At 34.6% G+C, this 288,358-nt stretch overlaps 3 protein-coding genes across 3 annotated transcripts; 1 reads left to right on the forward strand and 2 right to left on the reverse strand.

The window, feature by feature from the left end:
• The first annotated feature begins 3,137 nt into the window (after nucleotides 1-3,137).
• On the forward strand, nucleotides 3,138-4,160 carry LOC136036578 (uncharacterized). The gene has a single exon (XM_065718881.1). It carries the CDS (start codon nucleotides 3,138-3,140, stop codon nucleotides 4,158-4,160), a length of 1,023 nt encoding a protein of 340 aa, XP_065574953.1.
• A 46,415-nt stretch (nucleotides 4,161-50,575) lies between these two features.
• LOC136036383 (uncharacterized) lies at nucleotides 50,576-181,086 on the reverse strand. Its single transcript, XM_065718565.1, has 3 exons — nucleotides 179,502-181,086; nucleotides 92,114-92,294; nucleotides 50,576-50,766 (listed from the first exon to the last, which is right to left on the reverse strand). The coding sequence occupies exon 1, from the start codon at nucleotides 180,994-180,996 to the stop codon at nucleotides 180,622-180,624; it is 375 nt and encodes a 124-aa protein (XP_065574637.1). The 5' UTR covers nucleotides 180,997-181,086; the 3' UTR covers nucleotides 50,576-50,766; nucleotides 92,114-92,294; nucleotides 179,502-180,621.
• A 192-nt stretch (nucleotides 181,087-181,278) lies between these two features.
• Nucleotides 181,279-219,267, reverse strand: LOC136036382 (homeotic protein distal-less-like). The gene is given in 4 exon segments (XM_065718564.1): nucleotides 181,279-181,674; nucleotides 181,676-181,999; nucleotides 208,204-208,385; nucleotides 218,630-219,267. Coding segments are annotated over 4 exon segments (933 nt in total). The 5' UTR covers nucleotides 218,985-219,267; the 3' UTR covers nucleotides 181,279-181,602.
• Nucleotides 219,268-288,358: the final 69,091 nt, after the last annotated feature.

Genomic DNA, 288,358 nt, shown 5'->3' on the forward strand with positions numbered 1-288,358 from the left:
AATTAATAGTTGCCTTTTTATGTAACCAAAAAATTGCATGGCAACTAAGCCTCCTTCCCCATCCCATATTTCTCAAAATCGTATGATCAAAACTAAGAGAAAGCCATTTAGCCAAAAAAGGAATTAATATGCAAATTTCGATTGAATAGTTTACGTGTGGAGAGTCAAAATCAAACATGCATTAATTCAAAAACGTTCAGAAATTACATTAAAAAAACTAGGTTTTTTTAACTGAAAGTAAGGAGCGACATTAAAACTTAAAACGAACAGAAATTGCTCCGTATATGAAATGGATTGTTCCCTCCGCAATCCCTCGCTCTTTACGCTAAAGTTTGACTCTTTGCCACAATTCTGCTTTTTAAAACAATTAAAAGCTTTAGCGTAAAGAGCGAGGGATTGCGGAGGGAACAATACATTTCATATACGGAGTAATTTCTGTTCGTTTTAAGTTTTAATGTCGCTCCTTACTTTCAGTTAAAAAAACCTAGTTTTTTTTATGTTTTATTATCAAAATCTAGAATGGTTTTAGTAAAATCATGTCTATTACTATCGAAATATTATCAAGCATTACAAAAATTCCGTGAGGTATAATCCATATCTAGTCTGTTATTGTCAAGATTTAAAATGGTGACATCAAATTCATTTCTGCTATTACCCAAATTTAACATAGTAGTATGAAATCATGTCTGCTATAACCAATATTACCTAAATCTTTCCAGGTATTGCCAGACTCTTTTATGATATTATCAGAATCTTGTCTGATATTACGAAACATCTCAGTCTACTTCATCAAACTCTCAACGGATATAATGAGAAACCTCTCTGGCAACATGAAAACTACACACGATACTATCAGAATCATGGTAGTTGTTAGTAAAATCTTACATAATATTATAGTAATCTCACAATTTATTAACAAAATACCTTCAGTAACAATAAGGACGTGACTGCTATTACCCAATCTAGTATGACGCAATTAAAATACTGTTACCTATTAACGAAACTTTACATAGTACTATCAAAATTGTGCCTCTTGTATCAAGATTATCAAAATCTTATGAAATATCATCAAAATTTTACATGAGGCTATCAAGGTCTTGCATAATATTACCAATTCATGTTATATGTTACAAAATCTTGTATTGGATTATCAAAGTCTTTTGAGATATTATAGGAATCCTCTCGGGCACTACCTAGTTATTGTAAGTTATTATCAAATCTAGAATGGTTCAAGTAAAATCGTGCCTGTTACTATAAAAATATTATCAAGTATTGCCAAAATCTAGCGTGGTATTATCAAAATCTAGCCTGTTATTATCCAGATATAAACTTATGACATCAAAATCATGTCTGCAAACACCAAAATTAAATGTATTAATATGAAATCATATCTACTATAACCAGGTTTATCAAAATCTTGCCAAATATTACCAAACTCTTTCATGATATTATCAAAATTTTGTCTAATATTATGAAGTATCTCGCACTATATTATCAAAATTTCGAGTGATATAATGATAATCCTCTGTCAATTTAAAAATCAAACATGATACTATGAGAATCATTCAAGTTATTTGCAAAATCTTAATGGTATTATCGTAATCTCACGAGTTACCAACAAAATATTTTCAACAATAATCAAAACGTGACTGCTATTGCCAAAATCTAATATGATGCTATTAAAATCATGTTGCCTTTTAACGAAAATTAACATATTCCTATTAAAATCATGTTTGCTATTATCAAGATTATGAACATTTTGTTAAATATTATCAAAAGTTTACTTTATATTATCAAAGTCTAGCACGATAATACCAAATCTTGCTAAATATTGAAAAATTTTGTGTTGTATTATCAAAGTCTTGTGAGATATTACGAGTCCTTTTGGACATTACCTAAATCTTGTAAGTTTTTATTAAAATCTTGAACGGTTCTAGGAAAATCGTGTCTATTACTGTCAAACTATTATCAGGCTTTCCCAAATTTTGTGTGGTTCTATCCAAATCTAGTCTGTGATTGTCAAAAACTAAAATAGTAAAGTCAAAATCATGTCTTCTAATACCAAAATTTAACATAAGATTATGAAACGATGTCTTCTACAACCAAAACTATGAAAATTTTGCCTAGAATTACCAACCTCTTGCACGATATAATAAAAATTTTGTCTGATATTATGAAGCATCTCGCCCTACATTATCAAAATCTTGACAGATATAATGAGAATTATCTCTGGCAATTCCAAAACCATACACGGTACTATCGTAATCATGGAAGGTGTTAGCAAATTCTTACATGGTATTGTAATTATCTCGCAAGTTATTAACGAAATATCTTCAGCAACAATCGGAAGATGACTGATATTGCCACAATTTAATATGATGCTAGGAAAATCATGTTACCTACAATTGAAACTTAACACAGGGTATCAAAATTATGTGTGCCATTATCAAGATTATCAACATCTTGTCAAATGTTATGAATGGAGTTTGTCCGGAATGAGGCAGACTCTGTCTGCTCACCACGTGCCTCTGGATATGGGGTTTCTCCCCTAACTAAACACTCTGATCACGACAGCCGCAACCTCATTTGGCGGGTGGAGCCCAGCCCGGGAATCTAAGTACCTAGGTTTAACCTAGCTCTAATCAGATTCCAGGCCTAGGGTCGGTTGGGCTAGCGACCCTCCACCCCAAAATTAAATGCTACGAAAAGTGACAATATAGCCTCGGACCCGGATTCCCTTTTAAGATCTCGACCATCGCACGTCAATGGAAATGCTGACAACGTCAGAAAGACTGACAGACTAAACCTTATGGACTGAAGGGGGCTACGAATAGCCACCTGGAATGTCTTGACTTTGAATGCACCTGTGTCAAAGAACCTACTCTCTGAAGAACTTCGCAAGAACAAAGTGCCTATTGCAGGTCTTACAGAAACACGTCTTACCGGAAGTGGAGAAGAGCGAATAGGTAACAGTGACTCATTACTCTGGTCTGGAAGAAGCTCGAAAAGGAATGGTGTTGGCCTTGCACTAAATAGCCTTACAAGAATGGCCTTACTTTTACACGAGGCTGTATCTGACAGATTAATGAAGGCCCGCTTTGGACACAAGCATGGCAAGATGACTGTCATCGTATGCTATGCCCCGACCAACGATTCTGATGATGCGACTAAGGAGGATTTTTACTCTGCTTTGTCCAGATGCCTTGCAACAATACACCCATGATATAACTGTTCTCCTTGGCGACTTTAATGCGACAGTGCACGATGATGTGGGTGTATGGAGCAGCACAGTTGGTCCTATATCCCCCGACCCACTTAACGACAATAGGCTCCCCTTACTTGAACTGTGCCGATCTCACGACCTTTACATTGCAAACACCTACTTCCAACGCAAAACTATTCATCAGTACACGTGTTATAGTAATGACGGTCGTACAAAGAAGATGATTGACTACGTCATTATTTCCAAACGTTGGAGATCATTGGTGAAGAATTGTAGAACTTACAGATCAGCAGAGCTTGGAAACGTAGACCATAGGCTTGTGTGCGCCGATCTTCGGCTTCGCCTCCATGCACAACGATCGGAAATAAAACCCGTCGCTGCAGATATTAGGAAACTAAAGGAACCAGATATTCGCCAGAAGTACAGTATCGAGGTATTGAATCGCTTCGAGGTCCTTGGCTCACTTAATAGCAGCGAAGATCTCTGGAAGCATTTTAAATTGCAGACCAGCGAAGCAGCACAACTAGTGCTTGGCAAGAGGAGTTATCCAAAGAAATCGTGGCTAACTAATGAAACACTGCAAGTCATAGAGCAAAGACGGAAGGCAAGACTTCTTGGGGACATGACCACATATCGGAGGCTCAATGGAGTAGGGAACAGACTCATTCACTGGGATAGAACCCAGTTTGTTGCAAGGAAAACCGATGAAATTGAGCTAGCTGCAAAAAAGAAAGATATGGGCTGCCTATTCAAGCATCTCCGAAACCTCACTGAAAATAAAAATCCCACCTTGGGTCCCGTCCTGTCCAGGGATGGTGCACTTCTTTCTGACGAAGGTTCTTGTCTTGAGCGGTGGAAGGACCACTTCCGTTCGCTCCTCAATAATACTGGTCCGTCTGTTCCTCCTAATGATAGTCCCAGCCAAACTTGCAGTTAAAGACCTGGAACAGATGTTCCTCCAGATGAGCCTTTTAGCCCCTCAGAAATGGGACATGCAGTAAAAATACTCAAGAATAATAAAGCTGCTGGTATCTGTGGCCTAAACTCAGAGCTGCTAAGATATGGAGGTCCTACAATGCTCCTTTTTCTACACACCCTGTTCGTTACAATCTGGCAAACAGATATAATTCCTGAGGATTGGCGGAAGGGTGTCATCATCCCATTATGGAAGAGAAAAGGCTCAAGAAGCGACTGCTCCAACTACTGGGGAATAACCCTACTGTCAGTCCCTGGCAAACTGTTTTCAATGGCCCTGCTGGATCGATGTCGGAGTATCATTCGAAAAATCCGGCGACCGGAGCAAGCTGGTTTTATGTCGGATCGTTCAACCATCGAGCAGATTTTCACGATTCGACAAATAATAGAGAAGACCACAGAGTTCCGACAGAAATTATTTATTGCCTTCGTTGACTTCCGTGCTGCATTTGACTCAGTCGATCGAGAAGCTCTTTGGCGGATTCTAGAGTTGACTGGCCTATCCGAGAAATTTTGCAGACTTCTCAAGGCTCTGCACCATGGGACGGAGAGCTGTGTACAAGTAAATGGTCGGTGCAGCCCGTTCTTTCAAATCACGACAGGGGTGCGCCAAGGATGTGCAATGGCCCCAGAGCCCTTCAATGTCATCATAGATTACGTTATGACAAAAACCACTTCACGTCACAGCTTTGGGCTCAAATTCGGAGTGTATACCGTCACAGATGTCGATTTTGCCGATGAGTTGGCCATTCTGGCGGACTCCATGGAGCAGCTGCTGGAAGCGCTCCGAATTCTGCGAGAAGAGGCTGCCAAAGTAGGACTGCATATAAACTGGAACAAAACTAAAATTATGGCCATAGACCCGTCTTCTCCTACTGTTAACTCTCCAGTTAGCCTGGACAGCACCACTAGCATCGAGGTTGTTGAAGACTTCACTTACCTGGGCTCCGTAATTTATTCAAAAGGCTCACTTCTCCCTGAGCTGCAGGCAAGATTATCTAAAGCGTCTTCTGTCATGGGTAGACTGAATCTTCACCTCTGGCGAAAACCAAACATCAGTCGCACAACGAAACTGCGGATCTTCAACGCTCTAGTCGGCTCTGTGATGCTTTACAGGGCTGAGACATGGCAAGCATCAGCTGCAACCCTCAAGAAAATAGACGTATTTCATGCAAAGAGCCTGAGGAGGACTAAGGGCCTACGATGGTCCGACTTCGTCAGCAATGAAAAGTTTCTACAGCTCACAAAGCAGTCTTGGTTTTTGACTCAAGCAGCCGAGCGAGCCTTACGATGGTTCGGGCATCTTCTTCGAATGCCACCACATCTACCCGCAAAGATGATCTATGACTCCGACCCTATCAAAGTTGGTTGGAAGCGACCTCGTGGCCGACCGAAGAAACGTTGGTCCGACAGCCTGTCCGAGTTCTTGACGATGGCAAATATCAGACAGGGCGAAGAGCAAATACTCGCCATGGATCGAAGTGTGTGGAGGAGGCAGACGTCACTCTCTACGCCGAGCAGTGCCCAGCAGGAGACTTAAGTCAAAGTAATTCAAGTTCCAGTATTCCCTAAATTATGCAAGTTATTATCAAAATCTTGAATGATTTTGGCAAAATTGTGTCTGGTACTATCAAATATTATAAGTCTTGCATGATGCTCAAAATTTTTGATAACAACTTGAAAGATTTAGGTATAACAAGAATCCTCGATGACATTAATTTTACATAGTATTGTCAAAATCTTGCAAGTTATTAACAATACAAGATATTACTGTGTTAAATTTGGGTAATAGCAGACATGATTTTGATGTCACCTTTTTAGATTTTGACAATAACAGACTAGATTTTGATAATACCACACAAGATCTTGGTAACGCCTAATAATATTTTGATAGTAAAAGATATGATTTTTCTTGAACCCTTCTAAATTTTGATAATAACTTGAAAGATTTAGGTAATGTTCGAAAATTGGTGGAATCGGAACTGTGGAATAAGGGTGAAATGGAAGTGGTGGAGCTAGCACCGGAATTTAAGTCGGGGCTGGTTGGACTGGAGTCGCTTGAACCGGAGTGGAAACCAGCAGAATCGGTTGTGGAACCCTTGTAACCCGAGGTCAGAAGCGGGGGAAGCAGAATTGGATACCAATCTATTATAAAAAATATCAGGAAAATATCTTATGAACGATGAGGGGTGCTAGAGAGTGCCAGAGGGCCAGTCATAGAGTGGCAAGGTTGCGTGAAATATCATGGTATGTCACGGAGGGTTATCGTACGAAAACACAAACCAAGGTAGGCATGATTTGTAACAGGAAAATGGTTACAAATATCTTATGAATGATAGTATGTATCAAATGTGTTCCACGAGCCAGCTGCGAATCCCCATGGTAGTGTCAATTGCCTTGGAAGGCATCACACTGAGGGTTGGCTTGCAAAAACACGAATCAATGGACTTTAAGCAAAATTTTATGAAGAAAACATCTGTAAAATGTCTTAGGAACGATAATGCTCACCATAGAGTTTTGAGGGGGCAGCCACATATTGCCATGGTGGCGTGTATTGCTCTGGAGGCCATCACGTTAAGGAGTGGAAGAGGGTGCCTTATGTCCTCCATATTGTAACACGGTGACGTGAATTGCTACGACTAACATGTTCTACAGCTTTATGTCAAGGTAGAAGGTGTTAAATTAATTTTTAGTGGTTGGGGGGGGGGGAATTAAATCAAATATTCAGTCAAGAAATGAGGCTTTTTCACTAAGACCTGTCAGAAATAACTTTTAATATGGTAAGCTCTTTCACATTTCTTCCGTTTGTTGAGTTTTAACTGCTCTTTTTGTGATTTTATTATTTTATAATGTATTATTTTACTAATAAAACAGTTATGCCTTAAAAAGTCTGTGTCTTTTTAGACTTCTTGTTCCAGGATGAATATTCAATACGCTATCGTTTAGGCAATGAAATATCTAAAACCATGACTGGTTTATCTAATGACCAAAAATCAATAGTATTGGGATGATTTTGTGCTCTCATGTGGAAGGGGTTGGAAAAATGCAATCAATTCAATCATTCTAGTATGCGGTACAGGGGCTCTGCTTGCATTCAATAGGTTATTATGTAGAAAGTATTCCTCAAATAATAATATTAGATAGGTTTTCATAGTCCAACTGGTTAGCACTACATTCTATTGAGGTAAAAACTCTTTCGAATCCTAAAGCGGCCACATATCTTTGGAATATAAAGGTTCCCTGTGAAATAAATGCAATAAACGAAAAAATTTCTTAACGTATCATGTAACAACCATTGTGTTCATCGTCATTGCGCAACATCCCACGTATGTGCCCTCCTCAGTTACAACCGGAGTCTACAGCGGCCCTATGAAGTCTAGCATGGGACTCAAGATTGCGTCATCCTTAACATGAGTAAACAATTCCCTAGTACACAGCAATCAATTAAATCTTGAAAAACTTCTTGAAGAAAATATCTTAAAAAACATTTCGAAATGTGTTGAAACAACTTGAAGAAAAATGTCTTAAAAAAAGTCTTGATTTATCTTGAAACGTCTTGAAAAATGTCTTAAAAACGTCTTTAGATGTCTTGAAGGAGACATTCCCTATGACTTAACATGCACCTACACCTTGAGGGGATCTCAGTTCATCTTTAACCACTAAAAGAAGAAATTAGTAGCGGCTATGAAGACCCTTAAATCCAATAGGCGGTCACTACTGACATAATCGATTAAAAATTGACGATTCTAGTAACATTTTTCAGAGCAGAAAGGTAAAAAAGGGTTACTAGCCCCTCTTGTGCCCTTTTCTGCTACCCAGCCCTTCATAACTTTCTTAATATTGAATCAAGATTTTACATTAGCAACTTGCTTCAGCTCAAAAACGTCAAAAAGTCTTGGTTGTCCGATCAGCTTGATTGTCTGGGTTGAATCCATCACTGGGCAACGGTTCCCAGAGTTTCCCAATGTTATACTCTGGGAACAAGACATGCATTGGAGTAGATCAAAAGGTGATATGTGTACATAAGCTTTCAGATTATCTGTATCATATAGGGATTTGGTTAAGGGATAGAGTTGGAAAATTCATGGAGTGTTTGGGGAAGGGTGTTGTTAAGGAAGCCACGAATTTTGACCTGAAGAAGGAACATGCTAAAATCAAAACACACTGTGTGTATTCAAATAATCAAAATAGTATATCTGCAATATCTTGGAAACAGTTTGGGGGATGAATTTGAAACATCCTGGTACTGTTTCCGAAAGGAAAGGAGGAGTGCAATAAAGGGCCTTCAAATTTTGTGTTTTTGGGGAGAGAAGGAAGCTGGATGATTTTGTCCTCAATCTACGAACAAGTTTTCCACTATAAGCTATCATGGGACTTATAATCAATATATTGTTAAGTAACGTGGTAAATCAAAAGACAGTATGTTGTATGCAAGACAATAAGACACAGTATGCGTTTCAAAATAAATTTCAGAGAGTGTAGTGATGCCAAATGGACATCGAATTTTGACTTAAGGATTTGGTTGGGGCTAAAATGTGTTTTTAACAATCCATCTCAACGTGTTTGCAATATAAGCTCCTATGGGACCTATAATCTATTCAAGTGTAAGTAGCAAAGGATATAAAAAAATTGTAAAGATCGTTTTACGAAGTGATTATAACGGCGTATCCGCTAAATTGGCTCCGGGGATCAAGTTATAAATCTTAGGGAATGTTAGCAGGGGAAAATCTGCCTTGAATTTTGAATTTGGGGATGGGTCGGAGGGAAGGCTCTGATGATTTTGGCTTATAATCTGTTTAAAACTTTTGACACCATGAGTCCCTCTTTGACAAAAATACATTCTCGATTAAGTAGCAATGTATGCCGAAAGGAACCATATGCAAGTAGGTTCTCAAAATAGAATACCTGCATCATCGCTGAAATAGCTTGGAGGATCGAGTTGAAGTGTTTATAGGATTCAGTGCGGTCAAGTGGATTACAAAATTTTACTTGGGGGAGGGCAGAGGTTAATAGAAAGAACCATTTATCCCGGTTATGAATATGAAATATTGGCAGTATCTTGATAACGGCTTTTGGAGATCGAGAGAAAACTTTTGGATTGAGGGTTCTACCGAATCGTGAAACCCAAACGCTAGTCATACATTGTCTGTGTCCGACCGATTTGAAAGTTTCAGGGTAAGAAAAGTGGACCAAGAGGACCTTAAAAATCAAAAGAGATATTATGCAAATAGCAGCAGAAAGTTTGAAATAAAGAAATTTGGTAAAATTATGCACATGAAAGGTTTTTTTTTATTTATTACCAAAAACGTATAATTCTTTAAATTTAGGGTTATAATCAATAAGTTATAATGCTGAGGAGAATTCCTATTTTAGAAAAAGACAGAAACCATTCCAAAAATCGAATGGTCTTGATAAAAATAAGAAAACTGTCAAATTCAGCATATCAGAGAATCCTAAAGCAGAGACTTCAAGCCCCTATTTAAAAAATCAAAAACATTGCATTTATGCAGAGAAGGATGGTCAGGGACGCAGAGATGTATTTTTTTTTTCTTACTTTTTTTCTTTTCTTTTTTGTTGTGCCAGATAAATTGATATTATCTGTCGTTCTATGGCACAATTAGGAGCACCGATTAGCGAAAACATAGAGAAGGGGGGTGGGGGTCAAAAATTGTTATCCCTCCTCTTATGAAGATATAAAACAATGCATTTTTCGAAATATGTAAGGGGAATTTTTTCGATTCTTTATATTAAAACATCATCAAAAGTGGTATTTTTCAAAATTTAAGTAAGGATGTAAGAATCTAGAAGAGGAGCAATTGTCCTCTCCCTCATGATTGTTTTGGCTGAAAAACAATGAATTAAGGCCTGACAAGGGCTGCCATCCTATCGAGTGAAAACATTAAAGTAACTGATTTATTTCAAATTATCGAAAAGTTATATATTAATTCTTTCAAGTTCACAGGTAAAAAATAGTGCAGAACGGGGGTGCACGTTGTGGCTAAAGACCCGTGTAGTTCATGAAAAATAAATGTTAATCAAGGCAATTATTTTTAATCGTCAATAAACAGATTTGATCTAATTCAGGATTGATTGAATTCAAGACTTATTATATATACACAGTGGTAGCCAAAATATCGGGGATAGGGTAACTGAATCCTTCGATGAGTGTATGCTTGAACCCTGAAAAAGCAAACTAAACCAATATTTTTGAACTTTCTGTGAGAGGTCTTTTAGAAAAATATTAGAGGGGGGAAATTTACCCGAATTTATCTTCATTCTGGAAAATATGTTTAGTCTAGCCCTGCTGAAGAATGACAGTTTCTTTATACTGCAGAAATATTTTAAGCGAAAAAATCTTACCTGCATAGAATGGGGAAGAAGTGGGTATACCCTCTATAAAAATGATTTGTTTAAAGTAATACCCTTGAAAAAACTTAAAATTAGCCAGCCCTAAAGATCAATCTTTGTATTTCAGAACCGTCTTCCCAAGAAATATTGTAGGGCATATGTTTTCTCAGAAATGGTTATAGTTCTCGAAATGTCATTATAGGAATATTTAATGTGGACACTTACTACGTAATTCTACGGGTGGCAGCCTCTCTCTCGTTTAAGAGAACCTGGATCAAATGCTATGTATTGAAGTATGAAACTGCAATTCATGAATATTTAATGTGGGCACTTACTACGTAATTCTAAGGGTGGCAGCCTCTCTCCCGTTTAAGAGAACCTGGATCAAATACTATGTATTGAAGTATGAAACCGCAATTCAGGAATATTTAATATGGACACTTACTACGTAATTTTACGGGTGGCAGCCTCTCTCCCGTTTATGAGAACCTGGATCAAATACTATGTATTGAGGAATGTATCTTGTTGGTGGAAGGCGAAACGAAGAATTGGATAATCGAAAATTTTATGTTTTTCTTACAGAAGTAAAGTGTGAAGTTGAAACATAACGCTAACAAATCTACTGCTTCGCTGATTATGCAAGATATTTTTATACGACTTTCTTAAACAAACTGACATTTGGTATTTTCTCAAGTTCTCTATAACTTGCCTTTTTTATGCAAAAAACCTTATTACACTTCATGCTTCTACTGTATAAAAAAATCTAACTCCTTTTGTGTTTCAAACAGTTCGTAGTAACGAACTGTGGTAAGGAGCGACCCGGCTCAAAAGTAACAGAAAGTCTAAAAAATAAAATTTTGATACCAATATTTACATCAAAAGAATCACATTTTAATGCTGATTTTAAATATATAAGTTTCGTCCAGTTTAGTCTTACAGATCAAAAGCTACGAGCCTGAGAAAATTTGCCTTTTTTTAGAAAATAGGGGGAAACCCCCTAAAAGTCATACAATCTCAACAAAAATCACACCATCAGATTCAGCGTATCAGAGAATCCTAATGTAGAAGTTTCAAGCTCCTATCTACGAAAATGTGGAATTTCACATTTTTTGCTAGAAGACAGATCACGGATGCGTGTTTATTTGTTTTTTTGTTTTTTTCCTTAGGGGTGATCGTATCGACTCAGTGGTCCTAGAATGTCGCAAGAGGGCTCATTCTAACGGAAAATAAAAGTTTTAGTGCCCTTTTTAAGTGACCAACAAAATTGGAGGGCACCTAGGCCCCCTCCCACGCTCATTTTTCCCCAAAGTCACCGGACCGAAATTCTGTGATAGCCATTTTATTCACCATAGTCTAAAAACTTAATAACTATGTCGTTGAGGACGACTTACTCCCCCACAGTCCCGGTGGGAGGGGCCGCAAGTTACAAACTTTGACCAGCGTTTACATATAGTAATGGTTATTGGGAAGTGTACAGACGTTTTCAGGGGGATTTTTTTTGGGGGGGGGATTTGATGGGGGGTTACATGGGAGGATCGTTCCTTGGAAGAATTTGTCATGGGGAAAACAATTTCAATGAAGGAGGCGCAGGATATTCCAGCATTATTAAAAAAAAACAGTAAAAAAATAAATATGAAAATTTTTTTCGCCTGAAAGTAAGGAGCAGCATTACAACTTAAAACAAAACAGAAATTATTACGCATATGAGGGGTTCATTTCCTCGTAATACCTTGCACTTTACGCTAAAGTATTTTTAGTAATTTCAACTATTTGTTCTACGGCCTTTGTGATTCAGGGGTTATTATTAAGGAATTGGGACAAGATTTAAGCTTTAGTGTAAAGAGCGAGGTATTGCCGAGGGGATGAACCCCCTCATATACGTAACAAAAACATACGAATATAGAATTTCATTACGTAAGTTAATTCGTAAGTTATGTATATTTTTACTAATAAAAACGTTCGTAAAAAATAAAAAGTTCTGGTTGCCCTTTTCAGTAATCAAAAGAATTGGAGGGCAACTAGGCCTCCTCCACTGCTCCTTTTTTCTCAAAATCTTTCGATGAAAACTATGAGAAAGCCATTTAGCCAAAAAAAAAATGCGAATTTCGTTTTAGCTATTTATGTGCGGAGGACCAAAATCAAAACATGCATTAATTTAAAAACGTTCAGAAATTAAATAAAAAAAGCAATTTTTTTTTAACTGAAAGTAGGGAACGACATTAAAACTTAAAACGAACAGAAATTATTCCGTATAAGAAAGGGGTTGTCCCCTGCTCAACGCCTCGCTCTTTACGCTAAAGTCTTTTAATTGTTTTAAAAAGTGGATTTGTGACAAGGAGTCAAACTTTAGCGTAAAGAGCGAGGTGTTGAGGAGGGGACAACCCCTTTCATATACGGGATAATTTCTGTTCGTTTTAAGTTTTAATGTCGCTCCTTACTTTCAGTTAAAAAAAAACTTGTTATTTTTATTTAATTAATTAAAGCTCTAGTTTTTCTTAGTCTTTCAAGCATAAGGAAATATGTCCTATTCCATTCTAAACAGTGTTTCGAAGAATAGTGTTCTGAGGAAACAGGCTGTAATCCTCCAGTTTGGGTTTTCAATGACACCATTTTCAATAGTGTATCTTTTAGTTCAAATTGACGTCGTGATTGAGGGGTTTTGGGCCTTTATCGAAATTCTAAGAAAGATTGCTTTCATAATTACAAGTTATTATTCTATTGAACGTGAATGCGACTTATTATTTTGAGTCAGTATTTATTTGGAAATGTTTATTACTAGACAGTATCTTGGAAAACTCCTTTTTAAAATTTTGGTTACCTTGGGCCTGGTTCTCTCTTTACTAGATTGCAACTATTGCTTCGACCATGATACATTTGCGATAATCAATTTACTTCGAAAATTCCGTTAAACACTTCTGGTGGTACTACTTCGCTGTTAATGCCATTGCGTTAAACACCAGAATAATTAACATAAAAACAAAAATTTTAGTAGTTCAATTAATAATTTTTAAAGCAATTTGATTCATTTCCAATAAAGTACAAATAAACTGATTAGCATTTTCTTCTTTTTTTGTCTTGTCACCCAAAATAAACATTTTTGTTGCAAAATATAGTTTCATTAAAGCACAAAATTTAAATGTGCCTTTAGCGGGGTTTGATGGTGGTAGTACCCAGCTCTGTTTTATGTTAAAATCAGCTCATTTGAGAATTGACTTAATTATTGTATATTTCAGGCAACTCAAGAAGAACGACCTTCCCTTTCCAAAACCTGTATCTACCGCTGTTCAAACTTAGCCAAAATTTGTGCTATGCTTATGATTTGGTCGGATTTAGCGACGCTTCTTGACAACTAAGGTCCTTGTGTTGGTCCTGCACCATGTTGCTACAGTCGGGTTCGATCTCTTCGATTTAATTGGTGATTCGCCCTCGGCCAGATCAAAAGGGGTCCAATTAGTTTCTGCTAGAGTTTTGATGGTTTAAATTATTCCATAATTAGGTGACAAGGACACACCTAACTATGTATATGGGTTGTGGGCCAGCAGATCTTTTAAGTCATTGCCATCGCCATCCTCATAAATATCACCACAAGAGTACTTCAAGGTATTAAGGACAGAGGAAACGAAATCTGATTGTAATCTGCATTTGCAGTAGTTGACAATAGGAGGCTCAAAATTAAAAAAAAAAATATGGGGGGAAAATAAGGAAAGAAAGGCAAACATACGGTGCTAAACAGCTGTTACTTTGGTTTTAAGTTGTCCTTAGAATTGGACTCATTCTTTGAATTTTTATGGACGGAAGCAGTTATCAAATTTAATCAACTCCTTTTGCTTTTGCAGCATGGTTCAACATGGCAACGCTGAGGAAAATATACTAAAGTCCTAAAACCTTCATCATTTTGCATCAGCCAAAAGAAAAATCTTATAAAATCTTGGTTTTATGAACAAAGCAGTTATCAAATTTAATCAACTCCTTTTGCTTTTGCAGCATGGTTCAACATGGCAACGCTGAGGAAAATATACTAAAGTCCTAAAACCTTCATCATTTTGCATCAGCCAAAAGAAAAATTTTATAAAATCTTGGTTTTATGAACGAAAGCAGTTATCAAATTTAATCAACTCCTTTTGCTTTTGCAGCATGGTTCAACATGGCAACGCTGAGGAAAATATAGTAAAGTCCTAAAACCTTCATCATTTTGCATCAGCCAAAAGAAAAATCTTATAAAATCTTGGTTTTATGAACAAAGCAGTTATCAAATTTAATCAACTCCTTTTGCTTTTGCAGCATGGTTCAACATGGCAACGCTGAGGAAAATACACTAAAGTCCTAAGACCTTCGTCATTTTGCATCAGCCAAAAGAAAAATCTTATAAAATCTTGGTTTTATGAACAAAGCAGTTATCAAATTTAATCAACTCCTTTTGCTTTTGCAGCATGGTTCAACATGGCAACGCTGAGGAAAATATACTAAAGTCCTAAAACCTTCATCATTTTGCATCAGCCAAAAGAAAAATCTTATAAAATCTTGGTTTTATGAACAAAGCAGTTATCAAATTTAATCAACTCCTTTTGCTTTTGCAGCATGGTTCAACATGGCAACGCTGAGGAAAATATACTAAAGTCCTAAAACCTTCATCATTTTGCATCAGCCAAAAGAAAAATCTTATAAAATCTTGGTTTTATGAACGAAAGCAGTTATCAAATTTAATCAACTCCTTTTGCTTTTGCAGCATGGTTCAACATGGCAACGCTGAGGAAAATATACTAAAGTCCTAAAACCTTCATCATTTTGCATCAGCCAAAAGAAAAATCTTATAAAATCTTGGTTTTCAGGGGTGAATGGACCCAAGGCAGGTCCAGAGGGGAGGGGTGATAATTTTTTATTTATGTCCTTAGCACTTTAAAATATTACGAGAGTGCATTTAGTTTCAACTTTAGAATGCTGGGTATTTCAAACAATTATTACTTTTCTAAGAGCATCAGATTATCAGTGATGTCAATTGGGGGCGAGCAGGAGGCATTCCACTTCCCAAATTTTCGTGTATCGACGCTGCAGGTTATTTTAGTCTCTAGCCGATCTAAAATATGAACCCGCTATCCAGAATGGTTTTAATATATTTTGAAATCTAGATCAGCGTCTAGTGGTGGCAATTCCTGAAAAATGGGGAGGGAATAAATGTATTTTTCTAAATCAAGCGGAGATGATTCTACTGTTTTTCAGTGCTTTCACTGAAAATACAAAAAAAACATTTTCAGTGAAAATACCTAAAAACGATAAAAGGGCAAAATTTTTCGAGTAGGGGAAATGCAACGATCCCCCTCCAATTGACATAATTTTCTGCACCGATTGGAAATAGTGTTATCTGGTATTATTGTGAAACATTTAATTGACTTCATTTTAATATATTTCAACGCTGGGCTCTTCAACTTTATCACTAACTGCCTCTTTCTATATCTCAAAATGTGCAATTAATCCATCTAAATAACTGTCTGCTAATTTATCCAAAGAGATAAATTGCCAGCTCAGCATTCCCCTTATTACATCTTGAATTCTGGAGGCGAGATAAAATGTCACCTGAAGAAAGTGATGCAAGCCAGAGTTTAAATAATTTGACACGAATCAATTCAAACTCAAGGCTTAATTGCCGTGCGATATCTGAAAATATTTACTAATGAGCCAAGCTAAGAGCTCTGGGGACGTTTTTCTGAGATATTTTTCTAATTTGATCCTTTCGACAAGTTCCAGCCATCAGTATCTATATGTCAACTTAAATTTGAAGTCGATAAGTTGATTAGACGTCGTGATTTTGTTTTTGTTTCGATGAATCATGATGAACTGCTAATTGAAGTCTGAATCTTCGATACGACTAAAATTGTATATTATGATAGCAAAAAAAATTTGTTTTTGGAAGCGAAACCACATAATTTCACACAAGGCCACTTTTTGTGAAGCAAGGAGCCACTAAGACAAAACTTGAGGGAAAGCATCGATTCCATGATAAGCTTTGAGAGGAAAGGCAGGTCTGCCGTCGGAACAAAGGGAGATGTAGTCGTGCAGATGTTTTATTGATAGCTGCGAACAAAATTTCAGATTTTCTGCGCATGAGGGAGGCCTGCGTTTTTTTTATGCCATTCCTATTTTTTTCCTCATTTTAGATCATACTTTGGGGATTCTGAACCTAAGAAGTCATCGTGTACCTGCCTTTCCTGAATATCCTCACTGCATAAATCCTATTGGGGCAACCTAGAAGACACATCATTGATTCAAATTAAGACAGTTTTTTGATTTTGTTCAAATTTGAGTCAAAAGGATTCAGTTTTTAATTTAGTGTTTGATTTTTAATTCAGATCCTGAAGCTTGACTTCGGTATTCTTTTTGGAATCATGTCAATTCGACAGTAAATATATTTTTTTTTTTTTAACACCTTGAAAACAAGAAATCCAGGACGAAACATGTTCTAAAATCTATTTACTGTCAATAGGGAAAATAACAGGCACAATATCTGATTCTACGCTTATTAAAACATCTCAAATTAGTATCTTGTGCGAAAAACGTTTTTAGAAGATACTTGTATTAACTATGCTCTTGTTGGGGATGAGGGGTTGAGAATGATGCCTCAATCCAAATGCCTTGGAAATCATGACTATAAAGAGCATAACGATACAAAAGTCACACATGAGAGTCATTCAAAGACCATACTTGAATTATAGTCAGCATTCCATACAATAATGATCTTTTAAAATTATAATGTACGTTGGGACACATTAAACAAGATTGAGACATTTCTGTTCCACGAATAATGTCTCGGACAGGCAATTGAGCACCCTCCAAGAACATCGACCTGGTCACCAATTTGGACTTCAGATCCATGCTAAAATTTTTATTTACCTAGGTCAACAGCTTCCGGGTTAGTAAAGCTATGCTAAACTGTAGTTTTCTTGGAAAATACTATACGGAAAAAACGTTTGCCAACCAGCCAATCAGCCACTGCACGCTTTTGCTTTCACTGAATTTGGTCTTAGAGATCGACTAGATTTTTAGGGGTTTCTTAGAATATATGCAAAGAAAGTAAAGTAATATTGGAATGTAGGGTAATTTTGTGTCTTGTAGTTCTTGCACCTTTTTTTCTTTTTATGATCGAAAAAAAAGTAAGTTAACCCAACAAGAAGAAAAAACAAACTAGAAGACTCGTTTTTTAAACAATCACGGCACCACCAAGCAGCATGACGCCAACACAGCTAGGCACGCCCCTCCTCTATCCCGATCTATTCGAAGCCTCCCTCTTTACACCCTCTCGAGAAGTTTCCATGATTCTTATGACATTCTCCCAACCTGTTCGAGGATGACCTGCTTTTCATTGATATTATAATGCATTACAAGATACTCCAAATTCATAGCTTGATCTAAACAAGGAGTCTTGCAGTCTCAATTCTCTGTTGATTTTCATAATCGACTATATGTTTAGATAAATTGATGAATATGGGATAAAGATTGTGGACAGACTAGTGCCGGATTTATACGAAGTTGGCCGGATATACAGAGATAGGAAACAAACTGCTTGAGTTTTCTAAAGCAAATTATTAATTGGAACTTGGCAGTTTGGCTGCGTACAAAAGCACACAATGCCAACTAACAGCTCACTCATTAATGTCCAGTTCGGAATGCGACCCATAAAATAAGCTATCTATTTCAGATACAATGGGAGCACAGTCAGAAGAAGTGGTGATTCTGAGAAAGCTTTTTCAGTCCTGGTTGAACTTCGTTGAAGTAAGGATGCTAGGGCTGTTTTAAAAAAGTTTTTTTTAAAAACATTATTAATTTTAGTTCTCACATTTCAATGTAAGTCTATATATATATATATATATATATATATATATATATATATATATATATATATATATATATATATTTATATATATATATTTTCCTCTCTCTCTTTTTCGTATTGTGCTGAAGACGGCCCTTGGACATAGGGCCAAAATATTCACAGAATTGATTTCCAATGTCTTGAACAGATTTTTCCCTATTATTTCTACTTTGTATTTGTTTGTTATGGAAAGGCAGTGCGGTCTTCGTCACTATTTTCCTCTACTTTCTCAAAAAATTACAAGAAAACTAGTAACTATCCGAAAATTTTGTTATTTGGCAATGATAATTAGTACGATTCATCATTATACTTTCACTATTTGCTTGAGAAACGGATTTTAACCCTTAAAATTACATTAAAAAGGCTAAATTTACACACAAAAATGTATCTTGCTCTACATTGGTCAAGCATGTTTCTTTCAAGATATTAAACATATAAAATACTCCTTGTTCAAATTAAAATACTGTGTGACAGGGGTGTCATGCGTGGGAAATGAGGCGACCCCCCCCCCATGTTTTTAGCATGGCGGTAAGAAAAATTGAGTCGGTAAAAATACCGGCGTTAAGCGCTGCTATTTTATTGGCTCAATTTTTTTGTTAGGTAAATTGGCCAATTGGAATACTTAGAATCAATAAGTGAGGACCAGTTTTAGTCGGTGAAAAAAAGAGAAATAAAGTTAACTCAATAGCAATGTCACCCAAATCGGTTGGTAGCCAGTCAGCAAAATCCATTGCACCCTTCCCAATATCTTGGCTAGAGACACCTCTTATGACTAATGGGATTGTATAAATATAACCATCCCTATCAATTCTTTGAACTGAATTATACTTATTGTTTTCCTGAAAGTGTGTTTAATTCAATTGTTGCCTTTCTAGACATTTCAATTGAAAATGTCAAAGTTTACAGCAAATGCATCTTACTAAGCTCTCTCATTTTAAAGTATTGCGATAAAAACATTAATTCTTATTTATTCGCCCTAAGAGCATTAGAACTTAGATTCCGAAGCTAAAAAAGATGGCGAGCCCTCTCATGTAGAGCTTTACTAGTAGTAGTATGCACACAGTGAATTTTTATTAGTTTAATTCACCTCTCAATAAGCCCTGAAAGTTTTATGCAGTATGCTAAACTGTTCGTGAAATATTGATGGTACGCCCATTTGACAGCCTGCATACACATAGTGTGCTTCTATTTGATTCAACTTCTTCCTCAATTTCCCGAAAATTTCTCTTAATATCCTTGTCCTTAATAGTAGTATCAGTAGTAGCAGTAGAGGCATTAGTAGTAGCATGCAGATTATGCCTTTTGGCTGGCTAAACACTCCCTTTCAACATGCCCTGAAAGTTTCAACTCAATACTCTAAACCGTTCCTGAGAAATTGCTTATGCACCCTTTTCGTAACTTGAATGGACATAGAGCGTTTTGATATAGTTCAGCATCCCCCTAAATATTCCTTCAATATTTCGCCTTAATGCCGTTAGTATCAGTAGAAGTAGTAGTCATAACAGTAGTAATAGTAATAATAGTAGTAACATGCATATAGTTACTTTTGGTTTGTTCATCATTCCCCTCCTAATCCATGAAAGTTTAACCTTAATGCTATAAGTAATTCCTAAATTGTTGCTTATCTGCTCTTTTGACAGCCTGCATGTCTATAGCACGTTTTGATTTAGTCGAAACTCCCCGTAAACATTCCCTATGAATTTTACCTTAATACTATTAAAACCAGTAGTAGCAGTAATAGTAGCGACTTGCAAATAGTGTTTTAAGGTTTGATAAAGTCTTCCTCAATATACCCGGAAAATTTTAACTTCATGCTCTAATCCGATCCTGAGATATTGCTGATTCACCCTTTTGATAATCTACATTCGCGTAGTGTGTTTTAATTTTTCCAAATCCCCCTATACATTTTCTGAAAGCTTCACTTTAATACCCTTAGCTTCAGTAGCAGCAATATTTTTAGTAGTGGTTGTAGCATAAGTAGCAGCATGGACATAGCACCTATTGTTTTTTTCAACACATCCTTCAACACACGATGAAATATTCACTTTACCCAAACAGTTTTTGGAACATTGCTGATACGTTGTTTTGGCAACCTTCATGTTTTGATTTAGTTTAACATCCTCTCAATATTTCCTGAAGTTTTCACCATAATAACCTTGGCGTTATTAGTTGGTTACATAAAGATGATAAGGATCTTTGGAATTAGTTTATTTATATACTCAAAAATAAATAAAGCTAAGTACAAAAGGAAGGGTAGAAAATAACTAAAGTAAAATATCGGAACGAAAAACTAAAAATGTAAACCACGGAAAATTTATTGTTCACTCTTCAGAAATTTAAAAAAATTACAATTTTTACTTCTAAATTCACAAATACGTATTTTTCCGGTACCAGGGGAGGTAACAATAATTTTTACCTGTTGTGGGGGTCCATGAACCCCTAAAACGCATCTGTGACTTCGTCACTGTAAATCTATCGATATGTAATGATTCCTAATGGAATTTTTGGTGTATTAGAAATTGTGAAAGCTAAGTTCTCACTTCCGTAGGGTATAAGGTTGCAGATAACTATCATATTTTCATTCCCATATAATAGACACCTCATTAGTTTTTTTCATTTTTAAATTAAAATCATCAAAGTCTATTAACCTATGACCTGGTGGCGCCTTAGCCTTGTCTCGTCAACGTTCGTCTCCTTCCTCTTCCCCATTCCGGGCTGGATCATTACGGATGACTTTGCGTCACTGGAATGTCACCAACACTGAGTCTAGCCTAACAAAGAGCTGTCCACCGAAAAATTTTCAGCATGTGCTTAAGACAATATCCTGTCAAACTAAAGAAAGTGATGTCTGACAAAAAAAAAAGAGTTTACGGTTTCAAAGTTCAAGAGAGCCCTAGAGACTTTTACACAAACAAGTTAAGTGCAATTTAGAGCATGATGATGATGATGGTGATTTTATTAAGTGATTAAACCTTTACAAGTATTTCACTGCTAAATGTCTACAAACTAACACTACAAAAAAAAACTAGAATAAATGAACTAATAAATGCTACAATCAAAGGCAACAATCAGGTACAAATATCAAATATTAAAATCAAACCAGTCTTCTAGTTGAATACAAAAATCTGTTCGAACATTTCCGTAACACTTTATCAGAAACCATTGAACTAGGACAAAATGGGAAATTAATTCCTAGAGAATGGAGTTCTAGTTCCATACCAAAACGTTGTAGGAAATAAACTGGGCAAATAAAGATGAATTGGCTACAAGTTTCACTTACACCACAAATACACTCTCCCCTTATAACTTTTCCAATTTTGTTTAAGAAATAATTTTAGAGTATTCTTCTAGGAATACATTAAATGTCCAGTATTGTGATCGATGTCCACTGCTATTCAAAGCTAATCAATGCTGGTAATAGATTGTTTACTATAGTTTGATGATAGTTTCTTGTGTGGTTTGTTTAGTGATTTGTGTTTTAATACTCTAGGTGTGGTTGCACTTAATTTTCAACATTATATATGTTTTTTTTTTATCTCGAATTACTGTATCCGACCGAGAATTTTTAATTGGCCGAAAACTTTGTGCAGACTACCTTCGTTGTATTGGATCTGCTCATCTCAAGGTCTTTTTAGCCAACTAAGATAACACATCAAAAATTACTATTGTTAGAAATTATATGTAACAGAATAAACTTATAGGTAGTACACAAGTCCACAATTTTAATGGCTCTAAACTCACAGCATTCTGAGCAACCACTCAAGCTGCTATGATTGTAGAGCTTGGTTCATTACCCTATAACTACAAAAGGCACTAGATATAGCAATTTCCTAAAATGGACTATAAACAGCTCTCTATGATGTTCCAATCCCGCGCCAGCGGTGGTGCAAATAAAGGGGACACATCGGTAATACCAATACCAAAAGTGATTTTCTTTTCTGTTCAAGCCTGTAAACTGACAGTCATCTGTATCAGTTTTTTGGGCATGGCAAATGTATTGGTTTACTTTTTGTTCGATCCAACACCATTTTTAGAGATCTCAGGCTATTTTTCGAAATTCACATATATCTGTTTTCAAAATAGCATTTTACTATTAAAACTAATCGAGATCATAATTATAATTCTTTTATCAGCTACACATGAAATGTTTTACTTCTAGCTACTTTTGTTTTAAACCTTTTTTAATAATTTTGTTACGATGAGCCGTTATTCACCCTTTTCTAGATTAAATGAAAAAAAAACAAGTTTTTTTTTTACTGAAAGTAAGGAGCGACACTAAAACATAAAACGAACAAAAATTACTCTGTGTATGTATGAAAGGGGCTGTTCCCTAGTCAACGCTCAGCTCTTTCGCTAAAGTTTGACTCTTTCTCTCAATTCTACTTTTTAAAACAATAAAAACTTTAGTGTAAAGAGCTGGGAGTTGAAGAGAGAACAGCTCCTTTCACATACGGATCAGAAACACGATTTCTGATCGTTTTAAGTTTTAATGTCGCTCCTTACTTTCAGTAAAAAAAACTTGTTTCTTTTAATTTAATTTCTGAACATTTTTGAATTAATGTGTTTTTTAATTTTGACTCTCCGCACATGAATAATAAAAACGAAAGTGCATATTATTTATTTTTCTGCCTAAATGGCTTTCTCATAGTTTTGATCAGACGATTCTGGGAGAAACAGGAGCAGGGGAGGAGGCCAGGCTACCTTCCAGCTCTTTGGCTACTTAAAAAGGCAACTAGAACTTTTAATTTCTTACGAACATTTTTATAGTAAAAATATACGTAACTTGCAAATTAACTTGCGTATCGAACTTCTATATTCGTATATTTTTATTAAGTATATGAGGGGGTTCCCCCTTTGTCAATACCTCGCTCTTTACACTAAAGCTTAAATTTTGTCCCAATTATTTAAGAATTGACCCCTGAATCACAAAGGCCGTAGAATAAATAGTTAAAATTACTAAAAATACTTAAGCGTAAAGAGCAAGGTATTAGGAGGAGATAAGCCCCTCATATGCGTTATAATTCCTGTTTGTTTTCAGTTTTAATGCTGCTCCTTACTTTCAGTTGAAAAAATGTTCTCATATTTATTTTTATTTTTGTTAAATGCTAGAAAATCTTAAGTTCCCTCCATGGAAATTTTCTTCCCCCATGACAAGTTTTTAAATGGAAAGTTCCCCCCAACCAAAAAAACAACCCTGAAAACGTCTGTACACTTCCCAATAACCATTACTATGTGTAAACACTGGTCACAGTTTGTAACTTGCACCCCTCCCACGGGGTCTCTGGGGGAGTAAGTCGTCCAAAAAGACATAGCTATTAGGCTTTCGACTGTACTGAATAAAATGGATGCCCTCCAATTTTTCGGTCACTTAAAAAAGGCACTAGAACTTTTAGTTTCAGTTAGAATAATCCCTCTTGAGACATTCTAGGACCACTTGGTCGATACGATCACCCCTAAAAAAAAAAAAAAAAAAAAAAAAAATACGCATCCGTGATATGTCTTGTGGCAAAAAATACAAGATTCCACATATTTGTAGATAGGAGCTTGAAACTTCTACTGTAGGGTTCTCTGATCGCTGAATCTGATGGTGTAATTTTCGTTAAGATTTTATGACTTTTAAGGGGTGTTTTTCCATATTTTCCAAAATAAGGCAAATTTTCTCAGGCTCGTAACTTTTGATGCGTAAGAATAGACTCGATTAAACTAATGTACTTAAAATCAAGATTAAATTGCAATTCCTTTGATGTAACTATTGGCGTCAAAATTTCGTTTTTTTAGAGTTTCGGTTACTATCGAGCCGGGTCGCTCCTTACTACAGTTCGTTACCACAAACTGTTTGATTCCAGCTACCGCTGCAACCATGATTGACAGCTTCCATTACCACATGTCACAAGAGTTGTGGCGATATTTTCCCTAAATACTCTTTTCCTATTTGTTCTTTTCTACTTGGCAAGATAAGATGAATGTAGTCATGTACTTCATGGTCTTTTAGAAATCTACACTTTATTAGACAACTTTCATATTGATTTTAAATTTCATCCAGCTCTCCGTGATTTACTGATATTTTTCTTTTAGTTGTCTTAAAATTATGAAGTTTCCTGCGCAGCATCATATTTTCATCAGTTGCCACACTGAACTTTAAAACGAAAAAAAAAATTAGTTAACTTTGTCCACGCTTTTTGTTCAAGGAATCCAAACATTGTAAGATCTATTGATTCTCAAAGACAACTTCACCTTCAAGGGCTTCTTCTTAAGTTGTTTGGTGTTATATGTTCTTAGCTAAATTTTTACTGATTTTTGAGCCGTTTTTTTTTTTTTTTTTTTTTTTTTTTTTTTTTTTTTTTTTTTTTTTTTTTTGGTTTGGCGCCCGCTACTGCAAAAACATGCATACAGTATAGGAAGATCTATTTGACGAAAACTAAATTTTCGATTTTAGCTACTTTTTACTAGATCAGTTCATTATCCCTGTCAGTGGTGTCAATCCGAAAAGGGGTTCAGCAGAGATTCCCCCTGGATTTGGAATCCTTTTTTGGTATTTTTATTCAAAAATACTCTTTTTTGAGGTGTTGGAAATCGAAAAAAATATCCTCTCTTGATTTTGGAAATACATTTTGACCCCTTCTCCCGGCATTTTCGTGAATTGGCACCATTGTTCACTGAGTTTGGAGCTTCAAGGTTTTGCTGAAATCCTGTGCATCTGAACTGAGTATTACTGAACCAGTCTCTTAGGAAGACTTCCAACTGTTTGTTCAAATAAACAACTTCATCCATCTACACCCTTTGTCTCAACCCTGGATCATATACAGCAACAAAACATATTACCTTCTTAATTATTTCTGAGGGTCTTTTTATCTTTCATTAGCAAACGCACAAGTGCAACGCCCTTTGAAAACTTTGCAGGAAACACGTTGACACGCTTCTGGGGAAAGTCAACTTTGTTACAAAAATAGGGACCCCTAGATTATAGCGGCATATAATTACACCAACGCCTATCGAATCAAAAAAAAACCCTGGCTTCTGAGGCCGAAGCTGACGACAGTGGGAAACCGTTATACTGCAACATTATTAATTAGACATAAGGTGAGATGCCAGCAACAGTCCATCATCTAACCAGACAGGCAGGTATAGTAAACGTAAAGGTAAGAAATTAGTTAAAACATAGTTGTAGAATCTTCCCGTCCATTTTAATAATAGATGGCCGGATATACCAATCATTCAGAAGCGGATTGCGCTTCTTAAAACCTTTTATATTGCTACATCGCTGCTGCAGCACTGTAAACATTTTCTTGTAATTTATGTGTCAACATGTACCCTCATTTTTTTTTTTTTGCAAATTGAATAACCATGTTTAGTATTACCATTACTTATGGTATTCAAATTAATGCACAGAAAATTAAATTTACAAAAAAATTACAACAAATTATTTTGCAAATTCAATAATTTTTTTTGCTAAATTCATATATTTACAATTTTTTTAATTTTGAACCAATTTTAAGTGTAAGTGGCAAACTTGTAACATGACATTTTTTTTTATTAAGAAAAATCCTATAATTGTTAAGTCTAATATAGTTATTTTGTACATAGTACAAAATGTAAGTGAATTTTTATAGACTTTAACATTATACACATTATGTTATAAGTCTTCTAGTTTCAAACAAACACAAAGTAGAAACAATAGGGAAAATCTTTTCAAAACAGCGGGAATCAATTCTGTGATTATTTCGGCCCTATGTCCAAGGGCCGTCTTCAGCCCATATATATATATATATATATATATATATATATATATATATATATATATATATATATATATATATATATATATATATATATATATATATATATATATATATATATATATATATATATATATATATATATATATATATATATATATAAATATATATATATATATATATCTTTTCAAAACAGCGGGAATCAATTCTGTGATTAATTCGGCCCTATGTCCAAGGGCCGTCTTCAGCCCATATATATATATATATATATATATATATATATATATATATATATATATATATATATATATATATATATATATATATATATATATATATATATATATGTAAACTTACATCAAAATGTAAGAATTAAAACTAATAATTAAAAAAAAAACTTTTTTAAAACAGCCCTAGCATCCTTACTTCAACAAAGTTCAACCAGGACTTTGTGTTTGTGTGTTTGTTGAAATAAGGATGCTAGGGCTGTTTTAAAAAAGTTTTTAAAAAAACATTATTAGTTTTAGTTCTGACATTTCAATGTAAGTATATATATATATATATATATATATATATATATATATATATATATATATATATATATATATATATATATATATATATATATATATATATATATATATATATGTATATATATTTATATTTATATATAAATTTTTTCCTCTCTCTCTTTCTCGTATTGTGCTGAAGACGGCCCTTGGACATAGGGCCAAAATATTCGCAGAATTGATTTCCACTGTCTTGAAAAGATTTTTCCCTGTTGTTTCTAGTTTGTATTTGTTTGTTATGGAAAGGCAGTGTGGTCTTCGTCACTATTTTCTTCTAGTTTCTCAAAAAATTACAAGAAAACTAGTAACTATCTGAAAATATTGTTATTTGGCAATGATAATTAATACGATTCATCATTATACTTTCACTATTTGCTTGAGAAACGGATTTTAACCCTTAAAATTACATTAAAAAGGCTAAATTTACACACAAAAATGTATCTTGCTCTACATTGGTCAAGCATGTTTCTTTCAAGATATTAAACATATAAAATACTCCTTGTTCAAATTAAAATACTGTGCGACAGGGGTGTCATGCGTGGGAAATGAGGCGACCCCCTCCATGTTTTTAGCATGGCGGTAAGAAAAATTGAGTCGATAAAAATACCGGCGTTAAGCGCTGCTATTTTATTGGCTCAATTTTTTTGTTAGGTAAATGGGCCAATTGGAACAAATTACTTAGAATCAATAAGTGAGGACCAGTTTCAGTCGGTAAAAAAAAAAGAGAAATAAAGTTAACTTAATAGCAATGTCACCCAAATCGGTTGGTAGCCAGTCAGCAAAATCCATTGCCCCTCCCCAATATTTTGGCTAGAGACGCCTCTTATGACTAATGGGATTGTATAAATATAACCATCCCTATCAATTCTTTGAACTAAATTATGCTTATTGTTTTCCTGAAAGTGTGTTTAATTCAATTGTTGCCTTTCTAGACATTTCAATTGAAAATGTCAAAGTTTACAGCAAATATAAAAACATTAATTCTTATTTATTCGCCCGTATAAGAACATTAGAACTTAGATTCCGAAGCTAAAAAAGTCAAACTTTATCGCAAGCAGTGAGGGGTTGAAGGGGGATGGCAAGCCCTCTCATGTAGAGCTTTAACATCTTGATTTTTGTTCGAAAAATTTCGTTGGTTTATCTTTAACATATGTTTGTTTTTAATATCAAATTCAAGACTATTCTAAGCATCATGGGGGTCCTCTACCCTCAAGCGTCCCCTCTTTACGTTTAAGTTGAACTCTTGTATAATATTGACTCAGAAATAAGGTCTTGTTTTGATTCATGGATTCAAACAATGGATAGGACTTTACTGGGGGCTGGCATCCTCACTAAACTGCCACTCTTTCGTTAAAGTTCAGCTTTTATTCTCAGTGCTTCGCTTTCTCAAAACTATCCCTTTTACTTTAACAACGGCTCTAAATGAACAAAAAACTTCCCTCAACCCCATGTTGTATGCTCAGTCCAATCCCCCCATATGAAGGGAAATCAGGATTTAGATCCTTCTTCCTCACTCTATACTGATCTGAAGGGTTTCCAGTAGAAAGTTTGAAATTACTGGCAAGAACTAGTCTTTTTTGAGAATTTTGGCATCCCCACCCCATATTCAGAAAACAATTGGACTCTACTACTAGCAGTGGATGCTTACCAATGAAGTGCTTTATAACTGTCTCGTGAGGTTGTATAGACGGTCAATAAGTACCTGTTCATATTCTTTGAGCTGGATATAAGTTAAGGGACAAATGAGGCATGAGCCACCTTATGAAAGTACGGTATCTAAAACAAGGAAGCTACATAAGTGGCTTTTCGATCTTTCTGGGCTGGTTTGCTAGTTTTTTTTTCTAATTTCGTGGTGCCAGGTCCATTTACATATCTGATTTGCCGCTAGTCTTTTACATTGCTCCATCTGGAGGCTTTATATACTGTTGAATCTTGTTTTGAAGGTGTCGATAGAGACACTTGTAGGAATAACATCCCCAGAAGGTTATTTTTTAGTTTCCGATGAAAATTTTTGGTCTTAATCGGGCCATAAATATGTTTTTGCAGCCCAAAATGGAAGAAATATCTTTTTTTTTGTCAATTACCAAAATTCTGCAGATTCTCGTATGCTAATAACGTTTTAAAGCTTTAACACTTATTAACACTGAGCATTAACACTTATTAACACTGCTCAATATCATTAGCGGTTAAAAAGAAATAATTCCTTATTAACTTTGTTCCCTAGTAGTTCTACATCTCTTTGGTCAACATAAAGGCCTGTTTATATAAGCTTAAAGAAAGAAAATATCTCCAAAAGTAGCTCAAAAGTATTAAATGAAGGACACACTTGCAAGCTGGAGCTAAGAACAAGCAATATTAGAACAACTATTTTGTCAATGGTCAGAAATTCCCAAATAAGATTTTGCTAGATTTTTTAACTTGTACTTTGTAAAGCTCTAAGTGTCACAGAATTAGAATTTTTGGACGAAAAAAAAATATCAATGTCAAAGCAGAAATTTGAAAAATTGCCTTCTCCTGTATAATTATTCAGGTTGAATTCCCTAAAAAAAAGAAAAAAAGGAAAGAAAGAAAAACAAATTATAGGCTGTTCAGAAGCCGGTAGAGCTAATTGACTTTTTAGATTATTCTATTGCTAAGGCCCAAGGCCCATAAGGTGGCCTGAAATGTGCAGGTCCTTCTTGACCGTTTACTTTCACGACTGTTTGCAATGAAATTTGGTAGGTGGATATAGCTGAATCTTCGCTATACTTCTAGTAATTTTATATATTCTTTTTGTTTTATGTAATATATCGACAAATTTGGTGATAATGCAACCAAAAATGTAAAAGAATTATGGAAAGAGAAGTTACATAATTTTATTATTAATATTACCATGTAATGAACATAACGTTGACCTTAACATCTCCAACTTATAAGAATTGATGCATGAATCTAAAGACACCAGGAGATTACTCAATATAATCGGAAAATTAAATTAAAGTTTAGCTTATAAAAAACAATCTAGATAAGATATATCTCCCAACAAATATGACATCAGTAGTGATAATTATATTTGAGAAGAGGTTGGATGGCAAAGGGTATCCAAATATATGCTTATCTTTCTAGTAAAGATAAGCATCTTGACTGCTGCAAGCGTGATGTTGGGTAACGGATGGGACTCATGGAAAAATATTGTGGTTTGGAATAAAATTTACCAGGAAGAGGAGAGACAGGATATCATTGATGTCGAGGATATTCAAAATGGGTGTTTTTCAGCTTGTGTTGGTACCTCTTGCTTAAAAAAATGTCCATACTTTAAAGAAGTTACATTTTTGTATTTGCCAATTCGTGGACACATTTTAGCATTCATTTTAGCAAATTAGTCCAAAATCCGGAAAAAATTACAAAAAGAATTTGTGGCATTCTTGACACCTAAGGAAGTGTTTGGATTCGTTCAAAACTCTTGTTTTGGAGGTATCTCAGTCAGAGCAGAAAATATGCTTTAAAAATCCGAATTAAAAGAAAAAACGAACTAAAAACAAAACTAAAAAAACAAGGCAACTGTCATACCAATTAGAATATAAGAGAAAAGATTGATCTATAGATAAAATGTATAAAGTTTAAGAATTTAGGCTATACATATAATTTTTTAAGTCACATAACCCTTTTTGATTTACTACATCTTAGTGGGATATTATAGTCTTCTTCTTTACCGCTCATCTAAGATGTTTATCATATAATTTTGAATGGACTTGGCAACAGAGCTATTTATGCAAAAAAAGGGGTTTTAACCCAGTGATCTTAAACGCTGGACATATTTCGCGTGACTTGGTAAATTCATATAATCTACAGGAAGAAGTTTTTCATTTTGAGTTTTTCGTGATACTACTAGACGTTCGATTCCTGGTCTTAGGATTTGTATACTTTTTATTCACAGTATCTTGGACGAGACTTTGAGGCACCTCTCTCACATGATGCTGAAACGCCTTCTATCAGTAGAACCAATCATAAGCCATCAGAACTATCAAATTTGGCAATAGACTGTAATTATTTATATTATTTTCTTCCATGTTTCTAGAGGTACAGAAAAGCCGGTGTATAGTAGGAAAAACAAGAAGTCTGTGTTCAATTCTGCTATGAAACGGGTATAACCGTGTGTTCTAAATAATCTCAATATTCTCATTTTCTTATGTTAAAAATAAAATTAAAATAGTAATCTCCAGGGAAGAAAGTGTCCGTAACTTACTTCAAGTAATCTTTAAATGCTCCTATACTCCATCGGCAGTAGTTCTGATTATGCGTTTTAAAAGAATTCTTCTGCTTTGTCTTACGAAACATCTACCTCTTCTTTTTTTATACAAATATTTAGAGAAGTTGATTTTCTTAGCAGAATCTTTAGAAGTATCTTTTGAAGAATCGTAAGAAGAATCTTTATTTTAATTTATTCTCTTAGTTTATTTTTCAAAACACCTGAGCAAAATCTCGCTGGCTGCTTTTATTCTGAAAGCTACGAAAAGTTGAAGATTCGTTGCTATCATGAACATTAAATTAATGTTTCGAATTCAAATTCAAGTAATTTAAATATGGGCAGTGAAGACAGTCTTCTCGTAGTATCCCTAAGAGTAGCAGACACAACTGCCTCCCCCCACTAAATCTCATTACCTCTGCTGGATTTTGACAAATATCTTTTTTTGACATATTTTTTGAAAAAAATTTAAAGTTGCCCCCATCTACATTTTGAAAAACACCTTTTTTGTATTTTCCTTGAAAATAATGTTGAAAAAAACTGTTGCCCCTCTACATTTGCGTGAATCGGCTAGCCTGGGAGTCCATTCCCCTGGATATGTCAAATACCGTCAATGCGATAATGACGCACGAATAGGTTCCTTGAGGAGAACTTCAACGTGAAAAAAAAGCTTTTTCTGGCAATTAAGGGTTCTAATGAACAAGTGCGGCTTGCTGCTGACGGCAGTGATGGCTAGCAAGTGGTGGGTGACTGTTGCTTCTCAATTTTGGGATGAGTTTAGCCCGCCCCAGTTGGTATGAAGCTAACCAGGGGAAAACAATGATAGAGTTCCATCTCGAAATGCCAGACCTGAGAGGGTACTAATAGCCCAGCAGCTATTGGCACTATATATTTTTTCTAGGGGTGGTGTGGAGGCAAGGGGTCCTTGGGGCCTCAGCCTCGGCTCAGTTTCATGAATCCACCCATATTACAATAATTTTATTTAGTTGCCTTTGGGATCTGAATGTTTCAGAAAGGAGTTCTGTAGTAAATTAAATGAGTGTGTTTTCCTGATTTTAGGGTGTTTTTTTTTGGTTTGATGAAGATCCGTCGTCTTCCATTCCTCTTACTATTATGGGCTCTATGGAGATTTCTCTTATTCGAGAAACCTTCAGGAGAAAGAATGTTCTCTTTAGTGTCAAATGAGATAATTACAGAGCAATAAAAGTTTCTATCCCCCTTTTCCAACAAAGTTGGCTTAGCTTGTAAAGCACAAGCCTTTAACAGATACAATTGTGATTGTGTGAATAGTATTAAACAGCTCGTAGTAACAAACTGAAAGTAAGGAGCGACTTGGCCCAATACTAACCGAAATTCTAAAAAACACAATTTTTATAACAAATGATACATAAAAACAACTCTTTTTGTATGATGATTTCAAATATATAAAGTTTATTAAGTTTGACGTTACCCATCAAAAACTACAACCCTGAGAAAATCTGCTCAAATTTTAGAAAAGGGGGGAATCGCCCTGAAAAAGGCAAGCAATCTTAATGAAAATAACATAATCAGATTCAGCATATCAGAACACCCTGTCTTAGGGGCTTTAAGCTCCTATCTACAAAAATACAGAATTTTATATCTTTTGCCAAAAGAAAGATCAGAGATGAGTGTTTATTTGCTTTTGTTGATTTTTTCCCAGGGGTTATCATATCGAACCTATAGTCCTAGAAGACTTCCTGGTATTATTTCGAAAATAGTCAGAAATTAAATAAATAAACAAGTTTTCTCAAGTGAAAGTAAGGAGCAAGATTAAAAATATAAGGGGGTTTCCCCTTCATCAAAACCTTATTCTATACCCTAAAGCTTGACTTATATCTTAATTCTTCAAGAAAGACTGCTCAACCACAAGGGCCTTTAAATTGGAATGATAGACGTTTTTAAAGAAGTTTAAGACTTCAGAGTAAACAGCAAGGGTTTAGGAAGGGACAGCCCCCTCATATACAGAATAATTCGTGTTCGTTTTTAGTTTTAATGTTCCTCGTTACTATAAGTTGAAAAAAAAACTTTTTTTTATTTAATCATGAGTAAAGCCGATGCTGGCGATCTAACAGTCTAGTGAATGCTAAGGATACATCTTAACCAGCTCGGTCTCAATAATTTTGGGTTTGCTTAACAACCTGCTTTGTCAATGCCCAAGATTCAAATCTCTACATTGGTACAGAAAAGAAGTTTCTATGACAAGTCAAAGCTTGAGTTTCAGGGAGCATAATGTATTTCTCTACTCGTTCCTTAGTTACTCAAAGATGATTCCTCCACATCCAATGCGTGTAGCAAATTAACAATCAAGATCAGACGTCAAATCAGACGAGGCTATCAAGGTGCTTGAGCACTACGACCTCATAAAGCAGATTAAATCCAGTTTTTAACAGTGGTGCTGATAGTTTATTGACGTTGGATCGGGTGCTTATATTTTTGTGTACTCATTGACCGACCAGCTTTTTTCGCTGCTCTCGAACGCCCTGGGATGTTGCAGTGTAGCTCTTTTCTTAAAATAGTTCAGGTGGGCTATAACGTTAGTAAAATTGCATTTATATGCATTTAACAAGCAAAAACTGAAATAAAATGCCTTCTGAATTCACAATTCTGCGATTCATGCCCTGCTGCAAAATTACACATCGGCCACGGGCTTCTCTCTTAGCATTACCTAAGTTTTTTAATCAATGAGGCACATCAGTACTTGGTAGTGGATTTTACTTCGTACAAACTGTAAAGTGATGCCTCACCAATAATTATAGTTAACAATTCCGTCTCTCTTAAACATCTTGACAACAATACCTTCCATGCAGTTGGCGAGAATATCTTCAGCGTTGTGTTGTTTGTCTTGACTTCAGACACGGTAACAGCGTCTGGGCTAAGGTCAAGCTGTCGAAATGGTCATTCACCCACAGAATCTGTAGGATTTAGGGGTGATGGAAAGTTTATTACCTCAGAAAAATCCTCCTTCTACCTTCTCATGTCTACTTTCCTAATGAATAGTGATCCGTCTTTACATTTGGTGGTTGAATTTGGACATGCCAGAAATAGCCAGTGATTTCTTTCGTTATACATTCTTCAACTGTCAACATTGCTAATACCTACCTCAGCACACGTAGGCATCAAAAGAGGTAACAAACAGAGAATCATTTTCGAAAAATGCATGCAATTAATGCGCTTTCTATGGAGATTCAAAATGGATGGATTCAAAGGATCTCACCAGCTTATCAAGAAAATAGCAAAACTGCAACTGTTCGATGTGCAGAGAATCTCTGCCAGACAGAGCTTATAGGAAGTTTTTGGTAAAGAGTATATATATATATATATATATATATATATATATATATATATATATATATATATATATATATATATATATATATATATATATACCCCCCCTATATATATATATATATATATATATATATATATATATATATATATATATATATATATATATATATATATATATAGGGGGGGATGCTTCGCACCCCCCCCCCCCCAATCCCCTCCGCGCGCGTATATGGTTACGCGCCATATTAGTTACGCGCCGTTGTAGTTGTGTCCCTGTGTCCCACCTGTGATATATATATATATATATATATATATATATATATATATATATATATATATATATATATATATATATATATATATATATATATATATATATATATATATATATATATATATATTATATATATATATATATATATATATATATATATATACCGGGACACAAATGACGACCGGGACACAGGGACACATCATTAGAATAATGAGGTATAGATCTGAATACGGATTATTTTTCCCATGGACAATTATATGTTGCATGTTCAAGAGTCAGTAAACCTGACAATCTATTTATATGCACAGACAATGGGAAAGCGAAGAATGTTGTATATTCGCATGTTATACGTAGTCAAAAAAATATATATATATATATATATATATATATATATATATATATATATATATATATATATATATCATGAAAAGAGAAATCACCAATGCAACAGCACAAACACAAAAAAAAAAAAAAAAAAAAAAAAAAAAAAAAAAAAAAAAAAAAAAAAAAGAGACAGAAGGAGAAAAGGAAGACTGTTTTCCTAAATTAGTGATTAATATAGACCAGCACTTGAATGCTGGTCTAACCCTACTCATCCATACAATCACATAGGTCAAACAGCATAGCCACACACAATCAACCATAAAGAATAATCCATGGACAGGCAGTCATATCGTCAATAAGTATAAGTCGTCATTTACCAAACAATAGAAAAAATAATATAGACAAATAATTCAGAGGCAACACCCAACATAAGGGCTCATCAGGAGAATACACTGGCCTATATAGGGTTTATATATATATATATAGAGTTATATATATACATAGAGTATATATATATATATATATATATATATATATATATATATATATATATATATATATATATATATATATATATATATATATATATCTATTCACAGGTGGGACACAGGGACACAACTACAATGGCGCGTAACTAATATGGCGCGTAACGACTTACGCGCGCGGGGGGGCTTGGGGGGCGCGAAACGCCCCACCAACTAGGTATTGGGGTGGCGCGAAGCGCCACTCCAACAGCTGGTATATATATAAAAACAAGTTGTCTCTGTGTGTGTGTGTCGAGTGACGTCATGTTTGTGTGTCGACTGACGTCATTATAAGGATTGAGCTGTATGCGTCATGAAGTTGTTTGTCGACTGACGTCATGTTTGTCAACTGATGAAATTACATACCGGGACACCGGGACACAAATGACGACCGGGACACAGGGAATATAAATGACGACAGGGAACCTCAAAGAGAAATTACAGACTGGGACATCCGGACACAAATCACGACCGGGACACAGGGTATATAAATGACGACCGGGACACAGGGACACAACTACAACGGGGAAGCCGGGGGCACAGGCGGGATATATAAATGACGACCGGGACACAGGGATTGTTGGAATAGAAATTACAGACCGGGACACCGGGACACAAACGACGACCGAGACACTCAAAGAGAAATTACAAACTGGAACACCGGGACACAAATGACGACCGGGACACAGGGAGACAGAAGGAGAAAAGGAAGACTGTTTTCCTAAATTAGTGATTAATATGGACCAGCACTTGAACGAGGCATTAACCCTACTCATCCATACAATCACATAGGTCAAACAGCATAGCCAAACAGAATCAACCATAAAGAATAATCCAAGGACAGGCAGTCGTGTCGTCAATAAGTATAAGTCGTCATTTACCAAACAATAGAAAAAATAATAAAGACAAATAATTCAGAGGCAACAACCCAACACAAGGGCTCATCAGGAGAATACACTGGACTATAGGGTTTCGCCACTTTAAATTCTCTACCCAGCCAAGTGTTGTGGCTACCACAGAATATCCATGGCATCCCCGTGTCAGGTATCACCCCCAAAATACATGCCTATAAAAAAAACCCAGCAAATGTAAAAGAACCAAGTAACACCAAAACAAGCTTATCCTGTTAATATATCCCTCTTTTTAGCAACAATAGGTAAACTAAATATGATAAAATTTACCAAATCACAAATATTAACACATTGCAAAAAAAAAAAAAAATTATGAACTAAACAATTATAGAATTCATCTTAACCATGTGGCTATTTTTTTAAAAATCCGCTCTATTAGAATCACAATTCAAAATAAATGGCGCTGCATCATATATATATATATATATATATATATATATATATATATATATATATATATATATATATATATATATATATATATATATATATATATATATATATATATATATATATATATATATATATATATATATATATATATATATATATATATATATATATATATATATAACGAAAAGAGAAATTACCAATGCAACAGCAAAAACGCATTAAAAAAAAAAAAAAAAAAAAAGACAGAAGGAGAAAAGGAAGACTGTTTTCCTACATTAGTCATTAATATAGACCAGCACTTGAATGAGGCCTCAACCCTACTCATCCATACAATCACATAGGTCAAACAGCATAGCCATACACAATCAACCATAAAGAATAAACCATGGATATATATATATATATATATATATATATATATATATATATATATATATATATATATATATATATATATATATATATATATATATATATATATGTGTAAAGCAAGTAGAACAAACTCAAAAAGCTTCAAAAGTAAAGCAAGCTTCAAAAGGTGCCAAGAATAAATAAACTACACTGAAAATATTATAAATTATAGGCAAAATCGAATTTTAAAGGATTATGGAGCAGGGCAAGGCCCTTGACTTTCCCCATATCTAAGTTTACACTCAAAATGTGCCCGCTTCTTGTTTTGTTATCCAATATTGTCTTCATTTTTTTGTTTATCCGATGTGTTTCAACAATTTAAAAACAAAACCATAATGCTAAAGGCAAGGAATCAATTCATACTCTGAAAATACCTGCATCAAAACATTTTTCACTTTTGCAATAGAAATATCTAGGCAAAAAGAGGGACTCTTAAATTGAGGAATTAAATTGAAAGTCACAAAAATAATTAATCTACTACATATTTTTATTTCCTGTGAACTTGATTAGTGTGGTGTTTTTCTTTATATTAAATAAAAGAAACTAGTTTTTTTAACTGAAAGTAAGGAGCGACATTAAAACTTAAAACGAACAGAAATTACTCCGTATATGAAATGGGTTGTCCCCTCCGCAGTCCCTCGCTCTTTACGCTAAAGTTTTTAATTGTTTTAAAAAGTAGAATTGTGGCAAAGAGTCAAACTTTAGCGTAAAGAGCGAGGGACTGCGGAGGGGACAACCCATTTCATATACGGAGTAATTTCTGTTCGTTTTAAGTTTTAATGTCGCTCCTTACTTTCAGTTAAAAAAACTAGTTTTTTTTATTTAATTTCTGAACGTTTTTGAATTAATGCATGTTTGATTTTGGCTCTCCGCACATAAATTATTGAAATGAAATTAGTATATTAATTTTTTTTTGGCTAAAACGTCTGTACACTTCCCAATAACCATTACTATATGTAAACACTGGTCAAAGTTTGTAACTTGCAGCCCCTCCCCCAGGAATTGTGGGGGAGTAAGTCATTCCCAAAGACATACTTATTATGGTTTTCGACTATGCGGAACAAAATGGCTATCTTAAAATTTTAATCTGTTGACTTTTGGAAAAAATTAGCGTGGGAGGGGGCCTATTTGCCCTCCAATTTTTTTATCATTTAAAAGGGCACTAGAACTTTTCATTTCCGTAAGAATGAGCCCTCTTGCGACACTCTAAGACCACCTGGTCGATACGATGACCCCTGGGGAAAAGAAAAAAACAACAACAAACAAACAAATAAACACGCACCCGTGATTTGTCTTCTGGCAAAAAATATGAAATTCCACATTTTTTTAGATAAGAGCTTGAAATTTTTGCTATAGAGTTCTCTGATATGCCAAATGCGATAGTGTGATTTTCGTTAAGATTCTATGACTTTTAGGGGATGTTTCCCCCTTTTTTCCAAAATAGGGCAAATTTTCTCAGGCTCGTAACTTTTGATGACAAAGACTAAATTAATTGGAACTTATATATTTAGAATCAGCGTGAAAATTCGATTCTTTTGATGTATCTTTTAGCATCAAAATTCCGTTTTTTAGAGTTCCGTTTACTATTGAGCCGGGTCGCCCCTTACTACAGTTCTTTACCACGAACTGTTTGAAAAGAAAATAATTCGGTATTTCGGGGCTTCTGACATTATTACTCCTTTGCGGAAGTTAGGCTCAAAATTGAAAATTGATTATATTTTTTCTCTGGGCCCCTTCCACCTCTTAGTTCGTTTATTTTCCCGTTAGTTTTCACCTGTTTTCGCTTTATAGTTGTGTTATCTCTTAGCAGTTCTTTCGTTAGTTGAGTTATGGTTGTGGTATATATGTTTTATCGCTTATATAGTTGTGTTATTTTCAAATTATACTCCATAATAGAGAGGCTCCGAACACCCAGCATTGTATATTAAGCTCTGAATTTGACGTTTTTTCTAACGTGACCAGATTCGTCCTCCGCCCTTTTCATTGAATTTTTTCCCCCATGGCATATTTCTCCAAGGAAAGATCCTCCCACATAGCCCCCTCCCTTAACCCTACCCCCAAAACCAAAAAATCCCCCTGAAAACGTCTGTACACTTCCCAATAACCATTATTATATGTAAAAACTGGTTGAAGTTTGTAACTTGCAGCCCCTCCCCCAGGAACTGTGGGGGAGTAAGTCACCCCCAAATACATAGTTATTATGATTTTCGACTATGCTGAACAAAATGGCTATCTCAAAATTTTGATCCGTTGACTTTGGGAAAAAAATGAGCGTGGGAGGGGGCCTAGATGCCCTCCAATTTTTTTGGTCACTTAAAAAGGGCACTAGAACTTTTCATTTCCGTTAGAATGAGCCCTCTTGCGACATTCTAGGACCACTTGGTCGATACGATGACCCCTGGGGAAAAAAAAAAAAAAAAAAAAAACAAAAAAAAAAAACAAATAAACACGCACCCGTGATTTGTCTTCTGGCAAAAAATTCAAAATTCCACATTTTTGTAGATAGGAGCTTGAAACTTCTACAGTAGGGATCTCTGATACGCTGAATCTGATGGTGTCATTTTCGTTAAGATCCTACGACTTTTAGGGGGTGTTTCCCCCTATTTTCCTAAATAAGGCAAATTTTCCCAGGCTCGTAACTTTTGATGGGTAAGACTAAACTTGATGAAACTTATATATTTAAAATCAGCATTAAAATGCGATTCTTTTGATGTAGCTATTGATATCAAAATTCAATTTTTTAGAGTTTTGGTTACTATTGAGCCGGATCGCTCCTTACTACAGTTCGTTACCACGAACTGTTTGATATATATATATATATATATATATATATATATATATATATATATATATATATATATATATATATATATATATATATATATATATATATATATATATTTAGACAAACAGACTCCACTGTTCAATTAATTATCATTTTCAATAACTCCCAAAGAACACTCTAACCTTTAGAAAGCTGAGGGGAGTTTTACCCCCTCTCTGCCTGGTTAAGGTTTGACTATATAATCCATTCTAATTCCTGTTCATTATGTGGTGTTGAATTTGCACTCGATGTTTCAAACGCATTTGGTTCAATATATTATAGCCAACTGTGTTATTCTTTAACCCAACTTGGTGTTTTCTATTATAGTTTTTCTATTAACCACCAACTTTGTGGTTTCTATTATGTCAACATTTCGTTTTTGGCATGCTAATTCACATGTTTGACTCAAATCAGGTGACACTTACGTTTGTAATATCCCTATCCGTTTTGGTCTTAAGCAGGGAGGAGTCCTATCTCCGTGTCTTTTTAATACTACTACTACTACTAATAATAATAATAATTTATTGCAGCACCAAGCCGCCTGAGGCCAACACAGCTACAGTCGCTTTTCCTCCAACCTAATCTATTCAAGGCCTCCCTCTTTACACCCTCCCAGGAAGTTCCCATTTCCTTTAAATCTTTATTTATGGCATCCTCCCAACCCAGACGAGGACGTCATGTTTTCCGTGTAGCCCCAGACGGTTGGCCAAAAAGGACAATTTTCGGCAATCTGTCATCCTTCATCCGAAGATCGTGGCCCAGCCATCTCAACCTTTCTTTCATTATAGCCCTAGAAAGCAGGATTGAACCAAATTTTCGTACAACCTACTGTTTGAAATACGGTCGGTCAGCCGGGTACCCAGAACAATCCGTAGGCAATTTCTCTGGAAAACATCTAGTAAATTTTCATCTGCTTTTCCGAGCGCCCATGCTTCAGAGCCATATTTCACCACCGTCATCACTGTAGCTTCCAATATTCTAATCTTGGTTTGCAGACTTATCTTTCTATTCTTCCAAACTTTTTTAACTATGAAAAAACACCCTGAGCCTTAGCTAATCTACTTTTAACATCTTCACTGCTCCCACCGTCTTTACTAATAATAATACCAAGATAAGTGAAGCTGCAAACCTGATTAATCTTTTCGTTACCCAACTTCACCTTTTCATCTTCCCTTATTCCTAGCCTTAGTGACTTAGTCTTCTTAACATTAATTTTCAAGCCTATTCTATTACCCTGAACTCGCAAAACCTCTAAAAATTCATTCATTTTGCTCACACTTTCATCTAATATGCTTGAATTATCAGCATAATCTAAGTCCAGGAGCATTTTTCCTCCCCATGTGATCCCGTGGTCTCCAATTGCCTTTCCTGTGCTCCTTAAGACGAAGTCAATCAAAATAATCCACATAAAGGGGGATAGAACACAGCCCTGATTAGCTCCTGATTTGATACAAAACCAGTTGCTAACCTCATTTCCTACCTTAACCGCAGCAATATTATTCTCGTACATAGCACAAATCAGTTTAATGTATTTTTCTGGTATAACCATATAAGGATAAGACTTTTATCCTTAGAATAGCTAATAGAAGAGCTAACGCTCTTCTATCAACAGAATCGAAAGCTTGCTCATAATCGATAAAACTGGGGACCAAGGGTGTTTGACAACGAAGGACTTCTCAATTATTAACCTAAGAGTGAAAACTTGGTCGACACATCCTCTACCTTTTCCAAAACCGCAGTGTTCTTCCCTTGAAACTTTTTCTACAGCATCTCTCAGTCTAAAAAGTATCATATTACTAAGTAATTTGCTACCTACAGAGACCAGACTAATGCCTCGATAATTGCGACACTCATTCTTGTCACCTTTCTTATACAGTGGTTTAATTAAGGTTTTCCTAAAATCATTAGGTACTTCCCTTTTCTCAAAAATCATATTCATAATCTTCAGTAGCTTATTCCTAGCCTCAGAGCCACCATATTTAAGAAACTCATTTATCATCCTATCAGCACCTGGAGCCTTATTATTTTGTAACCCTTTTAGTACTGTCGCTAATTCTTCCTCATAAAACAAATCTTCCTTCACATCCAAGGTATCACAAACTTTTTCATTTTCATCTACATCTTTTCCTGCAATTGTATCTCGGTTTAGCACATTCTTAAAATGTTCCACCCATCTTTCCTTAACTTTTTCCTTATCACTAATTGTGACCCCATTCCTATCTTTAACTGGGACTAGTCCCGATTATCCTTGTCTTTATTCTGTTTTGCCACGTAGAAAATCCATCATATTTTTTAGGCCTAACAAATCTTTGGTATTATTTATGTAGATGATTTACTTTTGATTAACCGCACTAAATCTAGCCGAACTAAGTCGACCCAGCTTGTTTCTAGGTCTTTTGAGGAAATCCGCCTTAAACTTAATACTGAAAAATGTGAATATTTAGTTTTCAATGCCAAACATCAAAGTACTTATCTTCCTTGCGGTTCTTTTCCAGTAAAGCTTCTTTCTTCGATTTAATCGGCTTTTCGGTCTTGTGGGCTTAATGGCATTAAAAGTAAACTTAAAATTGGGTAGGCGAAAATTGTCCCGAACCGAGGCAGATTTGACTTTACCTCTACTAGTTTAGGATTTTATTGTTGCTCATCATCTTTTTTAGAAACTTTTTGTAGGAAAACTTATTAAAAATAACTCACAAAAAAGCAAAAGAAAGAATGAACAAATCTTAACAAACTTAACGGAACAAATGAACAAACGGAAAGAATGAACAAACTTAAACTTAACAAACTTAAACAAAACTTAATCGGCTCAGCTTGTACCGAGTACTTGGAATAGTAATGGGCTGGAACAATGCGCACTAAACGCTAAATACTTATGTTTTCCCTCTTGGGATGCAGAAAGACAAAGACTCAGGGTTAGCATCATTTGCATCAGCAATTTTCAATGCCCAATATCAGACGAGCCTCCATGCTCGAAATGCAGACTATTAACCATATCAATGCCAGAAAATGCTTTTGGCTTCAATCTTAGCTACATTGAGCTTTTCTTTTCTTCCCTCCCTTTCCTTACTTCTCTCCCCACTCTTTTTCTCTGGCTCTATTTCTCTCTCCCCTTTTATTTGTTCTATTATTGACTCAGTTATTCATTTAATTATCAGTGTCATAATATTTTTTTATCAAATATTTTTGTTGTATTTCAATTTTAAGTTAAAAACTTGAAATTGAAAACAAAAACACAGAAGGTTTGGTGGGGGGGGGGGTGTTAATCCTTAATTTCCGTTTCAATGTTTTTAAAGAGATTATTTTGTAATACAAACTTCAAAACAATTACACAGACACACGCTATGGAACAGCAAATATGATATATTTTTTTTTGTCAGAAAACAAGCTAACTATTAAAATTAGGAAATTTTCTAATGGGGCTTCTATCAATTTTTCTTAGACTCTCATTGGTAGTGAAAGATTTGTCTAACAGGGAGGTCTTAAGCCTCTTGCCTTGAACGTATGCCCGAGCTCATATTCACTCACCTACCATTTTTAAGTAGTTGAAACTGCTGGTTTGTTACCTTATCGGTGGTCAACTTATTAAACGACATGTTAAACTGTCGACTCGTTAATGAGTCTTAATCGTCATGTAAGAGCAACCAACTACGTAGATTATATTTCAAATCATAAAAAAAAACGATTAACACATTTACGAATTCCAGTGTATGCAAAAGGAAAGATTACATAGTATAAGATCTTGTCTGCATTTTAAAAATTATAGATGGCATAAAGATGCTAGCATTAAATTGGTTTCAAATTGAAAGTCTTCATAAGCTGGAGACAGTGCCGCATTGTGTTCGATATTTTTTATCCAATATTTTGTAGATTAAAACCAATATTCCTGACGGTAATTGAAGTAAAGAGGAAAATTTATTTACGTTTAACAACAAGATAAGGAATGACTATTTTTTTTTGCAGGAATAAGTATATCGTCACTACTACATCAATATACCTTGGAAAGTGTCGTAATGTCTTATTAGAGATCGTACATAGTTTGTAATTGGTTTTATGAAAATATTGTGCATTGTTTATAACTTTGTATAAACAACTGTTTTGCTATTTTAAATGTCAATTAGTATACTGTGTCGATTTGTGGATTCATAAAATAGTTAGAAAACCTTGCCGTGGCAAATATCTCTAACATTTCGATCCGTTGCGACATAGTTATCAAAAATTACACGGCGCATGGCATCAGGAAAAGCTTTATTTATTAATTATATTAATTTTTGTGTGGGAAGCTAGTCATAGAAAAATATAGCAAAAAAATATTGAGGTGAGGATAAATAAAGGTTAAAGATCCTCTAAAGCCATTGCTGGCGCAAAGGGCGTCAAATTGAGAGGGACAGGTAGCAAGACTATCACCCGTCATTGTGGCAGTGGGGGTCGATCCTTGGGCCCCATATTGCACAGTACAGCAATAATCCTTTATGCTACCACAGCGTTATTCTGGCGAGACGAAAGCGATTTGATCTTGATGCTTCATGAATGCTGAAAGATAAAACATAAGATGTTGATATTTTTTTTTCCTTTTCAATAGTATTATATATTTACCTGTTCAATTGATTGTAAATAATTCAAAGAAAAGGTTTGATAGAATTATTTGCATTTTTCGTTTTTCTTTTTTTTCCTCTCCGTGTTTATTTGCCTTATTTTGTATTAAGAATCTTGATAGATAGGATTGTAATGTTTTTCCCTACGTTCAAAGGCCATGGGGCTCTTTTGTGGGGATGTTAAAAGAGATGCATGTATTGGTTTTTTGATATAAATAAAGTTGATTGCTGATTGTTGTTGATTTGATTGATTGATTGTTTTTGATTGATTGATATATAAAAGAAAAACAAAGTCAGGATCGATTATCAGGATCGATAATGATAACATTTAGTTATAATTCTTTTGAAGAGTCAAATTTTTAGTTCAAATATTTTGAAAGGCGATCGGTAGATAAAAATATCAAATTACCATCTAGTTGTTTTTCTTTTGTATTCTCAAATTCTTTGAGCAAATCATTAGTCACACATTAATGTACATACTGGGGAGTTGAGGGATCAGTAGCCTCCTCAACTATGAATTAAAAAAAACAATTGTTTTACAAAACCACTTGTTTTTCTTATTTTTATTAAATCTATTTCAAAATACCCGCGTGATATGGAAGAATATTTATCAAAAATATCAGCCTTAACCCCATATCTTTTTTTGTAACTTTTTTATAATGCAATTTATAAAGTTCGAAACTAAAAACCCCAGGCCAGTCCTAAGACTGATACTTGGCAACCATGGCTCTCTGATCTTACTTTTGGTCTGAAAAGCTACGAAATAAAAGCCAATCAGATTTTGGTACGAAAAAATCAGAAATTAAAAACTTGTCAAAGTCAGAAACTTATTACCGCAGCATATAAATTTACTTCATCAGAAATCAAGAACGGTACATCGTAAAAAAACATTCAAATTTAGAGATAAAACTAGCATAATACAAAAGCAGGACGGAGAAGTAGATAATTATTGAAATTATCAACAATAGTAATTGAATGCTGTTAAGATCTTACCTTGGATGGTCAAAATAATTTCTCTGTGTAAACAATAGCTTCCCAGCAAAAGTAGGGAAAAAAAATGTATCATCTAGTTTTCATTTTCCCTGCAAATATCTTTTTTGAACATACTACTACGACCACCTGTGGTCAACATACCTTCGCATGCTCCTTTTCCACCCCAGTACCTATAAAACTTCACTCTTTAACACGTCCCAAAAAATTCCAACTTCCTTTAAGTCCTTCATTACGATCTGTTAATGCTCCATTCAAGGACGAACTACTTTTCATTTGACCCTAGATAGAGGAAAAAAACGATCTTTGACAGTCTGTTCTCTTTCATTCTCAAAACGTGTCATAAACATCTCAACCTTTCTCTCATTATATTCCTAGAAAGTGGGATAGAACTAAATTGTTCGTACACCTTGTTCTATGATATACGGTCAGTCAGACGGGTACCTAGAACTGTCTGTAGATGATTCTTCTGGAAAACATCTAACAACTCTCCCTCCGTCTTCCGAAGCGCCCACATTTCAGCACCACACATAATCACTGTCATTACTGTAGTTATCAATATTCTGACCTTGGTTTGCAGACTTATCTTCCAAGTTTTCGAAACTTTTTCCAAGTATGAAAGAACACCCTTGGCCTTGGCTATTCTACTTTTTACATCCTCACGTCATCCACTATAATATAATTATAATACTACCCAGGGAAGCGAAATTATCCACTAGATCGATATTCTCTGCAGCCAAAATCATCTCTTTACCTTCATTCATTCCTAGTCTACGCGACATGTGGTGTCGCGTAGTCTTAATCGCTTAATATTAATTTTCAAACCTATTCTTCTTTTCCATTTTTTTAACATCTTTCGGATGTCGTAGCCGAAACGATATTCCAATCCTGTTCCAAGGTCCTATGTGATCATCTTAAGAGTTTTACAATGCAATTTCGTAACATAAGCTATTTACTATAATAATATAAAATGGTATGGGGGAGTTTTTTCTTAATATAATCGGAAAAAGTTTATATTCCATAGGGACTGATGCAAACCAGACTGACATGTCTAATTAGCCTAGCCAATGGGAGATAGTTCTTAGTCCATGATGATATTTAGTCCTGGGAGTGACCTCTCTATTGATCCTGTGACAGTGTCGACTGTTAACTCAAGGAGATCCGTAGAAAAAGAGAACAAAGTAAATCGAGGCACGTTTCAATGCTAGTACTTAAAGACATTTGTTAACTATCTTATATTGAAGTTTTGTAGCTTACTAAGTGACATTTTCGTCATTTGGCAAGGCTATAATCGAAAAGGAGCATGAATATTAATTTTAATTTGAAGAAAATGATACCGATAAATAAATAAATTGCAAACAGTTTTGATATTTTTCTCTCTTTAAAATTAGAGTGATGCTTTCCCCATAGAGAAATGGAAAGTTTACATCCCTAAAATGTTATGACTCAAAGCCTTTTCATTCATTTTAAATGGCTTAAAATTTTGCTTTCTTTATGCTTGCTTAAAATTTGATGTACAGATAATGTGTGAAAATCACCTCTTTCAAAGTAGTTGGTCGATAGTGTGAATTAAAACAATTAGATTAAAAAAACAAAGTTTTTCTGAGGGAAGTAAAGTGCGAAGCAAAAACTTAAAAGGAACAAAAATTATTACTTCACAGCCTATCTAATACATATCAATAGAACTAATGCAAATAAATCAACTAGTGATACTTCCCTATGCTTGTAGGATTACAGAAAACTAGCGATTTACTGGAAACACAAGAGCCAAACATAAAAAAAACAACAATAAGAATATCAATCAGTTCGTGGTAATGAACTGCAGTAAGGAGCGACCCGGCTCAATAGTAATCGAAACTCTAAAAAACGGAATTTGATACCAATAGTTACATAAAAAGAATTGCATTTTAATGCTGATATTAAATGTTTAAGTTTCATCATATTTAGTCTTACCCATCAAAAGTTACGAGCCTGAGAAAGTTTGCCTTATTTTAGAAAATAGGGAGAAACACCCTCTAAGTCATACGATCTTAAAATACGAAAAATCACACCATCGCTTTTAGCGTATCAGAAAACCCTATTGTAGAGGTTTCAAGATCTTATCTACAAAAATGTGGAACTTAGTATTCTTTGCCAGAAGACCGATCACGGGTGCGTGTTTATTTGTTAGTTTTTTTCCCCAGGGGTGATCGTATCGACCAAGTGGTCCTATAATGTCATTACTATAATACTATACATTAATATAATATAAAGTCATAGCCTATAAGTTATTTACTGTTTTATAAAGTAGAATTGAGAGAAAGAGTAAAACTTTAGCGTAAAGAGCGGGGCGTTGAGGAAGGAACAGCCCCTTTTATACACTGAGTAATTTCTGTTTGTTTTAAGTTTTAATTTCGCTCCTTACTTTCAGTTAAAAAAAACTAGTTTTTTTATTTAATTGATTTAGGAGCCAACAGTAAATACGTAGCCTCACAACAGCAAACCAATCAATAACGCTCTTCCTTGTCTTACAGGAACTATGATATCAGTAGCTTCCAGTATACACTTAAAATTATTTTAGGAACTTAGGCAAAAAAAATAATAATTTTAAAATCATTACACAGTCTATAAAATAATGGAATGATTTATCAGCTAAAATCTTGGTCTCACCTAGTATTAATCGAAATGAAGAATATATTTATCTTAATTTGAACTATGGAAATCCAGCTATTTTTCTCTATAAAACAGAAAATTTCAAGTTGTGATACAAATTCTTAAGCGAGTCTGTAGTCACACTTCGAACTTGTCTACAAAATAATCATGAAATCTCCTTTTCAGATCCAAAGCGACAGTCAATCATTAAACTGAGCTCGTTGTCCAGAAGTGATGCCAAATTGAACAGAAAAATAAATCAAGCAACAATCTGACAATGCTTTACTTTTATGCTGTTAAAAGATCCTTAAAAAGTTTACTTTTACCGTACCGAAACACTGTACCAAAACCGTACCTATATCGTTTTGTGTTTTCAGTAAAGCGCTAGTTTTCTGTAATCCTTCAAACATAGGGAAATATCACTAGTTGATTTATTTGTATTAGTTTTGTTGAAATGTGTTATAGAGGCTGTGTAGTAATATATTTTTTCGTTTTAATTTTTAACTTCATCATTTACTTCCCTCGGAAAAACTTAGTTTTTTTAATTAATCTATGGTCGTTTTTGATTAAAATTTAATTTAGAAACAACACTGCTATGACCTCTTTTATTTATACGGGATGATTTCTGTTCGTTTTAAGTTTTAATGTTGGTCCTGAGTTTCAGATGAAAATGTTTTTTTAAATATATAATTTCTAATCACCTCCAATCTAGGGGAGATAAGACACCTCAACCCTTAATAAGGAGCTGAACTAAGAGGCTGTACGAGAATTGAAGGAAAAAAAATATGTTTAGAGTAGAAAGAAAATCAAAACATATTGTCGTTTCTTTTTGTAAAAACAGTTAAAAGAGAAGAAATAGATCTTTAATTCTTTGTTTAAAAAAATTAAATTTAGTAGCACTTAAGCAAGTAGCTCCAGGCGAGCAGCTACGACACAAAAGGTTAACAAAGCGGACAGGTTTGTGTATCGACATACTTGCGGAAAACTTTGCTAACTCAACAAAAATGTCCCTTTGGGACATTTTTTGACCTCTCCCTAAAAGAGCCATTCATTTTTCAGAAATGAATTGAAATTTCACATAAAGATCATTTCTTTTGTAGGTACGATATATGGTATTATAAACTAACTTTGTTTTCATTTAAAACATTTTGGGAAGAATTACCTGAGTTCTCCCAGAGAACTTTTTTCATTTGTCTTTCTTCCTCTTTGGATGCGCAATATTACGCATGGAGGGATTACAGTGGAACTGTCAAGTAAATAATTTGAATGAGTAAGCATGGCAATAAGTAATCCTTGTTCTAATATACAAATTTGATTGGTTCCAGAACCACATACCTACACTTCTCCAACCACTAAGAGGCAGGGAGTTGGGGCCAGGGGTGTAATCTGCTATGGAGTAGAGGGAACAATTTCCATCCTAAGGTTTTTTACTGTTTTAATAAGTAGAGTTAAGAGAAAGTGTAAAACTTTTGTGTAAAGAGCGGGGCGTTAAGGAGGAAAAGCCCCTTTCATATACGGAGTAATTTCTGTTCGTTTTAATTTTTAATGTCGCTCCTTACTTCCATTTAAAAAATTTGTTTTTTTAATTTTAATTCAAGCATCGACTGAAACAGGTCATTTTTATTTAGTACATTTTTACTTTTTTAATACTATACGGCTCATTTTTCATTTTTTTTTGTTATTTGTCATTTGATTTGGAAAAATTGGCCCCAAGGTTGACCCCCCCCCACGGGATTTTGACAAAATTACGCCATTCGTTAGGGGTATGGATTTAGTGATCAACTGAGAATGCCGTTGCAAACCATGGACTGGATGACCTCTACTCCCTTTTGAATCAAACTACTTGACGAAATAACTTCCTGAGACATGTGTTAAAAATGAGAGCATCACATTTACGAAAACAGTGAAATTCTGAAAATGATCGCATAGAAGGGAGAAAACCATGATTGACAAAAAAAAATAACAAGCAAGAGTCAAACACAAGCCACTCTAATTCGAAGTCGATCGCTGTACCAACAAAACCACGTCTCTAATAATCTAATTTGATGTATTAGTGCTTGTACCTTAATTGCGTATCTTATTAAGGGGGCTTGGAGGCTTCTTGTTTTTTGAAGATAATTTAACTTCAAGTTATCGACAGTTACGTAAAACTAAAGTGACGTGCTAACCCATAAATATAAGTAAAGCAGGTCTATGCTCACGGGGCTAATTTTTGAGTAGGTGAAAAGCTAAATTTCAGCTCAACGCAGCATTTCTGTGGTTTATATAAAAGTGGCTAAATTTCCGTTTTGGTAGGTTTTGCGGAGATTTAGTTTTTTTTTCTCTGACGCTGCTTGACTCTAACCACAGATGAGTAATGTATATAATTAGCAATTGGTCTAACAATGGATGTTACAAGACCAAGCTTAATCAGCTCAGTTTCTCCTCTGCAAAAAAAAGAAAAGAAAAGAACGACTTGCAAAGTACTTCTTTAACTTCATCAACTAATAAACAGATGTATGAATATTGTTCATATACGTTCACTTCTTCTTCTTCATCAAGCACTTGATGTCACACCTCATCACGTAGGACTTCATCTGGAGTTCAAAGCTTTGACTTGAGCTATTTAAATTGAAAGGCCATGATACTCAAACGTCATAGATCCTAGAAGAAAAATTTCAACATTGTTCAGGGAATGGAGACGCTGGTTTACTAAGAGCCTTGCAATTTCTCTTTGTGTTTTATCTGTGATGTATTGTCAACTTTAAGTTTAAACTTTGGCAAGAGCTATTTCGATTGAAAGGCAAAGATATTTTAATCTCCAAGATTTAAGAAGAAAATTTTAAAAAAATTTCCGGGAATGGAGACGCCGTTTTACTAAGAGTCTTTTCACTTCTTTTTGTGTTTTATCTATGGTTTATTGTCAACTTTGAGTTTAAACTTTCGCTAGAGCTATTTTGACTGAAAGGGAAAGAAATTTTAAAAACCAAATTTTCAACATTTTTCAGGGAATGGAGACGCCGTTTTACTAAGAACCTTGTCACTTCTTTTTGTTTTTATCTGTGGTTTATTGTCAACTTTAAGTTTAAACTTTGGCTAGAGCTATTTCGCCAGAAAGACAAAAATATTTTAATCTCCAAGATTCAAACAGAAAATTTCAACATTTTTCAGGGAATGGATATGCCGTTTTACTAAGAGCTTGTCACTTCTTTTTGTTTTTTTTTATATGTGGTGTATTGTCAGCTTTAATTTTAAACTTTGGGTAAAGCTATTTCGACTGAAAGGCGAAGATATTTTACAAACAAAAATTTAAGAAGAAAATCTTCAAAATTTTTCAGGGAATGGAGATGCCATTTTACAAAGAGCCTTGTCACTTCTTTTTTTTTTTTTTATATGTGGTGTATTGTCAGCTTTAAGTTTAAACTTTGGGTAAAGCTATTTCGACTGAAAGGCAAAGATATTTTACAAACAAAAATTTAAGAAGAAAATCTTCAACATTTTTCAGGGAATGGAGACGCCATTTTACAAAGAGCCTTGTCACTTCTTTTTGTTTTTTTTTTATATGTGGTGTATTGTCAGCTTTAAGTTTAAACTTTGGCTAGAGCTATTTCGCCAGAAAGACAAAAATATTTTAATCTCCAAGATTCAAAAAAAAAAATTTCAACATTTTTCAGGGAATGGATATGCCGTTTTACTAAGAGCCTTGTCACTTCTTTTTGTTTTTTTTTATATGTGGTGTATTGTCAGCTTTAAGTTTAAGCTTTGGGTAAAGCTATTTCGCCAGAAAGACAAAAGTATTTTAATCTCCAAGATTCAAAAAAAAAATTTCAACATTTTTCAGATAATGGATATGCCGTTTTACTAAGAGCCTTGTCACTTCTTTTTGTTTTTTTTATATGTGGTGTATTGTCAGCTTTAAGTTTAAACTTTGGGTAAAGCTATTTCGACTGAAAGGCAAAGATATTTTACAAACAAAAATTTAAGAAGAAAATCTTCAACATTTTTCAGGGAATGGAGACGCCATTTTACAAAGAGCCTTGTCACTTCTTTTTGTTTTGTTTTTTTTTTTATATTTGGTGTATTGTCAGCTTCGAGTTTAAACTTTGGCTAGAGCTATTTCACCAGAAAGACAAAAATATTTTAATCTCCAAGATTCAAAAAAAAAATTCAACATTTTTCAGGGAATGGAGACGCCATTTTACAAAGAGCCTTGTTACTTCTTTTTGTGTTTTATCTGTGGTGTATTATCAGCTTTAAGTTTAAACTTTGGCTAGAGCAGCTATTTCGATTGAAAGGCAAAGATATTTTAACCTCCAAGATTCAAGAAGAAAATTTTCAACATTTTTGTGGGAATGAAGACGCGTATGGGAACTCAGATCTTTGTCGCTTCTTTGTGTGGTGGGCGCTTACAACCTGAAAGTGTGACTACTGTCATATTACACATGTTAATTATTCGTTTAAAAAATTGAAAGTTTTAATTACCGTTTTTGTTCCTAATCAGCACTGTTTGTTAGCAAATCCCCAACAAAATTGACTTTCCGACGGAAGAATTATGGTTGACTTCCCCATAAATATTGATATTTATTGTCATTGATTACATACATGAGATTAAATGGGGTGCACGTGGGTTTGTGTCCTCTAGATTTTGAAAAAAAATGCCTTCTCTTGAGTGTTTTCATTGAAAAATCCCTTTTTTCGTATTTAAACTGAAAAAAATTGAGGAAAATGGCAAACATACCACACCTAGGTTTTGAAAAATAATCCTCAAAAAATTCTCGAAAAATGACATCACTAATTATATAAAAATAACGCTCATTGTTTTAGAACAATAGCAAATTCCCAATCTCGCCATCTCTCATCTACTTGGCCAATTGAAAAAAAAACTCATTCTTCAAAAAGATGTCCTCATTACATCATTCTGTTTATTATCTACTCTTTAATTAAACAGCCTTAATTATTTTAGGCTTCACCTGAGAGACTTTTAATAAAGCTCATCCTTACGAAGCCTAATAAATCAAGAACGCAATTCAAGTCCGACTACGATGGGGTCAAGAGCGGTACCTTGTAAGCAATCACCCAATTATCAAACTAGAAGAAAAAACGGAAGCCAGCCGGACTTTTGAATAGGTAACAAACGAATCACAGTAATTAACCACTTTCTAGGGTACACAGTAGCCAAAATTTCTCAAGTTTTTGATTGCCTTTATTCCCGCTGCCTTGCAACAATAGCAAGTTGATGAGACAAACTGTTCAGTTCCCTGAAGGCAGTTGAATTAGCCTAAAGACATTCTCAGGACCAAGACCAAGCATAAAAATTTAAGTGTACTGCTGTTATGACGTTAATAATATTCAGAAGAATTATTATAGCTATTGGCTTACATGGAAATCTCTTTTCAAATTTCGTAGGACCGCCTTAGTTTTTTTCTTCTTGTCTCAACAACAATGGTAAATTTTTGAAACAGTAACTTGTTTTTGGCAATCCTTTAATATTGTTCTACAAGCCTTATTATAGAGATATGATTTGAAAGATATCAGCATAAACATGTTCAACTTTGATCCTGAAGAATAAGAAAACGTAATTTGACGAAATGACATAGACACTTTCATGTAAGAATAAAAAGGGTACAAGCTGTTTCTAAATCAGGGCGTATGAATTATTGACACTGCAGCCTATGAAAGGAGACAAAACATAGGTAAGGAACGCTTTTAAGAAGGGAGAACCTTTAGGCTCCTTGCCCACCCCCCCTGTCCAAAAGTCCCGTATAATTCACCGATTTTTTATTTTGCTATTTATGCCGTACAACCATCACTAAAAGTTAATCCTTGCCTACCTGCTTCACATAGCCTATATTCAATGGTAACTATTTCTGAGAGCTAGAAAATCAAAGTCGCATATTAATAGACTACAAAATTTGCTCTCCTTCGCAATGTTAATGTGAAACTTAACATTGTGGAAGTTAACACTTTAATAACTTAAATTGGATTTAAGGGAAAATGAAATTCACTAGTTTTCTGATGTAGCGTGACCTGACATATATTCCTCATTTCAAATTGATTTAAGGTTCCTTTTATTCTTAGAAACTTAGGGGCGGTTCAAACGTTCCATGATTCCCGCCATAAGCTACATTAGCCATCCTGACATCAAAAATTTATAAGCGTTGGGCCCCATCTTTCTTGTTATTTTTGTTTCAGCCTGCATATCATAGTCAACTGCAGCCTACCATTATTAGTCATGTTAACTACTGTGCATGCACAAAAAAGGGAAAAAAAGCGCGATCAAGGTTTCATGTGAGATTATTTTTTTTCTTCTAGTCTAGTGATCTAAACCAAAATATTTTGAGTTACCATTAAAAGGTACCATCAACATTACATCCGTGCAGCAATTCTTGACATCAATTACCATATTAGCCAAAATTTACCATGTCACTTACCCTGGTAGCAATGGCGGACCAGGTGTAACCTGAGTTTAATATGAGTAATTGAAGGCATTCATTGGTCCCACTTCCCTCTCCTCACTAGAAGAGTAAATGAACATAAGAGGTGCAAATTTTGTAGCATTTAGTAAAACTATGAAGCTTTTTTGGTCAAACATAAATTTTGCAAGCCTGTGCCACCGTGGAAATTGCTTCAACCTACCCTCCTCCCCCCTCTGAGTCAAAATATCTTCAAAGGTAAGCTACCCATATGCTCAAATTTTCGGAATGTTCCGAGTCCTAATCGAGTTTTCAGCGAGATCATACAGTTACTAATTAATAAAAATGGCTTAATACGAAAGTTCTAGGAAGTCTCAAACATTTTATATTTTTTTCTGTTATAACTGTTATTATAGACTATGCTTCTCGTTTGGAAAACCACAACAATTATCAAATATAGCTTTCACTCACACGTTATTTTTGACCGAATTTGCGATAGATCCTACTTGCAAAATATGTTTTCTCCTCGTAAATACACTTTTAAGAGGTCAAAGAGGATAAAAGTGTTCAAATTATTGTAAAGGGAGGAGAGTTTAGTATAGCGTTCTATGCTGTTTTGGTCGGCATACCTGCTGAAAAATTTTGCTCTGGATGAACAAACGTTGTTTAAAAAAATAAGTTTATAACTTTGTTGAGCATTACACAAGGCCTTATATGATAGTTGTCTTTCTTGCCCAGCTTCTTTGCAGTCCTCTTTGGTATCCTTGCAAACGACAGTCCTACAAGTTTTATTTTGTAAAAGAAATGCTGTTTTGCAGAATTACAAAGAATTTTTTTTTGTTCTGCAGAATTACAAAGAGCCGAAAGCATTTTTATTGAATATTACAGAAAATGATTGGTACATCATAAAAATCACTAATTGCCTATAGACATTTAGCAAAAATTGAGTGTTGTGGGCTGGCTTTTAAATTCGTCGAAGCAGGAACCTAGCGAGGGTTTTGTTTAGGGACTCTTCGTAGTAATGATGTAGCGAGGGTTTTGTTTAGAGAGGTCTAAATCGTGTATTTACGCAATAAACAGGTCTTCTTACGATTTCAATTCCCAGAATGTTAAGGTTATCCCTTTTATTCTGAATCGTTTGCCTATCTTTATGGTTACTTCGAATTTATTTTAATCAATTAATTACTTGATTTAATTTATTTAATTATTTATTTGATTACTATTTATTATTCAAATTTATAAATTAATTAATTTAATTAATTAGTATTTGTACTTAGAACCTTTAACTCTTGAATGCAGGGAAAAGGCACTGGTGAATATGCCTGGAGTGTACCGAATAGTCCATCTGGTGTGATATAAAAGGCGTTAAGTAACATATTTTGCCGGACTGATAATTTCAGTCTAAATTCTTGAAATTGATACGTTCTATCTATTAGCTGATACGTTTAATCTATTTTCCCAAGTCTTGTTTGATGTTCAAGATACCTTAAGTTTCTTGGTTTCATAACACTATGCTTGTTTTCGTAGTTAAAAAATTGAACATTTTATACCAGTATTATTTTTTCTTTATCCCTTATAGGAATAAATGTTTTTTAGTAGAAACAAAAAATTGAAAACTCAATTCTAGGTTTTCGGCTTTCTTGTACTTTTTGTACCATAACACCTTTTAAATTTCTGCTGCCCAACTTACCATCTACCAAAAGCAAAAGAAGAATATACATATCTTCCAAGCCCTTTATATCCAGCAAAGTAGAGATAATATCCCTGCTTTTTCGCAAAATTGTTTCATCCATCTTAATACTTAAATTCGCTCCCCTGCCCCGGGCACATACCTGCCCCTAAACAGTTTGTTTTTAGTTAGTCAATAGGTTTCTTTCAAATCTATATATAAAGGATGACGTACATAAAGGATGACGAGCAGGATGACCTAACAAATGACCAGTAGGCTTATCCATCAATTCTTGTTTTACGGCAAGACAAGACTGCTTGAGGATTGCACTGCCCTGGTTAGGCAGCGGGATGTTCCCATGTAAAGTATGTATATGTAATATACCTAAATTGTCATGGGCCTCTCTGTGCTAGTTGTTTAAGCATGGAAGTGCCCATTTGTTCAGCCAGTTCTGTCTTTATGTGTTAAATAAAATAAAGAAACAAATAAAGAAGTTGTTTTAACTGAAAGTGAGGAGCGACACTAGAACTTAAAACGAACGAGATTATTTTTTATATGACAGAGGCTGTCCCCTCCTCAACGCCCCGCTCTTTACGCTAAGGTTTGACTCTTAACAAATCTAGATTTTTAAAACAACAAAAAACTTTAGCGTAAAGACTAGGGTGTTGAAGAGGGGACATTCCCTTTCATATACAGAATAATTTCTGTTCGGTTTAAGAGTTAATGTCACTCCTTACTTTCAGTTAAAATAAAGCTTGTTTTTTTTGTATTTAATTTCTTAACGTCATTGACTTAATGCAGGATTTGATTTTGGCTCACAGTACATGAATAATTAAGACGAAATTTACATATTAATTTTACTTTTTTCAGATAAATGGCTTTCTCAAACTTTTGATTGGACGATTTCAAGAAAATAGGGCAGGAGTTGCCCTCCAAATTGGAGGGCATAGTTGCCCTCCAATTTTTGGTTACTTAAAAGGCCAATAGAACTTTCAATTTTATTTAAGAACGTTTTTATTAGTAATAAATATATGTAACTTACGAATTAACTTACGTAAAGAACTTCTATATTCGTAAATTTTTATTACGTATGCGATGGAGGTTCGCCCCCTCGTCAGTACTTCGCTCTTACACTAATGTTTGAGTTTTGTTCCAAATCTTTAAGAATGACTCCTGAACCACAAAGGTCGTTGAATTAGAGTAAATAGCTCTTTTGAAAGTACTAAAATACTTTAGCGTAAAGAGCGAGGTATTGAGGAGGAAACAAATAGATCATACACGTAATAATTTCTGTTTTTTACTGTTTTAAAAATTAGAGTTGAGAGAAAGAGCAAACTTTAGAGTAAAGAGCGGGGCGTTGAGGAGGGAAAAGCCCCTTTCATATACGGTGCAATTTCTGTTCGTTTTAAGTATTAATGTCACTCCTTACTTTCAGTTAAAAACACATGTTTTTTTTATTTAATATGTTCAGAGAATTAGGTGACATTAGCGTAAAGAGCAAGAGATTAAGGAGGGTGCAGCCTCCCTCATACATGGAATAACTTCTGTCCGTTCTGAGTTTTAGTGCTGTTTCCTACTTTCAGTTGAAAAACTTCTTTTTTATTTTAATTAGGAAAGAATTGTCCGTGTGATATCAAAAACGGTAATCAATCAGGGTGCAAACTCATGGGACAGTTCTAGATTCTTTTCATCAAGACGTGTATCGGTTGATCATCGTTATTGATTGTACTTAGCTAAATTTATCTGTAAAAGATAAATGGAGATGCAGCTTCAGACTGAAATTTTACGAAGAAGACAAAACTTAACAGAGGTCATACTCTATTTGCTTGCAGACAACCAGCTTGAGAATGTTTCTAATATACGATGGAAAATGTAAAAATGTATTTTAAAGACGATCCACGCAGAACGATAAAATGACGAACAAGCCAGTTACAATTTAAGATACAATATAGTTTTAACCAGCTATTTTTAATATTCTGAATGTGTGCTTAGGCAAGGTGGAATCAAAAAGCCATTCTGTTACTCCCTTTAATAGTGTTCAATTCATCTATAGCTCAAATCAGCAGATATGAAGGTTGCATGCCTAATTGGGGCAGATGAACTTGAACAGAAAGAGATAAAGTATATTTATGGAGACCCTAGAGATATTACAAAACAAATTACCGTGGTAGAAAAGTGAATGAAAAGAAAATGCGATATGTCCAATCTGTTCTTTTATCCTACCTCAGAAGTTAAGAAAGAAGCAGTGTCAACAGTGGCATTAATTTGGAAAGCATAGGCAGGTGAGGGTCTCTCCACATTTTTGACCCCCCCCTCTCCCTTTTATTTCTAGAAATGAGGTATTTTCATCGAAAATGCCTGTTTTGGTACTTTCATTAAAAAAGACTAATCCTTCCCTAAATTTAAAAATACATTCCCCCCTCAAAATTTTGTAAGTTGACGCAACTGAGTGTGACCAACTGTCCATTGTAACAAATAGCAAGTAAACTGTTGCCATCCTCCCTAGTAACTGACAGGCTAAGAAATACAAGTTTGAAACTTAAATACCTTTGAATATAATATCTGTTTTATGCCGGTTTCAAGAATGTAATAAGCATTAAACTTAAGCTTTTCGTCAAAATTATTAGCCTGAGAAAACTTAGGTATTTTCCAAAATCTTTATAATATTATTTCCTTAAATACATAGTGTTTGAAAATGTATAGGCTAACTTTTTTGTTCTTTTTTTTGCGACTGAAATGATGGGTGTCAATCTACATCAATGCAAAATTTTGCGAATTTCCTAAAAAACATAGTCATAGATGGTTGTTTAATTGATTGTATGGTTGTTGCTATTTTTTTCCAGGAGTGACCGTGCCGAGTCAATGGTTGAATAGAGAAAAGAAGAAGAGGACCGTAAGAATTATTAGAATGAGCCAACGTCGATAATTGTTGAAAAAAAGTAATGATACCATCATTACATTTGATCATCATGCATTTGATCATCATACATTTGATACCATTACATTTGATGATCATTACATTTGATCATCATGCATTTGATCATCATACATTTGATACCATTACATTTGATGATCATTACATTTGATCATCATACATTTGATACCATCAAATGTAGCGTGCTGTAAGATCTTGAAAAGATAACGATACAAAATTTTGTGTTTTTTTTTCCTCAAAAAGACAGTCATGGATTCGTTTCTAATTGTTTAATGGTTTTGTTGTTTTTTTCTGTATCTTTTAGGGGGTGACCACTTATAAATGCACATAAACAAATTTTTGATACGTTTTGTAAAGTGTTTTCACTTACCAAACCCCCCATACAAAACTACCCCCACGCCCACACGAGCAAAAGGGTCACCCCCGCCTTTGTGATTGTACAAATTTAACAGTTTAGGTAGATAAAAGAGCAAGGGGACAGTAAAAATTATCAAAATAAAAGAATTTAGGTAATTGTAGACAAATCATGATGATAATTATATAATTGAATATAGTGCCATTAAAATAATAAACTGACGGTTTTGGCCCTCTATCTGCGACGATACAAAATTTTGTGTTTTTTCCCTTAAAAAGACAGTCATGGATTCGTTTCTAATTGTTTAATGGTTTTGTTGTTTTTTTTCTGTATCTTTTAGGGGGTGACCACTTATAAATGCACATAAACAAATTTTTGATACGTTTTGTAAAGTGTTTTCACTTACCAAACCCCCCATACAAAACTACCCCCACGCCCACACGAGCAAAAGGGTCACCCCCGCCTTTGTGATTGTACAAATTTAACAGTTTAGGTAGATAAAAGAGCAAGGGGACAGTAAAAATTATCTAAATAAAATAATTTAGGTAATTGTAGACAAATCATGATGATAATTATATAATTGAATATAGTGCCATTAAAATAATAAACTGACGGTTTTGGCCCTCTATCTGCGACGATACAAAATTTTGTGTTTTTTCCCTTAAAAAGACAGTCATGGATTCGTTTCTAATTGTTTAATGGTTTTGTTGTTTTTTTTTCTGTATCTTTTAGGGGGTGACCACTTATAAATGCACATAAACAAATTTTTGATACGTTTTTTAAAGTGTTTTCACTTACCAAACCCCCCATACAAAACTACCCCCACGCCCACACGAGCAAAAGGGTCACCCCCGCCTTGGTGATTGTACAAATTTAACAGTTTAGGTAGATAAAAGAGCAAAGGGACAGTAAAAATTATCAAAATAAAAGAATTTAGGTAATTGTAGACAAATCATGATGATAATTATATAATTGAATATAGTGCCATTAAAATAATAAACTGACGGTTTTGGCCCTCTATCTGCGACGATACAAAACTTTGAGTTTTTTCCTAAGAAAAGACAGTCATGGATTCTAATAGTTTCATCCTTTTGATTGTTGTTTTTTCTCTGTATTTTTCAGGAGTGACCACCTATAAGCGCATATAAACAAAAGTTTTGATGCATTTTGTAACGTTTTATCTTGTAAACCCTCCCCAAAACAGAAGTAACCCCCCCCCCCCACTCGAAAAGGGCAACAGGACCGTCAAGGTAACTAGTATAAGAAAATTATAAATCAAACATAGCTACAACAACTATATAGCAACTCTATAACTACAACAGCACGTAATTTAGCTTAACAAGATAATTTACAAAGATATGTTCAAAAAAAATTAATTGGTTTAACGAACAAAGTTTAATTTAGTTTAATTTGATTAACAAGTTTAATTAGTTTAACAAACGAAATTTACTTCTTTTTCAAACAGTTCGTGATAATGAACTGTAGTAAGGAGCGACCCGGCTCAAGAGTAATCAAAACTCTAAAAAACGGAACTTTGATACCAATAGCTACGTCAAAAGAATCGCATTTTAATGTTGATTTCAAATATAAAAGTTTCATTGAGTTTAGTCTTACCCATCAAAAGTTACGATCCTGAGAAAATTTGCCTTATTTCAGAAAATAGGGGGAAACATCCACTAAAAGTCGTAGATTCTTAACGAAAATCACACCATCAGGTTCAGCGTATCAGAGAACCCGACTGTAGAAGTTTTAATCTCTTATCTACAAAAATGTGAAATTTTGTATTTTTTTTGCCAGAAGGGAGACCACGCGATGCGGGTTTATTTGTTTTTTTTTCCCAGGGGTTGATCATATCAACCCAGTGGTCCTAGAATTTTGCGAGAGGGCTCATTCTAACGGAAATGAAAACTTCTAGTACCCTTTTTAAGTAACCAAAAAATTGGAGGGCACCTTGGCCCCCTCCCATGCTAATTATTTTCCCAAAGGCACCGGATCAAAATTCTGAGATAGCCATTTTTTCAACATAGTCGAAAAATCTTGTTACTATGTCTTTGGGGACGACTTACTCCCCCATAGTCCCCGTGGGAAGGGCTACAAGTTACAAACTTTGACCAGTGTTTACATATAGTAATGGTTATTGGGAAGTGTACAGACGTTTTCAGGGGGATTTTTTGGTTGGGGGAGGGGTTGAGAAGAGAGGATATGCGGGGGGAACTTTTCATGGAGGAATTTGTCATGGGGGAAGAAAATTTTCATGAAGGGGGTGCATGATTTTCTAGCATTATTAAAAAGAACAATTATAAATTAAATGTTAAAAAGTTTTTTCAACTGAAAGTAAGGAGCAGCATTAAAACAAACAGAAATTATTACGCATTTGAGTGGTTCACTTCCTCCTAATACCTCAGTCTTTAATCTAAAGTAATTTTAGTAGTTTCAACTATTTATTATACGGCCTTTGTGATTTAGGGGTCAGTCTTAAGGAATTGCAACAAAATTTAAACTCTAGTGTAAAGAGCGAGGTACAGAAGAGGGGGTGAACCCCCTAATATACGTAATAAAAACATGCGAATATTGAAGTTCGTTACGTAAGCTAGTTCGTAAGGTACGTATATCTTTTGCTAGTAAAAACGTTTGTAAAAAATTAAACGTTCTAGTTGCCTTTTTAATTAACCAAAAATTTAAAAGACAACTAGGGCGCCTCCTCCACTCCTTTCTTCTCAAGCTCATTTGATCAAAACTATGAGGAAGCCATTTAGTCAAAAAATAAATATGCAAATTTTGTTTTAATTATTCATATGCGGAGAGCTAAAATCAAAACAGGCATTAATTTAAAGACGTTCAGAAATTAAATAGGCCTATAGGCAAGTAGAGTTAAGAGAGTTGAGTTTTTTACTGTTTTGAAAAGTAGAGTTGAGAGAAAGAGTCAAAGTTTAGCGTAAAGAACGGGGCGTTGAGGAGAGAGCAGCCCATTTTATATACGAAGTAATTTCTATTTGTTTTAAGTTTTAATGTCGCTCCTTACTTTCAGTTAAAAAACGTGTTTTTTCATTCAATTTTACACGAACGTTAATGTGTTTAGGCCTATAGATAGAAACATTTGCTGTGTTGTTCAACAAAAGGGTGAATCCAAGGCTGAATCCATGGGGGTTGTAGGGGGTTTGAACCCCATCCCTCAGAAATGCTGGTCCGACTCGCAAAAACATGAATACAAAGTTTTGATGCGTTTTTAAAAGATTTTTGTATGCCATCCCCCCCCTCTCTAAAAAAAAATCCTGGATACAATCCTGGGTGGATCACAAAAGGCAAATAAATGGAAAATGGTCAAAATATCAAGCGAAAAAGTAGCGATGAGAAAAACAAAGTAATTATGGTTTGTTTTAGCACTTTTATTTATTTTTTTTACAAGAAGTTAATTTAATGAATACTGAAAAATTCCTATGATCATTATGTTGAATGAAAAACTTTCTACTTTGTTCTCGTTATCTCAAAATACATTCGGTACCCAGAATAAGTTTTCAGCACGCTATCTAAACGTTAATAACGTCTTGTCAAAGCATGCGCTCGTTTCAAGGCTAGTATAGTAACAGAAAAAAATCTTGTACAAAATGCTAAAAATCTTGAGTTTCAATTAAACCTGAAGCACAAAAAAACAAAAGTCGTGAAGGGAAATTTCTCTTGAAAATGGGTAAGTGCACTTGTCAATTATGTAGAATAATAATAATGCTTGGCAAATATTTAGAAAATTAGCAAGACATCTTTTTAAAATAAATATCTTCTGAGCTGACAGTCCCTTGAATTTAGCTGTCCCTTGAATACGAACTGGAAGTTAATTTGCGGTTTTTTGAATTTACTTTGTATTGAGCTTGACTCAGTTTAGTTCTAAATTAAATTTAAAAAAAAACTAGTTTTTTTAACTGAAAGTAAGGAGTGACATTAAGACTTAAAACGAACAGAAATTACTCCGTGTATGAAAGGGGCTGTTCCCTTCTCAACGCCCCGCTCTTTACGCTAAAGTTTGACTCTTTCTCTCAATTCTACTTTATTAAACAGTAAAAAACTTTAGCGTAAAGAGCGGCGCGTTGAGAAGGAAACAGCCCCTTTCACGCACGGAGTAATTTCTGTTCGCTTTAAGTCTTAATGTCGCTCCTTACTTTCAGTTAAAAAAAACAATTTTTTTATTTAATTTCTGAACGTTTTTGAATTAATGCATGTTTGATTTTGGCTCTCCACACATAAATTATTAAAATGAAATTTGCATATTTTTTGGGGGGGGGCTAAGTGGCTCTCTCTTAGTTTTGATCAGGTGATTTTGAGAAAAAAGGGGTGGGGGAGGAGGCCTAGTTGCCTTTCGATTTTTTGGTTACTTGTAAAGGCAACTAGAACTTTTAATTTTTAACGAATGTTTTTATTAGTAAAAAATATGTAACTGTTAAAAATTATTTATTAGTAAAAACTATGTTTACATATTCAGTGGAATATGTAAAAAATATTCAACTGAAAGTACTATTGCTTTCAGTTGAAAAAACTTTTTCATATTTATTTTTTCATTATTTTTTTTTGATAATAATGCTAGAAAATCCTGCGCCCCCATCATTGAATTTCTCTTCCCCCTTGACGTATTCCTCAAAGGAAAGATCCTCCCACATAGCCCCCTCCCCTCACCCCCCAAACCAAAATGACCCCTCCTGAAAAACATCTGTACACTTCCCAATAACCACTACTGTATGTAAACACCGGTCAAAGTTTGTAACTTGCAGCTTCTCCCGTGGGTACTGTGGGGGGGGGGAGGGTAAGTCATCCCAAAGACATAGTTCTTATGGTTTTCGACTATGTGGAACAAAATGGCTATCTCAAAATTTTGATCCGTTGACTTTGGGAAAAAAATGAGCGTGGGAGGGGGCCTAGGTGACCTCCAATTTTTCGGTTACTCAAAAAGGGCACTAGAACTTTTCATTTCCGTTAGAATGAGCCCTCTTGCGACATTCTAGGACCACTTGGTCGATATGATGACCCCTGGGGAAAAGAAAAAAAAAACAAAAAAACAAAACAAATAAACACGCATTCGTGATCGGTCTTCTGGCAAAAAATACGAAGTTCCACATTTTTGTAGATAGGACCTTGAAACTTTTACAGTAGGGTTCTCTGATACGCTGAATTCGATGGCATGATTTTCGTTAAGATTCTATGAGGGTGTTTCCTTTTAGGGGGTGTTTTCCCTGTTTTCCAAAATAAGGCAAATTTTCTCAGGCTCGTAACTTTTGATGACAAAGACTAAATTTGATGAAACTTATATATTTAAAATCAGCATAAAAATCCGATTCTTTTGATGTATCTTTTATATCAAAATTGCCTCTGAATTATGATTTATATTCTTTGTATAGCATCAAAAATAACAACAATAGTGACAATATTAATAATAGTAATAATAATAAGAAGAAGAATAAGTACAATAATAATAGTAATTATAATTATAATAATAATAACAACAATAATAATAATAATAGTAAGAGTAATAACATAGAAAATAGACAACTAAAGAAAAAGCAATAAATGCAAAAAATATACGAATAGGACACAAATAAAAAAATTAGAGTATTTCATCTGTATTTCTTTTGTGCAAGTATTGTTAACTTAAATAGTCAAATCCAAATCCTGGTTGTATGGGTTTGGAGCATATATCCATTAACTGAATTGTCTGAATATATACCAGTCCTCACAAAAAAAAACATTGCAATATCCGCGTAGGTAAACAGCCACCTGACATCAGGCATGAATAGTCAAAATCTTTGGTGGTAATCGAAAAAGACGTAAATAACGGATGGGTCTCCCTGAAATGCCTTAGTCACAGATTTTTAAAACAACAATTTGAGTTCGACTTAAAAATTAGCAAAACAAGAATTTTTTTAGGTGAAGGAAAAAAGACACGAATTCAGAACATAAAGAGACTTCAAGTCAAGTAATGGCATATTACTGTTACTGTCTGTTTATAAGCTAAGGTTCTTTGCTTTGTCGTATGCCTAGCGGTACCGAGTCATATGGCCTACTGAGCGGTGTCGGGAAGGAAGAAAAAGTTGACATTCACATGGTTTTGCAATAAGAGTCACAAGGCTGAATTAAACAATGCAAAAAAATTAGAATAATAATAAAACAAAATGTGTTTGAGCTTTCTAAGAATTCCAAGATTAATTTATATCTTCATTTTAATTGGACCGGAACACCAGTCACCGGGTCTACCGAGAGAGCCCCTTGAAAGGCGATTTTCTGATACTTGAGGTCACTAAAAAATTTGATAAATATCACAAAGCTCGAATTAGCAACATTTAGAGTTAGACAGTTAGTGTCAAACCATGCAATTCCTGTTTTGAACAAAACAATCTGCCTGCCACTGATCTCAGACTTCGTTTTGATAGCAGTAGGCCTGCCGGAGTTACTTGGCAACTAGACCGAGTTACTAAGCCAAAACTAGAGCGTTAGCATGTATTGATGGATATCTACTTTTTGGGGCAAGGAAAGATTTGGGATGGCATTGACGGCAAAAAACTGTTGGTTTACCGCAACAATATGCCATTAACATAAGCTAAGAACAGAAATGAGCCCAATACTAAACCTTGCGGGATTCTCATGGTATTTTTCGTGTTTGTAAATCATGGGCGTTTGAAGAAGAAAGTTTGAATATGTAATTCAGCATTAAGTGTTTCAAATTAAATGACATGTAATTTGAATTGGTAGTCTAGCGTTGCATTAGGGTTTTTCCAAATTTTGCCATTAAAAACATTCAGTTTTGCTGAGGGACCGAATTCACAGTATACTAAAAACCTTTGCTGTAAAAATGCCTAAAACTCCTAGGATAAAATGTCTACATCAAAAGCTGGTGTAAAATCGTTCCTATTTTCACTAAATATCTTCTTCTAGCTTAAGAAATGCTTCTTCCACCTAAGTCTTGTGACTCAAGGAAGAGATGTGCGCAATGTTCTGACTAACTGCATGTCATTTAAAGTGGTTTATAGTAAACCCAAATGCAGCACTACAAGAGCTAGAAGAATCCCAGAGAGGCAATTATTAAAACAAAACTCATGTAATTACAGAACGTTAACTCTCTTTTCAAAACTAAAGGAATTAGGGAATACTAAAAATATGGCGATTTCACATTTTTTGTTGTTTGGCATGAATTTCTCTTATAAATACTACAATGGTGTTGAACTTGATACCAGAAGGACAAAACCAAGAGGAGGTATGGTAGAGAGGACTTGGAGAAGGTCACAGTATTGATATGCGCTTTGTTTAAATAATCATAGTATGTCTCTATGGCAAGAGCAGATCAAATCTGGGAGGAAGAATTTGTCAAAAGAGGTAGGGAGGACATTCACTGTTATTTATTTTCATTATAAGTGACTTGCCAAGAGATTTGAGCCTTTCTGCATATGAATCATGATTTATGCTCCGCTTTGATTATCTGGCTCCACATTACGTGGCTCCGCAGTGTTTAGCATGTTTGCTTTAAATGCAATGGGTCCTTGGCTCCATCCAAATACAACAGCATGTTGAATTTTGTTAATATTTTGCTTTTGCAGCTGGAAACTAGTGGCACGTGGCACGTGACACTTGGCACGTGAAACAGCAGAAGACAGAGAGTTCAGTTTGGGACAAGAGATAATAATCAGGATTTTACTTAAACATTTTCTTCTCTAAAATACGAATTGCGAGGCCTTTTAGGGGTGAACTTTTTCATTTAGGGATTTGGTGATTTCTAGGAATTTTTATTAAATTTATGCATCTCCATGGTTACAGCTAGTGAAAATAAAAGGGAATCATACCATTTAGGATCTTTGGCCTGGGAAAATATTGAATTGGAAGACAGTATAGTTCGAATACTTTGCTATGCCAGGAAAGATCTTAATTTCACGGATAGGAAAACTTAATTGAACTAAAAGGGGAGTGATGTATCTGGCTGGAAACTCCTAGATGAGGGTGTAGAGAAAAATTTTATATATATATATATATATATATATATATATATATATATATATATATATATATATATATATATATATATATATATGTTAATTCCTTAATAATAATACTCATTAGCCAATATTTAAACTGATCCAAAATACAGGAAATTTTTAACTTTTGAATTCATTATAACTCAATTTCAGGGAACATGCGGCAGCAGAAGTAGTTAGTAAATCATAATCACCCTTTTCCCGCAAGTCATTTTTCCCTTTTCGGTATTTATAAAGCCCCTACAAGTGAGCTTATAGTTAAACTGACAGTACCAGATTGATTTCCAGTCCCTGGCAGACGTTAATTTCTTTAATCAATCCACTAGGTCAGCAGCAACGAAAATGCTTTTTCCACAGTGGCGTTGTGTGCGGGATAGTGAACAGATACTTCTATAATTTTAGCAGTTGTCGTTTACGCTTGAAAATTTTCGATTTTTCTTAATTCTACCTTGCCTCCATGGAGGTTTTAAAATTCGATTTTTCCGTCATGCTTAGTTTCATAAGAATCTCCAGACACATAAATGGTTAAAAACAATAGCCACCGGAAATATGAACATAATTAGTAATCAATTGTACAATATAATTTAAAATCATTGACAATTCTTGGGTGATAAATGGTGTCACTAAACCAAATATTTTATGCTTAATTTATTCTGTAAAACTATCATATTTCTCTAAGTAATCAAGTGCTACTAAATGAGGTTGCATCGGCATTTTGTGCCAATAGATGGCATTACTTTGATATATGAACCAAGCTTGTACCACCCTTTTGGCAAAGTCAGGACAAAACTGAGTATCACCAAGATGTCCTGATAAGGAGGTCCATAGAATTAATGGTCCAAATATTTTGAGACAGGTAGAAACCCTGCCTAGAAATCAAGGAAAAGGGATTTCAGGTTGGGTCAAAATAAGCTTCAGCCTTTAATTGAAATCTAAATTTTGGCCAACTAATATTACGCTTGAAAATTTTGTAAAATCAGCTGAGAAACATGGCACAATCAGGGATGCCAGTAACTAATAATTCTAACCATATCAATCTTAAAATATCCAATTTTCTTCTCTTATCCATTTCACATATGAATTTAAATAGGACGTTATAAAATCGGAACATATTTATTTTGTATTTGTGTTATTTTGAAAAAAAAACATAATTAGTATAAGTTATGACCCCCTTGCACACTTGTAAGTCACTGGAAAGTTGTGATGATACTTCAAAGAACTCGAGTACTAGAACTTGAATGCTCCCAATCAGTCGAAAAGAGTTCTTGATTAGACAATGAGGTCTTCATTGCGAGGGAATCGTTTCCATAGCTTTAAAAGACTATCCCTAGAAAATTTGTATCATTGATTTCAAGTATTCTGCTTGAATGAACTTGAATTGGTGCTCTAATGCCAAATGTCTCTTTTCTCTACCTGTTTCTATCGGAAATTATATCTGGTAAAAATAGAAACAAAAGGTTGCAAAAGCGATACAGAACTAATCCAGTCAAAATTGTAGGAACCCCCCTAAGAGAGAAAGCAACAAATGAAAAAAGATGCTAATCCACCCAGCGTAATAATGGCTTTCACTTGGTTTTCCTGTTGTAATCGGGAATGCGTTATGAGACGGTTTTGCCTAACTGGGATATATAAACGTGTTATGATTCAAACAAGAAAAAAAAAACGCTAAAACAAATCACCTTTATCGGTGTCTGTAACTAATATTATATTCCTTTTTATTTTAAACGTCATATTATTATTATTATTGTTATTCGAATAGCTAGTAGTGTATTTAGAATTATACAATCCATCACATATTTTACATAATATATTTATAATATACCTAACTTTCTAAATTAAATTCTTTTCATTAAGTGAATTTATTAATGATGTATTAATTTATAGTGACAAATCTGATTAAACTTTTATATAATAATTAAACGTATATTATCTGAGAAAAACTCAGATCACAAATTAATTTTGCAACAACAAAAAAAAACATCGAATTTTTCCCGTCTTTCTCTTCGTAAAATTTATGCTAAGTAACATTCTGCTTTCCGAAGTACCACATCTAAGTTATACCCAAACGCAAATCTTTAGGTCAGGATGTAACCCTAGGTATCGTACTCCTGGCAGTAACTTTTTTTTGCATTATTCAAATCTACCCCCTTGTCAGATAGATTTTTGCAAACTTGCTTGACTTATACTAACATTTGTGTATATTGATACCAGCCCTGGATCTCTGGAATGATGGGCTTTTCTATCATAGTACTTAAACCTATTCTTAGAGAATTCTCTTGAAAGACATCTAGTATATATTCCAAAACTTTTCAGAGCGTCTACGCTTCAGAGTCATGCTGGCAACTTTCAATGCCCGTTTTTACTATTATTCTTTGTGCCTTACTTGTCCTACTTTTTACTACTCCCCTGTATCCACCACCGTTGCTAATAATACTACCTAGGTAAGGAGAACCTATGCCAAATGTCAACTACCAGCTTAATTGATGTAGACAGACATTTGACATTTGGCAGGCCTAGATAGGCATGCACTCAATATTTTTGGTTCCCATCCTCGCATTTTTCCTTTTTGTATATTCCTAATTTAAGGGAACTCCAACACCATTTTTATAGCCATTTTCATACTTATTTGTAAACCCTGTGTTTTAAAAACCTTCTGTAATTCCCCTATTTCACAACTTCTTGTGAATGTCTTTGTTTTTCGTATTTTACCCAAGATACTTAAGTCCTTTGAATAATATCATCCAGGAAAATTTTGACTTCCTGTTTAATGTCATTCTCTCCCATAGACGATTCTGTATTCCTTAAAAAAAATCCTTCATAAAGATCCATACAAATAGGAATACAAACAACCTTGCTCAACTCTTGATTCCACACCGTACAAACTATTTACCTCGGTTCCTGACTTAAAGCAGTAATATCAGATTCGTATATAGAACTAGTCAATTTAACGTATCTATCAGGTACACCGTACAAGGATAGAGCCTTTGTGAGAGATATTTCATCTACTAGGAGTCTGATGATCCAGATTATTCTCATTTATTAATGTAAGCTAGAAAATTTCATCTCGTACTATAACAAACTCAGTCTACATCATCTCTTGCTCTAATAAGTATTATCACTCATGTCAGTTTGTTTCTACAAAAATCAAGGTATTACCTCTATAATTACTATAATTACTACATTTATTTTTATCACTTTTTATGTTAAAGTGTCTAACTATGTTTCCCTAAAATAACTAAGAGCTTCCCATTTATCAAAGAATGTTTCTATGATTCTCAGCGACCATGCACCCTACTAATATGTATTTACAATATCATACTTTTATGCCACATACCTGCATCCACCCAATTCTCAGCAATTATATTCAGAACATCTATTTAATATCTCTCTAATTCATACTCTAGTATCTTCTTAAATTTCCTTACTTCCCACTTATTCTCACAAGATCTATTACCCATGAAACTCCGTTGGAAAATCCTTTTCACTTTTGCCATGCTTAGAATTTTTCATGAATATTCTAAGTTGCTTTTCAAATTGCTTGTCAGCTGACAAATTATTTTCCTAAAATTATTTCATCCATCCTCTCAATCATAAAATTCTAAGCCCACTAAATTCGTTTCGGTCGTTCTTAGATCATTAATATCAAATTCTCAACCTGAAGTATACGAACATTTTAGTTACCAGAATATATGAATTCTATATAAACTATTCAAAGCTTCTTTAACATGAATTAAATTTATGAATTTTTCAATCAAATTATCAATATAGCAGTTGTCTATAAATGTTGGTATCGCAATTTCCATATTATTTCAATTGTGTAAAGTATTTGGTTTCAAGAAAACCAAAGAGTCACAACAGCAAGGGACCAATAGCTTTTGCTCAGGTCTACAAGAAGCATTTAAGGCTGCATGTAGCCGGATAGCATGAAGTCGCTAAGACCTCAATTTGATTGGATACTTTTTGTGAGCCTGGGTCAATTTTAGCCACAACATGGTTTTCAGAGCTTTGTACACTTCTATCAGCAATATTCCACTTCTTGAACAAGCCATCCCTATGTCTATCACCTCTTACTCACTGTATAATCATGTCTGCAAATATGATACTACGACGGTTATTACAATGACAACCAATTGTTAAATATCTTCGCAATAGAGCCTTGAAAAGCTCCAAGTTACAACCAAAACAAACAAACCCCGATGAACTATCCAATTCATTAAGTTCGTTCCAACACTGCATTTTCAACTAGACTATAGTTTCCTTGAGGAGCCCCGCATCTTAACGTCACGCTGCTAAACTTTCCGTAGCCACAGAACTAATTAGGTGAACTCTTGAAACGTATCGAAAATACCGTATCCAGGAGGAGAGGGCTACCTGTTTGACAGCCCCCCCCCCAATGTATTTTCCGACTCGTAAAAACGAAACAAAAACCCTTATAAACAGTTTCTGATGCTTTTTTGAAGTTTTCTTGTTAAAAAAAAACCTTCGCCAGAAAAGTTAGTTCCCCCCAAGAAAATCCTGGATACACCCTTGCGTACCGATATTTTGTCTGAGATTCAAACACTGGAGTACACTGAATCCTGAACATTGTGACCCTTGCATCTTAAGACATCAGCTAATGAGCATCTGAACAACCTTATTCCTGAAGGAAAAATTTTTTTACGTCAAATTTTCAATGAAGGTATGACACATCGAATCTTGAGAAAAATACCTTTCAGGGGGAGGGGCACTATTTCCCCAGGTCCTGAAATGGTGGGGAGGAGTTTTTCGACTATTCCAATCATCTTTGTTATGTCTACTGTTTGGTCATTAAAGAGCGTCTCGTTGGCGATTTCCGCTATTCACTATAGAGGATGCTATCCCCTGTATATACTATCACTGTTACTACTAACAATTCGCTACAGCATCAAGTCACCTAGCCATCTCAACTTTACTCTCATTATAGCCCTAGGAAGCGGGATTGAACCACATTTTTCGTACAGCTTATTGTTTGAGATACATTCAGTGAGTCGGGTGCCCAAAACAATCCGTAGAGAAATTCTCAAAAAAAACATTATCAAATTATCCTCAGTTTTTCGAAGTGCCCACGCTTCAGAGTCATACTTGACCACTTTAACCACTGTAGCCTCCAATATTCTGATTTTGGTTAGCAGCTTTATCTTCCTATTCTTCCAAAATTTTTCCAACTGTGGAAAAAGAAAACTGGGCCTTGGATATTCTACTTTTAACATCTTCACTACACACACCGTCTTTCACCGCTGTCACAATCTCAGCATGCCAGCTGCAAAAAGGCGCAAGGAAATTGTGTGGCTCACGTGCTGAAAGGGCTTTTGACAATTTTGACATGTCCTGAAAACTGCCACATCTGACACGGTCTTAACGAACTTTAAGAGACAGTGGAGTAAATAGGAAGGTGTGGGCTTCATCTGTTAGCATTTTTCGGAGGCAGTACGGAGAGAAAGAACAAAAAGAATAAAGCGTAGCTGCTAAACTAAATTATGACCACGGAAGAGTTTAACTCCGATTTGTGAAGACGTCGAAAAAGACTTAAAAACATTTTAGCAGACCATGATCTGGGTTCACAAGTGGAAACTGTTGGTATCAAAGTTAGGCCTACTACAGTTGAATCATCAAGCTCTCCCGGCAAAGCTTTGTTACAACAAAAAATATCTCTAATGAGAAATTAAAGCCACGAGCTAATCCCAATGCAACTTCAGGGTTCAAAGTTGAATGAAGTGAAGGACCGTCGTATATAGAGTACATGAAGGCTGTTGGACAATGGTCCAAAATTTTTTAGCAGGGATAGCTGTAACCTTTTAAACAGTGAACCACAAGCAATGATAACCGGATATTTAAAAAGGCACTTTGAAACGAACTGTCTAGTGAGAAAGAATTACAAATTATGGCTGCTTCAGAAATGACAGCATTAATTTCAGTTTATTTCGATAGTGAAACGTTATTGCGAAAAGTTTGTGAGAATTTTGAAAAAGCGCTTGAGACCTTTCCAAAATGGCGTCATTTCGAAAGGAAAGTCGCAGCATTGGAATCGACATGGTGAATTTCTTGCATAAAGGAATTACATTCCTCCACATTGAACAACAAGGAAATAATTTTTCGCATGGGAAACCTAGATATGCCTCCTTTCTTATTTTTCCAAGGGTGATCCTACCAAGCCAGCGGCAATAAAATATTGTTATGTGTGTGTGCTAATTTGAAAGAAAAATCACCATATATAACTCACAAACAGCGAATAACAAACCTAGAATCCACAATATTAATTTATTGTCATCCATGAGCTTCATGGATCGAATCATCATTTACTGTGTATTATTTGTGTAAATAATCTTTCCACTGTACTGTGAGTATCCTGTTCACAAAACAAGAGCTAAGAGCTCATATGGTACTTATGGCGAGGCCAAAAGAGCCAAGGGCTCATATGGTAAGAGCTCTAACAAAATTCTAAGAATCAATAGATTGATTTAAAAGCAAAAATCAGAGGCTTAATGCCGGTCTGGATTTAAAATAAGAGCTCTGAGTCACGATATCCTTTAAATATCAAAATTCATTAAGATCCGATCACCCACTCGTAAGTTATAAATACCTCATTTTTTCTAATTTTTCCTCTTCCTTCAGCCCCTCAGATGGTCGAATCAGGGAAAACGCCTTTATCAAGTCAATTTGTGCAGCTCCCTGACACGCCTACCAATTTTCTTCGTCCTAGCACGTCCAGAAGCACCAAACCCGTCAAAGCACTGAACCCCACCCCCTAACTCTCCCAAAGAAGTGAATCCAGTACGGTTACGTCGATCACGTATCTATGACATTTGCTTATTCAACCCACCAAGCTTCATCCCGATTCCTCCACTCTAAGCATTTTCCACGATTTCTGATTTCCCCCTCCAACTCCCCCAATGTCAACAGATCTGGCCGGGATTTATAATAAGAGCTCTGAGACATGGGTTCCTTCTAAATTCCAAGTTTCATTAAGATCCGGTCACCCGTTCTTAAGTTAAAAATACCTCAATTTTTCTAATTTTTCCAAATTAACACCTCCCAGCTCCTCCAAAGAAAACGGATCCGTTCCATTATGTCAATCACATATCTAGAACTTGTGCTTATTCTTCCCAACAAGTTTAATCCCGATCTCTCCACTCTAAGTGTTTTCCAAGATTTCTGTTTCCCCCCTCCAGCCCTATGTCCCCGGATCCAATTCGTGTCGAAAATGGAGTATCTGAGACGCAAGATCCTTCTATATATCAAGTTTAATTAAGATCAGATCACCTATTCGTAAGATAAAGATACCGCAATTCTCATGTTTTCCAAGAATTGCGGTTTCCCCTCCAACTCACCCCAGTGTCACAGGATCTAGTCGGAATTTAAAATAAGAGCTCTAAAGCACAAGATCCTTCTAAATATCAAATTTCATTAAGATCTGATCACCCGTTCGTAAGTTAGAAATACCTCATTTTTTCTATTTTTTCCAAATTATTCCTCCCCCCCCAACTTCAATAAAGAGAGCGGACCTGGCCCAGTTATGTTAGTCACGTATCTTGGACCTGTTTTATTCTTCCCGCCCAGTTTCCTCCTGATCTCTCTGCTTTAACTATTTTCTAAGATTTCTACCCCCCCCCCAATGATGCTGGATTCGGTTGGGATTTAACATAAGAGATCTGAGTTACGAGGTCCTTGTAAATATGAAGTTTCATGAAGATCTGATCACTCCTTCGTAGGATGAAAATACGTCATTTTTTCTAATTTTTCCGAATTACTCCCCCCGCCCCAACTCCCCCAAATAGAGCGGATCCGTTCTGATTATGTCAATCACCTATCTAGGACTTCTGCTTACTTTTCCCACCAAGTTTCATCCCGATTCCTCCACTCTAAGCGTTTTCCTAGATTTTAGGTTCCCCCCAAACTCCCCCAATCCGGTCGGGATTTTAAATAAGAGCTTTGAGACACGATATCCTTCTAAATGTCAAATTTCATTGAGATCCGATCACCCATTCGTGAGTTAAAAATACCTTATTTTTATAATTTTTCAGAATTAACCCCCCCCCCCAACTACCCCAAAGAGAGCGAATCCATTCCGGTTATGTCAATCACGTATCTAGGACTTGTACTCATTTTTCCCACCAAGTTTCATCCCGATCCCTCCACTCTAAGTGTTTAACGATTTTAGGTCCCCAACCAGCCCCCCTCCCCCAAAAGTCACCAGATCCGGTGGGGATTTAGAATAGGAGCTTTGATGCATGATATCCTTCCAAACATCAAATTGCATTAAGATCTGATCACCCGTTTGTAAGCTAAAAATACCTCATTTTTTCTATTTTTCCGATTTAACCGTCCCCCACTCCCACCCCCCAGATGGTCGAATCGGAGAAACAACAATTTTTAATTTAATCTGGTCTGGTTCCTGACACGCCTGCCAATTTTCGATCGTCCTAGCTTACCTGGAAGTGCCTAAAGTAGCAAAACCGGTACAGACCGACAGACCGACAGAATTTGCGATTGCTATATGTCACATGGTAGATACCAAGTGCCATAAAAATATGTGCAGGTGAGAAGCGTTAATGTTATCTCCATCGTTTTCTAAACTAGTCTCTTTAAAGAGTGGAGCTCAGAAAGGGGGCGGCACTTTTAGAGTCCGCCCCAGGGTAGCACCCATGCTAGGTGCCCAACTAATAATAGGGAACTTTTTTTTATAAGAAATATCTATCCTCGTGGGTGGAAAGGCCATAACACAGGTCCTTGGAAACAAATTTACAAGGTCATCCTGAGGTTTATAAGTGTGCCAGCTGTGTTCTTTCTTGACAACTTTTCTTCCAGGCCAGTCCGTTAATCTTTGAAAGGTAAAACGCACTCTATGGCCATTATGTTATTTATAATTACTGTTTACTGTTGCTGTTTATTACCTGTACTGTTACTGCAAGTTACTCCCACTGGTTTTGAAGAACAGAAATAGCCAATAGTTCTTTCTTCAGTTGAAACAGTTCCATTTTTCCTATCTAGTCTTGCCAAACGTTACGTGCTTTCAGAAGAAAAAGCGGCTTTGGCATATCTTTTTCAGTATTTTAGTAAACTGAAAGCAAAATTTTTAGTTTTTTTTTTAAATCTAGATAATGCTCAACGTTAGGTATCATCACACTGGTAGAACTATTTTTTCTAGTTTTTTTTATCCTCTTTCTGATTCGTTTCGTACTTTGAACTTTAAACAATTCTTTTTCATTCTTTACAGAGTGTGCAAACAAAACTAGAACTAAGCATGAAAACGTGTTCCCAAATTTTACCATAAATAGATAACGATTTACCATGATAACGTTAGGTATCACCACACTGGAAGAACTATTTTTTCTAGTCTTATTTTACCCTCTTTCCGATTCATTTCGTACTTTTAATTTTAAACAATTCTTTTTCATTGTTCACAGAGTGTGCAAACAAAACCTGGAACTAAGCATGAAAACTTGTTCCCAAATTTTACCATAAAGAGATAACGATTTACCATTATTTATCATGATAACGTTAAGTATCACCAAACTGGAAGAACTATTTTTTCCAGTCTTATTTTACCCTCTTTCCGACTCATTTCGTACTTTTAATTTTAAACAATTCTTTTTCATTTTTTACAGAGTGTGCAAACAAAACCTGGAACTAAGCATGAAAACTTTATCATAAAGAGATAAATTTCGTGACTTATTTCCATTTTCTCCCACGTTATTGGGTGACGGGAAAACATTTTGGCCAACCAATTTACCAGACAATGGAGGCGTCAAAATGCTCCTAATTAGGAAATTCCCTTGTCACGCGCCACAGTTTCCTCTTGACTAGTCCTTTTGCCCTGACACAGTCTTCTAGGCTTTATGTTTGATTCATGGGTGATTAAATAGAATACAAGTTCCAAACGTTTTAACCACCATTCTGCTGAAGTATAATCAAGACCTTTAGGGTTCATAATTTGAATGAAAGGGGAACTTTTTTGACATTTGTAAAATCAACAGTTTCTGGTTCTGTGTCAATTATTGCTTAAGGACGAGAAGCAAGCAGGGGCTGATCCAGGATTTTTTTTTAGCGGGGTTGCAAAATATTTTACTTCGATAAACTTGCGAACAAAGAAATACCAGCAATTTAAAGGGAACCTCAGCGATTATACGCCGTAGGTAAGCTGCGGAAATAGTCCCAAATTTAATCTAAATCTGCTGAGGGTTAAAGTTATAATAAATCTGTTGAAATTAAATGATGTAAAAATATTGATACAAAAATAGTAAGTTATACAAACCCCCCACCATAAAAAAATAAAAAGATGTTCACCCTCTACGAAAAATATTATATTTAATATATCAATATGACATTATCCCCAAATCCACAACTACGTTAGGGGGGCTGCGTCCACCACCTGGATCTGCCACTGGAAGCAAGGCGGTTATAAATTAATCGGCAATCACACTACGCATGTTACTTCTACGATAAGTACTTAATTTTTTTTGCGTTAAGTATAACTCTTCATGCGTCCTTCCACATACGCTGAGTTAAAAATCCATAAGACTACCGTAGGCTAGCCTAATACCCACCTAAATTCACCACAAACATTATAAGAAAACTGTTCAAAAATTGAAAACGTGGAATGGAGACGGAGACTTATGCTCTGATCAGGCGAGAAATACTTTTAAAGCAAAATTTATCAATTTGATTTCAAAATTTATTGGGTTCCATTTTTCGCTTAATTGCCAGAAATTCCATTATTTTGCTGCTACGTTGAACTTTTACATACATAACATAAGCTTACGCAACGTAAAATTCTAAGTAGAAATCGAGTGTACTCGGACAAAATTTGCTTCGTAAGACTGCATAAGGCAACATAAAGTATGAAGTTATGCTAGCGTAAAAGGTTTTACGGCGAAGCATAAAAGAACCATTAACCCTCCTTGACATATGAGCCGGTGCTATACATAACAGTTTCTGGTCTCAATCCCCCCATCACTGCATCCACAGCATCAAATTCCCCTTGACGGCGTTTTCACACCCTTTTCCTGTGTTTGCCTATATTAATATTGCCTGCAGTAGTATTGCATCTCCCCATGTTGCAACTAGTAAAAACTGCAAATACGCAGACTTTTTCCCATGAATTCTTCGAGAGCTTAATAAGTGCGAAGAAACTAGACAACTAAATTGATTAAAAGAAATGAAAAAGATTAAGTGGGTCGGGTCAATTCACATGCTGTAACATAACTAGATCTTTTTGTTTTGAAATTATTCAGTATACCCCCTGAAGTCTCCAAGTTAATTTTATATTCTGTATCATTTTAATCCAAGAAGAGAGATGCGATACCATTTCCCACCATTCTCTTCAATTTATAGAGACTATCACCAGCAGGGCCAACATATTGTCTTCGACGTATCTATATTCTTGAATAAAGGAAGTCACTTCAGGGTGTCTTATTCATTCTCAGTTGATCAATTAATTTTTTTTTCCTGTTTTTCAATTAACGAAGCGAGCAGTTAAGACTCAAATCCTGGCTGTTCTCGAAGGTGGGCAAAAGGTGAAACGGTAGCTAATGAGTTTGGAATCACGCTGACTGATCAAACCCCAAAGAAGCTTCGTCGGGTTTTTTTCGCATTCTGATTAAATCTGGGATGAACACTTTTCGAAAACAGTTACAAAAAAGATAAATCCTGAAATTAGATTGTGCGTAGTCTAGTAGCAGTGAGGTTATTGTCTTACCGTCAAGGACAAGATAGAACAAAAAATGGCAATTGAAATTCAGAACAGAGGAAATTACAATATTCAACAGACTTCAATGCATCGTGCAGCTTCTAAATGATTCAAATCTCATCAGAACTCTGGCTTAACCCGGCAATGAAAACTTGCTGATCAGACTAAGTTAGTTGTGAGCTAAATAACTTGCGGCCAAAACCGTATTGGGGGGGGGGGCTACCAGGTTTAAACAACTCCCCATCAAATCTTTTGACTAATATAAACGTAAAAAAAATACATAAAAACAATTCTTGATCCTCTTTTCAAAGTTTTTCTGTAGGACCCCCCACCGAACAAAAATTCTGGCCGCGCTTTTGCTGGCGGTAATTCAAAAGATGTTTTTTGTAGACACCATACCTTGTACAGAAAAGCTTGGAAAAAATTCTTTTATCTTTTTTTGGGCTCTTTTCAGAAAGTATTTATTTGCATAAAAGTTTATAAAAGTTAAAGGTGAGGAAAAAATTTTGATAGACACATTTGAATTTTATAAATATTTCTAAGAGTAGTAAAAAAGATAAAGCGTATTTTGAAAAATGTTTTTCAAAGAATCTTAAGAACTAAATGTGATACCAAAAAAACTAAATGGTACCAATCGATAAAAACATGTTAAGTTCAAGAATTTAGATTATGCACATTACTTGGACAAAATCTTACATAACGCATTTTGGATTACGACAGCCGAACTCACAAAACACACTAAGTCACTATGGAACTTTAAAAACATCCGGTTCAAAAGTGGAGTGGTTTGAGCACATTCTTTTTCTTCATCATTATCATCAGCAATTGCAAAATTTATATGTAACTAGTTATGATGGTTATGAAAGGCACCGGCGGATCCCCCTCCCCCCAAGAAATTTCTGGCACCCTCTTTCCCTGTCTTTTTTCACTCTTATTTAGAATAATTTTGTCAATTTGATGAATTATTGGCACCTTTGTTACATTGCCCCCGCCTCCCTAAGATTTTACTTATTGGCACCCTTGTTACATTGGGCCCCCTAAGATTTTGCTAATGAAAGGCACAAGAACGCATAAAGCGTGTTAAGTTTAAGAATTTAGGCTACAAATATTAGATTGATAAAAAGTGCTACATAACATCTTTTGAATTACTATAGCTTAACTCACACAACACAGTAATTCACTGTAAAACCCCAACGAGATCAAATCCAATAGTGGATTAGTCTGAACACATCAATTTAATTCATCAGCCTATTATCAATAAAAGGGTGAAGTTGGATTCCGCTGTACAGAGGTGTGAGTGCTGATTTGGACCATGTTCAGATGTGTACCTTTTGAGCTGTGAACTCTCCGAGGTCAAGAGACACAAGTTCATTTTTTACAATTGGCAATAATTTTGTAATTTAGTTAAAAATGATAAGGCCTTTTAACAATGACAAGTCTGGTAAAATTCCTTATGAAAGATGAGACAAAACTGCTTTGGAGCAGGGGAGGAGGCAGTTGCCACCTGTAGGCCTTGTTTTGCCTCCTCCGGACCTAAGTTAGCACTCAAATGTTTGTTTGTCCTATCCAACAGATTCAACCAAATACAATTTTAGGATTTACCATATTTTCTTTATTTTAAATCTTGTTATCCATGCGACACAAATTCCTTATATTTCTATTTGGCTTAGTTGTACCTTCTCTTGGATTTTGGTTTTCGGTTTTGTGCAAAACCGAAAAGTAACCGACCTGCCAGTAGCTGACAGAAAACAAAGTTGTTGTTGAACTCTTCAATAGAACGGTGACCGGGCTAGTTGCAGACATACAATGTTTTTAGGCAAACATAGATTTTCAGATTTGATGTCGATGGATCTCTTTAGCCCAAAAGCTCCATGGGCCAAGGATACGAAAAAAAAACAAATAATTAAATAACCCCAAAATCAACTAATAATTAACCCTTAACCTCAGATGTAAAAACAGTGTCAATTTATATGATATATCAAGGAAGAAATACCGCTTTACAAGCTTACAAAACCTATATTTCATGGGATATGCATGTAATTCAACTCCCTTTAACTCAAATCTTGTAACTCAACTTTCATTCAATTTAAAATGGATGCTGGATGCAGCTCGACCCCCATTCCACACAACCCCATGCAATTGAAACCCATTCAACTTAACTTCATCCATGTCAACCATCATTGAATCCACCACAAGCATACTTCAAACCTTATTCGGTTCAACCCCCATTAATTCCACCTCACTTAACTCAAGTTTCGGTTAGCCCAACCCTATGCGACTCAAACCAATTAAAAATCAGCCTCAACTTCAACCCTATTCAACTCAGCTCCATACAGTTCGACTTTGCTCAGATCAATCTCATTTATCTCCACCTTCATTCAGCTAACCTAACGATGCCCAACGCTAGCCTAACGTAAGTTGGATGGGGTTGATTATGAATAGTGCAATTCCGTGGCTTGGTACATAAGTCTTATAATCCCGAGATCCCTGCAGCTCAACTGGCCCCTACATACAAACCCATCCTCTCCATCATAAACGCCAAAGAGCTCGAGCCTCAATTCCATTTATTCTTTCCTAAACAGCCAAGATTTTTGAACGGTTGACAAGGTGGACTAGATATATCGAAATGCGCCTTAGCATAATAAAAGACAACGATCTAATACACAAAAGACCCCTAGTTTATAAACTATTAACGCCTTAGGTGAAAGCCTTAAGTCTGACAATATTCAGGTATCAATCAAAAACATCAGAGCGGTTCTTATGTTTCGGCGTCTCTGGCCTGCAATGGACCATTGCTTGATCCGCCCCTGGCTCCGAAAGCATCGTCAACAGACAGGTAAAAAGGTGAGAGAAGGAAATAAAGATAATAGCAGTATTTATAAAACGAGAAACATAATCATTAACAGATTTCTCATACCTATAATCAAACCATCAACAAAAATAAACACTGTAACCTCAGACTCTGTTCTTAGAAGTTGTTTTCTTGTACTTGGGGCTAAAACAAGTCAGATGAACGTTCTAAGAAATTAAATATAAGGAATCATCGCAATTGGCTACCAAGTAACATTTTCTGGACTGTCATCAGCAATATGTTACGTGCTCCAAATAATTGTTGAAGCCCATCATGTTGTCTTGTTATTAATATATTGAACATCTATCACCTATTTTTTTTCTGAACAAATTCACATGTATCCCAAATCATGTTTAAGAACATTTTGTAAATGTGGTTCTTCTTTATGAATAAGGCTATGTACCCCTTCGCCGTCCCTCCGCCAGCCTCGGACGCTCCGATAATCTTCCACCCATGGTCTACATCATAGGTCTTATCCTACCTGTGGGCCTTTCCTGAGATTTGATTTTTTTTTTTTTCATTAGAAGAAACATTGCATAATAAGCACTGCAACCTTTGACTCCGTCCATAGAAACTGTCTTCCCGCGCTTATGGCTAAGACAAGTCAGGCAAATTTTCTAAGAAATTAAACATAGAGAATCATCGCAATTCGCATACATTTATTTTTTTTCTGAATTTTGAAAGAACTTGGGATTGACAATCTCGGACAAATATTACCAAGGATATATTATGTGCCCCAAATAATTCTTGAAGCTCATCATATTGTCTTATTACTAATATATTGAAAACCTATCATCTGTTTTATTCTGACCAATTTAGCATGCAATCCAAATCATGTTTAAAAGCTTTTTGTAAAAAAAGTAGCCTAAAAATCTATAGATCTTCCTTTGTACTCATTCGCCCCCCCCCTCCCCAGCCTCATATGTTCCAAAGATCTTAAAATTTTTCCGATAGTATGTAATATAGTTCTTGATTTGAAATTTTAAATCCCCCCTCCCCCCAAAAAAAATCATGCATGCGGGCCTTTCCTGACATCTGATTCTTTTTTATTATTTTTATTCCTTTAGGAGTGATACCACTGATATGTTTTATGCGTTTTCTGCTTAATACACTTCTTGAGAAAATCAAGTCTAGATCCTATGCTATATCTGCAAAAGAATAATTCAAAGACTGAGCCAAAAAATTTATCTTAATTTTTGGATTTAAAAGATGCACTAAATACCCTACCACAAGATAAAACGTTGCCACAAATTAGTCTGGGTCAAAAATCGACTTTGTTTCAGAATCGCGTCTTCGGTGGTCATATTAATGCTGAATAAAGCACGATAAATGAGGGTTGCTGGCCAATGGGTCGGCCTTAGGCAGCTTAACGCCTGGCCGACTTTGCAGCTGTAGTAATAGTCTAGCTGTAGAGATATTTTTTTTACCTCTTTTAGAGAGCATCTGTTTGTATAAGCACAATAGCGTTAAATGGTGGGGGGGGACAGGGAGGCTTACGCCCTCTAGATTTGTGTATCTTCCTCGATTTTGAAAAATACCTTATGTGTATTTTCACTGAAAATTTCTTTTTTGGAATTTTAATTAACAAAACGACAATTTTACCTTCACACTAGATGTTGAAAAATACAAATGCACCCCTTTAGGGGTGTTAAAGTTGTTAATTGAAGCCACAGTACAAGGAAGGTCATTTATGGCATCTAGAAGCACGACAGATAGATATTTCCATGTCTATATCCCCAATTTTCAAACTATTTATGGGCTCAAGAAAAGAGGATACAACACATTAATAACAAGAAACTTACAAATATCTCGAGACTGAAGGAGAAAGGAGAGAAGAAACCCAACCAGTTAATAGAATAATTTTTTTTCTTTGGCTGGTGAACAGTACTTCCATTACTTTTTCTTCGAAAATCGTGTAATAGTCGCGAAAATTGGTAGATTTGAAACGTTCTAAAGATGGTCTTGGATGCGTTTTGAGAACAGAAGAAAGCGTTGTTCTAGTAGCTACAATAAGCATAATTAGACCATATTCTCCTACTTCTGTTCCTTTTATGTTGCTTTCCACTTTCACTTGAAAAGTTAGTTCTTTTAAGGCTTAACATGGTTGAAGGCAATGCCGTATCCAGTGGTGGGGGTTTCAGGGTTTGAACCCTCCCCCCTCCCAGAATATTTTGTCCGACTCGTCAAAGCGCATCAAAAATGCTTCCCCTCCCCCCGAGCAGAAATCCTGGATGCGCCATTGGTTCAAGACAATTAATTTCAAGTATATAAACCTGAGTTACTTCTCTGAACACGAAACTAGAAATGACACACAATTTTCTGTATTTCATTAACCAAAATTTGATTGGAATGAGTAATAACTGGAGCACCAATAGTTACCAGTAGATCAAAAGATCTGATTGTCGACAGTGAAACGTCAAAAAAAAAATTCGTGAGATTTCGGTATGTATAAATCAGTATGAAGGGTGTGTAAGAAAGCACTCGAGGTGAAGTAGACATATATATTTTTTAAAAAGTATTAAATAACACCTTTTCCTAACCACCGAAGCTGGGAGGTGAAGGGGGGATCCAAACCAGATAATTTAGTGTTTGACAGTACTTATAGCTCAATGTTGTATAGCTTTAACATGGTTGGATGCACATTAGCCCAACGCATAAGTAAATCATTTGATTTGGTATAAAAGAGCCCTTAAATTAAATACCAGCAGCGGCCTCATTAGTGCTGCAAACAATTTGATTGATGTTCATCTCGACTGCATAAAAAATACGCATAGAAAAAATCCATACTTAAATTGGATGGTTTGCCAGATCGGATTAACGTACATGATCAGACATAAGAATCTCTAATTTGTTCTGTCATATTGTGTACCAACTTTGACGGCAGCAGTTTCAAATGTGCTAATTTAATGTTATAAATCTTACGAAAAAGCAGAAAAAAAACTCATATTTGTTATTATTAATATTGACCAGTTTTTTTTTTAAATAGATGAATTTCTAAAATTTTGAGAGATAGTAAAAAAAAGTTTTGACTTCAACATTTTTCTACGCAAAGCCGCACTATCGACTTTGCTGACGGGACAGGCTTGGAAGCTGTTTGCGAATTTTGATGAAATGATTGGTTCGAGCTAGATGCATTCCCATTTCTGATTTAATTCTGAAAAAATAAATAAATAAAAAGCCCTATCTTATGATTCGGGCAGGATTAAGGATTTAAAGGACCCAAATTTTATTTCAGGACCTACCCAATACACGTTTAAAAAATCAGAGTACATTTGAGCAAGATGGTTTGAATTCAGTATTGAACATATAAAATTGTCTCGTGCAAGAGCAACACCTGGATATTTTTTTGTTGAGGGTGGAGTCATGACCATATCCAGGGAGGGGGGTTAAGGCCCTCCCCCCAAAAAAATGTTTTTCTGACTTGTCAAAACGTAACAAAAATAGTTAAACAAATTATTGATGCGTTTTTTGAAGTTTTTGGTAGAATCCCCCCAACTCCCTCGCCCCCCCAAAAAAAAATATATACAGCCTTGGGGTAAATACTACCAGAAGTTCTATTTGACCAGAAAATAACATTTAACCAGAAAACCAATCGGAGCATTTCCCACTTTTCTCTTTTGATATGAACCAAATCGCTTTTTTCCCGGATGTATTTGCTCGAGGGGGGATGTATTTTATTTGGGAGAAAAGGTTAAAGAAAACTTTAAAAACTCTTAGAAAATTTATTTACATGCATTTTGTTGCGTTTTTACATGCAGGATAATCATTTTGAAGGGGAGAGTCAAACTCTCAAACCCCTATAGATACAGCCTTGGTATCTACCAACCCTTCACCTAGTGGCCCTCATATTGTTATTCAGTTTCATACTCAGTTGTTATGTTAAAGATTTACTATTAAACAAATTTCACTAATTATCAAGGCCGTATCCAGCAGGGGGGGATTTAGGCAGTTTGACCCCCTCCTCCCGAAATTGTTTTCTGACTCGTAAAAAGTAACAAAAATCAATATAAACCAATTTTTATGCTTATTTAAAGTTATTTACACCCCCCCCCCTCCCAGAACAAATCTCGATACGACCTTGCGAATTATTCATCAGTTGTATAAGCTCTTGAAATTTCAGAATATCATTATTGATTTGTATTTTGTGGACCACTGTCATATAAAATTAGGTTCACTTTGACAAATATGCAGCAAATTATAACACAGTAGCTAAAGCTACAGTAAAGCCCATCCACAAAAGAAGGGGGTATATTAAGAAGAAAAAACAAAACAAAACATAAATTATGTGGATTCAATGCAATTGAGGAACGTAATAAAAATCCTTGCATTTTTTATGGGAAAGTTGGGGTCAAAACCTCGACCCACAGCCCTTGATTATTGACTGATGTTCGTTGAGCTAAAACAGTTTTATCCAATAATGGCTTGCCTCCGTCATTTTCCATGAAAAAAGACGGTTTCAGTTACTTAAACTGGTGAAAAAAATAGAGGATTCTTTCTAAACAAAATCTAAGTTACTTTCAAACAAAGCAAGCGATTTCTGTCCAGCCTAAGACAATTTGACACCAAAGGTTGGCTTGTTAAGGATCTCTTTCGCCTTCAAGGGGTGATAGATAAATCCTAATGATAAAGACAAATAATAAAAACAATTGTCTGATGAAGACAATTTTTAAGGAACAAGATCACTACCTTTCATTTATTTCCACGATTTTAAAAAACGCTTTACCATCTAGTGGCATCAACTAGTCCTGCGTAGATAGTTCAAGAGACTATTCCAATATTTTGCGAATGTGACTCTTGAGAAATATCGACATACTTTAAGTTCGGCATTGGTAGTTAGAAACGTAAGATCTACCTTTTGGGAAGGATGACCTGATTCCATAAATGTGGATAACGGAAGGGCTGCCTTAATAGCCCATTTTACATCTAATTCGGAAAGAGTGTAAAATAATAATCGCTTCACAAAGATTAACTCAAGTTTTGATTTTTTTTTTTACCTACTGTATTAAGAGAATATAACATAATGATGAAATATTGAAAGCCAATTGTATTTACAGTGGAGTACTCTATTGTTCATACAATATAAAGGCCTTTTCAAACAAATGTACTTAACTGACTTAAGACCCTTTGATCTGGAATACCACCTGATTCGCATGTCATTTAACAAAAGGGTAGATTTACTATTGTTGCGGACATCTTGCGGCTTCAAAAGGTTCAATATATGAACAGAAGTCAGTTTTATTCATAATACGTCACCGGAGTTTTGATCGCTACATCGAGAATCCATTATGGGACAAAGAAAAGCCATTAATGGCACAAAGTTGACCTTTTGTCTGATATACGGGACGATAGACATTGTCCTGGGACCCGACAAAATCCCTTGCTCGTGCACTATGACAGCTAATTCTTTTCTTATCAAATTAGATTTGCAATTCAAGCTTCCAATTCAATCCTGTCTTAGATCCTTTTTCTTATCCTTTTGTCTTAGATCCTTAGAATCCTTTTAATTTATAGCTAATCCTTTAAATAAACTATAACTTAAAACTACTAAAATATAAAGCAAAAAAATAATGTTCCCTCCTCAACGTCCCGCTCTTTACGCTAAAGTTATTTACTGTTTTATAAAGTAGAATTGAGAGAAAGAGTCAAACTTTAGCGTAAAGAGCAGGGTGTTAAGGAGGGAACAGCCCCTTTCATACGCGTAGTAATTTCTGTTCGTTTTAAGTTTTAATGTCCCTCCTTACTTTCAGCTAAAAAACTTGTTTTTTTTTAATTTAATACAGAAAAAGACGCGTTCCTAGATATGTTGATTGTACGTAATATAGATGAGCTCGATTGCATAGTTTACAGAAGCCTTTACTTCAAGTATCAAATCTTGATACTTGTTCAAAACCATATATTTAAAAACAGTTAGATTTTATTAATTAATCAAAAAGAACTTTCCGAAAAACAAGTTTTTCAAAAAAAGTTAAGAACCATATTACACTTCGACCGGAATTTACACTCAAAACATTGCATAGTTTACAGAAAACCTACACAAAATAGTAGATGCCTTTACTTCAAGTATCAAATCTTGATACTTGTTCAAAACCATATATTTAAAAACAGTTAGATTTTATTAATTAATCAAAAAGAACTTTCCGAAAAACAAGTTTTTCAAAAAAAGTTAAGAACCATATTACACTTCGACCGGAATTTACACTCAAAACATTGCATAGTTTACAGAAAACCTACACAAAATAGTAGATGCCTTTACTTCAAGTATCAAATCTTGATACTTGTTCAAAACCATATATTTAAAAACAGTTAGATTTTATTAATTAATCAAAAAGAACTTTCCGAAAAACAAGTTTTTCAAAAAAAGTTAAGAACCATATTACACTTCGACCGGAATTTACACTCAAACATTGCATAGTTTACAGAAAACCTAAACAAAATAGTAGATGCCTTTACTTCAAGTATCAAATCTTGATACTTGTTCAAAACCATATATTTAAAAACAGTTAGATTTTATTAATTAATCAAAAAGAACTTTCCGAAAAACAAGTTTTTCAAAAAAAGTTAAGAACCATATTACACTTCGACCGGAATTTACACTCAAAACATTGCATAGTTTACAGAAAACCTAAACAAAATAGTAGATGCCTTTACTTCAAGTATCAAATCTTGATACTTGTTCAAAACCATATATTTAAAAACAGTTAGATTTTATTAATTAATCAAAAAGAACTTTCCGAAAAACAAGTTTTTCAAAAAAAGTTAAGAACCATATTACACTTCGACCGGAATTTACACTCAAAACATTGAGAAATTACTATTAAAGAATAAATAAAACCCAAAACAAATAAAAATTAAATAAATAATCATAGCAAACATAGAGATAACAGGTACTGAAATAATTGAATAAATAAATCTTAAATGAGTAGAAATTAAATTGAAAATTGAAGTTAAACTTAGAACGAACAACAATTACTACCAACAAGAGGTTGGCTACTCATCCCTTTCCCCTCCCCTAGCCGTAAAAGTGTAAAACAGGGTGCTTTTGTTTGTCAAAACAACGACGACAAATAAAAAATAGATCGCTGTAATAATAAAGATGATTATAAATAAGTAATGAAAATAACTGAATATTTGATATGTGGTTTCTGGAAGAAATTACAGATTTTATTTCACTGTAATTGTATTTTTATTGTTCAATGTTGTAATTATAAAGGAAAATATTTCTAATTAAATTATTTTCAATAAATCGCAAATGACGTAAAAGGCTTTAGACTTTTACAGTGAAGGGAGGAGAAAGGGGGCAGTAGCCAAACCCCTGTCTTAGTCATTTTTGTGGTTTAAATTAGGTTTGAATGTTCAATTTAATTTTTACTCGTGTTAAGATTCATTTACATAATATAGAAAATAAGAGTATTTTCTTATGCGAATAAGGAAATGAAGAATGGTGAAAGTTGTGCTTCATAATGGAGATCAAGAAAATACTCCTCTTAAGCCTTAAATTTTAAATGTTCTTAAATTTTCGAAAATCTTAAATGTTTCCAAAATTCTGGGCACTACAAAATATTTTTTGTTACTGTCCCCACCAGGAAAATCCTGTGGACGTGCATGAATCCATTCAAAAGTACTCAGAAATAACTTACTTTATTAGTATAGAGCTTGCCTTACCTTAGTCTTATCCTAACTCACTAATAGGGAATTCAGGAAGGCAAAATCAACTCTAAAAACGAAGACTGACGAAATACGTACAAATAATCCCATGGACATAAATTTTATCAATTACTGTACCTCCGTCAACTAAATCACTACAGCTACTGTAATTGACAACATTTTTGTATCCACTTCCCTGGGAAACCACCTGTCCTCCAAAATAATATTTTTTGACCTGTCAGATCACTTTCCAATCTATCTCTCGCTACCCTCCCTACCAGCTACTCAACCCTCTAGAACTAATACTCCTACGGATCCATGTTTTTCTTTCCAACTGATCGTAAAAAGGTGCTTCAAGTTATCAAATGTCTTTCTAATAGTAGTACACCTGACTTCTTTGGCATAAGTAATAAGCTTCTTAGGACCGTATCTTCCTATGTTTGTGAACCCATTGTGCACATAGCAAACCTGTCTATGACCAATGGAGTCTTCCCAGAAATATTTAAATCAGCAATTGTTATCCCGATTCATAAAAAAGGCGATCCGTCTGAGATAAGTAATTATTGTCCAATCTCACTTCTCCCAGTTATATCTAAAGTGCTCGAGAGAATTATATTCCGACATCTTTCTCCCTTTTTATTTGGGATTCATTCTTCAGATTCTTTGATTTCTCCTCATCAATATGGCTTCCGTTCCAAATTTTCAACTGCTCATGCACTAATAGACGCCACACAGTTTATACGTTCCCAACTTGACCTTAAAAATACTGTATTGGGCTTATTTCTGGACTTTTCTAAGGCCTTTGATATGGTTGATCACAGTGTTCTATTAAGTAAACTCAACAACTTAGGAATTCGTGGAGTTCCTTTCTCATGGTTTGGCTCTTATCTCTCTGGTAGAGTACAGAGTGTGAGTCTGGGTGGGTTGACTTCACATCCCCTACCTGTCCGAAGGGGCGTCCCACAGGGCTCTGTACTTGGTCCAATACTTTTTCTCCTTTATATTAATGATTTGGTTACGGACCTGGGTCCATCAGTGCACCCAGTACTTTTTGCTGACGATAGCAACTTTTTCATCACCGGTCCTAATTTACCATCCGTAGTTGCCTCTACTCAAACCCTTCTGAATAGAGTACAGGAGTGGTGTCTAATTAACTGCATGACCATTAACATCAAGAAAAGTCAGGTTGTATTATTTCGAACCCCTTCCAAAAAAAAAATGAAGCTCAGCAAGCACTTGGCCTAAAATATTCTACCAATCTCCTCCCATAGGTCGAAGTTGCCAAGTTTCTTGGTGTCCACATAGACTCCCCCCTATCATTTGCAACACAAGTGTCCTACATCAGAGCCATAATTTTGCGACAAGTAAGTATGATTAATCGTGCAAATTATTTTCTTCCTCCCGATATCCTTGTCATCCTTTATTACTTTTTTATTTACCCATATATCTCATACTGTGGATCTGTTTGGGGCAACACTTTTCCTTCAGTTACCAATAAATTAAAATCTGCCCAAAACCGTGCCATCAAAGCCGTTTTTCGGCTGCCCCGACTATATCCCACTCAGGACTTGTACTCCAATTTTGTATTATCCCTCTTGAACAAATCATCAAAAAATTAAATCTATACCTTGCATACTCCGCTTACCATAAATATCTTCCTCCTCAATTATTATCTTATTTTAATATTAATAATTCTGAAGGCCTCTGTCTCCGTTCATCCAACCGTTCCTTCATTGTCCCAAGTGTGTCTCTAGTTCCGCCCAGCCATCCCCCATTTATAAATCTATACTTCAATGGAATATAATACCCCCCAGTGTCGAGCTATCCACAAGTTTTCACCCGCTGTATAACAATGTACTAAAATTTTTATATTATAACTCTCTAAATTCTTATTCAATTTGCTTTAGTTACCCATGTTTTCTCTTTTCTTTTTTTTTCTCTTCTTCATTTTCAATTTTTTGTGGTTATGGTCCTCAACAAGTTCGCTTCCAGGATCCTTATTATTATTGGTGTTATATTTTATTTTTATTTGAATAAATTGAATTGAGTTGAATTGAAGAGGGAACTCAGGTAGGTAAAAATAGCACCATATATCAATGATGTTTTCCTATCCTTTATATTATAGATAAACCTGCAAAAACATGAAACATAATAGCATTGGCCCAAAATAGATAGGCCTAGTTATGTTCATAATTATTTTTTGGTTCATCACTAATTTTTGTGAATATTTATCCAAGCGTAAAATTTTAATTTCAAATCTTAATATTTTCAAAATTTGGATCTCCTCCCCCATGAGAAAATTTATACAAAACACTTCTTTTTAAACAATGCTACCCAATTTTCACCTTAACTCACTAACAGGGAAATTATGGAAATACCCCTTTACGCCTTTATCAATATCATCCTATCAAAAGTGACCAAAAATAATTGTTCTTACCTTATCTAATATGACAATGCGGTTAACATCTAAAAGTACAAGTTGACTTCCTCCATTAGGACAAAACACACTATGTACCCAAATCTGTCACTCAACGTTACGCCTTCTTAGTCGTATACTATCAATTTTTGGTCCCGACACGGAGCTTCAAGGCATTAGATACAATCGCCCCTTACTGTGCCTGTAATAAGAAAATCGGCTGTTAGCTTATATAATTATCAGCTAAGTATTTGCTAGGTTGTCAAATGTGTGAGTAATCGTCAATGAAAAGTCTCCATAAAAAAGAAAGGTGTATTTGGGATCATAATTATTAGAACAGTGAAAATTAATAATGAGTTTAATGAATACACTAGGCAGTGGAGTAGGTGTATGGAAATTCAGCTTCTTGGAAATTATAATATTGGAGCGGAAAAATTACATATATGAACCGTTTCGAAGATCTTGTGAAATCCCAATTAACGAAGCAGTAATTCTACTAGAAATTTTTAGGAGTCTCCGTGAAGTCTATATATATATATATATATATATATATATATATATATATATATATATATATATATGAGATTTTTGGCAACAAAACCGATACAAACTGGTCGAAACTTTAAGGAGGGATTCGTATTTCTCCCAAAGTGGTTGTATTGAACCTATGGTGACACTATGACATTAAGAAGAAGCCTATATATATATATATATATATATATATATATATATATATATATATATATATATATATATATATATATATATATATATATATATATATATATATATATATATATATATTATTGTTGTGTAAATTGAATTACAAAGTGTCATTTCTTTCTTTTGATAAACCATTTTGATAAACCACTTACGAGAAATATTTTGTTCACACGTTTCAAAGAATTATACTGAAGAAAGCCCCATGTAGGAAACCTGACCTGTCCCATAAATCTTCAAAGCCAATACTTTTAACATCTTTGAAAGTATATGTGTGCATTGATATTCTTTGGAGGGTGTAGGTGGAGATCACGTTCTTCTTTTAAGAAAAATTGCACAAAAGATTTCGTTTGTAAGAAACTGAACTCAATTTTGCATAACAATAATGTTCAGTTCCTTTGCTGATTCAACAATTGCTTGTCCCCTATCTAAGATACAAAAGCTATTGTAATTCTATACGAGTATTTTCCAGTTTCCCAAACCCTAGTGGTCTTGTAGCTTTCAAAAATGATATAAAATGTAAATTTGCTTACTCATTTTTTCGGAAAGAAATGAGATACTTTCCCAGTAAGAAAAAACAGTCTTTCAAACCTCGGAGTTTCTCAAAAGCTAATACGGCCAAGCCCGTTTCTTTTCTTTCGTTTTCTTAGAAAGTTTAAATCCAATGCGCTTGATGGTCTCTCAATTAAATTAACTTTGAAAAACAAGTATTCCAAGTGAAAGTAAAGAGTAACATTAAAATTTAAAGGGAACAGAAACTGTTTTGCTTTTGAGGGTGGCAACTCACCTTGAGTTCCTGTTAATTAATATCAAGTTTTATAGTTTATAGACCATCGGTAATTGCAAGTTTTTAATTACCAATCACCTTTCAAAACAAATACACGTGCTTATCAAGAAGCCTTTCCATTTTTAAAACATTGCGAGAAATACTTTTTATCTTCCCTTTTAATCTTCTCTTATGCAGCTTGTTGTTTTCTAATTTTACATAAATGCTCTCTTATTTATTCATTTACTCTTTTGTTCGTTCTTGGAGCATTAAATTCCTGGGGTATAGCAATAATTTTATTGAATAAACGGTCTATGACAACTGTTTCTTTCTTTTTTTTTATTTATATAAACTGCGTCATGTTTAGAGACATATGATGTACCCTACAGCAGTAACGGACAACGAGACCGTTATACTATGTAAATACATTTTTGATAACGTTCTGAGTTTTTGCTTTATAGCATTCCGGCATTATTCAAGTCTAAACTGATCTTTTACAGGACACTCTTTTACGGTACTTTATTGTGGCTTAATCTCTTCCATTGAAAAGGACCCTGAGTCTTCGTACTTATGTTTGAATGAACCCTCTTCCAATAAAATACAACAACTGGTTCGATTCGATCACTCATAGGAAATGAAATCCTTAGCGATTACTCCCATGAGGTTATTATACCTGTTGAATTTCATCACATAGGTTTCATCAAGAACGCGGCTCTTTTTATGGGTGTTTAAGTTTTTTTTGAATTATGTCAAATTTCATAGGCTTATAGAATTAACCGGCAATTTTAGGGCAATTTTAAAATTAGTAAATGATACATACTCAGGATCGGCATAAATAATAGATTCGTTTGTTCCTTACATTTTTATCGGAACTATGTTTTCTAGAATTTTGACTTCTATTTCAAAAGGCACTCTTTAAATACAGGTTGTTAATGCGAACTGCTTAATCCAAGACACTTCTTATACAGTTGTTACATCAGTAAAAAAGACATTTCTTCAAGCATTTCTTAGGAGAAAGGGGGGATGCAAAATATCAAAAATTAGTTTTAGGTTAACCATTTTCACAGTTTTCAAGTTTTTTTTAGATTATACACAGATTATATAGATTATACACAGTGTCATAGTTTTTTTTTAGATTATATGTTAAAAGGCATTCGATAGATAAAACACCGGCAGTTACTTACTATATTTATTGCACTCATATATACTTTAAGTAAAACAATAAGTAACTTTGGCGCAAAGAAGGAGGGTTGAAGAAGGAGACACTCTTGTCGCATACCGAGTTTTGAGATTTCTGTTCAACGTTACTATTTACTTTTATTTGGGAATCTCTTAAATATAATCCCTGTTTTTTTTTACCACACCGAGGGTGCCCCTAGGTTCTAGGAGACCTACCACTCCTTTAAACTCCTTCTTTACAATAAAGCTTGACTTTTGCAACACAATGCATAGAGAAATACAGCTTCTTTGATCATTTCATTTTAAGAAATATTATAATTTTTTAAAAACTAACTACCATCTGCACAACAAGAGGGGAGTTTCGTCCCCTCAGTACCGATACTACATGCCTCGTCCTACATTTATCCATATATCTCAATGTATAATTTTTGTCAAAATCCCACCATTTTGGGAGAGTTTAACCCCTGTTTGTAAAATTATGCAGATGTTCTCATCTTAATTACTTTTCATGAAAAACTTTAAAATTAATTACTTCCACGTTCAAAACCAGCATAATCATTACATTTCATTGTTGCAAATATTATTATCAAAATGTCGTTTTAAGAGTTTTGGCTTATATTGGGAAGTGTCACGCTTTCCCCCTCCCCCAAATGTAAGTTCTTTTTAGTTTTTTACTACAAACTGCCTGATCTGAGACATTCTTAAATGTGTGAAACGCTACCATTTCCTCTTTCAACTCCTGTTTTTTACATTAAAATTTAGTGTTCATATAACAATGCGTCAAGAATGTCCATCATCAGTGAATTATTGTTCCCCTTTAAACGTTTCTCAATAGGGTGGGGGGCACGAAATATTAAAATTAGAAATGAAACCAGTTGGTCCCCGTAATTTTGAAAAAAAATTTATACAGCCCATGCCCCTTGATCACCAGGATATGAAACCCTCCCCCCTTCTCCAATAAAAATGCTGGGTATTCACCCCTGCCATGTTCCAAAATATTCCTCAGAGTGGAGGGAGATTAGGAAAAAATTCTGCCCCTTCACCTTCTATGTTAATATGAAGGATTCGCCCCCCCCCCACCTATAACCGCAGAAAGACCAATATTCCCTTATTCATACTAGCTGATGTATGAATGTGATTTGTGTTATGTACGAGAATAATACTGCTGCGGTTAAGGTCGGAAATGAGGTTAGCAACTGGTTTTGTATTAAATCAGGAGTTAAGCAGGGTTGTGTTCTATCCCCCTTTATATGGATCATTTTGATGGACTTCGTCTTAAGGACCACAGGAAAGGCAATTGGAGACTACAGAATCAAATGGGGAGGAAAAACGCTCATGGACTTAGATTATGCTGATGATTTAAGCATATTAGATGAAATTGTGAGCAAAATGAAGGAATTTTTAGAGGTTTTGCGAGTTCAAGGTGCTAGAATAGGCTTGAAAATTAATGTGAAGAAGACTAAGTCACTAAGGCTAGGAATAAGTGAAGATGAAAAGATGACGTTGGGTAACAAAAAGATTGATCAGGTTGGCAGCTTCGCTTACCTTGGTAGTATTATTAGTATAGACGGTGGGAACAGTGAGGATGTTAAAAGTAGAATGGCTAAGGCTCATGGTGTTTTTTCATAGTTAAAAAAAGTTTGGAAGAATAGAAAGATAAGTCTGCAAACCAAGATTAGAATATTGGAAGCTACAGTGATTACAGTGCTCAAACATGGCTCTGAAGCATGGGCGCTCCGAAAAGCAGATGAAAATTTACTAGATGTTTTCCAGAGAAATTGCTTACGGATTGTTCTGGGTACCCGGCTGACTGACCGTATTTCAAACAGTAGGTTGTACGAAAAATGTTGTTCAATCCCGCTCACCACTTCTTATTCAAATATTCACCAATTCTTTTGCTTAAACTGCGTGCCTCTTTGGGACCGAATACCTCATTGATTTATTTTTTGATTTAAAATAGATCTTAGTTACAAACTGTAAGTAAGGAGTGACGCGGCTCAATAGTAACCAAAACTCCAAGTTTTGGTGGTGCTTCTCCTCTTTTTAGAAATTGGACTAACTTTTCACATGCTCATAAATTTGGTTGGTAATTTAATATTATTAATATATATTGGAGTCAGTCTAAAAATTTGATTCCTTTGATGCAAATGTTGCCATAAAACTCCGTTTTTTTTTGTATTTTGGTTACTATTTCCATGAGACGATCCTTACTTACAGTTCTGTGCTACGAACTATCTGACGTCAGTAATTCTTTGAAGCTCCATACCGAAGGCTGTTCCTTAGCTGTTACCTAAGGAAATAGTTTTGTTATACATTTTTCACTTTCCTGATTAAAACGACTATCTTGACATTTTGACGTGACGGCAGTTTTTGGTTGTGACGGGCCCCAAGGCCAAAAATGAAGTGCTATGGAGCCTGGTTTCCCTCTATTCAGTTTAGATCCTGACAAGGTAGAACTAGAAGTATTCCAGGATAGAACGACCTAGGCTCAGATATGATCATTCCTGGAAAAAATCGTACTCGCGACGATGAAAGCACCGAAGTTTGAATTTCCGTAGTTAGGATCTTTGAAATATTGATAATAGGCACTTGAATATCTAGAATTGAATGCTGCCGTTTTTATCAGCAAATAACTTGGGGAGAGGGGCTTCTGATATTATATTTATGCCTACAGTTTTTTATGGATACCCTCAAACTCAATAATTGTTACATGTTTTTTTTCTATGCGTACTGTTTCAAATTCAGTCTTTTGGTTACTTTCTCAATTTATACTTCTCGACTTCTTGCGCTTCGGTTTTGGTTCCTGCTGGCACAGGTCGGTCTTTACTTACAGTCCGTTACCACAAACTGTTTAATCATTGTTAAATTTTTAGCGAAAAACAAATAAAGATAGTAGAAATTTAACTTAGGAGAAATCAGCCCATATTGCCAAACTTAAAACTAACAATTATGAATGGAGAACATTAGCCTAAAACGAATAAAAATTACAATTAACAATGAAGTTATAATAGAAACAAACAAAAGTAAAGCAGTAATAAGTAGTATCCCCAAGATGGGTTTTGTGACACACATAGCCATTACTCGTTTAATGATTTAAGATGACTAAATTTTAACGGCGATCTCCTAAGGGCAAGACGCAAGTAAATGTTATGGAGTAGAGAATCTCTTCTTAAAGAATAAGGTGTTAATTACGAAATAGAACATATTTTCTAAGCGATGCATTTGTTGATTACTTAAAACCTGTGAGGGCCAGGGAAAAACCTTCAGGGGCCCGCCAAATCAGGATTTCTTTGGTTGAGTCTGGTTCTTCTCTTTTAGACTTTAGTAAAAAAAAAAACCTAATTCACATATTTTAGACTCTATTGTATCACTTATGAGCTGGTAGTAGCATCTGTGTCAAAATGAATCTTGATTAATTCCCGCTCCATATGTCTTTGGCTCTAAATAGAATCCAATTCACCACACTCAAACTTTGGTAAAAGCCTAATTCCCCTATTTCAGACTCTAGTGTACCACTTTTGAGCTGGTAGTAGTATCAGTGTCTGACTGATTCTTGATAATTCCCTCTTCATATGTCTCTAACTCTAGAAAGGATCCCATTTATCTCACTCAGACTTTGGCAAAAAACTAATTCACCTATTTTTGACTCTAATATACTACTTATGAGCTGGTAGTAGTGTCTGACTGAATCTTGACAAATTTTCACAACAAAAGAATCCAATTTATTACTCTCGGACTTTGGTAAAAACCTGTTTCCCTTATTTATAACTCTAGTATACCACTTGTGAGCTAGTAGTTGTGTCTGTATCTGAAAGAATAATAAACATTACATCTAAAACTTATATCATCTTCATTTCATATTTCGAAAATGTCACAAGTGAATTTCTTTTGTTATATTTCATTTTGTATATATATATATTATATATATATATATATATATATATATATATATATATATATATATATATATATATATATATATATATATATATATATATATATATATATATATATATATATATATATATATATATATATATATATATATATATATATATGTTAAATATAATTATATTATATAATTGTATTTATATTATATATAATTAATAATTAATAATAATTAATAACTTAAAATATATATAATAATTATATTTATAATATTTAATTTCATTTGTTATATTTAATTTCATTTTAAGATGTATAAAGAAAAAGTTGAAAAAAATTCCAAGTCCTCAAAAAAAAACGTTGAAAGATTTCTGAGTAAAAACAAGTTTTTCACAAAATTTCAAAGTTAAAAAAACTAAGTTTAAAAACAGGGGAGGGTTAAAAGCTGGGGGAGAGACACCGGACTCCTAGGAGGTTTGATATGGATGACCATAAGTTACCTCTAAAAGAAGTAATTATATAAGCGCTTATTACTACGAATATGATGATACAACCGATTACACTATGCCTATAATATAGATGCTATCATGTAAAGTTCAATACTATACCATAGATTCTATTAGTCCAATTTGAAATCAAATGAAATGGTATACTGTATCTTGTTAATCATGCCCAGACAGGTATATGTAAATGAGGTGCCGGCTGGATTATGCTAAAGATGTATCTCTCGTACTATGCTCATGTAAGTAGGTCATTGAATCTAGTTTCTGTAGAGCCTCAGGAGGTATATGGTATATGCAGTTAGGTTTATCCTCAGGTGCCTTTCTGCCTCCAAAACGTCAACACCTCTATGGTGTCGACAAAAAAAAACCACCAACGCTATCGAGCCTTTGGCAACACTTTCTATTTTTTGTGGATGACCTGCTTTCTGTTTAGCCTTGGACGGTTTGATAAAAATAGCAATCTTAGGCAACCTGTTATGCTTCATCTGCAGACTGTGCCTTAGCCCTCTTAACCTTTCTCTCATAGCCCTAGAAAGCGGGACTGAACCATACTTTTTGCACAGCCTACTATTTGAAATATGATCAGTCAGTTGGATACCCAAAAACAATCTGTAGGCACTTTCTCTGGAAAATATCTAGAAAATCTTCCTCTGTTCTTCGGAGTGCCCATGCTTCACAGCCATATCTGATCACTGTAGCTTCCAATATCCTCAGCTTGGTGCACCTTCGTCAACCCATGCTTCACATGCACCCATGCTTCACAGCCATATCTGATCACTGTAGCTTCCAATATCCTCAGCTTGGTGCACCTTCGTCAACCCATGCTTCACATGCACCCATGCTTCACAGCCATATCTGATCACTGTAGCTTCCAATATCCTCAGCTTGGTGCACCTTCGTCATTTATAAGAAAAAAGAAGAAAAAAAAGGCTCGAGCCTTTAATATTCTTGGTCAATAATGCATAAATCAAAGGACTTCATGAAAGAAATCAAAGACTAAGTTTGTAGTAGCAAGTTACCTTATCCACTCCCTCTCAACTTTGACCTGAACAGGGGTCTTTTCCAAACAACCTTTATTATAGCTTTTGTAAATTTACAAAAGAAGCCGCCGCAAAGCAGTTCTTCTCGTGCCTTGGTCCGGTTTTTCCTCTTAATATTAATTTATGTAGATGAAAAAATTAATTAAACCCGTATTACAATAAAATTATGATTAGGAAACTGTCGCAGGAAAACTTAAATAGAAGATAATTGATGACACATACAGGGATATAATTAGAAACAAAATTAAATGCTGTTTTAGTTTTAATTTTCTTTTGAATTTTGAGTTTGGATCAGTAGCAAGACCTGCATTATATCTTCGCTGGTTTTTATCATACGGTTAAAATCTGTCTACCCATAATTAGCGTTTATGCTATGGAACCAAATGCTGAAAGAGACAGAAAACTGTGGGAGTTACTTAATACTATGTAACTCATTGACTTTCTTGACTTGTTTAACCTTGTAGTATGCTATTTTTCGGCAGGTAATGGGCACAGAACGACAGGTCGTAGTCCATGACTATAGACTGATATTTACGAAGTAATTCATTTTATGAAGGCTAAATTCAAAAAGTGTATAAAACTGACAAAATGTATAACATATGTCGGAACTTAATTGGACAATTGTTAACGTTTTGAGGGAGCTTTAGTTGTATCCAGTGGTGCAAAATCATTTCATGTCAGATGAGGATCGTACCCTAGCGGAGGGAGTGACTTGACGCGAACCCCCCTCTCGAGGTATTTCTCCGTCCCATAAATTTCACTTAAAAAGCATATAAAAAAGAACCTTATTTGGGTCCTTTGAACAAAGTCCACGTGAGGTAACCCCTTCAGCAATATTCTCTTAGTAAAGCTCCTGAAAGACGGTGGTAGGCCCAGAAGTATAGGAGGTAGATCTTTACAAACTTCATCTAGTCTTGAGGCGTAAAATTACATGCATCTGATAAAGTCTTATTTAGTACTAATCCGTGTCTAATGTTCTTGAAGAAGAAAATAACATTCATCCTAGACACATATTAAATAAAAAAAAACAAGTTTTTTTAACTGAAAGTAAGGAGCGACATTAAAACTTAAAACGCACAGAAATTACTTCGTATATGAAAGAGGCTGCTTCCTCATTAACGCCCCGCTCTTTACGCTAAAGTTTGACTCTTTCTCTCAATTCTTCTTTTTAAAACAGTAAAAAACTTTAGCGTAAAGAGCGGGGCGTTAATGAGGAAGCAGCCTCTTTCATATACGAAGTAATTTCTGTGCGTTTTAAATTTTAATGTCGCTCCTTACTTTCAGTTAAAAAAACTTGTTTTTTTTATTTAATTTCTGAACGTTTTTGAATCAATGCATGTTTTGATTTTGGCTCTCCGCAGAGGAATAATCGAAACGAAATTTGCATATTTTTTTTTTTTGGCTCAATGGCTTTCTCATAATTTTGATCGAATCATTTTGAGAAAAAAAGAGCGGGGGACGAAACCTAGTTGCCCCCCGATTTTTTGGTTAATTAAAAAGACAACTAGAACTTTAAATTTTTTACAAATCTTTTTATTGGTAAAAGATTTACGTAACTTATAAATTAGCTTACGTAAAGAACTTTTGTATTCTCATGTTTTTATTACATATATGAGGGGATTCGCCCCATGGTCAGTACCTCGCTCTTTACACTAAAGCTTAAATTTTATCCCAATTCATTAAGAATGACCCCCTGAATCACAAAAGCCGTAGAATAAGTAGTTGAAATTACTGAAAATACTTTAGCGTAAAGAGCGAGGTACTAGAAGGAGGTGAGCCCCTCATATGGGTAATAATTTCTGTTTGTTTTAAGTTTTATTGCTGTTCCTTACTTCCAGCTGAAAAAGCTTTTTCACTTTTATTTTTTAATTGTTTTTTTTAAATAATGCTAGTAAATCCTGCTCTCCCTTCATGGAAATTTTCTTCTCTCATTACAAATTCTCGAAGGAAAGTTCCCGCAGCATATCCCCCTCTTCTCAACCCCTCCCTCAAACCAAAAAAATCCTCCTGAAAACGCCTGTATACTTCCCAATAACCATTACTATATGTAAGCACAGGTCAAAGTTTGTAACTTGTTGCCCCTCCCACGGGGACTGTGGGGGAGTAAGTCGTCCCCAAAGACATAGTTATAAGGTTTTTCGACTACGTTGAATAAAATGGCTATCTCAGAATTTTGATCCGTTGACTTTGGGAAAATAATTAGCGTGGGAGGGGGCCTAGGTGCCCTCCAATTTTTTTTGGTCACTTAAAAAGGGCACTAGAACTTTTCATTTCCGTTCTCTTGCAACATTCTAGGACAACTGGGTCGATACGATCACCCCTGGGGAAAAAAACAAAAAAAAAACAAAAAAACAAATAAACACGCATCCGTGATCTGCCTTCTGGCAAAAAATGCAAAATTCCACATTTTTGTAGATAGGAGCTCGAAACTTCTACAGTAGGGTTCTCTGATACGCTGAATCTGATGGTGTGATTTTCGTTAAGATTCTATGACTTTTAGGGGGCGTTTCCCCCTATTTTCTAAAATAACGCAAATTTTCTCAGGCCCGTAACTTTTGATGGGTAAGACTAAACTTGATGAAACTTATATATTTAAAACCAGCATTAAAATGCGATTCTTTTGATGTAGCTATTGGTATCAAAATTCCATTTTTTTGAGTTTTGGTTACTATTGAGCCGGGTCGCTCCTTACTACAGTTCGTTACCACGAACTGTTTGATTTCCTTTTTTACAGCTTCGATTACTTTTGGGCCGAGTCGCTCTTTTCTCACAGTTTGTACCACGAACTGTTTGATAAAGAAGAATGCTATTTTATTCTTGTTGCATTAAGTTATTAAACATAGGGTTGTTAAAAAATTTCTTATTATCTCTTTTATCCCTCAGTGTTCATATATTTATCTTTAAATTTCAGTTGCCTCCCTGAAAGGTTGTTTTAAGCCATTTATCGTGGTAATTGAAGTTGGTTTGTCAATCAAATTTAAATGATTTAGGTATTTAAAGGCATGGAAAGCCAAAGCAGTCAAGATCTTAACTTTTATTTTTAGACGTTAGAGAATTATTGGTGCTTTCGTGTTAGCCCAATAACTTTCAGGAAGTTTGCTCTGTTTGAGAAAAACTGGTCAACTGTCTGAGAAAAAATTAGCTTTGTCTCAATAAAAAAAAACTACGATGCTAGTATTCCACCACAAACATCAAAAACAAGAAAATCAATAGGGAATTCTTTTCGTAAAACAGTGAAAATCTAATTTGAATGAATATCTTGACCCTATATCCCAGGGCCGTCCTCAGAAAATCATAAACATCTAAAAGAAGAAAAAAATACAATAACAAACGACCAATAAATCTAAAACGGAAATTTTTTCAAACAGTCCCAGCATCCTTACTACAGCGAAGTTCAACCAGGACTCAACCTAAAAAAACTGCGTGATAGGAAGTAGGAATAAGTAGTTGAAATTACTGAAAATACTTTAGCGTAAAGAGCGAGGTATTAGAAGGAGGTGAGCCCCTCATGTGGGTAATAATTTCTGTTTGTTTTAAGTTTTATTGCTGATCCTTACTTCCAGCTGAAAAAGCTTTTCACTTTTATTTTTTAATTGTTTTTTTAAATAATGCTAGTAAATCCTGCTCTCCCTTCATGGAAATTTTCTTCTCCCATTACAAATTCTCGAAGGAAAGTTCCCCCAGCATATCCCCCTCTTCTCAACCCCTCCCTCAAACCAAAAAAATCCTCCTGAAAACGCCTGTATACTTCCCAATAACCATTACTATATGTAAGCCAGGTCAAAGTTTGTAACTTGTTGCCCCTCCCACGGGGACTGTGGGGGAGTAAGTCGTCCCCAAAGACATAGTTATAAGGTTTTTCGACTACGTTGAATAAAATGGCTATCTCAGAATTTTGATCCGTTGACTTTGGGAAAATAATTAGCGTGGGAGGGGGCCTAGGTGCCCTCCAATTTTTTTGGTCACTTAAAAAGGGCACTAGAACTTTTCATTTCCGTTAGAATGAGCCCTCTTGCAACATTCTAGGACAACTGGGTCGATACGATCACCCCTGGGAAAAAAAAAACAAAAAAAAAAACAAATAAACACGCATCCGTGATCTGCCTTCTGGCAAAAAATGCAAAATTCCACATTTTTGTAGATAGGAGCTCGAAACTTCTACAGTAGGGTTCTCTGATACGCTGAATCTGATGGTGTGATTTTCGTTAAGATTCTATGACTTTTAGGGGGCGTTTCCCCCTATTTTCTAAAATAACGCAAATTTTCTCAGGCTCGTAACTTTTGATGGGTAAGACTAAACTTGATGAACCTTATATATTTAAAACCAGCATTAAAATGCGATTCTTTTGATGTAGCTATTGGTATCAAAATTCCATTTTTTAGAGTTTTGGTTACTATTGAGCCGGGTCGCTCCTTACTACAGTTCGTTACCACGAACTGTTTGATATAGGAATTTATTGTGGAGGGGGAAGGGGTCTATGGTTGAGAAAAATATAGATGATGAATGATAATTATAGCCGGAAAGATTAAACAAATTACTGTAACTTAATTTAAAGTATTCTATTACATAAAACGAAATGTGATAAATCCACTAATGCTGCTTATTTTAGGTTTATTTGGTCAGAATAGCAAAAGTTTGAAAAGTTTTCCATATATATCAGAATTTGGAATCCAAATCTTACAGTGTTTTATATTACACTATTAAGATACTCAAGAAAAATATTTCGTGAAGGACAGAGTTTCGTCCATAAGCACAGTTGTATTCCCCATGTAAACTCTATTCCACTTCATCTAATATTTCCTCCTTTCCACTGGCCTTTAAATTCAGTACATGAATACAAGTATGTAGGAACATTGGGAGAGTCCATTGTCCATTCCGTCCTCGAGATCCCCACATTATTACAAGTTTCGGCCAAATCCCAGAAGTTTTGCTTTCTCGGCCCAAATTTAAGTCCAGGATGGGGTTTTAAATTTCTTATTTATCCTTATTTCCTCCTAACCTCAAAGCAAAAGCTTCTTACGAATCTAGGAAATTTGTTGTACCAAGGGCCAGGGCCGTATCCAGGGGGGGGGGGGGTTAAAAACCCCTCGAAATGTTTTCCGACTCCTAAAAACGTAAAGAAATAAACATAAACAAATTTTGATGCGTTTTTAAAAGTTTTTGTACCCCCGCCCTACTGGAAAAAATCCCGGATACGGCCTGGCCAAGGACAACAAAACTTTCATATGTGCATTTTTAGTCAAAATTTTATTATGGGAAGGCGTATTCAAACTCTTACAATTAACCCTTCCCCACGTTTAAGGTTCCGAAGATTCTATGAAAACAGATCGTAACTTTTTAAGAATGCTTATTTTTTGTGCCTCATTAGAAGGACTTCCAGCAAAAGAAAAATAAACTCTACGTCAAACTTTAAAAGAGTATCGGTTTAGAAAAGTTATATACCTGTCTTCATAGAATCTTTCAAGCCTTACTAGTAGGGAGGGTGTGAACGTATAAACTTGAAAACTCTTTCCTGTACTCTAGGTCTCTTACTAAACGTTCGATTCCCGTAATGCAACAACTTTCTGAGCTTAGAAAAATCTGGTCCTTTTTTTTTATTCATTTCACCTGTGATTCACCTGTTTCTGTAGAGTTTTGACGAATATTGCTCCCTCAGTATACCTTACCACCCCATAAGCTCCACTCATGGAGTGCCTGCCCGTATGAATGTAAGTATTTGCGACCAATACTCCCTCTCATACTTAGTCTAAGTCTGTGTTTTTCTTATGAGCCAAATCCCCAGGTCGACCCCACATAGTCACGAATAACTTTGTAAACCACACTGAACTGCCATAACAAAAACACAATTAAAGAAATAAAGATCGAAAAGAGAGTATTCGAAAACAAAAATGCTGATGGAACGAACTGAACATTTTGACATTATTTTTGTTGACCTTAAAAAAATATTATCGGTTTTCATTTATTTTATTTTTATCACTAATAACGTATTGAATATGTTTTTTATTTTGTTCAAACCAAGTGAAATCATTTGAAGCTAGAGGGTATCTGTTTTTTGTTGTGTGTTGTTTTGTGTATATGTATGTTTTCAAAAAAAAAATAAGGATAATCTGTAAAATAGAGTGTTTGTGTTGATATGATATGTTTTCTTTGACATTGATATAGGTTAGATATGTTAACATTTTGCTTGTTTTTAAGGAAAACTTGTGGAAATATTTCTCAAATTAAAATAGAAAAAAATGACGAATCAAGTCTAATAAATTTAAGTTTTATTGGCGACTATTTATGAAACGGAAATTGATGATTGAACACCTTTCACCAAGCCTTTCAATTTAATGACAAAAATAGGTAATTTTTAAAAGTGTGTTTGTTTAGCTATGAAAACAATAATTGATAATTAACAAGAGTCTAAGCATGTTCGAATCGTAAACATTCTTTGAACAAAGGCAATAATATTTTCAAACTCATTTCAAAACCGTAACCACACTGAAATAAAAAAGATTTTGCGTTAGTGAGTCCTTGTGTTTGGAGAAATGAAAAAAAATACCAAAAAACTGACAAAATTGAAAACTTAAGTTGATAATGATGGAAGAAATTTTCAAAAATTTGCAATTTTACAAGTTTCCCTTCTTTTAAACGTAGAAGTACGAAGCTCTGGGGGTATTAATCCTTGGAGGCAATTGAAAACGGGCCATGTAAAATTATCGTCAAACACTGATTAAAGTTTACTCTCTTGAATTCGTCAAAGTCGATTGACTGATTAAATCGATTTTTCTGTTTCTTGTTTTGATCTTAAGAATTTTTTCTTTTAAACTAAAAAATCTTTTTAAAAACTAAAAAAAACTCTGCAACCAACAGCGTCGCTGCCAAGGTGGGCCTGGAAAAAAAGTGTGACCTGAGCCTCTTTGCACCCCTCCCCTTTTATCCTAGGTTCTATCTTCAATCAAATCATTACATGCAGACGAATTTCATAAACAGCAAGTAGAACAATATGAGAAAATTTTTTCTATAAGGCAGTGGAATACAATTTTAAAAAAACATTTTGACCCTATATTCAAGGGCCATCCTCAGCAAAACAAATGAAAAAGAAAAACGAAGAATTTAAAAGAACTCACATTAGAATACAATCTTTAAAACTAAAATATTTTCTCAAAACAGTCCTAGCACCATTACTTTAGGAAAGTTCAACCAAGACTGGTACATCAAGCGAAGTGAAAAAGATCATTCATTCAAATGGAATAAAAAATATTTACAAACAAGCTCTTAAAGCTAATTAAATAAAAAAAACAAGTTTTTTCAACTGAAAGTAAGGAGCGACATTAAAACTTAAAACGAACAGAAATTACTTCGTATATGAAAGGGGCTGCTTCCTCATCAACGCCCCACTCTTTACGCTAAAGTTTGACTCTTTCTCTCAACTCTTCTTTTTAAAACAGTAAAAAACTTTTTATTTTTTCATTGTTTTTTTTTTAAATAATGCTAGTAAATCCTGCGCTCCCTTCATGGAAATTTTCTTCCCCCATGACAAAATCCTCGATGGAGAGTTCCCGCAGTATATCCCCCTCTTCTAAACCCCTCCCCCAACCGAAAAATCCTCCTGAAAACGCCTGTACACTTCCCAATAACCATTACTATATTTAAGTACTGGTCAAAGTTTGTAACTTGTAGCCCCTTCCACGGGGACTGTGGAGGAGTAAGTCGTCTCCAAAGACATAGCTATAAGGTTTTTCGACTACGCTGAATAAAATGCCTATCTCAGAATTTTGATCCGTTGACTCTGGAAAAATAATTAGCGTGGGAGGGGGCCTAGGTGCCCTCCAATTTTTTCGTCACTTAAAAAGGGCACTGGAACTTTTCATTTCCGTTAGAATGAACCCTCTTGCAACATTCTAGGACAACTGGGTCGATACGATCACCCTTGGAATAAAAAAACAACAAAAAAACAAAAAAACAAACAAATAAACACGCATCCGTGATCTGCCTTCTGGCAAAAAATACAAAATTCCACATATTTGTAGATAGGAGCTTGAAACTTCTACAGTAGGGTTCTCTGATACGCTGAATCTGATGGTGTAATTTTGGTTAAGATTCTATGACTTTTAGGGGGTGTTTCCCCCTATTTTCTAAAATAATGCAAATTTTCTCAGGCTCGTAACTTTTGATGCGTAAGACTAAACTTGATGAAACTTTTATATTTAAAATCAGCATTAAAATGAGATTCTTTTGATGTAGCTATTGGTATCCAAATTTCATTTTTTACAGTTTTGGTTTCTATTGAGCCGGGTCGCTCCTTACTACAGTTCGTTACCACGAATTGTTTGATCTTGCCTTTTTGGCAGCTAGCCTAGAAGTTCAGTTCATAACAGGTTGAGTGGTATTGTTTACCTTTTTTTCAATGTAATTTGATTTTTAACTAAATGTATTGTATTCAAGACATTAAGTGAATATTCTCCCGAATCCCTATTTAAAGAAATACTATTATTTATTTTAATTCTCATTTCAATTGCATCACGAACAACTTGTTGTATGCCTAAATCATTGCTAATGGGGGAAGTTTCTTCAAAAGTATTTTATGACTAGGATTATCAAAAATATGACTGCTTAAAGTAGAATCAAAAGAAATATTAGTAGTATTAGAATTTAAAGCTTTAGTTATGTCATCTTCGTGCCGCTGTAGGTGTTTTTTCTGAATTTTACTGGGTTCTGCCAACATACTAGTTGCCGCAATCACACGGTGCTTGATAAAACCCTCCTTGGCAATTAACTGGGGTTATATCTTTACCAGAGTTTAGAAAGTTTATGATTTTAAAATTATTCGTAGATACTACATAAAAATTATTTTATGTGCCAACTTTTTTTTAATGTGTAGTGACTTTTGGAATATGGAAGGTAAATATTGAAGAATTTTTAAAAATATTGAAGAATTTTTAGAATATGGAAGGTAAATTATATTTGAGGGCTTGGTGGGACCGTTGCATGGTAAAAGACCCTCGATTTTACGGGAGTGTTTTACCAGTCTTTTGTTAATTGCATTATTAATAAAGAAAATAGGATAACTGCTGCCAAAAAGGATGTTTCGAATAAAGTTTAGTTCATCTGTGATATAAGATTCAGAGCAAATGTTTATTCCACGATCGACAAGAGAGGTAACGACAGCTCTTTTAACTTGTGAGGGGTAATTGGATTTAAAATGTAGATATCTCTTGTTTTCGTCACTATTTACGACAAATTTCAAGAAGTACATACAATTATGAAAAAACATGTTTGGAAAAACAACATCGGGCCCTTGTTCCTAGAGGATGGGTCCTAGACTATCCTAATTGCCGGTTTAAAACAGAAGCCTCATAGCTAAAATTCAGTTGATATATGGGATTTTTGCACATTATTAAAATCAGACTCATGCAAAGATGCTCAGTCTACAGACTGGAGCCCCAAAGCGGAGTAAGTGGGCTTACACTTCTTCTAACGCCCCACGACTCTTGGACCTTGCATATGTATTGTGTAAAGCGACTGCAAAAATGAACTTTAAAGCAGCGAAAAACATATGTCCATAAAAACTCTAATCCATAAAAAAAAATTTATAAAATTCATTGCATGTAAAATTACGCACAAAATGTAAAGTTAAAAGCAGTAAAAGCAGGGAATTGCCCTCTAAAAGCGTGTGATTTTATAAAGTTGGAGCATCATATTCAGCATATGCAAGAACCTATTATAGACCTTTCAAGCTCCTATGTGGAAGACACAAAATTTGTAATTTTTTTTTATTGGAAACTTTGAAAACGGGTGCATGTTCGCTGATTTATTTTTTTCTAGGAACGGTATTATCGAAACAGTGGTTGTAGATAATCAAGAGAGGGCTCGTTTGAAACAAATGTAAAAGTTCAAGTGTTTCCTCTAAGTGATAGAAGAGATCGCGACAAAGGGAGGTGGTGAATCCTGCCGTAATCATGGTACATATCAACATTTTCTTCTATTTTCTACCATTTTTACAATTTTGCCAGGATTTTCTTTCATTTTGTGCCACTAAACAATAGTTCGGGCTCGAGAAAGGCCAAAATACTATCGAGCGAAAAACAGGGAATAGTCAATGGGCTTACAACTGTAGTGAAGCGTTGTGAATATACCCCAGCTTCAGAGGTGATAAGGCCAAATTAAGCAGCTTTTTTCCCTTTATGTATATCAAATAAACAAAAAAAAAGTTTTTTCAACTGAAAGTAAGGATCGACATTAAAACTTAAAACGAACAGAAATAATTACGTATATAAAAGGGGTTGTCCCCTCCTCAACACCTCGCTCTTTACGCTGAAGTTTTTTTATTGTTTTAAAAAGCAGATTTGTGACAAAGAGTCAAACTTTAGCGTAAAGAGCAGGGTGTTGAGGAGGGGACAACCCCTTTCATATACGGAATAATTTCTGTCCGTTTTGAGTTCTAATGTCGCTCCTTACTTTCAGTTGAAAAAAACTTGTTTTTTAAATTTAATTTCTGAACGTTTTTGAATTAATGTATCTTATCTTTTGATTTTGGCTCACCGTACATGAATAATTAAAAAAAAATTTGCAAATTAATTTTTTTTTTTGGCTAAATTGCTTTCTCATAGTTTTGATCGGAAGATTTTGGTAAAAAAGGGGTAGGGGATGAGGCATAGTTGCCTTTCAATTTTTGGTTACTCAAAAAGGCAACTATAACTTTTTGTTTTTCTACGAAGATTTTTGTTAGTAATAAGTATACGTAGCTTACGAATTAACTTACGTAGGCAACTTCTATATTTGTATATTTTTATTACGTATATGAGGGAGTTCACCCTCGTCGATACCTCGCTCTTTACACTAAAGCTTGAATTTTTTCCCAATTCTTTAAGAATGACCCCTAAATCATAAAAGCCATAGAATAAATAGTTGAAATTACTAAAAATACTTTAGCGTAAAGAGCAAGGTATTTAGGAGGAGAGGAACCCCCTTATATACGCAATAATTTCTGTTCGTTTAAAGTTTTAATGCTGCTCCATACTTCGAGTTGAAAAAACTTTTTTTTTATTTATTTTCTCATTTTTTGTTTAAAAAAATGCTAGAAAATCCTGCACCCCCCATGGAAATTCTCTTCCCTTATGATAAATTCCTCCATGGAAAAAGCCTCCCACGTAAATTCTTAAAAAATACTTCTCATTCAAATTCAACGGTCCATGTGTTTCAGAAGTCGTTCTTAAGGAACTGGGACAAGCCTTCAAATTTTAGCTTAAAGAGCGGGAGATGAGGAATAGGCAGTTCCCCTCAGATACAGGATAAATTTGGTTTTTTTTAAGATTTACTGCTGCTCCTTAATTACAGTTGAAAAAATTCGTTTTTTTATTTAATGACTGAAAGTTTTTCTAGTCATACCATAAAGTCCCCTTCCCACTGTATGCAATCTCTCATGGCAAATTCCCCCTGAAATTTTTATCCTCACCGCGAAATTCTTAAAGTGCAAAATCTCCCCCATACATAATTTCTCTTAGAAAAAGTCCGTATATTTCCCAAATACTATGAGTAAACAACCAGCCACTTCAACAACTTACATCCCTTTTTCCAGGGGCTATTGAACAGCTTACATCCCTTTTTCCAGGGGCTATGGGGTTACTGATATCCCCAGAGGTAAATATATTGGACCTTTCAGGTATGATGAACTAAACGGCTAACTCAAAATTTTTTGTCGGATATCTTTAGGGGAAAAGGGGCGAAAGAAGGGGGCTAGCTTCCACTCAATCTTTTCGGTCACTTAAAAAGGGCACTATAACTTTTAACTTCTGTTTGAAAGAGCCTTCTCCCGATATTCCATAATCGTTGATTTAATACGATTACCAATGGGGAAAAAAGCAAAAACATTTTTACTCTCATCCGTGATCCTTCTCCTGTCAAAAAACAAAAATTCCGCATTTTGTTGAATGGAAGTTGAAACCCCTAAGGAATATTCTCTCATATTGAACGTATTCATTTGTAATTAACAAGTACACAGTGCTTCATTATTCCATATCAGTTATTAATGTAGGTTGGGAGTTCATTGGATATTTTGGTTGCGTGGGGGAGGGCCTCAAAACGAGAATATTTTATTCCAAAATTTCCGTCTTTCTGGGAGAGGCTCTTTCGCTCAATGTGAAGAGAGGACTTAACCTTTGGACTTAGCTTTTGGCATGTTCGAACTTAGCTTTTAGTTTGGATTCTAAAAGGCATAATTGCATGAATATTTTTAATGGGAAGTGAAAATCGCATTTATATACCACTAGGCGGCTGGGGACACTCCTCAAAATAAGTATGGTGCATTTTTTCAATAGTAGTAACAACTTTACTTAATAGCACAGATGCAGAAGAGTTGAAGGAGTAGACTTCCTAGAAGCAACATTTTTTCAAATGAATCCTCGCCTAAAAATATAAATATCACTTTCTAAAAATATTTTTTGAACTGTAGACTCCTCTTAAAAAAAGATAAAAAAAAAATAATCTCAAGGAATCATTTTTTTTCAGGGCGTTTTAACTTTCAAGACATTGTCTTACAAACGTGAAACGTTATCATAAACATAAAACTTCAGGCCAGGAGCGATTGAGGTGGGAGCTCCAATCATGTTTACATTACACTGTAGGCTATATGACGTTAAAAACGAACAAAAATTAAACAAAAAAAAGTTATTCAAACGGAAGTAAAGAGCGAAATTAAAATTTGGAGCAAAACGAGCTTATCTGTACGTGAAGAAAGCTGCCTCCCTGTCACCTCCCAACTCTCTACGCTTAGCCTATTTTGGAATTAGACAGAAGTATTTTGGTAACGCCTCAAGAACGGAAGAGTCTGTTGATCCGTAGTATTTTTTTGAAAAAAAATCAATTCAGATGTTTTGAAAGGTATCAGTAATTAAAAGACTTGTGACTGTCAACTGGCTATTATCCAAAAATGCTTTCAGAAAAGAACCAGTACAATTTTAGAATAAAGAGCGGGGTTTTGAGGATGAATCTTGTACCCTCTTTATGTACAAGATAACTTCTGTTCGTTTTGAGTTTTAATACGGTTCTTTACTTCTATTTAAAAATATGATTTTTATTTGTGTCTGTCAAACAGTTACAGTAATGAGCTGTAAGTAAGGAGTGACTTGGCCCAATAGTATCCAAAACTTAAAGACGGAATTATGACAACAATAAATACAACAAAACAATTGGCATTGTATGCTGATTCCCAATGTATAAAATTCATAAGTTTAATGACGACCATTAAAAGCTATGAGTTTGAGAAGCTTCGTCTGGTTTTTGGAAAATGGGGTAGAAATGCCCCCAACAAAGTCAAGGACTCTTAATGAGAATCAGTATCAGATTCAGTATATCCAAGAACTCTACAGTAGAGGTTTCAGACTCCTATCTAAAAACGTAGAATTTTGTATTTTTTGCTCGAAAAAAGCTCAAGGATGAGTGTATTTTTATTGTTTTTTTTCCATTGGTGACCATATTAAACCAGTGGCCATAGAAGCTCGGGAGAAGGCTCATTTGAACGGAAATTAAAATTTCTAGTGTCCTTTTTAAGTATAAAAAAGGCTATTGAGCATCATGCCCCCTCCTGTGCCCTTTTTACCAAGAGCATCCGATCAAAATTTTGATAGATATTTGGTTCAGCATAGTGGAAAGGTCCAATAACTATGCTTTTGGGGAGAAATACTCCCTCCCCACAGCTCTTGGGAAAATGGTCATAAGTTATCGAATTTTGCATGGAGAAATTTTTCGTGAAAGAATTTTCTATGGAGGAAGAAGTGAATTTTCTGGCATTATTTAAAAAGCGATCAGAAATTAAATTTAGAAAATACAATCTTTTTTTAACTGGAATTAAGGAACAATATTAAAACTAAAAACAAATAGAAACCATTCCGTATATGAAGGGGGTGCCCCTCCTCAATACTTCGCTCGCTAAGCTAAAGTTTGACTTTTGTTCCAATTTCTTAAGAACGACTCCTAAAACGCAAGGGTTATTTAATTGGATCAAGAAGCAGCTTAAAAGTTCAAAAAACATTAGTGTGAGGAGCGAATGTTTAAAACCCCGTAAGAAGAAATTTGTTTTTGAAGTGTCAAGCACTGTCATAAATATATATGATTATTTGAATTAGCTATGTTCAAACTCACACATTCATATAGATCTTAAAACAACTAGGAAAAACTAGGGAATACTAGTAATAGTGAACAGGGCCGTGTCCAGTATTGTTTTTTGGGGGGAGGGGAATTATTTTTCTCGGCCTGGGGGTGGTTACAAAAAGCTTGAAAAACACATAAATAATTTTTATTAATTTTTGTTATGTTTTTACGAGTCAGGTAAACATTTAGGGAGGGGGGGGGTTCAAACCTCTTAGTCCCCCGTGGATACGGCCTTGATAATGAAAAAAAATCTTCATATTCAGTTCTAGGCCTACAGCTTTTCGTAGTAGTGCGGTGACAAGCTTGAAAAAAACATGGGTGAAAAATGAGCTAAAAAGATACGGCACCAAAAAGCGTAAGAAGGTGTAGCTTTCTTTTGAAAGTTTAGATGTCTCCTGGAATCAACAGATTATTATTGCTTAATTTTACGCATATAAGCGTTGTCAAATTTAACTAATTACTTTTTCTTTCTTAATTTGACGTGGCAATACTGACGAGAATCAAGTGCAGCGCTACAAAATTTATTGTTTAAAATAACCAAAAGAATAATCTTCAAAGATTACGATCTCAGAAATGAGTAGACTTAAGATAATTTATTGAATAAAAAAATGTATTTATTTTGGCGGCCTTGGTGCTTTAATTGTATCTGTATTTTTATCAGCGCAAGATTTTTTCAAAATTCTTTGGATGCTTTAATTATGCAGGCTTATCTTAGTTTTGACCTAATTTTTTTTTTGGGGGGGGGGAGGTAAACTGGAGTCTGGGGAAGGGGGAGCGGGGGACTAGAGAGGCAGTTTTTTCCTGCCTTATAGCAAGTTACACACCTGATTTTTATATGGATTTATCAGATTTAGAGTGCACATGTATGTCTGCATTGTCAAACGCTATGCAAAATTGGTCCCAAGATATGCCTAAAAACTTATGTTTACTCCTATGTAAAATTATTAGAATACAAGGTATGTCATACGATTTTAAGCAAAACGACATAGAAGCTCTGGAAAAAAAATATCTTGTTGTGGGGTATTTCAAGCCCATCAAAATTGACAAGGGGATAATAGACTTTACTCAACGAGTTTTAAAGGGATGATTTCTTGTATAGGCGAAAACAAATAGATTCTACCCTTTTGTCGGCTTTTCTTTATTGGGATTTCAATGATGTGCCAAAGGTCTGAATTTACTAACGACCCTAAACTGATCAACATACCCCTTCGTGGGCTTAGCAATAAAAGTCTTTATCACTTTGGCTATTTTGCGGTAAAAATCGGCTGAATCAATCTTTGAAACAATGATTGTCAATATAAATGATTTGACTGCGTCGTAAGGTCCCAAGTTTCATTTAGCAAACTGGGACGTAAAAAAAAAATAATGAAAAAGAATACTTGTGGTAAAGTTTACTTTTAATTTGGTAACCTCCGGTAAGTTATGGTGTTAAATGATGAAGTTGAGTTCAAAAAAACTTATTGATAGCCAATGAAAATAATTCTATTCGATACAAAATGGTTTTCATTGACTGTCAGTGACAAAAATCAATTGCAATATCTTACATTGAACCGGGGGTTGGTAAGCCTGTCATGTCTTGTTTCAGGATTTAGGTCTATATTCCCTGTGAAACATTCAGCCATAACTAGCATCGGGGTGACAAGATGCTTGTATTTCGAGTTCATTATTTTCCAATATATTCATTCACTGAGCCAGAATTATGATTTTTTTGGATTTTTATTGGAAAATGGTCTAAATCAGCTTTAATTGTAAAATGCTCTAATAATAAAATAGTGTTTAAAACAAATTTAATAATTGAAATTTAATAATTTAATAATTAAATTAAAATTTAAATTGAAATTTAATAATTAAATAGTGTTTAAAACAAATTTAATTAAAATAAATAGTGTTTAAAACAAATTTTCAGTGTGTTTTCAAATCTAAAGAAAAAAAATGCTAATAAATCTCAAAATGAAGGTTTGAATCGATAAAACCGAATCTCGGCTTTTGAAATGATGCACAGGGAACATAAGCATTGAGATGAATTTTTAAAAGCCTTTCAAACAGTGATTATCAATAAACTGGATTGGACTGTGCCATAAGGCATTCAGGTTCATTTCAAATGTGGTACTTCAAAAAGCGTTATGTAACATTTTCTGTTAAGCTAATATTAATGGACACTAAAAAAGCTCTATCGATAAGTTCGATCCATTAACCGTACCTTATTTCGGACTCAAGTTTCATTTTTTTTCCAAAATAGCTTCATTCTTTTTCGTCACTCGTAGAAATGGTACAAGATTACACAACTTTTTCCAATATATTTAATTCGTACAAAAATCCTTATAAATAATTATTAATCTAAAAAAGGAACGAATTTATTAGTATTTTCAATCTCATATAAAGAATGCTTTGCAGCATTTCGCCTTTAACTTCCCACAGCCAAATGAACAAACTAAGACGTTAAAAAGTAAAAACAAACATTAAATGAGGATCTTATTTCTCTGAAAAAATCACTATTATCTGCAGTTTTCGTTGATTAGTTGAATTCTCTCTCGAATTGAGTTGCCTCCCCCCCACCCCTTGTAAAATAAAAACCTGATTATGTCCATGGATGATGTAAAACTGGATGACTAGTTTAGTTTAGTCCACATCCCGGCAAAAAAGATGATATTCGAGTTTCATAGCAGGCGAAGTACAACCTAAAATACTTTTTATTTCCTTCCATAGATGCTGTTTCAAGGCATGTTTACATTTCCGAATATTTCAGTTTTATATTTACTAATTTCTGCTTAGTCTAATTGAAGTAAATTTATTTATTTGATACTTTGTTAATCCAGTTTGTTGGCTACGCAACGATCGATTAGTGGTCTTTATTCACAATTAAATAAAAAAAAAAACAGGTTTTTTTATAACTGAAAGTGAGGAGCGACATTAAGACTTAAAACGAACAGAAATTACTTCGTATATGAAAGGGGCTGCTTCCTCATCAACGCCCCGCTCTTTACGCTAAAGTTTGACTCTTTCAACTCTACTTTTTAAAACAGTAAAAAACTTTAGCGAAAAGAGAGGGGCGTTGATGAGGAGGCAGCCCCTTTCATATACGAAGTAATTTCTGGTTATTTTAAGTTTTAATGTCACTCCTTACTTTCAGTTAAAAAACTTGTTTTTTATTTAATTTCTGAACGTTTTTGAATCAATGCATGTTTTGATTTTGGCTCTCCGCAAATGAATATTTAAAAAAAAAATTGCATATTTATTTTTTTGGCTAAATGGCTTTCTCAGAGTTTTGATCGAATGATTTTGAGAAAAAAGAGTGGGGGAGGAGGCCTAGTTACCCTCCAATTTCTTGGTTACCTAAAAAGGCAACTAGAACTTTTAATTTTTTACGAATGTTTTTATTAGTAAAAGATATACGTAACTTACAAATTAGCTTACGTAACGAACTTTTGTATTCTCATGTTTTTATTACATATATGAGGGGGTTCACCCCCTTGTCAGTACCTCGCTCTTTACACTAAAGCTTACATTTTGTTCCAATTTCTTAAGAATGGCCCCTGAATCACAAAAGTCGTAGAATAAATAGTTGAAATTACCAAAAATACTTTAGCGTAAAGAGCGGGGTATTAGGAGAAGGTGAGCCCATCATATGCGTAATAATTTCTGTTCGTTTTAAGTTTTAATGCTTCTCCTTACTTTCAGTTGAAAAAGCTTTTTCATATTTATTTTTTCATTGTTTTTTTTAATAATGCTAGAAAATCCTGCACTCCCTTCATGAAAATTTTCTTCTCCCACGACAAATTTTTCCAAAGAAAGTTCCCCCAACATATCTCCCTCTTCTCAACCCCACCCCCAACCTAAAAATACCTCTGAAAACGTCTGTACACTTCCAAATAACCATTACTATATGTAAGCACTGGTCAAAGTTTGTAACTTGTAGCCCCTCCCACGGGGACTATTGGGGTGTAAGTCGCCCCCAAAGACATAGTTATAAGGTTTTTCGACTACGGTGAATAAAATGGCTATCTCAGAATTTTGATCCGGTGACTTTGGGAAAATAATTGGCGTTGGAGGGGGCCTAGGTGCTCTCCAATTTTTTGGTCACTATAAAGGGCAGTAGAGCTTTTCATTTCAGTTAGAACGAGACCTCTTGCAAGATTCTAGGACCACTGGGTCGATACGATCACCCATGGGAAAAAAACAAACAAATAAACACGCATCCGTGATCTGTATTCTGGCAAAAAAATGCGAAATTCCATATTTTATAGATAGGAGCTTGAAACTTCTACAATAAGGTTCTCTAATACGCTGAACCTGATGGTGTAATTTACGTTAAGATATTATGACCTTTAGGGGGTGTATCCCCCCATTTTCGAAAATGAGGCAAATTTTCTCAGGCTCGTACTTATATATTTGAATTCAGCCCAGCATTAAAATGCAATTCTTTTGATGTAACTATTGATATCAAAATTCCATTTTTTAGAGTTTTGTTTGCTATTGAGCCTGTTCGGTCCTTTCTACAGTTCGTTACCATGAACTGTTTGATAATACACGGGACAAAATATATATTTTAATAGCTAGGTGGAAGGGTGAATTTCCTGATTTTTTCCGAAGTTTTCTTTGAAATACAAAAATGTCATTTTCCAATGAAAGAACACTCTCAAAAGGTGTTTTTCAAAAATTAAGAAGGGGTGGGGGAGGCAAAATTCCAAAGAGAGGATAATATACCCCTCCTCCCAAATAACCCCACTGATTTGCTGGAGTAATTCAAAAACACTACGTTATTCAACGCTGATATTATAGGAGAGCGGAAAAACTGAAAAGAATGTTTCATTTTTTTACATTTTTTCTGGATGCCATTTTTAAGAGAGATTTTATAAAATAGCCAAGATACTATCACAGAGGAATAATAAGTACATTTTCCTTGAATCTTATCGGAACTTTTTTTTACTTGATTGAACTTTCGCACTGGCAAACCAATGCGGTGATATTTAATTTTTCTTCCTTTTTTTTATCACCCATAGGTTTCACACAGAGCGATTTGAAACCAATCAAGCATTAAAGATGTGGCTGGGACACATGAAAAAACATTCGGGAGAGGGGGGAGGGGAGCAAAAAATAATAAAATTGGGTGAGGGAGGCTCCAATAATAAAGATTAAGTTTTATTTGATAATTACAAAAAAATTGAGAAAATCTAAGATGTCTGGGGGTCCAGGCACCGAGGCCGCCTTCTTACGTTCTGATGAGACGAGGCTATTTATCTCTCAAGGAATAGGGAACACTATACGACTTACATTACTATACAGCTAACGACTACACATTACAGCTGTAGAGTGATGAAATTATCCACACCATTTACCATGGAGTTACAGTGAGGCATACTCTCTTTTTTGAATTCTTTTCCCTCAACTCAACGATTTATTTCATTTATGCCTTTATAAATTAGATAAATTTGCTATCCATGTTATGTAAAGCCCAGTCCGTTTCTTGCCCCTGGTTTTCACTTATACTCATAGATTACCGAGAAAATAATTCCAAATTTTGTTTATTTTGAAAACGAGTTTAATATATATTTATTATAATATTTGATGTCATGAAACAAATTCTTATATCCATATCCTAGATTTTTAACTATTTCTGTAAGCAAGTAAACGGGACACAACATATTCAGGAAAAAGACAAAATTAGGCACTCCTTGTAAATCAAACAAGGTAAAATAAAACAGATTAAACCAATCGATAAAACCTATTTTATTTAAAGGAATTTAATTAAATGAAATTCTAATTAATTTATTTAAATGAAAATCAGGCTTTTTCAAAAATTGATACATAACATCTTTTAGATTGTCGCCGCAGTTAGTGGTGATCAGTAGAAGAGAATGGTAGTAAAGAAATCCTTTGGTGTTTCAGGACCTATCAAGTGGCGATTCTTACGATCAGTGGGAAGCCATGGAGACAGAGTCTGGCCCCATGGAAGAAGGTTTGGAGAGCCCAGTTAATGATTGTCCTCGATTCATAAAAGCTGTCCAGCAATGGGAAGCAATGATGGAATTCAGGACGTAATCTGTGCTTAAAACTTGCCAGGGTGATATGGAAGCTAAGCCCATGTAAACACAAAATTAATTTCTTTACCTTCCGGAAAACCCAGCCGGTGAACCTTTTTAATAACGACTAGAAATATTTCCAACAGATGGAAAAAAATTGCTAGTTAGAGTTAACAGAAAGTAGTCTGAATTATGTTTAGTTATCTCAACACTAGATACAAATTATAGTACAATATTTGTTATGCCTAAAGAGAGTAAAGAATGGCAGAACTAAAAAGAGAAACTCTAAAATACACAGTCTTGAAATTATACTTGAAAACGACATATACTACATACACACACACACACACACACACACATATATATATAATATATATATATAAATATATATATATATATATATATATATATATATATATATATATATATATATATATATATATATATATATATATATATATATATATATATATATATATATATATATACATATTTACAGATACAGATATAGTTTTTTATGGATGTATTATCCCCACACCGTAAAAACTGTTCCATCCCCCAGAATTCGACAAAAGATCAGAATGAGTCTCTTGTACTTTATTTATGTGACTTAAATGTGACTTTATGATCTTTTTAAACAAGTCTCGATGTGTGTGACTTTTATTGGTTTCTTTCATACTCCACGTGTGTTTTATTTTTAATTTTTTCAGCTTAGATCCCCCTCCCCATTCAAACATAGTGCCACATTCGAAAAAAATATTTCCACTTACGTGGATACACACGATGACTGTATTATTCTAAATAAACACAGTTTCCACTTCATAAAACTTACAACGTATACTCCATCACCATTCCTTTGTTGATATCCTTCTCTTTTTGCACCAAAAACATATCCATCCTGTACAGTATTCTTTCCTATACTGACAATGTTAGGGTCTCAAAGCATCTGAGACCCAACATCAAATTAATCCCAATTTTATGTAATTTTAGTCTGATTACTGGTAATTGAGTCTTCATCCATTCACTCGAAAAACTGCACGAGCGGCGCCTGTCATCAAAATAATTGGAGACCAATTTTAACAAGGGAAATCAAACCAATTACGAGGATAGGTTCTCAGGTATAAATTTAGCAAATTGGAGAAAAATTAAGACAAGTATCCTATTGAATCGCTGCGAAATTTGAATTTGGTTTGACCGTATCGTAACAATAGTATTAAAAAGGAAGGCTGACTTGAGCTCCTCTTGCGGCTAATGGGGTAAAAAAGCTTACAATCCTTGCCCGTTGAAGACACTACTTGAACTCTACCAACTGAACTGTAGTAAGGAGCGACCCGGCCCAATAGTAATCGAAACTCTAAAAAATGGAATTTAGATACCAATAATTACATCAAAAGAATCGCATTTTAATGCTAATTTAGATATATAAGTTTCATCAAGTTTAGTCTCATATATCAAAAGTTACGAACCTAAGAAAATTTTCCTTGTTTTAGAAAAAAGAGGGAAATACCCCTAAAATTCATAAAATCTTAACGAAAATCACACCATTAGATTCAGCATATCAGAAAACCCTACCGTAGAAGTTTCAAGCTCCTGTCAATAAAAGCGATTTTTGTTGTTTTTTTTTCCCCAAGGGCGATCGTATCGACCCAGTGATCCTAGAATGTCACGAGAGTGCTCATTCTAAGGGAAATTCAAAGTTCTAGCGCCCTTTTCAAGAGACCAATAATATGAGGGCACCTAGGCCCCCTTCCACGCTCAGTTTTTCCCAGAGTCACCGGATCAAAATTTTGAGATAGCCATTTTGTTCAACATAGTCGAAAAACCTAACAACTATGTCTTTGGGGACGACTAAATCCCTAGTATAATCCTCTAAAAAATCCCCCCGAATATGAGAGGCGAACCCCCTCATATACGCAATAAAAATATACAGATATAGAAGTTTGTTACGTAAGTTAATTCGTAAGTTACGTATATTTATTACTAATAAAAACGTTCGTAAAAAATAAAAAGTTCTAGTTGACTTTTTAAGTAACTAAAAATTGGAGGGCAACTAGGCCTCCTTCCCCACCCCTTTTTTAAATCAAAATCGTTCGATCATAACTATGAAAAGCCATTTAGCCAAAAAGAATTAGCATGCAAATTTCGCTTTAATTATTCATTTACTGTGATTCAAAATCAAAACATGCATTGATTCAAAAAGGTTCAGAAATTAAATAAAAAAACAACAACAAGTTCTTCAACTGAAAGTAAGGAGCGACATTAAAACTTAAAACGAACAGAAATAATTCCGTATATGAAAGGGATTGTCCCCTTCTCGACGCCTCGCTCTTTAGGCTAAAGTTTTTTATTGTTTTAAAAAGTAGAGCTGTGAGAAAGAGTCAAACTTTAGCGTAAAGAGCGAGGCGTTGAGGTGGGGACAGCCCCTTTCATATACAGAATAATTTCTGTTCGGTTTAAGTTTTAATGTCGCTCCTTACTTTCAGTTGAAAAAAATTGTTTTTTTATATTTAATTTCACTTAATGAGCTGGATCAGTGCACACAGGGATGTTTTGCGGGATAAGGGAAGTTTTGCGGGATGACCGGAGAGACAATCATAGGCAGCGCCATAGTGCTGCCAGTTAAAAAGTGAAATAACCAAAAAAAGGTTTAATGAAATCTTTTACAGAATATAGGTATCGATTTATTTATTTCTTCTTTTTTTTACCTCCATTCCATTTATTTCGTTTCGTCTTTTCTATTTCGTTTCTTTGTATCTTCTTTTGCTTTTGTAGTGGATTTTTCTTCTTCGGTTCATTTTGTTTTTGGTTTTATTCGTATGTATAAAACCGAGGCTTTTTTCTTCTTATTTTAGCTTAAAAATATTTTTTTCCACTTATTATAAAACACAATTTTTGCTTTAAGATCATGTTCCACACACTGGAATTTTGTTGGTTGTTTAAAATTGCGACCTGCCAAAAGCCAAAAGTTGGATGGTGTAAACATAGAAGTTATCCGTGTCACAATATTCCCCAATTTATGGAGAAATGAAACATCAGGAAAATACATTTAGTTAACAGTTTGATAATATAAGAAATGTATAAAAATTGTATTTTTATTTTCTGTCTACTTGATAATTCATTGAGATAAATATTAAAAACTAGATAGATAAATACATATGATTCATATAAATCCCTTTCGCTGAGTTTATACATGAATTTCTTTTACAGGATTGGTCCCTTTGAAGATTTCCACGGGTACCCTTGATTTTAAAGCTGAACTTAGCAGAATTTGCTCTTCTTTCTATAATTCTTCAACATGTACTCCTCTAAAACCCTTGGATTTGTCTTTCAAAAAAAAAAAAAACACGAGTGTTTGGAAAGAACGAAAGACCATTTTGGCTAATATACAATTTTTCATTAGCAGAACGAATATTGCCTTAACGCTTATGCTACATTTAGTTGTTAGAATAGAATGAAGCAGTTTTATTTTAACTCAAAAATATGGATACGAGCTTGTTCGACAGTATACATGCCTAGTGGCATTTTAAGTCATAGGTGAAGACTCTTAATCTGGCATCGTTGTTTGTTTATTCGGTTTCTTCGATCAGTGGTCTTAAATTAAATTTGTAAAAAAAACAAGTTTTTTCAACTGAAAGTAAGGAGCAAATTAAAACTTAAAACGAACAGAAATTATTACGCACATGAGGGTGGTTGCCCCCTACTCAACGCCTCGCTTTTCGCGCAAAAGTTTTTTTTAATGCTTTTAAAAAAGCGTCTTATCAGATGAAACGCCATAGCGTTGCCTATGGTAAAGGCCATATGGCTCCGATGTTTTATTATTATTATTTTTCCCCTGAGGCATTTTATATGGAAGGGGTCGTCATATAAACTTCAAATGGGGCTCATTAGATTGGGTATCGAGAGTTTTAGTGCCCTTTTTAAGAGTCAAAATTTATCGGAGGGCAACTATTCCCCTCCCCTCAGGCCTTTTTCACCCAAAGACATCCGATTAAAATTTTTAGGCAGCCATTTTGTTAGAAAATAGTTCAAAGATCATATAAAGAAACTTTGGAGTCGACACAACCCCCCAGGGCCAGGGGGCGGGCGTTGTATGGTATGTCCTGGGTGCATATTATAAAGGGGATGCTCGCATAAACTTCAGAGAGGGCTCATTTGATTGGAAATTAAAACTTATAGTTCGCTTTTTCAGTTGATCGGAGGGTAACTAGCCCCCCCGACGCCCTTTTCCCTCCAAATACATCCGATAAAAATTTTGAGATTGCCATTTTGTTAAAAATAGTTCAAAGATCATATAAAAAAATTTTAATGTCAATACAACTCTTCAGAGCCCAGGGGCAGGCGTTGTAAGTTATGGCCTTGGGGCACTTATGGTTGATAATTGTATAAACTTCAGAGAGGGCTCATTTGGTTGGAAAATGGAAGTTGCAGTTCGCTTTAAAGAGTCAAAAGTGACCGGAGGGCAGCTAGCCTCACCCCCACGCCCTTTTTCACCCAAATAAATCAGCAAGGGTTGTCAGTTGTGCCAGCTGGTTATTGTTACTTTGATACTTTGTTTACTTCGATACTGTATTAACTTTGATCCTTTCTTTACTTTGATTCTTCGGTACTTTGATATTATTACTTTGATACTAGTGTTGATACTTTAATGAGAGATTGACGATTGAAAAAAATCTTATTTTGAAATAAGGAGTCTTTTAAAAACTTGAAAATTTTTCCAGTCAAAAACCAAACCAAAATTAATTAAAAAAAAACTTTCAATTTTTTTTTCTTAAAAAAAGAACAGATTTTTTTTCTTAAACTTAAATAACAGATTCTCTTACTTAGAATTATCATTCTCTTACTTCAGTGGCTACAAAATTCTGCAAAATTAGTTTACCTTTTTTTATTATAATAACTGGGAGAACAGAATTCAAACACAAGTGAGAATTCGATTAATGATTGATTGTCAGAAACGGTCATTTTCAGGGAGTAGGGGCTATGTACTTCTACTGAATGGTGTCTTCAATAAAAAACAAGAGTATGGTTACTGCCCGTTTCTCTAACGGTAAAAGTAAAAGACCTACTGCGTATTTGGCGCTTTACTAAAAGGAATTATATTACAAATATTTTCTTTTGTTCTTATTACGACATTGAAAATAAAATGAGAATTGTAGTGAAACCAGACCAAGATTTACCAATAGGGCCACTGAGCCCTTTGGCTTTCTCTATTTCCGAAGTTTTGGGGATTTCCCCGAAGATCTGCCAAAAACGGAGCGACAAAATGCTTGGGCCTAGAGGCGTCAAAGCTTTAAATCTAGCCTGGATGAAACAAAGTCTTGAGCTGGTTAGCTTTCAGCAAATAATATCATTTTATATCCAATATTGAGTTTATTTTATTAGTTCTAACCAAAACTGTTAATTTATTTTATAATAAAAAAGATATTTTGAAATTGGGAGTTTTGAAAATTTTTAAACTTTGGCAATCAAAAACGAAGAGAAATTAATTTTTAAAAACTATCCGAAAAACAAGTTTCTAAAGAAAAATATAGGCCATATTAAACTTAAGATCTGAAGAAATAGAAACCAACAATAACTCAAACTCAAAACAACCAGAAATTACTATAAAAGGATAAGAGAAACCCAAAACGAACAGAAACTAAATAAACAATCGTAGCAAAAAATAGCTAATATAAACGTAGCTAATATAAATGAATAAACAAATCTCAAAATGAGTAAAGCTTATGTTGAATATGCAAATCAAGCTTAAAACGAACAAATATATTTTGCTATTGAGGCATAAATGAAACCCGAAACGAACAGAAATTAAATAAACAATCATAGCAAACAAACAAACAATAGTTACTAATATAAACGAGTAAATAAATCTTAAAACGAGTGAAACTTAAATTGAATATTCAAATCCAGCTTGAAACGAACAAAAATCTTTACAAAGTAGAGTTTGGGTTTTGCCTCCTTCTTTCACTGTAAAAATCTAAAACTTACTGTATAGTCGGCGCCTTACTGAAAACGTATTGTATTACAAATTTTTTCTTTGGTACTTATTACAACATTGAAAATAAAGATAGAAATTCCAGTAAAATCAAATTTTGACCTAATTAGTTTTTAATTAAATTTTTCTAAACTTGTTTTTTTTATTTAATTTCTGGACGTTTTTGAATTAATGCATGTTTTGATTTTGACTTTCCGCACATAAATAATTAAAACTAAATTTGCATAATAATTTTTTGGCTAAATGGTTTTCTCGTAGTTTTAATCAGAAGATTTTGAGAAAAAATTGCAGAGGAGGAGGCCTAGTTGCCCTCCAATTTTTTGATTACTTAAAAAGGCAACTAGAACTTTTAATTGTTTACGAACGTTTTCATTAGTAAAAAATATACGTAACTTACGAATTGACTTACGTAGCGAACTTCTATACTCGTATGTTTTTATTACGTATGTGAGGGGGTTCACCCCTTCGTAAATACCTCGCTCTTTACATTAAAGCTTAAATTTTGTCCCGATTCCTTAAGAATGACCCCTGAATCACAAAGGCCGTAAAATAAATAGTTGAAATTACTAAAACTACTTTAGCGCAAAGAGCGAGGCATTACGAGGAGGTGAATCCCTCATATGCGTAATAATTTCTGTTCTTTTTAAGTTTTAATGCTGCCCGTTACTTTCAGTTGAAAAAAAAACTTTTCAAATTTATTTTTCATTATTTTTTTTAATAATGCTAGAAAATCCTGCACCCCTTTCATTGAAATTCTCTTCCCCCATGACAAATTCCTCCATTGAAAGATCCTCCCACGTAGCCCCCCTTCAACTTCTCCCCCCCTGTTCAAACCAAAAAAAAATCCATGTGAAAACGTCTGTACACTTCCCAATAACCATTACTATATGTAAACACTAGTCGAAGTTTGTAAGTTGCAGCCCCTCCCACGGTGACTGTGGGGGAGTAAGTCGGCCCCAAAGAACTAGTTAATAGGTTTTTTGACCATCGTGAATAACGTGGCTATCTCAGAATTTTGATCCGGTGACTTTGGGGGAAAACGAGCGTGGGAGGCGGCCTTGGTGCCCTCCAATTTTTTTGGTCACTTAAAAAGGGCACCAGAACTTTTAATTTCAGTTAGAATGAGCCATCTCGCGACATTCTAGGGCTACTGAGTCGATACGATCACCCCTGGGGAAAAAAACAAACAAAAAAATAAAGAAACAAATAAACACGCATCCGTGACCTGTCTTCTGGCAAAAAATGCAAATTCCATATTTTTGTAGATAGGAGCTTGAAACTTCTGCATTAGGGTCTTCTGATACGCTGAATCTGATGGTGTGATTTTTGTTAAGATTCTATTACTCTTAGGGGGTGTTTTCCCCTAATTTCTAAAATAAGACACATTTTCTCATGCTCATAACTTTTGATGGGTAAGACTAAACTTGACGAAACTTATATTTTTAAAATCAGCTTTAAAATGCGATTCTTTTGATCTGACTATTAGTATCAAAAATCTGTTTTTTAGACTTCGTTGAGATTGTATGACTTTTAGGGGGTTTTTCCCCCCTATTTTCTTAAATAAGGCTAATTTTCTCAGGCTCGTAACTTTTGATGGATAAGACTATACTTGATGAAACTTGTATATTTAAAATCAGCATTAAAATACAATTCTTTTGGATGTAGCTATTGGTATCAAAATTCCATTTTCTAGAGTTTCGGTTACTATTGAGCCGGGTCGCTCCTTACTACAGTTCGTTACTACGAACTGTTTGATAAGCCTTGAGTGAACCGATATGGAACCTCTTTGGCTGTTCTGATGCTATACCTTACAAAATTAGTTCCGCAGATATCGCTAATTTAAGTTAAATGGGAGAATCTTTTCATGGAAAAATTTTTCGTGGAAGAAGGGAATTTTCCACGGAGGGGGAGCTGAATATCCCGAAGCTATTTTTAATTTTTCCGGTTTGAATTTGAGCCATAAAACAAAAAATTACTTCAAGACAATCTCCCCCATGAGGCTCCATGGCCGGGAAAGAACAGGGGAGAAAAAAATACCAACACAAAAAAAACAATATAAACAGAATCAAAAATCAAAATTGAGTCGCCAACCTTAATAATCCCCAAGAATGACAAGCTAGGCAGGGGGTAGCACATGATTTCACCAATTCAATTAAACTCAATCCAGAGACATCAACTCCAAGAGAAATCAGAATATATATATATATATATATATATATATATATATATATATATATATATATATATATATATATATATATATATATAAAACAAATCATTTACTGGCTAGAAAATCTCTAACATAATTTTTGAACATACCAAATGAGTGGCAGCTTCGCAAAAATTCTGCGAGCGTGTTCCAGATCCTGTTGCAAGATGTCAGAGTATTTTGTCAGAGTACCTGTTGCATTGAAGTCAGACCTTACTGACGGAGTGTGAAGAACCAGTAAATTGTTGGAAATTTACATTTATATTTAAAAGAAACATTTGATCATCTAGGCTTAGGATGAGATTTCCTGGGAGACAAACATAGAAGTAAAAATGGTACTTGTGTATTATTCAGAACACACTCAACAAGTGAAGGTAGGTTCTTTCGTGAAACAAACTACAATGCGGATACATTTTAATTAAATATTTTATATATAAAGGTGGTTAGGTTAGGCTAAGTTAGGTATTTGATATAATACACATCCCCCCCCTAATGTGCAAATATATAGCCCAAACTTTTGATAGAGCTAATGAAATAAAACAAAATATGATGAAAATATGATACTTTATTAGGAAAATTGTAAAATTACAACTTAGAATTCTAACCTAACCTTATTGTCTTTGAGTTTTATCTTTGTGGCTATGAAACCGAATTTGCTCATAAAGTGTACCTGCATCGTAGTTTGTTTCACAAAAGAACCTAACTTCACTTGTTGAGTGTGTTCTAAATAATACACAAGTACCGTAATAATTCTGTTACTAATTAGGTGCACCCGGCCTAAGCTAACATAAATCTTTTTGAACATTTTTTTTCTTATCTTCTATCCCAATGCTGTTTAAATATCTCATATTAGGTTCGCGCTTCAGCGACTATAAAGAGCGGCTTCTGTGTGAACATTTAGCGATTTTCCAGCAGCCGTAATTCGTGAGCCGTTTGGTGTTAAAAAACATCTTACCAGTTTGATCTAAGGGTCAGAGGCGACAATTTTGATAACGGTAGTGGCAAACTTTAACCTAGTTCATTCCAGAGGTTTTAAATCCGTTTCGAACACAGGAATTTGTTTATCGGGAAGGATCAAGGTCGTTTAAACCATTAAAAAGGAGCAGGATTACAAGGAAAATATGGGGAAATTATAATAGTTTGGATATTTCGGGATCCCTATATAGTCTATTCGGAGACCCGAAAAATATTGCACAGATCATATTGTATATAAGAAAATGTACAAACAAACAAAATATCTATAGCCTATTTTGCTTTTGGTTTGTTTTTATGTCAATTTCTTTGCAATTGGTATTCAGAGTCACCGGACACAAAAAGAGAAAAAAGGATAATTTGATTTTAAGGTTTTAGTGGTAGAATAAATCTGTCTAAAGAAGGCTTAGCAAAAACCTAATTATTTGAATTTTCACCCAAGACCTGTCAACAACCTGCCGACAACTAGGCATCGTCTAATCTTCACTGCATCAACAACACCTCAAGACATGTCTCAAACTATGTTCGGAAACACCTTTTAAAGACAGGACAAAGATGTTTTATCACTGGCGATTAGCAAGCAGCCACATGCAGTTACATTCACATACACCATTGGTGGCTGTTTTCAAGTTTTCTTCTTGTCTCATCAACGTAAACAGATGGAATGGATAATGTTTGTACCATTGTTAATTTCCCCACTTAATCCATATTGAATAGGAGGCGGACATGCCAAAGTATGCTTAGTGGGGTTGTTTCTATGGCTATTGAAAAAAGTTGAGTTTTCTGGTTGGCTTATGCTTACTCAAAGAAAAACATTTGCTCAAGATTATTTTCCTTCTCGTGTATAAGTCATGGGCGTATCAAGAGGAGCGAGGGGGTACAGTTGTATCCGGGTGCAACATCTGTTGGGGTGCCACTTAGACAAAATGCTTAATTTTTTTTAGCTTTGGGAGTATTTTTCAAGCAGGGCAAAAACTGGCACTATCCAGGGTGCTGAAACAACTTACCTACGCCTCGGCAACAATTTAGACAAGGTTTGATATAATTTGATGTGTAGAATAATTTGATTATTTGCATGGTCATATTACTATTGCTATTATTGATATTTTCTATACATTTTTTTGAAAACTAGGGACAAGGTCGGAAAATGGAATAGCTGCCCCAACTGAACGGCCAAAAATAATTATTTTTGCATATCTATTTATTAATTCAAAGAGGGGAAGGCACAATGCAAATCATATTAATAAATCGAATACAACATATCAGAAACTAATAATAAACCACAGCTATTCAAATAATAGACTGGATGATAAATCACAAGATTCAATATAATAGTCAAATGCAATAAACAGGAAAAGACAACAATAAGACGTGGGAAATAATAAAAAATAAAGAGATATATTAAAATGTTAATCATTCGGTAAACTAAATAGAGTAAAACGGGTGTTATCAACTGAGCCCTTAAGAAGCTAATTAAGCCATAAAAACATAAATTTTAATTTTTCACAGATTAGTTTTGTTTTGATTCTGTCGTGTCACAAAATGAAACATAATTTAATCAATTAAACAATTAATTAATTTGTTTAAACATTTTGAAATCACTGAATAAATAATCAAATAGGTAAGTCACCTAGGAAAGTGATTTGAAGCCTAGAAAGATTTTAGGAATACGGAAGGTGATGAAAGTAAGAATCAACCTTTTATTTGATAATATGAAGTATTGCGAGAAAGGTGTTTTATTGAACTCATTTTCAGATTTATATAACCCAGGCAATTTAAGCATTCAAGCGATGGCTTCAGTCCGTTCCAAGTTGACTATGAATGGACTTGTTTGGCCAATCCAAAAACAAAACAAAAAATGCTAGATGAAACTGGTTTCTCCAATATATGAAATAAGGGCCAAGGCCCCAAAATAAGTGCGGATATTTTTCTTAGAGATTTGAGAACTAAGCTAGGAGAGCAACAGATTCAACATTTGGGTACTGGCATAAGTACTTCGACTTTTTGTTTTTCTATAGGAGTGTTAAAGAGAGTTTTGGGGAAGAATATTATTAAAATTTAACTATTAAATATATCAGAATTTGGATTCAGGCTCGAGGTAATTATCTACTATTTTTAACAAATTGGAGGGATATTGATTTTCCAAGTAGATTACAAATTTTCTAACTTCCAGCATTTTGGAGGGGGGATTTGGACATTTTTTTAGGTGCAACGACATGACGAATCTAAGGGGAGATTTGTTTAATGGCGGAAATGATCAGCTGCTAATGGGGATCCTTAAGTTAACGCCTCCCAAATATACAGTGGCAATAGGCATTTTTTTGAAGGGTTTAAAGGTTCAAAAATAGGAGTTTCCTGTTATTAATTTGTATTTGCTTATTTATCATGCTTATTTGTGTTATTTATGTATATGGCTTTACCAGCTTTGAAATGCACACATATATACACATTCTGTTTATTTCTTTTCTACGAGTCGGACAAAAAATCTAAGCGGAGATCAAGCCCGATACCCCCTCCCTTGAATATGACCTTGGGTCTAGGTTTAATTGGCAACTTTTTTTTTGCTTCAAACAGAATAAGAAATTCCACAAATTGTAAGCATCTTCATGAGAGACTTCGAATTTTTTCGCCAACTCATAAAACGTAATAAAAAAGCATATAAAAAAATGTTGGCGTTATTTTTTTAGTTTTGCTGTGAACAAAAATATACTAAATCAAGGGCTTCATGCAAGGTATATATAGAAGCTTATTAGAGCTATCTCGGAAAATGTGGTTTTGTTATAACTTCTGTTTCTGTTAAAGTCTTATCATCTTGCTCGACTTAAATGAACAAATTAAGACTGTATTGAAAAAATTATTATTTGTTATAGTTAAATTTATTAATGAAACTTTATTACTAAATAAAGTGATGCGTATGAGCCTGGCCCAGAGGCGCCATTTGGACCAAATCTTGGGGTGGGCATGAACTCCATCTTGGCCCCCCCCCTCGAATCACTTCGTGTCGCGTAATCATCTAGGAAATGGGCATTTGACAGAACTCGAGAATTTTTTTATGTATCTAACCTACTTTCAAAGTTTACAATGATTAATAGCAAATAGCATAATTACTCCAAGGGTCATCAAGTAATAACGCTCTTTGGTTAATTAGATACAAAAAAACCAGTTTTTTTAACTGAAAGTAAGGAGCGACATTAAAACTTAAAACGAACAGAAATTACTCCGTATATGAAATGGGTTGTCCCCTCCGCAATCCCTCGCTCTTTACGCTAAAGCTTTTAATTGTATTAAAAAGCAGAATTGTGGCAAAGAGTCAAACTTTAGCGTAAAGAGCGAGGGATTGCGGAGGGGACAACCCATTTCATATACGGAGTAATTTCTGTTCGTTTTAAGTTTTAATGTCGCTCCTTACTTTCAGTTAAAAAAACTGGTTTTTTTGTATCTAATTTCTGAACGTTTTTGAATTAATGCATGTTTGATTTTGGCTCTCCACACATAAATTATTAAAATGAAATTTGCATATTAATTCCTTTTTTGGCTAAATGGCTTTCTCTTAGTTTTGATCAGACGATTTTGAGAAATAAGGGATGGGAAAGGAGGCCTAGTTGCCATGCAATTTTTCGGTTACATAAAAAGGCAACTATAAATTTTTATTTTTAACGAATTTCTCTATTAGTAAAAAATATACGTAACTTAAGAATTATCTTACGTAACAAACTTTTATATTCGTTAATTTTTATTATGTATATGAGAGGGTTTGTACCCTCGTTAATACCTCGTTCTTTACACTAAATCGCAAGTTTTGTCCCAATTCTTTAAGAATGACCCCTGAATCAGAAAGGCCGTACAATGAATAGTTGAAATTACTAAAAATACTATAGCATAAAGAGCGAGGTATTTATCTCCTCCTAAATACCTCGCTCTTTATGCTAAAGTATTTTTAGAACCCCTCACATGCGTAATAATCTCTGTTCGTTTTAAGTTTCAATGCTACTCTTTACTTTCAATTGAAAAAAATTTTTCCATGTTTATTTTTTCATTGTTTTTTTATAGTAATTTTAGAAAATCCTGCGCCCTTTTCATTGAATTTCTGTTCCCCCACGACACATTTCTCCATGGAAAGATCCTCCCACATAGCCCCCTCCCCTCAACCCCACCCCCAAAACCAAAAAAAATTCCCCTGAAACCGACTGTACACTTCCCAATAACCATTATTATATGTAAACACTGGTCGAAGTTTGTAAGTTGCAGCCCCACCCCCAGGGACTTTGGGGGAGTAAGTCATTCCCAAAGACATAGTTATTATGGTTTTTGACTATGCGGAACAAAATGGCTATCTCAAAATTTGATCTGTTGACTTTGGAGAAAAAATGAGCGTGGGAGGGGGCCTAGGTGCCCTCCAATTTTTTTGGTCACTTAAAAAGGGCACTAGAACTTTTCATTTCCGTTAGAATGAGCCCTCTTTCGACATTCTAGGACCACTTGGTCGATACGATGACCCCTGGGGAAAAAAAAAAAAACAAAAAAAACAAACAAATAAACACGCACCCGTGATTTGTCTTCTGGCAAAAAATTCAAAATTCCACATTTTTGTAGATAGGAGCTTGAAACTTCTACAGTAGGGTTCTCTGATACGCTGAATCTGATGGTGTCATTTTCGTTAAGATCCTACGACTTTTAGGGGGCGTTTCCCCCTATTTTCCTAAATAAGGCAAATTTTCTCAGGCTCGTAACTTTTGATGGGTAAGACTAAACTTGATGAAACTTATATATTTAAAATCAGCATTAAAATACGATTCTTTTGATGTAGCTATTGATATCAAAATTCAATTTTTTAGAGTTTTGGTTACTATTGAGCCGGATCGCTCCTTACTACAGTTCGTTACCACGAACTGTTTGATAGGCGTGCAGTTAGGTCAAATCATTTGAACATAATGGATTATTATGGCCGGCAAAGGGCCCTTTGTGGTGAAAGCTTGGCCCCCTGGAAAATCTGGGGTGGACATTTGCCCACCCCTGGTCCCCCCCCCCAAATGGCGCCTCTGGCCTGGCCCAGACAAAAGGTAAGTTAAGCACTTTCGATTTAATCTTTGAAGTTAGGGGGTCATCATTGTCAAGCATTCATTTCCACTGATTCGTGCTAAGAAAGCTAAAAAACAAATATTTCGATTAACTCTTAAATGTGACAACTGTACATCCTGGCCACAGCAAAGATCAGGTTCTGCCCGAAATATTTAATTGAACAACTGGCATAGAATCTTTAAAAACTGACGGATGGTTTTGACAAGACCTGACGTCTTTTGATTACCTTCAAATCAAAGTGGAGACAAGATGCATGTTAATGATTGCAAAGCAGCACTAGATGATGAAGGAGCTTGAGAACACCCTCAGGGAAGGCCGGCTTGAAACAGTAGCAATCAAAAACCATCTCAAGAAAGAATAAAGCTTGTCTTGTCTCTGCGAAGAATATTAATAGACTCCATGCTGCGACACAAGTAGCTTCCATCAAATTAGAAGGGAATTAACTGATTTGTAGCTAAAAAAGCCGGCACTCTGACGGCTTTCTTCTAATTAAGAGTGAGCTTTTGTAATAAAGGCTTCTTGATCGCGCTGGACCAAAAAAATGGAACGCAAAAATGGACATGCCTTTTGATTCTTTTTTTTTGGTCACCTAGAATGTTGCCGGGAACGGTCACTTTTTTCAGTGTTTTTCTTCATGTCACTATCTTAAGATTTAGACAGTTGTGGGATTTTGTTTCAAGGGAGGAGGGGGCACAAATTCAAAAAAAGGAATTAGTGGAACATATATAACATATAAAGAATTAACCACAACTTCTCCAGAAAAAACCACAACATTTCATTTAAAGGAAGAGGCTATGAGCCCAAGACCATCCTCTCTCCACTTGCGTGTTAGGAAAAAACGTTGAATCGCTCAAGACAGAGGAACCCTTTTTGTCAAGACATGCATTTGACGTAGGAGCTCTTACCGCTTAAACTTATTTTTTAGTCTTTCGAACATTTACTTGAGTTTGGCTCCAACGGTGTCACTTGGAGAGGGGGTCCTCAAACGCCTCGATGTTTGTCCTCTCCTATGTTTTGAGAAACCCCTTTCTTCAAGATATTTTCGTCAAAGAATGTCATCCTTGGTACTTTCATTAAAACAATTGAAAAAAAGAAATTCTCCCTGTTAGATGTTAAACAGCACTTCTTGCCCTTTCTCCTAAATTTTCATGAATTAACTCCACCGTTTGTCTCGACAAAATTTAATATTTTTGACAGTGTATTTAAAAATTTACGTTCTTAAGAGCCTTCAGCTCATCGAATTTCTTAAATTGTCTGATAGGGAAAAAATGCTGTAATTCTGAAACCGATATTGTAGACCGGAGGAGGTAGCGGAATATTTCTGTGATAACAACCTAAGCATTAACTGAAAACTCAGGTGTAAATTACATCACCTTCAATGTTCTCCAGCAAATTTTCTTAAAATAAAAAGTAATTCAATTCGTTTCAGTCTGAATCATCTGCTATATAATAGTTAGATATATTTATTAGCACAAAAATTGCATGGGTCGTGGCTATGAAAAATGAATAACAGACACTGACTAATCCTAAGCCCCAAAGTTAAAAATAAAGCCAATTTATATTAGGCTATGTATCAATATAAAATAACGCTTTCGATTTTATACAAATTCTACGGCTAAAGAAAAAGCTCTACGGCTAAAGAATTTCGCTGTTGCAAAATCGGTCTTTTCATAAATTTTTAGCAAACCCAGGATACCTATCATATTTGCCAAAGAGGTTCTTTGGCTTATAGCTGAAACGTCGACTTCTTTAGTACTTCGAAACAGACAAGAGATGAACGAGATCTTGATATTTCCTGATATTCTGATTTTAATATTCCAAGACGTTGTGCATGAATATGAAACCTTCCAACGGCGAATTCTCCTGTGGTATTTCGTTCATTTCCCAATGGAAAAAGCTCTCTTTTTTACGGCACATACCCTCTCACGTGTGTTCGACTCATCTCTGTTTGAAATTAAATGAAAAAACAAGTTTTTTTTATCTGCAAGTAAGGAGCGACATTAAAACTTAAGACGAACAGAAATTGTTCCGTATATGAAAGGGGTTGTACCCTCCTCAACGCCTCGCTCTTTACGCTAAAGTTTGAATCTTTATCACAACTGTACTTTTTAAAACAATAAAAAATTTTAGCGTAAAGAGCGAGGCGTTGAGGAGGGTACAACCCCTTTCATATACGGAATAATTTCTGTTCGTTTTAAGTTTTAATTTCGCTCCTTACTTTCAGTTAAAAGAAAACTTGTTTTTTTTGTATTTAATTTCTGAACGTTTTTGAAGTAATGGATGTTTTGATTTTGGTTCACCGCACATGAATAATTATAATGAAACTTGCACATTAATTTTTTTTGCTAAATAGCTTTCTCATAGTTTTGATCGGACTATTTTGACAAAACAAAGGGTTGGGGGAGGAGGCCTAGTTGCCCTCCAATGTTTGGCTACTTAAAAATGAGACTAGAATTTTTAATTTTTTTGCGAACGTTTTTGTTATATTTGTGTATTTTTATGACGTATATGAGAGGGCTTGTCCCCTCGTCAATACCTCGCTCTTTACACTAGAGCTTGAATTTTGTCCCAATTCTTTAAGAATGACCCTGAATCATAAAGGCCGTAGAATAAATAGTTGAAGTTACTAAAAATACTTTAGCGTAAAGAGCAAGGTATTGTGGAGGAGACGAACTCCCTTATATACGTAATATTTTCTCTTCGTTTTAAGTTTTAATTCTGCTAAATACTTCCAGTTAGAAATCTTTTTTTATTTATTTTCTCATTGTTTTTTTAATAATACTAGAAAATCCTATGCCCCCTTCATGGAAATTCTCTTCCCTCATGATAAATTCCTTCACGGAAAGATCCTCCCACGTAACCCCTTCCCCCGACCCACCAACAACACAACGCGAAAAATTCCCCTGAAAACGTCTATACACTTCATAATAACCATTACTGTAATGAGCCCTCTCGCGACACTATAGGATCACGGGTCGATACGATCACCCCTGGGAAAAAAAAATAATAAAATAAACACGCATCCGTGATCTGTCTTCTGGCAAAAAATGAAAAATTCCATATTTTTGTAGATAGGAGCTTGGAACTTCTACAGTAGGGTTCTCTGATACGTTGAATCTGATTGTGTGATTTTTGTTAAGATTCTATCACATTTAGGGGGTGTTTCCCCCTAATTTCTAAAATAAGACAAATTTTCTCAGGCTCGTAACTTTGATGGGTAAGACTAAACTTGACGAAACTTATATTTTTAAAATCAGCTTTAAAATGCGATTCTTTTGATGTAACTATTAGTATCAAAATTCTGTTTTTTAGACTTCCGGTTACTATTGAGCCGGGTCGCTCGTAACTACAGTTCGTTACCACTACCTGTTTGATTGAATTTCTGTTCAGGCCAGAACTGTATCCAGTGGGGGTGGAGTGGGGTTACCATGTTTGAACCCCCGCCCAAAATTTTTGTACAGCTCGTATAATAGTAAATAAAATAACATATAAGCAAGTTTTTGTTGAGTTTTGTAAAGTTTTCTTTGTAAACCTTCCCCATAAAAAAATCGTTAATATGGCCTTGTTTTTGTTTCTTAAACTCCTTTTACTAGGCCAATATAGACGTAGAATCTGTTAAGCCGCACAGGGATGTGAATACACCCCCTCCTAAAAAAAATCGTAAATTTTATTGAATTTCTGGGAACCTCTTATTCAAATTATTAAGTAACGGTATTTATTATAGCCCCCCTACCCCCCAAAAAATATTATTCTCACCAAATAAAATTCCTGATGTTGCAGCACTATTTTTGCAATTCTTGATCTAGCATTCTTCACAAAAAAAAATCCTGGATCATTTCCAGCAATTACTTGTTGATAGTTATATTCTAGTGAGTAGAAAGCGCAGACGTAGACTAAGAATAGGAAGCGATTTTAAAAGATATTATGTTAAGTTTTCCACCAAACTGATTCTTACACCCTGAAACTTAATACGAGAATACACCCTGAAACTGAATGCTAGACGTAATCAATCTTCCTGGCTCAGGAGGCTTTAAAGTTTCCATTTTTTCTCAAAAACATTCTTTGTGTTTTTTATCGCTCATATGAATAGTTAAAAAATTGAACTTTAATCTGTGAATTTTTTTCTAGGCCATATCTTTTATGCTTACGAAGACCTTGGTGAATTTCTGCTTTAGCTACTTTTGACTATCTTGGAAAGGGGTTAGGTTAGGAAAATGAAATTTTCGAGGATCGGTTTACAGGCTAAAGTATGTTCCAGGAAGTTATTTTGAAGTACTTACTTTCGCTCCTTCTCCCTCTCGAGGGTCATGAAATTTGCCTACATGACAGGTCCTATACCTATTGAAATTTTTCCAACAGAATATTTTACCTTAATTTTCAGTTATCAGTTTATTTTTCTCTAGCTTTAGTTCTTAAAATCCAATTTCTGATATTTGAGTAGAATTTTAAGCCATATCAACGTTTTTTTCAAAATTTAGGAAATGTATTTGCATATATTGTATTTGCATAAAGTGCCGAAAGACTTTTAGTTGCCTCACTGGAAATTCTTATTTTTAAACCAATTTTAACCAATGATTAGCATTATGTTTGTGGTTAGTTATTTTCCTTTCTCTTTTGCAAATCGCATTTGAAAATTACCTCCTAGCCAGTAACATACATCAAATTATATATTCGCCGGAAATGTCCCAGTAAAAGCGAGGTCTCTCTTCAACCCGCTTCAAGTACAATTTCAAATGATCGTTACAACTGAGGCCTCTAGTCTGCTGATGTTGTAGTTGTGAATTAGGGGCGGTGTTCGTTTGGCGCCGGGAAGACTCAGATACTGGCGGTCGATCAGCCCACACCTCAGGCCCTGCTTGTTCCACTGCAAAAAGAAACCGCTTTCGTAAAGGATGGCAGGTAATGAGAAAGGTGTTAAAGCTTCTTTTCTGTTAGTCAGGTGTCCAAATTTTATGCGACTAGTAAAAACGAGGCATTAATTGAATCTGCATTAGAGAACTCAGTGGACCTTGTATCTAATGTTTATATATTTTATGACAAATGTGTTAATTGCGAATGATCGTTTTGACAACGTGGGAGTTCTTGATACGAATCACAATCATTAACATTAACAACCATAAATCAAACCTTTGTCTAGATTGAGAATGGGAATCGATATAAATGAATCGAAGTAACCTTTTTAAATGAAGCGATTTCCGTAGATGACCATGGTTAAACTACACTTTGTTCTAAGACTTCATTTGAATTTTACAACATAAATGTTTCAATTCAATCCATTTAGATAAAGAAACAGCATAAATTGAAAAACTTGGATTTCACCAATCTAGGCATTACAGATCATGCCTCGGTCTGAAAATATCCCGTTGCCTGTTAGAACAGCATTTTTTGTAGCCTGTCCGTGGCAGACATGGATTCCGAACTTGAAAAAATTTCATTTTTGGATTAAAATGAGAGTTTTTGTCTCCTGATGCCTCAAAATTAATTAAAATTTATGAATCGGGGAAAGTTTCCTAATATTGAGCAAGGTTGAGTGTATCTTTTGCGATGACCTCTCCTATGGAAAGAATCAGCTTCCCTAGCCCCCAAGGACAATTTAATTAGTACCTTGTTATTGGTGAAATGTTGGAAAAATACCCAAATTGAATATTTTTTTTTAATCTTTCTTTACTTTGACTGCATAAACACAGGGTATCCAGTAGCGGTTCTAGGCCTTATAATATGGGGGGCAAGGTGTGCCACAGAAGTATAAAAATATAAAATAAATTAGTTTAATGTCAGGTGTCAGAAAAACTGGGGCAGCTTCCCCCCTGCCCAGGCCTAGAACCGCCACTGAGGGTATTTTTCATCAGCAGACATTAACTTAATTGTGTTCTGTTGGATTGTTTGTCCTAGATGGTTGGATGGGTGATTAGGGTCAAGGCCTCATTCAATTACTTATCCGTCTTAATTACTAAAGTAGGAAAACACTTTCTTTTTTCTCACCGAAGATTTACCTTCAACACATTATATGTTTGCTGAGCGTCCAAAACGAACAATAAATTTCCCTCTCTTTCTTTCGCTCTCTCTCTCTCTCTCTCTCTCTCTCTCTCTCTCTCTCTCTCTCTCTCTCTCTCTCTCTCTCTCTCTCTCTCCCTCCCTCTCTCTCTATATATATATATAAATAAGTTGTCTGTCTGTGGATCTGTGGATCAGGTGACGTCATGTTTCTGTGTCGGCTGACGTCATGAAATTAGTTGTCGTCATTTTTGTTATGACGATGCTTAGTATATTGTAAAACACATTAATTTGGTTAATAATATACCATTTAAAACACCAAAATGAACATGCTGGAGTAGTCACTCGGTGAGAGAGGGTGTCAGAACGGAGAATGAAGGTCCCAGGTTCAAATTCTGGTTAGGCTAAAAAAGGTAAAAAACTAAAAACTAAAAAAAAAACTGAAAAAACTAAAAAAAGGCAAAAACTACAAAAAAAACTAAAAACTAATAAAAAAAATAAAAAAGCCGAAAAACTAAAAAAACTAAAGAAACTAAAAAAAGGAAAAAAACTTAAAATACTAAAAACTAAAAAAAAACTAAAAAAAAGGAAAAAACTGAAAAATAGAAGAGAAAAAGAAAACTAATAAAATTAAGAATAAAAATAAAAAAAAAATAAAAAAGATAAAAACTAAAAAAAAAGTAAAAAGAAAAAACGAAAAAAAACTAAAAAAGCTAAAAAAAAGGTAAAAACCAATAAAAAACTAAAAAGAAAAAAAGGTAAAAAACTAAAAAAAATTTCATCTAAAAAACTAAAAAAGAAAAAAAAACTAAAAAAAGGAAAAAAACTGAAAAATAAAGGAGAAAAAGAAAACTAAAAAAATATAAACAAAAATAAAAAAACTAAAAAGATAAAAACTTCAAAAAAAAACTAAAAAGAAAAAAGAAAAAAACTAAAAAACCTAAAAAAAGGTCAAAACCAATAAAAAAAAACTAAAAGGAAAAAAAGGGAAAAAATTAAAAATTAATTTCATCATATACCAATTCAAAAACGAATGTATACCGGGATGACGACCGGGACACAGGGAATATAAATGACACAACTACAACGGGGACGCCGGGGGCACAGGGGGATATAAATGACGACCGGGACACAAGGAATATAAATGACGCCCGGGACGCTCAAAGACAAATCACAGACTGGGACACCGGGACACAAATGACGACCGGGACACAGGGAATATAAATGACGACCGGGACACAGGGACATAACTACAAAGGGGACGCCGGGGTGCACAGGGGGATATATAAATGACGATGGCGACTCAGGGAATGGTCGATTAGCAATCACCATCAACAAAGCTCAAGGGCAATCATTAGAATCATGAGGTATAGATCTGAATACGGATTGTTTTCCCATGGACCATTATATGTTGCATGTTCAAGAGTCGGTAAACCTGACAATCTATTTATATGCACAGACAATGGGACAGCAAAGAATGTTGTATATTCGCAAGTTTTACGTAGTTAAAAACATATATATATATATATATATATATATATATATATATATATATATATATATATATATATATATATATATATATATATATATATATATATCTATATTCACAGGTGGGACATAGGGACACAACTACAATGACGCGTAACTAATATGGCGCGTAACGACTTACGCGCGCGGGGGGGGCTTGGGGGGGGGGCGCGAAGTGCCCCCACCAACTAGGTGTTGGGGCGCGCCACCCCAACAGCTAGTATATATATATATATATATATATATATATATATATATATATATATATATATATATATATATATATATATATATATATATATATATATATATAATATATATATATATATATATATATATATATATATATATATATATATATATATATATATTTGTATATATATATATATATATATATATATATATATATATATATATATATATATATATATATATATATATATATATATATATATATATATATATATATATATATATATATATATATATATATATATATATATGTAGATAAATAGAAGATAGCTTGTCTTTGAGACCATGCTCAACTCCCTTCCCTTAGTTTTTAGGCTCTTAAGAGTTTCCTATAGATTCTTTTATTTTCAATATTGTTCTCCTACTTTGATCTTTTTGAACTAATACTTCTCCAGAGTATTGGGTCCCTTTCTGGCAAAGAAAATTCCTGTATATAGGCCTGATAGTAAGCCCTTCTTTATTCTGTCTGCGTGTCAGGTGACGTCATGTTTCTGTGTTGACTGACGTCATGAAATTAGTTGTCGTCATTTTTGCTTTGACGGTGACGTCATTAACGGAAAAACTTGCTGCTGATAGAGAAAGTAAGAAAAGAAAGCGTTCCGAGGAAAGAACAGCAAGAAAACAGGCTTGCAGCTGATAGAGAAAGTAAGAAAAGAAAGCGTTCCGGGGAATCACAAGAACAGCAAGAAAACAGGCTTGCGTCTAAAGAACGCAAAACCGCGCAGTTAGATGGAAATCCACCTGGACATCGAGAGTCAAAACATATCAAAACTGAAAATGATAGCGATGATTATTGGGTTTGGGATTTTGACTTGGATAAGGTCATCAATGCCTACCAGATTTAAGTTAAAAAAAAACAAAGGTTCGTCGATATGTACTTCATAGTGACGCTGAAAAATAAAGAAGAAAAAGAAAACTGAAAAAATGTAAAAAACTAAAAAAACTAAAAAGAAAAAAAAACTCAAAGATAAATTACAGACCGGGACACAAATGACGACCGACACAGAGGGAATATAAATGACGACCAGGAACCTCAAAGAAAAATTACAGACTGGGACACCCGGACGCAAATCACGACCGGGAATATAAATGACGACCGGGACGCAGGGAAACAACTACAACGGGGACGCCGGGGGCACAGGCGGGATATATAATTGACGACTGAGACACAGGGATTGTTTGAATAGAAATTACAGACCGGGACACAAATGACAACCGGGACACTGGGACACAGGGAATATATATAAATATAAATGCTTTTTATATGCACAGACAATGGGACAGCGAAGAATGTTGTATATTCGCATGTTTTACGTAGTTAAAAATATATATTTATATCTATCTCTATTCACAGGTGGGACACAGGGACACAGCTACAATGGCGCGTAACTAATATGGCGCGTAACGACTTACGCGCGCGGGGGGGGGGGCTTGGGGGGGGGCGCGAAGCGCCCCACCAACTAGGTGTTGGGGTGGCGCGAAGCGCCACCCCAACTGCTAGTTATGTATAAAAGTCAGGTTGGCCTCAGAGAATATAATACCCCCCCCCCCGAGGAAAATATCCCACACGAAAAAAGCGTATATGAGGGGTCCATCCCCTCGTCAATAACTCGCTCTTCACGCTAAAGTTCGTACTTTGTTCCAATTCTTTAAGAATGACCCCTGAATCACAAAGAACATTTAATTAGAATAAATAGCTCTTTTGAAATTACTAAAAGTACTTTAGCGTAAAGAGCTAGGTATTGACGAGGGGGCAAATTCTCTAATATATGTAATAACTTATGTTCGTTTTAAATTTTAATGTTGCCTTACTTTCAGTACAAAAAACTTGTTTTTTTATTTAATTTCTGATTGTTTTTTAAATAATACTGGGAAATTCTGAACTAAAATCAAATAGTTGCAGGTATCAAGCCATGCCTGGTTGTAAAAAAAAACCAGACAGATAGTCAGAGTGGATGAGAGACAAATCTGGCATAAGCCCTTTTTAAGATTGTATAAAATGACGTGATTTCATTTGTTGATAGATAAGTCTATCTATCATCCGTCCATACGTTATTCTTAAGACAGAACTAAGGTAGATAGTTACAAAACTAAGAGATAAAAGATTTGATTAATTTGGGTTGACGCGTAACAGACAATGTTCACTGCACTTGTATGTAAAAGGGTAATGGAAATTCCATAGAAATTCTTTTCCCGCATTAAAAATTCCTCTATAGAAAGATCCTCCCATGTACCCCCCTCCCCAAGACCCCACCAGAAAAATCCCCCTGAAAATATCTGTGTACTTCCCAATAAACAATATTATATGTAAACAACGGGCAAAGTTCATAACTTGCAGCCCTTCCCCCGGTTACTGCGGGGGGTTAAGGCGTCCTCAAAGACTTAGATATTAGTTTTTTTTTTACTATGCTCAACAAAGTGGCTGTCTCAAAATTTTGATCCGGTAACTTTGGAAAATATGAGCGTGGGAGGGGGCCTAGTTCCCCTCCAATTTTTTAGTCACTTAAAAAGGCCTAATGATATCCTAATTTGATATCCCTTCAATTGAGTCTTCTCATGACATTCTAGGACCACTGGGTCGGTACGATCACCTCTGGAAAGAACAAACAACAACAACAACAAAAAAATTAACACGCATCCGTGATCTTTCTTCTGGCAAAAAATACAAAATTTCACATTTTGGCAGATATAAGCTTGAAACCTCTATAATACGGTTCTCTAATACGCTGAATCTGATGATGTGATTTTCATTAAGATTCTATGACTTTTAGGGGTGTTTACTGCTTTTTTCGAAAATAAAGCAAAGTTTCTTAGACTCCTAACTTCTGATGGGTGAGACTAAACTTGATGAAACTTATATATTTAAAATCAGCATAAAAATGAGATTTTTTTATGTATCTATTGGTATCAAAATTGCGTTTTTTAGTTTCGGTTACTATTGAGCCGGGTTGCTCTTTACTCAAGAATTAAACAGTTCATGGTAACGTAATTCTGGACGTCTGAGACTTTATTTTCGTTTACCCTGTGAGTGACAGATGAAGATGGGAATTTTCCAATCAATGATGAAGATGGGAATGTACAGTGGCATCAAGGCCCTATCTATGGGGAGCTACCGGGCTCGACCCCCCTCCCCCAGAAATATTTGTCCCACTCGTAAAAGAGAAAATAAAATAGCCCCCCAACAAAAATACTGAATAGGCCCTTGAGTAGCATGTATATAAATACCTGTATTTGCTACCCAGAAGTCATAGTTTACAAAGACATAAGCATTTCAAGCCAATATTGTCTTTATGAAACTTAAATAAAATTTGTAAAAAATTGAAATACCCCATAAATAAATTACTACCCCGCTATAAGACTTTTTATTGATATATATTCAATAAGTACCAAAACAGCTGAAAAAAATAGAAGACTGCAAATTTATCTATTAATTAATTTGCCAGTATTTTTCGGGCCGCACACCTATCTGGGCATACTTCGCAGACTTTATGATGTTAACACGTTAGTAAATATTGTAATCACTACTCCTTTTTATGCTGCTAAGAAATACAAAATAACTGGAACTACACCCTCCCCAATAGAAAGACTCCTAATTTAGTATGGTGGGATCAATGGTTGCCAATAAATTCATATATTTCACCTATTTTCTCTTATCTTAACTTATTGGAGTCCTTCCAAGTATTCTGCTCACCCAAAAGAATTTTTTATGCATATGCTTGGTACTACATACGAAGATTCGCTTATATAATTTAGTTCCCCAACAAATACTCTTCTAATTCCCCAACAAATAGATTAAAAGAGTATTTGTTGGGGAATTAGTTTTTTGGAGAGTGGGAGGATTGGAGTGGGCTATAGGGCTGGAGGGAGGAGTGGGTTGGAGGGCTGGGGTTGATGGAGTTGTATTTGGATGAGGGTTATTACCCCAGGGGTATTTGAGAGAAGGTGACTGTCTTTTTTCTTTTTTTTCATTATTATTTTAATTAATGTAGGATACTTCTAGGAACATTTATGGAGTTTTTTTTTATTATTATTAAATTAGGATGCCTTTAGGAATGCTTATGTAGTTAATCGCTATGCGTTACCAAAATTTAAGTTTTTCCCTAGCGTAGTGATTTATATCTGTAATACTATATATTTTTATTTATTATGTAAACAAAAAAAAAGTCAAAAGTTAATCGTCAAGCTCGAAATTTCCATGAATATATCTGAATCAAAACATAAATTTTCGTGCATTTAACCGTTGTAATTCAAAAGACGATATGTTGCAAAATATTAATTTTTTAGGGACACAGAACACTAAGAATTTATTTATGTGTCCAATCAAGAGCCTGAGTGCAAAAACAGGAAAAGGACAAAGCAAAAAATAGAAAAAGGACAAAGGAGTGCAAAAACAGGAAAAGGACAAAGCATAAATGAAAATTAAAACAAGAAAGTGAAAAATGGACTAACACTTCCAAAATAACAACAATAGTAAATTGTAGCTTAATAAGTTGAAAGAAAAGGCAAACCAAATATAAACCAAATCAAGCTTTTCGTGGTAACGAACTGTATGTAAGGAGCGACTCCACCAAATAGTAAGTGAAATTCTAAAAGAAATGAGAAAGACATCACAGATGCGTCTTCATTTGTGTGTTCATTTGTTTTTTTTCAAGGAGTGACCGTACCGAGCTAATGGTCCCTACGAGATCAGGAGAGGGCTCATTCTTGTGGAAATTATGAGTTTTACGTCTCTTTTTGGGGTCACAAATAGATTGTGTCACGAGAAAGTGGTGTTTTCTGCCATTTTGCGGCGCCAAACTACGATTCTGCCCCAAAGAGGGCCAGGTAGCCATTGATTGACAATTCTGAGGTTTAGGGTTGATTTTTGGGTACCAAAACTACATACTGACCCTCCCAGTTGCATAAAAAGTTGTGCCGCACGGTGGTGAATTTGTCCTGGGAAATCATTCCCAGGGAAGTCGTTCCTGGGGGTTGTAGTCCACACAAGATAATCGGTAAATATAGATATTCATCTTAATGTTTGAAATTAAATAAGTTTACTCACCTGATTTTTAATGATTTTTAATGTTACATACCTAAAACAGCTCATTTCAATGTGCACATTGTCTACATCTCCAAGAGCCTTCAGATAAAGGTAAAAATGGGTATGGGGTTGGGAGGGGTGGCGAGAGTAAGAATTAGTACCTCTATAGGGTGATACCTCCCATTTTAACTCAGAAAGATATATTCTAGATCTATTCTATAGCTTCGACTAATTAATCTAATTTGCTCATATTTCACGAACTTACATAAAGTGAGGTGTAAGTGCGTATCAGTTATTATGAGGGAGGAGTGCTGTGTATATTTCTATGGGGGGAGAGAACAGATGCTTTAAATTGTGCTTGCAGACGGGGAATTTTAGAAACCTTGCATTTAATGGCCAAATATCCTAACTCTTAATAAGACCTCAATTAAATAAAGAATGATTGTTTTGGAAGGGAGGTGGTTGTGTTGGATGGAAACTGGTACCTAATCCTTCTTGATTCCCCGGAATATTTTTGGCCTGCTCCTTTATTATTGGTGCTAGGGGTTGTGTAAAAGTGCCTCTCCCATTGTGACAATCGTTTTTGATGTACCATGAAATTTTATGTACACATGCTTACCATAACATAGGTAGAAAAGTCAAGATGGGGCATCATTTACCATACCGAAAATTTCTTGGGAGAGAGCAAGTGCTACCAAGAGCTTTGTTCTTAGCAATTTTAAATGACGATAGATCTCCTTTCCTATTTATATACAATGTTTAAATGTCGCTATGCCTTAAGCCACGTAGAAATACAAAAATCACGCCGAATTTCAATCTATATGAACAATAATGCTTCCCTCTTTCCACACGAAATTTTATAGTAAAAATATTGCTAAGGACTTATTCAGCAAAAAATACTGTTCATTTTATACTCTGACTAAATATTCATTTTCTTGAGAGTTTCATTACAATCCAACATTCTAATTCTAAAACAGAAAATCTGAAAACCGAGGCGCTACCAATCAGTTTACAATTATTTATGTGTAAAATTTAACATTAAAAAATCAGGAGTTTATTGGGAAGATGCCCTGGATCATATCTTGGTTAGGCCGGGGCATAATTCGAAAAAGAATTGGAAATTAAATTAAAAAAAATATCTTTCTTTTCAATTGAAAATCACGAGTAATATTAAAAGTTAAAACAAACAGAAGTTATTCAATATATGAATGAGGCTGTTCCCTCGTCACTCCTTCATTTTATGCGCTAAAGTTCGACTTTTGTTCCAATTCTGTAAGAACAAGAGCTATTAAACTGGAATGAGAAGTTTTTTTTTAACCATAAAGAACTTCGGCAGAACGAGTGAGGAGATGTGAAGGGGGCAGTTTCCTTCATATTCGGAATAATTTCTGTTCGTTTTAAGTTTTAATGTTGCTCCTTGCTTTCAATTGAAGAAATATGTTTTCTTTTTTTATTTAATAAGAAATCAAGAGCATGGGTGACAAACAGCTTTCTTTTTATGTTTCTCACACTGTTTTGAAACTGCAATTTCTAGTTCTGGGTTGCATTAGGGATTTCTGATTTTTACTAGTAAGTATTTATTTGTATAATAAAGCCTTCTCAAGCATCAATGATATGGAATAAAGAATTGAATATTCAAACTTAAGTCTTTAAACTTTATTCTATGAGTCAGGAAAAAAAATAAACCGTATTATTACGAAAAAGGTATAGGAAAAGGTTTGAAAATCTAAGCTGTAAATATTAGTTTCACAAAAATGTTGCAAAAGACCTTATGAATCAACGTATCGGAATTTTCGATTAGTTGGTCTGTATTGTATTTTTATTACATTTAAAAGTAAAGTGTAAGCAATTACACACCCAGGATCTTTTTTAGTGGGGGGGGGGGCTTAGAAATACCCTACCCCCCTACCACCTGGATATGACCTTGAGTCTAAGCAAATATACTGCAGTAAAAATAAATAAGTTATTCTTTATTTGTAGAGAGAGAGAGAGAGAGAGAGAGAGAGAAAAAAAAAAACACAAAATAAACATTAGATAAATAAGAGTGAGGGTTGAAGTTTTACATTATCAAACTATATATTAGCTAAACTAAACTCAAAATAAGGTTGATGATGGTGACTGTGATACACCTAAGATATAAAGACCCCAAGCCATTTACAGTCATTTATGGTACTTATTTATAATTTCAAAACTTTTAAATATTAACTTTCAACACCAAACACCACTCACCTGAAGAATGAAATTTTGCTTTTTGAGTCTGACTTTATAAAGCTCTATTGAATTCCTATAATATTCCCACAGTGGAATCCAAGCAAATATATCCTAGCAAAAACAAACAAGTTCTTTTTTGCGTAGTGTTGATAAACAGTGCAAGAAAAGACTTATAGCGGTTTAAACCTTTGATAAAAACATTTCACAACATTTGAAGTAAAACCTTTATCTTTTTAGCTTAATCAGCGTATAATTAAACACTTTAACAAAACTTTTCCCTTAATGAAAAGGAGCACCTTAATTCAAGTATAGGTTAATCGTGATGTTATGAGCTAAATGGAACTTCCACTAATTACTTAAAATTGTAATGATGTTTGATATTTTGGAATAGGTTTAATAAGTAGAGCAAAGGTCTCCAACCTTCATGCTGTCTTTGGGGCTTTTTTAGCCTATTGTATTCCTAAATGGGTATAAAAGTTGCAGACATGTGCGTAAAATATTTTCGGTGGGATCTTACATTTGAGGAGGGGGTAGTTTACCAAAAGGAACAAATAAACTCGAATAAGAGCTTTTACTGTCATATACTTCAGTTTCCAGGAATATCCTTAGAATCTATGTGTTAAGTGTCATATTTTGACGAAGTCAATTGAATGGTATGTTTGATAACGTATTTCCACAATTCTGTCACATTACTCTTCCAAGGTATTGGAAGCAGCGCTATGACTATGCCTAAGTAAAGAATTATATACCTTCCATGCTCTATTGATTTTCCCAGTCACTTCGTACAGAAGGGTTGGGTGTAGAAACTTGAGAAGGGGCTCTTTTGATTCAGCATATAACGTTCCAGTTTTTAAGAGTCAGGGGTCATTTGAGGATAGCCGTCCCGTTCCCTTGCGTTTTTTGCTACTTGTCACCCCTCCCCCTTTGACGTCTGTTTGATGATTATTTTCTCCGAAATGTTGATAGGTGGAAAAAGTATACATCCAGGAATAAGATCACCACCAAAGCTCCTGAGGAGAGGGCCGTAAGGCATGCAAATTTTCAATTGTTCAAATGTTGGTTCTATAGTGGAGAAAGAAGTGCACCTTTGATCTTGGGTGTACAGTGGCTCAAAACCTTCAGGGATTGTCCTTGGATAAACCGAATCCCAAATATTGTCGTCCAAGAGGGGGTAGGGGGCCGGGAAAAGGGCCAAATTTTCTTTCTGAAAGGTTTGAAACTTACTACCACTGCTTTTTGGGCTAAGAGGAGATTTAAGTACTAGAAATTTGTTTTTTGAGCCCGATCCTACCTTTTTTTGAGATCTGCTGGAAACTTACGTCCTTTTGTACTTTGGCGAAGGGAATTCCAAAGCAGGAGGAAAAAATAGGAAAAAAATTTGTTTTTCCCAATACAGCGCATAACAAAGAGCAATAAACTATTTCCCCGGTCACTTAGCATAGAAGTGGAAGTTGTAGAAACCTTGGAGGGGATTCATTCGATTGGTATAAGTCTTTTTTAAGGGATAATTTACAATATGTGAGATACGGCCCACGGAATGAAATTGAACCTTTCCTTTAGTGTTGGAAAAGGGAGATGAAAGAGGAAAGTTTGAATTTTGCTTTAGAGGCCAAGAGCTATGTATGTTTTGTGTTCACTATACCTAACTATTTTTCGGTTCTAGACGTTTAGCCTCCCCCGCCTCCCCTTGCTTATATTCCCTCAGAAAATACCCCTGGGAAAAGAACCCCGCGGAAAATACCCCCCGCAAGATACTCCCCGAAGAAACCCCCTCCGTGGACAACACCTCCCGGAAATGGCACCCCGAAGAAAATACTGACACGCGGAAAATGCCCCCGTGTAAAATAGGCCTCTCCTAATTTGATAATTTTATTTGAGTTTTGTTTTTATCAAACAATTCGTGGTAACAAACTGTAGTTAGGAGCGACCCGGCTCAAAAGTAACCGAAACTCTAAAAAATGGAATTTTGATACCGATAGCTACAAAAAATTGTATTGTAATGCTGATTTTAAATATATAACTTTCATCAAGATTAGTCTTACCTATCAAAACTTACGAGCCTGAGAAAATTTGCTTCATTTTAGGAAATAGGGAAAACACCCCCTAAAAGTCATACAACCTTAACGAAAATCACACCGTCAGATTCAGCGTATCAGAGAACCTTATTTTAGGAGTTTCAAGCTCCTATCTACAAAAATGTGGAATTTCGCAAAGTTTTGTCTGTAAGACAAATCACGGATGCGTCTTTCTTTGTTTTTTGTTTTTTTTTTGTTTTTTTTTGTTTTTGTTTTTTTCCCAGGGGTGATTGTATCGACCCAGTGGTCCTAGAATTTTGCGAGAGGGCTCATTCTAACAGAAATTAAAAATTCTAGTGCCCTTTTTAAGTGACCAAAAAAATTGGAGGGCACCTAGGCCCCCTCCCACGCTCATTTATTCCTCAAAGTCACCGGATCAAAATTCTGAGGTAGCCATTTTATTCACCATAGTCGAAAAACCTAATAACTATGTCTTTGGGGACGACTTACTCCCCTGCAGTCCCCGTGGAAGGGGTTGCAAGTTACAAACTTTGACCTGTGTTTACATATAGTAATGGTTACTGGGAAGTGTACGGATGTTTTCAGGGGGATTTTTTGGTTTGGGAGGGAGAGTTGAGGTGGGAGGGGTACGTAGGAGGATCTTTCCATGGAAAAACTTCTCATGGGGGAAGAGACGTTCAATTAAGGGGGCGCAGGATTTTTTAGCGTTATTTAAAAAACAATGAAAAAATAAATATGAGAAGTTTTTTTTCTACTGAAAGTGAGGAGCAGCATTAAAACTTAAAACGAGCAGAAATTATTGTGCATATGAGGGGTTTACCTCCTCGTAATACCTCGCTCTTTACGCTAAAGTATTTTTAGTAATTTCAACTATTTATTCTACGGCCTTTGTGATTCAAGGGTCAATCTTAAGGAATTGGGACATAATTTAAGCCTTAGTGTAAAGAGCGAGGTATCGACGAGGGGTGAACTCCCTCAATATAACGCTATAAAAACATACAAATATAGAAGTTCGTTACGTAAGTTAATGCGTAAATTAGGCCTACGTATGTTTTTTACTAATGAAAATTTTCGTAAAAAAATTAGAAGTTCTAGTTGCCTTTTTAAGTAATCAAAAAATTGGAGGGCAACTAGGCTTCCTCCCTCTCCTTTTTTCTCAAAATCTTCCGATTTAAAACTATGAGAAAGCCATTTAGCCAAAAAGAAAATTAATATGCAAATTTTGTTTTAATTATTTATTTGCGGAGAACGAAGATCAAAACATGCATTAATTAAAAAACTTCCAGAAATTAAATAAAAAAAACAAGTTTTTTTAAATGAAAGTAAGGAGCGACATTAAAACTTAAAACGAACAGATACAACTCCGTATATGAAAGGGGCTTTTCCTCCTCAACATCCCGCTCTTTACGCTAAAGTTTTTTTACTGTTTTAAGAAGTAGAGTTAAGAGAAAGAGTCAAACTTTAGCGTAAAGAGCGAGGCGTTGAGGAGGAAAAGCCCTTTTCATATACGGAGTAATTTCTTTTCGTTTAAGTTTTAATGTCGCTCCTTACTTTCATTTAAAAAAACTCGTTTTTTTTTATTTAATTTTCAATAGGGGATAGGAATTTTGGTACTTGTTTAATATATGCCACTCACTCAAGTTTACGTCGTGTAAAACCCCACAACGAACACATTTTGCATGCAGACCCGCTATACTTTACCTGCCCCCCCCCTAATTTTCAGATATACATGATTCCTGAAACACAATAGCCGTTTAATTACAATAACCTTTATTTTAAAATTGTATAAAATAAAATTTTAACGTGAAGAGCGAGGTCTTGAGGAGGAGGCACTCCTTAAGACCTTGCTCTTTACGCTGAAGCTATTTATACAGAATTTTAGAATAAAGTTATTCTAATTAATCAATCATTGTGTTTCAGCAATCGTTCTTAAAGAATTATCTAAGAATTATGCTTAAAATATTAGCGTAAAGAGCAAGGTCTTTTGGAAGGGGCAACTTCTTTCAAATACGTAATAATTTCTGTTCGTTTTAAGTTCTGATGCTGCTCCTTACTTTCAGTTGAAAAAAACGTGTTTTTTTTCAACTTCTACTTTCTGATCATTTTCAAATAATACCGAGAAGCATTATTACCGAAAAGTATTAGAAGTAATACTCTCTCACCATGAAAATTCCGGTACTTGTGCATTATACACCACTCACTCAAGTTAACGATGTGTAAAACTCGAGAACAAACTGGTTTCTGTGTTGGTTTCTTCGTTAATTAGAAACAAATTTGGGCTATATATTTGCACATTAGGGGCGGGGGCTAAAGCATAGCGGGTCTGCATGCAAAATGTGTTAGGTACAATTATTCTGCATATTATGACGTAAGAATTGTTTTCTGACTTTTAACTGCCAAAATGCTTTGCCCCCCTCCTTTTGTGCAAATATTTAGCCCGAATTATATATTTCCCATCTATTCTGTCACTTGTCTTTGTTTTGTCTAGCGCTAAGCTGAAAAAAAATAACGAAGAAACCGGTTTGTTCTCGAGTTTTACACAGCGTAAACTTCAGTGAGTGGCGTATAATGCACAAGTAACTAAATTTCTTCTCCCAACGGAAAAAAAAACTCAAATAAAATTCTCAAATTTGGAAAGCCTTATTTTTCACGAGAGGGGGGGTATTTTCCAAGGGGGGTATTTTCCTCGGGGTGTTTCTTTTTTGGGGGGGGGGGTGATGTTTTGTGTGGGGGGGGGGGGTATTTTCCGTCGGAGATATTTTCCAGGAGATATTATTCACAGGGGCTAAATTTTCCGCCGGGGTGTTTTTCCGAGGAGTATTTTGGGATATTTTTTTCCGTGGGGGGTATTCTGTGGGGGATATTTTCCGCAGGGGTTATTTTCCGTGGTGGGTATTTTCCAGGGGGGAATTTTACGAGGGTGATTTTCTGCGACGGGTGGGGTCCACGGGATGTTTTTCGGGAGGGAATATTTTGCAGGGGAGTATTTTCCATAGGGAGATATTTCTGGGGGGGTGTAAACGCTGGCCACCGTATTTTTGTATCATGATCCGCTATGGAATTTAAATTATCTTAACAGCTAAGTAGCAACGCAACTTAAAAGAACAAAATAGCTGTCTCAAATTTTCTGATCCGATCTTGCTTGGAAATAATGGGCATGTGGGGGTGCTCGCCCTCCAATCACTTTTGACTCTTATTAAGGGCACTAGAACTTCAAAGTTACTGTCAAATGAGCCCCAACTAGAGTTTATACAACCTCCCATTCCTAAGAAAACCTTATCTGCCCTCGGTTTATAACTTACAACCCTTGCCCCAGGGCTTTGGAGGGCTGTATCAACCCCTAAGGCCTTGTTAAATGATCTTTTGACCATTTCGAATAAAATTAATATCTCAACATCTCTATCACATGCATTTGAGCAAAAGAGGACGTGGGGGAAGGAGGGACTAGTTGTCCACTGATCAAGTTTGACTCTTAAAAAGGGCATTATAATTTCTGATTTCCAATCGAATGAGCCCTCTCCAAATTTTATACGACCATTCCTTACATAAAAATCTTAAATGCTAATAATGGGGAACTAGTAAAACTTATACTCCTTGCCCTGACTTCTATAGGGGGGTTGTAATCGCCAAAAACATAATTACTGGACCTTTTAACTATGTCTAACAAAATGGTTATCATAATTTTGATAGGGAGATGTGTTTGGGGAGATGATGGACGTGGGGGGAGGGGGCTGGTTGCTGTCCAATCCCTTTTTACTCTTAAGGGGTACCAGAACTTTCAATTTTCAGTCGAATTAGCTCCTTTCAAAGTTTTCACGAAAGGTCTCCTTCTATACGAAGTGCTTTGATCAGAAAATAGAATAAAATAAATAATACTTTTTGTTCACACTGCTCTTTACTTATGCAGCGCTATTGCGCTGCCTACGATACCCCAAGGGATACAAAAGAATTTTCATTTTGAGAATATACAGCCCTATCTGGGCCAATATTATTGTTTTGAGGCATAAAATGGTAGGAACTAGCTTTTGAGTGTCGTACGATATTTGTTTCCAAATAGATGGATCTCTAGAGCCTAAAATTTCTGTTCGAAAGAGTTTCGTTCCAATTTTTCACGACCACTGATTAAAAAGGTCACCACCAGGAGACAAAACATATTTGCATAACAAATAACAAAAAAGAAGAAGAAATAACAAACAAAATAAAAACAATTACGCAGCTGCGAACTTTCTATGCAATCTTTCTCAATTGTATAGAAAGGGGTTTGAAACCTTCGATGTAAACCTTTTTGACTTGTCTAAGCTGATGCTTTAGTTTTCATACCCCCTCCCAGTTCTTGGGTGGGTGGTTCTTTCATTTTCAAAAACTAAAATGTAATTTAGTTTACTACTTTTTCTAACTGAAGTGATTAAGTATTTACTAAATATTTTGTGCGTATGTAAATATTTTGTGACAAAAATTTGTGCGTATTGTCTGAGCTTTTATGGTCTGACTTTCTGTTCAAATTTTTTGAGAACAGCTACTCAAGCGTAAGAGTAGGTTCATTTAAATAAGAACTATTTTCAAAGCATTAGAAAACTCCATCGTCAAGAGCGGGGACATGGTGAGGGACAACCCCTATCACATACGAAATAATTTCAGTTCGTCTAAAATTTTAATTTCGCTCTTTACTTTCATTTGGATTTTTTCTCTAATCTTTTACTAAATATAATTACCGTCATTAAAAATTTTCCAATATCTGTTATATGTTTTTCAATTTATTTGATGGTTCCTAGGTCTTAATATTTGTAGCTCCTATGTCCTAAGCAACGTTTTAAGTTTTTTTCAGTTAATAAATGTCCATCGTAGTTTTTGGTGATAGTATAATGGACGGTTAGAAACACATTTCAACTATCACAATGAATAACGTCAATATTGGGAGGTGGAAACAACAGAATGGTAATAGAATTGTATCGTCAGAACTTGACAGCTGTTTTTTACAGAAAAAAAAATCTTTTGAGGAACTTCCCTCGTATTTCAGCTATAAAGTGGGGGCGTTGCATTCTACTTTTATCTACTGAATGGTGAAAAAACCCTATGAAGGGTAGCACGAGCTTCTTTGAATCAAGGTATGTGACGTGACAATGGATGACAAAGAACGATTTAGAATACCCTTTGAGTCCAGGTGCCTAAATTCCGGTAGGGTAACTACTAAATCTTCTGCAAAGATGTTGCTATTTAAACTTCCGATGCTACCCTGGCCAAGAAAGGAGTTACATAAGGATGAAGATCACATTGTCTTTCCATAACACAGATAACAAAAGGTAAAATAACGACGAATTATTATAAGACTACTTTCTTCTCTGATTGAATATTTCGGCTCTATATCTAAGAGCCGTCGTTTGAACCCGAACTTGTATCAAAATACCTTTTGGGCCAGATGCAAAAAAGCAAGGATTTATTAAAACACGCTCTTACTTTTATCTGAATGAATTATTTTGTTTCATATTTGTTTTACAGTCCTGTTTTAACTTGCTTGAAGTGATGATATTAGGACTGCTTTAATTTTCTTTAATAAACATGCATCTTATTGTACACACACACACACACACACACATTGTGTGTGTGTGTGTACAAATCATACCCAGGCCTAACCAAGATATAGTTTGAGGTACCGGTATCTTAAATCCCTGGTTAATTGTTTTTAAAATGTGTGCATAATAATTGTACGTTGATTAGTACCGTACAACGTTTAAATTTTCAAAATCAATTTTGGATAAAATTTGAATATACTTAGAAAATTAGCGGTGAATACTGACTTCGGTGAAAATCGTTGTTAATATTGCTACTTTAGAATTTTGACTTTATGAAAAGGAGTATTATTTTTAGTATGGTTAGAAATTCTGCGAGACATTTGATCTTCTACATAACTGAAGCCTTCACAACCTTTACAATAGGATTTTCTTATCGATAAATACATTACATTCATTTCTTTAAATGCATTAAAGTACTTCATGTAAAAAGAAAAAGAAAATAATGCCACTTAAAATTGCTGAAAATAAGTTCCTAAATGTATTTGCCATCCGCAAGAAGTTTCCTGGCGGGATGATGATGACCTGCCTTGCCTTTTCCACCTCTGTGCTGGTAAATATGGAAATGCAACATTTTAGCTGTATAGAGAAACAATTTAATTGATTCCTGTTCCCACCCTACCTCTTTCAACATTTATCTGAAACTTCATGATGAGCAAGCAGTTTTTCTATTAAAATGTACTTTTTTAGGAATCTACCCTACCCCCTCCTAAACAATGATCACCCCTCCCCTCATCATAGCTTATGCGCAATTACAGTTTACTAAACGTAGCCTAATTTCATTACAAATAAAGCGAATCAACATGGTTGAAACCCGTACTCCCATCGAGTGGCATTACTTCTTTTGCAACAGGGAAGCCTAAAATATAGTTATTGATACTTTTCAATCAATCACCTCGTCATAATTTTCTATTGATTGCAAATTCATGCTCTTCGGGGTAAAGTCATAGTTTGGTGCTCTAAAATAACAGGACTTTCCTCTAACGCAATCTGTATGGTCACTTAAAAAAGAGCTTTATATGTACGTTTGAATGAGCTCCCTCCCACTTATATTGGACCTTCGGTTTGATACAATCACCCCTGGGGAAAAAACAAAACAAATAAACATGCATCGGCGATGTTTCTTCTGAACAATAAAAATGCGAAATTCTACATTTTGAAGGTTTAAGCTTGAAAACTCTATGGTTGAGTTCTCTGGTATGATGAATCTAATAAAGGGATTTTCAATAACATTACTTGCTTTTCGGGGGCGTTGCCCTTTTTTTTCTAAAATCAGGCAAATTTCCTCAGATTTTTGGTTTGGGAGGGTAACAATAAACTGATTTTTTTTTATATTTAGAATCAACACAAAAAGTCAATACTGCCGGGACAGCAATTGTCTTGGGAATTCCATTTTTAGTTTTGGCGAATATTGACCCAAGTCAGTTTTTACTTCCAGTTTACTTCCAGTTTTTTCCTCACAAACTATTTGATAAGATTTCCTTGCAACGAAAATTTTTTGAACCTTTTCATTTTATTTAGTTAAATAGGACAATAAAAAGAAAGAGGGTTAATTTAACAGCTGGATAGTAAGTTTAAGTTTTGCTTTTCTTTCGCTATTCTATTTTTTTAATGTTTGAACATATAAGGATTTAAGTTCGAGGGAGAGAATTGACCTGTTATGAAAGAGGTATTTAAATTTCTGTTATAAAATCAAAACATGCTATCTATGCAGACAGGATGATTTCTGAGAATCTCTACTCCTTCTGTAAATTATTCTAAGGCGTAGAAAATTGCATAAAGACAAGCCTACATCTGTAGAATTTCTTACATCCACGGAAGCATTAAATCTTTCTGTAATTTTGATTCGAATTTGATTTTCTTCTAAACTTAAATGCATAATAACTAAATATAATATTGATTAAATAAATCGATCCTTTCACCAGGAATCCTTCTGTATTTTGTTTCATTAATTTTTGTTCTGTATTTTGTTTCGTTAATGTTTCATAAAATATATATAATTTTATTGTTCTTTTTATTTGAGAGCTTTTCCAAAAAGTATTTAAAATAAACTTATTCCGACGAAAAAAAATTCCTGAAATATATTCCCTGCCACCCAGCCACCGCTGACATTTTGGCTTTTGCCCCCCTAGAAAATTATCTGCCAGTACCCTTGCCCTCTTGGGTATGGTAACTTTTTTCACAGTTAATTTTTTCTTTATGTAACTAAAATCAACAGAATTTACTGTTCAAGAAAAGATCTAAAGCCAGTCGTGACAAAGCAAAGAGAGAAAAATCTGAGGATGAAGGACAAAAAATGGTGTCTACGGTCACTAGAAGGGAATGAAAGGGCAAACTAAACGACGAGTTCGAGCTGCATATCATTCCAACCATTTCAGCAACTATTGATAAACAACAACAATACATTAAGAACAATGACTAAAAACAGTCATACAGTTACCAAACACTATGTGTCAGGACTGTCACTCGTCAACCATTTAAACAGCAACAATTTGATTTTTTGTTTGGAAGTATTAGTTGTTATTAACTTGATTTTGGGGAAAATAAAGTGATATTCGGATCTAAATACGCTTTGACTCTCAGTAACACTCTTTGTCACATATAAGGTAAACGTTAACGTAACATAACGTTGAACTTTTGTCCTAAACGGAAACGTATCTTTGTAAACATCAAACATCAAACGTAAACATTGTCACATCAAACGTAACGTCTGTTTATGAAACTTTCCTCTAAAATAGAAGTAAAAAGAATAAAAAAATCGCTGTTCGCTAATAGAAGTTGGCTAATAGAAGTAAAAAATTCGCTAATAGAAGTAAAAGTTAGAAGTAAAAATTCGCTAAACAAAGCCACTAATTTCATTATAGCATTAATATCCATGCTAGTTAAGGTTACATCCTCTTGATGTAACCTCAAAATGCTTTGGTATTTTATATTATAATATATTTTTATAGATTTTAACATCACAATAAGATTGTATGGATGTAACATCCAAACTGCAGACGATTGAATTCTTGTCTAATGCAAGGTTGTTTAATCTCTTAGTGAGGTCAGTGGAATTTTTTAAATAAGATTTTTGGGTTCTTAAATGTGGACGGTACGTCATTGAAAACCATTTTCCTATTATAGAAACATACCACTGAAATTTCCTATAATGGAACGGAGGGGGGCACCGTCCTTATGGATTTTGGGTAAACCTTAAATGTTAGGGCGAAACGAACTCTTGGATAAAATTTATTTTCAAATTGGGGGGTTACTTGTAAATTCTTTTAATGTTTCTAATTCATTTCGTGCTGTTTTTATGTATTTAAAGTGGGGTTAATATCCAGTTTTTACAAAGGGTGCTTTCTGAAATAATAACTTTCATTTTTTTTTTGTTCGTAATCACAGTTGTCCATTTTATTTTGTTCGTATGTTTTTTTTTGTTTTTTTTTGTTATCCGTTATATATATTATCCGTTATATATATTATCCATTTTATTTTTTTTTGTTCGTAATCACAGTTGTCCATTTTACAACCTTAATAAGCTCTAGTGATAGTACCCTTTTTTAATTGTGCTGTTATTTTTGTGTCATATTCTGTGTTTTAATGTACAATATTGACCTTACTAAAAGTCTTTAGCTGTTTTACATTCTCGGCTCTGAGTTCTTGTTGAGCTTCAACTTTACCCGGAAGCTATAATACCAGCTTCTACCTTAGAAATTATTTCCGGGTGTAGAACTGAACTAGACCCTTCCGACAAATCTAGACCCTTTCGACAATATTGCTTCCTGTTGACCAGTCATAAGTTTTACCGAAACGTTTTTTTGTAGCAGGACCAGGACAAAATCGAGGATAGAAGATATCCAAATCTTCCAACTTCTCAATTGTTTTGTATTGTTCTTTGTCTAAAGTCGGCCATTATGAACCATTCCATAGCTTGTAACAACTAGCTATTTTAGTTATCCTTGGAGAAGTTACGACAGTAGCAATGAAACTTACTTTTTTAGGCTTACTATGTTTTACATTGTTGTTGTCTCATTATGGCCATCATGCACCATTCCATGGTTAATAATAACTAACTATTTTAGTTATTCTTGCAGACATTAAGACAGTAGCAACGAAACTTACTTTTTTTAGGCTTACTATATTTCATATTGTTTTTTGTCTCACTACGGCCATCATGCACCATTCCATAGTTGATAACGACTAGCTATTTTAGTTATTCTTGAAGAAGTTACGACAGTAGCAATGAAACTCCCTTTTTTAGTCATTACTCCGAGAAAAATCAGCAATCTTTTTAATATTCAAGAGAAGAAACGAAGTACAAGTCGTTCAATACACAAACTGAGGGGCTACACATAAAGTCACAATACTTACATCTTGAGTCGTGAAGGATGGCAAAAGGGCAATAAATTGGAACTGAATACAGACTTGGAGGCGTAGGAAATATTGCAAGAAATTTGTGAAACTAGGCCAAGGAAAGTGGTCAGAGACACAAATTAGCTTAAACCTACACCAGGAAGTGTACAACCCCTTAATATAAGCTATGGCACGGAACATAATCGTAACTTTAGTTTCCACGAAATAAGCAAAAACATGGTAATGAAAAGAGAAATCGATAAAGTTGGTGGGAAATTAAACTCTCAGTGATATGCAGATAAGAGCTACTCCCTTTCTGACCATCAAATTTAGGTATTTTCCATATTCTGACGAAGGTAATTTATTTATAGTTAGAAAAGTGGAGTTAAATAATATAATCAGTGCAATAAATTTATAGTAGGCTAAGCATTGATTTTAAGAGTGAGAGCTTAGTTTTGTTTTTCAGAGAATTTTAGTTTATTGACTAAGGATTAGTCGATGAAAACATTTTCTTCAACATAATTTTCTGACTTAAAAATTCAGTCATGTCTACAAGGCCATGTATGCAGAAAAATGGAAGGGGCGAACCATTAAAAAATCACAATACAAAATTGGCAGATCATAATTAATATGTAAGATATCATAAGGCGAACAGTGGGGACGGATGGGATTAACGGTGGGGGATGGGGGTGGTAACGGATAGGATTAGCGGTGGGGGATGGGGGGATGGATGGGACTAACGGATAAACGGTGGGATCATACGGGCAAGCTCCAGTATATGTTCTTATGTCACCCATAAATAAACAGAAAACTTACATGAGAGAAAGAGATGATAAAACAATGTTTAATGCCAAGATGGATTTAAACTTCAGTCGCGACTCAAAAGGGTGTAGAGGACGAAGCTCCTTTGATTTTTGGAAATTTTAATTTCCATTTAATTTTTTAGGCCGTCTGAAAGATAGCCTAACGCCAAATCCCTCCACTTTATGCACTCACCATAGTCATCAGCTATGTCCTTCAGCTCTGGCAAATATATCTGACATCACGACCATCAGCCCACTGTACTCGGAACGTTCAGCAGCTCAGGTATTTGCTCAACGCCCGCATGCTATCATGACGTGACATTTGAGTTTTCTAAGTAAGTATTTTTTATTATTTTTAGCTCTTTCTATCCTGAGGGCTATATTTTTATCCCTCACAAATATCTTACGATATCCGAACATCAGGCCGACCAATCCATTGGCCCTTAACTAAGTTTGAATATCAGAGGGAAGCAAGGGCCGTGTGCAAGGGCTTTTGAAATCGGAAACACACAAACATTTTTCAATATTAACATTTAGAGACATTTTTTGAGCCCCTGACCTCTCCAACTCATATGAATGCCCTCAACATTTAAATAGGAATGTAGAAATGTTGTACCAAATTGGAAGACGAATCAATTAAGGGTTTTCAATGGTATTTTGTATGTACGGAGTGGAACTGAGTCTGTTCAAGGTTTCATCTCCACCAACACTTAAGCTGAAAGGTAGGTACGTAGTACCTTGTCTGAAATGAAGACAGGCAAAAATTTTAATATTTGATATGGAGATACAAGGTATGTACTCGACTGCTTCAATAGACCCCTCCTCGTGCCAGTTTTTTTTTAGCAAGATGATAGACATTTTCGCTTACAATGTGCACAATTGAAGGCACAAACTGTGCTCATGGCACTCAAACAACCCGCCACTTCTCCCATCATCAGCGTTTTAGTAGAAATTTCAGCCAAAGTCATACTCTATAGCCACTGCATTTCAAAGAAACTATATTTCGTTTTATGAGGTTTGTTTTAGTTTAATGTTCCTTTCAATTTTTCCTTAGTTATTCATTCATTTTTTTTTAACTGACTGACTTATCAAACAGTTCGTGATAACGAACTGTAGTAACGAGCGACCCGGGTCAATAGTAACCAAAACTCTAAAAAACGAAATTTTGATATCAATAGCTACATCAAAAAAATTGTGTTTTAATGTTGATTTTAAATATATAAGTTTCATCAAGTTTAGTTTTACCCATCAAAAGTTACATGCCTGAGAAAATTTGCATTATTTTAGAAAATAAGGGAAACACCCTTAAAAGTAATAGAATCTTAACGAAAATCACACCGTCAGATTCAGACTATCAGAAAACCCTACTCTAGAAGTTTCAAGCTCCTATCTACATAAATGTGGAATTTCACATTTTTTGCCAGAAGACAGGTCACTTATGCGTGTTTATTTGTTTATTTTTTTCTTTTTCCCACGGGGTGATTGCATTGAACCAGTGGTCCTAGAATGTTGCAAAAGGGCTCATTCTAACGGAAATGAAAGTTCTAGTGCCCTTTTTAATTGACAAAAAAATTTGATGGCACCTAGACCCCCTTCCACGCTATTTATTTTCCCAAAGTCACCGAATCAAAATTCTGAGATAGCCATTTTACTCAGCATAGTCAAGAAATCTTATAACTATGTCATTAGGGACGACTTACCCCTCTCCCCACACAGTCCCCGTGGGAGGGGCTACAAGTTACAAACTTTGACTAGTGCTTACATATAATAATGGTTATTGGGAAGTGTACAGACGTTTTCAGGGAGATTTTTTGGTTGGGGGAGGGGTTGAAAAGAGGGGAATATGTTCCATGGAACTTATGAACTTTCCATGTTCATGTGAACTTTCCATGGAGGAATTTGTCATGGGGGAAGAAAATTTCCTTGAACAGGATTTTCTAATATTGTTTAAAAAAATAATGAAAAAATAACCCCTTCAAGGATTTTTTTCCTCATGATAAATTCCTCCATAGAAATATCCCACCACACAATCCCCTCCCCCCGACCCCTTTTTAACGTGAAAAAGTCCCCCTGAAAACGTCTGTACAAGTCCCAATAACTATTACTATATGTGAACAATGGTCAAAGTTTGTAACTTGCAGCCCCTCCCCCGGGGACTGTGGGGGAATTAGTCTTCCTGAAAGAAGAAATTATTAAGTTTTTCGACTTTGTTGAAAAAAAGTCTATCTCAAAATTTTTACCCAGTGACTTTTGGAAAAAATGAGCGTGGGAGGGGGCCTAGGTACCTTCATTTTTTTGGGGTCACTTAAAAACGGCACTAGAACGGTCACTTAAGAACGGCCCAATCATGATCGAAACTAAAAAAACGAAATTTTTATACAATCCTGGGTACGCCTAGGTACCTTCATTTTTTTGGGTCACTTAAAAACGGCACTAGAACTTTCTAGAGCATTCTAGGACCACTGGGTCGATACGATCATCCCTTGGAAAAAAAAACACAAAAAAAACAAATAAACAAATAAACATGCAGCCGTGATCTGTCTTCTTGGAAAAAGTACAAAATTCCACAGTTTTGTAGATAGGAGCTTAAAACTTCTACAGTAGGGATCTCTGATACGCTGAATCTGATGGTGTGATTTTCGTTAAGGTTCTTTGACTTTTAGGGTTTTTTTCTCCCTGTTTTCTAAAAGAAGGCAAATTTTCTCAGGCTCGTAAATTTTGATGGGTGGAACTAAATTTAATGAAATTTAGATATTTATAATTAGCGTAAAAATACAGCTTTTTTGATATAACTATTGATATAAAAATTCTATTTTTTAGAGTTTTGGTTACTATTGAGCCGGGTCGCTCCTTACTACAGTTCGTTACCACGAACTGTTTGATTTGATTACCCTTTCCCTACCCTATCTGTTACCCTTATCTCTTAAGGTCTTTACCAGGATTTGATTACCCTTTCCCTACCCTATCTGCTACCCTTATTCTTTCCCAAGAATAAGGATATGATTTTGGTTGTGATTTACTCTTGACCATTTCAGCCACCTAAATTAAAAACTCTTTCCAATAATACAATGAATCCATCATCTAGAATTTTACTACGTTAAGTTCAGATGGACGGTAATACGGTCTACTATCTATAAAAACAGCGCAGTATCAAACACTTCATTGTAACGAACTGCAAGTAAGGAGCAAATCGGCCCAATCATGATCGAAACTCTAAAAAACATGATCGAAATTTTTATACAATAGATACATCAAAAGAATTGGCTTTTTATACTGATTAAATAAAAAATAAAAGTTTTTTCAACTGAAAGTAAGGAGTAACATTAAAACTTAAAACAAGCAGAAATTATTACGTATATGAGGGGGTTCACCCCCTCGTCAATACATCGCTCTTTACTGTAAAGTTTGAATTTTGTTCTAATTCTTTTTGAATGACCTTTGATTCACAAAGGCCATTTAATTAGAATAAATAGCTCTTTTGAAAGTACTAAAAATACTATAGCGTAATGAGCGAGGTATTGACGAGGTGACGATCCCCCCCATATATGTAATAATTTCTGTTCGTTTCAAGTTTTAATGTTGCTCCTTTCTTTTAGTTGAAAAAACTTTTTTTTATTCAATTTATGATTTTTTTTTTCAATAATGTTGGGAAATTCTTCATGGAAAATTCTCTTCCACCATGAAAATTCCTCCATTGAAAGATCTGCCCACACAACCCCCTCTCACGACATTCTAGGACCATTGGGTCAATACGATTACCCCCGAAAAAAACAACAAAAAACAACAACAAATAAACACACATCCGTGATGTTTCTTCTAGCAAAAAATACAGAATTCAACATTTTTGCAGATAGGAGCTTGAAACGGCTACAGTAGATTCTCTAATCCCTGAACCTGATAGTGTGATTTTCGTTAAGATTTTGTGACTTTTAGGTGTGTTTTCTCCTTTTTTCAAAAATAAGGCAAATTTTCTCAAGCTCCTAACTTTTGATGGGTTAGACTAAACTTGATGAGATTTATATATTAAATTCAGAGTAAAAGTTGGTTCTTTTAATGTAGGCTATCTACTGGTATTAAAATCCCGTATTTTAGAGTTTAGGTTATGACTAAGCATGATCGCTCCTTACTTACAGTTAGTTACCAGAAATTGTTTGATGCCAAAGATATAATGTTACTTAAGTTTAATATAATCCATCAAAAGCTATGAGAATATTTGCGAAATTTTTGAAAAAAGGGGCCCAATATTTTTAAAAAATACCCCCAAATGTCAAGGAATCTTAATGAAAATTGCACCGTCAGATTCAGCACATCAGAGAACCCTACTTTAAAGGTTACAAGCTCCCATTTGCAAAAATGTAGAATTTTGTATTTTTCCCTGAAAGAAAAATCACGAATGCGTGATTATTTGTTGCTTTGCTGTTAATTTTTTCTTAGGGACGGTCATATCGAACCAATGCCTCTAGGAGATCGGGGGAGGGACAGTTAAACGTAACTTAGAATTTCTGTGTTCTTCTTAAGTGACTAAAAAGATTGGAGAACCACTAGTCTCCCTCTCAATTCCCTTTTTCCTCAAAGTCATCTGGTCAAAATTTTTAAATAGCCATTTTTTAACATAGTTGAAAGATTCAACAACTATGCATGGGGGGGGGTGACATGACCCCTGAAAGGTTCTGAGGAAAGGGTTGTAAGCTATAAAGTTTGCGCATTGTTTACATACAGTATTTGTATGGGAAGTATAATAGGTAATGTATTGAAGACATATAGACTTCAATAGTATCCACTCTTCACGGCCTGTGTGGTTTTTCTGTGTTTTTTTCTATGTATTTAAGCATTGATTTTTTCGTAAGAAGTCCCATTTAAAACTTTTAGTCAAATACGTCAATAGCACAGGGTATTTTGAACTGGTTTTTAGAATTTTTTTTTTGTAATTCCGCAGCGGTTTCACCCCTTAACATTCACTGTCGAAACAATATTATGTGAGATACGGCAAATGATTTTTGATCAAGAGTATTTTAAAAAACGATGCGAGATGTACTTTGTTTTTGATTCAGAGGATGAAAACTCAAAAATATAGGGTTCCGACCAGAAACCATCATCGAAGTTTGACAAAATCAGGGGCAACATTTGACGTACATGTAGACAAGAAGAGGGGGAAGACTTTTTTTTAATTTTCTGGAACGAAGACACAAAAAAGGCAGTTTCATTTGTTTTTTTTTTGAAGACGCAATCAAGGTATTTTTAAAAAAATAGAGGGGCGAATTTCTGTTTTCTATTTTTCAATTAAATTACCAAACAAAGAAATTTTTCAGAATATGGGGAGGAAATGCCACCCTTCCCAATTGGTGCCTCTGAACGAAACATTTCCACAAAGCTGTTGAAGGCCGTCAGCATGAATGAATATATTTAGCAATTACCTCACAAAATGAGTATTTCAATATTTCATCTGTAAACTACAACACAAACAAAATGAAAAAGAACGGATAAAAAAAAAGGAAATATACTTTATATGAATAAAATTTAAATATAAAGCTAAGTATGGAAATGCTTAATTCGCAAAATGTAATCCGTTTTACCTGATAATATTTGAATCAAAAAGTGAATCATGATAATAAGACTTAATTTCAAAATTGCGAATTGGAAATTGAGAACTTGAATTAAAGAAATTGAGTTAAAATTGAGAATTGCAAAATCTATAGAAATTGACCGGTATACGTATCTTAAGCCAGTATTCTTTGCCAAGATCCTAAAATTCAAGTGCTCCCTATTTGTAAGATTTAAACTAGCATAAGGACCTATGATTGGAAGTCAATATTTGTCCTACTAGAATGGGAAGACATAGGCTACACCCTGGTTCATGCTGCAACATTAAGACTTATTTTCATTTTAATGTTTTCGTTATATAACGCCCTCATCAATCTGAAATGTTTAACATTTTCTTATCTATATTAAAATATATTTTTTTACACGTATCTGGACACAAAAGTGTCCACAATTGTTTCACGCTCGCGGGTTTATTACGGCTCCGTACTTCGGATGTTTCAGACAGTTCGTGGTAACGAGTAAAGAGCGACCCGGCTCAATAGTAAACGAAACTCTAAAAAACGGAATTTAGATACTAAAAGATACATATAAAGAATTGGATTTTCATTTGATTTTAAATATATAATTTTCATCAAATTTAATTTTTGTCATCAAAAGTTACGAGCCTGAGAAAATTTGCCTTATTTTGGAAAATAAGGGGAAACACCCCCTAAAAGTCATATAATGTAAAGAGCGGGGCGTTGAGAAGGGAACTGCCCATTTCATATACGGAGTAATTTCTTTTCGTTTTAAATTTTAATGTCGTTCCTTACTTTCAATTTAAAAAAAAAAGTTTTTCATTTAATATAGAGGTAAAACGCGCAGAGTATTCGAACACAGTATTAGTATGCTGGACATCCGATTCGCATTTGCGATCCTCAGATATATCAGCATTTCAAAAATTGTTTAATTAATCTTTGGACAAAATTATACATTGCATAAAAACACCCAGGCTATATTGACTGTGATGTAAAATTTCTTTTAGATTTGTACCGTGTATGTTATCTTAATATTAAAACTGCAAAAGAGTAATTAAATATCAATCAGTGTTATTAATGTATGTAAATTGTTTTTCAGTTGATAATTACATAAGATAAATAACTACAAGACATATTTAATTTATATGAAAAACAAATATTCGAAAAAATAAAGCTGAAACGAAGAGTTACTGCCTATGTAAAACTGTTTCTTCTTGGTATTACATAAAGAAAATAGTTTTTTTCTGAAGGTAAGAAGCGACATTAAAACTTAAAATGACAAGAAATCATTCCCTCTATGAAAGGGCCTGTCCTCTACTCAACGCCTCTCTCTTTACTCTAAAGTTTTCGTTATTGTTTTACAAAGTAGAGTTGTGACATTTTCAAAATTTACGATGAAGAGCGAGGCGTTAAGGAGGGGACAGCCCCTTTCATGTAGGAAATATTTTCTTTTTGTTTTTAGTTTTAATGTCACTCCTTAGTTTCAGTGAAAAAAAACTTGTTTTGTGCTTCTTATAAGGTCATGCATTTCCCATAACATGTAAGTTACAAGTATTTTCAAGCTGTATCCCACTAAAAATCTTATTCCACCGAAAGGGATTCCTTCTTGTGACATTGTTAATATATTAATATATATATTCTTCTTCCCCAGTTTCTTAGAAATCTTCACATGAAGATTCCATGCATAAAAAATAAAACAAAAAACAAATATCAAAATCCTTTGTACACTTCTGGAATTTAATAGGGAAAAAGCAAGTTTTGTATTTTTATTAAATTGACTAACGTATGTTAAATATTACTGTAACGCTTAATAATAATAATAATAATAATAATAATAATAATAATAATAATTTATTTATGCCCTCTTTACATACAAAGGATGTACACAGAGGAGTATGAAAAGAAAACTGAAAAACATAGAAATTACACTTCTAATGAAAATCGGTAGATCTTAGCTTTTTTTTGCACATAACTCAAAAAATCACTCACAAAACATGACCTATAAGTAATAACATAACTCAAAAACATAACTCATAAAATAGCACCCATAAACATAGCGCATAAATATCTATTTTATTACAGAAACAACAACAAAACTGTTTTTCCACTAAATGAGACAATTAAGGGGAAAATTTTTTCTATTTTTTCTAGACCGTCTAAGAAATCGGTCGTATTGTTGATCCATTTTAACAGTAATATCAAATATTCCGAATTTTCGTATAATATAACTATTTTTGAACCATAGCGGAATTCCAAGAAAATATTTACAAAAACAGAAAAAGTAAACGCGGATACGCTTTTTATCACTTTTACTCAAAAACTTCAGAAATGGAACAATGAAAAATACATGAGGTGCAAACATTGAATTATAAATTATAGCAAGTGTTCGTTTATCAAAACGACCTGTCACCCTGACTAGCAGGCCATATGTTTTCCTAAGTTTTTCCAACACAGATGATAACACCAACTCTCGCGTAGCTTTAATTGACGGACCAAAAGGCAATCCAAGGTAATTAATGGAATCTTTATTAATAATATTAAGTGATCCCACCCTAATTGAATGATGCTGGATATCACTTTTACTATTCGCCACTAGGAATTCAGTTTTAGATGGTTCAATCTCTAATCCTATCTCTCGTAGATGTGAGTGTAATATATTAATTGCATTCTGCATTGATATTAAATTCTCCATGAACAACAAAATATCATCAGCATACGATAAGTGGCTAATGTCGATACTTTTAATCACATATGGGGGTATGAACCGTGTGGCTGATCTAGTTGCGTTATTACATATAAGGGGGCTAAACACTGGCCTATAAATGGGTTCACCACACTACGCAACAGTGACAACAAAGCGTGGCTATGCAACGTACTATCAAACGCTTTTGAAATATCAACTCCGCACACAAATAATTGTTTTTCAATCTTATGGTGGTGATCCAATATCTCTAGAATTATTGCTTGTGCATTTTGAAACCCTAAACCACTTCGAAAACCCAACTGTTGATCCCCCATATCACACTTTGTTGTTAAATATGGAAGTAAATTTTTTCAAACTATTTACTAATAACAGAACAGAGTTAATGATGCAAAAGATGCTTTGATTGATCAACAGAATTAATAAACAATACGTCAGGTTGGAATTGAATATATAGGGTATTGGAAGACGGTAACTATCGGCTCAGCCTTATCCAATTGCGTCAATTCACGAAAATTTGGGTGGAAGTAATTTTCAATAACTAGGGGTAGCTAATTTGTCATTTTCTCATATTGTTCAATGAAAACACCGAAAAAGGGCTGTAGTCAATAAAAATATCCACAAAAATAGTTTTTCAAAATCTGGAGGGGGAAAACTATTGGGCGCCGCTCCTTTTCCCCCTCCTGAAATTGACACCACTGAGCTAATCACCTATTAGGACACGGCTCTTTAACCGAGCCTTTCTAAATATTTAACTGTTTAACAAAAATGAAACGTACATGTATTTTATAAATGATACGTGATTATTATGGATAATAAAAGGGGAAAAATGAAAAACAAGAAAAAAAACAACAGAAGAAACCAAAAGGAAGAGACCAAAGAGCTCCCAAGACCCTCTGCAACAATATAACAAAAAACAGATAAGAATTGTTTAATGATTAATATTTTCACTTTAATTGCTTTATAACCTCTTTAAATATGTTTTGTATATGGTTGCTTTGTTTGTTCATCGCTATAGTGTGAATTAAATAAAAAAACTAGTTTTGTTTAACTGAAAGTAAGGAGCGACATTAAAACTTAAAACGAACAGAAATTACTCCGTGTAGGAAAGGGGATGTTCCCTTCTCAACGCCCTGCTCTTTACGCTAAAATTTGACTCTTCCTCTCAATTCTACTTTATTAAACAGTAAAAAATTAGCGTAAAGAGCAGGGCGTTGAGAATGGAACATCCCCTTTCATACACAGAGTAATTTCTGTTCGTTTTAAGTTTTTATGTCGCTCCTTACTTTCAGTTAAAAAAACTTTTTTTTTATTTAATTTCTGAACGTTTTTGAATTAATGCATGTTTGATTTTGGCTCACTGCACATAAATAATTAAATGAAATTTGCATATTAATTCTTTTTTTTGTCTAAATGGCTCTCTCTTAGTTTTGATCAGACGATTTTGAGGAATAAGAGGTGGGGAAGGAGGCCTAGTTGCCCTCCAATTTTTTGGTTACTTAAAAATGCAACTAGAACTTTTAATTTTTAACGAACATTTTTATTAGTAAAAAATATACGTAACTTTAAGAACTAACTTATGTAACAAACTTCTATATTCTTATATTTTTATTATGTAAATGAGGGGGTTTGTCCCCTCGTTAATACCTCGCTCTTTACACTAAAACTTAAGTTTTGTCCCAATTCTTTGAGAATTACCCCTGAATTAGAATAAATAGGAGAATGACCCCCTCTTATTTAGGAGGAGAAGAACCCCTTATATGCGCAATAATCTCTGTTTGTTTTAAGCTTTAATGCTGCTCCTTACTTTCAGTTGAAAAAATCTTTTTCATGTTTATTTTTTCATTGTTTTTTTTTATAGTAATGTTAGAAAATCCTGCACCCCCTTCATTGAATTTCTCTCCCCCCCATGGCATATTCCTCCAGGGAAAGATCTTCCCACATAGCCCCATCCCCTCTACACCCCCCCACACCATAAAAATACCCCTGACATAAAAAAACGTCTGTACACTTCCCAATAACCTTTACCGTATGTAAACACTTGTCAAAATTTATAACTTGCAGCCCCTCCCCCAGGGACTATAGGGGAATAAGTCACCCCCAAAAACATAGTTATTATGGTTTTCGATTATGTTGAACAGCATGGCAATCTCAAAATTTTGATCCGTTGACTTTGGGAAAAATGAGCGTGGGAGGGGACCTACATACCCTCTAATTTTTTGGTCACTTAAAAAGGGCACTAGAACTTTTGATTTCCTTTAGCATGAGCCCTCTTGAGACATTCTAGGACCAATTGGTCGATACGATGACCCCTAGGAAAAAAACAAAAAAAAAACAAAATAACAAATAAACACGCACCCGTGATCGGTCTTCTGGCAAAAAATACGAAGTTCTATATTTTTTTATATAGGAGCTTGAAATTTTTGCAACAGGTTTTTCTGATACACTGAATGCGATGGTGGGATTTTTGTTAAGATCATATGACTTTTAGGGGATGTTTTCCCCTATTTTTCAAAATGTGGCAAATATTCTCAGACTCGTAACTTTTGATGACAAAGACTAAATTTGATTAAACTTATATATTTAAAGTCAACATGAAAATCCAATTCTTTTGATGTATCTTTTAGTATCAAAATCCAGTTTTTTAGAGTTTCGTTTACTATTGAGCCGGGTCGCTCCTTACTACAGTTCGTTACCACGAACTGTTTGATTAAGTAAAACAAAAAAGAAGTTTTTTTTCAACTTGAAGTGAGGAGTAACATTAAAATTTAAAATGAACAGAAATATTTCGTATATGAGGGGTGATGCCCCCTCTTCTACATCTCGTTCTTCACGCTGAAGTTTCTTAGTACCTTAGTTCTAAAGTTTTATAAGTTTCTTATTCTATTAAAACGGCCCTTATGTTTCAGGAGCTATTCTGTAAGAACTGGGACAAAAAATCAAACTCCCCCCCCAAAAAAAAAATGTTGGTTGATTTTGCCCTTAGACCCCTCAAGAGGCTGGAATATTCTTCAGAGTTTACTCAAAATTAAATGGATTGGGTAATTTGAAGTTTTCGTAGCCCAATATTATTTTCTGAACAATTGAAGGGAATGGACTTAAAACGAAGATTAAATTAAAAAAAAACAAGTTTTTTTAAACTGAAAGTAAGAAGAAACATTAAAACTTAAAACGAACATACATTATTACGCAAAAAAGGGGGGTCGCTCCCTTGTCAATGCCTCGCCATCTAAGCTAAAGTTTGAATTTTGCCCTAATTCTCTCCCCACATAAAAATTTCTTCCAAAGAAAGATCCTCACAGGAAACCCCTCCCCCACCCTCCCCACCAGAAAATTCCCTCTTGAAAACGTTTGTATACTCCCTAATAACCAATACTATATCAGAGGGAAAGCTATAGCGTTGCCGATAGTAAAGGCTATACGGCTCCCGTGTTTTATTATTTATTATTTTTTCCCCAGGCGCACTTCATAAGGAAGGGGTCGCCCTTTAAGCCTCAAAAGGGGCTCATTTGATTGGAAATCAAGAGTTCTAGAGCCCTTTTTAAGAGTCAAAAGTGATCAGACGGCAAATAGCCCCCCCCCACAACCTTTCTCACAAAAACAGCGGGTTTTGGTGGGCTGTGTTATCTCTTTAGTCTTTATTATATGATCTTTGGTCTATTGTGAACAAAATGGCTATATGCAAAATTCAATCAGACTCATTTGGGTAAAAGAGGGTTTGCGGGGGGGGGGACTAGTTGCAATCGGACAACTTTATGAATCTTAAAAAGGGAATTAGAACTTTCAATTTCTAATCATTTGAGTCCCCTCCGAAGTTTATATGACCACTTCTTCCATAAAAAATTTATATGCACCCTGAACATGAGTAGAACCCTTGAACTAGGGTGGGGGAGATATTAACTCTGAAGTTTTATTTCCTGATCGTTGAATCATTTCAAATAAAATGAAAATTGCGATTAATATGAGTTACTCATAACATCAGTTAATAATAATTAACAGTAAAAACCCTGAAGCAGTCGTCGTGGTAGGAGTAGTTGCAGAATTGTTCTCGAGTTCTAAATTGCTATTTTAGCCTCTGATTTGTAATGAACGATATCATGGACCATCAACTACTATCTACCGTGGGAATTAAATGCAGTTTGTAAAATATATATTAAGAATGTTTTGATTTAGTGCTTGTACTTCTAAATTTCAATATTTGCTTCAAATCGGTAATTAAATACCAATAAAACCTCAAATATTGATATTGTTGGAAATCAAACACAATGTAGGAAATTTATACTTGGCATGTTTCGATTTGGGACATTCAAACTCCAATTTTAATAATTTTTAATAATCCAAGAACATCGCCTGAATAGTCCATGAATCACCGACATGTGATCCTCTGTCATTTTATCTATTCCTCTGCAATTCTCTGTTAAATTCCTTAGTTGGTTTTCTGATTTCCCATTCAATTCTTTCCTAGTCAATTCTAGAACCAAAAATTACAACTAAGAATGTTTCCGAGTTGCCAATAATCGAAAATGTATTTTTGAGCTTTTACAGCTAAAGAAGTTTTGCTAATTCTTCAGGCGGACAGGGCCGAATCTATAGTACCGATCGTCTACTTCTGGCACTGTGGTTATGGGTCTGCTGATGCTGGTAACTAACGGTAATCAAATAACCATGCTAAATCACCGAATTTGAAAAACGGACGCAGTGAATGTTACCGAATCTACTGAATTTGGTTACTAACGGGAACCAAATAAACATGCTAAATGACCAAATTTGAAAAACGGACGGAGTGAATATAATGAAATTACCGAATGTATTGAATTCTGCAACCGAATGAGAACCAAATAAACATGTAAAGTTGAACCAGATGCGAAAGAACAACCGAATCTACCGAATTCGGATACCAACAGGAATTAAAAAGACATGTTAAGTCACTGAAATCTGCCAGATTGCTTGTCTTCGAAAAAATTTCACCGAAACGCCAAAGAGTGGTGGAGGGGGTAGTGCAACCTCCCATCCCCACCTCACTTGGTAGATACCCCTGGCTGTGATTTCAGACATCTATATTGCAATACTACTGGCACTGTTGTAATCAACAAGCTTGAATAACGTTAAATGCTACTTTCAATGGAAATCAAACACTGTTTGTGAAATATGTACATAGTCTGTTTCGGTATGGGAAATTTTACTTTTGGTTTTGCTGATTTTTAATAATTAGAATTTAAGCATTTAGGGTCATTTCTTTAGTCATTATTGATAAATCTTGCGTCGAATACCGTATAGCTTATCTCTACATGCGAAATTGGTTTGGAGGGTGACAGGGGCCGAAGTGCTGCATTTCTATTCATTTGCAGGTCTATAAATGTCTATGCATTTGAAACAGGGAGTGGAAAGGAAGATGTTGGAGGGGACACAGGCCCAAATAACCAATCTGTCCCTACACAGGGATTTACAATTACACAGATTAGAAATCCTCGCTATATTTACTTTTCAACAAGGTGTAATATGTCTTCCATTTGTGAAAGACGCACGAATTCAACTTCTTTTGAGTCAGACACCGGTATTATAAAATTAGCTCCATATTTGTAACCAGCAAGCTCACAATTCTTATAAACCAATCGTGGTATAAAATAAACATTATTTGTCGAATATGTACTTAGTTTGTTTTGGTGTAGGACAGTCGTTTTCCGATCTTAAGGATTTTTATTAATCAAATCTAATGTTAAGGACTGTTCCCTAGTAATTTCTAAATGACCAAGAGTCAAAATTAATAACATATGGTTCGACATGGAAAGTTAAACAAAGGTTGAAGTGGTAATACCCCCCTCTCCTCTCTACAAAAAAAAACTAGAATGTAATTACAAATTAGTGTAGAAAAAAGAATAGTCTCTTGGAGCCCTGAGATCAAATATGGTGTAATCTAATCTCTTCTAGTATACTAGAACTTTACTCTGGAAAGGTTTATACCTTAAAATTGTTTGTTGAGGATCAGAACCCGAGCCAATTTCTATGGAGTTTAGATTGACTCCTACATTCTTGCTATCACAAGCGATTATCAGATCTTGTTTAAACTGGTTGAAAAGTAATGGTAGGTGTCCTAGTTGCACTATTGGAAGTCCTAGTTGGCCTAATTATCAATGGGGGAAGGAAGGAGGTCCTAAATTTTTCTCATCATAAAATCTAGGAAAATTGGTTATTGGGTCTTTATCAGACTTCATGGAAAATTAATAAAAGGTCCTAACAGGGTCTTGGGGTGTCTGGACACATTGAATTCCCTGTGGGGAATGGGTCTTTAAATTCATGTCATGACGACACACATCGAAACATATGGTCGTATTTTGACCGTCCTTTGTTGAAATGAAGAGCTAGTGTCCTAGTAATATCTTTTGGAGACCTAAACCAGATACAATCTTTGTGGGGTAGAGAATCCTATATTCTTGTCAAAAATACATATAATAGAAAGAAGTCATTGGATTTCAGCCAAACTTCGTCTGAAATAAGAGCAAGTGCCCTACCTATACAATTTGAACTCCGCACCCATTCCGACTTTACGGAGAAGGGGTTCCTAGATTCTTGTCCTTGCGACTTCAGCAAGAACAGGCTCCTGGGTTTACAGCAGACTTGGTGGGAAGTAATAAACAAGTGCCCAAGTTGCGCCTGTTGGGAATTAACACCCAATATTCAGTAGGGAGAGGGGGGTCCTAAATTCCTATCATCAGTCAATTTACTAGAAGAGGTATAAACTTTTCATGGAACTTGGTGGAAAGTATGAACTAATATCCTAATAATGGTTTTAAGGAATTATTGCACCCTCCAACATTCGAAGAAGAAGAAAAAGGGCAAAGATGCTTGGACATTTAGTAAAATGGGTTATTGGATCTCAACAAAATTCAGTTAGAAGTAACTGTAAATATCCTTAATGGGCCATTTGGGTGTCAGTACGCATTTTACCATTTCACGGGGGAATGGGTCCTTAAATCATTTCCTTCGCAAGTTCTACCTAAACTTGAATCTCAGCCAAACTTTGTGGAAAGTAACAGCATCTGTCTTAGTAGCTCTGTCTTGTTGAGTTGTGTACCGGATCAAACCAGTATGGGTGGAGTCGGTCCCATATATTTTTTAGGTTGGCTGCTTACCATAAGAAGCTGTTAGATCTTAGCAAAACTTATTGCGAAGTAAAATCAGATCCTAACAAAAATTGGGGGAGTGGAAATATTTTCCTAGTTGTGCTCTTTGACGCCTGGACGAAATCCCATATACAGCTTCGACGTAATCTTACAGAGGAGAGGAAGCTCCTGAATTTTTGTCATCATGGAATCTGCCAGAATAGATTGGTAAGCTTCTTCGTTAAAACCAAAACAAAATAGCTAAATTTTATGATGAATTTGAGAAACACTCAAAAATTATTCATATTTCACACTTCTGGCAAATTCAGACCTGGATATATTTTTCCAAAAAGCAAATTCTGATTTTTCAGAAAATATCCATATTTTGTTTCACCAAAAAAGCTGCTTTCTAAGGATAACTGCATTTTATGATTCAATGATTCAAAAAATAGCAAGAGTTTCTTCATCGCTTACATATTTCTGTAGTCGTTTTTTATTCTTTTTATGAATTCTCGGTACAATTAACTTTCTTTTTAAATGGATCAAGATTGTATATTGTTTTCAATAAATAACACTTGAGAACACAGTTTCCGACTCAGGACGGTCCGTTTGTGCTTTTGAATTGTACTCGAAATATCTTCGAATTAGACTTCGACGAATAGTGCTTCGAATTGTATTCGAATTATATTCGAAATTTTCTGTGCAATAATTTTTTGCGATATTTGATTGTAATTTTTTTCCAAAAACGCATTACAACTGCTTAGAAAAATTGTCATATGAGGTTGGTTATAAATTCAAAACTATAATCCAACTTTTTCTTTGCACCCATAATACTTGGTAGGGATTTTCAAAGCTTTTTTGATTGAATTGTAGTTGCTAAGTGCATGAAAAAAAAAAAAACTTCCAAAAATGATTGCGTAAAAACTGTGGATGATTTAAATTCCAGCTGTTTTTTCGAATTCAGTGAAGTTGACTAAAACTACATATTTTATTTCTTAAGCAGAAAAAAATGTTTTTTTTTTATTGGGTTCCTCAGCATAATTAGGCAGCTTTGGACATTTGGATTAAAAAAAAAAATTGACCATTTTCTCAATAAATATCCTAACTTAGGCTAAGGTGCTGAATTCAAAAACAAAGCTAAGTTTTTTCAGTCCCCCATAGTTTTGTATTACTGTTTTTTTCAACAGCAGTTTTATTAAATTTTTGAATTCAACATATTAAATAGACTAAAATATTTTTCTAAAGGAAGGTAAAACCAGAAAATCTAAAGACGTAGAATTTACAAATTTTATTCTTTTCGAAAACACGTAGGCGGTAATTTAATCCTGATTGCATTTTCGAATAAAAAAACGGCAAAATCTTATCCCCAGTTAAATTTTTGTCCTTGTAAAAAATATTTTTTAACTCTTCTTAGGTTTTTTTTTACTTTTTACTGTTTTAGTCCTACTCGAGAATTACTTTGAACATGCAAATATCACTAATTGCTTATAAATTATTCTTCTTACTTAATTTGTCAGCTCAAATTTAAAAGCATCTCTCTTTTGAACAGAAGAATTACTGATTTTAAAATTCAAAATTTATTTAACCAGTCGATGTTTCATTGTTCTTTATTTGTTTTTGAATTTAGTATTTTATCTTTAACTTAATCTCTGAATTCATGCATTGCCATGATTTGGCACTATCAGTAGACTCCACAAAATTGCATTTAAGGACTTATATTTAAATACTAAAAGCTCTAAGGTTAATAGTTTTGCAAACGAATATTTACTATACATAGCCTTTCTTTTTTTTAAATCTTACCTTTTCTCCTGTCAGTAGTACTATACATTCCTTGCTTTCTCTCCTCCTTTCTCGTATATTCCTAATTTCTTCCTTCTTTTCAATTATTAACTATGTCTTTGTGTCACCTTAACATGTACCACCAGAGGCGTAGCTCCCACATCTTCATTGCAAGGGGGGAAATCCTCCCTTAACATTCAGAGAGTTAAGGGGCATGGGCTATATAATATTTTTTTTCATATTATTCGAGGGCAACTGACCAACCAACTTGCCCCCCAAACGACACCACTGTGTACCTATTTTACCATATCAAAAATTCTTCACATTTGAGCAGTTAATACTTAACTACTTAACAGATTTAATTTTGAGGCATTCTGAAACCAATCATCCCAACATAACATTGATCTAGCCGTTTTAAGGGTGCTCTTCCATCATAGGTTGCCTCCTACACGGTCAAAAACAAATTCCAGAATTCATCAAAAGATTTCTCCTCTAAAATCGCTCCGTTTCCTTTATATTCCCTTTCTCTCCTACTACTCAAACAGCAATTTTACATTAAATTCACTTTGTCATCATATTGAAGTAAAAAAGGTCAGTCTTTAAACCTCGTTTTCCAAACGACGAAATAAAGTCAAATAAACATGGAAAAATTTGTTTTATTGGAATTACTTTCTTTTGACTTTTGGCCACCATTCAGTTAAATGTAATTAGTTGCAGAAGTTTTAATTTTTAAATTCAGACCGACAGAGTATGACCGGCAACACTCTAATTATGAAAAAACAGACCTGTGAAAAAGAACCTTATTTCTAAAAAAAACATATTTTAATCGTTCTCTTAACGTTCACTCACAAGTTAATAGTCTCTTATGCACAAACATTTATTTACACTCTATAAATTATCCGAAATCACAATGTTCGAGCTTTACGAGAAAGCATTAAAAAGTTCAATTATCCTGTACAAAACCTTCACAGAGCCGCAAAAAACAAAACAAAAAACGAGCCGGATGTTTTTGTTTTCTTTAAATCCACCAGCCTTAAAACTTCGCATTTTTTTCTGAAAAGTATGCTGTAACTTATTGCACATTTTAGACGCATATTATCATTATAATTATGCGTTCACGACCATTATCTAGATGGCTGCACTACATCAGCAATCCCTGATGATTTATCCCTGTGGCTCCAGATGGATACCATGAATATTGGTGAGGGGGTAAGTATCCAACCCCTTGCTGGTGATGTATCACACCAGCATCTCCTATATGGGGCTTGATATCCCATGGCGTGATTGACAATGGAGGACTATTAGACATCGCTGGAGGTGGTGGAGACAGCTCATTTACCGGGGTGCCTGGCTGATGATGAGCATGATGTGGGGTACCTGGATGCATGTATCCCTGCTGACTACCAGCAGGACTAGGAGAGTCTTCCATCTTGGAGTCACTCATTTGTGGACTGGAAGGGTTTAGATGTGCAATAGTGTTGCCAGGAGCACCTCCTTGCTGTTGAGCTGCCTTCATGATCTTTTTGTATTTACTTCTCCGGTTTTGAAAAAATATTTTCACCTACAAAAGAAAACAGCTATTCATTTAAAGAATATTATCAAAAATTACAGACTCGAGAATTGTGGTTTAACCAGTGGTTTCGGAGTTTGTGGAGTCAAGGCCCGCTCCCACGACTTATAAGTAAAGTGCTATTAGTTGCATGACCTTGAAATCTAAACCAGCTGATATTAATTGGAAGTACCTTACTTAAAAAATAAAGGCCTGTACCAACGTAGGTGCTTTTCTAAAGATGGTTCGTTTAGTCGTTCTTTAAACATGTATTCATAAACTTATAGTTTCATATGCACAAATGTTTATTTACACTGTATGCGATATCCGAAATCACAATGTTTGAGTTATAACAGAAAGCACAGAAAGCTTCAATAATCATCTTTACAGAACCGTAACTTAAAATAAAAATAACCGGATGATTTTTTTAAAGTCATCAAGCTTATAAATTCGTAATTTTTCTAAGAAGTCCACCATCACTTATTGCACATTGAAAACGCATACCATCATTAGAGATCTACGTCTGTGGCAACCTATCTAGATGGCTGCATTATGTTAGCAATCCCTGATGGTTTATCCCTGGGGCTCCGGACGGGTACCATGAATACTGGTGAGGCGGCAAGTAGCCAACTCCTGGCTGGTGATGTATCAGACCAGCATCTCCTATATGAGGCTTGACATCCCATGGTGTGGTCGACAATGGAGGGCTATTAGACATCGCTGGAGGTGGCGGAGACAGTTCATTTACCGGGGTGCCTGGCTGATGTTGAGCATGATGTGGTGTACCTGAATGTATGTATCCCTGGTGACTACCTACTGGACTAGGAGAGTCTTCAGCTTCAGAGTCACTCATTTGTGGACTGGAAGGATTTGGATGAGTTAAAGCGTTGCCAGGAACACCTCCTTGCTGTTGGGCAGCCTTCATCATCTTTTTGTATTTACTTCTACGGTTCTGGAACCATATTTTCACCTACAAAAGAAAACAACTGTTCACCTCAAGAATATTATCAAATTACGGACTTGAAAATTGAGCTCAGAGGAGTGACCTTGCCAGAAGTGGGATCTGAAGGGGGTCCAAACCTCATAAAATCTGAAATTATACGCAATTATGAGACATGTGAACAAATGAGAGCTAGACAAGGACCTTCTTTTAATTGGATACTTTCTCCCTGAACCTAGCAGGACTGCAGCCAAAATCAGATTCTGGGGACGGTCCTGTATCTAAATCTGCAGAATTAAAAAATTCATGAATTGTATCAGCATTCTTGTATATGGACACAGTGTACAAAGCTATGAAAAATTATTTTGAAAAATATAGATGTGTAAGAACTGATACGTGTGTAGCAGCAGGATTGGTGGCAGGGGCTTCCCAGAAATTACAAGACTTTAAAGATCTCTCCGATATTTATGAAATGTGGCATAATTTGTCTTTTTTATACCCTTTTGACAAGTGTCCCCCCTCCCTAGCCCTTCAAAACTAATTTCTGGTGGCATGCCTGTTATATACCCTTAATTTAGGGGAAGGATTGTCCACTTTAAAAAATTGCGTGCACTAGATGACTTCCACCTCATGTGACAGAAGTTTGTCATATTTGGTGCTAAGAGACATGGTGAAGTGGAAATGCGTTACACGTGGTGGAAAAAATGTAACTCCAAAGTATTCATCCGGTAGCAGAGATACTAACCCCTTGGACTTAGGTACTGTTAGTCATACAGTAATTGTAAACCAGTGTTGCTAGTTGTAGCAGCTGAAAAGGAGGTTAGGAGTTTTCTAAAATATATATGTAAAAGTATTCAAAAAACCGTGTTTTAGCTGAAGTCTCGTCTATTACAAGAAGGCAAACACCTTGTCACCTCATTAGTATTCATTTGTTCCTTCCTTTTTGCCGAAGCAGACGAAGTACCAGCCATTGCGATATTCACAGGCGATAAGAGTATCCGAATAAACTCAAGAATCTCTTCAAAGTCTTCCTAAGTACCCAAAGAACCAAGGGATTAGAAATCAAGCTTTTTCACGCCACACACAGACTTATCCAGCAGAGACTTTATTCATTCAGTGGAATCGAGTGACAAGGTGAATGAAATGCCGACAAGTAGAAAATCCGAATATCTCAGAACTGTCATATTAGATAGCCAATAATCCAAACAGGTACTTTGAAAATAAGAAAAGATGGACAACTTGAGCTACTTAAGCCAAGATTACAGGTGACTGGTTATCATTCAAAGACGCCAAGATTCTTTACCACTGAGAAATCTGATAGCCAAGAAGTATGATTTCTAAAGACTTCATGTATTTCTAGGATATATGGATTTTCATAATTTCTATTTTTTTTTTTAATGGGAAGAAATGGATGACAGCCCAACTTAAAAGATAAGATATAAGCAAAGTTGAACCATTTACAGGAAAAGATTTAAATAATAAGTCCAAAATTAGACTTGACCAATAAGGGATAACAGTGAGTCCAATGGTGTCAATTCATAAGCATTTAGGGCGGCGATATTTTCTTATTAGCATAAGCAATGTCTTTTTAAGACATGAAAAAAAGTTGAAAAAAAAATTTTAGGTTAAGTTCAGAATCGCTAAGGCTATTGTGTAAACTGCGAAAATATTTACGGTGCCTGAGTAATAATTTTAATGTTTTAATTCAAACTAAAAAATGCCAGAAAATTTTTAAATTAGTTTTTTTTTTAGATAAAATCCACTCGCTACGTCAATAAGCTGAACGCAACTACTTATATAATTACAGTAAGAAGGCCTAAAAAACGGACATTTAGAATTATTAAAAATGATTTGATATCTTGACAAGGGATTAGAACAATTCCAAAACCTTAAAAAGAAACAAAAGTTCCAAGCTTACTACATATCAATGTTAGATAATGAACTAGCTTCAATAACCAAATACTTTTGAAAAGTTTATTTGCGCAAAATTTTTTGCATAGGTTTTAACAAGAAATTACAACAATTCCAAAACCTTAAAAAAGAATACCTTTTTAACGCAACCAGTTATATAATGTCTGAAGGATGGCCCAAAAAGCAAAAATTTGCAATTATTACAAATGATTCTCTATTTTGACAAGGATTACAACAATTCAAAAACCTTAAAAAAGAAAACCAAAAGTTGAAAGCTCAGTACAAATCGTTGCTAGAAATCAAACAAGCTTCAATAATCGAATATCTTTGAACAGATTCAGTATGAATGCACACAAATTTCGTAAAGAACAAAAAATAGGTAATTGCAAAAATATCTGTATGTTTTAACAAGGGATTACAACAATTCAAAAACCTTAAAAAAGAAAACCAAAAATTGAAGCTTAGCAGATATCGTTGTTAGATATCGAGCTTGCTTGAATATTCAAATATCTTTGAAAAGACAGCATGTGAATAGACATTAAAGTGCTTAGAGAGTAAAAACTGGTAATTGCAAAAATATTTGTATATATTTTAACAAGGGAGTATACCAATTCAAAAACCTAAAAAAGAAAACCAATAGTTTGAAGCTTAGTAGAAATCGTTTTCAGAAATGTGACTCGCTTTGATTATTAAATTTTTCTGAAAAGACAGCAAATTGTCTGTGATTAGGAGACAAGAGGCAATAAGAATCCATATATAGAAGCTTGCCTCGTGCCTCGCGCCGGGGTTCACCGGCGAAGCAGCCGGGCTCCTGGTACTATATATAGCCTATATATATATATATATATATATATATATATATATATATATATATATATATATATATATATATATATATATATATATATATATATATATATATATATATATATATATATATATATATATATATATATGTTATAATATAATATCATAATATATATTATATTATTGCTTTAAAAGTCAACATTTTTAGAGTCTGGTCTTCTACTGAGAGTGTCACGTTTTACTTACTTTTCATTCTCATGAACGATTCAAATACATTTGTGTACCCAGGATAATTAGCACACTTACTAGTCCTAAATCTTTAGAAGTGTTTGTAACGAGAATAAATCTACTAGAGCTTTTTTTCAGTTTAGCAAAATAAAATTTTACCAGAAAAGTCAAATTTATTTTTACAAATCATTTTTTTTAACTTTTCAAGGTAATCCTTACGTTTTACTCTCATTCCATAGGTTATTAAAGTTTTGTTTTAAAATATTAGTAATTTTAGTATAATTGCGTATTTGAATCATTATTAGATACTTGAATAGAAACTAAGGTGTAGAAACTATAATAAAATAGAAGAGAATATTTATAATGAGACAGCGACATCTCAATTTAGCTTAACTAATTTAAATCTATAAATCATCTTGTTGAAAATAATGACTACAAATCCACCCCTGAATATACACATCAATTTTTTGTTTTACTTAAGCACAAACCCTGAACAAACAGACAGCGAAAATTATTTTGCCCAATTTAAGAACTTCCGTGTTACCAATGGCTCGTAAACAATAGCAAGAAGCCTCTTTTACGCAAGGAATCAAAAATTAAGCGTCACACAGAAAATTACATTTATGAATTATAGATCCTGTACAGAGTAACAGCGAGGGCCAAACTTTATTAGCTAATTCCGCTATTTTGTCTTCTTTGCCTCCAGTCTTTTCTTTTAATTAATAATGACCTCCCGGATAAAGAACAACTCCTTTGTTCGGGTGACTTAAGGCACAAGAAAAAAAATACATTCTCTTCCTTCTTTTTTTTCCCAGATAGTAGTAATGATGTAATTAATGAGAGCAAAATATAATTATGGAAAATATGACTTTTGAAAGTTTCAAATATTTGCTTAAAAATCGTTAAGAATTGATATGATATTTTTACATGACCCAAGTTACTTAAAAAGGTTTAATATTTGTTCCTAAATTGCAACATTAACCTCAGGTTTGTAAACAAGACATTCAGAAACATTTAATTTACTTTGAAGATAGCCTAAATGTAGGCTACATCCGATCACTAGAATTGAAGGTAAATAAGTTGTGGGAAATATGAATTTTTGAATAATTTCGAATATTCATCTGGAAATCGTTCACTAGTTTGCTACAGACACAACGTCTTTGCATGATTCTAATTTGAACAAGGTGGCCATGCTAGCCACACAGTTGTTATCAACGGTCTGGGGAATCCTGATTTACTAGCTTTTGTTAAAACCAAAAACTATTGGTGAAATATGTACTAAGTATGGTTTGGTTTTTTATTCCTAAATTACAAAAATCTCTCTCATGCTTGTAACCAATAATATCAAAAACACGATACACTTAGAATATAGGCCTAAGGCATGCTAGCTTGAATTAAATGGATTAAAACAAAGTTTAGAGGATATGACTAGGTAATCAAAAACTGAATGTTTACCTGAACATTTTTTTTTTTTTTGAGCAGTCGCCTATTTGAATCTAAGTTCGTTAAAACGAAAAATGTTCAATTGCACTATCCCCGTAAAATTTAAGAGCCCGAATTCAAAATACAATTTTATAGAAGATCAGGGGCCACCAACTTTAGAATTGTGCGCACCATTTGGTTCTGTCTTCTGCCAAAACTCAACTTTACCCTCACTTTTGAGGATTTTTTTTAAGAAGTTGTGTTTTTTTCTTGCAAGCTGTGCCCCCTTGCCGCACAAATAACTCTATAATAAATCCACAGTGACCCCCGATACCTTCAAAAAAATTAAAATAACTCCATTAAATGTGATCTTTCGCTTTCGAATTTTAAATTATCGCATTTTCTATATGATACATTTTTTTTTTGTAGGTTGGATCGTACTCCACGATCGTATTTTATATGCTTTAAAGTTATCACCAAGGGGTATCCAGGATCTGTGCTCGGAGGACGAAGTTATTTTCTTTTTTTTTGGGAGGGGGGTTAAAAAACATTGTTGTAAAAACAAATTTGTTTACATACGCTTTTGATACTTATTTATGAGCTGGACAAAAACTTTGGGGAAGTAAACACCTGGTACCCCTTTCCCCAGGATATGGTCTTGATTATCAGATACTGGAGTTTTAATATCATTCAGCTCAAGGGGGATACCTTTTGGTTCAGTCAAGGATGAAATAAAAAAACAAGTTTTTTCAAACAAAAGTAAAGAGCAACTTAAGACAGCTTGAAACGAATAGAAATTATCCTGTATATGAAGGATCTGCCTCTCCCTCCTTCAATCCACCGTTCCTTATGCTAAAGTTTGACTAGTACTTTATGTAAGTATTTTTAAGGCAACACATATAATTTAGTTGATAATTTTAAGCGCGACATTGTTAATTGTTTTATTATTTGAAGCAAATCGCATTAAAATGCCTTTAAATTCTTGAGGAAATGTAAAAAATAATTTTTATCTGTCATTACCCTTGTGTTAAAACCTTCGTTCTTGATGTATATTAAGCACGAAATCAATTTTTTTCAAAATAAAGCAAGGAGCAACGTCTGAATTTAAAAAGGCAAGAAATTATTATCTAAACAAGGGGGACTATCCCTTTTGTAGCCCCCCTCCTTATGCTAATCTTATAGTGCTATGGTGAGCATTTATGAGTGAAGCAAATGTGGTTGATGGGTGATAGCAATTTTTTTTTATTTATTGGTCGTTTGATGAAAAAATTGAACTAAAACATTATTGTTTAAGAAGTTCTTTTTTATATATTTGGAGTCATTGTTATCATAGCACCTTATTTTAGAGTTTTACGTAAGAGTTTTGTTTTACTCCATTTTTAAGTACGAGTCGTTCTTTGCAGTTCGCTACCACGCACTATTTAACGAAACTGCAAAGAATTACATACTCATTTTACAATAAATTCAAAAAGGCTATGACTTCTGAATTTCAACCAACAAAAACATAGAAGGTATTACGAAGGCCAAATTTTGGTGTGATTTAATTGTTCACCTGCAACACTAGAATCAGACATGATATTAGCCAGAAATACTAGCCTGATCACTTTTTCTTGTACTTTTGAACAGAAGCCCAGCAAACTTGTTATCAATTGACTAACAGGTTCTTCAGTTTTAGTACAAATTACTTTTTTAAAGACATTTTTCTGTTTTTGGATCTTAAGTCCGGTAGCTGAAACATGTTGGTAGAGTTTACAAAAACACAATATTCGCATGGAAATAAAGGGAGGGTTTTAGTTGTTGACGTTGTTATCTTTTGAATTAAATCTTAATTGTCTGCATTTCATATTTCTGACTTCTTACTCAGCATAGATTAGGTGTTCAAATGAGAAAAAGACTTGAATTAACCTAGAGCTAAAGTCATAACAACTTAGTACTAGCCATTGTTGAAAAGTCGCACGCTGGTTTTTGGTTATCATAAGGAAATATCTCCTGTTTAATTTGGACCTGTAAGACAGTCAAAATCTGAACATTTTTTTTTATGACCAAAATAGTGATAAGAATTGTCACTTCCGATTATGTTTTCTTTTTTTAACTTTCAAAACTTTTATTTAAAAATTTAGAGAGTAAAAACAAGATTCCTAGTTGATCCCTTTCCTTAAGAAATTTAACAGAGTACGTTGTAAAATATCAACCAAATATAACGAAAGGTACGGGAAAGCAATGCTGTATCCAGGGGGGTACCGGATCAGACACCCCCAACTTTTTTCCAACTCCTGAAGACTTAACAACAATGTATAAAAAAAATTGATGCGGTTTTAGGTTTTTTTTTGTAACCTCCTCCCCTGAAAAAAAAAACATGTTTCTTGGATACTCCATTGGGCAGAAGCGTACTAATTTTACTTTTTAAAGTCCTAATGTGAGATACCTCATTTAATCTCTTTGGGGGTAGGCCTAAATGTTTGTTTTCAGAACATTTTGCCCGAAAATGGTGATTATATCTCAATCCAACTTTTTGGGAAGTAAGGGCAAATGCCCTGGTTGGGCTGTTTAGGTTTCTGGATATAATCCATCATATGCATAATCACAATCATGATCTATAAGTGGTTTTGAACTTTTAATTAAGAAGAACAGAATAATTAATTTAATTTGATAATCAAATAGTAGTTAGTTTCTGAAACTAGTTAAGAAAACTTTGAGGACCAATTAAAAGGCATATTTAATTACTAGTTAATTGGTTAAAATAATTAAATAGTCTCTAAGCTAATATGTCTAAATTTAAAAGATAAAAATCCTTGCTTGTGCACAAAGTGACAATTTTCAAACAGTTCGTGGTAACGAACTGTAGTAAGGAGCGACCCGGCTCAATAGTAAACGAAACTCTAAAAAAAGAAATTTTGATGCTAAAATATACATCAAAAGAATCAGATTTTCATGCTGATTTTAAATATATAAGTTTCATCAAATTTAGTCTTTGTCATCAAAAGTTACGAGCCTGAAAAAAATTGTCTTATTTTAGAAAATAGGGGAAAACACCCCCTAAAAGTCACAGAATCTTAACGAATCTTAGAATCACACCATCACATTCGGCGTAACAGAGAACCCTATAGCAAAATTTTCAAGCTCATATCTACAAAAATGTGGAATTTCATATTTTTTGCCAGAAGACAAATCACGGGTGCGTGTTTATTTGTTTGTCTTTTTTTCTTTTCTTTTCCCCAGGGGTCATTGTATCGACCAAGTGGTCCTAGAATGTCGCAAGAGGGCTCATTCTAACGGAAATGAAAAGTTCTAGTGCCCTTTTTTAGCGACCAAAAAAATTGGAGGGCACCTAGGCCCCCTCCCACGCTCATTTTTCTCTAAAGTCAACATATCAAAATTTTGAGATAGCCATTTTGTTCCGCATAGTCCAAAAACCATAATAACTATGTCTTTGGGAATGACTTACTCCCCCAAAGTCCCTGGGGGAGGGGCTGCAAGTGCAAAGTCCCTGGGGGAGGGGGCTATGTGGGAGGATCTTTCCTTGGAGAAATATGTCATGGGGGAACAGAAATTCAATGAAAAGGGCGCAGGATTTTCTAATATTACTATAAAAAAAACAATGAAAAAATAAACATGGAAAAGTTTTTTCAATTGAAAGTAAAGAGTAGCATAGAAACTTAAAACGAAAAGAGATTATTACGCATATGAGGAGTTCTAAAAATACTTTAGCATAAAGAGCGAGGTATTTAGGAGGAGATAAATACCTCGCTCTTTATGCTATAGTATTTTTAGTAATTTCAACTATTTATTTTACGGCCTTTCTGATTCAGGGGTCATTCTTAAAGAATTGGGACAAAACTTACGATTTAGTGTAAAGAACGAGGTATTAACGAGGGTACAAACCTCCTCATATACATAATAAAAATTAAAGAACATAAAAGTTTGTTACGTAAGTTAATTCTTAAGTTACGTATATTTTTTACCAATAAAAAAAGTCGTTAAAAATTAAAATTTATAGTTGCCTTTTTATGTAACCGAAAAATTGCATGGCAACTAGGCCTCCTTCCCCATCCCTTATTTCTCAAAATCGTTTGATCAAAACTAAGAGAAAGCCATTTAGCCAAAAAAGGAATTAATATGCAAATTTCATTTTAATAATTTATGTGTGGAGAGCCAAAATCAAACATGCATTAATTCAAAAACGTTCAGAAATCACATAAAAAACTAGCTTTTTTAACTGAAAGTAAGGAGCGACATTAAAACTTAAAACGAACAGAAAATACCCCGTATATGAAATGGGTTGTCCCCTCCGCAATCCCTCGCTCTTTACGCTAAAGTTTGACTCTTTGCCACAATTCTGCTTTTTAAAACAATTAAAAGCTAATAAAAAGAATGTAAAATTTGTTAGTGACAGCACTTTTACAATTAAGCTTTCTGTTTCTGTGTAGCTGGACCGAATGCCCTAAGGTGTATTTAACTAACAAACTGTAAAATATATATAATTCCAGTCAGGTTTGGGTTGCTTTCATGCCCTTAGAAGTCTCTGTAATTTACCCAGAGATGCAGAAGTATCTGGGAGCACTCTGGTTCTCGGAGCATACGATGTTATGAATGCTTTTGGTTCCCTTATCCACTCGCAGGCCATGCTGGAGGTGCGTAGCCATGGTGTTAGTCTTGATGCTATTTCCCCATTATATTATATATATAGGCATCTAAAAGCTCGTTTGAAGTTGATAAATGCACTTTCGGATAGTGAGCTCCCTATATTCGTCGGAATAGAGCAAGGAGCCATCACATACACCAATTATTTACAATAACGCGCCTCTTCCTGCACAGATTACCTTACCTGTTGGTTGCATTTCAAAAGGGGTGGATACATCAATGCTTTGTTATGCGGACGATCTGTTAAATCTGTGCTGGTCAATACCTAGTCTTGAACGGAGTTTTGATAACCTATCTGATAGATATCTACAAATAGGCTAAGTATGAATGCTATGAAGTCCCAAGTCCTCTTCTTTAATTTACACGGTAGTTATGTAACCATACTGTCTGTCTAGTTGATAGTGGGGTGGCACCCACCACTTTACTAACATATTTAGGTCTCCCGATTGGGTCTTTGCCAAAAAATATTTCGTGTATTTTTAATAGATTAAGAATACACGAAAGATTTTGCTTCGGAATGTTGAACACAAACTTAGAATTGCTTATGCTAATGTGGTTACATCGCAGCTTAATCTGTAACGGAAAACTCTTTCTCGAATATACAGTAGCGTGGCTCTCCCACATATCCTGTATTTGATCCCATTTTGGGACATTTTTACTGAATCTGATAGGCGAGTGTTGCGAAAGTACGATTTTAAGTTCGCGAAGTTTTTGCTTCAAGGCCCCTCGGTGGTTCAAGAATAGGTACATAGTTAACCGTTTTGGTGTGGTGGAGCCGGTTCAGGCCGGGGATGAACAGTGTCAGAAACAGAGTTACCAGTCCTCTTCTCACCCGTAGAAGGGCGTACTATTTTAGATTTGGTATGATTAGTAATTTATGTGTATCTTTATGACATGTTTGTTTTGTTTTCCTTTCTTTTATTGTACTCCATCGTTTTCTCCTTTTTTGTTTATAGATGGGTAATAAAGAACATTCATTCATTCATTCAATGTGTTCTGATATCTTACGGCCGAAGATTCTTCAAAATTAATGATACACACAACCATTGAAAATTATATTTTAGGATGTAAATTCAAACTATTCTTTCTGTTAGTATATGACATGCTACAAACAGAAAAGAAACACATTTGAAAAATGAGCAGGTAACATCAGAATTTATAAGTATCTATTAATAAATAAAAAAGTTTTTTTTTGTTCGTCGCCTTGAGCGTCGGTAATAAGCTTTAGTTAGTGACTGGGTTGCAAAGCCAGACATAGTCCAGCCCTCAGTACAAATGGGAGTTTTATTCATGGAAGTTAATAATCACCTATGTGAAGGTGGGAAGAGACAAAGCGAAGGTTTCTGCGCACGGGATTATACTTGAACGACTGAAGAACAGCCACAGACCCTCCAGCGTTCCGCAGAATTGAACACTGATTACAGGCTTCGACGAAACTAAGGGAAGTTTATGCATCAGAAAATGACTAGCTGTAACTCATTGGAAATAACTGATGCAAGACAAATGGAATTAAAGTTTTCTTTTTCCCAAATACTTAATGTAGCGGCTTATTTTCAAAGTTAGAGCAGTGCTATGAATATGAGTGAGAAATAGACTGTTGGAACTAGGTTTAGCAATAGCTCTCTGTTGTCAAGACGTAGCACCCCTCTAACTGGAGCAATATATTGAAAGCATTCTGCATTTGAACTAAATCATATCGGAAACAAAACGGAAATTGGTATCGGCTCATCACTATTGTATACACATTTTTTGTTCTACCCTAAGAAGACAAAAAAAAGAGCAACAATGCCAAAAAACTTACAGCACGCTCTAGTATCCTAGGGTAGTATTTTTAAAAGCGCTAACAGCAGTAGTAGATCGATATTTAGTTTAAAACTTTAAGATCCTAAGGTCCTGGTTGATGAATGAAGTCTTAACAAGCATCCAACTAAATTTCCTATCTTGCTTAATATTATTTCACAAATAGATTGGGTACTCGTATGATATATACAACTATATCACATAAGTACCCATGTTAAGAAAACAATTCTTATATAACGAACAATCTTAAAACAATTCTATATTTACATATTGGGGGGGGGGGTTGGGTAAAGTATAGCGAGGCTGCATGCAAAATGTGTTAACTATGATTATTCTATATATTATGAAGTAAGAGTTGTTTTCTTAACATGGGCACTTGCTGTGGTCGATATAACATACAAGTACAAAAGATTCTTTCAGCACTTGCCTCATCTGGTTGAAAAGGGTAGATGTGATGCACAAACACTTGGTGGACTTTCTGGACCATTGGTCCAACCTTTTATTGGACCTTTGATGGATCTTCGGTCTTGAAGATCCATCTAAGATTCATCAAACTGAATAAACAACAAAAATTTTTGCCTACATTCACATTTGTGGTCCATCAAATCCTTTGAGGTATTCAAATTTTAAGAGTTAATACTCCGCTTTAAAAAGGAAACAGAGGAATTTGTTACACGTATGTAATCTTCTCTGTTCTTTAGTTTACAGGTAATATCAAAATATTATGTCAAATTTTATTTTTGCAAAAAATTGTTTTTAAAATACAATCTGGTAAATTATATTTGAAGTAAATTAACTATGAAACATTGATTAGTCTTCATAAATGATTTTGAAGATTACTTAAAGATTCCAAGTCGAGAATCATTTACGGAAAAATAGAAAAAAACATTGACCGGGAAGTAACCATTGTAGCCAATTATATTGAGCTAATTATTGCAGCTATTTATTCACTACTGCTAATCATTGGTAAGCATACCAGAGGTCCACGGAGCCAAGTTATAGGGAGGATTTCATCTCGAAAGAAGTCTGAAACACCCTAAAATGGACGTTTCAATCAATCAATCAATCAATCAATTTTATTAATACTAAAAAAACAATTACAAAACGTAGAGTAATTACGAAGCCCAAGGAACTTAACTTGTAATGGACATATTTCCATATTTCTCTACCTAACACAATTAAAGAAGGGGAATCACTCTGTTCGGTGTAATTTTTTTACCCCCTCCCTAAAAATCCCTTTGTACCCCCCCCCCCCCCGCCCCCATGGAAAAAATCTTGGATACTATCCTGTTTTCAGTAATGAATATTCATCTAAAATATGGCTCACCCAATTATTTTCTAAATAACTAAAAAGATGACAAATGGCGGAGTTGTTTTATATTTTCTTAATTTTCGTTTGTACCTCTGATGTCGTGAAGTGGCCTCATGGCAAAATCCCAGCGATATAAAGCGTACAACACCCGTTTTGATGATGATTAGTGTTTCGCTTCACTTCAATGTCCCTTCAGGGAGGTTACGCCTAGACTATCAATCATCAAAATTACTTTACGAATCCTGGCTAGTCAAAACTGTTTTCCGAGTCAAGTCGGTCGTTTCGGTCCTTAGTTACCGATACTTGGTACGAAGAAGTAATTACAACTAACCGCGAAAACTAAGCAGTCGAAAAGTACATAAGCGTAGCCACCCAAAAAACCTCAAATCATTTTAGTGGCCTATAGAGCGGCAAGTAAAACCTGCGTGATGACCCCAAAAATATACATAATTTATAATCAGTTAAAAGGGGCAACACAACTGGCCCAGTTGCAAGAAAAACAGTTTCTTTTTGAGAAGAGCCGAGATGCAAATTTACAGGTCGTTGTTCGCATAAGAACTTGAAAACACTTTGACAAACTTGAATTCGGTCGATTTTAATCGACCTGAGCTATTCGGTTGATTTTAATTTTGAAGCTGGGACAATTGTTCCTAAGACCCATTAACAAATGTTACTAATACCGAGGTTTATCTAGCGCTACCTTGTGTCAATCAGATTTTCTAGATTTTTTTAATCGATTAGATTATGCTCTGAAAAATCTAACTTGCAAAAATTAGCGCTAGCTAAATCTCGGTTTTAGTAAAACCTCAATTGGAATGGGCCTTTAAAGATTTAAACTTTAGATTATACTTCTGAAAATCGAAGACTTTGGATTTGATAAAATTTTATTTTGGCAACCATCTTTCATTTTTAGCCAAAAAGGGATTGAAGAAAGAAATCTGATTTCAAGGTTTACTACCTTTGACTAATTTTATGTATTGACTCAAATTGATTAATACCCAAAACAACTTCAATTATTAAAACATCATTAGATCGTAAGGAAATATTGTGTGATGAGCTCAAATATGTACATTATTTTCAATTAAAAGGGGGAGTATAATCAGCCCAGTACAAGAAAACAGCTTCATTTTTTTTTAGATAATATGGTAAAAAAAAATTCATTTTATTTTTATGAGATTCAGGTCTGGCCTCTTGAGCCTAGAACATGAAAATTAATTAATATTTCTTGTAGAAAAACTAGATACTTGGAGCATGACAAAGCCATTGATCTGTTGAGTTATTTGATGCCAACACACTAGCAAACCCCCAATTTTCGTCTTGTTCTATTTAATGCTACTCCTTTGGGTATCTCTGATAAACTCAAATATATAGAATCATTTTTATAATCCCATTTTAGCCTAATCCTGGGTGTCCTGCTCTTTTTTCTCTTGAGATATGTTTAGTTAAATTTGTATAGGCATGAGTCTGTGAAGTTGATCCACGAGCATCCTGAGGTTAGAAAATCCCAAAGGCGCTGTGAGGCATTCTCATTTATTTTCATGCCAAGATATCCATTACAAGATTAAATGTTTTCTATTTGTTTATTCATAATGGAAACATTTTTATTTCCAATTTTTTTGTGTGACTTCCCTGTTCTACTGAACATAACGTTCTAACATATCGCAGTTTTCTCATGTAGCTGCGAAAAAAATTTACGCAATGCAAGCGCAACTCGAATACAGCGCGGACACAAGACATCGTACCGACACATCAAACTTTCTATGGAATGAGAAATTTTGTGAAGACAGTGATTATATTCATTTAATCACTGCCAAATAATATATTGGCAGATACTCGCTAGAGAAAATTCTGATTCTGCATAACCCTGAAAATTTCTGATTCTGAAAATTCTTATTCAGTTTTTTATTTGAATCACTTGAACTTTTCTTTTGTTTTTGCTTTTTCACGTTTTCTGTAGAATTCCTGCGTCTTAACATATCACCTTTTGACTTACTTCATCTGAGTTGTCCTCTCTTCCAAAGAAGAATCAGATTGTCTACACAGATTTTAACCCTTTTATGGCCAATACGCGTAGAAAAGAATAGGCAAAGATGAGATTAAGGTAAAGGTAAATACAACGGCATTAGACTTTACAGTCCCTATCAGCGGTGCTGATTACTGTTGCTTGGCCCTTCAGCCAGGAAGTACAATGGGGGGTTGGGGGCCAACCATTCTGTGCTTTCGCATACCCTTCCTGTTTACCTTCCCCAGGTACCCATTTAGAGGTGGGTCGACTCTGGCTGAGCTTACAGAGTAACGCTACTGACCCCCGTCCCAAACTAAATAATTGGGTACACTAGGATTCTAACTCTCGCACTCTCAGACAAAGAATCCCGAATCCAGCGCACCAACCCATTTGGCCAGGACGGCTTTTTCATCTCAAAGATGAGATTAACCATCAAAACAAATATGATGCAACAAAAATGAGTGACATCTACCGGCGGGATCCCATTTCCTTATACGCCTTCCGTAGACAGGTATATCACAGTAAGGGTGGCAGGTGTGAAATAACGTAATAACTAAAGATGTGTGTTGTTCTTATTTCCTGTTTTTCTCACTTGAAGCAAAGCGTGAAGCTGATGAGAAACCAAAATCTGTTGCCAGCTTGAATAGAACCATCCTTGCCCTTCGCCCTTTAAACACTTTCGAAAATCAGATGAAAATTAAGCTTTAGAAAGCAGACAACTGGAAAAAAGTTGAACAATTCAACTCGAAACTCAGAACGCTGCCTTAAGCAGAGACAATGAGAAGGAGCAAGAAGACAACAACAAGTCCACACAAAACAAACACGAAAGTACATAATAATAGAATAAATATATGCAATTTAAAAATGTTTCAGTGTCAAATATGTTTAAGTGAAAATAAGTTATTTAAATTTACAACAAAGTAGTAAAATAATTCATCTGATTTTTAAAAAGACTATAAAGATCACCTATAATTATAATCAGTCTTTTCTAATTAAAAAAATGACAGAAAATAAGAAAATTAAAAAGGATTCTGAGTATACTTAAAACTAGTCATTAGAATTGAGGATTTTGCTCTATTTTTATTTTCATAAATAAGTTCTTAGTCCACATTGGCTAAACATGAAAAAAAAGAGAAAACTCAGGGGAACGAGATAGCGAGGGAACACTAAGAAAAAACGCAAGCGTTTCGACCGAGATCTCTGCCCAGCAACCCTCAGTGCAACCAGAATAAAAATTAACTGACCCCACAAACACATTTTTTTAAGTTTGTCTTTCATTTCGTCTAGTGGAATTTAGACTTTATTTTTATTCTTTCTGCTCTGAGGAAGTCATGGTTGAAACATTTGCACTGTTTTCTTGTTTTCTTCGGAAAGAATTATCTCCCTGTGTTTTATTTTTATTCTCATATTTCTTCTATTTTAATTTAAACAGCCTCCCCAACGGTAAGGGTCACATTTACCTCCTTTACATTTTTTATGCTTAAACACTTTCAAAATGACATATGTAATATATTTTTGCGTGGTCGCTCATTTTTTCCCCTCTTACTATGGGGCCTTTTGTTTGTTATATTGTTTTGTATGTGGTCTTCTTAACTTCTAAAACTCTTCGTCGCTGTTGAAAAAAGCATTTCGAACTTACGCGAAAATCTCAGTTTTATTTCTAATACTATGTACCTAGATACAAAAATTCTTCTTTTTTTATAATCAAACAGTTTGTGGTAACGAACTGTAGGTGAGGAGCGACCCGGCTCAATAGTTACCGAAGTTCTAAAAAACAGAACTTTGATATCAATAGATATATCAAAAGAATTGGCTTATTATGCCGTTTTCAAATATACAAGTCTAATTAAGTTTAAACCTACCCATCAAAAGCTACAAGCAAGAGAAAAATTACATAATTTTGAAAAAAGGAAGAAAGATCCCCTAGAAGTCATAGAATTTTAATGAAAATCACACCATCAGATTCAGCGTATCAAAGAACCCAAGTATAAAGGTTTCAAGCTCCTATCTTTAAAAATGTAGAATTTTGTAATTTTTGCCAGAAGAAAGATTACGGATGCTTGTTCATTTGTTTTTTTTTTTGTTTTTTTTTCTAGGGGTGATCTTATCGAACCAGTGGGCCTAGAGTGGTGGGAGAGGGCCCATTCTAACGAAAATTAAAAGTTCTAGTGCCCTATTTATGTGACCAAAAAATTGGGGGGCAACTAGACCCCCTCCCACTTTTTTCACCAAAATCGTCCGATCCAAATTTTGGGATAGCTGTTTTGTTCAGCGTAGTTGAAAGACCCAATAACTATGTCTTTGGAGATAACATGACCCCTTACAGCCACTGGGGAAAGATCTTTAAGTTATAAAATGTGCCCATTGTCTTATGTATAGTATTTTATATTGGGAAGCATTCATACATTTTTCAGGTGGGGAAGGGAGAACGAATGTTCTGATGCGGGGCTTTTGCACGGGAAGAATCTTCCATGGAGAAGGAAGTTTCCAGGGGGTGAAATTTTCAGGGAAAATTTTACACTGGGGAAATTGCCTGAATTCCTATACGAAGTTCCTTTATGTGTCTTGCTTTCTCTTTACCGATTCAATTTTATGCGTGGAGATGTTTATCCGGGGCAAATTTTCGTCAGGATTGAATTGTCCAGATGATATTTTCGTGGGGAGGGGATTTTCCGTAAGGTTAAGCCAAATATCCTGGCGATATCTAAAAAAAGGATCAGAAATTAAGTATATAAAAAAGTTTTTTTTAAGTGAAAGTAAGGAGCAGCATTAAACTTCATAACTAACAGACATTATTATGTATATGAGGGGGATTGCCTCTACCTCAACATTTCACTCTTTTACACTAAAGTTTAGATTTTGTCCCGATTCTTCAAAAACGATTCTTGAAACACAAGGGTCGATATTTTCGTGGGGAGGGGATTTTCCGTAAGGTTAAGCCAAATATCCTGGCGATATTTAAAAAAAGGATCAGAAATTAAGTATATAAAAAAGTTTTTTTTAAGTGAAAGTAAGGAGCAGCATTAAACTTCATAACTAACAGACATTATTATGTATATGAGGGGGATTGCCTCTACCTCAACATTTCACTCTTTTACACTAAAGTTTAGATTTTGTCCCAATTCTTCAAAAACGATTCTTGAAACACAAGGGTCGTTTAATTAGAACAATAAATAACTTTTTTAAAAGTGCCAAAAAAATTTAGCGTGAAGAGCCAGCTGTTGGGGAGGGGGCAACCCCCCTCATATACATATTAATTTCTGTTCGTTTTAAGTTTTAATGTTGCTCCTTACTTTCAGCTGAACCTTTTTTTTATCTAATCACTTTCATAAGGCCACTTTATGTGGTCCTTAATCCTCAACACCATCATAGAGATAATAAGCGTTTGAATTATTATTTTATTTAAAGAAAGCTAAAATAAGAATGAAAATTATTTTAAGTTATATTAGTTATTTACCTATTTGTGCACTTCTCAATTATATATCAGTTCAATCTTCTAAGTTTCAAAAATCTTTTCAAGAATGACCTTGTCAAGTCATAGTTCAGCCCTGGCTACACAGAGAAATAAATTCAAGAAAAGCCTTAAGATGAACGATATTCTTTAATTTTACTCTCAACTGAAATTCAATTCCGGAATCAATTCTAATATCATGAATTCTTAAAGAATTTTTTGCCAGAATTTGCCAGAAGTTTTTTATGAACAAAAACTATTTCAAATTTGGTTCCTTATTTCTCTATCTGTATTATTCTTAATTTCATTTTAGTTTAATCCACTACATAACCGAAAACCATATTAGTACTGACATACAATGTCTGGAGTTTTAAATGATCCCGTATCTCAAACAGAGCATTATAAAATTTAATTCAGGCCCTGGTTCGTCAAAGAAATAAATCCCAGAAGATCTTTAAGATGAATGATGTCCAGGCCTGGATTTACCAATAGGCCCACTAGGCGCAATAAATTATCACTTAGTGATTTTTTTTTTCTTGAAAATATCTGGACGGATATGATTTATCGTCACTCCGCCGCTGCGCTGCCTATTCCAAGATTAAATATATAAAAAAACATTTTTTTTAACTGAAAGTAAGGAGCGACATTAAAACTTAAAACGAACAGAAATTGCTCCGTATATGAAAGGAGCTGTTCCCTCCTCAACGCCCCGCTCTTTACGTTAAAGTTTGACTCTTTCTCTTTGCTCTACTTTTTAAAATAGTAAAAATCTCTATCGTAAAGAGTGGGGCGTTGAGGAGGGAACATCCCCTTTCATATGCGAAGTAATTTCTGTTCTTTTTAAGTTTTAATGTCGCTGCTTACTTTCAGTTAAAAAAAGCTTGTTTTTTATTTAATTTCTGGACGTTTTTGAATTAATGCATGTTTTGATTTTGGCTCTCTGCACATGAATAATTAAAACACAATAATTAATGACACAGGAATCCTGTGGCCAGTTTTAAACTGTCAGGTGCCCCCAAGAATGGCAGTTGAGAATTTTGTATCACCTCTCTCTTTCATTACTTTTGGCTCATCAATTTTGATCTGTTCAGTACTTTGTTTATCCCCGAATTTTTGGGGATTCCCCTAAAATATCACAAAAACGGAGCGGCAAAAAACAGTTGGGACTAGGAGCGCCAAAGCTGTAAATCCGGCCCTGATGATGTCCCTTTATTACAATCTTGATTGAGATAAAAATGTGAAATCAATTTAAATATCATGAACTCTTCAAGATTGTTTTCACAAACTGATGGGTGTTTATTGTAGTCTTTGATGCATGTTAAGGAAGTAACTTCATACTACACAATAAAGTTCCTTTTCCTTTCGCCTAAGGAGACACCATCATTCTTTCATCCCACCTTTGTTATTGAAATTAACTGAATTGTGAAACAGAAAACAACTTGGATGTTGTGTTTCATATACCGGCTAGTTCATTGTATACATGAGGGCGTGAATGACTTTGATTTATTTAAGATCTTTCTCTCAAGTTTTCAACAAGGCTCTTAAGTTAAGAATGAAATCAAAAAGGAGGAGCCGAAAGCCAGATATCAGATTTTTTTTTTCGTTTACAACTTTTGTTCTTATGTCAATGTCCATTTGTAACATGTATTTTCCAGAAGGATTTAAAGAAATAAATTTGACGAAGATATCTATTTTGAAGTTATTGAGCAATTGAAATAGAATCTCCGTTTCAGTAAAATTGCTTTTTAGCATGCATATCTTAATATATCTTAATATATATTATATATATATATATATATATATATATATATATATATATATATATATATATATATATATATATATATATATATATATTTCAATTTTTATATATCCTGGTGCTACATCAGAAACCGTCAGAGAGGCTTGGTGCATTGTCAAGCTAAGCGATTTCTATCAATTATTAAATAATAATAAAAAAAAGTTTTTGTAACTACAAGTACGGAGCCACAATAAAACTTAAAACGAACAGAAATTATTCCACATATGAGAGGGGTTGTCCCCTCCGCAAAGCCTTGCTGTTTACGCTAAAGTTTGACTCTTTCTCACAACTCTACGTTTTAAAACAATGAAATTTGTAGCTAAAAAAGCCCGTTTTTTATTTAATTTCCGAACGTTGTTGAATTAATGTGTATTTTGATTTTGGCTCACCGCACATGAATAATTAAAACGAAATTTGTATATTATTTTTTTTTTTGCCAAATGGCTTTCTCATAGTTTTGATCGGATGATTTTGATATAAAAAAGGGTGGGGGAGGACGCCTAGTTGCCCTCCAATTTTCGGTTACTGAAAAATACAACTAGATTTTTTTACTTTTTGTACGAACGTTTCTGTTAGTAGGCTACTAAACATACGTACCTTACGAATTAACTTACGTAACGAACTTCAATATTTGTGTATTTTTGTTATGTATATGAGAGGTTTTCCCCTCGTCAATATCTCACTCTTTACACTAAAGCTTTAATTTTATCCCAAATCCTTAAGAATGACCCCTGAATCACAAAGGCCGAAGAATAAATGGTTGAAATTACTAATAATACTTCAGCGTAAAGAGCAAGGTATTAAGGAGGAGAAAACATTCTTTTATATGTAATATTTTATGTTTTCGTTTTAAGTTCTAATGCTACTCATTACTTCCAGGTGAAATTTTTTCTCATTGTTTCTTTTTAAATAATGCAAGAAAATCCTGCGCTCCCTTCATGGAAATTTTCTTCCCTCATGATAAATTCCTCCATGGAAATATCCTCCCAGGTAACCCTCTCTCCCGATCCACTTCCAGCCCAACGCAAAAAAGTCCCCCTGAAAACATCTATACACTTCATAACAACCATTGCTACATGTTTACAATGTTCAAAGTTTGTAGCTTGCAGCCCCGCCCTCGGGGACTGTGGGGGATTAAGTCGTCCCCAAAGACATAGCTATTAGGTGTTCGACTAAGCTGAATAGAAGGGCTATCTCAAAATTTTGATCCGGTTACTTTGGGGAAAAATGTGCGTGGGAAGGGGCCTAGGTGCCTTCCAATTTTTTTGTCGCTTAAAAAGTGCACTATAACTTTTAATTTCCGCTAGAATGAGCCCTCTTGCAACATTCTACGACCGCTGGGTTGATACGATCACCCCTGGGAAAAAACACAGCAAAAGAAAAACAAAAAAATAAACACGCATCTGTGATCTGTCTTGTGGCAAAAAATACAAAATTCCACATTTTTGTGGATAGGAGCTTGAAACTTCTATAGATGAATCACACCTTTAATAATTTGTTTCAAAGGTAGGACAATAGGAGGAGAGCAAAACCCTCATAACAGGGACAGCGGTCCCAATTTATGAAAATGTACAGGGAAGAATGTATCTTTCAAATTCTAGGGGGGAGGCGATTTTGTTGTTTTATTTTAATTTGTTTAATGAAAAAAACAAAGACAGCATTATTTTCAAAATATAAGGGTAGGGGCAAAAAAGTATCCAACAATCCAATGACCTATCTCCCCTCAAATAAAGCCCCTGAGAACACAATTTATATTCAAATTACATGGAGATTACGCAAAAATAGAAGACAGGTTTTGATATTTCCGGCGTTCTTGAAATTTGCTCCCTCCCATTTTTGTGTACCTAGAACAGATTTTAAATTCAATTTAGTACAGTTTTTGTCTATAGATTCTGTTCTGAGCACTTCAGTGACTTATTATTTAATTTGACTTCAGCCCCATATTCTGGGCACAAGTATTTCTGGTGATACCTATTCGTACCAATTTCTACTCGTGAAATACGCCGAGAAAGCTTCTGATATATATTCTAAATGCATATGAAATCAGTTTAAACCCGGTGGCGTAATGTTGTCTAACTCCTAGGGGTAGGAAGTTGATTTTCCATAGTCAAATGAAAATAACAGTGAAAATAGAAAATGGGCCGTTACTTATGTATTATTCAGAACACACTCAATAAGTGAAGTTAGGTTCTTTCGTGAAACAAACTACGATGCAGGTACATTTTATGAGAAAATCCGGTTTCATAGCCAAAAAGACAAAACTCAAAGACAAAAGGTTAGGTTAGGTCAGGTTAGAAGTCTAAGTTCTAATTTCACAATTTTCCTCATAAGTATTATATTTTCGTCATATTTTGTTTTATTTCATTAGCTTTATCAAAAGTTTGGGCTATGTATTTGCACATTAAGGGGGGGGGGTGCATTATATCAAATACCTAACTTAACCTAAAATAACCGCCTCTATATATAAACTATTTGATTAAAATGAACCTGCGTCGTAGTTTGATTCAAGAAAGAACCTAACTTCACTTATTGAGTAAAGTTACCAATGAGCCATATCGTACCACAAGGGCAAAGGTATATTAAGAAAATTGACCTATTTATGTGGATATTTAAATTATGCAGGCCTATCTTGGTTTTCACAAGCTTTTTAAAGAAACTAAATTTCAACAAGGGGGACAGTTGCCCTGTTGTCCCATAACAAATGTGTCCCTGTTTAAAGCTTCTTTAGTGCTTTACCTGTGACATTAAAAGAACGTGTAATATCTGAATATAAAGCCTTATAAAAGAAGTAATACTAGGAAAGTGTATTTTAATGCATAGAGTAATTTATTCGCAAACCAATGCAATAGCTTAAACAATTGTGGCATCATTGGGAAAAATCCGATTCGGTATTCTTCCTACAAAAATGTGTCTTGGATATGTAGTTGAAGAATTTAATTTGTTGTAGGTGACATTAACGTTAAAGTAAATTCAATTAGAATGATTACCATGTTGCCAAATGGAGAAGAGATGAGATTTAATATTATAAAAGCAAAAATATAAACAATAATAATAATAATAATCAAAAGAGTCTAGAAAACATTCGTAAGTGAAAGAAGATTCCAGGTTCCAAAAAATCTTAAAAGTAGGTAATGAAGAAACTTCAAATAAACAAATCTCTGAAGGAAATATTTTTATTGCGAGTAGAGTATCCCTTGGCCAGATAATGGTTCCCGCAAAGTTTGCTTGAGAAGCCAGTTCAGTTTCTATGTTGGGTAGGCCTAGTCACTTAAACCGGCTTCACAGCATGAAACCTTCCAGCGCATTGTGTGGGCGTAGGGTTTTTCCCTGCATTTGATCCAAGATTGTTTTGATGTGGGGTCTATGTCGGTACTCTATAAATACATGTCTTGCCCTCTATTTGAGGAGGTATCAAACTATTTCCGGACAGAGCAAATCCCGATCAACTTGCCAAAGTACGGCTCGGCAGGACTACCTCTTGCAGGAACTCTTGAAAACGAGTTTTGCCCGAGGATCTACCACCACATGGAATGATCTCCCAAAATCCTTCTCTCGAGGCGTTCAAGAGAAGATATAATAAACAGCTCAAAAATAAAAAGCGAGGTAATTACCAGGAATAGTAGCATACCGTCACCTGTGATGGAGTCGTGAGGCCTGTAGTAAAAACAAGTTAAGTTTTTCTTGTTTCGACTAAATTGTCTTATGTCAGGATTCCCAGCTACGGACCTCACCTTTGGATTTGTGTGGTGGCTGGCAAGCTCTGTCAGAATCACTATGGCAAGCTCTCGTCGATCAGCTGATTTATTGAATCCGTATATTAAATGAAGATTCGAAGCGAAATTTCACCAACTTTACGATAAAGCAATAGGAAAAAAACATTTAAAAGCTCAGTAACCTTATGCAGTGCACGTTCTCCACAGAAAGCTTATGAGCTAAAATTTTTTCTATCAGCCTAATTCATGGTTATAGGAATGGAAATCATTAATGTCTTCTTACATTTTTTTTTATTCGAAAAATTTAAGAGACATTGAAAGCCCCTTGTAAAAACCTTTACTTTCATGTTTTAATTGCTAGAATAATGTTTCATTATGCCTATCATAAATACTAATTAAGGTCTGAGCAAAGATGATATACGTTCCAGGCATATTAAAATAAATGTTATTCAGGGAAATGAGATTTGGGAGGGGGGTTAGGACTTAAAAGTGCTAAAAGTACAAAATTATAGAGGAAAACAAGGACTCAGGACCAAAAATTCGAAATGTATTGGAGAGAGACTCCCTCTAGTAATACACTCCCTTGTGATTACCCGTTGTCTCCCACTGCTCCTGTCAAGTACACCATCAGGCATAGGACCTTCGTTCCATGCTCCTCTCCCCGATCTCAAGACTTTTTTCACCAATTCTTTTTACTTTCTATTTAATTCGCATAGTTGTTTTTCTTTTATTTCTGCAGCCCCACCCACACCCCCTAATGCATTTCTATGGACGTACATAATGCCCTATCCAGGAGGATGGGTTAGAGGGTTTGACCCCCGCCTCCTGAAATATTTGTCCAACCCGTAAAAACGTAAAACAAATCAATATAAACAAATTTTTGATGTGTTTTTTAATTTTTTTACAACCCCACTCCGCTCGAAAAAAGTCTGGATACGGCCCTGGACACACCTATACCTTGTATCATATGGATTCCTAAAATACGTTGAAACAGAATAATTTGCTCCCGAATAAAATAGTTCTTAAAATAGAACAAGGCCTACACGAACACGGTTACCCATCCTCCCCTCTTCCACCATGATATTACCCATGTCTCTCAGCCTTAAACCAAGCTGAAATCCTTGCCGCTACTATATTTATCATCTTGCAAGCAAGCAACAAAGTACTCTTATGTAATGAAAGAAAACAATCAACTCCAATACATGACAGGTCTGACCGACTCAAACTTTGAACACAGAAGAGGCTAAAACAAAGCCGAGATGTATATGTGGGCTAAGCTCATCACAAAGAGGCATGGGAGGGAACAACAAGTCTACAGTAATGAATTGAGTACATCCATAAGACTAAAAGGTATAACGCGGAAATAGGTATGCGATTAATAAACAATAAGCACAACGGTGAAAGAAGCTGGCTTGCTCTTTAACTTGAGAAGGAGAATTTCAACTTAAGCAAAAAACCATACCAGGTGAAAAAGATTGTTTTTGTTGAATAGCTGGAAAATAAATGTGGTGACTCATCGCTGCCGTAGTTCTTTTTTTCTGAATTATTTTCTTTCTTAAAATATTATGACATTAATTGCTAACAGCATTTGAGCAGAATTTGTGAGATAAAACAGTTGATTTCATTGCCTTTCATATTGCAACAATTTTTTAGACTTCTGTTTTAATGGAAACATCGTGTCTTGTTTTACTTTGCCCTATTTCTTTGGACGCAACTTTGTTTAGTCTTGTGTAACCGGACAGATAATATATATAAATTGTATGATTCCGTTTCTAACCAGGTTACAAACAAACTGCACACCGAGTGTGAACGTTCCCCAGGTATGTCATCTGGGAGGATTAACACATTCTAACCTCTCTGAATTTGTTAATCACTTTTCTGTTGTGAAAAATGTATTTTTTTTTATTTCATTAGAAAAAAAACTTTTTGGTAATTTCAATTGTCAAATCTGAGAGAAAACAAAATTGCACCCCTCCTAGATATTGAAAAATATATTTACCTCCCCCATGTAATTTTTTTTTTATTTACACCGCTGGTCCGCCCACTGGCTTGAATCAGTTTCATTTTGTACAGTTCTTACTTTCATTGAAAAATACATTTTTTTCCAAAACTGTACACCAATTGTTTACCTACCCTTTCCTTGTCAGAGAAGAAAAAACATTAAAATTCCTGTTAGCCACCCCCTCTCTCTCCCAAAATCGTGGATGCATCCCTTGTTAGAAAGAAATGTTCTTTTTGTTTTATGACAATCACATTATTTCCAATCAAACTTATTTATAAAAACAGAAGCCAATTATCATGCAGCTGGATCATAATAATAATAAAAAAAAACTTTTGCAAGAATAAAAACAAATTTATTTCATTTCAGTTATCATAACTCTATAAAATAGATTTGCATACAAGTTCTTGTTCTACTTTTAACGGCTTTTTACGAAAAAAACAAGGCAATCAATATTTGCTTTTAGATTTGGCTCGGTTATGTTTAAACATTAATAAAAAAGAACACACAAAAAAGAACTCAGTAAGAAATGTTTTTTTTGTTTTATGACAATCACATTATTTCCAGTCAAACTTATTTATAAAAACAGAAGCCAATTATCATGCAGCTGGATCATAATAATAATAAAAAAAAACTTTTACAAAAATAAAAACAAATTTATTTCATTTCAGTTATCATAACTCTATAAAATAGATTTGCATATAAGTTCTTGTTCTACTTTTAACGGCTTTTTACGAAAAAAACAAGGCAATCAATGTTTGCTTTTAGATTTGGCTCGGTTATGTTTAAACATTAATAAAAAAGAACACACAAAAAAGAACTCAGTAAGTCAAATCAATACAATTATGTTTTTAATACCTAAAGTCCAAAAACAACTTAAATAAAATGAAGAATTTTTTCCCCTAAGCTGATACGAAAAGCACAGTTATCCTGATATCGTCTATAATAGACTAAGCTGGACACAACTCGGATTAAAATAGGATTTTATTTTCTTTTTTTATGGATCCATGAAATAGGGCTATTTCGATGAAATTAAGCGAAAATTGAGTTATCATTGTAATTAGATAATAAGTAGGATCCCTCAGGGGATCCAACTACATGATAACTATGTAGCCTAAGAGACAAAGCTAGTTAAGCAGCTCACCTGGGTTTGAGTTAATCCTAGAGACGCGGCTAGTTCAGCCCTTTCAGGCAGTGCTAGATATTGGGTTCTTTGGAATCTCCTATTCAGCTGTTGCAATTGTAAACTTGAATAGATTGTTCGAGGCTTTCTCATTTTTTTGCCTTTACCGTTGACTCGCATTGTTCCATCCAAGTGATCCTTCTCTGAAATATACATCAAATAAAAAATTATCCACAGTAGTAGTAATGTGCAATAATATTAGCAATGATACCAATTTAGATTTGTTTAATGGAGGGGTTTCCAGTTAAAACCTAGAAAAGTACATCTAAAAAAGTCATCTAAAAAAGTACATCTAACAAAGAGGATGCTCCGTTATTTTCATTATTCCAAAAGAATTTTCTTAAATATGTTTTATGTAAGTTCAAACCGTAAAACCCGCATTTTCTCTTTTTTTTTTACTCAGTGCCAAAAATGTTGAACAATTTGGGATTTCATTTACTCATAAATAAAATACACTATAAACGGAGAAGAATACCTTAAAATGATAAAAAAAATTCATAATGAAAAAAACAGCAAGTGACAAAAAATAACGAACGAAGGAAAACTTTAAATAAAAACAGGATAATAAATAACTGTCTTGAAGAATCTTTCTACTTAACACCACACTCAAATTTATTTAAGATAAGTCTCTTTATTCAGACGCCTATTGAAAATAAATTCCTCAACATTTTTTTTTCTCAGATTTGGACCAAAGAAGCCGTCAAGGAGGACAATTTGATATTGAGCTGTATCTGAAACTCCTGCGGGGGCCCACCATTAAAAAGACAGGAATGTCAAAGTATACCGTAATGTGTCTTGGATTAGCTTCAATTAAGAATGCTTATGAATTGGTCCTAAACTACCCAACTTCTCACTCGTTCTAAAAAATTTATTTGCAGCACTTTAAGAACTGGCCTATTTAACGTTTGGATTCCCTACACTGGACTTAAAATCTGCTCTTGATTCTAATCTCTTTGATTCTAATCTCTAATCTAATCCATGAAATCCTAGCATTGCCCCCAAACTCCTTAATCAAGTAGCCGTTAACTAACAACTAAAACATAATACTATATAGAATAAAAAGACAAAATATAAACATGAAATTGGATATATTAATCCTTAAATAATATTAATAATATAATACAATGTAATTCGTTGGGACATGAACAGAATATTAATGGTTATTTGATAAAAAGGATTTTTTGTTACCACTTTTTAAAATTAGTTGGCGCTAGTTCTCGATGTTGGTGGACTATATCATGCTAAAGAATTTAAATACATTGTCTCTAAACTCCTTAATCAAATAACCCCTTAACTAAACTCCTACCGCTATTATATCATACTTTATAAAACAGTAAGATGAAATATAATAAAAAAAAATAAAATTTATTATATTCTATGGATAGCTTATAATAAAAAAAATGCACAATAATTAATAGATTTTTCAGGGGGCCCAAGCTTCCACCACAAAGGGCCCTTTGCCGGCCATAATAACCCATTATGTCCAACATAATCCATTCTGTCCAATTGATTTGAAATTACTGCACGCCTATTACTTTCACCGACGTATTGTTTACTTAAATAAGAAAGTTTCTCGCTGAGGAGGGCCAGCCTTTAGTCTGCTTGAATTTTCCACTTTCAGTTTAATCACTTAACCTCGTTGATTATGATCTTTGATGTTATAATTAATCTTAGAGGTCAGTGTGGCTGAGTTCCACATTGGGTTACAGTACATTTCCAATCAACAAACGGGTGCTGAAAATGAGTTTTTACTTAGACTATTCGATCGATGTGCTGCCAAAACTCGCATTTTTTCTTACGTGAAAGTTGGGGGGCTAAAATAGAGTTCATGTCCACCCCAAGATTTGGCCCAAATGGCGCCTCTGGTTTTATATATACATATTTTAAGTTAATGGTACTAGTTGTCAATTTTGACGGTTAAATTAGGCCGATCGATTGAGGTAAGTTGCCTCTTAACTCTTTAATTTAGCAGCCACTTCATAAAACTTCTGCCACTAAATATCTGTAGCCTAGTATCATATAATAATAGTGTAAAATATAGACTGCAAAAAAAACTGAAAATATTATTTATGTTTTACAAGTAATATAAATTATTATAATGAAAGGAATCTTAAGAGGTTAAAGGGTTGTATTGTATTGCTAAATCGAAGGATGGTAGGGAGATTGGTTTTATTTTTGTGCGTGTTGAGGGAGGGCATAGTGAGCAGAGTCCATATCATTGTTTGGTGGAATAGTTCCCTAAAAATTACAATACGGAATTGATTTTTTTTTTTTAGTTCCCAGTTAACGGGCCAATGAGTTCATTGGGATTCTTTAGAATTTAATTGCTTTTAACAAAGAATGACCTTGAACAAGTATAATATTTACATTCTATTAATCAAACTCTTAATAATTGAGCCCTTATTGTCTATTGAATGAATGAATAATTTGCTCAGCTACTAAATCCGTACGGAGTGTTTCACAATACAATCGCCAATTATCAGAAAGCACCAAATAGTACAAATGCAATGTTAATATCCAGGGCAGGGTTAAGGTGGTTTGTACCCCCCCCCCCCTCCAATTTGTTTCCAACTCGTAGAAACGTAATAAAAATGCATAAAAACACATTTTAATGTGTTTTTTAGGGTTTTTAACCCCACCCCGCACCTCAAAAATATCAGCCCTTCCCCCACGAACAAAATTCTGAATACGACCTTGTACAAATGAATAAAATAATAGCTTTAACTTCTTACATCTTTTACTAGCTTTTGCGTTTTATATAATTTTTGAAAATGTCGTCTACTTACTCACTCTTACTTCTCTACTCTTAGCCTCTTACTCTTACTGCTTAGCTTTTGCTTTTATCTTTTACTTACTCCTAACCGTCTGTTTACACTTTTATGTAGAAATTTCTCCATTTCAAATGGAATAGCTAATTGTTTAGGCGTTATCTTAGCTTTCATTCCAGCTATTTGTTTAAGAGAATCACGAAATGTCAATGAATGGGCTAGGACACAAAGACATATACTAATTAGGTTCACATTAATGAGCTTGTAATAATGAAGTTGTTTATAATATTTTGAAATAGCCTTCATTGGTAAATGCATGAGCCTTTTTTTCCATATTGATACTGGTTAATTAGTCCATGTTGTCTTTTGTTAGTTTGAATTTTTCTTTCTTTGCTGTTTATCGTTTTTGTTTATTTATAATACTCCGTACTTTGTGTTTTTTATACTTTTACGGGTAATAAAGTTCATTCATTCATACATAGAGCTTTTTTTGTATAAAAAATTGCATATTTTTTTACTTCCGGCTTTTTTATACATGAAATTCGTGCAAACTGGCATATATGTTTTTTGTGACGATTCCTAGCCCTGTTCGCATCTCTTCAAGTAAATACTGATTAAACTTCGAATTAGCTGTAGCTTACAACGGAAGCCTACGAATGGAATAATAAACGATGGAATAAATATTTTTTTTTGTAAATTTAAATGCTAGCGTCAATAAGGCAACCAGCCCTGAGAAATGTGCCTAATTTTCAAAAGCTTAAGGTGAAATGTCGCGTTTAACTTCTTAGATGTCTTATGTTCTTCATCATTTAAGGCAGATTACCACTCGAGTTCGTGCTGCTTCGGCTGCAGATAAAATTATAATATCGGAATATGACCTGAGATGCGAAAAGAGAATGAATCAAACAGAATCAGTTGACGAAACCCGAGACAAAATTTGTCACGGGTTTCAAAAATCAGGTGACAAATTTTGTGACGAAACCCGTAAAGAGAATTTCACTATTTAAGTCACAAAACGGATTGCAAAAATATCAAAGAAATTTTAGAAAACACGAAATACCCTAAAGCAATAGAAATAAACGACAAGCCTAATTTTTGAAATAAAAATAGTGCTTGTAAATACCACAAAAAAATATTTATAAGAGAAATAATACTTTTAAGTTTCTTAAACAGTGAATTTTAATTACATTGATAAACATTTTTATTACATGTTCTTCTAAATCATGTATTTTTCTTTGAAACTAGGAAAAAAAAATTCAAGCTTATGTAATATTGACCTATTGTAATATGCTTCAAAAAATCCTGGGCAGTGGCGTCATTTGGGAGAGGGAGGAGTGAGCAAATGCCCCTAGATCTCGAAAAATACCTTTTTGAGGTGTAGTTTTCCTTTAAAAAACTTTTTTGGTATTTTTCATTAAGAAAATTGAAAAAATACAAATTCCTTCATCCCTCAGGCTTTGAAATAAATTAAAATAGATTGAAGAAAAAAAATGAAAAATAACCTTTGCCACATTTTGAATTTCTGCGAATTGATCTCAGTAATCCAAGGATTTCTTTCATAGCTTAATTTAATCGTACACGTAACTTCTTTTGTTTTGAGAGATTTAATTTTGACCCCCCCCCCCCCGTGCATTGGACTCCTTTCCAAACAAAACTGGCCAACGAATCTATTTCCAAAAAATGTCCTTTGTATTTTTATTGACGATATATTTCTTAAATAAAAATTATAAAGATATATGAATAGCTGCTTTTTCCACATGAAAGTAAAGAGTGACGTATATACCTACGTAAAAGAAAAGTTACCCTTCTTATTAGGGGATTATTGCCCCTTAAAACTCATATTCTTTACAGAAAAGTTCAGATTGTGAAAAGATGGTATAAAAAAGGAGAAAGAAACACTAAGAATAAAAGAGAGAGATTCATCATTTAACTTTTTTTTTTAAACTTAAAACAAACTTACCGTATAGCAAAATTGTTGTAAATGCGTGAAAATAAGAGAGAGAGAGAACGAAAAAGAGAGATCACTAGAATCTATTTTTCAAACGAGAAAAACTTGCCCGATGACAATTAAAGAGCATCATTGTGATGTATATGTGAAATTAACAGAGAGAAAGAGAGAGAGGGGGGGAAAGGGAACAGAGAGAGGAAAAGCAAAAGTAAAAACAATTATTTAAATTAGTTTTTTAAGGTAGAAAACTTGCCCAATAAAAATCAAAGAGCAGCATTGTTTCGAATAAGTGCAAAAAAGAGAGGAAAAGAGAGAAAAAGAAGGAGAGAGCGAAAGAAAGATTATTTGATTTGATTTTTTTGAAAGGAGAATAACTTGCTCAATGACAATCAAACATCATCATTGTTGCGAATACGCGAAAGAGAGAGAGAGAGAAAGAGGGTGCGAGAGATGGAAAAAAGAAAACAGAAAAAATTAACTAAATTTATTTTTCACACGAGAAAATTTGCTCGGTGACAATCAAAGAGCATCATTGCTACGTATACATAAAGATAAATAAGATCTCTCGCTTCGCTTTTTTATATACCGCATGTCGCAAAAAAAGTAGCGGAACTGATTACATTAACCAAATGTCTTATTAATTATTTGATCAAAAATTAAATGATCCTTGCAAGAGCGGCAAAAGCGCAAAGAGTATCCCGCTGGCAGAGGTAACGCATCATAAGATAGGGAAACCGACGCAGCTTGATCAATTGGGCCGCAAAATCTCTCCGCATTAGAGAATATTAGAAGATAAATATTTAAAAAGAAGCTGACAGGAATGGTTCTATTCGTAGTAAAAAGGGTTAGAAAGGTTTTGAGTTGATTTTAATTAGAACGTCCGGCATAAAATATGTTCAAACCCTGTTTTCGCCTTTTTCAAATATACGTGTACACAGGAATCTGTTTCGGAGAGGAAGGGACACATACAAAAATTCGATAAATTACATCAAATTGAAATTATATAAATCATTCCTGAATGAAGATTTCTATTTTGACTTTTATGTTTCAGCGCTAAAAGAATATTTATTTTTGCTTATTCCTCTCACTCATCAGCGGAACGCTATCATACTTATCACTGTGAATTGGCCTTGCTGCATTTGCTGTTAATTATAATTGAATGCAAGGGATTTGAATTTTAGTGACTCGACTTCAGAAGCCTAGATTACATTTTCATTTTTTTTTTTTTTTTAGTGGACATAATCCATTTCTAATACTGAACCTTTCTGTCAATACCTTCATGTCTTGAGTATCAAGGACAAGTTAACAGCTATGCCTGAGTAGGGCTTCTAACGGTGTTGCCTAAAGCTACGTAAACACGTAAGCCTAGCTTAACTTTCTTACCTAAACATGTATGTCTGGTCAACTACTTATTTTGGTCTGGATGTACATAGTCATCCCCTTTTATGGAAATATGATGAAAATATTAACCAAAGTAGCTTCATGATTTGGAAGATATTAAACTCCGGGCACAGAGTTTGGGAACACGAGCTGGATGCTTGGCTTTAAGTTAATGCTTCTAAGAAACCTGATGTTGCTTCTGAACTCGAGCTGCATGGACAAAGATGGATAGATACGTGTCCAGGGATGTCAAGTCGGTCATGATTGTAAGTGTTGTTTATTAGTATTTGCCAATTTGGCCTATATCTCAAATACTAGGGTGGGTTTGACAAAGACGTCCATATCCATTAGACGTCCACAAGGTTTTTTCAAACAAGAATCTATTGTTGCGTGTTAACGAGAGCTACATGCACAAAGATGGTTAGGTAGATTTCTTGGGACAGGAGTCAAGTCACACATCCTTGGGAATATTGATTAATAGTATGTTATATTTTGGCCTAAATATCAAATATTTAACAAATATGTCCATATCCATTAGATATCCGTATGGTTCTTTTCCAAAGTACATAATGTTGCGGGTGAACGAAAGCTTTGTGGACATAGATGGCTAAATTTATGTCTACACATGGGAGTCGTCATGCTTGCTTTTGGATGCTGTTTAACAGCAATGGGTACTTAGGCCATAATTTTAAATGTTTGAAAACCGTAAGTATGATCCATTATTCAGTTTTCGGGCTTTGTTTTCGACGGTCTTTTTACTTCGTTCGTTATTTAGCTTGTGACAGCCGTGTATCAAGCAAATTTTTATTTATTCATTTATCTGATTGCATGGATCCTACGGCCCTCTTCTTCGTGTTTTTATCTTCAGTTTCAAAAAGTCTCAAAAATTATAAATAATAGTTTGGGATTTCATCAAAAACTTGTTTCCTTTGTTTTTGCAACTAATAACAACACATTAAATGTTAACACGTCTCCAAAGATTCTATCAAAAATGTTGACTGTGGATTTTATATTTTTTTTTATCTTAGAGATATCAGAAATAGCTGAGGCCAGAAGTGTCACGGGGGGGGGGGGGGTACAAGACAGTAATTGAAACATTACTATGTTGAAAAAAAAGGCTATTATTGTTTTTTTGTTGTTTTTTTTTCATTGAAAATATCTTTTTTTCTCTTTTCTATTACAATATTTGTAGCTCCATCAATGCTGATGACACGCCGCTAGTCTTTGTAATTTCCTCATCTTATCTTATTTTCAGCTTTGATGTATGTGTTGTACCTCCGGATGATTGTTTAAGGCTATGGATTTTGAGGGGTAACCTCTACTGGGAGGCTATCCCAGGTGGTGACGGATCGTCGGGCAAAGCCCATTTTAAGTATTTCAGTTGGGGTGCGCCCTCCTTATAGTACTCCGGCTAAGTAATATGTTCAAGATTGCCCTTAAAGGCTTTGTTCTTTCAAGAACGAGAGTCGATAACGCCTCTGATGGAGAGGAATGCATGTATTAGTAAAAGACGAACACAATTGCCACGTCAAAACGACCTAGGGTCGATTGCAGGGGTTTGACATCAGGGTTTCCGGAAATTGCTGCACAAGCTGCTCGGTTATCAGCACGCGGAAGAGGACCGATATAATATTGTAGATCAACAGAAAAAAAGGGTACGCATACTCTATGACCGGACTGATGCACGATTTGAAATGAGGAAAGGTGGACTCAATAGGGAGAAGACTTTTGTATCTTAAGACAACTCCTACCTTCCAGGGGCAGGAGGATTTCAATTCTTTAATATGTTCAGCCCATATGCGATAAATAGTATTTTCATGGTATACTCATGAGTCTAAGAGCAAAATTGACCCCTAAATTTTGAAAAATATATTTTGTCCCCTCCCCTTCCACTTTAATCAACTGATACTCCTAGCTGAATTTAGTACATGTATCTTGGCTGTGTAAACTGATTAAATTTAAAAAGAAGTTGAATTTTGGTTATAAGTTACCTTATTGTACCCAAAAAACTATTAGCCAATATTCAGTAATGACATGAAATTAATAGAATGTTTCAGTTCGTTAATTAGCAGTCCTCTGAGTGCAATAGTGAAAGATCGTTTGATTTTAGAGGCAGGAAAATTTGTAATCTGGCAGGGAAAAAGTAATTCTCGATCAGTCTTATTTTTACTTCCAGAAAATACGGGGTTCATCAAGGATACAAATCCTATCTATATTTATAGATGTAGTATTAAGTTAGAATAAATATAATAAGCTTCCCCCTTATCTAAAAACTTATCACACAGTACACTTCTTGTAAAGGTTTATAAAAGGATATCCAGCCTTCGAATCCCCGATACCTAGTGAGTATCCCACTTTAAAGCTACAGTTTATTAATTAATTGATGTAGTACAAACTACAATTGAATTGTGTGCTTAGCATAACATCGAATTAATATAAAAGTATACCCCCCTCCAAATAAACTTGATGTTTATCTTAGTTTAAGTACGCTAGTCAAATGTCCTCTTTAGGTCCGGACAAGCGGAAAGTATAAAGTAATAGTAGGAGTATAGACAATACTTATAAAGCTGTAGTATAGTTAGCAAGGATTAAAGTCTGTTAGTGCCTGTAGACATCCGAAAATATCCATTTTTGATCTAGATATTAAGAAGGTTCCTTGTTCCTAGTCCACAAAATAAGCAAACCATTTATGAAGACAATCATTACTTATTTTAGAATGATTGCTTATTGAAATTCCTTCAGGTGACTAAAACAACCTGAGAATTTATTGTAAATAAGCTAGAGGGTTCTAGATATACCTATAACATAATTTCAAAACAAGATCTGGTAAACCCGACGGAGTGGATCTAAAGACCTTATTTTGCAATTACAAGGAATTGGGGATTTCGCCAAGGAGATTTTTGGATTGGGATCCGAGGCAGCGGCTTCAATTTGCAAGAACTTAACGGGGACGAAATATATTCATAAAAATCAAGAAAGAGGGGTCAATTTTTCAAGAGGGAAAAATACTAAAAGAAGTACCTTGATGAAAATCATCCCTCCCAAAAAAAGCTAATTTTCAAAATCAAGAGGGGTAGCATATTTTAATTTTATTCATTATAATATTGTTAAACGAAGTTTGTTCTAAGTAAAGAGGTTTCTACATTAATTTAATACTACCGATTATGCTATTTTTATGGATGTATTAACAATATTATAGTATTATCCTTGAATAACACATCTGAATTCTTGTTTGAAGGGGAAAAATTCTTGTTGGAGGGTTACAAAAAATATTTAAAACGCATCAAAATATGATAACATGCATTTTTGTTATTTTTTTACGAGTCGGATAAAAATTTCTAGGGGGGGGGGGTGGTGCAAAACCAGTAACCCCCCCTGGATACGGCCTTGCTTAGATGTTGCTTTTGATAAGGTATATCAAACTATCATGCACTGGGGAGGGAAACTACCTTTAATAGTATTTGACTGTAGTTTGCTCGTTTTAAGAGCCATTGTGGTCTTATTGAATTTATTCTTCAAACTGGCCTATGGAGCAGCTGATTATGATAAATCCTCTGCTATTTGACCGGCCTAGCGTGCATTAGAACTACAAATATCCCATTATAATGTTATCGGCTGTTGTAATTACAAGTATGTAGATTATCAATGCATTGACGTTCTTTTCTTACTCTAAAAAAAATGCCAATTAATCTTATTATTTAATATAAGATACTAAAATGTTTTTTTAATCCAACAAATTAGGGATATGCAGGTGTGTGGGGGGGGGCCTCCAGAATTTGTAAAATCTCCAAATTGAATTTATTTGTGGTTTTTCTAGATGCAATGGGAGACCTGGGGGCCTTTAGCAACTCTCCTGTTCTCTGCAATTTCATCGCATGATGTACACAATGTGATTGCCCCCTCCAAAAAATTGTGTACGTGGCTGGAAGTGGATATCATTTCAACCATGAAAAAAACAAGCGACAAAATACGCTCACATACCCACTGACTCTGTTGGTGGGGGAGGGGAGAAATTTTGAACACGAAATACAAATTCTTAACATGAGAATTGACTGGGGGGAGGGATAGGGAGTTATTCGACAACTACTTATTGAGAAGTATATATGGCCTTTATAGAATTCATGAAATTGCCAAATTTAGACTCAGTCATGAATACAAATATTATATATCTACTTGGTGCGGCACTTGAACATAGATTTAATAGCATAAAACAAAATGATTTATTATATTATTGTCTTCGAAAAGAGTAACCAGTTAATAAGATTGTAAAATACTAGAAAATTGCTCTTACCTTCTCTAGGGGGAGATGTGCATTGTGGTGGGTATCCAAGAGGATGATAACCTGGGTAAGAATTTTGTCCAGCTGCAGCTGCGGCAGCTGCCATGTGAGCATAAGGATAAGCACTTAAATGACTCCGAGAACCAGGGAAACTTGGACTATCATGTTGAGAGCCCATATGCTGAGCATAGGGACTTCTAATTTGATAGCCTCCTAACCCAGCCATGGGGTGTTGGTGATGAGGCATCAAGTTGGCCGCTTGTTGCTGCAGTTCTAAAAAGGCTGATTTACTAGCTGCCATTTCTTGGTCAATGCAGTCCTGATTTTGCTGGTTGGAAGAGTTATTCGCAGCGGCAGCTTGTGACATAATTGCAGCGGCGGCGGCGGCTAGTTCACTCAAATGGTTTGCCGCTACGCCGCCAGTGACTTCTGTAAAGTTCAACGTTTTGCTGCCTTTCGTAAAAAAAGATGGTTAAGCTTGTTTAAATTCACACAACTAATCGTTCTGACACAACAATTTATCAATAATAGAAGGAGTAATTATTAAAATTGCTCCGATTAAACCGATAATCAACCTTAATTCACACAGTCAAAAGTCTTCGAACCGTTCAGAAATCTTAACAAACATCAACTATTGCTTCATGGTGGCTTCCTTGCTTCCAACGCCTAAGCTTTGCTTATTTTTACTCAGGCTCCTCCCCTTTTCATGGTTCCACGCAACTTGACTGGCTCTTACTGAATGAAAATTCAGATTAGTGACTGATACTGAAGATAGGGATTGGTTCATTCAGTTCGGATAAGCCAGAGAACAGCTAAAGAGTAACATTTTACCAATTCTAGCTGGTCGCAATCTTCTATAGTTTACGAATGTCTATTTTATTAGGAAATATTCTAGGTTTGCATAACCTTGATTTTTTCATTCTTTTATTGTGCAAACCATTCAGACGAAATGCCTGAAAGAAAAAAATCGTTGGTCATACACAATTAGAATTGCTACGAAATGTAAAAATGCATTTGAGAGACTTGTGGGGAAGAGGCGCTACGCTTTTCTCAAGCTATGACGAATTTATATTAAAAGGATTGGGTATAATATAGGCTCTTGATCTATTCTTGAAAGTTTTATTCGCCTCAATTACTTTCCAAGATGGTTAAAACCCCATTATCAAGAATTTTACCCTAAAACGTAATTTATATCCAAAAAACTAAAGTATAATGCGGATTTTTCATGGCCTCTTACTCCCACATCACCCTCAGAGGGGGAAATTGATACCAATGTCTAATAAACGCCAGGAAAGAAACGTCATTCGTATCGAAACAGTTCTTTGAAATGCGAAAAATAATTTTATTTTTGGAAACTAGAAAATTAATTGAACATGACCATGGCCTACTTGAAATTTTTCAAATTTAAATAAAATTATATCGGAAAAAAAACTTTCTGAGTATTAGTAGACATCTATTACGATGATATAACCTTGTTTTTCTGAGATATGTTTCAACTGAAGGAGGACGGGTCTCTGTATTGGTGCCTCCTAAAGATAACGACAGCGTCAAAATTTGATGGAGAATAAATCCTTATGTTATTTTTAAGTAATAGAGTAGTTACCGAATACCTAAGGAGACCGAATTAAAAGGGCATCGGACTTTAAACTCTAATAATTTTATTTCAGCCAACTATAAAATTTAAGAAAAATCTACTGTCTTTAAGTACACTCATTAAAGAATCCAAAATTTAAATCATGTGTCACCATATATCCACACACTTTTATTTTCTCCTGGGTAGCTGTTCTCAATGAGTCACCAACCGGCAACTACTTGAAACTCCAAAAAAAAACGGCCAATGCTCAATAAGATGGGGCTGATGGAATGGTATCCCCCTTTCACCAATAAATTACCTTGTTCGTCCTAGTCTTTACAACCAATCCACATTTGTGCTTCCATCTGGGCAAATACAATCAGGAATTTTCCTTTAATGTATACAACAGAGGTATTAGTTTGAATTTTTTTTTTGCACTTGAGGCGTATAAAAACAAGAGCCAATAAAAAGTTAATCATATTTCCAATTTTCTAGTTCTGTACCTAAGTCTAACAAAGAAATTAAATTGCAAACCGTTTGAAATCATTATCGTATACAACAAAAGCAAAACAATAAGAGCTATTGCTTTAGCGTAACAGCCTACAATATTCTGTTGGTGCTGATACGTTTTCCAGTACTTCAGTGCCGTGTTTCCTTGGAAACACGGATGTTATTTCATAACAAGTAGCATTTAGATTAAATTCAAAAGAGTTGAAAGTTCCAGCACGTCCCATTTACCGGTCTCCAGCAGCATGGACATTAACCAAGATTTATTTAAGGGTGGAAGGGTAAAGACCCATGATCTGGTTAGGGGGTACACGACTGTCTTCTATATCCTACTGGCTACGCTTGCGTTAAGGAACATTGAATTTTGTTTTTAAAACTTAAGTTTTGCTAAAGCATTACTGCTAATATACAACCTAAATTAGCTAAATTAAAAGCTAAATTAGTTAAAAGCTAAAAATAGCTAAATTAGCTATTTGTTGCAATTGAATATTATTAGAAACATAAAAAGTACTCGTAAAAAATAGGCCCAAAGAGGATTTAGCCTACAAGATTAAGTAATGCTATTAGCCAAAAAAGCACGGGGTTGTCGAACGCACGTGTCGCAAGGCATGTACGTTAAGATAAATACAGTCAAGAAACTGATATAACTTAGTACCGTGACAATATGCTGCGGTTAGTCGTTGGCAGTAGCAGGGGTGGAATTAGATTATTAAATCTGTGATATAAATAAATTATATTTATGTAAAGAATTTTTTGTTTAATTTTGTACAGTTTTCACTTACATTGAAATATACATTTTTTCCAATGGAAAAAAAATTCAGCTACAGGAACTTAAACGGTTTTAAATTACGCATTTGGCTCAAACTAGTAATTAAATAAAAAAAACAGTTCTTTTTTAACAGAAAGTAAGGAAAGATGTTAAAACTTAAAACGAATAGAAATTTCTCCGTATAGGAAAGGGTCTATTCTGTCCTCAACGCCCCGCTCTTTACGCTAAAGTTTGACTCTTTCTCTCAACTCTACTTTTTAAAACAGTAAAGAAACTTTAGCGTAAAGAGGGGGGCGTTGAGTAGGGAACAGCCCCTTTCGTATACGGAGTGATTTCTGTTCGTCTTAAGTTTTAATATCGCTGCTTAATTTCAGTTAAAAAAACTTGATTTTATTTAATTTTTGAACGTTTTTGAATTAATGCATGTTTTAATTTTGGCTCTCCGCACATGAATAATTAAAACGAAATTTTCTTATTAATTTATTTTTATGGCTAAATGGCTTTCTCATAGTCTTGATTGGACAAATTTGAGAAAAACGGAGCGGAGTAGGAGGCCTAGTTACCCTCCAATTTTTTAATTATTTAAAAAGGCAACTAGAACTTTTAATTTTTTACGAACGTTTTTATTAGTAAAAATATACGTAACTTACGAATTAACTTACGTAACAAACTTCTATATTCGTATGCTTTTATTACGTATATGAGGGGGTTCACCCCCTCGTCAATACCTTGCTCTTTACACTAAAGCTCAAATTTCGTCTCAATTCCTTAAGAATGACCCCTCAATGACAGAGGCCGTAGAATAAATAGTGGAAATTACTAAAATTACTTTAGCGTAAAGAGCGATGTATCAGGAGGAGGTGAATCCCTCCTATGCGTAATAATTTCTGTTCGTTTTAAGTTTTAATGCTGCTCCTTACTTTCAGTTGAAAAAACTTTCATATTTTTTTTAATTGTTCTTTAAAAAATGCTACAAAATCCTGCGCCCCCTTCATGGAAATTTTCTTTCCCCATGACAAATTCCTCCATGGAAAGCTCCTCCGCATAACCCCCTCCCCTCTACCCCTCACCCAACCAAAAACATCCCCCTGAAAGTGTCTCTACACTTCCCAATAACTATGACTACGTGTAAACGCTGGTCAAAGTTTGTAACTTGCAGCCCCTCCCACGGGGACTATGGGGAATAAGTCGTCCCCGAATAGTTATTAGGTTTTTCAACTATGTTGAATAAACTGGCTATCTCAGAATTTTGATCCGGTGACTTTGGGAAAAAATGAGCGTGGGAGGGGTTCTAGGTGCCCTCCAGTTTTTCGGTCATTTAGAATAGGCGCTAGAACTTTTGATTTCCGTTAGAATGAGCCCTCACACGACATTGTAGGACCAATGGATCGATACAATTACCCCTGGGAAAAAAACAGCAAAAAAACAACAACAACAACAAAACAAACAAATAAACACGCATCCGTGATCAGTCTTGTGGCAAAACATGCAAAATTCCACATTTTTGTAGATAAGAGTTTGAAACTTCTACTTAAAGGTTTTCTGATACGCTAAATCTGATGATATGATTTTTGTTAAGAATCTATGACTTTTAAGGGGTGTTTCTCCCTATTTTCTAAAATGATGCAAATTTTCTCAGGCTCGTAACTTCCGATGGGTAAATCTAATGAAACTTGTATTTTTAAAATCAGCATTAAAGTGCAATTCTTTTGATGTAACTATTGTTACAAAAATTCCGTTTTTTAGAATTTTGGTTACTTTTGAGGCGGGTCACTCCTTACTACAGTTCGTTACCACGAACTGTTTGACTAAAGATCTTCTTTCAGCAAGGTATGTTTTTAAATCTTCGACGGGTACCATATGTATTTGTAAATCAACAACAATAAAAGCAAAAAAAGAAAGAAGACACTACATATTTGTCAAAACAACTCAACACCAATTTTTACCTACCCCTTGCCTTGGCAGGGGCAGCTTTACTTACATGTTTTACAGCTTTACATACATTTACAATAGTCTTTAAAAGAAATATTAGAATTTCTGTCTGTTACCCCCTCTCACTCCCAAAATCCTGGATGTATCATTTGGCAGGAAGAAATTTTCTTTTTGTTTTACGACAGTCACAATATTTCTAATCAAACTAATTATACCCGTAGTCTTTGACAGGCAAGTACACATAATTTTGCTTCTAGATCGTAAAACATAAAAGAAGCATTAAAATGGACTCATGATATGGAATTTGTAAGAAATAAAAGGAAAATTCGCACACATCGGGAGATCTTGGAAGGAGCACAGGCTAATGGCCTACCCGCATTTAGTCCCACATAATGTGCATATTTTCAAGATGATTAAAATCTCCTAAAAAGCTTATAAATGGTATCCCTGGGACTGCCTCCTCTAGTATCTATTTTCTGGACTAGCTGATCGTGGGCTGAAGCAAGTTGACAAATTTTATTGTGAAGTACCTTCCCGATTATGATTGGTGCGAACAAGGTTACGACGATGTGACCAAGGGACATTGAAATATTTAAATAAAATATTTTGTTAGTTTATTTTCCTGAATAAAACGCAATCTTTGGGCTTGTATGAGTAGAAGTTTTCAGGCTCTGGCATCTTATAAACAAATTTAAAAACTGTAAATTCAACAGTTGAAAACAGGTATGTGCTCAAAAACTTATTTCTGGATTAACGTATCATTCAAATGGGGTTTAACCTTCCCCCATCTCCTAAAGAAATCTGGTGACAAAAATGAAAAGTTTAGAAAAGGGGAGGAAATTTGGGGAATTTATATATGATTATATTTACCTCATTTAATTCCTTCCCGAGCCTCTATAAAAGCATTGAAGATAAAGCAGTTCTGCAGGAATTAAGATCGCATTAAAACTAAGCCCTGCATATCCTCAGCCCTCATCCTGCAAAAGCAGTGTTTCCATTTTTTTTCAAAAGATCAGGACAAATTCATTTAAAATCAGCGGATCTTCTGTAGACTCGGCGACTGTATAAAAACAGCTCGTGGTAACGAACTGTAAGTAAGGTGCGACTCGGCCCAATAGTACCCGGGACTCTAAGAAACGGAAATTTTGTAACATTTGGTGCATCAAAAGAATTGTCTTTTTACGCTGATCCCAAAAGTGTAAAATTCATTGAGTTTAAAGCTACCCATCAAAAGCTCCGAGCGCGAGAAAACTTGCCGGATTTTCGAAAAATGGGGGAAACATATCAGAGAAGATATTGTAGAGGTTTCAAGATTCTATCTACAGTAATGTGGAATTTGTGTTTCTTGCAGGAAGAAAAGGTCACGGATGCGTGTTGCTTTTGTTTGTTTTGTCGTTTTTTTTTAATTCCAGGGCTGATTGCATCGACCCAATGGTCCTTGAAGATTGAGAGAGGGCTCATTTGAACGGAAGCCAAAATTTCTAGCTGCCTTTTTAAGTGACCAAAAAGGATTTATGGCAACTAGTCTCCCTCCCATGCCCCTTGTTTCCCCAAATACATCCGAACAAAATTTTGAGATAGCCATATGATAATTACTCAAATAAATAATTTCTGAAGTATTCCCTTGAGAAACGTATCATGTAGTGTAAGCGATAGAACAAAATGTTAAATTAGAAAATTAAGTTCTAATTGGGAAGAATCAAATTTATATAAATAATAATAATGATAATAATAATAATAATAATAATAATAATAATAATAATAATAATAATAATAATAATAATAATAATAATAATAATAATAATAATAATAATAATAATAATAATAATTATAATAATAATAATAATAATAATAATAATAATAATAATAATAATAATAATAATAATAATGATAGGCTTATTGCATATAAATAGCAAAAACAACAACGTGGAGAACAAGTCCTCTTTCTCACTTTCAGCCACCTACTGGTGGATTAAAAAGGGTGAGCAGTCGACATAAGATTTTTCATTTTTTCGCTTTTTATAGACCTACTATGTCAACGCCAGAACAAGTGTCGTATATTTCAAAACTTAATAATTTTTGTACCACTCCGAAATTAGTAGGATTGCTGTGAATAGTATGCTGCTTAAACCTATTCTAGATGGGTATCGTCAACTATATTCTTGGATTAGAAAATGAAACAGATGAGTTTCTTTGGTGTCATTCTGGAAGTAGCTCTGCCAAGTCGCACTGGCAGACTTCCTATCAAGAAACTTTTTTCATGTAAATATGGTTTCAGATGAACTGGTTTTTCGCTTAATGGGTCCTTTACACGAGTAGAAGGAGCCCACCCTTTTCTAGGAGGACTTAGACTCTTCAATAGTCAAGATTGGATTGTGTGAATGCTAGCTAAATTATTTTGTCCCCCTATCTGAGACAACTTTTTCTTTGTTCTACTATGCGAAGCCAAGTGATAGCATCTGTGACATAGGACTGATGACATGGGTCGGCGACTATCCAATCTCCTTTGGATGCCGTATAATTTTGTACAGTTTGCTCTTACACTTATAAGATTTAGAAATTCATAAAAAAAAATAAAAACTTCCTCCTAGTCCTTCTCTAAAACCTGGATGAACCAATCGTTGGCGTGAAAAGACGTAATATATTAAAAGTCTGTTTTTTTTTACTATGCTATCTAAATGTATGTAGAAACTTCGGACATATTATTTACTTCAGACTAATTTTTTAGTTTACTACAACAATTGCCATCAATTTTAGTGGGGGACATTGACCCGTTCAAGATTCCCCCCCCCCTCTCCCACCTTAGATTTGAAATATCGTTGATATATTCATTGGAAAAAACTGAAAATGTCTACTTTTGGAACTTTTTCGGAAAAACTGGAAAAAATAGTCCCTTCTTAAAGATACATTCTCCCCCTAATTTTTTTTAACTGGCGTCACTGATCACACCGCAGTCAGTTTCACACTGGGCTCTCAGTACCTCCATTTCATGAGGATGTGGTTTCAAATCTCGCAGTTGATCATTACTATTTTTTTTCTTTTCACTTCGCAAATTTAAGGCTGTTACTATGATGTCTATACGATTAACCAAATTACATTTCAATTTCAAGTTTCTAGAATAAGCTGAAAGATTTTTTTATGTTTGTTTCTATTACCCAATATTTTTATCGTTTTTTTAACATTAACACACTAAATAGAAAAATAACTAGTTAGCCTTTATTTTTTCCCTCTTTTTGCCTTGCATTACTTCCTCTTTCCAGTAAAAATAAAAAATAAAAAATTAACAAACAGGGCCGAAAGTAAATGGTTGACCCCTTAGCCCTTGCCTAGCCAGTGAAGTTACCACCTCTGATTTTTGAAAAAAAAACGTATTTAAATGAAAAAATTGAAAATCAAGCACAAATTGAACACAAAAAAGTCTTTTTTCAAGCTTAAATAAAAAAGTGACAATAAAAGTTAAAATCGACAAAAATTACAAAAAAATAGCGAGAGACGTTTCCACCTCCTTCAAATCCCCAGTCATAATGTCCAATGATTGCTGTGTTGTCACTGATAATCCGATATTTATCTTGAGACCATGAAAATACGTCAGTTGTTTTGTTACATCAATAAATATTAGTAATTACAAATTGGTAATCTATCGTTCCATAATAAGATACGAGTGGATATTTTACTTAATTAAACAAGCAAGGGCTTACGCCAAAGTTGACCTTGTTTATATTGAGAGTATGATCCTATCTATAATGTGTTAACACTGAGATCAAAGTTTATTTTTGACCCCGGGCTTTTTTGCTTAAAATTTTGTAACTTTTTGTTATAACGAACAGTAGTATTTTTTTTTCTGAGGGTAAACTTGATATATTATCTCCAGGATTAATGTCTTTTAATTCTAATAAATAAAGTAAATTAAATTGAGAGTTGTTCTATGACACAAGGCCGTTTTAAATTCCTTTTGTTTCCAGGACAAACGTTGTTTTATTTTTTATACTTCTGTTTTCGATTTCTGATTTTCTCTCACTCTTCCGCTTTTTTTACATCTATAGGTTTTTTATTGTGAATATACTTAACACATGCATGAATGACGGGATAAAAGGACCTTTTTGCTGAGAGACTTGTAGAAATGCTTCAAAGGAAAGAGTTAAAATTTAGTCTTGTTTCGAACTACCAACTCACGCTATTTCCCAATTCCAAGAACTCCCCAATAAAGTTAGTAAACAATATTTAGATAGAGGAAATGTGTACTATAAGATATTGCGCAAGGATTAGTTTTCAACTAGGAAAATTCAATTAATTTCAGACAATTCCGTTTTATATAATGTCTTGATGCAGTATTTAACATGTTAATACGGACAAATTTAATTTTTACACTTCTGACGCATACATACATAGATACAAATATAAATATATATATATATAAACATATAAATAAATAAATATATATATATGTGTATTATCTTTATGAACGAACAATAATTATGTATGTATTTTTTCTCGGAAACGGCGCCATATTTTCTCGGGAAAACTGGCATCCTGGGATTTTCTGGCCTAAAAAACCATCCAGAAAGGTCAGAAGTTTGGAACATTCGTTAAGAGCCTTAATTTGAAAAAAGAAATATATCTATTTGATTGATGTCCTTTTTATATACATCAGTATTGCAATGACATCATGTGCCGACATAGTTTTGAATTGAACTTATAAGTATCTTAAACTTTTGTTTTTAAATAAATGTTATTTTATCTTAGTTCCAAGTTCCGAATCTCTAAAGCTATTATGCGAACTGCAAAAATATTAATGATGTCGCATCAAAAATTATAATTTTTTGATTGAAAATAGAGAAATATCAGAAAATTTCCAAAGAAGTTTAATTTTCTATTTTTCATATAAAAAGAAAGATAGAACATAATAAACACAACTAAACTTACTATTTTCAACGCAACTAGTTATATAATAGCTGTAGGAAGACCCAACAATGAAAATTTGCAATGTTACGAATGATGATTCTATCGAACCACCTAAACTATCAAACGAGGTAAGACCAAGAGAACCGCCTGGACAAATTAAATTCACGATGGGCGAGTTCAAGTCCAAGTCTTTTATTCTTGACTATACATATTATAACTATTATAACATATTATTAACTATTCACATAACATCCCAGGCAGGGAGACTGGCTCGAAAGCCGGTCGACAATACAAACGGTATAAACAAACAAACCCAGAAGAAACGGATGTCATCACACTTCTCACTCTATCTCACATCAAAGAATAAATGCCAAAGTGTAGCCCAGTTTATTGCAATAAATGCTCAGTTTATTAAAAATCAATAAACTGGACCATCCGATGAGACGAGACCAAAACCGGCAGCTAAAGCAAAAGACATTGAAGAATTGTGTGAAGTACTCAAAAAGGCAAAGGAAGAAGAAAGAAAAGTGTGGCCAGGAGATAAGCAACAGCATGAATCAAAACGTGAATCGAGAAACAAATCGAGAAGTAAAAACCTACGAAAATGTCATAAACAAAGCAACTCTTTATTACTACAAGTCGTTGAGGCCCTACAACGTTCTATGTAGTCAGAGGGGAGCCCTCTATTTTCCCTAAGCATAGTAGCAAATAAATCTGACTCAGTTGGAGGTTACTCACAACTACTCACAACGAAAATCAATATATACATGCTTACCATGTGCCGAGTGCTGGGGCTCGTATCGAAATTGGCTTTCGATTCGCTTTCTTTTTGCTGCAATAATTTATTAGTGTTGTCATTTTTATTTATGTTTGTATTGTGGATAAAATAAAACTTACCTACCTACCTACCTACCTATCTAACCTATGGTAACGCCAAGACACCAAGAAGAGGCTTACATTGTCTGCAGTTACAAGATAAGTGACGATGAGAAGCAATATAGACCAGCCTGTCGAGTAGCAAAGACAGGGCCTGGCCTCAAAATCGGCTACATAGTTTATTTTCTTATTTAAACTGGAGAATTGACATTTCTGGATGCAAAAACGATCTAAATAGCACACAATTTTAACGAAAGAATTTTTATTCCTCCCAGGGTGGCTGTGTCGAACCTGTTTTGACGACTTGAGATCAAGAAAAGGCTAGATCGTTTGTGGTTAGAAGACAAGTAACAATTAGAATTCATACATAGAAGCCTGCCGCGTGCCGATCACCGGGGCCCGACGGCAAAACCGTCGATCTCCGCACTCAGCTACAAAGTAGGCTATAAGGTTGTAAGGCTACAAGTAGGATTTTATTAGTATTAATTAATAGCTACTTTTTAGCCATTTCGTTCCGGCAATTTTCTGAAATGGGCTTGTTAAAAAAAAAAAAAAAAAAAAAATAAGGCATGAGTCGTCCCACTAGCATGACACATCAACTTTTGTTATTTTTACAGTGTGGTTTTTGGTTTGAGTATTATATATATTATATATATATAACAATTATATATTATATATTAATATATGTTATATATTATATATATATAACAATCAAGTAAAAAAAAAACTACAGTAAACAGGAGTAGGGGTAATGTCACTGTGCCTTTCTAAAGATGAAAACGACACTTGGACCTTACTGAATAAATTCTTTATTTCGAGCTGTGTGTATTTATCTATCAAAACGGAAAAACAAATAGAAAGTCATCATAATAACTAAAATTACTAAAATGTACTAATTAATGCAGATTGACAGTGTAATATATATTGATATTCATTCCTGAAAGTCTCAAGAATTTCAGATTTATTAACGGTATCAAAGAAAAACGTTTAAATGAATTTTGTTTGCAAAATGCCTTTTTGGGGATGTATTTTAACTGAAAAAGTTTAAAAAAGAAACAATTTTACCCTCCTCCTAAATTTCGAAAAATACACCTTACCCCCTCCAAATCTTGGTTCTCGTTATCGAATGTTTTCGGGAGTTTTAAGTTTGTTGAATCCCTAATAAATACACTCACACGGTCTCCACCTTTGAATAGAATGTACAAGTACCATTTAAGAAATCTAATAGTACCAATTTTGAGGCACTTGTTTTTCTTTTACCCTCACCCTTGCATTAACAGACTAATTTTCTTCAAAAGAACATGGCTCATCTCCGTTTTCCCAGACAACTTTCTGGAAGGGGGCTTTGAAAGCACAGTCACATTTTCCACATATAGACTTGTTTATGTCAGTTCTTCTGTTGAGTCAATTCTGTCATTCAAACAATAGAGAAACTTTCATCCATCTTGATATACCGACATTCATACCCTGCACTTACAAGGATAGATAATTATATGCCTTGAGTCTTATTCGACAGTGAAGATCATTCGAAACATCGCTTCGGTTCTGGATCTCTTCGCTTTGTTTTGAACTTATATGCGAAATTATACGGTAATGACAATCTTGTTATTGATTGATTCCTCTGACACCATGATGTTCCTTTGGAGGTGGGTTACTTTGATTTCATTCATGTATCAAAATGACGGACAAAGGAGTGATTTAAGCAACAGGCTATACGATTCGTCAACTTCCAGTACAAGCTATAGTATGGGAGCGATTGTGTCCAAGCAATGAAGAGCGAATACCGTCTGAAAATAGAACCAGCTAAACGAAAAATATACAATGCTTGGACACTGAATATTTTCTGATCCCTGTACTCTCATTTGTTCTTCTTGGTAAAATGACGCTACTGTTCTTTGCCAGTGGCGTCAATAAGGGGGGAGGGTATTTGATCCCTTTCCCAAATTAGTTGTGTGGCTCCTCCCTTGATTTTGAATAATACTTTTTTGTGTTATTTTGTTTATTTAACGCAAAGAACAACAAAATTGTCCCCCTAGATACTGCAGAATACATTTACCCCCCTCCCCACCAAAATTTACATGGCTTGTACTAGTCTTGGAAAAAATCAAGACTTTAGCATTGCATTTCAAGTAATCTGAACAAATGAAAGTTTCTTTTTTTTTTCTTTTTCACATGAAATTGGTATCCAAGAACATTTTTAGACAAAAAATTCAAGCGAAGGGAAGCTTTTGGTAGAAGAGCCTACTCTGGCCTTCATCGACTAAAGCATAAAGTACACAAGAATAAACCTTTCTAAAAGTTTAAGATACCTTAAATAAAGCATTAACCTTATATATATATATATATATATATATATATATATATATATATATATATATATATATATATATATATATATATATATCTATCTATATAAAACTAAGTTGTCTGTCTGTGGATCTGTGGATCAGGTGACGTCATGTTTCTGTGTCGGCTGACGTCATGAAATTAGTTGTCAGGTGACGTCATGTTTCTGTGTCGGCTGACGTCATGAAATTAGTTGTCGTCATTTTTGCTTTGACGGTGACGTCATTCAAGTTATATAAGACATATGTTCACGTAGAAATCTATTAATGTTTAAGTTTACAATGACTGATGAAGATGCTCAAAGAGTCTATGCCAAAAAACTTGCTGCTGATAGTTCCTCGGAACGCTTTCTTTTCTGACTTTCTCTATCAGCAGCAAGTTTTTTGGCATAGACTCTTTGAGCATCTTCATCAGTCATTGTATACTTAAACATTAATAGATTTCTACGTGAACATATGTCTTATATAACTTGAATGACGTCACCGTCAAAGCAAAAATGACGGCAACTAATTTCATGACTTAATTTCAGAACTTAATTTCTGTGTTGACTGACGTCATGAAATTAGTTGTCGTCGTTTTTGTTATGACGATGCTTAGTATATTGTAAAACACATTAATTTGGTTAATAATATACCATTTAAAACACCAAAATGAACATGCTGGAGTAGTCACTCGGTGAGAGAGGGTGTCAGAACGGAGAATGAAGGTCCCAGGTTCAAATCCTGGTTAGGCTAAAAAAGGTAAAAATCTAAAAACTAAAAAAAAAACTGAAAAAACTAAAAAAGGCAAAAACTACAAAAAAAAACTAAAAACTAATAAAAAAAATTAAGAATAAAAATAAAAAAAAAATAAAAAGATAAAAACTAAAAAAAAAGTAAAAAGAAAAAACGAAAAAAACTAAAAAAGCTAAAAAAAAGGTAAAAACCAATAAAAAACTGAAAAGAAAAAAAGGAATAAAACTAAAAAAATTTTCATCTAAAAACTAAAAAAAACTAAAAAAGGTAAAAACTAAAAGAACTAAAAAGGAAAAAAAAAAACTAAAAAAAGGAAAAAAACTGAAAAATAAAGGAAAAAAAGAAAACTAAAAAAATATAAATAAAAATAAAAAAACTAAAAAGATAAAAACTTCAAAAAAAACTAAAAAGAAAAAAGAAAAAAACTAAAAAACCTAAAAAAAGGTCAAAACCAATAAAAACAAACTAAAAGGAAAAAAAGGGAAAAAATCAAAAATTTATTTCATCATATACCAATTCAAAAACGAATGTATACCGGGATGACGACCGGGACACAGGGAATATAAATGACACAACTACAACGGGGACGCCGGGGGGCACAGGGGGATATAAATGACGACCGGGACACCGGGACATAAGAGAAATCAGAGACTGGGACACCGGGACACAAATGACGACCGGGACACAGGGAATATAAATGACGACCGGGACACAGGGACATAACTACAAAGGGGACGCCGGGGTGCACAGGGGGATATATAAATGACGATGGCGACTCAGGGAATGGTCGATTAGCAATCACCATCAACAAAGCTCAAGGGCAATCATTAGAATCATGAGGTATAGATCTGAATACGGATTGTTTTCCCATTGACCATTATATGTTGCATGTTCAAGAGTCGGTAAACCTGACAATCTATTTATATGCACAGACAATGGGACAGCAAAGAATGTTGTATATTCGCAAGTTTTACGTAGTTAAAAACATATATATATATATATATATATATATATATATATATATATATATCTATATATATAAAAATAAGTTGTCTGTGTGTGGATCTGTGGATGGATCAGGTGACGTCATGTTTGTCCGCATATGACGTCTGAATTATTTCACACTAATACAAAAGAAGAAAAAAACTAAAAAAGGTAAAAACTACAAAAAAAACTAAAAAGAAAAAAAAACTAAAAAGCTAAAAAACTAAAAAAAACTAAAAAAAGGTAAAAATCTAATAACTAAAAAAAAACTGAAAAAAATAAAAAAAGGCAAAAACTAGAAAAAAATAAAAACTAATAAAAAAACTAAAAAACTAAAAAACTAAAAAAACTAAAAAAAACTAAAAAAAGGTAAAAAACTAAAAAAAAACTAAAAACTAAAAAAGAAAAAAACTAAAAAAAAGGAAAAAACTGAAAAATAAAAGAGAAAAAGAAAACTAAAAAAATATGAATAAATATATATAAAAATAAGTTGTTTTCTGGGTTATGTCTGTCTGTCTGTCTGTCGAGTGACGTCGTGTTTGTCCGCATATGACGTCTGAATTATTTCACACTAATACAAAAGAAGAAAAAAAACTAAAAAAGGTAAAAACTACAAAAAAAACTAAAAAGAAAAAAACTAAAAAAGCTAAAAAACTAAAAAAAACTAAAAAAAGGTAAAAAACAAAAAACTAAAAAAACTGAAAAAACTAAAAAAAGGCAAAAACTAAAAAAAAAACTAAAAACTAATAAAAAAACTAAAAAAGCTAAAAAACTAAAAAAAATAAAAAAACTAAAAAAAGGTAAAAAACAAAAAAAAACTAAAAACTAAAAAAGAAAAAACTAAAAAAAAAGGAAAAAACTGAAAAATAAGAGAAAAAGAAAACTAAAAAAATATTAATAAATATAAAAAATATAAATATAAATATAATATAAATTAGCAATCAACAAAGCACCGAGACACAAATGACGACCGGGACAGAGGGAGTATAAATGACGACCAGGACATAAGTAAAAAAAAAACTAAAAAAACTAAAAAAATGGTAAAAACTACAAAAAAACTAAAAACTAATAAAAAAACTAAAAAATCTAAAAATCTAAATAAACTAAAAAAGAAAAAAAAGAAAAAAGGAAAAAAATAAAGGAGAAAAACAAAACTAAAAAACGAATGTATATACAGACCGGGACACCGGGATACAAATGACGACCGGGACACAGGGAATATAAATGACGACCGGGACACAGGGACACAACTACAATGGGGACGCCGGGGGGCACAGGGGGATATAAATGACGACCGGGACACCGGGACACAAGGAATATAAATGACGCCCGGGACACTCAAAGAGAAATCACAGACTGGAACACCGGGACACAAATGACGACCGGGACACAGGGAATATAAATGACGACCGGGACACAGGGACATAACTACAAAGGGGACGCCGGGGTGCACAGGGGGATATATAAATGACGATGGCGACTCAGGGAATGGTCGATTAGCAATCACCATCAACAAAGCTCAAGGGCAATCATTAGAATCATGAGGTATAGATCTGAATACGGATTGTTTTTTGCGCGTAACGACTTACGCTCGCGGGGGGGCTTGGGGGGGCGCGAAGCGCCCCTACCAACTAGGTGTTGGGGTGGCGCGAAGCGCCACCCCAACAGCTAGTATATATATATATATATATCTATATATATATATCTATATTCACAGGTGGGACATAGGGACACAACTACAATGGCGCGTAACTAACATGGCGCGTAACGACTTACGCGCGCGGGGGGGCTTGGGGGGGCGCGAAGCGCCCCCACCAACTAGGTGTTGGGGTGGCGCGAAGCGCCACCCCAACAGCTAGTATATATATATAAATAAGTTGTCTGTGTGTGTGTGTGTGTGTCGAATGACGTCATGTTCGCCGACTGACGTCATTATAAGGATTGAGCTATATGCGCCATGAAGTTGTTTGTCGACTGAAGTCATGTTTGTCAACTGATGAAATTACATACCGGGACACCGGGACGCAAATGACGACCGGGACACAGGGAATATAAATGACGACCAGGAACCTCAAAGAGAAATTGCAGACTGGGACACCCGGACACAAATCACGACCGGGACACAGGGAATATAAATGACGACCGGGACATAGGGACACAACTACAACGGGGACGCCGGGGGCACAGGCGGGATATATAAATGACGACCGGGACACAGGGATTGTTCGAATAGAAATTACAGACCGGGACACAAATGACGACCGGGACACCGGGACACACGGAATATAAATGACGACCGGAACACTCAAAGAGAAATTACAAACTGGGATGCCGGGACTCAAATGACGACCGGGACACAGGGAATATAAATGACGACCGGGACACAGGGACACATCATTAGAATAATGAGGTATGGATCTGAATACAGATTGTTTTTCCCATGGACAATTATATGTTGCATGTTCAAGAGTCAGTAAACCTGACAATCCATTTATATGCACAGACAATGGGACAGCGAAGAATGTTGTATATTCGCATGTTTTACGTAGTTAAAAACATATATATATATATATATATATATATATATATATATATATATATATATATATATATATATATATATATATATATATATATATATATATATATATATATATATATATATATATATATATATATATATATATATATATATATATATATATATATATATATATATATCTATTCACAGGTGGGACACAGGGACACAACTACAATGGTGCGTATCTAATATGGCGCGTAACGACTTACGCGCGCGGGGGGGGGGGCTTGGGGGGCGCGAAGCACCCCAACAACTAGGTGTTGGGGTGGTGTGATTTCATATATATATGAAATTACATATATATATATATATATATATATATATATATATATATATATATATATATATATATATATATATATATATATATATATATATATATAACGAAATTTTGATATCAATTGATAAATCAAAAGAATTGGCTTATTATGCTGATTCCAAATATAAAAGATTCATTTAGTTTAATGTTACCTATCAAAAGAAATGAGCCTGGAATATTTGTCTGATTTTAAAAAGGAGGAACACAACCCCTTAAAAGTGAAAGAATCTGAATGAAAATCACACCAACAGATTCAGCGTATTAGAACACCCTACTGTAAAGATTTCGAGCATATGTCTTCAAAAATGTGGAATTTTGTACTGTATACCGAAGAAAGGTCACGGATACGTGTTTTTTTCCCAGGGGTGATCATAACGAACCAATGGTCCTAAAAGATTGGCAGATGGATCATTCGAACGGAAGAAAAATCTCCAGTGCTCTTTTTAAAGGAACAATAAGATTGGAGGGCAGCTAGCCTCCTCATTAAGCTCCCTCCCCCAAAGTCTCCGATCAGAATTCTGAGATAACAATTTTGTTCAAGATAGTTCAAAGGTCCAATAACCATGCTTTTGTGGATGATGACCTTCCATATTCCTTGGGGATAGGGGTGTAAGTGGTATCAGGTGTATCGATATCGGACGTTTTTTTAAGCATGGTTTTGTGTCTTCTACATGATTATGTAAAGAACCTGTCTTTGCTAAGGCTGATTATGGTAAATCGTAACAAATTCTGTTTTTCCTACTATAATAATAATAATAATTTATTTTTGACCCGCTACAAAAAAATCAAAGCGGAGTACCAATAAAAGAAACAAAACAAACACTACACAAAACAGAAAAAACAAGAAACTAAAGCAAACGAGTAAGGCCCCCGTGGGCGGGCAGATACTAGACTGGAACTAGACTAGAAGTAGACTGGGGTATTTTGCCAGCAAGCTCTGTGAGCTTCGACCCAATATCCGGGAAACTATAAATAGATAAAAACTATCCGGGAAACTATGCCAAGAAATTACGAATAACTGCCGAAATTTGACCGATTTTAAAGTGGGATTTTTTTTTTATAATTTGAAGGGCAATATTTTGCAGGGGAGGAGGTTTCCTAGGGAAAAGTTTTCATGAGAAGGAAGGTCTATGGGGGAACTTTTCAGGAGATATTTTACACCTGGTAGAGGGGACTTCCTGGCATTATTTGAAAAATAGATACAAATTTTTAACATTTCAGCTGAAGTAAGGAGTAATATTAAAAATTAAACGAACAAAAATTATTTTGTATGAAAGAGAGGCTACCCCCATCCCAGAAAAACTAGATATAATTATTATGGAAGTGTGGGTACCAAGTGCGACTACCGTATCATTAATTTCAATATCAGCATTATTTGAAAAATGATCAGAAATTATTTTTAAAAAAACAAGTTTTTCAACTGCAAGTAAAGAGCAACATTAAAACTTGAAACGAACGGAAATTATTCTTTATATGAAAGGGGTTACCCTACCCCGTCATCATTACTTCGCTCTTACGCTAAACTTTTTATTAGTTTAAAAAGCAAAGTTGTGACAAAAAGAGTCAAACTTTAGCGTAAAGAGCCAGGTATTGAGAAGGGTGCATACCCTTTTATATACAGAGTAATTTCTGTTCGTTCTAAATTGTATTGTGCTCCTTGCTTTCAGTTGCAAAAACTCTTTTTTTCACGGGCTTATTATAAAAGAGAGGTATATTATATTCAAACGAAATTGTCAGTGAAAATGTTCTTTAAAGTCACCGAAAATACTCAAACACGCAAATAGGAGCAGATAAGTGGCAATTTTTCCAGAATTCGTTTTGCCCAAAAATTCAAAACACACTATCAGACATACCAAAGTAAAATTCAAAACACACTAACAGATATATCAAAGTACCAGGTTTTCTGCAATATTTTGGCAATGTTTTTTCAACGCGAGACCCCCTACGGGAGGGGGGGGGGGGCTTCAGCCTTAATGAAACACTAGTTGAATATACATTGTTTTAAAACTTACAGAGAATAGAAACATGCATAACATGGCTGAAACAAATAAGAGGAACAAGAGATGCGTTTATTTCAGGGGGATGTGAGAATCAAGTGAATTAAAACGGAAGTCTTAAACTTTACTAATTCTTTAAAAGGGGGAGGGGGGACAATTTTGAAAGAATATTTCAATATAAAAAAGAAAGGCCTATAAGTTCACAATAGTTAATCAGATACGCAATTTAAAGCAGAAATTGATTACTTTTTACATTTATTTTGCCAAAAAATTCCAAATAGACAAATAGATTTATGAGAATACCGTATCTTCTATAGTTTTACGATATTCTTCTCATCCTGATGCTTCTGGAGGCGGGGCCTCAGCCCCCTAGCCCCCCTTGGAACGAAATGCCTAGTTTGGTCATCGCCCTGTTGATGTTCATGTCTGTTATCTGTTATTGGCATATAAGTGTACCTGTATATTTGTTCATTATGAAAAAATTCGACTGAGGTATTAAAATTTTTTTTATGTTTAATGGCAGATTACTCTTAATACTTCGTCGCGCTAGGTTCTATTTCTATAAAGTCAACAAAGAATTTGTCTTAGACCCTAACAGTTAACGCTGAAACATTTCTTTTTGGATGCCTTTTCTAAGTAAGATAAAGTTGTTCTACCAAAAAAAAATGACTCTTTTATGTTTTTAGATGAGTTTTAACTTTTAGTACATGTTCTTCTTTTCATTCTTTGCTTGTGTTCAAACTGGCTAAAGCTACTTCAGTTTCCTTTTATTTCAAGTTCTTTAATTCTAGTCTTCTCATATTTTTCTCTTTGAGCTTAAAATAATTATAATTTACATGCAGCATAGGTGACATTATTTCAAATATTCGTTGATAATCCTTTGTGTATTTTCAAAACTGACTTAGTAATGAATAATTGGAGTCACGAGTAGTGTTTCCTGAAACTAGAAGGGAATTATTTGGAGATGGATGGGACATACGAATTACGTGAAAAATATAGGGAATTAGAGGGACATGGTAGAAACCTTTATATCTAGGGGGAGGTTGGGTTTAAAAGCCCCCATCGTGCACAGGTGCAGGGGCGTATGTCAGTATTTGTATTGGGGACAAGAGGGGTCCATATCTGGATAGTCAAGGGACGTGGGCTATATAATAATTTTTCTCTTCAAATTATTGGGGGGTCAACTACCGCCTTCTCCCCTGATACCCCTGCAAGGTACCTAGTAGGCATCGATTGGGAATTTGGTGGGGGCGGGGGGTCTTAGCAGCCGGACTTATATTTGCTACCGGTGGTTTTTATGTTTTTCCGTCATGGTCATCGAGAGCTATAGCAAACAGTGTAAATTCATCACTTAAGTTTGTTATTTTGAATTGGAAGCACTATATGAAATTATCACCATCCCACAGCACCCATGAGTGTGCGGAGACAGACTAAGTATTTTCACCCAGCCTATTAGAGACAACAATACACAAAAGATACAAATTCTCATAATTTTTGGTAAGGTGAATCTTTATTAATACAAATTACTTTGACAACACTTTAGTCAGCGGAGAGCAGGGCTCGATGTGGCAGCATAGAACTAAATAAAGCATATACGTAGAAATAAGATAAAATTAACACTTCAAAGTAACACATCCAAAAATAAAGAAGAATTAGCAAAAGGTAAAAACAGAAGAAGAAGAATAAGGGAATATTGTATATTTGGAAAATTTCTTCAAAAATTTATCACTGGAATATTTATAACCATTCCCTTGTCTCTCCCCTTAGAGAACATAAACTGGGCCCCTTTTTGCCCTCCCAATGGACTGGTCAATTTTGTATTTAAAACCACGAGCCTATTGGGTTTATCCTGAATTGGACGAGTTATCAGTTTTCCTTTAAAACAGAAAGTTCATTTGTATGAAGACTGGGGTTTGAACTTTGCGTATTCTGACCGCTGATCATTAGCGAACCTTCGACTTCCTATATTTATGCAATGTTTGGTGTGCAAAGCGTTTGAGATGGTATAAATTTTTTTTTAATTTTGATTATTTTCCAAAACATATACGTTGTCATTCCTTTTGTGCTAAGACCAACTTTGGCTTCAGGTCCGTAACTCGAGTGGCAGCAACCTGCTTCTTAAATCTAGTCATTTAGCATAGCCGACTCAATTCATCATTGTAGTCTGTCTTGACTAAATACTGGTTATAGTTCAGTCTATCTTTCAGAGCCATTCAGCATCTTCTAAGTGGGGAGGGCGGAACAAGTTTAGTTTCAGTGTGGTGTTATTGCCGCTTTGCGTGAGGCTTGTCCAGACGCCCCTCAGAGAAGAGACAGTTTTGAGGGCTTCAATTACCGCCTGATAGGCGCCATTACCCTAAATTTACGGAAGTTTACTTTGATAGTACTTGATCAGAACTAAAAAAACTTATCATTTCATTTAAGCATTCAGAGTTGAACATCAAAATTGAAGTGATTTTACCAGTCCAATTTTGAATGATAAATATCGAATCTCTATATTTCCCTTTGGCAAAGCTTGATGAAATCTAGATTATGAACAGATGGTAGTAGCTCCAAGTCGAATTTACTACAAGAATTCTATCAGGAAAGCAAAAAAAAAAGCAAAAGCGGACAAGCAAAAAAACAGGAAAGTAATTTGTCAAGAAAGTAAGAAATTTTGTATGGAAATCGCACTTAGCAAGGAAAGCAAAAAAAAAATACTTGCATCACGGAAATACTGGAAGAGGTAGCCACTGAATACTCTGTCATACAGTTCGTGGTAACGAACTGTAGTAAGGAGCGACCCGGCTGAATAGTAGCTGGAACTCTAAGGAACGGGATTTTGATAACAATATATAGCCTACATCAAAAGAATTGGGTTTTAAAAAATATAAGTTTCATCAAGTTTAGTCTTACCCATCAACAGTTATGAGCCTAAGAAAATCTGCCTTAGTTAAGAAAAAAGAGGGAAACGCCCCCTAAAAGTCATATGATCTTAATGAAGATCACATCCTTAGATTCAGCGTATCAGAGAACCCTACTGTAGAGGTGTCAAGCTCCTATCTGCAAAAATGTAGAATTTTGTAGGTTTTGCCAGAAGAAAGATCACGGATGCGTGTTTATTTGTTTTATTGTTTTTTTTTCTCAGGGGGTTTATCGATCCAGTGGTCCTTGAATGTCACGAGAGGGCTCCTTCCAAGTGAAAATAAAAGTTTTAGTGTCCTTTCCAAGTGACCAAACAAATTAGAGGGCAACTAGGCCCCCTCCCACGCTCTTTTTTCCTAAAGTCACATGATAAAAATTTTGAGATAGCCATTTTGTTTAGCATAGTCGAAAATCTATTAAATATGTCTTTGAGGATGACTAAATTCATAACAGTTCCCGTGAGAAGGGTTGCAAGTTATGATATTACCCATTTTTTACATTTAGTATTGATTATTGACGAAGTATACTGACGTCTCCAGGGGTTATTTTTTCTGATGGTTAGGGGGTCAAGGGTAAAGTAAGAGGATCTCTCAATGGAGGAATTTATCATGGGGGAGGAGAATTTCCCTTAAAGATTGCTGTATTTTCCAGCATTATTAAAAAAAAGAAGGGAAATAAAAAAAACAAGTTTTTTCAACTGAAAGTAAGGAGTAACATTAAAACTTAAAACGAACAGAAATTATTAAATGTAGTAGGGGGTTCGTTCCCTCCTCTATACCTTGCTCTTTACGCTAAAGTATTTTTAGTATTTTAAAAAGAGATATTTATTCTAATTAAACGGTCTTTGTGATTCAGAAGTCATTCTTAAAGAATTGAAACAAAATTCAAATTTAATGTAAACATGGAGGTATTGACGAGGAGGTGAGCCCCCTCATATACGTAATAAAAATGATACGAATATACAAGTCAATTACGTAAGTTAATTTGTAAGTTACGTATATTTAGTACAAATAAAAACGTTTTTAAATAAAATTAGAAGTTCTAATGCTCTTTCTAAGTAAATAAAAAATTAGAGGGTGGCTAGGCTCCCTCTCAAAATATTCAGATTAAAACTTTGATAAAGCCATCTACCCAAAAAAAAGGTAAAATTAATATGCAAATTTCGTTTTTTTTATTCATTTACGGTGAGCTAAAATCAAAACCTGCATTAATTCAAAAACTTTCTGAAATTAAATAAAAAAATAATTTTTTAACTGAAAGTAAGGAGCAACATTAACACTTAAAACAAACAGATATTATTCCGTATGTGAAAGCGGCTGTCAACGCCCCGCTCTTTACGCTAAAGTTTGACTCTTTCTCACAGGTCTACTTTTTAAAAACACTTTAGCGTAAAGAGTGGAACTTTGAGGAGGGGACAGCCCCTTTCATATACGGAATAATTTATGTTCGTTTTAACTTTTAATTTCGCTCCTTAATTTCAATTAAAAGACTTTTTTTTTATTTAATCAAACAAAAAAGCAACTAACATTTTCGTTTAGTTATTTGGCTTAGAATTGTCACGTAAGGATTCTTATGAGATTAATTGTAAGTATCTTGATTTCTTCGTAGTGTTTTGAAACAAAAATAAATACTATTTGTAGTTTTTTAAGCCTATGTCCAATAAGGCACCTAAATCCTCGTCGTTATTTTGTTTTTTTGTTTGTTATTTTGTTTTTACGTCAGCTAGGTTGAAATTTGACAATAATAAATTTTATAGTTGAGGTTTATTGTCCAAAGCAAAGCGAAATATTGAGAATTTCTGTTAAATTTCTAAATATTTAGAATATTCATATTTAGAATTTCACATTTTGAATAATTAGAATATGATATTGTCAGATATTTACTAACACTAAAAGCTTTTATTGGCCATGATTAATAAAAAATACAACAATATATAAAATATAAACAAAGATACATCCTTAAATCCAAATTAAATTATATACAGATTACAAAAAACAGTCCATATACATCACATCTACACCCACAAACTTTCCCAACTTTAAACCTCACAAAATTTCTGTCACTTAATATACTAACCACAATTCCTCTCTTGTATACCACCCCGGAATAAATTTCCTCCATCAGACCATTTTATTCTTTACAAAAACCCCAAAAAATGAAATGCGTTATCGTCTCTATACCCACACATCAGGCGAAATTAGGGTCGACCCCGACTTCAATCTTCTCAGGCACTTCGTCTAGTCGCCGAGTTGTTAAAAAAAAAAATCTCATTTCCTATATTATCCACTAGCTCCTCCTTAAGGATTCATGCCTTAAAATAAAGTTTCTCATCCACCATTCTTTATTAATCCTAGAACACAAAAAAGGGATGGGGACGCTTTTGTATCACTATACCAATTCTAGATTTCCTGGTTTTCTAAAACATCATTATCTGTTTGAATAAAACAAACAGTTTATGATAAAGAAGGTATAATACGGACTACAAACAGAGAATGAACCATTACTCAAAGAAATAGTATTTTGATGCAAAAATAAGCTTTGCTACTTTTTTTTATGTAATCAGCTTGGCACCGGTAAGAATCGATAATTTGAACCCTTTTCTGGTATAGGGCTCATCAGGTCGAGAAGAAAGGATTTTCTAAATTTTGTAAAATCGCAATTACCCTTCCAGAGAAAACAGAGATTTTTTTTCTATCCAGCTATATACTATAAACAAGCAGCAAAATGAAACTACGTGCAGTATTGAAGTTGTGTGGAACATGTTCCTTTTCGTTTCTCCCTCCCACGAAGCTTTAATTTCCTTTAAATCCATCCTTATGGGCCTCTTCCCGTCCTTTTGCAAATGACTATTTGTTTGGCCTTCTGGTGGAAGACAAAAAGTTTGATTTTTGGTAAACTTTCACTCTTCATCTAAAAAACATTGTCCAAGAATTTTTTTTTAAATCTTTTCCGAAATTTTCCTTGTTCTCTTCGAATCTCAAATCTTTTTCCTTGCCCTCTGACCAGAAAGGGTTATTAATTCCCAGCCAAACTTTATAGGAATTAGTAGCTTGTGTATTAATTGGTCATAAGTGTGTCTGGATACAATCTTATCATAGTTGCAGCAGTAGCTACAGTCTAGTAGGAGCGAACCACAGCCTATGGTAACCAAAAGTTCAAAAACACGTTTTGAAAAAAATCTACCTTGAAAACAAAATTGCAATTTGACACTGATTTAGGAATGGTAACTTTTGTTTGAATTCGTCTTAAAAGTTAAAGTTTATTGTGAAAAGAAATTTATGGTTATTTCAAAATTGAGTCTGAAACCCCTCAAAAATGGTGTCGCATCGAAATAAAATTGCATCATTGGTATCAATAAAAGTGCATCATGGTCAAAAACCTTATGTAGGATAAATAAAGTCCTCCACCTTGAACAACAAGGAAAATCATTTTTATTGCATGGGTACCACTTTTATTTCGTTCTATACTTTTTTTCTCTAATTTTTTATATACCCCGGCCAGTGGGTGACCAGACCATAATAGAGAGATGTTTGTTAGCTTATTCGAAGCGAAAATTGAGTTTGCTAGTGCCCTTTCTAAGTGACCAAAAAGATTAGAGAGCAGCTAACCTCCCTCCCAAAAGGTCTTATCCCCCCCCCCAAAAAAAAAATCGTCATATCAAAATTTTGAGATAGTAATTTTATTCACATAATAATTATGGTTTAAGCAATGATATAACTCTCCATAGTCCCTGGGGAAGGCTGTACGTAGTATTGGACGCATCGATATCGGGTGTATCGGTATCGAAATTCAGGAAAAAATTCCGAAACTATTCAAAAGCGGTGTTAGATCAAAATCACGTTGGGATCAGCATGGCCAAAAATCTTGTATAGGGTAATTAGAGTCCCCTACCTTGAACAACAAGGAACACACCATCCTATACACCCACCCTCCCTTCAAGGCTCTATGATGGGGAATACTGTGACGAAAAAAAAAGACACTCTAAAAAGAAAAATGAAAATGACAGGCAGTCACAGATGAGTTTTTGGCAGTTGAGGTTTTATGGGTTTTCTGTTGGGTCATTACCAGGCCGATTATTTTGCATCAGCCTGAGATAGGTAATGAAGTAAATTCTAAATTTACAAAAATTCACATGGTTCCAAAGAAAAGGCTGACGGTAGTCCCCGAATGCTTTGTAGCAACTGTGAGAACCAAGTATGAACTGTAATTGATGCTAAAGGGAAAAATTTCACGGAGCATATTTTGGTGCTTTGGCTGCAAAGCAGCGTTAAAACACGCCGCAGGCAAGGGAATTTATTAAAAAAAAAATTCTTTTTGTATTTGATATCTAAGAGTCTGCAGTTTCTGGAAATAAACGCTTAAAATGTGGACCATAATTAGTGACGTGGACAAAATCTATGTGAATGCGGCATTTGAAGAGATTTGGTGAGAAAATGCTTCTTTTTGATCGAGAGACTAGTAGAGATGAGTACCACATATAAATTCCCATGAACATGTAAATACCAATAACAAGCGTAAATTCTCCTAAAACGATTTAAAATGCAACCACTGGATATCATCACAAACATTTCCCACTTCTGCAAAAACGCCCCGGAATCGGATTGACCTTTAAAAAAGGGGTTGATAATTGTGCGTAACCAATAACTGTCCTCACGAAAACACAAAAAAAATCCCCACGTTGAAACATTTTTACTCAGCTTTACTCAGAATGTTGAGATGACTGGTACGAAGTTACACTCCTGTAGAAATCCTGGCACACGCATGACAACAGCCAAATGCTATCTTTTTTATTTTCAAGTGCAAATGCATTCCAGTGAACCTTACTACACGAGTCTTAGATAGTGTGTAAGACTCATTACTCATGTAGTATATAGTGTTAGATAGTATAAGTATTAGTGTCTGGTGCGACCACGTTTTAGATATTTCTTGAAAAATTACATTTTGTATAACAGCAAAAGACATCAACTTAATGTGAATCTGGTATTAATCGACTCCCAAAAATTCAGCGAATTGACAGTACTAAACTCCAAAGGCTCCTATTGTCCTCTTGGAAAATTTGCCAAGAGGCAGCAGCATCACGTGAAAATTCAGGGAAGATAAATCTCATGGTATAAAAAGAGGACTTCCTACAGAAGTGGATGCTAGCGAGCTGGCCAAACATAATCCAGGCCTCGTCGTGGAAGCTTTCGTTTTGGACGAAGTAAAACAATCAGACTGACTTTCAAAAATAGACAAACCATGAACTGTGCAATGTCTAATAAAGCTTGGATACGCCTTTTTCAGGGTGACTAGGCACATACTACAATCTTTATCTTTTTGGAAGCTGGTTTCTTTTTCTTTCTTTATTTTTGCAGTGCTCCACAATAGTCTATTTTTGACTATTGGGCGATTAAATGTTATTATTATACCAGTTACTAGACTTAAATGTCACTATCCTTTATGCTTCACTTGATAAATATAGACATATTTTGGTATACTAAAGTTTTTCACCGCTAATTTGCCTTTTGGTGATTTTTTGTAAAGATAATATAATTTTTACCTTCAGTCGTAGCCCTGATCCTTCCCCCTCACCTTGTGCACAAGTACGAGGATGTACTTGCATCTAGAATCTAGAATAGTGGATTAAAAAAAGAAACAACAGCAAAACTGAAGACAGGAAAGAGATGAGAAAACTGAAGATGATGAGAAAACTGAGAGATGAGATGAAGAAAACTGAAGACAGGAAGACAGGAAAGCAGACAGGAAAGGCACCTGTCGTAAACGAGTCAATAGTAAATTGAACAGTTATAAGAAACATTTGGTTTCAGCCGAAAAATCTACAATTGTCTATATTTTAGAAGCAATATCATGCCTTTTGAGTTTTGTGGCTTCATGGCCATGCATCAGTCTCTGTCTTCAACTAATTTGTGCTTCGTTGTATATATTAAGTTGTAAATTTTTACTCAGTAGCATCTGCTGCTCAAGCGTTGTCCACAAAAATTTCCGACGTCATAAAAAGTCATTTTGATCAGCTTCTGCGCAATTTATGGGGTTTATTAGTGAACGCACAACATCCTTCAGAAAACCAAGTCGAGAGGAAATTGCGTAAATTAGCCATGTATTCATAGATTTATGACAAAATTCAGAAAGTAAAAAAATCAATAGCTAGAAGTGGGACTTCATATCCGGGGTTCCACCCTTAGTGATTTATCACTATCTCTAGTGATTTTTTATATTGCATAAACAAAAATCACTAAATCAGCACATGAACCACCAGATTACTGAAGAAAATCGTTACATCAACCAAAAAAGTGGAGAAATCAGCACATAACTACTACTACTTATAACTCACCTTAGCACCGAGTCGCCTGCGGCTAACCAGTTTGCGCGGTAGCTACTCCAAGTTAAAAGTTAGCAGTTTCTCTTTGTTCCTTGTTCCTGGGCAATTTCTCTGGTGCTAGTCTCAATTACTGGCATTTTCTATCCCCTTGTGCCAACACAGTAATTTGCACCAATAATAACGACAAATACTCATTAATCGGCTGAATAATTCATTCGCGCCGTTTTTTACTAGCGCCTTTTAATAAAGTGCTCTAGAGCTAGAATTGTAAAAGGCAGTGCCATCTTATAAAGACTACAAGAGTGTATTTCAAAATAAAATGATCTTAATTAAAGTATAAACATAACATTTTTTAAAGTGAAATGTTATCAATCCTGAAAGTGACTCAAAATACATATTATTACTTGCGCATGCGTCTCCGGCATGGACACGTAACATAATTTCTTTTCCCTTTAATTGCATCGGAAGAATATAAAAATACATTCTCTACTAAAAGATATTAATCCCTAATTATCGAAGGTGGCTATGATATTACAACCCAATTGTTTTGCAAGCCCCTTCCTCATCTCGTAGGCCTTTTATAATAATTTTACCAATATACACCTCAACACTAAAAAGTTTAGGAGGCACATACGATGTCATTCCTTTTACTTAGTCCCAAACGTGAAAAATGAAATGATATACTCAACCAAAACTCTGAACAGAGTTGGCTAGTAAAAAAAATGACGGCACTTTTGGGCTCACGGTAAAATTTTCTTTTTGTGTCTCTTAAAAAAAAAAACTATTCTAAGATGGTGTTGAAGTCAACGCTAAGACAGAACCATTCTTTGAAGAAAAAGGACAATGAAACCAAATTTGTCAGGATGATGGGTCAGGATCATCACACATCTAAAGAACTTTCCGACTTCTACCGACTATCAACTTAGATAATGGTTTTTTTCTGTCTTTCTAGAACAAAGCTTTCTATTAGTAAGTTTTCCAGCTAAGAGCTGGCATAACAAGTTCAACAGTCCTCCTAGAAATAAGCCATAAAAGCCATCTTCACATCACAAACGGTGTGATCCTGCTCAGGGACGAGTATAAGCTATCCTTTAAGCCCAAGGCTAGAATCATGCGACGCTTTCAAAAACGTGCTGTGATATTCATCAATTCGGATTAAATACCACCATTCACGTAGAAGCACTAGAGAGCAGACACTTACCAGGTTTTTATAATAAACCAAGATTGACAGCTTAGGAAAAATAAACTGACAAAAAATGGGGAAAAAATAAAAATGTGGCTTTCGCACACAATTACGCCAACGAAGTGAATCAACGAAAACTGAATCTGTTTTACCACGCCACTCTCATGTTGGGATTTGCTTCTGAAGTATTTGAAAGTGTCAAACTGTTTCATAAAGATCAAAGGGCCTAGGAAGTATTGGTTGGCAGCGCCCTCATACATATGAATATTTGTTTTCGTTCTGAGTTCCAATATCACCCTTTTCTTTCATTAAAAAACATACTTTTAAATTTAACTTATGATCGTTTTTAATTTCATATTTAAAGTTATTCTAAAGATGAGCAGGAGAGTGCTGCCACCTCCTATAACCCCCTGGTATTTCCACTAAAATTTTAATTTTGTATGAAAATGCTTGGAGAAACATAACTAATTTATGTGCATTTGCTCGTCAAAATAACATTGAATTTTCTAAATAAGCGGGATAAATTCCCCATCCCCTGCCAAATTTCTACTCCATACACTTAATTTCATTATTTTGTACAAAACAATGATATCTTAATTATAATTTTTCTTTTAAATCTATCAGTTCTGCAATACGGGTTCCTCGAAAATATCCGCCAAATAATCTTAGGCCAGTATAAGCTAATTATCTGTCTCGAAAATTTTACCTGATGAAAGTGTGTGCCTCATACAGGCCAAATTGTGTTTTATTGGACAAAACTTCAGACAAAGCATTTTGCTGTGCAATGCTTTTTTTCGTTACGTGGCGGTTCAAATTTCTGTTCGAATGAGCCTCTTATTAATAATCTATCACCACTAATTTGACGCAATCCCGGTGGGAAAAACAAACAAAACAAGCACACATTCGTCATCATTCTTCTCGAGAAAAATATAAAACCTCCTATTTTGGCAAACCGTTTCAAACCTTTGTCCTATGGTTCTCAGACATGTTGAATTTCACGCTGTAATTTTGGCCAAGATCACCCAAATCTTCAAAGAGGTGTACAACGATGTTTTCGAGAATTTATGCGAGTTTCGTGTTCTAATAATTTTTAATGGCTAGAATATTGAAAAGATCATCCATAGTATTCAAAGAGGCTTGTAATCCTTTTTTCTACAGCCCCTTTTCATGGTGTCATCAAAAACATTTTTTTTTTTTTTGTTCTAAGTCTTGCTTCTTACTGAATAAATTTTGCTTGTTTGAAATTTGAATGTAACTCTTTGTTTTTTGTTGGAAAAAGCTTTGGCTTTTAACTTGATATCTGCTCATCTTTTTAATATATTAAATAAAAAAAACTAATTTTTTTAGCTGAAAGTAAGGAGCGACATTAAAACTTAAAACGAACAGAAATTACTCCGTATATGAAATGAGTTGTCCCCTCCACAATCCCTCGCTCTTTACGCTAAAGCTTTTAATTGTTTTAAAAAGTAGAATTGTGGCAAAGAGTCAAACTTTAGCGTAAAGAGCGAGGGATTGTGGAGGTTACAACTCATTTCATATACGGAGTAATTTCTGTTCGTTTTAAGTTTTAATGTCGCTCCTTACTTTCAGCTAAAAAAATTAGTTTTTTTTATTTAATTTCTGAACGTTTTTGAGTTAATGCATGTTTGGTTTTGGCTCTCCGCACATAAATTTTTAAAATGAAATTTCTATATTAATTCTTTTTTTGGCTAAATGGCTTTCTCTTACTTTTGATCAGACGATTTTGAGAAATAAGGGGTGGAGAAGGAGGCCTAGTTGCCCTCCAATTTTTCGGTTACTTAAAAAGGCAACTAGAACTTTTAATTTTTAATGAACGTTTTTATTAGTAAAAAATATACGTAACTTAAGAATTAACTTACGTAACAAACTTTCATAACCTTTTATTTTTATTATGTATACGAGGGGGTTTGTACCCTCGTTAATACCTCGCTCTTTACACTAAATCGTAAGTTTTGTCCCAATTCTTTAAGAATGACCCCTATAAGAATGACCCTATTTATAGTTGAAATTACTAAAAATACTTTAGCATAAAGAGCAAGGTATTTATCTCCTAAATACCTCGCTCTTTATGCTAAAGTATTTTTAGAACCCCTCATATGCGTAATAATCTCTGTTCGTTTTAAGTTTCAAAGCTACTTCTTCCTTTCATTTGAAAAAATGTTTTCATGTTTATTTTTCATAGTTTTCTTATAGTAATGCTAGAGAATCCTGCGCCCTTGTCATTGAATTTTTCTTCCCCCATGACAGATTCCTCCAAGGAAAGATCCCCCAACATAGCCCCCCCCCAGCCCCACCCCCAAACAAAATAAAATCCCCCTGAAAACGTCTGTACACTTCCTAATAACCATTACTATATGTAAACACTGGTCAAAGTTTGTAACTTGCAGCCCCTCCCCCAGGGATTGTGGGGGAGTAAGTCATCCCCAAAGACATAGTTGGTATGGTTTTCGATTATGCTGAACAAAATGGCTATCTCAAAATTTTGACCCGTTGACTTTGGGGAAAAAATGAGCGTGGGAGGGGGCCTAGATGCCCTCCAATTTTTTGGTCACTTAAAAAGGGCACTAGAACTTTTTACTTCCGTTAGAATGAGCCCTCTTGCGACATTCTAGGACCACTTGGTCGATACGATGACCCCTGGGAAAAAAAAAAATAAAATAAACACGCACCCGTGATTTGTCTTCTGGCAAAAAATACAAAATTCCACATTTTTGTAGATAGGAGCTTGAAACTTCTACAGTAGGGTTCTCTGATACGTTGAATCTGATGGTGTCATTTTCGTCAAGATCCTACGACTTTTAGGGGGTGTTTCCCCCTATTTTTCTAAATAAGGCAAATTTTCTCAGGCTCGTAACTTTTGATGGGTAAGACTAAACTTGATGAAACTTATAAATTTAAAATCAGCATTAAAATGCGATTCTTTTGATGTAGCTATTGATATCAAAGTTCCATTTTTTAGAGTTTTGGTTACTATTGAGCCGGGTCGCTCCTTACTACAGTTCGTTATCACGAACTGTTTGAAATTTGATTAATGTCTTACCAGTAGAAATACTATGCAATATGTTTGTCAATAATTTTATCAAATTTTGGTCAACGTTTGAAGAATGGTAGCAGCAATTCCTATATAGTTCTGGCAGCTACAGTCTTGGTAGAAGTAGACATAGTTGTATCAGTCAGCGTTAGAGCAGCAGCGGTGGTAGCAGTGCAACATAAATAATCGTTGCAGGACTAATCCTGTTGGGAGAAGTTGTATTTAGATTAGTCGTTTGACAGGAGCAGCAGCAGTATAGTAATTCTCTTTTATGGTAGTAGTAATGAAACAAGTAGTTGTTGCAAGAGTAGTGGTTGTAGGGACTGTAACAGGTGGGCCGGATATTTTCTGCTACGCTAGGGCCCTGCAATTATTTTGACCCTTTGGATGTCCCATAATTTCAAATAGTTAAACTATACCTACCGTTCTTCTAAAGTTTATCTTTGCAGCATTTTTTTAGTGGGCTATTTGAATGTTTTGGGACCATTGTCCTGCAAATGTATGCAAGTTCCTAGTAAAGTTTTTGATTATCTCTCACATAGTTACATTGTTATACTTCAAATACCTTTAAATGCGAAGATTGATGGAAATCAAAATATAATATATGAAACATAGGTACTTGTATGATATACCCCCTACCACCCAAGTTGTTCATGCATTGACGCACTGCAAACTGTTTCTTTCACTATTTTCTTTCAAATTAGCGCGAGATAAGAAAAAGAGAGGTGACAGAATAGATGAGAGATATAAAATTTGGGCAATATATTTGGACATTAACGGGGGCGGGGGTAAAGTATTAGGACAGTGTGAAGCCAGAAGACAATTCTTTCTTCATTATATCAGAATAATTTTAGCTAATACATTTTACATGCAGCCCCACTGTACTCTACCCCCATCCCCCTAATGCACAAATATATAGCCTATTTTTTCTAAAGTATTATATTTTATCATACTTAAATACATTTCATTTGGATTAACCAGACTTCACTTTATGAAGGGTAGGGGATATGTCATACAAGTACCGAAATGTATACAGAAAATGTTTTATTTTGGACACATCATACGTTTATATTCGTGGAGGGCGTTCCTACCAAGAGTCCTTCTGTGGGCCCTGAAAATATTTAACGCAAAAATTCACATGGTCCTGATTTCAAAAACTTATATCATACCCACATTTTCGCCAAAATATATTCGTAAATTTACAATATAAAATGTTATTATCCATAAAATAAAATGGACTAATCAATAGTTTCTTTCAACCTTTTTTGTTCCTTTCTATTTCTCTGATGTAAACGGCTGCCTAGAAGCTTCATTTTGAATTTGAGTTTTGAACTTGCTCAAGATTCATCCCTAAGAAAACAATCAAGACAAGAAAAAGAAACAAATAGCAATTTTGTGCTAGTTGAAAGAAATGAAGTCACGCAAGGTAAAAATGTTTCGTGCATTCATGCAAATTAAAAGGGAGAAAACTTAGGCGAAACCCAACATGAACTGAAAGTTGCACAAACCAAAGAGGTTTTTCATCACCAGCTTCCTTCCATAACACCAAATAAGTCATACGTCAATGGAGAATAAATAGATTGCCAAGAATCAGGCGTTTACGCTGACAGGGAGGTTTGGACCCATGCCCGGCCAGTGTTCTATTTCCTATTGCTTTTTTACTAATTTTTCTATGATTCTGACACATTAGTTTATTCTTGAAATTTTATCAAAATTCCGTCTTCTCCTGGATATTCTAGACCCCAGTCATCCAAAATCAATTCCTGTGTGCGGGCATGCCCTATCCACTCTGTCTGATCCTTCACTGAAACGGTTGACTCAAACGGTTGATGTCACTTGAAACGGTTTCACTGAAACGGTTTTCACCGTTTCACTGAAACGGTTAAACGGTTGATGTCTTCACTGAAACGGTTGACTCAGAATTATAAACATCAACAGTTGACTCTGTTGATGTTGTTTTTTACTATTTTACTATTATAAGACATTTTTTATTCTCACTAATATGTCAACGATATTTCTTGGCTTTGAGTGTTAAATGGGGGTAGCCCATTCTCACTTTCGATTATTCTTTAGTTTCCAGCCTTACATCTTATACATGATTAAATAAAAAAAAACAAGTTTTTCTTAACTGAAAGTAAGTTGCGACATTAAAACTTAAAACAAACAGAAATGACTTCGTATATGAAAGGGGCTGCTTCCTCATCAACGCCCCGCTCTTTACGCTAAAGTTTGACTCTTTCTTTCAACTCTTTTTTTTAAAACAGTAAAAAACTTTAGTGTAAAGAGCGGGACGTTGCTAAGGAAGCAGCCCCCTTCATATACGAAGTAATTTCTGTTTGTTTTAAGTTTTAATATCGCTCCTTACTTTCAGTTAAAAAAAACTTGTTTTTTCTATTTAATTTCTGAACGTTTTTGAATCAATGCATGTTTTGATTTTGGCTCTCCGCAGAGGAATAATTAAAAAGAAATTTCCATATTTTTTTTTTTTGCTAAACGGCTTTCTCATAGTTTTGATCGAATGATTTTGAGAAAAAAAGGAGCGGGGTAGGAAGCCTAATTGCCCTCCAATTTTTTGGTTACTTAAAAAGGCAACAAGAACTTATAATTTTTACGAATGTTTTTATTAGTAAAAGATATACATAACTTATAAATTAGCTTACGTAACGAACTTTTGTATTCTCATGATTTTATTACATATATTACATATACGAGGGGGTTCACCCCCTCGTCAGTACCTCGCTCTTTACACTAAAGCTTAAATTTTTTTCCCAATTCATTAAGAATGACCTCTGAATCACAAAAGCCGTAGAATAAATAGTTGAAAATACTAAAAATACTATAGCATAAAGAGCGAGGTATTAGGAGGAGGTGAGCCCCTCATATGCGTAATAATTTCTATTCGTTTTAAGTTTTAATACTGCTCCTTACTTCCAGTTGAATAAACCTTTCATATTTTTTTTTCGTTTTTTTTAATAATGCTAGAAAATCCTGCGCTCCCTTCATGGAAATTTTCTTCCCCCATGACATACGCCTCGATGGAAAGTTCCCCCAACATATCCCCCTCTTCTCAACCCCTCTGCCCAACCAAAAAATCCCCCTGAAAACGTCTGTATACTTCCCAATAACCATTAATATATGTAAGCACTGGTCAAAGTTTGTAACTTGTAGCCCCTCCCACGGGGACTGAGGGGGAGTAAGTCGTCCCCAAAGACATAGTTATAAGGTTATTCGACAACGTTGAATAAAATGGCTATCTCGGAATTTTGATCCGTTGACTTTGGGAAAATAAGTAGCGTGGGTGGGGGCCTAGGTGTCCTCCAATTTTTTTGGTCACTTAAAAAGGGCACTGGAACTTTTCATTTCCGTTAGAATGAGCCCTCTCGCAACATTCTAGGACCACTTGGTCCTTTATTTTTCTAGGACCACTAAAAAAATAAAAAATAAATAAAAACGCGTCCGTGATCTGCCTTCTGGCAAAAAATACAAAATTCCACATTTTTGTAGATAGGAGCTTGAAACTTCTACAATAGGGTTCTCTGATACGCTGAATCTGATGGTGTGATTTTCGTTAAGATTCTATGATCTTAACGATCTTTAATATACGATTCTATGATCTATAAGATCTTTTAGATCATGTTAGATCAAGTTTCCCCATATTTTCTAAAATAAGGCAAATTTTCTCAGGCTCGTAAATTTTGATGGATTAGATTAAACTTGATGAAATTTATATATCTAAAATTAGCATTAAAATGCGATTCTTTTGATGTAGCTATTGGTATCAAAATTCCATCTTTTAGAGTTTTGGTTACTATTGAGCCAAACAGTTCGTTACCACGAACTGTTTGATATCCAATGTAACTTTTTGTCAGTCAATATCGAAGAAAAATTAGGGTTGTATAGAATAAATAAAAATAGTCAGGCATAAGGAATTAGACAATAATTTGGCTATGGGAGGGTACACATTACTCCTTCGGCATAACATAGTTCTAGCTTAGCTGGCAGCTCCCACAATATAGCGCATATTTGAAATCAGAGCGGACAAAATTCTTTGCTTGTATTACTTTCTCACCATACAGTGGTGCCAGTTCATACAGATATAGGAGGGGGGTCAATTTTGTTGTATTCCCAATTTTTTCAATGGAAACACAAGAAAACCGGCTTTCGATAAAAATACGAAGACAGCTATTGAGGGCAAAAATGTGGGGGAGTAAATGCTCCCTTTTTGTGTTGCCAATTCATACAGATATAGGAGGGGGGTCAATTTTGTTGTATTCCCAATTTTTTCAATGGAAACACAAGAAAACCGGCTTTCGATAAAAATACGAAGACAGCTATTGAGGGCAAAAATGTGGGGGAGTAAATGCTCCCTTTATGTGTTGCCAATTCATACAGATATAGGAGGGGGGTCAATTTTGTTGTATTCCCAATTTTTTCAATGGAAACACAAGAAAACCGGCTTTCGATAAAAATACGAAGAAAGCTATTGAGGGCAAAAATGTGGGGGAGTAAATGCTCCCTTTTTGTGTTGCCAATTCATACAGATATAGGAGGGGGGTCAATTTTGTTGTATTCCCAATTTTTTCAATGGAAACACAAGAAAACCGGCTTTCGATAAAAATACGAAGACAGCTATTGAGGGCAAAAATGTGGGGGAGTAAATGCTCCCTTTTTGTGTTGCCAATTCATACAGATATAGGAGGGGGGTCAATTTTGTTGTATTCCCAATTTTTTCAATGGAAACACAAGAAAACCGGCTTTCGATAAAAATACGAAGACAGCTATTGAGGGCAAAAATGTGGGGGAGTAAATGCTCCCTTTTTGTGTTGCCAATTCATACAGATATAGGAGGGGGGTCAATTTTGTTGTATTCCCAATTTTTACAATGGAAACACAAGAAAACCGGCTTTCGATAAAAATACGAAGACAGCTATTGAGGGCAAAAATGTGGGGGAGTAAATGCTCCCTTTTTGTGTTGCCAATTCATACAGATATAGGAGGGGGGTCAATTTTGATGTATTCCCAATTTTTTCAATGGAAACACAAGAAAACCGGCTTTCGATAAAAATACGAAGACAGCTATTGAGGGCAAAAATGTGGGGGAGTAAATGCTCCCTTTATGTGTTGCCAATTCATACAGATATAGGAGGGGGGTCAATTTTGTTGTATTCCCAATTTTTTCAATGGAAACACAAGAAAACCGGCTTTCGATAAAAATACGAAGACAGCTATTGAGGGCAAAAATGTGGGGGAGTAAATGCTCCCTTTTTGTGTTGCCAATTCATACAGATATAGGAGGGGGGTCAATTTTGTTGTATTCCCAATTTTTTCAATGGAAACACAAGAAAACCGGCTTTCGATAAAAATACGAAGACAGCTATTGAGGGCAAAAATGTGGGGGAGTAAATGCTCCCTTTATGTGTTGCCAATTCATACAGATATAGGAGGGGGGTCAATTTTGCTGTATTCCCAATTTTTTCAATGGAAACACAAGAAAACTGGCTTTCGATAAAAATACGAAGACAGCTATTGAGGGCAAAAATGTGGGGGAGTAAATGCTCCCTTTTTGTGTTGCCAATTCATACAGATATAGGAGGGAGGTCAATTTTGTTGTATTCCCAATTTTTTCAATGGAAACACAAGAAAACCGGCTTTCGATAAAAATACGAAGACAGCTATTGAGGGCAAAAATGTGGGGGAGTAAATGCTCCCTTTTTGTGTTGCCAATTCATACAGATATAGGAGGGGGGTCAATTTTGTTGTATTCCCAATTTTTTCAATGGAAACACAAGAAAACCGGCTTTTGATAAAAATACGAAGACAGCTATTGAGGGCAAAAATGTGGGGGAGTAAATGCTCCCTTTTTGTGTTGCCAATTCATACAGATATAGGAGGGGGGTCAATTTTGTTGTATTCCCAATTTTTTCAATGGAAACACAAGAAAACCGGCTTTCGATAAAAATACGAAGACAGCTATTGAGGGCAAAAATGTGGGGGAGTAAATGCTCCCTTTATGTGTTGCCAATTCATACAGATATAGGAGGGGGGTCAATTTTGTTGTATTCCCAATTTTTTCAATGGAAACACAAGAAAACCGGCTTTCGATAAAAATACGAAGACAGCTATTGAGGGCAAAAATGTGGGGGAGTAAATGCTCCCTTTTTGTGTTGCCAATTCATACAGATATAGGAGGGGGGTCAATTTTGTTGTATTCCCAATTTTTTCAATGGAAACACAAGAAAACCGGCTTTCGATAAAAATACGAAGACAGCTATTGAGGGCAAAAATGTGGGGGAGTAAATGCTCCCTTTATGTGTTGCCAATTCATACAGATATAGGAGGGGGGTCAATTTTGTTGTATTCCCAATTTTTTCAATGGAAACACAAGAAAACCGGCTTTCGATAAAAATACGAAGACAGCTATTGAGGGCAAAAATGTGGGGGAGTAAATGCTCCCTTTTTGTGACACCAATAGAATCAGAGTTTACCCTGAGAAGGGCTTATTGGCCAGTTTCGTACAAGGACACCGGCAGAAAATTTTCAAGGGGGGCAGACGCCAAAATGGCAGCGGCGGTTGGGTGACAGTCTAGGTGGTTTAGAGCACCAAACTACGACTTTACCCCAAAGAGGACAAATTTGCAATCAATTTAACATTCTGAGAAGCTAATTTATTTAAAAGTATCGATAACTATATTTTAGACTTCCCAGTTGCAAAAGAAGTAATGCCAAACGATGGCATTACTGGATTCAACCCATATTGATTCGCTTTATTTGTAATAAAATTAGGCTACGTTTGAAGACTGTAATTGCGTATCGGCTATAATGAAGGGGGATGAGTCTTTGTTTAGGTGGGGGTAAGGTAGATTATTATAAAGGTAGATTTTAATGGACAAACTGCTTACTCTTCCTGAGGCTTCAGGTAAATATTCAAAGACGAGGGGAGAGTAGGAATTAATTGAGTTGTTTCTCTATACAGGTAAATGCTACATTCCCATATCTAAAAGCACATAAATGGAAAAGACAAGGCAGGTCATCATCTGCCCCATCAGGAATTTCTCGGGAGTGGCAAATACGGCTAGGAACTTAGTTTTCAGCAATTTTAATTGGTAATATTTTTCTTTTTCTATTTCAATGTATTTAAACAAATGTATGTAATGTATTTATCGATAAGAAAGTTCTATTGTAGAGGTCGTAATGGCTTCAGCTATGTAGAAGATCAAAATTCTCACGGAATTTCCATCCATACAGACAATAACACTTCTTTTCAACCAACCGAAATTTTTTAGTAGTAATATTAACAAGGACTTTTCACCAAAACTACTATTCATCACCAACTTTTTAAACATATTCAAATTTTATCCAAAAGTAAAATTGTAAATTTAAACGTAGGAAGGTACTAATCAACGTACAATTATGAGTTACACGGTACTTCAAATTATATCTTGGTTAGGCCTGGGTATGATTTGGCAAGCAATCAGAAATTAAATAAAAAAAGACGTTTTCAACTGAAAGCAAGGAACAGATTTGGAACCTATTTGATCAGAATATTTTTTGTATGAAGGGGGCTGTCTGCTTCTTAGCTCCCTACTGTTTACTGTGAAGTTTGGCGTTTTTCCAAATTTTCAAGGAAATATACAATTGGAAAAAAAGATTTTTCAAAGAACTAAAATACTTTTCTTTAATGAACAATGCATTGAGAAGTGTGCAGTCCTCCTTATATAGAGAATAATTTGTAATCATTTGAAGTTATAAACTTGCTCCTTGCTCTAGGAGAAAAACTTTTTCTATTTATTTATTTACGTTTCATGAAACTGTAAAGTTCAATGAATACAATACTTTTGGTAGTGCAGAAAAAACTATCAATATTTCAGTTATCTCTGTTTAGATTTTGATTGATAATCAAATATTCATGTTAACGAACTGTAAATAAGGAGCGACCCGGCTCAATAATAACCAAAACTCTAAAAACGGAATTTTGATACCAATAGATATATCAAAGGAATTGGCTAATTATGTTGATTCCAAATATATAAGTTTCATTAAGTTTAATCTTACCCATCAAAAGCTACGATCCTGAGAAAATTCGTCTGATTTTCGAAAAAGGGGGAAGACCCAAGAAGTCATAGAATTTTCATAAAAAACACATCATGAGATTCAGCGTATCAAAGAACCCTGCTGTAAAGGTTTCAAGCTCCTGCCTGTAAAAATGTGGAATTTTGTTTTGTTTTTTTGTTGTTTTTTTTTGCCAGCAGAAAGATCACGGATGCGTGTTTATTTTATTTTTTTCTCAGGGGTGATTATAGCGACCCAGTGGACCTAAAACGTCATTCTAGTTCTAGTGCACTTTTTAAGTGACCAAAAACTGGAGGGCAACTAGGCCTCCTCCTATGCCACTTTTATTCCCAAAATCGTCCGATGAAAATTTTGAGATAGCTCTTTTTTCTGCATAGTTGAAAGGCCAAATAACTACGTCTCTGGACATAAAATGACCCTCTAAAACCCCTGGGGAAAGGTTTTTCAATTATAATATTTGCCCATTGTTTTATTTTTTATTGGGAAATATATTTTTCAGCGCATGTATCTTTCGGGTGGGAGGGGAGGACAAATTTTCTGCTGGGAGAATTTTCCATTGAGAGGGAAGTTTCCAGGGAAAAGATTTTTGGGAAAAATTTTACACTGGGTGAATTTGCCAGAATTTCAATGAGAAATTTCTTTATGTGTCTTGCTTTCTCTTAACCGATTCAATTTTACGCGTGAGATGTTATTACGCGTGAGTAAATTTTTGCCAGAATTGAATTGTCCAGAAGATATCTCTGTGGAGAAGGGAATTTTCCGAGGAGTGAAGCCAGAAATCGTGGCATTATTTAAAAACGATCAGAAATTAGAGAAGAAAAACGTGTTTTTTCAACTGAAAGTAAGGAGCAACATTAAAACTTAAAACGAACAGAATTTATTACATATATGGGGGGTTTCCTCTCCTTGACACCTTGCTCTTTACACTAAAGTTTAAATCTTGTTCGAATTCATTGAAAATAACTCCTGAAAAAGAAGGTTTGTTTACTTAGAACAATAAGTAACTTTTTTTAAAGTGCCGAAAAACTGTAGCGTGGAGAATGAAGTGTTGAGGAAGAGGCAACCCCCCTCATGTACCAAGTTATTTCTGTTCTTTTCAAGTCTTAATGTTGCTCATTATTTTCAGTTTATAAAAAACAAAACAGTTTTTTTTTTTCATGAAGCTTAGTGACTAACATTTTTTTTTAATGGCAATGGAAAAAGTATGTCAATTAAAGTAAAAGTATATAAAAATGAAAAAAGAAGTAATTACAAAAAATGCACGAAACAATAGCCTACTCACAAAAAAAAAACAAGATTTGAACTCCCAGCATTCAGTTCTGTTGAACAATGCCGAAGCGTTGGACGGATATTTTTTAACAATATCGACAGTTTTGAACTTGGTTATCAAACACCAAAATATTCAATGGCTTCAGACTCAGTGTTTTTAAAAAAATGTAACGCACTATCAAAGTAGTTAGTTCAAAGTAAAATATTAAAACTAAGATTAAGAAAATCAGATGAAAAATTAAGTCTAAATATTTAAATTAATTTTGAATACCAAAAACCACATATTTGAGACCATTTTATTTCATAACTGAAAAAATTAGACCTTTTTCAAAGCGACAACTAGATAAATACAATCACTCCTGGAAAAAAAAGTAAATGATAATAAAACACATAAAAATGCGTCGACCACACGTTTTTGTTGGTCCAACCAAATCATACAGAAAGAAGTATGTGGAAAACTCGAAAGGGGTCATTCAGTCACAAATTATAACCTTTATTTTCCTTATTAATAGTCAAAGTCTTACTTATAAATGGTCAGAATCATTAAAGGTAGGCAGCCGACACTGGAGCAACACACGTTTTTTTCCGTGGGTTTTCCCTATTCTGCTCTCTTTCTTTACAATCGTAAACGTAAATCGTTTCTTTACAGTCGTTTTTTACAATTACTTTATAGTCCCAAATTTACAGGGGGCCCCCATGGCCCCCAATTCCCACTGTCGATGCCCATGTTTTCGTAAGTACCAAAATTGATTAAATGTAGGGGACTGCTAGAGCCACAGTGTCATCAAATTAGAATTAGGCTCAAGGTACGTTTAGTGGCATATAGCTCTGTATATATTGTAACACCAGTGAATCTCCCCTTTCCTTACTAAGATTCTTTTATGCTTAGAGCAAACTTAATTGATTTTATGCCTAAGAATCTTTTTCAGTATATTATCATCCGGCGGGATTTCACCTAGTTCCCACATTCTGCAAAAGTTTTTGTTTTTTAAAGGACACTAACAAAACACTGCAAGGTAATTGATAATTAGGTATGTCCAAATTTTGCTTTCCCAAGATCTAACCACATGACGAAAATTTGAACTACATTGCAATCCGTTTGTGATATGTAATTATGCTAGGATGGTTAATTACACATGGTAACTGATGCTGAATTGAGTTGATAGAGGCATGCAAAGTACTTAGAAAACACTAGTATCAGGGTGGCAATTTTGCTACTGGAAGAAAAAAAAGAGAAATGATGCAATTAGGCAATTATGTCAGGCTAAAAGTCATGCACAAACATGCAAGTGCATGGGCGAGAGCAAAGATTTCATTCTTCTGTGTATGGAAGAAGTAAATCTGTTTAAGTTTTATAATCATCCTGAAACCAAAATTAACCTAAAGGTCCATTCACAATGAGATCTTATTGATAGCAAGATCTAGATAGCACTAATTTCAGGAATCAATTGAACCCAAACCCGTTCACAATAGAGATTTAGCTAGCTTCAAGAACTGGATTAAGCTAACTCTGAAGTTCAATCAGTTACAACTAAGTCAAAGATAAGCCAACGAGAATTCTTCAGAATTTTTCGGAGTGGCTAAAGCTCATCCCTTATCCAGATTAAATTTAAAGAAACAACAAGTTTTTATCAACTTAAGGAGCAAAATTAAAACTTAAAATGAACAGAAATTATTCATAATAAGAGGGGAACTGCCCCTTCCTCAACCATCACTCTTTACACTAAATTCTAACATTGTGTCATAATTCTGGAAGAAAAACTGCTCAAACACAAGGGCCGTTGAAAGTAATATGGCCATAGGTGTTATTGAAGTCACGCCTGAGGCACTAAGGAATACACCATAAACCTCATCTATAAACCTACTATCAGCACAAAAGTAGTATACTAGAGTTTGAAACAGGTGAATTAAGTCTTACTAAAGTCTGAGATAAATAAATCTAATTCCTTTTAGAGTTAGAGACATATGAATTGGGAATTTGTCAAGATTCAGTCAGACACAGATATTACCACCAGCTCACAAGTGATATACTAGAGTCTTAAATAGGTGAATTGGGTTTTTACCAAAGTCTGAGAGATGAATTGGAATCCTTTTAGAGTTAAAGACATATAAAGTGGCAAATTATCAAGATTCAGTCAGACGCAGACACTACTTCTAGCTCAAAAGTGGTATACTAGAGTGTGAAATAGGTTTTTGCAAAAATCTGAGAGATGAATCGGGTTCTTTTTAGAGTTAGAGACATATGAGGTGGGAATTTGTTAAGATTCAGTCAGACACAGACACTACTACCAGCTCACAAGAGATATACTAGAGTCTGAAATAGGTGAATTAGGTTTTCAAGACTCTAGTATATCACTTATTAGCTGGCAGTAGTGTCAGCGTGTGACTGAATCTTGATACATTCCCCGTTCATATGCGTCTACCTCTAAAAAGAATCCCATTCTTCCCTCTCAGACTTTGGTAGAAACCTAATTCACCTATTTCAGACTAAAATATACTACTTGTGAGCTGGTAATAGAGTATGTGTCTCCACAGAGACACTGCTTGCACCCTTGCAGACTCTAGTATACCACTTTTGAGCTGGTAGCAGTGTCTGTGTCTGACTGAATTTCGATAAATTCCCACTTCATATGTCTCTAACTCTAAAAAGATTCCAATCCAAACCTTGGTAAAACCTAGATTACCTATTTCACGCTCTAGTATACCACTTGTGAGCTGGTAGCAGTGTCTGTGTCTGACCGAATCTTGATAAATTCCCACTTCATATGTCTCTAACCCTAAAGAGAAACCAATTCATCAATACGAGACTTTGTCAAAACCTAATTCATCTATTTCACCCTCTAGTACATTACTTGTGAGCTGATAGTAGTGTTTTTGCCTGACTGAATCTTTATAAATTCCCACTTCATATGTCTCTAACTCTAAAAAAAATCCGATTCATCTCTATCAGACTTTTGTAAAAAAAACCTAATTCATCTATTGCAGACTCTAGTTTACCACTTTTGAGCTGGTAGTAGTGTCTCTGTCTAACAGAAGTCCAAAAAATGGGGGCGGGGGTAGAGGTTTTAATGAAAATGCCTCGTTACTTTGAGCCAAGACTATACATTCCTGGTTGACAAGCACATTATTGAATAATATTTTTCTTCGTATTTCACATAACCTCGTTAGAGGTGAATTTAAGCCATACTAAGAGATATGTATTAGAGCTTTAAAAAATGGCCCCCTTTATTTGACTGGATATTGGATTTCAATCCCCTTCCACCGAAGAAATTCTTTTAACATCTTATACCTTAACTTTAAGCTGAAAAAGATGTTAGTCAAGGCAATTAACATCACCGTTGCAAACTATGGATGGCAAAAGGTACCCGTTGACACCCTCATCATTCCAAAGGCATTTTTTAGATGTTTTCTTGTTAGAAATTTTGCTTAAAATAAATTGGATCGTGGTTTCACAAGCCACCCCCAACGAAATACACCTTATCAATTCACATTACCTTGCCACACTAAGAAAGGCCCTCTGGCACCCTTGATCCTTCCTAAGACATTTTCCGGATTGTTTCTTGTTAAAAATCATGCATCAAATCCATTGGTTCGTGCTTTTGCAAGCCAACACTTAGTGATAAGTAATTTCATTTCACTTCACCGTGCCAAACTAAGACTGGCCTTCTGGCACCCTTCATCATTCCTAAGAAAATTTTTAATGTATTTTAAATAAATTAATATCCAATTCCGCTTCCCCTGATTCTGACCCCAGGTTGTAACGGTTGAACCTTCGATTCTACTGCCTTACATCCCAATTCAACCGATTCCAGTTCAGACTATGCCCGCTCCGACCCCAATTCTAAATGCGGCTCCAGTTGTTTCAGTTGCGGATCCCCTACTTCTGCCCCCCGATTTCACAAGTCCAATTCTACCAATTCCGCTCAAAATTCCGACGATTCCAACATTTTGTATGTCGTTGCCTCAGTGGTAATCTATGGCTGGAAAATGGCACCCCTGTGGCGTACACTGTAACACCGAAGGTTTTTCAGCCTTTTTCCCACAAAAATTACTTTATAAACTAAAAATGATCATTGTAGTGTATTTGAACAGTTGAAACTTGCCATTTCATTGTTAGATTGCGATGTTCCATGGCTATGTCTAGTCTATGAAACTCAACGGCTGACAAACAGCAACCTCTGGCAAGCATTATCACACATATGGCATTTTTCTGGTATTTTAATGCAAAAACAACAGTTTACACTTAAATCGATCATTTAAACTTAATGAAAATCCCCAAGAGCGTTTCTTCTGGTGTCTCCTAGCAATTGAGGCCATCGTGGCACAATTTAGCAGCCCAATGACACCCTCCACCAAGAGATCTCAAATTATTGTTACAAAATACAAAATACTTATTACAAATGAAAGATAAATCTTGCAAAACGAAAATATATCCTAAACAATCGCAAACTGTTCTTACAAAATAGCTGTTACAAAACAAAAAAAAATACTTCTTACAAAGCCAAAAAGTCTTCTCACAAATCAAAATACGTCATAAAATATCCCAAGTTCTTCTTAGAAAATACAAAATACTTCTTAAAGCAGAAAAAATAATCCTTGCAAAACAAAACTACATCCTAAGAAATCACAAATTCTTATTACTATACAAAAATACTTGTGACAAAACAAAAAATAATTCTTACAAAACAATAATACATCCTAAAAATCAAAGATTGTTCTTACAAAATACAAATACTTGCTACAAGACAAAGAAATACTTCTTACAAAACAAAAAATGTCTTAAAAACAAGAATACATGCTGAGAAATCCGAGATTGTTCTTAAAAAATACATAATACTTGTTACAAAACAAAAAAAATACTTCTTGCAAAACAAAAATAATTCTTACAAAACAAAATAGATCCTAAAAGATCACAAATTCTTTTTAAAAACTACAAAATCCTTCTTACAAATGAGAAAACAATTTTCAAAACAAAAATACATCCGAAGAAATCACAAATTCTTGTAATTTGTATTAAGAATGTGTGATTTCTTAGGATATATTTTTGTTTTTGTGAAAATTATTTATTGCTTTGTGAGAAGTATTTTTTTGTAAGTAGTATTTTGTATTTTGTAAGAATGATCTCTGATTTCTTAGGATGTATTTTTTGTTTTGTAAGAATTGTTTTTTATTTTGTAAGAGCAGTTTGTGATTGTTTATGATATATTTTCGTTTTGTAAGAATTATTTTTGTTTCGTAAGAAGTATTTTGTATTGTGTAATAAGAATTTTGTATTTCGTAAGAACAGTTTGTGATTTTTGGGATGTATTTACGTTTTGTAAGAATATTTTTGTTTCAGAAGAAGTATTTCGTAATAAGAATTTGTGATTTATTAGCATATATTTTTATTTTGTAAGAATTATTTTTTTTTGTAAGAAGTATTTTCTATTTTTTAACAATTGCTTTGTATTTTGTAGGAAGAGTTTGTGATTGTTTAGGATATATTTTCGTTTTGTAAGAATTATTTTTGTTTCGTAAGAAGTATTTTGTATTATGTAATAAGAATTTTGTATTCCGTAAGAACAGTTTGTGATTTTTGGGATGTATTTACGTTTTGTAAGAATATTTTTGTTTCAGAAGAAGTATTTCGTAATAAGAATTTGTGATTTATTAGCATATATTTTTATTTTGTAAGAATTATTTTTTGTTTTGTAAGAAGTATTTTCTATTTTTTAACAATTGCTTTGTATTTCGTAGGAAGAGTTTGTGATTGTTTAGGATGTATTTTTGTTTTAGTTAATTTTTTGTTTCATAAGAAGTATTTTGTATTTGTAAAAAGAATCTGTGATTTTTGACTTTTAAAAATTAGTTTTGCTTTGTAAGAAATATTATTGTTTTGTAAGAAATATCTAGTACTTTTAATAACAATATCTGATTTTTTAGGATGTATTTTTGTTTTGTGTGAAGTATTTTGTGTTTTATAAGAAGAATTTATGATTGTTTAGCATATTTTTGTATTTTGTAAGAGCTATTTTTTGTTTTTAAAGAAGTTTTTTTCTATGCTGTAATACAGATTTCTGATTTCTTAGGAGGAATTTGTTTTGTAAGGAATATTTTTTGTAAGGAGTATTTTGTATTTTGTAAGACGAATTTGTGAACTTTTAAGTTTCATTTTTTCGGTAATAATTATTTTTTCATTTGTAAGAAGTATGTTTTGTTTTGTAAGAGGTATTTTGTATTTTGTAAGAATAGTTTATGATTGTTTAGGATTTACTTCTTTTGTAAGAATTATATTTGTTTTGCAAGAAGTATTTTATGTTTTGTAATAAGAATTTCTAATTTCTTAGGATGTATTTTTTCAAGAATTCTTTATTTGATTTGTAAGAAGTATTTTTATTTTGTAAAAAGTATATTGTATTTTGTAAAAACAATGTCTGATTTCTTAGGGTTATTTTCGTTTTCTAAAGAATTATATTTTCTTTTGTAAGAAGTTTTTTGTATTTTGTAAGAACAAACTCATATTTCTTAGTATGTATTTTTGTTTTGTAAGAATTACTGTCTGTTTTGTAAGAAGTATTTTATGCTTTGTATGAAAAATTTCTGATTCAAGGGTGTATTTCTGTTCTGTAAAAATTATCTTCTGCCTTATAATAAGTGTTTCTTGTTTTGTAAGAAGAATTTTGTGATTTTTAGGATGTATTTTTTCTTTTTCAAAAATATTTTTTTGTTTTTCAATGACTATTTTTTGTTGTAACAGGTTTATTGTATTTTGTAAGAACAATTTGTGGTTTTTTAGGATGTATTTGCATTTTTTAAGAATTATTTTTTTGTTTTCCAGTAAGTATTTTGTATTTTGTATTAAGAATTTGTGATTTCTTATGATATGTACTGGAGGGTGTCATCGAGCAGGTACATTATTTCACTCTGGCCTCAATTGCAAGAAGATATCAGAAGAAACGCTATTGGGGATTTTTCATTAACTTTAAACGATTGATTCGAGTGTAAACATACATTTTTGTAGGAAATGCCCCAAAGATGCCATACGTGTGATAACGCTTGCCAAAGGGTCCCGTAAATCAGCCATTGAGAGTAATAGGCTGAAAACTGCCACGAAACATCGCAATCTAACAACTAAATGGCCAGTTTCCACTGTTGGAAAAAAAATAATGGTCATTTTTAGTTTATAAAATTATTTTTCTAGGGGAAAAGTTTAAAAACACTGAGTTATGAAAATGTGCGCCAGAGGGGTGCCATTTGCAGCCAAAGATTGCCACTTGGTGGAATCAGAATAGTGGAATCGGAATTGTGGAAACGGGGGGGAGAAGTTGAAAATCCAGAACTGACGGAACCGGAGTCAGATTTGGAATGGAAGCAGGCATAGTGGGAAATGGAATCGGTTGAACCGGGATGGAAGCCAGTAGAGTCTGAGGTGGAACCGTTGTAACCAAGGGGTCAGAAGTGGGAAAATTAAAATTCGATATCAATTTATTGAAAAATTATCGAAAAATTTCTTAAGAATGACGAGGGGTGCCTGAGGGTAACAGTCATAGTGTGGCGCGGTGGCGTGAAATGATATGCTGTATCACGGAGTGCTGGCTTGCAAAAAAACCACTGGATTCAATGCATGATTTTTAACAAGAAAATATTTGCAAAACGTCTTAGGAATGATGAGGAGTGCCAGAGGGTACCAGAGGGCTATTCATAGCGTGGCAGGGTTGTGTGAACTGATATGGTGTATTATGTTGGGGGAGGTTTCTGAAAACACGATCCAATGGATTTAAAGCATAATATTTAACAAGAAAATACCTGAAAATGTCCGTTGAATGATGAGGGTGCCGTAGCGTATCTTGTTCCATCCATAGTTTGCCTTGGTGAGGTGAATTAACTTGCGGGCATAGTGGGATCTGGAATCGGTTGAACCTGGGTTGAAGCCGGTACAGTCGGAGGTTGAACCGTTGTAACCAGATGTCAGAAGCGGGAGAAGCGGAACTGGATATCACTTTACTAGAAAAATCTAAAAATTTCTTAGGAGTGATGAGGGGTGCCTGAGGGTGCCAGAGGGTCAGTCATAGTGTGGCATGGCTGCGTAAAATGACATTCTGTATCACGGGGTGTTGGCCTGCAAAAACACGAACTAATGGATTTAATGCACAATTTTTAACAAGAAGATAGCTACTAAAATGTCTTCGGAATGATGATGGGTGCCAGAGGGTGCCAGAGAGCCATTCATTGTGTGACACAGTGGTTTGAATTGATATGGTGTATTACATTGGGGGAGGTTTGTGAAAACACGACCTAATGAATTTAAAGCATAATATTTAACAAGAAAACACCTGAAAATACCCCTTGAGTGATGAGGGTGCCAGAGCGTGGCTTGTTCCTTCCACAGCTGGCAATGGTGACGTGAATTGTCTTGGACTAACACCTTCTATAACTTAAAGTTAAGGTGGGAGGTGTTAAACGAATTTTTTCTGGGCAGAGGGAAAAAATCTAACATCCATTCAAAGAAACATTGACTTTTTCATTAGAAGCTCTAAAAATGTCTCTACATATGGCTTAAATTTAGCTTTAACGGGCGAAATGCGAAGATAAGTATTATTCAAATTTATGCTTGTCAACCAGGAATCGATAGTCTTGGCTCAAAGAAACGAGACATTTTCATTAAAACATCCCAGAAAATACAAACCTCCCCCTCCCCCTGGAATTGTTTGCCAGGGTTCCTACCTTTTTTTAATTTATGCTTCTTTTTTTCTATATTATATCCTTTATAAGCTTTTTCACTTTATGTTTTTTGCGTTTGTTAAGTTTTGATTTATTTTTTTCTCTGATTTCATGATTATATAATTTTTGTGATGCTTAGCAATCAGAAATGCACGGCTTAGGCTCAAAGAAACGTGCCATTTTCATTCAAGGCACTCAAAATATCTCATAATTTGACTTAAATTTACCTCTGATAACAACCCTTCACTCCTCCATCCCTGTAATTCGCTGCTATCGCACCGTCTTTCTTTAATTCACGTTTCTTTTTGCTTATATTATATCTTGTATAAGGTGTTTTTACTTTTTTTATGTTTGTTGAGTTTTAATTGGTTTTTCTGTGATTTCATGATTTTATAATCTTTTTTATTAATAAAACTTGTATCTAAAATAAAATCTTTGTTCTTTAGATTTCTTGTTTCAAGATGAATCTTCAACACGTTAGTATTTATGCAATGAAATATCTAAAGCCAATGCTATGTAAAACCTCACTGACTTCAGTAAAGTAACCTGTCTAAGTTACATTAGAAAATCAATAATGCTGTAAAAGGCAGCTGCACTTAATAAATCAAAGTCAATACCATTGGCATACTTGCGTGCTCTTATATGGATAGGGTTGGAAATATGCAATCCATATAAACATTCTAGAAAGCGGGAAAGTGAATTCTACTTGCGTGGAATAGGCTATTGCGTAGAAAGCATTCCCCGAATAATAATATTAGAAAGGGTTTCTTGGTCCAGGCGTCTAGCACTCCTTTCTGTTGAGGGGAGATCTCATTCAAATCCCAACGCGGAAAAAAATTGTGTTATAAAGGTTCCCTGAGAATAAACGCCTTGAAAAAATGCAATCTCGAAGAAAAATAAAATTCTGAATAAAAATAAAATGTCCCAAACTATTAGGTAACACCCCACGTGTTCATCGTCATTAGGTAACACCCCGTGTGTGTGTCCTCCTTAGTTATAAGAGGGGACTCCCCACGGGCCCATAAGAAACAAGTCATGTGACATTGCGTCATCCTTAACATAAGTATACATTCCCCTTTTACTTAACAACCAAAGAAATCTTGAAAAGGTCTTCAGAAAAAATTTCTTAAAAAACATCTTGAAATGTCTTGAAACTTCTTGAAAAAAATGTCTTACGAACGTTTTGAAGAGAAATGTATTAAAAAATGTCTTGAAAAAAGGTCTTAAAGACAAATGTCTTTAAAAAGACTCTTTAAATGTCTTGAAGAAAACACTCCCGATGACGCAGCGTGTACGAAATACATCTTGAATAGCAACCCCTGAATTTTTTCCTGGTCCTCGCAGGTTTTTAAAAAATCAGAGAAACTATTAAGTAACGCGTACGTTAGTATCTTGTTGAAAACATTCCCTATTACGTAACAACCGAAGAAACATGATTTAGTGGGGCTCTGAAGGTTTTTCTCCTGGCCATCATAGGTTTTTAAACATAACAGCCAAATGTATCATGAAGTAAACAATACCCTGTTACGTAAAATGCACTTGCGTCTTGAAGAACTTAAAAAAATGTGTCGGGACCGGGATTTGAAAGGACTGGGCTTCCATGAAATCCAAAAAGATCTCACTACTTAAGTGCATCCAATGAAGTATTGGGACTTATTTTGAAGACTACTAGTTCCATCCTAGAAAAAATTTTAATGCTCTAGTGAAGCCAACTTTTGCATAGGCTTATTTGCAACTGAACAATTTCTCCTTCGACCTCTTCCAATTCATTAAATTGTGCAATATATGTTCATTGCTATAAACATAAAAGGCCGTATTCGTAGGGGGGGGGGGGTTTGAATTCCCCCTGAAGAAATTTTGTCTGGCTCATAAATACGTAACAAAAGTGCATATAAAAAGATTGTTGATGAATTTAAGTCCCCCCCTCCCCCGAAAAAAATCCCCTGACCAAAAATCTTTGAAAGAGGCTCCCTTTAACGAGTGTTTAATATTGCTAATGAGGTGGAGAGGGAAAGAGGAAGCTTAAGGCTCCATACCTTAAGATGAAGCTAGATGGCATAATTGTACATAACACAACGGTCTTAAAACTAATTTTCCAAAGGTGCATGTGAAAGACCCTGTTTCCTTAAAATTAGGATAACTGTAAACTTCCCTATATCAGGACCGAAAATAAAGAGAAAATGGAGGGGGAGACTCCTTCCTCCTCAATAAGTGAGAAACACGGCCAAAAGTCTATACTTCGAGCGTGTACACTGTTAATAGTGATTTAAACCATTTTGCCTTACCTTGTTGGATACTCAATATATTAGCATTATTTACTTACTGAAATATATCCACTTTTCTCCCAAGCTTAAGTAGTTATATACTGTGTCTTCTAAAATCATTTTTTTTCTCTGCTCCTTAAATACCTAAAAAAAAAACAAATTGTACCATCAGCCTGTCATGTTCGCTGGAATCTTTTTAGGGGCTGGGGGAATAAATGAAAATTAATCCGGGGGTAAGCCTTTGCACGTCTCTACTAAGTTCTGGTCATTGCTACTGCTCAAAATATCCAAAAGAAATTTTAGTTTTGTACTTTTCTGTGATGATTTATGTTGTGCAACATGTTGTCTTTTGAACTCTAAGTTTACACTAGGTTTTCAATTGAATCTTCTTGATAAACTTCAATAAATGAAGCCTATTTTGGAACTTACTGTAAAATTTGTCACCTTATAATGTAGCAGGCTATTCACGTTAAGACTCCAGAATCGACAAGTGTTGATCGATCAAAGCATGATAATGCGATTCGATATGAATAGCTGATAAAAAGCTAAGCCGACATAGCTAACACTCAGCTGATAGTTGCGATAAAAGACAATAATCAGAAGGGTGTCTAGGCACACAATATGCCCATCTTATAGTCAATATAAGTGAAACAACTTGTTTGGTGTTAAAGAAATATAATAAACGTAAGACCAATTTCTGAAGGTATAGGCCATTTAATTGTGTTTTCGAATTGGGATCTTGTTTTCTTCTGCCTGATACCCCTGAGTTCCCTCAGGAGGGGAGGGGATCTTGAGGGGAAATTAAGTGCCAAGTATCTCATTATCTATGACGTGGGGAAATTTTACTCCTCTGGCCAGAAAGCATTTCAGAATTTTTGCTATCTCAGGATTTTTTTTTTTAATCTGACATCCCGGTTTCATAGTACCCTTATTCCTCAATATTTCTTAGCATGTCTTAGTATACAAGCTGGGTACTATTGATTAAGTTACGAATTATCAAAATCTGAACCAATTGATATCTTACAGAAAAACAATGGGAAAACTCTTTCGGTTTAAATTCCAATACTGAATTTAGTGCTAAACGCAGTTTTAACTCTTTGCAATTTGCATCTACTGCACTAACGGAAAAAAAATTCATATTTGCTGGCGTGCAGTACAATAAATTAAGCATTTTAAACACAGCAACAGACAACATAAAAAAAATCCTACCAATCATTAATTTCAAAATTAACTTATACCTCCCAACAACCCCATCCCCTTTCTATCAGCCACACCTTCCATCCACCCATTACCCCCAACTGCCCTCCGGCTAAACTTTCATCCCTACTACCTCTCAACCAACCGTTCCTCCCTACCAGCCAACTAAAACACAATTCAATCATGTTTTAATAAATATTCTATTGAACTCTAAAAGATGCTCAACCGCCCTACTCCTCACTGGTAGAGGATTCTAGGCTGCAGTTTCAACAAACTGCTATTAAAATCCTGCTCTTTTGTTACTCCTAGGTTCAACCACCAAATTTTCACCTTTCCTCGTATCATACACATGAATATCACTGTTAACACGGAGAGTGCCACGAATAACACTTGGGACTACCTTATGCTCGCAGTGGGAAACGAAAACCGCCGCTTGACAATCACGTAGTTTTCCTACGTTTAGCAAACTTAAAGACTGAAAACAAGCACTTGCATTATTCATATCTTTGACATACTTGCCTATGATCCTCATGGCTTTGTTCTGAAAAATCTGGACTCTTTTGAAATTGCTTTATAAACTGTTGCTCCAGATCAGACAGCCATTGGAGATGCGTGTATAAACAATTAAGCGATAAATCATTTGTAGAATCCGTTTTTGGCACACAAAAAAGCTTCAGTCCACGCAGTGTTCCAACTCCTCTGGCGAATTTTGCAGAAACAACATCACTCTGATGCTTCCATGAAAGATTTGGGTCTATGAAAAATCCCAAGTACCGCACGAACTAAACTTGTTGGACACGCTTCTCAGAAAACATAACTAGGCCATTAGCATCAACTAGGATGTCTACTTTGCAGAAAGCCATTTAAAAAGTCTTTTTGAAGTACACACACAGTAAGCTACGGTTCGTAAAGACATCCAGCCTTCTTACCGCATCATTAGCTTTCAAAATAATATCTCGAACAAAGACTACATTATTAACTATCAAAGTGTCTTTTGCCATATCTAGAGGAGGGGATTTTTTTTGTTTCTCCGAGCTAAAATAGACCAATTATAGTCTAATGAAAATTACAAAAAAAAAAATATCCCAAAGTGTCAAAATAACTATCTGTTTATGTAATAAATATATTTCTGTTGACTCAGACACATAGAAACTGTTAATGCATATTAAATCTTACTATAATTTTGCCTACGACGAGTTATTTCAAATGATGTTTAGCAAAGAGTAGATTTACACTGATATAATGGGATGTTTATTTAATTTATTTTTTCTGCATTTCGAGAATATTTCTCAGAAATTTATAATCTATTTCATCGAAATATTACTCAGCTCACTGTTAAAACCTTAAAGTCTGCTCAATTTGAAAATTGCGTGACCAATTTCTGAGGAAAATAGACCAATGGTAGTCTAATGGCTTAGCCTTGTCCATTCAAAAAAAAGATCAGCTGACAAACTAGCTGGAAACATTTAGGCTGATGCTAACTTTCCCCAATGTCAGCGTTGTTTTTGTTTCTAATACGACCGAAGATTCAAAGCCCCCCATCCCCTGGAAAGATAAGACACATAGGAATATCTTTAAATAATGTTATTTGACGCGGATAGCATTCTAAACTTTCTCGTATTGTATTGCCTGACTTATCTTACAGCTTTATTTTACAATTAATTTCAACTTTCAATAATGTCAGATTTACTTCACTTTCACAAATGACCAAAGATACTAGACGAAAATACCGAAAAACGGATTTTCGAAGCTTTCGGGGGTAATTTTGTAAGAATCTTGGGTGGTAAAATTGCGTAAGAATCCAGAAAATCCCTTTTTCTTAGTGCTCATGCTGGGCAATACTCACGAAGTTAGAAATTGTCAAAATCAGATTTAGCTATCATCTTACAGAAAAACTGTTGAAAAAATTGTATAGGTTTTATGTACGATCTAATTCCAAAACTTCCAATCTTGACCTCAAATAAAGACTACATTACTAGAAGACTTGGTAGAGCTTAAGAGCGGACTAGAGCAAAATCTTTGGGTGCCCAATGTTACAAGGGCGCCAATAAGCAAAGTCTTTGGGGGCCCAATGTGACAAGGGTGCCAAAACTGGCCAAATTGACAAATTTATTTTTTTTAAAGATTGAAAAACAAAAAAAAAGGTAATGAAGGCACCTAAAAAACTTCAGTGTTCCAGGATCCCTTCGGCCCCCTTGGATTCACCAGTGGTAAAAGTACATTGAGACAAACGATAATTTATATTTAAAAGGGTAAACGTATTTCTACAGAATATTTCTCGCTGGCTAAATGAATATTGTATTATTCTTTTCTCCTCTATGGTCTATTTAAAAAGGGGTTAATTTGCTACGAGCCGGGTGGCAGTTTCCCCACTAACCCTAGTATCCCCCGGGTGAAATTTAGCATCCTCAAAAATTTTGTCAAACATAAGATGGACCTACATAATTAAAGCATCCACAGAAACGGATCAGTTTTTTTTAGTATATCACTGTCTCTATTGTACCATATGACTTATTTTTCATTTATCACAGCCATTTTCTTATGACTTGGGATAATTAGCTCCAACTTTGTCCCCCCCCCCCCTAGGATTTTGATGACGTTACGCAACTCTGTTTAAATTACATACTGCCGACAAAGAAAGGACGCTTGGAGATTCTTTAAAATAGTGTTATTTAGGTTTTATCATGTCCCAAGACCTTTAACCTCCAAATTTATCCTAAAACTTTCTTAGATTTCGATATTTGGGACTTTTCAATCAATTCAGAGACTTTGTAAACATCAAAGGGAGATAATTTCGACAGTCCCTTGCACTATTGCCTGTTCACTGTTCGCTTTAATCGTAATGAAATATACCAAAACACAAGGAAAATATAATACTATAGTTTATATGCTAATTGAACTTGGGCTATACGTCAGCACATTAGAGAGGATAAAAACACAAATCGCAAAGAAAAGAAGAACGAGGACAATAAGCAGCCAGTGAAAAATTGAAAACTATGCAAGTTATTAAGGAGTTACCTTTCACCATTACTGAGAAGGGTAGTCATATTTTAGTTTTATGTTTTGTTTTAAGGTTGTTTTTTATATTTGTACCAGTTTATCCTGCATTGAGGACGTTCAAGCGGAGGTCTTGACCGAAATATTTGCATAATTTTCAATTTTTTCACTGGCTGTTGATTATCCTCGTTCTCCTTTTCTTTGCGATTTTGTGTTTTGTCATGATTAACCAGTGTGGTCTCAGAAATTATTTATTAGAGAGGATGGAGGGGGGTTAAAGCAACTTAACCTAACCTTACCGCCTATTGTGCAAATATTTAGCCCAAATTATACAAGTCGAATTCATTCTGTCACCCGCCATTTGTATCTGTAGCTATAAAACCAGTTTTCTCAAGTCTTACATGTAGCTAACTTCTCGACTGTGTTTGATGAATACAGACTGAAGTTGTAGTAGTTTGTAATTGAATGGAATTCGAAAAAGACGAATCATTTGACAGAAGAACTAAAACCAAACCCTAAAAAGTATATTTGTTTAAGCACTAAACATCAATTTGGTTTAATCACACAAAATTAACTCTAGAACCGGAAACGGTTACAAGGGTGAATATAGAGTACCGACGTCGATCAATGTGATTGAAGTGAGGTGTACATTTAACCTTTCTTTATTGTTTGTACCTAACTTTGCTAATTAGCTTTGTCGCTTGGAGCAAAATCACAGATGGTCCTTATAGATTAAATAGCTTCATGTGAAATTACTTTGTAATTTTAAATTTAAAAATTGACCAGAAATGAGCGTGTTTGGTTAGCCTTTTAGATCATCCATAGTTCGAGGTGTTAGGACTTCTTATTCAAGAAATCTTTGACTGGCAAATATCGCCTAATGTATTGATTGAATTTATATCTCTGTAGTGGGTGTAATAAGCTATGTTTGCTATCCTAAATTATGGATAATCATAATCCCACATAACCATTACGTCTAGATGAGGCAATCTCATACAATCTGTTGCAATGATAGTTAAGGTTTTAGCTAAATTTAGGGGAAAATATGAGCATCGAACGAATTTTATTCTGTACTGAGTGTGTTGATCCCACTGTTTATTGATTTCTGAATTGCCAATAAAAATTTGTTGGCATAAGAAAACCTCAGCAGTCTCATGAACAAAAAGAAAACACCCCTAAAGGACTGCGATCTTGACAATTATCAAATAAAAAAGCAAGTTTTTTTTCAACTGAAAGTAAGGAGCGACTTTAATACTTAAAACGAACAGAAATTACTCCGTGTATGAAAAGGGCTGTTAAAGAGCGGGGCGTTGTGGAGGGAACAGCCCTTTTCATACACGGAGTAATTTCTGTTCCTTAAATTAAAAATATTATGCAATAAATCATAAACAATAAACACACATAAAACAATCATAAATGTAAGTGCTGGAGCTTGGCTCTAACTAAAATTATCAGCAAATGACCTTCTGCAGACGACAGTAGTATAGGGTAACCGAACTTTCAGGTGGGCGAAGATAAATGTCGCATGCACCCTACTTTTCCCGGCTCGATTTTAATGCTGCAGTAAATATTCCCATTCAACTTCCCCCAGCCTCCAGGCCTAGCACAGGATGCTCAATTTCCTAAATGAACCAAGCTCTATCTCATAGCCCCGGGTATCGTGCTATTCATTTGCTCGCAATTTTGAATGAATTTTGGCTCTGTAAAATTTAATTTATTGTGCTGAACTGTTGATATATGTGGTTTATTTAAATATTATTTGTGATTTTTTTATTATTTTTTTTTGTATGTTCGTCAATTTATATTAATAATTATCATGATATCAGTGGGCCTCATGAAGCCAGAACAAAAATCATAAGCAGTACAAAAGCGCTGTCTAAGCAAAGATACAAGATAAGTCAATACTTGGCATCATTGCGGCAGAAACCTTAAACTATATGAAAAGTAGCAGGCGATGTCTATTGGAAAGGAAAATTGACTCCTAGAGTTTGAAAAATACCTTCCCCTTTGTATCTTTGTTTCAAAAAAACAAATTTAAGAATTACACAAAAGTTTCTGTTATGTAAATCAGGGTATGGGGGTATACATTTCCAGAGGGGGAGTATATTGAACATTGTTTCTGTAATTATAATTCCCTGCAAAAACAAAGCTCTGTCTCCTAGTGTTGCATGATAAAACTAATAGCAATAAAAAAAGAGACTGGATTGGTACCGCTTATACGAGTACACAAATTTCTAAATTGTGGGAAAAATGTACATATTTTGTTTAAATTCACTTTATTCTATTCTCAGCTGACATTTTGAACCGCATGCTGATGCAGAGATGAATGTCCCACAAGTAACGCTTGCGTTGTGTGAAATGCGACTAATTTCAGTCATAATTCCTTGAACCTTTATGTCAATTTTTTATCTGGTTAAAAGAAATATTCAGAAAAGCGAAAATAGTAAGAAGTTAGTATGGCATTATGCATAGAGGCAGTTCTACATTTATGGGGTAGTATGTGAATCCGAAACGTAAGGAACAGGACGTTATTGGCATTTATTAGGCATTTCAATGGCAAATAAGAGAATCGGAGTTTCAATTATATTCTGGAAATAAAAAGCGCGGATCCCCCTCTACCAAATTACTTGACCAAACTACAACCGATTTAACCTATCTATAGGTCGAATATCAGGATAAAAAGCACCAAGTCTTCTTTTTTTTTCAGTGATTCCGTTTCCATTCAGATAATTATTTTCACTGAATATTTACCTTCTTGTTCTTCAATGATTCCATTTCTGTCCTATTTGCAGTTGTAGAGGGAGTTTTCATTTTCACTTTTTAAACTTTTAAAACAAGTGAATCTAATCATGAACTGATATATTTTAGGAAGTAAAAGCAACTTAAATATCAGTAAAAAAAAATTGACCTCAGCAAATGTGGCGAAACAGGTTCACAATTTTACTTGATGATGAAGTTTCAAAGATAATATATTTGGAAAAATATTAATGCGGAATATATTATAAAGTGTAATCGACCCCTATTTTTCTTGTTTTCCTTGTGTTGAAAACAAGCATGGATTAATTAAACAAATAATATCTAGTAAAGAGACTTTTTATTTGAGACTTAAAAAGGAGCTTTTAAATAGTTTTATAGCTACTTAATAAATTATATTTTTACAAATTATTTTGGGGCAACAGCCCCTCCTGCCCTCCCCTCAACGACGCCACTACCTGTCAGCGTCTATGAGGGACATTCCTTTAAAAAACGCTTATTCGGTAAATCTCTCTTCAAAATTGGAAAAAGGGGGCTCTATAATAAATTGTTGATGTTTCAGTCCCCCCCCCCACTAATCGATAATTGCAAAAATGTATTTTCCAGGTATGATGATTATTATCAAACTATTATTATACAAATGCTTTATTATTCTTATACAACTATTCTTATATTCTTATATCTTATACAAATAACTCTTGACTGTAAATCAATGGGAGCAAAGGAGGAGGTAATGGTCTCCTTCACATTAAAAAAAATATTGGTTTAAACAGCTCTTGGCAATAAAGCATGAGTAAAGAGTGACTCTAGACAATAAGAACAGAAACTCTAGAATAAATGTGTTGCTTATTAAAATATATGAAACAATGAACTTGTTTATTCATCCTGATTTGAAATATGCAAATTACTTTAATTTTAATGTTGTTCATGATTGGTACTAACACACGAAAAATTACTATAATGTATGGGAACTACACATCCACTATCTACAAAGCGGGAAATTTTTCATTTTTCTGATGAATTGAATAAATATTCAAATGATTATAGATTTAACTTTATTAGGAAGGATATTTGCGAAATACTACCAAGAAATGGCAAGAGATCTCTAAATTTTGTTTCCAGAATTTTCATGTTTCCAGAAACGATGGGTTAATGTCGGTCTTATGCGTTACTATAATTCCGTAGAAAAGTAAGAAATTTCACCTTTTGAAGGAAAGAAACTTCAGTTCTATTTACTATGCACAATATTTCAATATAACTCAATTTTCTTATTTACAAACAAAAACATAACAGCTAAATTACTCATAACTACCCCAAAAAAGGTACAAAAAAGGATTTGCGACTGGGCGGCTACTAACATTTTTGTAAAACAAATAATTAATCAAACTAACAGAAAAATAAATCAATTAAAAAACAAATAAATTACATAACGAAAATAAAGCTATAATCAATCTCTTATCAACCATTCTACCATAATAATAATAATAGGAAAAATAATAATAGATAAATAAAAACTACGAGCCTTTTCCTAATATTTTTTTTCCAAATTACTTTAAATGATCTGAGGTGCTTAGCCACCCGAATGGTCTCTGGAAAGGAATTCCATACACGGAGCCCTTCAAATCCAGTAGGGAAACCAGCCCTGATTTTACTTATATGTCGCACAACCAAATTATCAGCATGACGAGGCTTATAACTATGTAGTGACCTATTGTTACTAAAATAGCCACGAAAACCCTTAGAACTTACAGAGTTCCAACATCGGTATGCAAAAATTCCTAACTGGTGGTCACCCAAATGTCCTGCTAAGCATTTGTAATTTGTTGAAGCAAGTTGATCCTGAACACCCTGAAAAAGATCTTTGTCTAACTTAGGCGGTGGAACTAGAAGAATTCAACAGAGGTTTGGGTAAAAAGGGACACTTAGGACACTCTTCGCATCTTAACTTCCTTAAATTCTCCCATGAGATTTGTGAAACATTTTAAATAGATAAAGAGTCCGGGGGGTATATTATCACCCACATCTCTGAGAACCTACGAAGAAAATTCAATAATATTTACGAAAACTAAAAAAAAATAGAATTTTTTCATTAGGGAGTTTTTTAAACACGTTTCTTAGTTATACCTACCACGAAGGCTGTAAGAAAGAGTGTGCAAGAGGGGAGAGGTTGCAGACCTCTGATGAAGGGTTTTGATAATGGCAATCACAATCGTACCCTTGCTTGCTTCGGACCCTTCTCAACCCAAAAATAACACCAAAAAGTGTCATTTTAAGTACCCGATTGCATTTTCTGGCGAAATTATCAGGATAATTTGTCAGGATGTCGAAATTATCAGGATTTTTAAGCAATGAAGGCCATGTTTTTATTTTTTGACATGTAAAATATCAGCTAACTGGCAGACTCCCCCCTCACTTGAATAACTTGATCATTGTTCGTTTTGGAGAATGAAATGGTTTTTACTCTAGTTTATCATGATTTTTTTAGAAATAAAGCTATTTTGGTTTTAAAAAATGAAAAGAAAATATCAAAGCCCTTTCTAGTATAAAGTTACCAGTAATTTACAAAATCCAACAGAATTATTCGAAGCTGTGTTACAGAAATATTTTTTTCATGGATTTTGGTCAAAAGATGTGAAGTTCTTTTTTCAACTATTATCTTCTAACTTTTTTCAACTAAATGTAAGTTTTCAAGCAAAATTCGGCTAAGTAGTAGTTTATCTTATTTCATAACAGCGAAAAGATCATGCTACTTTTTTAGAATCACAGCGCCGGATCCTCGCTACGGTTATAGGCTAGTGGGAGGCAGTGTCGGGAAATTTCCTCTTGTAGCTAAGTAATCTATGAAACATGTGTCTGACAGATTACTAAATGCATCCGTATCAGTGGATATGTTACTGTGAATGTTCAAAATCTGGTTATTGTCGATATCCATCGGTGAATGTCCGAAATTCCTTTTTTTTTTCTGTTTGGATTCAATTCGCTTTGCGCGTCATCTTTTTAGTCTTATGCAAGCTTTCATGGTAAAAGTTAAAGTTAGGTTACCTTAGGCTATAAACCTCAGAAAGGGGCTAAAAACCCAACATAACAAAACCTGTCATCAGCAAACCTTGTATAAAACTGAAAAAGTTGACGGGCAGCGCTGACTAAATCTAAGGAGGACAAAAGGAGTTATTATATAAGAAAAAAAATGTTATTTCTTTTTATTTCTAAGGAGGAATAATAAAACTCTGAATATGCTGGCTTCATGTCCAGAAGCCTTTATCAACAGGGAAAAAGAAAAAATTAAAAAAAATGTAAAGAAAAGGGAAAAACAAAACAAAAACAAAAATGACAAAAACTGACATCTTGAAATGTTCAACAAGATAATATTTGTCATGCAGTAGCACCAAAAAAAACGTAGGGAGGACAAATCAGGTTGTCTCTCTGGTATATCCCAAAGAAATAGATAAATTGGACCAAAAAAAGAAATAAAAAATAGACCCACGCACACAGACTTTATATTCAAGAAATACAAACAATCTTTGTTGTGTAATGAATAGAAAGGCTAAATGCATTCACAAATTTTATTTTTTTGCTAATTAAAAATCTTTTTTATAGTTAGAACATCATGGCTGTTTCAATACCTACCTAGTAAAGAATGAACCACAAGCTATTATAACCAAAAGTATAAAAGCGCGTTTTGCAAAACAAACCATCTAGTGGTAAATGTTCTTTTTTACTTAAAGGTTATTCAGGAAAGATAGCTCCCGTATAGGTTCCAATTAATGGTAAAACTTCGCTGCAATAACAAACCTCAGGGAATTTTGAAAAAGAGCAAGAAACCCTTCACGAATGGCGATGGGTCGGTATTAGAACTGTAACATTAGAATCGGATCTATACTGAGTTAGAGAATCAGTAATTCTAAATAAAATTACTCAATAACTCCTTTAAGCTACTCAGTACTTCAAAGCAATATAATTTTTCAGGGACTCTACCAGTGGCAGGCAGCAAGGGTGTACGTAGCTTCTTCTTTAGGGGGGGAGACGATTCTGAGATAAAGGGTGGGGGGACTGAAGTTATATTGGTGGCTCAAAAAACCTTACATTGCTATCAAGTCCTATCATACCTATGGAATCGTTATTAATAAGTAATCACCAAAAATCATAAATTTCCAAAAACCTTCAGAATTAATCTTCTTGGATTAGAGCTAAATCTTTCTTTAGCTCTAATCCAAGAAGCTAATTAGAGCTAATTAGATAATTATCTCTAATTAATTAGCTCTAATTAGAGCTAAGATATTATGGATAATTGTTTCTTGTTTGACTTTATTCTGTCATTCCAGATGTTTATTTCCAGCTTTTTCAACCATCTATTTTTTATCAACTGCTTTTTAGCCGTCTATCTTTTTTAATTGCTTTTTCAACTAACTGCCATCTCAGCCATATCTAGTGTAATTATTATTAGTTATTTTAAAGTTCCTTCAAAATTGTTATTTTATTACTTTGTTTTATAGGCCTATTAAACTAAAGCCAAATTATGAAGTAATATATTTTATATACGAATAAAACAAAATAAATTTAAATTAAAGTAATATGAAATTACAGTTCGCTTCAATTAAACAAAAATTAAACAAAAATGAAACTTTGAATCGAATTTCGAAATTAATTTTGCTGAATAAAATAGTTCTGAATCCCCAGCGCTCACGAAACCAATTTTCAACAAATCAGAAAGAATTAACAATCATAAATTGATTTAGGCGTAAGCAATTTACGTCAAAATGAAGCTTCTTTGGAGAAAGGTCATAACCCTTAGATTTCGACCTCAGCGAATCTGAACTACCAAAGTGAATATCCCATTAGTTACTGATCAGTAACGCCTAGCTATAAAAAAGAAGAATAAGACATATTGAATCAGTAGCAATATCGGGTCCGGTCGACAAAACCCTACTGGTAATGAACAGAGGCGAAAGAAGAATCAAATTAATATAAATAAATTGCTTTTTGTTGGCAAGAAATTAAAAAGAATCCTAATCAGAGAGTATAATTAAAAATGTTTGTCCATTAGAAGCGTGACAAGTTATTGCAGAACGTTTTTTATTTATCTGAATAACTCCACATAATAGCATGTGAAATGAAAAATATAATAAATTGTCAGTAAAATTTTTAATTATATTTCACTGACTTTATGCGTCAAAAACAGATGAAAGGCTTTGGAACAACAAATGAAGTCAATAAATATGTTATGAAAATAAATAAAAGACGCTTAAATAATAGTTCACGTCCGTCACATTTACTAGTGTCAGTTTGTAGATTATAAATCACCGATTTAATTATATTTGCTTAAAAATAATGTCCGTTGCTTAAAAATAATCAAAAGTAAGCCGCTATTTGTTTCTTTGACAGTCCAAATGTTCGATGTTCATCATTTTAGCATTAAACTTCGGAGTTCAGTGACAGTCCGGAGTCCTTTTCAGACTCCGGCCTTTCGAAGCTGAACTAATTTGATAGGATAGACAGTGCTTGAACTCTTGTAAGATATTGAATCATAGAGAATCAATTCACAAGACATTAGAGGAAGACAAAATCTATTTTTCAAAAATCATTGGGAGGGGGATAAATTTGTCATTTTTTTTAAAATTTTTCCAACGAAAATACTCAAAGGTAATTTTACCCCTCGAAAGGTACTTTTTTAAATCTATGGGAGCAGAAAATCAGGGGGAGGTCATATATTATCCCTAATTAACACAACTGTTCCGTCATATTTCTTCCCAAAGATTGAGATCACATCATCTCCTTTAATCACTATATAACTACCACTGCTACTATGACTGACAACTCGTACCATCACCAAGTTTGAACTCAAGGGTTACCATCCTTCAATATAGAAGACCTTTGCGATAGGTAAGTTTGAACTATAGTCTCCAGTGTTTCCAGCTGCTCCATTATTCACTGAACTGTCACTAGGTCAGTCGATGTAGGGGATAAGACATTTAAAAAGAGAGGCAACACTACTACAAATTTATCAAAGGGCTCATTCAACGAGGATAAGAGCGGGGCGAAAATCATGTCGGCGTTGACGGTCTAAAAACCTGTCTCCCTATGACTGTGTTTTTGTGTTTAATTCATCCAATGAAAGTATGGTTTTGTGTTTGCGGTATCTCTTGTTGAGCTGGATAAAGCGTTCTTGTTCAACTCTGCTTAGAGACTGGAGTAGATCTCAACTGGTACATGAGTTTGCATATATTTGATAAAATTTGTAGAAAAAAAAAAAATCCTGAAGCCTTTCAGAAATTTTTCTAGTTATGAAAATTATGTTTTTTCTTCCATAAAAAGCGTAGGTAATACCAAATATAGCATTTGGAAGTTTAGTGTACATTAAAAGACTTGGTTATTCTTTTTTCTTCTTCTTGTTTATACACAATAAGGGGTATACAAAATTTTGTTTATAAAAAAATTAAATAAATATTATAGTTTGCAAACTAGTTAATGTAGACTTTAATTTTCTATTGAATTGAAAGATTTGTTGAGACTGTTTTTCTTTCGGCCGACTTTTGGCTAGATAAAAAAGCTCGGCTGTTTGTTAAACAAATGATTGTTTCTATTTTTAAAAAATTCAATAGAATTTTAAAAAATTCTATTTTTAAAGTGCATGGTCTGGAATGACGCAAGGGGGAAGATGATGAAGTGCCAAACTAAACTTTTTAATTAGCCAACTTAGTCCAAACTCCACAACCATGTATATATTTAAAAATTAAGAAAAATCGAAAATTCAATTTTGATTAAAAAAGTTGAGAAGTTTTTGGTATTACAGGGGTGAGAATACCGCAGAAAATAAACTTAATTTATGCTGCACTACACAGAAAAGAAGATGCAGCTTTCCATCAAAAGTGTAGCTGTTCATGTTTAAATTTTTACAGACAAAACTGTTATGTTAACTAATTATATAACTAAACTATACTATCGAAATAAACTAGATTAATAAACTAAATAACTCTACTCATTTATGTTCAGGACCCAACATGATAACACTGATGAAAATATGGTACTCCTTAAAAACTTCCCAATTTTGAAACAACAACAGTAAAAATCATAGAAAATTCGGTTTTCAAATATCAGTCAAAGGTGTATCAGGGAGATTTTATTTTGTTTGGGGGTGGGGCTGAGGGGAGGGGGCTATGTTGGAGGATCTTTCCTTGGAGGAATCTGTCATGGGGGAAGAAAAATTCAATGAAAAGGGCGCAGGATTTTCTAGCATTACTATAAGAAAACAATAAAAAATAAATATGAAAACGTTTTTTCAAATGAAAGGAAGGGGTAGCATTGAAACTTAAAACGAACAGAGATTATTACGCAAATGAGGGGTTCTAAAAATACTTTAGCATAAAGGGCGAGGTATTTAGGAGGAGATAAATACCTCGCTCTTTATGCTAAAGTATTTTTAGTAATTTAAACTATTTATTCTACGGCCTTTCTGATTCAGGGGTCATTCTTAAAGAATTGGGACAAAACTTACGATTTAGTGTAAAGAGCGAGGTATTAACGAGGGTACAAACCCCCTCGTATACATAATAAAAATATAAGATTATGAAAGTTTGTTACGTAAGTTAATTCTTAAGTTACGTATATCTTTTACTAATAAAAACATTTGTTAAAAATTAAAAGTTCTAGTTGCATTCTTAAGTAACCGAAAAATTGGAGGGCAACTAGACCTCCTTCTCCACCCTTTATTTCTCAAAATCGTCTGATCGAAACTAAGAGAAAGCCATTTAGCCAAAAAAAGAATTAATATACAAATTTCATTTTAATAATTTATGTGAGGAGAGCCAACATGCATTAATTCAAAAACGTTCAGAAATTAAATAAAAAAAAACTAATTTTTTTAGCTGAAAGTAAGGAGCGACATTAAAACTTAAAACGAACAGAAATTACTCTGTATATGAAATGGGTTGTCCCCTCCGCAATCCCTCGTTCTTTACGCTAAAGTTTGACTCTTTGCCACAATTCTATTTTTTAAAACAATTAAAAGCTTTAGCGTAAAGAGCGAGGGATTGTGGAGGGGACAACCCATTTCATATGCGGAGTAATTTCTGTTCGTTTTAAGTTTTAATGTCGCTCCTTACTTTCAGCTAAAAAAATTAGTTTTTTTTATTTAATCAAATCAAGAGATAACTTTTTTGCTCATTGAATTAAAATCATAGGGAGAGTTGTATTTTTTCAAAACCAGGTCGAGGTCGATGGCCTCGACCGAGCTCGTTAATTTTATTGAATTCAAATCGAATAGTTGTGGGCATCAAGCCATGGCTAATTGCAGAAAAAGCCGAGACAGATAGTGCGATTGAGTGAGAGGCAGATATAGCATTAACCCCCTTATTAGGATTGTATAAAAATTATGTTAGTTCATTAGTTAATAGATAGTTCTATCTATTATCCGTCTACGCCTCATTCTTGCAGCGGAAGATACCTCGCTACACTATTTATGACTATAAAATTATATTTCGATTTGCCTGGAAATAACGACAAGGATTCCAATCTAAGGGATTGGAATTCTTTGATATATCTTAAACGGTCCATTCAGCTATAAATCCAACCACCGTCATCAGAAAAGAGAAAAATTAAATAAAAACGATAAAATAACAACTCAGTTCATTTCAGAAAGCTCTGAAAAATAAAAATAAACTAAATTGAAACACGCATTTGAAATAAGTTTTTAATTTTTATCTATTCTATTTTTTTTTTCTTCGCTGGGCACTTGTGAATTATTCAGTAGACACTCAGAATTTGGATGTACAGATCAGACAATATCCGGTTTATACATTTCAGTATTCAAGAAAATTAACTTAGACTCATTGGAAATCTATGTCTTAGGTATACTTTTATTAAATCTTCAATATATAGAAATCGTATTTTGGTTGGGTTTGGTTATGTTAGGTCTTTCACATAATCTGTTCTATGCGGCTCCCTACCATAATTCTCTGTTGTAGTTATCATAATTCTGTTACCAAAGTGTTATGCTTCATCATATTCTGGTACATTTCATTAGGGTAAACCTAACTTTACCCTTCGGGTGTGTACTGAATAATACGCAAATATCCTTCGCTTACAATGGAAGTTGGCTATGCTTAACCACAATATTCGTTAACTAATACTTCCTTCTGTTTGAATTCCTCACTGTGTTTACCCCTTGTTCGTGCCTTCCTAAAGAAAATATTAGTTCCCAACTCCTGGTTCTAAATTATGTGACTAGATCAGTGGTAATGTCATTAGCTAGATTAAAAATATTAAATACATATGTGCATTTGGAGGTCTACCATTTCTCCAGAAAATAGTCAGCGAAGGCAAGCCCAGAAGGCAGTTGAGAATGTCACACCAAAAATCGTGAGAACGGCTTGAAGCAAATTGGGAGTTGTTTTTACCCAGAGGTCTTTTCCAACGTGACAACAGCATTCACATAATTACTATATTCTACTTATATTCAGTCCGTCAGTCTTGTAAGTTTATTGCTTTGCATGTTGAGCAGACTAAGTTGAAAAGAA

The sequence above is a fragment of the Artemia franciscana genome, chromosome 15 (assembly GCF_032884065.1).
Source record: "Artemia franciscana chromosome 15, ASM3288406v1, whole genome shotgun sequence".
In the NCBI taxonomy this organism is placed as follows: domain Eukaryota; kingdom Metazoa; phylum Arthropoda; class Branchiopoda; order Anostraca; family Artemiidae; genus Artemia; species Artemia franciscana.

Bases quoted from the DNA above. Each gene is read 5' to 3' on its own strand.
- LOC136036578 (XM_065718881.1), top strand. From the start codon at position 3,138: ATGCCCCGACCAACGATTCTGATGATGCGACTAAGGAGGATTTTTACT.
- LOC136036383 (XM_065718565.1), bottom strand. From the start codon at position 180,996: ATGAAGGCAGCTCAACAGCAAGGAGGTGCTCCTGGCAACACTATTGCA.